Below are 288358 nucleotides of genomic sequence, written 5' to 3' on the forward strand. Positions count from 1 at the left end.
ATCAAAATATTAAATTCTTTTTTACTCTTTGCAATTTTATCATAAAAAATAAATAAATAAAACATTCATAAAACAAATACAAACACACATACACTTTCACTATTTTTGTTTCTTTTCTTTTCCTTGTTTTGCTTCCACTTTTACACAATATAAATTACAAAAAAACTCAAAACTAAACAAATATTACATTAAACACATTAAAATTACAAAATAACCCCTCAAAATTCCATAACAGTGCTAGGAAGCCCTTCTGGAACAGCATGAATAGTGGCGGCGTGTCTTCCCAAGCGCCCCGCCACCAACGGCGCGCGGGTTCAGGCGTCGCCACGAGAAAACCCAGAAATAAGGGGGATCTGGATCGACTTCTTCCCCTCTCCCTTTTCTGTGACCTATAAAACAACAAAAACGCAACAACACAATCAATTCCAATTTTTTTTCTGTTTTTTAGATCTGTCTCCTCCGGTCAGTTCTTTACAACTTTGGATCTGTTATACATTCTTCCTCTTTCTAGTGGCTGACGACTCCGAGGTGAGGGTGGACGCCGCCGGCTCTGGGGGCGTGCGGCTGGAGATGTGTTGTTGCTGGCCAGCATTGATAGCTCCGTGGGTGCTGCTGATTTGGCTGTTTGCTATTGAGAAGGGGGGCTTTGGTGTTGATGGGTCTGTAGGCGCTGGGGGAGTGGCTGGAAGAGGGGAGCTAGTTCAGCATGGGAGCTAGAGGTGCAGCAGCGGACCGATTTGAGAAGAAGACGTTGTTAATGGGGGAAGGAGATGTTGTAAAAGCTGGCCATGAGGCTGTTGGGTCGGCTGGGAGAGAAAAATGGAGCAGCTGTGTCTTGGAGAAAGAGGGAGGCCATGGTTGAAGGGAGAAGGAGCTGGTGATGAAAGGGGAAGAGGCCGCTAGAAAGGGGATGGTTTTCTCTGGTTCCAGGTTTGGTTTCAAAAAGAGGGGAGAGTGTGCGGCTGGAAAAGAGGAGAAGATTGGGCAAACGCCGGGGGGAACTTGAATGGCTAGTTTTCCTTGGGCAGAGGGCAGGGGAGAGAAGAGGGGAAGATGATGGACGGCAGTGGAAAATGTGGGGAAAGAAGGAGGGGTGGGGGCGGCGGCTCCAAGAGAAAAGAGAAAGGGAGGGGGGCACCGCCCCCTTTGAAAAGAGCAACTTTTAGGGTTAGGCTTTTTTTTTTTTTCTAATGTTTCAAAATTACCCCTCCTTATGCAAGTATTGGAAACTACTATTTATAGGCAAATATGTTGCTAGGTCTCCCAACTTGGTCCCTGAACTTCTTCTTTTTTGTAAATTTTGATTTTTCTTATTTTTTTCTTATTTTTTGAAAACAAGCAATATCAAAGTCGACTCGATGAGGAAAATCAATAATTTTAAAAATGACATGTGAAAAGTCGAACGTGTTCGAAAGACCCTTAAAAATTTAAATTCTTTTTTAGACGACGTTGAAAATGCTAAAATGACGAAAATATATTAAAAAACATATTTTTTGGATTTTCATTGTTTTTCTCTATTTTTAGATTTTTCTAAAAATTTATCAAAACATGAGTCAAAAATTGGGTAGCAACAAACTCTAACGTAAATAAACGTCTAAGCTCAAAGTCATGGAAGGGAACGGAAGACAAGCATTCATTGTATGAAAAAAAAAAAATGAAGGTGCAAAGCCAGAAGACAAAACAGGTTTTTTAAAACATCAAAAAAAATACCTACAGGTCTCACTGGTTTTTTTACTATAGAAGCTCCCTCTCCGTCTTGTCGTTTTTTTTTTCCTATTTTTTCTGTCCTACTTCCCTTCTTCTTTTTTTCTTTCTTTTTCTCTCTTCTTCTTCTACTGCCTGCCCTCTTGATCTCACAGTAATGCAAGGATGAAGGAAAGAAACTTCCTTTATTTTCTATGTTTTTTTTTACTGCCTGCCTCTCTTGCATTTTTCTTGTCTTTCTTTTGCTGTTTTTTTCTGATCTTTTTCCTTCCCATGTTAGGTCATTAGAAGGGCTTATATAAAGTCTAAATATATCTTTATTTAGGAAAGATTCAATGCATTAATTCTAGGATAGTAAAAAAAACGCAAAAAGGAACTGAAATATCCTGATTCCTATTCTGATTTCAACTGTTAGTTTCCATTGATCAAAGGGTGGTACAACTCCTTTCTTTCCTTCCATAGCTGGGACCATAAGGCACCAACTGTTTCCTTTGAAATGAGTCAATAAAAACATGGTCTGCAGCTCTCCAATCAGCAAGACAAACATTTGCAAAGAAAAAAAAGGAAAGAAATTAGATGGATAAGGGTACAACAAAAGTTTCCTTTTGGATATTTCTAGGTGGTATAATCCAGACAAGAGATGTGATGTCATGGTGGGGTCCTTGGCCATTTCAATGGAACAGTTGCAAGAATTTCAATTGAGCAGTTGCCATATGAGTTTATTTACCAGTAGTTGCCAGATTCCAGACTTTTACCTGACTCTGACAAATCCCATGCAACCACCGTTTTCTAGGTGGTATAATCCAGACAAGAGATGTGATGTCATGGTGGGGTCCTCAACCATTTCAAGTGAACAGTTGCAAGAATTGAGTCTGAAAGTTGGTGAGCAAGAGACAAGGAAGTTTCGTGAAGGAGGGTGTCATTGGCTATATTGTCCCCTGAACATCTTCAAAATGACATGTGATCGAAAGAGCTTGGCAAAACACAGATATTGCCAGAAAAGCTGATTCAAGAATGGTGATGAATTGTCAATCATATTGTTATGGAATTCTGCATTTTGTTTTGGGATCACATCTCATCCTTCAACGAAACATGCCTTGCTTTTGTCTCTTTGTTGTTTTGAAATCAACAGATGTTTAACATTTTATTCTGACAAAATGTTTTGATCAAACTCCAACATGCGATAAAGGTTAATCAATCCTGAAGATTAAAAGTGTTTTGATTACAGAAATGACTTGATGCTTGTTGAAATGACATGAGGTGACCAAACAAATTTTGAGCTCACACACAAAACTGAACCACACATCATATAGCTAAGTTTTAGCAGTATGCATAATGGCATGTAGTGGATTCGGTAGTTATGGACTCGTGAATCATGATTCTTACAAGTCCAAATCATTACACTGGATGGGGTCAAAATTTATTGGTTCTAACCGACCTTGCTTGAAATGATAAAAGGTCATCTTTGATATCCCTTCACTTTCTAAAGATTATATCCCTTGTAGTCCCATTTTGAGTTGGATAGAATATTCTTTTGATAAAAACCCTGACTAGGATCACACCTCACACTTGGGGCACATGGAAGATATTTTGAAGAAATTGATGTAATTAATGGATAAAAGGGAAGGCTTAGAATAAAAATTCAATGATTGAGAGAGAGCTAAAAGAAAACACATAGACTGGGGGCATATAAGAAAGTTTTGAGGAAGGCTATGAGAAAAAAAAAAAAATGAAAAAAGAAGAAGTTGAAATTGCCTTCACTTAAATACAAGTCAAAGATAAAGGAAGGAAAACACCTATCAAGTCTAGGAAGAGCAAAAGAAATTTCAATCAAAGAAAGGCATAATAAAAGTCAATACCAGAAAAAAAAAAAAAAAAAAAAAAAAAACTAAGCTATAAACATGACTTTTGGTATCCATTATAAAGCCTATGATGTCATCAGATGATTAAGGTTGGTTATTCATCAAGGAAAGGGGCATTTGCATTATGACTTATGTTAAGAAAAGTCTGAACTTTGAGGTTAACAAGGTTATATGTTGTTTCCTCTACAAAGACAACAATAGAAAACAAGTTGATGAATGGTTGATGTTGATCCTAGGTCTTTGAAACCCTTAAACACCATTTGAGCCTTTGAAATTCCTTTCTTTCACAGCCATGAACCATAGCCTGCATTACGTGCTTTTAAAAGCCCTTTTTAATCAAGCAAGCAATTTAAATCGATAAATGGCGCTCTCAAAACTTGAAGAGCTTTTCCATAAGGGTCGTGACTTCATGAATTAAGCTATTGGTTATTATGCATGCTGATAAAATAAGTGCTAAGAAAAGAAATAACCTTTCTTGATAAAGCCTAAGTGCTGACTTGGGTGCCTTGCTTTTGAAATTCACACAGAAGGTCACCTTATCATAAACTAACAAATGATATACCCAATATCAAGGATTCAAATTGATACAAAGAACCATGGAAAAAGCCATTTTAGTCCTACATTGGGTCAATTTCTGTTTTCAAAATGCATGACAATTAAAGGACTGTATACTTCGAATAACATGTGTTGGGTCTTTGATAAAAAAAGTTAAAGGCTTTTTCAAAAAGGGACATCTCTGATTTCATTTCAACAAACTAGACTTTGAACAGACATGATCATTGAAATATGAGAGTTGATTCCAAAATAAGGAAGATTATCGGACACAAAAGAACATCGATTGAGTCTCTGAAATCTTTGATAGAAATGACATTGAAGTCCTCGACACTCCTTGAGAAGTTGAGCAGCTGGGGGAATATAGTGGACCTTGAAAAGGAAAAACAAGCATTATTCAGATCAGCTATAAGGCAATGAAAGATGATTAAATGATGAATCAGTGAGCTGAAGACAATGATGTTCAAGGAAAGATAATCAATGAACGAGCACATTCAGATCATACTGGGGGCAATGTCGTTCCAAAATAATCCATGCTCTAGTGAACCCTGTCGGCAATGGAGAAACAAGGATGTACTTGAAGGACACTTTCATATCATCATCTTTTGAAACATGGCTAGCAATCGATGAAGATACACAGATGAATGTAATTGAATGGTGAAAAGATGCACACCACAAAGACTAACTGTGGAACAATGCTACACTTGAAGGACAATCTCATATTGTTATCCTTTAAAACATGGTTATCGACAGACGTTATCACGCAACTGCATTGAATGAATGTCAGAAAGGCACCCACCCCGAAGACTGACTATGTGGGACAGTTTGTTTTGAAGCCAGATGAACACTTCACCGCATGAGTATGGGTGATAAAAGCATCATCATTGATGAGGCCGAGACATTTCTTTTCACAATCTGATTAGAAGAGTTGAAGGAAATCTATTAAGAACACTGAGCATACAACTATGAGCCTTTGTATTGCAAGCTATGAGATGCATGTCTGGATGACTGGATGATTTTCGAGAAGGTTGATGATAACATGTACTTGAAGAGTATTGTTTCGATTGGAGGCAAGTTCAATCTGATTGACACTTTTAATGGGCGTTGACACACACAACCAATCAAAGGGCGATTCTGGAGAGAATCTAGGAGATGGATGAAGTGAGCTACATCACACATGGAAACATGGTCAAGCTTGAGAAGCAACAAGAGCAGTAATTGTCATGGACGACCCACGATAGGCACTACACTTACATATGAGTGGAAAGCTAGTACATGAACCAGTGCATTAAAATAATGAAGAAAGCTTTGAATGACAAACAAAGGCACCCTGTGATGATGGAACATCGAAGAGGGGGGACCTAGATTTCAAATCAGGTAAGGATGCATGTATGTCATCTAACATCAAAGCATTGCATATATTTTTGATTTGTTGCAGAAAAAAAATCCTCAATATAGTCCAGCAAGATTGGGAATAAAGAAAGAAATGTTGATTTGAAGAACAAGAAAGAATCATGGTTTTGACCCTGGAACGGGAGGAAGATGAGATGAACCCTAACATTAGGGAAATCTCAAAGAAATAGGAAGATCAATGAAGAAGAGTCTTCAATTCAAACCCTATCATCTTGAACAAGGAACATATTTTTTGGTTAAAGGAGATTGCCAGAAGGAATCTCAGGTTAACCACAACATGAATATTTTAGCTTTGGTTGAAAGGAGTTGCCAGACAGGATTCCAGGTTGACCGAGCTACACACAGACCTTGGTTATGGTTAAAGGGGATCGGCGAAGGGATCTCAGTTTAACCTAACTGCAAAGGATTTTGGTTCTGGTTGAAAGGGATCGGCGAAGGGATCTCAGTTCAGTCTAACCACACAGACATTGGTTATGGTTAAAGGGGATCGGTGAAGGGATCTCAGTTTAACCTAACTGCAAAGGATTTTGGTTCTGGTTGAAGGGGATCGGCGAAGGGATCTCAGTTCAGTCTAACCACACAGACCTTGGTTATGGTTAAAGGGGATCGGCGAAGGGATCTCAGTTTAACCTAACTGCAAAGGATTTTGGTTCTGGTTGAAGGGGATCGGCGAAGGGATCTCAGTTCAGTTTAACCACACAGACCTTGGTTATGGTTAAAGGGGATCGGCGAAGGGATCTCAGTTTAACCTAACTGCAAAGGATTTTGGTTCTGGTTGAAGGGGATCGGCGAAGGGATCTCAGTTTAGTCTAACCACACAGACCTTGGTTATGGTTAAAGGGGATCGGCGAAGGGATCTCAATTTAACCTAACTGCAAAGGATTTTGGTTCTGGTTGAAGGTGATCGGCGAAGGGATCTCAGTTCAGTCTAACCACACAAGAGACTTTGGATATGGTTAAAGGGGATCGGCGAAGGGATCTTAGTTTAACCTAACTGCAAAGGATTTTGGTTCTAGTTGAAAGGGATCGGCGAAGGGATCTCAGTTCAGCCTAACCACACACATGATTTTGGTTCTGGTTAAAGGGGATCGGCGAAGGGATCTCAATTTAGCTTAACCACGTAGAATTTATCTTTGGTTAAAGGGAATCACTAGATGGGATTTTAGGTTAACCGAGCTACACACCGATTTTTGTTCTTGTTAGATCTCCAGATGGGATCTCAGGTAAACCCAATAAAAAGGGCAGGTCGCCCGTGAAAATCAACCAGTGTGAGTGTGTGGGTCGGTCGCCCCTAAAAATAGACTAGAGTGAGTATATGTGGGCAGGTCGCCCGTGAAAACAGACCAGTGTGAGAGTGTGGGCCGGTCGCCCCTGAAAATAGACCAGAGTGAGTATGTGTGGGTAAGTCACCCGTGAAAACAGACCAATGTGAGAGTGTGGGCCAGTCACCCCTGAAAATAGACCAGAGTGAGTATGTGTGGGCAGGTCGCCCGTGAAAATAGACCAGTGTAAGCGTGTGGACAGGTCACCCTTGAAAATAGACCAGAGTGAGTATGTGTGGGCAGGTCGCCCATGAAAACAGACCAGTGTGAGAGTGTGGGTCGGTCGCCCCTGAAAATAGACCAGAGTGAGTATGTGTGGGCAGGTCGCCCGTGAAAATTGACCAGTGTGAGTGTGTGGGCAGGTCGCCCCTGAAAATAGACCACAGTGAGTATAGGTGGGCAGGTCGCCCGTGAAAAGAGACCAGTGTGAGTGTGTGGGCAGGTCGCCCCTGAAAATAGACCAAAGTGAGTATGGGTAGGCAGGTCGCCCGTGAAAATATACTAGTGTGAGTGTGTGGGTAGGTCGCCCCTGAAAATGAGTGTGTGGGCAGGTCACCCTGAAAATAGACCAAAGTGAGTATGGGTGGGCAGGTCGCCCGTGAAAATAGACCAGTGTGAGTGTGTGGGAAAGTCTCCCAAGATAATGAAATCATTTTCCTTTTGTTTTCTTTACAAAGCTTACTATGCAAAATATTGAGGAGTTTTGCTTCGTAAGCATTGTAAAGAGGGGGCAACTGTTGTTACCCAATTTTTGACCCACCTTTTTGATAAAATTTTCGGAAAATCCAAAAATAGCGAAAAACAATGAAAAATCCAAAAAAATATGTTTTTAATATATTTTGCATCGGTTTTAGCATTTTCAATGTTGTCTAAAAAAGAATTTTAATTTTCAAAGATTTTTGGAACACGTTCGACTTTTCATACGTCATTTTTAAAATCATTGATTTTCCTCATTGATTCGACGTTGATATTGCTCGTTTTCAAAAAATACAAAAACAATTAAGAAAGAATCAAATTTGCAAAAAGAAAGAAGTTGAGGGATCAAGTTGTAAAACCTAGCAACATTTTACCTATAAATACTAGTCTTCTCAACACATTTGAGAGGGGGGGGATTTTGAGATTTGAAGGGGAGAGGGAACACAAAAGAGAAACCCTAAAAGCCTAATTTTTTATCCCCTCACAAAGGCAGCAGCCGCCAGCCCCCTTTGTTTTGATTTTTTCTCCTCCCTGAACCAGTGACAACGGCCGGTCGAAAACCCCCCTCTCCATCTCACTTTCTTCTCCCTCATCCGGAGCCATCATCAACCCTCCCCCTTCATCACCATTTTCTTTCCTTAGCCGCCAGCCATCAACACTCAACAGCTACTCACTCACCTCTCACCAGAACGACCCGAACCAGACCAGCCTCCCCTTACAAATCAGCCTCCACCGTAGCCCCACCTTCCTTTTCCCTTTCCCTCAGCCGATTCTTTTTCAACAGCCACTCACTTCTCTCTCGGCCACAAACAAAACCAAATCGCCACTTCCCTCAGCCTCTTCCCTGTGGTTGCTCCTTCTCCTTTAAACCAGCCACCCGAAGATCTTATTCCATTGTCGCACGTGTGCGGCGTCGCGGTGAAAATCATATAGTTTTTGTTCCATTTTCTTATCTACAATGTAAATCTATCTATATCTATAGGGATACAAGAAAATATTGTCTTTTGTGGGTGGAAAATGGAATGGGAGTCGCCACCTAGTATTTTGGTCACTAGGAACCCTAACTGGTCTCAAAAATCGGGTACAGGGACTGGTTGCGTAAAAGGAAGGTATTAGCACCCCAAATACGCCCTACCTAAGGTAAGCTGCATTGTTTTATTGTCTGATAAAATCTAAGGTCTTTTCGTGTTTTTCTAGTTGTTGGTATGGTTCAAGAAAATTCCTCCTCGGTAAGGAGATCCTTATCTTAATGGGTAATTCTGACGTTAACAAAAGAATTTAATATTCGGAATACGTCTTACGTATAAGATCGTAACCCAAAATACTAAAAGAAAACACAATAATTTTTTTGGAATTTTTGAAATATTGGCCTAGTTCTCATGGCTTGAATAAACCGGTTATTAAAGCCAAAATGCATGCTAATACATATATTGTTTTGAAATTTGTTGTGTGAAAATACGATGTTATAATATTTATATATATATATATATATATATATATATATATATATATATATATATTGGAGAGACTAGGCCGTGTGCATGAAAATAAAACATTTTTTTATTTTTTTATTTTTTGATGACTTGACGAAAATCGGGTATTTTAATACCGAATCTGCATCTTTACAGTATAAAAATACAAACCGATATTGATCAAAATGCAGTAACAAAATTGCAGAAAATCACTGATTTTTCAAAATAATTTTTTTTTTGAAGAATTTTTATTAATAATTAAAAAAAATTTAGGTTGGGCCTCGTTCGGCCCATATGGCTGGGCTGGACCCAGCAAGCCTAACCAGGTCACTGGCCCGAGCCAGTATCCTGGGTGGAAGCTCACGCGTGCATCCTTAATACCATATACAAATGGCAGTGTTCAAGTGAATTATAATTCACAATGAACAGAAAAAATGCAAAACAAAACCACGCACAGTAAAATGCAAAAGGAGACACGCATAGTAACATATGGTACTGTTCAAGTGAATTATAATTCACTTGAACAGTAACATTTGCATTTCACTGTTCGAGTGAATTATAATTCACTTGAACAGTGAAAATGCCAAAGGAAATCACCTGCACAGAGACGCAAAACGCTTACCTGGACGTGGAACCGAAAGGAGCGAAGACGATGTCGAACACTCACAGTGATGCTGGTGGCGGTGGAGAGGAAGCCGATGAGGGCTCACGGTGGTTCTGAAGGTGGCAGTGGCTGGTTTGGCGGTGGCGTTGCTGCGGCTCCTCTTCCTCTTCCTTACTGTTTTGGCGCTGTTCTTCTCTTTATTTCCTTTGCCCCCTCTGTCAACAATGTTCCTCCCTCTTTGCAGCTGCTTCGTGGAGGTGCTGGTGGCGGCGGCCTAATGAGTGGCTTGGACGGTGGTCGGCTTTTCTTCTTCTTCTTCTTTATGTTTTTTTTTTCTTCAGCTATGTTCTCCTCTGCTTCTGCTTCCTCATTCTGTTCCTCACGATGCTGTTGTCAGATGGGAAGACAGTGGCAGCTGGCAGTGATGATGATGGCAGTGCGACGGTGGGTCTTCTCGGCGGTGGCGGGCGGTGTTTTGCCGCTGTTTTCTCTGTTTGTACCGAGGTGCAGGCTTCTTCCTTTTCTTCTATGGTGTTGCAGCGTGTGTGAAGAATGATGAGCTAAACAATGACGATCCTTGGCAATACTGGTGTGTTTGTGCTCCCCCTTCTGTTTCAAGCTTCCCTGTCTTCTTCCCTCCTCTCTCTATTTCATTTTCTCTCTTTGTTCAAAAACTCCCCCCCCCCGGTATTCTTTCCTTCCTTTCTCTCTGTTCTCTCTTCTCTCCTTCCTTTATAGGGGTGCAAAGGGCGCGGGGCTGCATGGGTTGAGCAGGGCAGCGTGGGGAGCAGGGCAGCGTGGGTTGAGCAGGACAGCGCCGGTCGGCTGGTCGGCGAGCGTGGTTGATCAAGGCGTGACCCTCCTGGCTTCGTGTCGTCCGAGGTGTATGGGCTTCGGGTTTTGTCAGCGCACGCGAGGAGAGAGAGGCATCGGATGATTAAACAAGCTTTCTTCCCATGCTGCACGTTCGGGCGGAAGAAGAAAGGGGAACAGTGCCGTTCAAAACGCCACCGTTCGGTCCCTTTTTTTTGTATGAAACGGCGTCGTTTTGAGGAAAACACGCTGTTTCATTAAAAAATGGCGCCAGAATGCGCCAAATTTCAAATCAGCCCTCAATTATCTTTTGTTTATTTCAATTGCATCCCTGCCAATTTTCAGTCCTCGCCCCCATAGTTGGCCGCGTTTTTCACTTTGGTCCTTGGCCTCTGATTTATGCAATTAAGCCCTCAATTGATCAATAAACTTCCAATTTCTTCAATTACGCCCCTGAATCAATTTAAAACAGCCCCCTCTATTTACCCGTGTTTTCCAAATTGGTCTCTGGTTTCGGATTTTCACAATTAAGTCCCTAATTGGCCATTAAACTTCAATATTTATGCAATTAAGCCCCTGATTGGACCTAATAAATTCCTAAAAAATATATTTCGGCCCCAGAACTTAAATTTCTTTCAATTAAAGCCCAAATTGACTTAAAAATCAATTTTTCTTGCAATCAAATCCCCTATAAAAACAATTAAAAATCCAATTAAGTCCATAAACATCCAAACTTGGGCTTTTCTCCTCAAAATTCAAATTTTCCTTCTCAACAGGGCTCTCATCCTTAAAGAATATACTGTCAAAAATCCAATCTTTGTATTTTTTAACCTCCTGGACCAATTTTCTGACCATTTTCTGAGTGCTTTTGCCTCCTGTTGTTTTTCTAACCTTCTTTGGCTATTTATTTTATTTTATTGTGGGGACCCAAAAATAGGTTACAACATCCATCATCCCTCTCCACCGCCAGAAACCCCCCACAAACCCAACAAGCACCATCTCCAGCTCCTTCCCCACGCACGGCTGCACCCACATCCGGCCATAGATTCACCATTAGCCTTGCAGCGGCGTTTTCTTCCCCACCAAGCCCCGGCCGAGCGCCTTCCTCCTCCACAAACATCGTCCCACACAAGTCGGACCTCTACTAGCAGAAGAGAAGATGAAGAAAAGGAGGGCAAATCTGCAGTGAGGCAGATCTAAAAGAGAAGGCAGAGGAGCAGATCTAAAAAACTAAGAAAGAAATTGAAATCGACTGTATTGTGCGTTGTTTTTCTGGTGTTGCAGGTGAAGGCATTCCCCACAGCAGGCGTAGAAGGGAAGAGGAGACGGAGTAGAGCCAGATCCGGTGTTCGGGACTGTCTGCAGCGGCGTGTGGGTCCACGCGCCCCCAATGGCGGCGACGCATGAACCAGACGCGCCGGCACTGTTCCGGTGGTGCAGAAGGTGTTCCCTGCAGTTTCTGGAGTTTAGGGACTATTTTGTAATTTTTAAATTATGTAATATAATTTTTGTTTAGTGTTTAATTTTTTATAATTTTGTAATGTGATGGACAAAAAGAGAAGAAAAGAAAAGAAAGAGAAAATAATAATAGAAAAAGAGTTGTGTGTGTGTTTGTATTTTTTTTTATTTATTCATGTATGTTATTGAATAAAAAGAAAAAAAAATGAATTTAATATTTTAATTTATATGCACAAATATCTAAAGGACATATAAAAATCATGTTGTATTTTCCATAAAAATGTAGAACATGTATCTACATATATTCTGGGAATTAATAACTGATTTATAAAAGCCTTAGAATTGAGCTAAAATTTTATTTCAAAAAAATCACATCAAGTCTAAGTGAATGTGTGGTGTGTATTTTGTTTGTGAATGTTTTTTTTTATGATAAAATTGCAAGAATAAAGAAGAATTTAATATTTTGATTTTCCTCACGGATAAAGAATTATGAACTTACATGTAAGTTGTATTTTCTAAAATTCGATGAATGAATAGAATTTTTAGAACTTCTTTAACACATCAAATCCACGAAGCAGCTTACCTCAGGTAGGGTGCGTTAGGGGTGCTAATACCTTCCCTAACCACAACCAGTCCCTTACCCGTGAATCTCTGACGAGACCAGTACACTCGGTTTCCTAGTAGCCTTCAATAAATTACTAGGTGGCGACTCCCAACGAACCAATTCAAGCAAAGCAAAACTAGAACGAGAAGACGAAAAAGTCGCCGAGCCCGATGCCGTGTGGATTTTCCGACGTGCGACAATGTGCAGTATGAAATCAAAGCTTGTAACAACAGTTGTCTGGAATTGCATTGCACAAGAAGTGCAGACTCGATGTCCATAATTGATTTAACATATAGTGAAGCAGTAGAACTTCGCTGCACGAATACCATTTATGCATTTGTGACTTCAGCAGCAACCATGGCAATTGGTTCATTGTAAGCAAATGCTCGAGTCTCGTTGATCTGACGAGGCAGTCACTGCCGACACTGTAGATAGCAAACAAGCCATGTTCTGTCAGATCACACATGCATGTGGAATGGATTTTGATCCAATCTTTAATAGCTTTAAATTTCAATCCTGAAAATGCAATGTACTTGCTATTCCCTCACCGAATAATTGCCTCAATTGTGCAGACTATCTAAAGAGATGCTCGTGAATCATAGCACAACCAGTCAAAGCAACATGATTTAGATTTTTAGAATCTGATCAGCTATATGACGATTCAATGGCTAAATATAATGCTTTATCTTAACGACACAAAAATTCCCTATCAAGAGAGACAATATCAGCAGAAAATAAAACAAGAATATGGCGGGCACGTACCATTTATGGACATAAAAAAGGGGAAAATCTACATGAGCATGGCACCTACGCAGCTACTGTGTCAGTTGATGACGCAGCAGAAAACAATAAAAGAATACGACCAACGTCAATATTCTGTAAATGATCTACAACGAGAGAAACTCTCAGAAAACTCAAGGTTCTTTATTCAAAAATCAATAGGTAAAATCCGGCTAGGGCTTTACAATGGTATTTAAAGCAAAACCCTAACCAAAACTCATGACGGATAAGGAAACGACATAAAACATTAAATTTACCATAAATGGAAAATTTGAGATAAATGCAGAATATGAAAGGCCTATAAATCCTGAGCAAGCAGGAATTGACGAAAGTCAATTCGGAATCGGAAATCAAAAGTTATGGCTAAAACAAAACTTTCCTAAAATGGCAAAAATGACGATTTCGGGGCCAAAACGATGGAATTTGGCCAAAAATGGGTGGACATCAGGGGCATAGCCGCTGATTTGTTCTGCAAACGGCGAAACGCATTGACCCGGTGAGTTTCGCGGCATTCCAACTTTCGACGCCCCGGCAGCCGAAATTCAGTTGCCTTTGAATTTCGGGTGATCCCTCTTGAGCATGTATGCTTCCGCTACTTGTTCTACCAGTTGATTTTCTAGATTCCAACCATGACTCAGCTGCAACCTTTGTAGTTAAGAACCAGCCAACCTTATCAGGAGCCTCATGGAATGGAGAATTTAGCTCCTTCAAATATGACTCGAACACACACACACACACACACACACACACACACACATATATATATATATGTTCTTTCATCGATTATTCTCCTTAGATTGCACATACTCGGATATTTTCATAGTATTTATTTGATATCGATCTACCTTTTTCAGCAAAACAAATACTAAAACATCTTAATAGAACTCATCTCGTCGATTGAAACTCATCTCCTTCATCATTTTCTAGCGATTTTTCTTTTCTTTTAAACTTAGAAATTGAAAAAAAAAAAAAAAAGTCTTGGATCAAAATTTAAAAAATTTGAAACCAAAAGAACTAAAATAAAAGTGAAAGAATTATGAAGGAAAAATAATCCCATAAAGGCTAGTGATAAACAACAACTAAAAAAATCCTTCCTTTTTGCCTCACTATTTTCGTCAAGATTTTAATTTTTTTCAAGCAATAAAATTGATTTAAAAAAAAAATAAGCACCAACCCAATGTAAGCTTTTTCTTATTTATTTATTATTTATTGAGACACCATGCTTCCTTTCTTTTTGGAAGATATTTTTTCCTAGATACTTCAATTTTGTAAAAGCTAAAAACAAAGAAGACAACAAACTAATTGTTGACCCAAAATACTTTGGAAATACCTAAGACATCTTGATAAACTTATTTATGTCTTCAAAAAACTATCCTAAGACCCGAAATCAACTTGGAACCAAAAATCTTCCCGAGCTCATATTTGTTTCAATTTTAAATTAAAAAGCACCTAAGTTGAAATTTCCTCATAAAATGAAATCATTTGACACCAAAATTGACCGTTTTGGTAATCAAAACCAATGTCAACAATATTTTTTTCTCTATCATTGGAATTCGACAAATTTCTCTTTTCTCTCTCAAACCAAGTGTCGTACCCTCTCGAGACCGCCACGTCGAAGCGACCCTTCCCAGAGAGGCCTACCTAAGGTAAATGGAAGGTTTTAACACCCCTAGTACACATTACCTAAGATAAGTTGTTTGGTGTTTGGTTTGCCTTATAATTGTTGTTGTTACATATTTTTAGGCCCCACGTGCTGGAGATGGTGTGTACCTCTCTTCAACCCAATAAAGGAGTTTAGTTCATGATTGCTGAGGAATCGACAAAAATGGAGAAGAAATAAATGTTTTTCAAACTCTGTTTGAGTTGTTTTCTGCCCTCTTTATCCTCGCTCTTTGCTGCCAAAATCATCAGGTTTCTTAGACTAATTAGGGGTCTTTATAATGCTAAATTCGTTTTTTTTTATCTGGTCTTTAAGGTTGGATAAATCCCTCAGAATTTGTACTAAAAAAACTGATTCTACTGCTATTATAATTTTTTTTATTCTAACTTAGGCTCTGATTCTGACTTGGTTTCGTACGATATCTAACCATCCTAGCTATATTCTGTCACTCATGACATGTTGAAGAGTTGACCTACACCATTATTGGGTTCTAGAGCTCACTGTTCTTATGGTAGACTCTTGGTTAGATTTGAATGCTCATAATTTTCAATTTCCTAAATCAGATCAGGAAACCCTTTTTAACCAACCAGATTGCGGCCAGATTCTGTTTTATAAAAAGATTTTATCTCACTTTGGATCCTTCATCAAAGTTGCATTCTTGTATGCATAGATGAATTTGGGCTTTTGAATCGCTTAATTTCGATATCAAAAGCTTATGATATTCCCGTTTGAATATCTAACGTGAAACTAGAGAATTTTGTCGCGATAAGGATTTTGACCCAAGTTTTGCACTAAAGACTCTGCTTCCAGCACAATTTTATTGGTCATTGTTCTTAAGTCATACTCTCAGTCATATCGAGATGCTCGACATTGTCAATTTCTGAATTAGATTAGGAGATCCTTTCTGACCAACCAGATTGCTGCTAGATTCTGATCTTTAAAATGATTTTTTTTCTCACTTTGAACATTTCATCAAAGTTGTATTCCTGGACACGTAGATGAATTTGGACTTTTAAATAACTTGATTTCGATATTAGAAGCTCAAGATATTCTCGTTTGAATATCTAAGGTGAAAATAGATAATTCTGCCGTGAGAAGGATTCTTACCCGAGTTTTGCACTAAAGACTCTGCTTCCATCACAATTTTATTGGTCATTGCTCTTAGATCATTTTCTCAGTCATATCAGAATGCTCGACATTGTCTTTTTCTAAATTAGATCAGGAGACCATTTTTGACCAACCATATTCCTAGCAGATTTTGTTCTCTAAAATGATTTTATCTCACTTCAAATCCTTCATCAAAGTTGTAGCCCTGAACGTGTAAATGAATTTGGGTTTTTGAATTATTTGATTTCGATATCAGAAGCTTGAGATATTATTATTTAAATATCAAGCATGAAAATAGAGAATCAAAGAAGAATCCTGACTTGAGTTCGCAGGTCTGATTCGAGGGACCCAATTTAATGTTTCAAGAATTTATCCGGTTAATTAAAGACCATTTTTTCAACGTTATTTGGTTTCTTTGAGGATTGGATTGGAAAATGTTGTCATAATTTCATTTGTTTTGTGGCCACGCTAGGGGAATATTTTTGCTTCCAAACAATGCCGTGGCAACATTTCATTTTTGACAAACCACACTGCATATGAAACAGCCCCATAGTTGAATTAATTAGCATGGTGCTACTGTTCATTCGCATTTTGAGTACAGTGCCCCCCGGTCTGCAGTTTCTTTCCTTTTTCGGCAACCATTCCTGCTGCACACACGGGCAAGATGAGGGAACATTAGAGTTGGTCTCCAAGCCTAAACAACTGTAGAAACAGCTGGCTGTGCAAGGGAAAGAGGAAAGAATGTGTGGTAGTAACATAGATCCTCAAGGCTAATATCAAGGAATCACATACGGAAAACAATTACTGCAATATTAAAAACATAGATGTAGGAATTGATGGGTGGCTGGTTATGGAAAATAAATCACCGCAATATAAAAGACCATAGACATAGGAATTGTGGGGGCTGTTTATAAAAGAGAATCTCTGCAATAATTACAAGAATGTTTCCATGAATATCACGTGTAGAGGTTCCTATATATGTGAACCTCCAGCCATATGAAAAAGAAAAAAAAAAGGAAGAAAAAGAGAGGGGGAGAGGAAATAGGCAAACGGAAAAAGGAAAAGAAAAAAACAAAGGGCAACAAACAGAGAATAGAGCTGAGGCAGAAGAGAAAGCAGAGGAAAGGAAGGAGGCGGAGAGTAGAAAATAGAAGGAGACAACGAAAAAAAGTAAGGTTTCTTAAGATCACCAAAGCCAAAACAAACAGGGACTGCACGTCGTTTTGTACTTCATTTATGCAAGCAAGATCTGCATTTGTAAACCCCAACTACCTCTTCCCTGTTATATTCGAACTGGGTATCTGTTGGTTTCTGTTCCAAATTTGTTTCCTCTTTTGCTCTGAATACCCGGTTTCTGTGTGAACAAAGGTTATAAGCTCGCCCACTAATCTTTCATTGCTTTCAGTTTAGCTTATTGTTTATGTTAAAGGCGTGTTTTCTTGCTTCATTCTCCTACCGTGAGAGGCCATGAGCTTCAAAGACCCTCATTTTTTTCCCTCTGTTCGGGTGCCTTTTAGTTCGTGACATACATGATATAAAGGTGCTCCTCAGCGTTCTTTTTTAGGTTTGCATGGAACGGGTAAAACGGGTCTCAAAATTAAAACAAAGGTGGGATGACGAGGTACGGACACCGTCCTAGGATTTTGAGTTCAAAATTTTGGTTTTAGAATTTTGGCTCCCTTGTGCATACGGATTTCTTTCCCATTTACAGAATTTTGAGTGGAAGTAAGCGAGCAGAATCTGGTTTAAGTGGGGCTGGCTTTGCAAGTTTTCTTATGAGTCGTTTTAAGTTTAATGTAAATCTTAGAATATATGTGACAATTTTTTAACTTTAATTGTGATGTTTTGGGTTAATTATGATGCTTGTGTCTTTGATCGAATATAAAAATGTTTTTATGTGTTGCATACAGCCATCTTTTAAACATTTTTTTAAATAAAAAAACAAATATTCAAAGTTTGAAAGAAAATGTGTTTTAGCATGGATTTTCTAAACACAAAAATTGTTTTCTTGCATTTTGGATTTTACAACATGTTTGTGAATTACAAAGGGTGTTGGTCAATATTCCAAATATATAAAAATCTTATTTTTGAGAAATTCATCTATTATTCACTGTTAATATTTGGATAAAAAAATCCCAAGTGGTTAATATCCAAAATATTTTTTTAGGAATAATAAGTCAATATCCTTTAATAATATAAGGACAAAGAAACCTATGAAAGGTAAATGTTCAAAATATTGTTGAGGGTAATACAACTTATTCGACTTTATTCACTATTAATATTTGGATAAAAAAAATCACAAAGGGATTAATATCCAAAATATTATTGGGAATAACATGTTATTATTCATTGTTAATATTTGGATAAAAAAACCAAGTGGTTAATATCAAAAATATTTTTTTAGAAATAATAAGTCATCACACATCCTTGAAACAAGTCTCAATTATAATTAAGGACATTTCAAATTTTTACTCCACGGTTAACGAGCTATGAAAGTATGAAACACTAAGGCAAAAGGAGGCTTTTAATTTCCTTAGATTTCTAAATCTATGTTCATGTTTCTTGCAATTTACGAGTCGCAAACACTTGAAATACTAAGGGAAAAATGAGCTCCTAAGCACATTGAATCTCCTTAGATTTCTATCTTACATGTCTTTTAATTTATAGGTTATAAATTTATTTTAAATCAAACATAAATTTCAAAAGATCTGCATTGGTTATCCTTGGTACTTTGCAGACATATCTAAGGGTGTGATCCACATTGACTAAGGGTTTTTTCTTTTTAAACTTTGAGTCCAATTTTGTTCATCAAAGCAAACTTATCCTAGAAACTCTATTAGGATTAAAAAACACCAACACTGTAACAATTATAAGACAAACCAAACACCAAGTAGCTTACCTTAGGTAGGGCGTGCTAGAGGTGCCAATATCTTCCCTTTACGCAACCAATCCTTGCCTTAGAATCTCTGAAAGACCAATTAGGTTTCCTAGTGACCATAATATCAGGTGGCGATTCCCTTATTCACAAAACAAAGACCCTGAAAAATCAATTACACGCTCTAGGAAGGGTCGTCGTGACGCCGCCGGGAGGTTGCGACAATTGCTATGGTGTTGATGTTCTCTAATCCCATCCGTTTTCCTAGGATAAGTCTACTATGATGAACGAACTTAGGTCCAAAGTCTAAAAGAAAGAACCCTTGGCCAATATGGATCATACCTTTAGATATGTCTATAGAGTGCCAAAGATAACCTGTGCAGATCTCTTGAAATCTATGTTTGATTTGAAATAAATTTTCAACCTATGAATTAAAAGACAGCTAAGATAGAAATCTAAGTAGATTCAATGTGCTTAAAAGCTCATTTTTTCTTTAGTATTTCAAGTGTTCGCGACTCGTAAATCGCAAGGAAGAGAAACAAAAAAAAAAACTTAGTTAGAAATCTAAGGAAATTCAAGGTGCTTTAGTTGAGAATAATGGAATGTGTTGGGTTGTGCCTTAGCCAACCTTCCTATTTATATAGAGGTAGCAGAACACTGCAGTAACTGTAATGATTACAACATCCTATATTACTTTCCTATTCTGATAGATACATGAGTAACTTTAATGATTACAACATCCTATATTAATTTCCTATTCTATAATATGCCCCCTCAAGCTGAGGGTGAGGGATCAACCTGAAGCTTGAATTGAAAAGCAGTAAAGGATGCAACATGAAGCGGTTTAGTGAAGACATCGGTAAGTTGATCACGAGAGGGAACAAAATGAATCTGAATTTCTTACTTGGCAACACGGTCACGGACAAAGTGATAATCCACTTCAACATGCTTAGTATGAGCATGGAAGATAGGATTTGCTGAGAGATAGGTAGCACCAAGATTATCACACCAAATGGTAGGAGCAGAGACTGAGGGAACCTGCAAATCTATTAACAAGTATTGAAGCCAAATGACTTCAGCGGTACCATCAGCAAGGGCTTTATACTCAGCCTCAGTAGAGGAGCGAGCAACAGTGCGTTGCTTGCCAGATTTCCAAGAAATCAACGTCTGACCAAAAAAGACAAGATAGTTGCCCATAAACTTGCAATCATCAATACTACCAGCCTAATCTACATTTGTAAAGCCATGTAGAGCAAAAGAAGAGCCTCGAGTGATATGGAAACCATAAGATATCGTACCTTTAAGATAGCGTAAAATACATTTGATAGCGGCCCAATGAGAATCTGTAGGAACATGCATAAACTGACAAACTCTGTTAACAACAAAGCATATATCTGGACGGGTGAAGGTAAGATATTGAAGAGCACCCACGATTTGATGAAATCGTGTAGGATCAAAGAATGAATGATCTGGTAATAAAATGACTTTCGAAGGGGAGACTGGAGTACAACTGGTTTGCAGGAAGTCATACCAGCTTGGGTGAGGATGTCAAGAATATATTTATGTTAACGCAGCATTAAACTCATACCAGTAGACTGAACTTCAATACCCAGAAAGTAGTGAACAGAACCTAAGTCACGAAGCTTAAACTCAAAGCTGAGTAAATGTATAAGGTGATGGAGCATAGCAGAGTTGCTACCCATGAGCAGAATATCATCAACATACACCAGGAGATAAAAGATATTAGTACCATTAGATAAGATAAATAGGGAGGTGTCAACCTTGGAAGCTCGGAAATTGATGGAGAGCAAAAAATCACTTAGATGAGTGTACCATGCTATAGGTGCCTATTTCAAATCATACAATAATTTGTGCAATCTGCACACATGAGATGGAAGAGAAGAGTCAACGAAACCTGGAGGCTGTTTCATGTAGACCTCTTCAGTAAGAACACCATTGAGGAAGGCATTATGAATATCAAGCTGATGAATCTTCCAATTTCGCAAAACCGCGATAGAGAAAACCAATCGGACAGTGACCTGCTTAATAACTGGACTGAAGGTTTCAGAATAATCAATACCTTCCTGCTGGGTAAAACCTCTAGCAACAAGGCGCGCTTTATAGCGCTCAATACTACCATTAACACGACGTTTGATCCAATATACCCATCTACTGCCAACAACGTTCATCGAAGGATAAAATGGAACCAAAGACCAAGTGCGATTTTCACGTAAAGCGACAATCTCATCACACATAGCATTATGCCAAACTGCATACCGGTTAGCATCAGAGAATGAAAAAGGCTCAGAAGAGGGAGAATATAGTACCGGTGTGGAGGTAGAAGTAGCGGCAGCGGAAGCAACCAGATTAGCTGTCTTCGGCTCCCGCGGTCTAAGAGTCATAGGATGTCTGATGTGTGCTGGTGGAGATGCAGGGGAAGACGGCTGTAGCAAGGAGACCTGTGGCAGCTAATAAGAAGACAAATCAACCATAAGTTGCAGACCAGTGGGAAAGGATGATAAAGAAGCAGCCTCAAGCATAGGACTGTCAGCAGAGGAGGAGCTGGAAGAAGAGACTAAAGCTGCAGGAGTGCTAGCCAGGGAGGGCGAAGCAGAGGAGGGACTAGAAAGTGCCCCAAGACCATGAGGAGAGGAGACCAATTGACGATTTGAACCTGCATCATAAGGGTTAGATAAACAAGCATGGGATGATGGCCAAGGGATGGGTGGAGGCTGTGATCGGGTGGTTGTTTGGAGTGGCTGAGCAGAGTGTTGTGGGATGTTTGGGTGGCTGGTGAAAGTGGGTGGCGGTGGGTGGTTTAGCAAATTTGGGAGGGTGACAGTAGCCGATGGGGTAGGGGTTGTGGTGGAGACCTTTGCAATCTGTTCAGAATTATCAAATGTTCATGGAAGCGGACATGACGGGAAATATAAATATGGTGAGATGCAATGTCAAGACATCGATAACCAAGATACGAGGAACTATATCCAAAAAACACACATGGAGAGGAACGAAAATTCAAATTATGATTATTATATGAACGCAAAAAAGGAAAACAGAGACACCCAAAGGTATGTAAAAAATGATAATCAGGAGACCATTGAAATAAACAATCAAACGGAGAGCGATGGGCAAGAACAAGAGTAGGCATGCGATTTATAAGATAAACAGAGGTTTCAAAAGCATAATTCCAGAATCGAAAAGGTGTTTTACATTGCCCTAAAGGAGTAAGACCTGTTTCCACAATATGCCTATGACGACGCTCTACTATTCCATTTTGTTCATGAGTGTGGGGACAAGTCAAACAATGATGAATACCAATGGTCTAAAAAAATGTGGATAGTTTTTAGTATTCACCGCCCCAATCAGTTTGAACAGATTTTATTTTTAATGAAAATTGGCATTCGACAAGAGTCTGAAATTGATGAAAAACAGAGTAAACATCAGACTTGGCAACGAGAGGATAATACCATACATATTTAGTATAAGCATCAACAAAGATAACAAAATAACGATAGTCATCTGAAGAAAAAAGAGGAGCAGGGCCCCATACATCACTAAAAATTAATTCAAGTGGAGCAGAAGTTTTGTGACCCGTAGGTTCTAAAGACAAACACGATGATTTTCCTAAAGGACAACTTTGACTTTGAAAATTAAGACGTTTGTTGTTACAAATGATCTTATTTTTCGAGATTAACAATTGAAAAATACAAGTAGGATGACCTAGTCGACAATGCCATAAATCGACAAAGGCAGAAGTGCAAGGAGACTAATAGGCTTGAGGAACTAACGTGACGGAAAACTTGGTCAGGGCATAGAGACCATCTTTACTCTGACCTGAGAGAAGGACTTCATGGGTGTTGAAATCCTTGATATAAAACACACAAGGGTGAAATTCAACATAAACATTATTATCAAGACAAAATTTCTGAACAAAGAGTAGAGATTTCATGATTGCAGAAACATGAAGAACATTAGATAAGGTGAAAGGACGATGTGGTGTATATATTTTTGTATGACCAAGATGAGATATAGGAAGGCCCTTACCATCACTAACATGCAAATTATCATTAATAAGATATGGTTCTGAAGTGAGTGACAAAATATGGCTGGGATGGTCAGATATTGCACGAAATCAAGTCAGAATCTAGGGCTAAGTTGGAACAAAAAATTACAACAGCAGCAGAATCAGTTTTTTTCAGTGCAACTTCTTAGAGATTTATCCAACCTTAAAGACCAGATAAAAAAATAAAAAATAAAAAAAGAGATGGATTTAGCCTTATAAAGAATCCTAATTAGCCTAAGAATCCTGACAATTTTGGCAGCAAAGGGAAAGGATAAAGATAGCAGAAGATGACTGAAACAAGGTTCGAAAAACATTTCTTTCTTCTTTGCTTTCATCAATTTCCAAGCAACCTTAAACTAAACTCCTTCCTTCGATTTAAAAAGGATATACACCATCTCCATTAACACATAGGACCCAAAAAAATGAGTAACAACACCAAGAATTAAAAAATAATAAATCATGATTTTTTTGAAACTTTAAAAATTAGAGGGACCCAATTGTTATTATTCATAAAGAATGAGAACTAAATTGCATATTTTGCAAACAAAAAAAAAACAGCACTCATCTCCTCCGCGTGTTTCATTTTAATCCTCTTTCTTTCAATTGCACCCTTCCTTGACAATTTTAGCTAAATTAACCTTAAATTAGGTCCTTAAAAGGCAAAATAATATGAGTCTACAATGTAGATGAGTATGAGTCTACAATGGATGAAAGAACAATCATCCCAAACCTTTTAGTGGAGTGTTTGGGAGTGTGGTTGCTGTTATTTTTCAAAGTGTTTTTCATTGGTAAATGTATTAAAATAATTGTTTTTATTTTTAAAAAATTATTTTTGACATCGGCGCATCAAAAAAATATAGAAATATCAAAAAATATTAATTTGAAGCAAAGAAAAAAATAAATAAAAATTTTAAAATGCTTTTGAAACATAAAAATAAATAGGGAGGTGGTGATACAGAATTTGGAGTTTTAGCTTATAAAAAGTAGGAAACTTGTTAAAACAATGAGGATGAGGAGGAGGAGAAGCAGGTGGTGATAGAAAATTTCGCAGAACCCCTCAAAATATTTTGATAAAAATACAACTTGGTCCTTGTATTTTTTATTTTTTTATTTTTCGATTTTAGTAAGTAGAAACCTTAGAATTACATGGTTTTCTTTCTTTCTTGGACCCGATTGCAAATAGGTATAACATCATTGTGGAACACATGTTGATAGCCTACAACCAAAATTATTATTTTTTTAATCATATAGTTTATATTGTTTTCGCTTTGAATCTTACCATGATTTATAAACCATCTTTCTCGATCATTTTAATTGTCTCAATTATAATTTTTTTTTCAATTTTCAACTATGAAAAAAAGAATAATATGATTAAATGGCAACATTTTGATTTTGTGTTTATAATAAGATTCAAATTGGAGTTTTTAGGATCAAAGTTTGGTAATAGAACAAATTAAATAAAGATCCGACTATTATTATTCAATGAAGAATACTATTTTTTTTTTTTTGGAAACAAGATAAAAACCATATTACATAAAAAAAAGAGAAAAATTATTCTCTTGTTGTAATAATATGAGATGCTTTTAATTGTCCAAAAATGAGACTGGCTGCTTTTCAATGATATGGGTTTTGTTTTCATGTTGCTTTTCTGCAGTTTCTAGGCTTTGTGCTTTATATATCTCATGGTTTTGGCCCATTTTCACTTACCAAGTTTTAAAGTTTTATTTTTCCAGATTAAAAAAAAAAAAAAAAAAAGCTCTTGCGTGTTTTTGTTAGATAAATTGTTGAAAATAAGTCTTCCAATCTTTTTTCTTTATTATTATTATTAGGTTTTAATATTTTAATTTTTAATAACTAATGAAACTTATATTGTTTTAACCTCAAAATAGAATATGGATGCAATGAATTTATACCTTAATTGGCGTTCATTTTCCCATCTTTTTCAAGATTTTCATATTAGAACCTCTCATAATATCTTTGATTTTTTTATACAGTCTTCTCCTTAGCTATGAACAACTTTTTTTTAATGCCATAAAAAGAGTTTTTTTATTATTATTCTTACGAGCATTTTACTCTTGACGTTGACTTCAGTTCGTTTTAGATCCCATCATAGATATTATAATAATTTGTATTTGTCCTCTTGCTATGGAAAGTAGAGTTTGGTCTATGGAACATGCATCCTATTTTTATGTCGATTTTGGACTTTGTTGAAACCGTAAATAGTGCACAAGAATCCTCATACGTGAGGTTAGAGAAAGTTTGAAATTATTGTAATGATTGTAGTTTAAAGTATTATTTTTTTAAAAATTATATTAAATAATATTTTTTTATTTTTAAAAGTTATTTTTGAAATTAGCATATCAAAATTATCTAAAAACATAAAAAAATAAAGTTGAAATTTAAGGGAATGTGGTTACAACCATGTTCCCAAATGAACTTTAAATATATGTTTGATAATGAGATAAATGGTATTTTAAAAAAAATATTTTTTTTTTTTTTTTGTATTAGCACATTAAAATTATTGAAAAGTATTCACAAAAACATTAAGTGAAAAACAATTTAAAAAGCATTTTGAAAAGCTTGTTGAACCATATTACCAAATAAAACATAAGTATATGATTGTTTTTGTAGTATTTTTTGCGGTTATGATTTTAAAAAATAAATTTTAAATGTTATAGCCTTTTCAAATACGAGTTTTCTACCAATATTTGAGATGAAAAGTAGATTTAAATAAAGAAAAAACAAATAATGTTTAAAATTATAATAAATTCAAAAACAATTCCAACCACGATACATCATAATATCAAACGAAATCTAAAGCATTGTTGCTACAAAAATTTTTCTTTTAAAAAAATATTAGTTTACTTAAAGAGGGAAAATGCAGTAGCTTGCTTTGTAGCAATGAAAAGAACATAGTGAAACAATCAATATGGAAAAATATTAGTATTGTTTCTTCCTTTAATTCAAAGTATTGGTGAGTGCAAGGACAATTTCCTTCTCTGCTTCTCTTTTATATTTTGGCCTTTTTATCCCCTAGCTAGCAAGAAGAAAATTTCCTTCTATGCTTTATATTCCTTTTCTCTCTGAATAATGCAAGCCAGATTTAAGGCAAAAAACGTGTGAATTCAATGGTCTCTATTTCTGGAGAAATTGTAGAAAATCAAATATTCTTTCCAATGACATGGATCTTGCAATTTTTGGATGTCTGAGACTTGAGATATGGGCCATAACCTAAGACAACATTTGGAGTGTAGGAAGTTCGGATATGATTCAATCCCTATTTTTCGACTATCTTTTTAGGCTTAGAAACAACAAAACTAAGTTCTCTGCCCTTCATATGTTTTGTAGACTTTCATCTCAAATATTTGAAAATGGTGACGAACACCTAGAACAGAGTTGTATAGCTTTCTTTGCAACCTAAAATCAATCAATGTTTTATTTTATTGCCAGATTCTGCCTACCCAGTAATCTAGTATCTGAAAACACATTAATTTTTCACAAGGTCAATAGTTCAAAAAGAGATCCAAAATTCTAATTAACTTATCCAACACATCCAAAATATTTCAAAATCAAGCATGAATAGTGGAAAATATGCATGCTAAAACTTTCCTTATCAATTACCTCCCTAAATTTTCTACCTGCTGACCCGCCGAACACCACACCCAGCAGATCTGTCGCCCCTTCAACTCCACCCAAATAGCCTCATCGTTCCCCACCTTTATCTGCCACCATATCAACGCCACCCAACCCTGCTTTTATGTCACCATTTGCATGTTTCTCTAATGATTATTATGCAAGAACAGGTTCACCTCCTTCAAAGTTGCATATTTCCAGGTCTGTCACTGTAGCTAACTATGATTCTACAGCAAGTTCTCCCACATCTACTGCTGCGAGCTCTGGTCTTTCGACATATTCTCATGTAGGTCTGCAACTCTTTATTGATCTCTCATCTTATCATGTTCAGCAGCTTCCTAGTTCAAATTATTATGCCCCTCAGTTTGCTGCTTGTCAGCATCAGATGGTTCTTTACCCTTAGCTGCCAAAGACTGCCCTCCTAATAGCATCTACAGCCACCTATGCTACTTTTCACTATCAGGTAATGTCCTCTCCTGCTTATGAACCCCTTATATTCTCTAATGCTGACAAGAATGAGGTGTAGCATGATGCTAGGCGTGATGAAATTCAGGCCTTATGCTCTAATAACACCTGGTCCTTGGTTCCTTTTCATCCTTCAATGAATGCTATTAGCAGTCGGTGGGTGTACAGGATAAAACATCGTGTGGATGATAGTGTTGAGCAATATGAGGCATTTTTGGTTGCTAGAGGCTTTACTCAACAAAAAGGCATTGATTATTCTAAAACTTTCAACAAAAAGGCTTTCAGTCAAATTAGTTTTCTCCTTGTGGTCTCCCATAATTAGGAGATTTATCAACTTGATATTCATAATGTCTTCCTCAATGGTGTTCTTGTGAAGAGGTCTACATGAAAAACCTATAAGTTTTGTTGACTTTGCTCTTTGCTCTCATGTGTGTCGGTTGCATGAGTCTTTATATGGTTCAAAACAAGCCCCACGGGTATTGTACACTCGTTTGAGTGATTTTCTTATCTCTATTGGCTTTTATACTTCCTGTTGTTACTTATTTTTTGACCCCACATGCTAGAGATGGTGTATACCTCTTTTAAACCAAGTGCAGGAGTGTAGCTCATGTTTGATGGAAGATTGACAAAAGCAAAGAAGGAAGAAATGTTTGTCGAACCCTGTTTGAGCTATTTTATTTCCTCTTTATCCTTCCTCTTTGCTGCCAAAATCATCAGGTTTCTTAGACTGACTAGGAGTCTTCATAATGCTAAATTTATTCCTTCTTTATCTTGTTTTTAAGGTTGGATAAATCCCTCAGAATTTGCACTAAAAAAGCTAATGTTGCTGCTGTCGTAATTTTTTGTTCCAACTTAGGCTCTGATTCTGACTTGGTTTTGTACGATATCTGAATATCCTAGCTATATTTTGTCACTCATTACATGTTGAAGAATTTACCTACACCTTTATTGGGTCCTAGGGCTCTCTGTTTCTATGGCAGACTCTTAGTCAAATTTGGATGCTCAGCATTGTCAAATCAACAAACCTTTTTTGACCAACCAGATTGCAGCCAGATTCTGTTCTTTAAAAAAAATTTATCTCACTTTAAACCCTTCATGAAAGTTGTATACCTACACGTATAAATGAATTTAGGCTTTTGAATTACTTGATTTTGGTATCCGAAGCTCAAGATATTCACGTTTGAAATCTAGTGTGAAAGCATAGAATCCTATCGCGATAAGGTTTCCAACTAAGTTTGTTTGCAATTCTGTTCTTCAAAATGATTTTATCTAACTTTGGATCCTTCATGAAAGTTATAGTCTTGTACGTGTAGATGAATTTTGGTTTTTGAATCTCGTGATTTAGATATCAAAAGCTCAAGATATTCTCGTTTGATTATCTAATATGAAAGTAGAAAATCCTACCGTGAGAAGGGTTTAGCCCAATTTCGCAAGTCTAATTCGAGGGGTTACGAGCCAATTTGAAGGATTTTTTTTTTACCAAGGACTAAATTGAAAAGTGCTAAAATGAGGGATTTAATTTAAGGTGAAATTAGAAGGATATTGGTTAGGTTTTAAGAACTTGAAGAGGGGACTAGATCATTATAAAATGATGGGATTTCCACCACAATGAATAAGGAAAATAAGACTTTGCAGCATGCACCCCTCCCGTCTGCATTTCTTTCTTTTTTCTCTGTTTAAATATCCCGGCTGTCTTCTTTCCTTTTATATGCAAACCATGTTTTTTTTTAGCCTCGGTTCAAAGGAAACAGTTGGTGCCTCATGGTCCTCGCTATGAAAGGACAAAAAGGAGTCGCACCATCCTCTAATTACTGGAAACAAATCACTAATGATCACAGAATCAGAATCAAAATCAAAATATTTTAGTTTCCTATTTTTTCTTTATTTGATCACCCAAGATTACACCCTAGAATTAATGTGATATTTGTTTCCTAAATAGAGCTGCATGTTAGGCTATATAAACCTCTCATGTTAGGAGACAAATGGGGGAACGAGAAAAGAAAGACAAGAAAAAATGCAAGAGAGGTAGGCAGTTAGAAGAGAAAAAAAAAACACAGAGAACAAAGGGAGTTTCTTTCCTTCATCCTTGCATTATTGTGAGATCAGGAAGGCAGGAAGTAGACGAGCAAGAAAAGAAAAAAAGATGAAAAAAAAAAAAACAAGGAAGAAGCAGGGACTACCTTTCGGTCTTTGCTCTATTTTCTGCAAAACAAATCTGCAGAACAGGAGAGAAGAAAGCACAGAAAACCAGTAGAGGGAGGGAGGGACGAAGATTCTAGAGGTAAAACTCAAAAGACGAATGCCAACAAAGAATAGGGGGAGAGAGCTGAAGCAGACGGCAACACTGATCGACTAGTCAGCAAGCCTTCAACATCGTCGTTGTCCTTTTGTTCCCACCTCCAAGTTTATTCTCTTCAAATTTTTGCATGTATTTTTTTCTTTGTGTTTGCACTGTTCAAGTGAATTTTAATTCACTTAAACAGTAACGTGGTCTCTTTGCATGCACTTTACATTGTGTTTATATTGTTTAAGTGAATTAATTCACTTGAACAGTAACTTGCCAATTTTCATTAAGGGGATTGTGCCCTTTTTGTGTCCTGCCGGGTCACTTGCTTGGGCTAGTGACCCGGCCAAACCTACTGGTTTCAACTTTTTTTTCTTTCCCGAATAAAATAAAAGGAAAGAGAAAGAGATTTATGATTTTCTGGCATATTTATTTTAAGGTTTGAATTTTTTTTTAATATTGTAAAAAAGTTTCAATCTCACATTTAGAATACCCAATTTTTTGACACAATGTGACAAGTATACATATATATATCAAAAAACAAATTCATACATACGGCCAATTCCTTAACATATTTTGAATTTCCTCTTAAAAAAATATTCAAAGTTTAAAAGAAAATGTGTTTTAGCATGGAGTTCTTAAACAAGAAAAAAAAATATTTTCTTGCATTCTGGATTTTACAACATGTTTGTAAAACTTTAAAGGATGTTGGCCAATATTCCAAAAAATATAAAAATCATATTTTGGGGGGAATTCATCTATTATTCACCGTTAATGTTTGAATAAAGAAATTTCAAAGGGATGAATATCCAAAATATTATTGGGAATAACGTGTTATTATTCACTATTAATATTTGGATAAAGAAACCCTAGATGGTAAATATCCATGGTAAATATCCAAAATAATTTTCTAGGAATAATAAGTCATCACACATCCTTGAAAGAAGTCTTGATTATAATTAAAGATATTTCAATTTTTGACTCCACGGTTTACAAGCCGTGAGAATATGAAACACTAAGGCAAAAATGGGCTTTTAAAGCACCCTGAATTTCCTTAGATTTCTAAATTTTTTGTCCCTCCTCCTTGTGATTTACGAGTCGCAAACTCTTGAAATACTAAGGGAAAATGAGCTTTTAAAGCACATGGAATCTCCTTGGATTTCAATCTTAATAAATTTAGTTTGAATCAAACACAGATGTCAAGAGATCTACATTGGTTCTTCTTAGCCCTTTGTAGACATATCTAAAGGTATGATCAATATTGGCCAAGGGTTCTTGCTTTTAGACTTTGAACCCAAATCTATTCATCATAGCAAACCTATCCTAAGAAAATTAATTAAGAGAACACCGACACCATAGCAAATATAAGGCAAACCAAACACCAAACAGCTTACCTTAGATAGGGCGTACTAGAGGTGATAATATCTTCCCTTTACATAACTAGTTCCTTACCTTAGAATCTCTGAAATACCAGTTAGGATTTCTAGTGACCATAATACTAGGTGGCGACTCCCATATTCACAACATAAAAATAAAAATCAATAGAGGGTCGCCGCTCCGCCATGAGGGTACAACACTTCCAAAGTTTACACCTCCTTATTTATTCTGTCTGTTGGTGCTAATATCTTCTATCTTCTAGTTTATGTTAATGACATTCTGCTTACGGGTAGCAACTCTACTATGCTTCACCGCCTAATATAGTTACTGAGTTAAGAGTTCAAGCTTCATGACCTTAGTGTTGTTCACTATTTTTTGGGTATTGAGGTTCAGTCCACTACTACATGTCTAATGTTATGCTGGTATAAGTATATTTTTGACATCCTTACTCGAGCAGCTATGACTTCTTGCAAACTGATTGATACTCCTATCTTTACTCAGGTCCCTTATTTTCTGATCCTACAAGGTTTCGTCAAATTATGGATGCTCTTCAATATCTCACCTTTATGAGATCAAATATCTATTTTGTTGTTAACAGAGTCTGATAATTTATGTATGGTCTTATACATTCTCATTGGGTGTCGTTAAACATATTATGCGTTATCTACAAGGTATGACCATTTATGGCTTACATATCACTCGCAGTTCTTCATTTACTCTACATGGCTTTAGAGATATAGATTGGATAGGTAGTATTGATGATCGCAAGTCTACTGGTGATTATCTTGTCTTCTTTAGTCAAACGTCAGTTTCATAGAAATCAAGCAAATTAACAACGCACAGTTTCTCTCTCCTCGACCGAGATTGAGTATAAAGCCTTGACAAATAGCACTGCTAAGGTTATCTAGCTTCAGTATCTATTGAGAGATCTGCAGATTCTTTCTAACTATACTCATTTTATTTGGTGTGATAATATAAGCGTTACTCTTATCTGCAAATCCTATCTTCAATGCTTGCACTAAACATGTTGAGGTTGACTATCATTTTGTACGAGACAGGGTTGCAAAGAAAGAGATTTAGATTCCCTTTATCTCCTCTCACAATCAACTTGCAGATGTTTTTATTAAGCCACTTCCTACTACTCTATTTACTGCTTTTTTATTCAAGCTTTAGGTCGATCCTCCACACTCAACTTTAGGGTACATGTTATAGAATGTACCTATATAGAAAATATTATAGTCATATTTATGTGTTGCAATTATCACTATTACTATTTTATATTGCCCTACACATATAAATAAAAAAATGATTGGCTAACCAATAAGTTAAGCCTCATAATTATTCTTAACTCATAAAAAAATAATTTTAAATAAAAAAAAATCAAATTTTTGGCACCCCTAATTCCTTATCCTTTGTTGTTATACTCATCATAGGGTTTGAATTCCTATGGAATGACATTTTTTATAAATAATTGTGTTTGTTTAATATTTAAGCTGTGTTTTTTATTAAAAAATATATTAATTTTTTTTTTTTAACATTAACACATCAAAATATTAAAATAAATTTAAAAATAATAAATTAATATCTTTTTAGAAGAAAAAAATATATATATACAATCAATCCAACATCTTAGCCTATTATTGTCAATTTACAAGTTTACAAAAAATTGAATTTTTTTTATTAAAAATAAAAAAAAAATATTATTTTGATGCATTTCAGAATGAAAACGCACTTTAAAAAGCAACTACAACCGTACTCTCAAACAAATCCTTACAGTCTCGCAGCTTCACTGTGCAAGAAGGTGATTTTACTTTGAAATATTATGCCTCCACGGGCCATGGAAAACATTGTTCGGTTAGTTGGTACCCAAAACTATTTTTGTTTAAAATGATTAAAAACATAGTTGGATTAATCGAGTTTAGTCACATTAATATTTTGTTTTTCATTTTGACTTGAGTAAATCTTTAAATAAAAAATTTTATGAATCAACCAATAGGGTATAATTAACAACTATTCCTTCTGTACAAGTCAATGGAGATTTCCATAACGCCTTCAAAATCTCCATTGCTACCTTACATTTTCATTGACAGCTCGCTAACCTATCCCATGGTAGCATTCTTCTTCTGTCATCCCCACCAATTAATTGATGTGTAAAGGAGGATAGAAAAGAAACGAGTCAAATAACGTCAACCAATGATAATCTAGGTAGATTAAGAGCTTTACATGGCTTCAAATAAAACTATACATCATGAAAAGGAAATTGGTCTTCGATTATTATGTATGTTGATAAAGGGATTATTAATTCTTCTCTCCAAGTACTTACAATCCTAATTTATAGAATATATAATAATCCAAATTTCATTATCTCGTTTGGATCATGAGGCATGGCTGAGCTTGCACCATTTTTTCTAGGAAACAAGCATGGTCACGTTTACACCACAGAAGCAATCGAACGATCGAGGATTGAAGAAAGCAATTGAAAGTGAAAGAAACGAAGGTGCACGTACCAGCACCATCACCATGGAAAATGGAACCTTTTGCTTTTATTTGCAATAATTGTAACTACTTCCGTACGTAACCCTACAATAATATTTATACATCTCACCAACCTTGTTGACCTTATTGTTTAATCACAGAGGGTGGTCTCTCTGCGTAAAATATTATAAATTATATGAGTTTATTCATAACGTTTTATGGAATGAAAAATATATTTTAAAACAAAAACAATATTATAAGAAAACTATCATTTACAAAGTACGGTCGAATGATGTTGTTTCTGGGCATTTCATCCGGCAAAAAATGACGAGAGAATAGATGGAGAGGGGTTTTTTGAAACAGATAATAGCACTTTGGAAGAAAACATCCAAAGGGACTATACAAAGATAAGATATCGTAAAAAAACAAAGACTAGGTAGTGAAGACTCCCATATTTGTTATATACTAGCTAGGCACAAAGTCGTGCATCATCTAGCTAGATGAAAGAGGTCAAAACAACAGCAGCAACACAAAAAGGGACGATATTATAAACACAACAACACTCTGACCACTATGACTCAAATCATCGGTCTTCTTAACTTGATTTCCCTTTACATGCTTTTGCATGTCGGGGGATAGTACTCTTCGTAAACATATAAACTTCTGCACACATAGTAACCTCTACTTCGGCAACTACAACAACCATCTCCCCATAGATCACACTCTGACCTTCTACAAGGTACATAACAATATGGAGGTACTGTTGGCATACAAAAGTGATGACAATATGGGCCTCGGCAGCATTTTTCACAGCATGTGCATGGTGGTGGTGGTGGTGGTGGTGGTGGTGGAGGTGGAGGAGGTGGAGGTGGAGGAGGTGGAGGTGGAGGTGGAGGTGGAGGCAGCTTGATCTCAATGCACTTGACAGCTTCACCTCCTTTGCAGTATATTTTTTTCTTGATCTTTTCAGGACAGCAACACACCACAGTGATTGTCACTGTGTTTTCCTTCTTGTCATATGTCTGGTTCTGGATTTCTCTTGTTCGTTAATTAACATCATCAAATCCACAAAACTTAGTCACTTCCTTTGGTAATAAAAACAAATCAAACCTAGAACTGTTTTTAGAGAGGAAAAAAAAAAAGACTCACGAGGAATAGCACACAGTACTTTCTTGATTTTCTTGTGGCATTTTTCGCATCCAAGGTCAACCACCTCGATCACCATCGTTGTGACTTGCTGTAACAGTACTAGTTAGTGCATGCATTTCATATAGGACCTCACCATGATTAATCCCAATAGAAAAACAAAGAAAATCTCACGATAAATTTATAAACAGAAAGATTGGAAGAACTCAAAACATGTTCTGACGTGGAAGAATCCGCTGTAGAGATTATATATCAAGAACTTGTACATATATAGGACATCCACGTAAAAAGAAGAAAAAGGCCAAAGAGGATGCATTAAAAGATAAATTAACACACACAAGTATATATATAACATACCGTTTCCACCATGGTTTTGTGTATGCTTTGATCTGATGAGACGATGGAAATATTGAGAGTATATATATAGAGGTGGGGGGAGGGGGTTAATTTAATTAAGATAAATACATCTGAGACATGTGAGGCTTTAATTTAATTGTCCAATAAGATGGGAAATGTTGACTTGGGAGTGGAAACTTGATGCAGCCGTCATAAACATCGTCGCTGCTGACCCCACAATTATTCTTTCATCAGCAAGAGATGGTTTTGATGTGCGCAGCTCACCTTCTATTTTGTTAATCAATTCAAAGGTTAAGCTGAGGATAGCCGCAGGGTTACAGAAATTGATAGTGACATTTATATATAAAAAAATTACTAATGTGGTGATGTTCAATTGTGCTCCATGCACGCCCCCACCCAGCACATGGCATCCGTAGTGGGTCTGTGGGTGTCCCGTGCAATGTTGTGGAGTAATTGTTTTTCTTTTTTCAACATAAAAAATATTAATATTCAAGAATGTTAGATTTATTTACAAAATTAGATTTAAAGGTCTATATATAAAACTAGATTTAAAAGTCTTCACTCTTACTGTAATACTTTATTCAAAAATAATATTTATAATATTAATTATAATACAAATAGTAATATTTTTAATATAAATAATAATATTTTTAATATTAAACTTGTCTCGTCCAAGTTCTTATAATTTTTTATCCCTTGAAATTAAATTTATGGTCTTTTTTATAGTAAAAATATTTAAAAAAAAATTATTAATGATCATATATAATTATAACAATATTAATAACAATAAGAATAATAAAAATACTACTAATGATTATAAACTTGGATTTGGAGCCACAACTAATAATAATAATAATAAACTTGTCTGACCCAAGTTCTTATAGTTTTTAATCTCTTTAAATCAAATTTATGATTTTTTAATAGCAATAATTTTTTTTTCAAATTTAATAATGATAAAAATAATAACATTAAAAATAAGAATAACATTAATAATCACAATAATAATAAGAATAACGACGACGACGACGACAACAATAATAATCTTTAATTTTACTCTTCAAATAAAATTTATGGTTTTTTTTTAATAGTAATAATATTTTTTAAAAAAATTATTAATAATTATATTAATAACAATGACAATAATAATATTTATAAGATTAATAATAATATTAAACATTTCTAACCCAATCTCTTATAATTTTTAATTTTATCTTTTAAATGAAATCAAATAATAATAAGAAAGTTCGTCAAACAAGATAAACATTGATCGAGTTTGAAATATTTGACAGAGATGACATTGACAATTCTTGCTCATGCTTGAAAAGTTGACCACCTGGGGTTTATGGAACATGCATACTATTTTTATGTCGATTTTGGACCATGTTGAAACTGTAAATAGTGCACAAGAATCCTCGTATGTGAGCTTAAGTTTATGTTTGATAATGAGATAAATGGTTTTTTTAAAAATATTTTTAAATTAAAAATATATTAAAATAATTTTTTAATTTTATTTTTTTATGCTAACAAACACATTAAATTTATTGAAAAGTATTCATAAAACCATTAAATAAAAAAAATTAAAAAAAAAAACTTTGAAAAGCTGATTGAACTATGTCACCAAATAAAACATAAGTATGTGATTGTTTTTTGTAGCATGTTTTGATTTAAAAAAATCTATAAATTATAGCCTTTTAAATTCAAGTTTTCACCATTATTTAAGATGAAAAGCAAATTTAAGCACTGAAAAATTAAATAACTTTTAAAATTATAATAAGTTCAAAAACATTTTCAATTACACTACGTCACAACGAAATCTAAAGCGTGGTTGCTAAAGAAAATTTTCTTTTAAAAAAAAAGTCGGTTTACTTAAAGAGGGAAAAGGTGGTAGCTTGCTTCGTAGCAATGAAAAGAACAGAGCGAAGCAATCCATGTGGGAAAAGATTAGTACTGTTGCTTCCTTCAACTCAAAGTATTGGTGAGTTCAAGGACAAGATGATTTATTGGAGATCCAAAAGGCTTGACGCAGAAAGAGGTAACCTTTTAATGATTTTATCGCTGTTTATTTTTATTTTAAAAAAAATTATATTTTTTTATTTATTTCAAATTAATATATTTTTTAGTTTTTTTAAATTATTTTGATGTATTATTATCAAAAATAATTTTTAAAAAATAAATAATATTATTATTTTGATATATTTTTAAATAAAAAATAATTTAAAAAACAATAAAAGCTAAACTCCCAAACGTGTCATATATTTACCGATTCTGATCATCATGACAATATTCCTTTCACTTTAAATAAAGTAATTTCTCTCAATAATCAATGTTCTGTGAAGCCCTCATTGGCAAACAAAATGTATAAAGTTTTTCTTTTTTGTTGAAAATAATTAAAAATCATGACCATATGGCATAAGCCATGAGGCTCCTCCACGAAACCATGTTCTTCAAGATTGGTCAATATTTGTGTTCCCAATGGCTAGTCAAAGCTCGTAGCCAGGTCTGCCGACAACGGTTTTGGCTACACACTCTTATAAGCTGTACTCAAAGGATTTCAATGGCTGGCATTTTTAAGATCCATGGATGCAATTATTTATTTCTATATTTTAAAAGTGTTTTTAAAAATATTTAATTTTTTTTTATTTTTTTATTAACTTTAAATTAATATGTCTTTAGTGTTTTAAAATTATTTTGATGTGCTGATGTCAAAAATAATTTTTTAAAAAATAAAAAAATATCAGTGGCATGCATTTTAGCACGAAAGATACAAATTATTATTATAATAATCATATATGGAGAAGGCCCCTCAAAGCTAGTGAGACCCTGATGGTTCAAAGCTTAATGTCTGATCTTAATCTTGCAGCTATTCATCGATTGAAAGAAGACAGGTTGATTTGGGAATGGGGGAAAGACGGAGATTATACTGTTAATTCTTGTTTAAGATACATAGGGACAAATTTTATAATAATTTGTGTTCGTCATCGGCCATTGAAAGATTATTTGAGCCATGAAAGATACAAGCAACTATGTTGAAATTCCATGCTTATGTAAGGCTTAACCAAGACGATAAGTAGGTGGTTGGCATGGTAGCTAGGGTTTCCAAAAGTTGAAAGCACAAAATAAAGTCATTTAGGTATGGGCGAAGCTTCCTTCCACTCAAAGCTACTGGTAGGCAAGTTCATGAGACGGGCCTTAATCCCTTTAAATTTCTATTGATTTTATCATTTCATTGTATTTCAATGATGACTGCCACCTACCATATAATATGTTTTAAGAGTATTTTTTAATTAAAAAAATATTTTTTTAAAAAAAATAATATCAGCATATTAAAACTATAAAAAAAACATTTAAAAACATTAATCTAATGTTTTTTTCAAATATAAAAATTAAAAAATACTTTAAAAAAGAAAAAGAGTGAAATTCACTTTCTCGTACCATGTACTGTAAAATGATCAAACATCTTACTTTTTTTTTACATATAAAGCTAGCATGAGTAGATATTCAAGTAAACTAAAGTAGATGAGAGTGCCATTAAAAAAAAAAAAAAAGATTAAGTCAAAATCAACATCATTCATAAAGTTTGGTGGCTCCAATGGGCTACAAAGCTCAATTTCTGTGTCGAGACTGGTTATAAAAGCAAATAAATTAATATCATTGTTTTTTTTTTTTTTTGGTGAAATAAGATAAGGGCATCCTTTGTCACGTCAATCTCCCTTTATTAGTTAGAAAAGTACATTTTTCTGATGGTAAAAACCACGTTAAAATTTCTTTTTCTTTTTACGCCACTTATTTTGGTACAAGTGCTTTTGCATTTGTCATGTTTTTTTATGTATATATCTTTAAATTAAAAAAATAATTGGTATTATTTTAATTTATATAAAAATGATAATAACTTAGTAAATTTATGTCGATTGTAGTATATATAATGATAATTAATTTAAAACCTAACTCGAACCAAATTTTATTTTTAATTAGAATAGATATTTAATTGATTATCTAAGATAATGAGACTCAGGTTGGTCAATTACTCGGATTGTTTTAAATTTTTATTAAAAATAATATTATTTAAGTTTTTTAAACCAAAATAATATTATTTTATAACCAAAATAATATTATATAACAAACTAACATTTCCGATTCTAAATCAGATCTGACCACTAAACATTTATATAAAACGTGAGAGAATAGGAATCCCAAATTTTTCATTGTGAATTGCACAAGAATTTCAATCTTTTAATCAATAATAATAGTGTTTAGAGAGCAACTAATATAAATTTCGTAGTCGACAACTTTACATAATCTCATATATCAACAAATCACGAGAAGGAAGGGAACTGCTCAATTCAATGATTTTGCTCATTCATGGTACAATGATGGGATATCATGACAGTCCACATTCCATTATCTAGATGGATCATGCATGACCTAAACTTCTGACAGCGAAGCTTGATAACTTTTTTCTTTTTTTTTTTTGAATTCGAGGAAATTCCACTCTCCGGAAAGTGTATTTTATAGACTCAGATAAGTGAGTAAAACCCCGGCTGTTCCAGGCTCTTACAAAAAGTACATGTCCTGATTCGAACTCAAGACTTGTTGTGCAGATCTCAAGCCCTTTGCCATCACGCTACACCCCTTGAGGACTCGAAACTTGATAACGTTTACTAACAAAACCCATCAATCAGTTAATGTCAGATATTAAAGAGAGCAAATAGAAATTGAAGGCAAATTAAGGAGATGTTGAGATGCACTATCGCTATACAAATAGCAATGATTATGGAAGCTTTAAGATCCCTTATATTAATATATTAAAAATCTTAACAAATCTTGTAATAAAATGTTGTTCCCACATCACCAACCTTAATGTATCACATAAAATCTTTATCACGAAGGAAGAAGACCCAAAATGCAGCCAAAACTGACCCCAACATTTCAACATAGACAACTAGAGCTAGCTAGACAAGGTTATGACATGAGCATAAGTAATGCTATTTATTGTTTAATTTGATCATATCGACACAATACTACTATCCAAACCCAGTGATTTTTGGTGGAAATCGGCTTAAGGCAATATCGACATTCTTGATGCTTTCACATGATTGTGCATGACGGGGGATTATCTTCACAGACATATTCACATCTGCACACATAGTAACCGCTTCTTTGGCAACCGCAGCCGCCGCCGCCGCCAGACCAACTATCAAACACTGGCCTTCCATAACCTTCATAACATGGAGGTGCTGGCCTACCATAGTCTTGATAACATGGGCCTCCACTAATCCCATGGTAGCATTCAGCACAACATGTCCTTGGGTGGACTGGTTCCGGAGCTTTAGGTAGTGGTGGTGCCGGGTTTGGAGCTGGGATTAGGGCGGGTGCTGGCCTCCTAAAGTCATGATAACACGGGCCTCCACTAATCCCATGGTAGCATTCAGCACAACATGTCCTTGGGTGGACTGGTTCTGGAGCTTTAGGCGGTGGTGGTGCCGGGTTTGGAGCTGGGATTGGGGCGGGTGCTGGCCTCCTAAAGTCATGATAACACGGGCCTCCACTAATCCCATGGTAGCATTCAGCACAACATGTCCTTGGGTGGACTGGTTCCGGAGCTTTAGGTGGTGGTGCCGGTTTCTCTGGTTCTTTGGGTTTCTCTGGTTCTTTGGGCTTCTCCGGTTCTTTGGGATTCTCCGGTTGCTTAGGCTTCTCAGGTTCTTTTGGCTTCTCTGGTTCTTTAGGTTTAGCTGGTGGCTCTTTGGGTTTCTCTGGAACCTTGATCTCAATGCACTGGACAGCTTCACCTCCCTTACAGATTATCTTTTCCTTGATCTTTCCAGGACTGCAACATACCACAGTGATGGTCACTGTGCCTGCCTTCTTGTCATATATCTGGTTCTGAATTTCTCTTGTTCACAATCCACAAAAACAACTTAGCCACTTTCCTTTCATCTTAAAACAGCTCAAACTAAATTATGATACATGGAGAAAGAGGCACTCACGAGGGATTCTACACAGTACTTTCTTGATTTTCTTGTGGCATTTCTCACATTCAAGGTCAACCTTGATCACCATTATTGTGACTTTCTGCAATAGGAGCACATAAAAAAAAGGACATTCTAAGCCATGAAGAATATTGAAAGGACCGGAACACTTTCTGACATGGAAGGATATTGATCAGTAAAGATGATTAACAAGAAGATGAGGTCCATACTCCATAGGGCCAAAGACAATGACCACCACATAAAAAGAAGAAAAACCCAGATGAATGGGCTAAATAATAAAAGATAAATCTAAACCAATAGAAGAAGGAAAATATATCAAAATCTCCACATCCATCCATGCACATACCTTTTCAGCCATGGTTTTGTCTAAGCTTTGATCTGAACCTGATAAGATGATAGAATTGAGAGCAGAGTGAAGGAACCGACCAGAGGGTGAGAGGGAGATTTGAGACACAAAAAAGACGCTTATAAAATTAAGATTGATCACAACTTATGTAGTAGAAGTGTGAGACCATGTCTTAAATACCGTGCATCTAGAGGGCAATAAGAAGAGAACACGTGGGGTTGGGTGTTGAGCTTGACGTCATATTGTCGTTTTATTTTTTTATTGCTGACCCTCCGAACCTGCATGTGCATGTGCATGTGCTGGCTTTTATGGACACGTCTCACCTTCAATTTTGTTAATCATTTCGAAGGTTGTAGTGCATCCTACAGTGCATAGTATAGTCATGTCATAAACGAGCCATGCAAACCCCATGACAACCTTACACGTGTCCCAAAAAATTCCCCATAAAAAAATAAAAATCTTCAATAAATATTTCCATATCTCATGTTAAAAGAATTTAGCCGGTGTTTGATTGTTGTTTCCTGATAAAAACATAGAAAACTTGAATTATTATATTTATTATTTTTGAAAGTATATAAATTTTTTTAAAATTATTACAAAAACAATTTTATTTTATATTCTTATTTTTATCCTCCGTTCTACACTAACAACACATGATTTTAACGATAATAAGAAAAAAAATAATTAATATGTTGAGATATTTGTATTACTCTCTCTTGTATTTATATTTTAAAAAAAAGTACATCTTATAAAATAATTAATAAATTATTACTAATTCCTATCATCACCATGGAATACTTCATATAATCCAAACGACAAAAATCTGTATAATTATAATGATATGAAAACCAGAAATTAGAAACCCAAGTCGTTAAGAAATTAGGGATGGCTATCTCCTCATCCCTATGTGTGGACATAAAGAAGAAAGATAACAAATTGTGGGCCCAGAAGTTGATTCCATGAGTGCCAACTTTGAAAGCGGTGGCAGGTTTAACTAATCGTTTGAAATTACGGTCAACTGTATTTTTTAAAAATCTCAATTTTATATATATATATATATATATATTTGATTGTTTTGATATATTGGTATAAGAATGAATTTTGAAAAATAAAAATTATATATTTTATTTTAATATATTTTCAATAATGTTAGTGTTTAGAGAGCAACTCATATAAATTTCGTAGTCGGCAACTTTACATAAATCTCATATCAACAAATCAAGAGAATTAAGGAAAGGAACTGCTCATTCATGGTAGAATTCATATCGCCAAGTACAATGATGGAATCACGACAGTCCACATTCCATTATCTAGATGGATCGTGCATGACCAAATTTCTGACAGCGAAGCTCAAAAACAAAAACCATCGACCAGTTACTGTCAGAAATTAAAGAAAGCAAATGGAAAGTGAATGGAAAGGAGATGCTGGGATGCACCATCACTATATATATAAATAGCAATGATTATGGAAGCTTTAAAATCCCTTTTATTAATTTATTAAAAATCTTAACATCTCTTGTAAACCTGTAATAAAATATTGTTCCCACATCACCAACCTTATTGTATCACATAAAATCTCTATAACGAAGGAAGAAGACCCAATATGCAGCCAAAACTGACTAGCTAGACAAGGTTATGACATGAGCATGAGTAATGCTATTGTTTGATTTGATCATATCGACACGATACTACTGTCCAAATCCAGTGATTTTTGGTGGAAATCGGCTTAAGGCAATATCGACATTCTGGATGCTTTCACATGATTGAGCATGACGAGGGATTATCTTCACAGACATATTCACATCTACACACATAGTAACCGCTTCTTTGGCAACCACAGCCGCCGCCGCCCCAATTATCATACACTGGCCTTCCATAAGCTTCATAACTTGGGGGTGCTGGCCCACCATAGTCATGGTAACATGGGCCCCCACTAATCCCATGGTAGCATTCAGCACAACATGTCCTTGGGTGGACCGGTTCCGGAGCTTTAGGTGGTGGTGGTGGTGGTGCCGGGTTTGGAGCCGGGTTTGGGGCCGGTTCTTTGGGTTTTGGTGGTTCAACAAGAAGCGCTTTAGGCTTCTCCGGTTCTTTGGGTTTCTCCGGTTCTTTGGGTTTCTCCGGTTCTTTGGGCTTCTCTGGTTGCTTGGGCTTCTCAGGTTCTTTCGGCTTCTCCGGTTCTTTCGGCTTCTCTGGTTGCTTAGGCTTCTCAGGTTCTTTCGGCTTCTCCGGTTCTTTGGGTTTCTCTGGTGCTTTGGGTTTCTCTGGAACCTTGATCTCAATGCTCTTGACAGCTTCACCTCCCTTACAGATTATCTTTTCCTTGATCTTTTCAGGACTGCAACATACCACAGTGATGGTCACTAAGCCTGCCTTCGTGTCATATATCTGGTTCTGAATTTCTCTTGTTCACAATCCACAAAAACAACTTAGCCACTTTCCTTTCATCTTAAAACAGCTCAAACCAAGTTATTATACATGGAGAAAAAGGCACTCACGAGGGATTCTACAGAGTACTTTCTTGATTTTCTTGTGGCATTTCTCACATTCAAGGTCAACCTTGATCACCATTATTGTGATTTTCTGCAATATGAGCACATAAAAACAAGGACATAATTTCTAAGCCATGAAGAATATTGAAAGAACTGGAACACTTTCTGACATGGAAGGATATTGATCAGTAAAGATAATCAAAAAGAAGATGAGGTCCATAGGGCCAAAAACAATGACCACACCACATAAAAAGAAGAAAAAACCACATGAATGGGCTAAATAAAAGATAAATCGAAACCAAGAAAAGAAGAAGAAGGAAATATATCAAAATCCCCACATCCATCCATGCACATACCTTTTCAGCCATGGTTTTGTCGAAGCTTTGATCTGGACCTGATGAGATGATAGAAGAGCAGAGCGAAGGAACGGACCAGAGGGTGAGAGGGAGATTGGGATACAAAAAAGAGGCTTATAAAATGAAGACTGATCACAACTTAAGTAGTAAAGTGTGAGGACATAGTTTGATTACCGTGCATCTAGAGGCCAATAAGAAGAGAACACGTGGGGTTGGGTGTGGATCTTGACGTAATATTGTCGTTGCATTTTTAATTGCTAACCCTCCGATCCTGCATATGCATGTGCTGGCTTTGATGGACACATCTCACCTTCAATTTTGTTAATCATTTCGAAGGTTGTAGTGCATCCCACGGTGCATTAGTTTAGTCATGTCAATAAATGAGCCATGCAACCCCCATGACAACCGTACACGTGTCCCCAAAAATTCACCATAAAAAATTAAAAATCTTCAATTAATATTTCCGTATCTCATGTGTAAAAGAATTTAGCCGGCGTTTGATTGTTGTTTCCTGAAAAAAAAAAAATTGAAGACGCATAGGAACATGAATTATTGTATTTATTATTTTACCATGAAAGAAAAATGAGAAATTAGAAACCCAAGTCGTAAAGCAAGTAGCTCATTGTTTTATCTCACCACTGGAACCTCAAAACTGCTAGGATACATGAGGGATGGCTATCTCCTCATCCCTATGTGTGGACATAAAGAAGAAAGTTAACAAATTGTGGGCCCAGAAGTTGCGTCCATGAGTGCCAACCTTGAAAGCCGAGGCAGGTTTAACTAATCGTTTGAAATTGCGTTCAACTGCAATTTTTAAAAAATTTTAATTTTTTAATTTTTATACACACACCCATACTATCACAACCTCGCACGAGCTCGATATCATGGCAACCCTCCCCAGGAGCAGAGATTTCATGTCGAGGTCTTTATTTTGTAAAAAAAAAAATCATCATCTAGTATTATAATTACTAGAAAACCTAACTGATTTTTTTAGAAATTCTAAGGAAATTGACTAATTGTGTAAAGAGAAAGTATTAGCACCCCTAATAAGCCCTACTTAAAGTAAGTTATTTGGTATTTGGTTTGTCTTGCTATCATGTTGGTGTTCTCTAATCAATTTTCCTATGAAAGGTTTGCTATGATGAATGGGCTTGAGTTCAAAGTCTAAAAGTAAGAACCCTTAGCCAATATAGATCATGTATTTAGATATGTCTACAGAGTCCCAAGAAGAACCGATGCAGATCTTTTAAAATTTGTGTTTGATTTAAAATAAATTGATAACCTCTGAATTAAAAGATATGTAATATAGAAATCTAAGGAGATTCAATTTGCTTTAAAAGTTCATTTTTCTCTTAGTATTTCAAGTGTTCGCGACTCGTAAATCACAAGGAAAAGGGAAAAACATTTAGAAATCTAAAGAAATTCAGGGTGCTTTAAAAGCCTATTTTTTTCTTAGTGTTTCATACTCTCACAGCTCGTAAACCGTGGAGTCAAAAAAATTTGAAATGTCCTCAATTATAATCAAGGTTTTTTTCAAGGATGTGTGATGACTTATTATTCCTAGGAAAATATTTTGGATAGTAACCATTTGGGATTTTTTTATCTAAACATTAACATCAAATAATAACAAGTTAGTTCCAATAATATTTTGGGTATTTACCCTTTTGGGATTTTTTTTATCCAAATATTAACTATGAATAATACATTAATTTCTCAAAAAATAAGATTTTTGTATTTTTTTTGGAATATTATACAACACCCTTTTGAGTTTTACAAATATGTTGTAAGATCCAGAATGCAAGAAAATTTTTTTTTGTTTAAGAAATCCATGCTAAAACACATTTTCTTTCATGTGGCTGGGTTGAACCCAGTAGGCCTAGCCGATCACTGGCGCAAATTAGTGACCTGGTTGGACAAAAAGGCATGTGTGAGTTTCCTCAGGCGTGCCTTGGCTGATCACTGTCAAGTGAATTAAATTTCACTTAAACAGAAACAAATGCACTAGGATTCATGCAAATGTTGGGAATGACAAACCTAGAGGCAGAAACAAAGAAGCTGCAGCGAAGTGAAAGGCATCATGGCTAATCTGTCTATGTTCATCTATTTCAGCCATTTTCCTTCTACTTTGTGTTTGCGTTCGTCTCTTTTTTTTCTTCTACGTCTTCATCCCTCTCTATCTACTGGTTCCTGTACTCTCTTCTCCCTTGTTCTGTAGATTTTATTTGTAGGGAGGAAAGACCGAAAGGCAATCCCTGCTTCTCTCTCTTTTTTTTTTTTGTCTATTTTTGTTAATTTTTCAACAATCAAAAACTAAACTCCTGGATATGGTTTAAAAGAGATACATTCCATCTTCAGCACGTGAGGTCCAAAAATAAATAACAACAATGTATATTTTTTATTGTTTTCAAATACTAATATCAAGAAATAAATCTTAAAAATAAAAATTATATATTTTATTTTAATACAGTTTTAGTAAAAAATATTTTTTAAAAGTAATATTTACGTCAAAATTTCATAAGAAGGGAACGTAATAATCACATGAATCTAATTTAAAATTTGTGCCTCTACTCTACGTGTCATGAGTCCATTATCTATGCTTTCTGAATGACAAGCTGGGTTTCATTAGTATTGAGCTTAGCCCATGTTTTACAGGGCGCATATAAATATAAATTTTATGATATATCTGAATTGACCCAATGATCTATAAATTGGAAGGGAACTGCTCAATTAAATGCATGATTCTGTGATAAATTCAAGGGAGAGTTCTTATCGCCAAGGACAATGATAGATCATGCATGACCTAAATTTCTGACAGCGAAGCTTGGTAACGTTTACAAACTTGAAGACGCATAGGAAACATGAATTATTGTATTTATTATTTTACCATGAAAATGAAAAATGAGAAATTAGAAACCCAAGTCGTAAAGCAAGTAGCTCATTGTTTTATCTCACCACTGGAACCTCAAAACTGCTAGGATACATGAGGGATGGCTATCTCCTCATCCCTATGTGTGGACATAAAGAAGAAAGTTAACAAATTGTGGGCCCAGAAGTTGCGTCCATGAGTGCCAACCTTGAAAACCGAGGTAGGTTTGACTAATCGTTTGAATTTGCGTTCAACTGCATTTTTTTTAAAAAAATTTATTTTTTTAAAATATATATATATATATATATATATATATATATATATATATATATATATATATATATGTCACAACCTCACAAAGAGCAATAATCCTTGGCGAATATAAATCATACCTTTAAATATATTTACAGAGTTCCAAGAAAAATTGATACGGATCTCTTAAAATCTGTATTTGATTTGAAATAAATTTATAATCTTTGAATTAAAAGATATGTAAGATAGAAATCTAAGAAGATTTAATTTGCTTTAAAAGCTCATTTTTCCCTTAGTATTTCAAGTGTTCGTGACTCGTAAATCATAAGAAAAAGAAAAAAAATTAAAAATCTAAAGAAATTTGAAGCGCTTTAAAAGCCTATTTTTGCCTTAGTATTTTATATTCTTACGGCTCGTAAACCGTGGAGAATTGAATGTTCTCAATTATAATCAAAACTTCTTTCAAGGATATGTGATGACTTATTATTCCTAAAAATATATTTTGGATATTAATCACTTGGGATTTCTTTATCTAAACATTAACATCGAATAATAATAAATTATTCTCAATAATATTTTAGATATTCATCTCTTTGGGATTTTTTTATCCAAACATTTTTTTTCTTCTCTGCTTTTATCAATTTTTCAACAATCACGAACTAAACTTCTGTATATGGTTCAAAAGGTATGCACTCCATCTCCAGCATGTGGGGCCCAAAAATAAATAACAATAATATATGTTTTTTTTATTGTTTTTATATACTAGTATCGAGAATAAATTTTAAAAAATAAAAATATATTTTTTATTTTAATATAGTTTTAAGTAAAAAAAATTAAAATTAATATTTATGTCTATAAGAAGGTAACGTAATAATCACATGAATCTAATTTGAAATTTGAGCCTCTACTCTATAGGTCATGAGTCCATTATCTATGGTTTCTGAATGACAAACTGGGTTTCATTAATATTGAGCTTAGCCCATGTTTTACAGGGCGTCTTAACTTACATGGCTATACCACGACTGCCTAGAAGCCCAGAGGCTAAAACAGGGTGCAAGCGACACATATTGCTTTGCTTTGGATCAAATATTATTCTTTCTAGTAGGAAAAAAAAATGAATAAACATGTTTTTTCATTATATTTTTTAATGTAAAAAAATATGATTATAAATAAAAAAAATTATTTATTCATTCAATTAAATAAATTGAGAATTATTTGTAATAGACTTATTTATACCAATAAATACAAAAAAAATCATATTTAATGTAAATAAATCTGATTATATTCTTTCATTCTAGTAGAATTATTTACACCAACAAATATATATATATATATATATATATATATATATATAATCATTAAGAATCTAATTATATAATCATAGTAGATATAAAATCTAACTCCAACCAAGTTTTATATTTAATTGGAGTGGTTGACTTGATTTACCTCAACTTGGTAAATTACTTGGATTTTTAAAAAAATTTATTCAATTGATATATCCTTTCTAACTTTTTTAACAAAAACAATATTATTTTATGATACATCTGAATTGATCCAATGATCTATAAATTGACATGATAAACCTTCTAACCCATAGAACATTTATATAAAACGTGAGAGAATAGGAATCCCATATTTTTCATTGTGAATTGCACAAGAATTTCACTCTCTTAATCAATAATAATAGTGTCTAGAGAGCAACTCATATAAATTTCCTAGTCGACAACTTTACATAATCTCATGTCAACAAATCACGAGAAGGAAGGGAACTGCTCACTTCAATAATTCTGTGATAAATTCAAGGGAGAATTCTTATCGCCAAGAACAATGATAGGATCATGGTAGTCCACATCCCATTATCTAAATGGATTATGCATGACCTAAATTTCTGACAGCGAAGCTTGGTAACGTTTACAAACAAAAGCCATCGACCAGTTACTGTCAGAAATTTAAGAAAATGAATGGAAAGGAGATGTTGAGATGCACTATCACTATACAAATAGCAATGATTATGGAGCTTTTAAAATCCCTTTTATTAATTTATTAAAAATCTTAACAACTCTTGAAATAAAAGATTGTTCCCACATGATCACCAACCTTATTGTATCTCATAAAATCTTAATAACGATGAAAGATCGAAGACCCAAAATGCAGCCAAAACTGACCCCAACATTTCAACATAGACAACTAGAGCTAGCTAGACAAGGTTATGACTTGAGCATGAGTAATGCTATTTTAATTTGATCATATCGACACCATACTAAAGCATCGACATTCTTGATGCTTTCACATGATTGTGCATGACGAGGGATTATCTTCACAGACATATTCACCTCTGCACGCATAGTAACCGCTTCTTTGGCAGCCATAGCCGCCGCCAAACCAACTATCATACACTGGCCTTCCGTAAGCTTCATAACATGGGGGTGCTGGCCTGCCATAGTCATGATAACATGGTCCTCCACTAATCCCTCGGTAGTGTTCAGCACAACATGTCCTTGGGTGGACTGGTTCAACAATAAGCGCTTTCGGCTTGGCTGGTCCTTTGGACTTGCCATTGCCATCAACTGTTTCTGGAGGCTTGTCCGATTGTTTGCTTGGTTTGGGCGCTGGTTTCTCTGGTGCTGGTGCTGGTGCTGGTGGTGCTGCTGCTGCTGCTGGTGGTGCTGCTGGTGTTTTGGGTTTCTCTGGAACCTTGATCTCAATGCTCTTGACAGCTTCACCTCCTTTATAGACTATCTTTTCCTTGATCTTTTCAGGACTGCAACATACCACAGTGATGGTCACTGTGCCTGCCTTCTTGTCATATATCTGGTTCTGAATTTCTCTTGTTCACAATCCACAAAAACAACTTAGCCACTTTCCTTTCATCTTAAATCAGCTCAAACTAAGTTATAATACATGGGGAAAGAGGCACTCACGAGGGATTCTACACAGTACTTTCTTGATTTTCTTGTGGCATTTCTCACATTCAAGGTCAACCTTGATCACCATTGTTGTGACTTTCTGCAAAAGGAGCACATAAAAACAAGGACATAATTTCTAAGCCATGAAGAATATTGAAAGGACCGGAACACTTTCTGACATGGAAGGATATTGATCAGTAAAGAGAATGAACAAGAAGATGAGGTCCATAGGGCCAAAAACAAGGACCACCACATAAAAAGAAGAAAAACCCAGATGAATGGGCTAAATAAAAGATAAATCTAAACCAAGAAAAGAAGAAGAAGGAAATTTATCATAATCCCCACATCCATCCATGCACATACCTTTTCAGCCATGGTTTTGTCGAAGCTTTGATCCGGACCTGATGAGATTATAGAATTGTGGGCAGGGTGAAGGAACAGACCGGAGGGTGAGAGGGAGATTGAGATGCCAAAAGGGAGGCTTATGAAGTTAAGACTCCGTTTATTTACTGAAACTAGTTTTTTTTTCAGAAAGTAAATTTTGGGGAAAGTGAATTTCAGAAAAAATGAATTTCGAGAAAGTATTTTTCGATGTTTGGTAGTGTAATGAAAAATGAGTTGGAAAACATTTTCCAGTGTTTGATTATATCATGGAAAATGAGCTGGAAAATAACTTATTAATATTTTATTTTTCTCAAGTTTATTAAAATAATGAGGAACAAATCTTAGAAATTAAAAGTTGAATGAGAATGAAATTGAAAAAAATATATAATTTCATAAATTATCTCAAATAAAATAAATAATAATCAAAATAATAGAGATCAAATCTAAAAAATTAAAAAAAATGAAATATGAAGAAATTAAAATAATAATAATCAACATTTCATAAATTATTTCAAATAAAATAAGTAACAATCAAAAGAACGAGGACCAAATTTGATAGATAAAAAATTTCAATAAAAATATGATAAGAAAAAAGCAAATAGCAATTATAAAAATAAGGACCAAAGTTAATATAAAAATAAAATTTTAAGAGATGAAATTGAAAAATAAATATTCAAAACAAAATATATATAGCAATCAAAAGTTTGAGAATCAAATTTGATATAATCAGCAAATAATGACATTTCTAAATTTTTCAAAACTTCCGGAAAGTGTTTCCCCCCCAAACTTTTCAGGAAAATACTTTCCTGAAAACCAAGCCAAATTTTTCTTTTACTGGAAAGTGTTTTCCATTGACCAACTTTTCTACTGGCAAACAAACACAAGAAAGTTTGGAAAGTGATTTCCTGGAAACCACTTTCCGGAAAACAAATAAAGCTAAAAGGAAAACACTTTCCTGAAAATCAAGTCAAATTTTTCTTTGACTGAAATTGACTGGAAAGTGTTTTCCGTTGATCAATTTTCCTAATGACAAACAAATACAGGAAAGTTTGGAAAATAATTTCCCGGAAACTACTTTCCGGGAAACAAACATGGCCTAAATTTTTCACAACTTCCGGAAAGTGTTTTCCCCCTAAATTTTTCAGGAAAACACTTTCCTGAAAACCAAGCTAAATTTTTCTTTTACTGGAAAGTGTTTTCCATTGACCAACTTTCCTACTGGCAAACAAACACAAGAAAGTTTGGAAAGTGATTTCCCGGAAAACAAACACAGCTAAAGGGAAAACATTTTCCTGAAAACCAAGACAAATTTTTCTTTGACTGAAATTGATTAGAAAGTATTTTCCGTTGACCGAAAAATGTATTTTGTTGATCAATTTTTCTAATAATAAATAAACACAAAAAAAGTTTTTTAAAATCTATTTTTGAAGAAATAAACATGGCCTCACAGGTCACAGCTGGAGTGGTAGAACTGTAGAAGTGTGAGACCATGGTTTAAATACCGTGCATCTAGAGGCCAATAAGAAGAGAACACGTGGGATTAGGTGTGGAGCCTGACGTAATATTGTCGTTCCATTTTTTATTGCTGACCCTCCAAACCTGCACATGCATGTGCTGGCCTTGATGGACACATCCTTCAATTTTGTTAATCATGTCGAAGGTTGCAGTGCATCCGACGGTGCATTAGTTTAGTCAAGTCAATAAATGAGCCATGCATGATGCAACCCCCATGACAACTGTACACGTGTCCCCAAAAAATTCCCCACATAAAATTAAAAATCTTCAATTAATATTTCCATGTCTCATGTTTAAAGGAATTTAGCCGGTGTTTGATCGTTGTTTCCTGATAAAAATAAAAGAGTAAAGATAATAAAAATACACTGAGGAGGCATAGAAAACTTGGATCATTGTATTTATTATTGTAAAAAGTATATAAATTTATTTTAAAATTATTACAAAAAAACTTTTTATTCTATATTCTTATTTTTATCCCCCGCCCTACACTAACACATAATTTTAAGTGCCCTAATTCTAACGAACTCCTCTGTTTCAAAACTTGAATTTATAGAGCAAAGTAATTAGTTGATTTACTTTATAAAAAAAAAGATAATACAAGGGAAATAATAAGTTGAGATACTTTTATTATTCTCTTTTTTATTTATATTTTTTTTAAAAATAAATCTTATAAAGTAACTAATAAAATATTACCAATTCCTATCATCACCCCAAACGACAAACATCTATATATTTATAAAGATATGAAAATGAGAAAGAAACCCAATGATTCACGTTCTCTAGTGATACATTAGGGATGGCCATAGTTTATTAAACCCGGCCCGGCCCGGCGGGTCAACCCGGGACCCGGTCGACCGGTGGCTGGACCGGTTCGGGTTTAATAAAAGACCGGCCTGTGGCAACAGCCCGGCCAAACCGGGCGACCCGGTGGGTCGACCCGGGACCGGGTGACCCGGACGAGACCCGGACAAGACCCGGGTTTTTTTTTTTTTTTAAAATATGGGATAAAAAAAATTGGTTTAAATATTTCAACTTAAAATGATAACATAGTATCTTTCAAAGTGGGGTTTAAAGCCCTTTCATATAATAACTCTATGTTTACATAAAAAAATCATGTTTTTTCAATGTGGGATTTGAAACCCATTAGTATATATACTCTATGTTCCCAAGGAAAAAATCATGTTTTTTCAATGTGGGATAAAAAACCTTTTGATTTAAATACTTCAACTTAAAGGGATAACATAGTATCTTTTCAATGTGAGATTTGAAGCCTTTCATATATATACTCTATGTTCCTATGAAAAAAAGTTATGTTTTTTCAATGTGGGATTTGAAACCCATTAGTATATATACTCTATGTTTCCAAGGAAAAGATCATGTTTTTTCAATGTGGGATAAAAAACCTTTTGGTTTAAATACTTCCACTTCAAGGGATAACATAGTATCTTTTCAAAGTGGGGTTTAAAGCCCTTTCATATATATACTCTATGTTTACATGAAAAAAATCATGTTTTTTCAATGTGGATTTGAAACCCATTGGTATATATCTTCTATGTTCCCATGAAAAAAGTTATGTTTTTTCAATGTGGGATAAAACATAGAGTATATATATGAAAGGGCTTCAAATCCCACATTGAAAAGATAATATGTTATCCTTTTAAGTTGAAGTATTTAAACCAAAAGGTTTTTTATCCCACATTGAAAAAACATGATTTTTTTCCTTGGGAACATAGAGTATATATACCAATGGGTTTCAAATCCCACATTGAAAAAACATGATTTTTTTCATGTAAACATAGAGTATATATATGAAAGGGCTTTAAACCCCACTTTGAAAAGATATTATGTTATCTCTTTAAGTTGAAGTATTTAAACCAAAGGTTTTTTATCCCACATTGAAAAAACATGATTTTTTCCTTGGGAACATAGAGTATATATACTAATGGGTTTCAAATCCCACATTGAAAAAACATGATTTTTCATGTAAACATAGAGTATATATATGAAAGGGCTTTAAACCCCACTTTGAAAAGATACTATGTTATCATTTTAAGTTGAAATATTTAAACCAATTTTTTTATCCCATATTTTACATGGATTTTTTCATATAAAATATTAATTTTTTTTAATCAACCCGGATAATCCGGGTTGACCCGGGTTAACCCGGGTTGACCCATGAAACCCGAGACCCGGCCCCTTGGCCGGGTCAACCTCCGGGCCGGGTTTAATAACTATGGGGATGGCTACCTCCTCATCCCTATGTGGGGACAACGAGAAGAAAGCTGACAACTTGGGGGTCCTGAAGTTGCGTCCGCCAACTTTCTTCTTCTTCTGGTTCTAATAATTAATGTCGGTGTACATACACTATTCATTTCTTCCGATCTTAAAATTAATAATTAAATAAATTTTTAATAATTTTAAAATTTGTAAACCTCAAACTAATAATTTATATAAAAACAAACTAGAGACTACTAAATAAGCTACACTCCTCAAAATTTTACATTATAATAAACTGTATTTTAAAAAAATTAAATTTTTATTTTATATATTTTTAAATTATTTTGATATTTAAGAGTAAAAAATAAATCTTAAAAAAATAAAAAATAAAAATAAAAAAATTTATTCTAATATATTTCAACAATATAGTTTCTTTTTTATGTTTGTTGTTAAATATAAATATATATATATATATATATATATATATATATATATATATTAAGAAATTTACTACTTAAATATATTTTAAAAAAGTATTATAAAAAAACCACCATTGCCGAAGCTCTAACACTTTGGAAGAAAACATTCAAAAGGAGAAAATCCGAGGACTTTGAGCATAAAAAACAAAGAGGCTCAACTAGACGAAACAAGCCATCAACATTGACTAAGCAAATTAAGGCGTGCATCATCTAGACGAAAGAGGTCAAAACAGCAGCAGCATCATCACAAAAGGGATGATATTATAAACACAGCAACAGTACTAAGGTCCATCATGACCACTGGATTTGCATCCAACGGTTGATGCTGGGCCATGACTCTACAGGTCATGAAAGTAGAGAATCCAAGGAAAGCCATGGACCGATCCATTATATATGCTGGGTTTCATTAATATTGAGCTTAGCCCATCTCTTCCATGGCTAGACCACGACTGCCTCGAAACCCAGAGGCTAAAACAGGGCTACAAGTAAGGTACCTTATGCAGTTTATTCCAGCTACCACTTCGTCGTGGGTAGATATTATTTTTTTTTAGTAGAAAAAATAAATATATAGGTTTTTTATTATATTTTTTAATGTAAGAAATTCCTGATTATAAATAAATAAATAAAACTATGTATACATTCAATTAAATAAATTGAGAATTATTTTTGTACTAATAAAAAAAAATCATTAACAATAACAAAAAGACTAGACTTGAAAATTTAAGAGATAGATGTAAATTAAAATATTTAATCTAGTAGAATGAAACATGTACCTGGTTGTGTTTATAACTTTGTTCATTAGACTTAATATTCTATTTAATTAAATAATAATAGAAATTAACACACATTAAAATGATTGAATAAAATAATAAATAAAATTGATACAGGGTTGCATAAATTATATAAAAAAAATATTATCATGGAAAAACCAACTAAAAGCTAAATAAGTAATTTAATTGCGGTTGATTTTTTTATTATTATTAAAGCCTATCGTTTTATTATTACAACAATGATGTTAACCCGGTTAAGTTTTGATAGAAATTTACAAGTAAATTAAGTAATTTAAAATTTAATCTGATTAATCAGGTTTAGTCATATCAATTTTTTTTTATTTTTCAACTTGAAACTTAATCCGAGTTAACCTTTAAGGTCTCATATTTTATGAATCAACCAACAGGGCTATTACTACTGTACAAGTCAATGGAGATTTCCATCGCTTCCTTGCATTTTCATTGACAGCTCGCTAACCTATCCCATGGAAGCATTCTTCTCCTGTCATCCTCGCCAATTAATTAATGTGTAAAGGAGGGTAGAAAAGAAACGAGTCAAATAAAGTCAACCAATGATAATATCTCCAGATTAAGAGAGCTTTACGTACATGGCTTCGTATAAAACTATGTATACATCATGAAAAGGAAGTTGATAAAGGGATTATAAATTCAAACTCCAAGTACGTACAATCCTACTTTATAGAATATATAATAATCCAAATTTCATCATCTCGTATGGATCATGAGGCATGGCTGAGCTTGCACCATTTTTTCCAGGAAACAAGCATGCTCGCGTTTACACCACAGAAGCAATCAAACGATCAAGGATTGAAGAAAGCAATTGAAAGTGAAAGAAACGGAGGTGCACGCACCAGCACCAGCACCAGCACCATCACCGTCACCTTGGAAAATGGAGCCTTTTGCTTTTATTTGCAATAATTGTAACTTTGACTTGACGCCAAACATGGAAGAAGCCATCAACAATGGAAAAACTGTGAGCATTGACTTGAAAATACTAGCTAGGCACAAAGTCGTGCATCATCACAAAAGGGATGATATTACAAACAGAACGACACAAAGGCCCATCATGACCACTGGATTTGAATCCAACGGTTGATGCTGGACGTTGACTCAAACCATCGGTCTTCTGAACTTTCCCTTTACATGATTTTGCATGCCGGGGAATAGTCTTCATAAAAATATTCACATCTACACACATAGTAACCCCTACTTCGGCAACTACAGCCACCAACTGCCCATATATCACACACTGGTACATAACATGGACGTGTTGGTATACAAAAGTCTTGATAACATGGTCCTCCACTAATCCCTTGGGAGCATTCAGCACAACATGTCCTTCGGGGTGTTGGGCACTCATTATGCGGTTTAGGCTGTGTCTTTGGAGGCGGTTTAGGCTGTGTCTGTGGCTGTGGCTGTGTCTTTGGAGGGTCATCCTTCGGAGGCGGCTTGATGATCTCAATGCACTTGACACATTCACCTCCTTTGCAGTATATTTTTTTCTTGATCTTTTCAGGACAAGAACCCACCACAGTGATTGTCACTGTATTTTTCTTCTGGTCATATGTCTGGTTCTGGATTTCTATTGTTCATTAATTAACATCATCAAATCCACAAGACTTAGTCACTTCCTTTGGTAATAAAAACAACTCAAACCTAGCACTGTTCTTAAAGATAAAATAGAAAGACTCACGAGGAATAGCACACAGCACTTTCTTGATTTTCTTGTGGCATTTTTCGCATCCAAGGTCAACCTTAATCACCATCGTTGTGACTTGCTGTAACGATAGTAGTTAATTAGTGCATGCATTTCATATAGGACCTCACCATGATTAATCCCAATAGAAAACATAAAAAAACGTCGTCATGATAAATTTATAGACAGAAAGATTGGATGAACTCCAAACATGTTCTGACATGAAAGAATCCGCTGTAGAGATTATATATCAAGAACTTGTACATATATAGGACCTCCACGTAAAAAGAAGAAAAGCCAAAGAGGATGCATTAAAAGATAAAATCAACACACACAAATATATATATCATACCGTTTCTACCATGGTTTTGTGTATGCTTTGATCCGATGAGACGATGGAAATATTAAGAGTACATATACATATATAGTGGTGGGAGAGGGAGGGGGCGGTGGCCTAATTTAATTAAGATAAATGCATGGTGACATCATAAGCAGGTGGAGACATGTGAGGCCTTAATTTAGTTTGTCCGTTCATTTTTAGACCAATAAGATGAGGAAATGTGGACATGAGAGTGGAAACTTGATGCAGCCATCGTAAACATCGTAGCTGCTGACCCAACAAACTTTCATCAGCAAGAGATGGTTTTGATGTGCACATCTCACCTTCTATATATATATATATTCTTAAAAAATTGTATTAAAAAAATATTTTTTTTTATTTTTAATATCAACACATCAAAATATTAAAATAAATTAAAAATATTAAATTAATATCTTTCCCACTTAAACACAAATATATATATATATATATATATATATATATATATATGTGTGTGTGTGTAAAAATAAAAATAAAAAACATCCTCTTGAGCATTTATATTGATTTGAAAAGAAGAAAGAGACACAAGACGATGATAAATGAATGGTGCTACAAAAGATTAAAGGGGTGGCTATCTGCCAATCGCTATCTGCCAAATTTTAGAAGGAGGTGATGTAATAATCACACCAATCAATTTTGAAATCCATTGTCTATGTTTTCTCCATGACTACTGGAAAAACAGGGCTGAACCACCACCTTATTTGTACTAATAAATAAAAAAACAAATCATTACCAATAATTAAGGATTAAATTTGAGAAATCAAAAGATTGATATAAATCAAAATATTTAATCTAGTAATATAAACCATGTACCTGATTGTGTTTAATGAATTTATTTATTAGACTTAATATTCTATTTAATCAAATGATAATAGAAATTGACACACACAAAAATAATTGAATAAAAATTTTAAAAAATAATTTATACACAATTGCTCCTATTAAAAGAAATAAAATTATCATTTTATGTGAAAACTAAGTACAAATTAATTAATCGAGTTAATTGCGGCTGATTTTTATTATTAAAGCATGTCGTTTTATTATTTAAAACAATAATGTTAACCCAGTCAAGTTTTAATAGAAATTGATCGAGTAAATCAAATAATTAAAAATTTAATTTAATTAATCAAGTTTAGTCATATCATATTTTTTTTTCAACTTGAAATTTAAAAGTTAACTTTTTAAGTAAAACATTTTAACTATTACTACTGTACAAGTCAATGGAGATTTCCATAACGCCTTCAAAATCTCCATTGCTTCCTTACATTTTCATTGACAGCTCGCTAACCTATCCCATGGTAGCATTCTTCTTCTGTCATCCCCACCAATTAATTAATGTGTAAAGGAGGAAACGAGTCAAATAACGTCAACCGATGACAATATATCTCCAGATTAAGAGAGCTTTACAGGGACCAACAGGTGTGTGGCTCAAGTGCTGAAGGGGCAGCTCTCCTTCCTTCGAACCCCGGTTCGAGTCCAAGTGGGAATAAGATTGGAGAGTTTGCTCCCTTTCTATTTTTTTTGGATCTTTTCTGTGCGGTATCCTTGTCACCCCCCGCGGTGCCTTACCTGCTCACTAGGGCTTGCAGGATGTTCAGTGGGCCGTGGCATTAGTCGTGGTGCGCGTAAGCTGGCCCGGACACCCACGTTATCAAAAAAAAAAAAAAAAAAAAACAGAAAGTTTTACATGGCCTCATATAAAACTATACATCATGAAAAGGAAATTGGTCTTCGATTATTATGTATGCTGATAAAGGGATTACTAATTCTTCTCTCCAAGTACAATCCTAATTAATTTATAGAATATATAATAATCAAAATTGCATTATCTCGTTTGGATCATGAGATATGGCTGAGCTTGCACCATTTTTTCCAGGAAACAAGCATGCTCACGTTTACACTACGGAAGCAATCAAACGATCAAGGATTGAAGAAAGCAATTGAGGCCTATTTGTTTGCTGAAAAATAGATTTTTTTTTAAAAAGTAAATTTTAAAAAAATAAATTATTTTTTGATATTTGGCAGTGTAATAAAAAATAAGTTGAAAAAATACTTTCCAATATTTGGTAATGTCATGAAAAAATGAGATAAAAAAAACTTATTAATTTTTTATTTTTTTCAAGTTTATTAAAATAATGAGGAACAAATCTTACAAATTAAAAAGTTGAATGAGAATGAAATTAAAAAAATATATAATTTCATAAATTATTTCAAATAAAATAAAGAATAATCAAAATAATAGAAATCAAATCTAAAAAATAAGAAAATTGAAAGATGAAGAAATTAAAATAATAATAATAAATATTTTATAAATTTGTTTCAAATAAAATAAATAACAATCAAAAGAATAAGGATCAAATTTGATAGATAAAAAAATTAATTAAAAAATAATAAGGAAAAAGCAAATAACAATTATAAAAATTAGGACCAAAATTAATATAAAAATTAAATTCTAAATGATGAAATTGAAAAAAAAAATATTCAAATAAAAAAAATATATATATATATAGCGATACAAAATTTGACGAGCAAATTTGATATAATTAACAAATAATATGATATTTTATAAATTTTTCATAACTTCTTGAAAGTGTTTTTTTCCCAAAATAAAGAAAAACACTTTCCTGAAAACTAAACTTAATTTTTTTTTATTGGAAAGTATTTTTTATTGATTGAAAATTATTTTTTTTAATTAATTTTTCTAATAACAAATAAATTTAAAAAAATTATTTCTTAAAATTATTTTTCAAGAAATAAACACAGCCTGAAAATGAAAGAAACGGAGGTGCACGCACCAGCACCATCACCATCACCTTGGAAAATGGAACCTTTTGCTTTTGTTTGCAATAATTGTAACTACGTACGTGACCCTACACCAATATTCATTATATATCTCACCAACCTTCTTGACCTTACTGTTTAATCACAGAGGATGGTCTCCCTGCGTAAAATCTTATAAATTATATGAGTTTATTCATAAGGTTTTATGGAATGAAAAATATATTATCAATTAATTAACAAAATTTGCATGGGGATAATACCATAGCCAGTCTTTAGACGTCCCGCAAAACATGTTGCTTACTGACTGTGTCCACCGGGAAGCAAATTCCCATATTTGAAACAAATAATAGCACCTTGGAAGAAAACATCCAAAGGGACAAAATCCGAGGACTATACAAAGATAAGATAGCATAAAAAACAAAGAGTAGGTAGTAAAGCCTCCCATATTTGCTGACCAAACATGTAAGAAGCTATCAACAATTAAAAAATTGTGACCATTGACTTGAAAATACTAGCTAGGCACAAAGTCGTGCATCATAACAAAAGGAAATATATTTAAACACAAAATATTGAGTATATATATATATATAGAATGATTACCCATAGAATGATTACCTCCCCTCCCCCTAGGTATATAGAATGATTACCTAGGAGGGAGGGGAGGTAATCATTTATGGGTAATCATTCTATATATATATATATATATATGGAGTGGGGAGGGGAGGGGGATAATCATTCTATGTATATATATATAAGGGAGAGGGGGTAATCATTCTATGTGTATATGCATAGAACCATTCTATGCATATACACATAGAATGATTACCCCCTCTCCCTTATATATATATATATATACATAGAATGATTACCCCCTCCCCTCCCATTCTATGTATATACATAGAATGGGGGGAGGGGAGGGGGTAATCATTCTATGTGTGTGTATACATACACACACACACATAGAATGATTACCCCTCCCCTCCCTATATATATATATGGGGAGGATTGTTTCTTAAAACTATTCAAAATAAAAAATCAATATATGTATAAAAATTGTTTGATATATTTATACCATGAAAAAAAAAATCAATATAAAGTACGGTGATTTTAAAAAAACCAACCTATTTATATTATCTAACTTGACTCAACCGTTAAGGTCAGATTATATAAATATTATAAATGATAACTAATTAAAAAAATTTTAAAAATAGATATTACAAGTAAGGAAATTCAACCTAGCATGTATATATTCTATAACAATAAACTTAAATATTTGTTGGTTATATATCTTGTATTTATTTTTATTTTTTTGCAATTGATTCTTTCATTTTAGTTCATTAATTTAGTTGATGTATTAAGTCTAAATTATTTGTTAAAAATTATAAAAAAATATTTAAGCTAATTTATTGAGCATAAATATGAGTTCTAATTAAACTCAATCTATAAAAATTAACAAAATAAACTTAATTTGTAAATGTATATAATATTCATAAAATATTTAACCTAGTCAGATATATCTTATGACTCGATTGGATATAAATAAAATTAAATAAGTGAAATTTACAAAACATTAAAATTATGTTACTTCACGCTAATCATATTTATGAACACCACTAATATAAAGGTTGAATTGTATATATCCTAAGGTACATTAGTTTGGTGATGTTCAATTACGCTCAATGCACGCCCACCCCCTGCACATGGCATGTTTCCAAGTGCTTTATAAAATATTAATGAGGTATTTAAAAAATATGATAATGGTTGTAATTTAAAATGTTTATTTTTGTTTAAAATTATATCAAAATAATATATTTTTTAAAAATTTTAAAATTATTTTAACATTAGTACATTAAAATGATCTGAAAATAATAATTTTAAACAAAAAATAAAGAAAAAAAATTATATTATGATTTTTTATATATAATTGTGATTTTTTAAAATATTTCATGCAGTGATTTTTTAAAATATATATATATTCTTAAAAAAATATTAACTAATAAATTTTTTTATTGTTGATATTAACACATCAAAATATTAAAATAAATTAAAAATATTAAATTACCATCTTTCCATCTTAAAAACAATTATATATATATGAAAAAAAAATCCTCCTAAGCATTTATATCGATTTGAAAAGGAGAAAGAGACTGAAGAGGTGAGGCGACGATGTTAAATGGTGCTACAAAAGAATAAGAGCTTGTTTGGTTATGCGACTGCGGCTGTGTTTTATTTAAAATATAGTTTGCAGCTATTTGATAAAAAAAAATTGATTTACTATTCATTAGGCCCCATTTAATTTCTGCGTTAGAAACATAGAAAAAAAAAAAACAACAATTTCTTACTTTTTTCACTGTTCATGTTAATTGCACTGTTCAATAAACAGTGCAATTAACATGAACAGTGTTACACTGTTCATGTGAATAGTGCAAAATAATTGCACTGTTCACTTAAAAAATAGTGAACAGTACAATTCTCTTGCATTGTTCACCTGCCTGCGTGAACTTTTTTTTTAAAAAAAAAAAAAAATAGTTTAAAGTGGATTTTATACCTGATAATATTTTATTTAATTTTATTATATGCTAAAAATATTATGAAAATTATAGTTTTGTCGGATGTATTTCGTACGTAATGGAATTATAAATGGTTTCATGGAATAATAAAAAATATTTTATATAAAGTATGATTTATTTTATGATATAATAACAATAGTTAAATTCACAATATTTAAATTAAAAATCATCAGTATTAATATATATTTTTAAAATTATTTTATAACCTCAATTTTAAAAACATTATTAACCAAACACATTAAATTATTTTTTCTTTAACTTCAATTTTAATTATAGTTTTAATTAAACATCTATTTTTTTAAATCAATCTCAACTAAAAATATTTTTTATAAAATAATTTTTTTAAATTATAACCATAACAGTTATGTAATACTAAACACAGTCTAATGGGGTGGCTATCTGCCAATTGCTATGTGTGGGCACAAGGGAGGGAGGTTAAGAAAAAAAATTGTGGGGTCCAGAAATTGTCCATAAGTGCAAAACTACAAAAGAAATTATCCAATCAATCCAGCGTCCTATCCTATTATTGTCAATTTACAATTATTGTCAATTTACAGTGTCGTGGAACTAAAAAAAAAAAAAGTGATTTTACTTTGAAATTTATGCCACCACGGGTCATGGAAGACATTTTTCGGTACCAAAAACTATTTTTTACACACACACCACACACACACACACACACACACACATATATATATTATATATATAGATTATTTTATGTGTTGTGCTTATATGAATAATAAATTTTAAAAAATAAAATAAAAATATATTATTTTGATATATTCGTAAGTAAAAAGAACATTAAAAAGTAACCGCTACTATACTCTCAAACATCCTCAGAATAATGTTTATTATTGTGATTCATTGTGTTTTAAGAGTGTTTTTAGTTTAAAAATACATTATAATAAAAAAAATTTGATTTTTTTTTATTTTTGACATCAAAGTATTAAATTCATCAAAATATATTAAAAAAACCAATTTAATATTGGTCCAAAAAAACCAATTTAATGTTCAATCACTCCCTTATTATAGCATCTTTTTAATCCAATCCCAATCCAAAAAAAGTCTTTCACATTAGCCCATAATTGGTCTTCAAACTTTAAGAATCTTGTAATTAGGTCCCTCGAATTAAACCTGCAAACTCAGGTCAGAATCCTTCTCGCGGCAAAATTCTTTACTTTCACGTTTAGATATTCAAACGGGAATATCTTGAGTTTCTGATATTGAAATCAAACGATTCAAAAACCCAAATTCATCTACGCATCCAGGACTACAACTTTGATGAAAAATTCGAAGTGAGATAAAATTGTTTTGAAGAATAGAATCTAGCATCAATCTGGTTAGTAAAAAAAGGATCTCCTGATCTAATTCAAGAAACTGACAATGTCAAACATCCCAAAGTGTAGGTCAATTCTTCAACATGTCATGAGTGACAGAATATAACCGGGATGGTTAGATATTGCACGAAACCAAGTCAGAATCAAAACTTAAGTTGGAACAAAAAATTGCGACAGCAGCAGAATTAGTTTTTTAGTGCAACTTCTGAGAGATTTATTTAACCTTAAAGCTTATATAACAAAGGAAGGAATTTCACATTATAAAGACTTCTAATTAGCCTAAGAATCCTAACAATTTTGACAGTAGAGGGGAAGGATAAAGAGAGCCGAAGACGACTGAAACAGGGTTCGAAAAACATTTTTCTTTTTTGCTTTTGTCAATTTCTGAACAACCTTGAACTAAACTTCTGCCTTCGATTAAAAAGTGATATACACCATCTCTATTAACACATAGGATCCAAAAATGAGTAACAACAGTGATAAAGATATTTTGATCATATAATATATTAAAAAAATTAAAATACAATATTTATATAAATAACCAGTAATTTCTTTTCTATTGATGTTAAGTTTTTATTATTGAAATAATAAATTTTGTTAATGTTTTTTTTTGTTGTCAAACTGTGTGTTTAAAAAATAATAATTTTTTTTACTTCAAATTAATTTTTTGTGTGTTTTTGAATCATTTTGATATACTAATGTTAAAAATAAATTTTTAAAAATAATATTAAAAACCATAACCAATAATTTCTTCCATGGCTAGAGATAGAGAATCCAAGGAAAGCCATGGACCGATCCATTATCTATGCTGGGTTTCATTAATATTGAGCTTAGCCCATCTCTTCTATGGCTAGACCATGACTGCCTCGAAGCCCTAGAGGCTAAAATAGGGCTGCAAGTAAGGTACCTTATGCAGTTTATTCCAACTACCATTATGTCGTGGGTAGATATTATTTATTTTAGTAGAAAAAAAAAAAAATATATATATATATATAGGTTTTTTATTATATTTTTTAATGTAAGAAATTCTGATTATAAATAAATAAATAAAAACTATGTATACATTCAATTAAATAAATTGAGAATTATTTATACCAATAAAAAAAAAATCGTTAACAATAACTAAAGACTAAACTTAAAAAATTAAAAGATAGATTAGATAAAAATATTTAATCTAGTAACATGAACCATGTACTTGGTTGTGTTTTGATAACTTTATTTATTAGTTTTAATCTTTTATTTAATTAAACAATAATAGAAATTGGCACAGGCGAAAATGATTGAATAAAATAATAAATAAAATTTATATAGGGTTATAGAAATTATATATAAAAAATATTATAATTATATAAAAAAAACCAACTAAAAACTATAAATAATCAAGTTAATTCATGTCGTTTTTATTATTTAAAACAATAATGTTAACCCAATTAAGTTTTAATAAAAATGCATCAAGTAAATCAAATTATTAATAACATAGTCGGATAACAATTTTAGTCACATAAATATTTTGTTTTTGCTTCATCTTGACATTTTTAAATAAAAAATTTTATGAATCAACCAATAAGGTATAATTAACAACTATTACTACTGTACAAGTCAATGGAGATTTCCATAACCCCTTCAAAATCTCCATTGCTTCCTTACATTTTCATTGACAGCTCGCTAACCTATCCCATGGTAGCATTCTTCTTCTGTCATCCCCACCAATTAATTAATGTGTAGAGGAGGAAACGAGTCAAATAACGTCAACCGATGACAATATATCTCCAGATTAAGAGAGCTTTACATGGCTTCATATAAAACTATATATATATACATCATGAAAAGGAAATTTGTCTTCGATTAAATATATAATAATCCAAATTTCATTATCTGGTTTGGATCATAAGGCATGGCTGAGCTTGCTTCCAGAAAAAAATACACCACAGAAGCAATCAAACGATCAAGGATTGAAGAAAGCAATTGAAACTGAAAGAAACGGAGGTGCACGTACCATCACCGTCACCATGGAAGTGGGGTTTTGGGGGGTTTTTATTTTATTATATTTTGCATGAATAGCTAGTTTGGCTATCATTTGATCAAATCTAGTACAGCTACTTTTTAAAAATATTTTTTATTTAAAAATATATTAAAATTATATATATTTTTTATTTTTTAAAAATTATTTTTAAAATTAATGTATCAAAATGATCTAAAAACACCAACAAAAATTAATTTGAAGCAAAAAAATTAAAAAAATTCTATATTTTTCAAAAATAATTTTGAAACGCAAAAATAGAGTTAAAATAAGGTTTTGAGTTTTTATTTTATTATTTTTAGTCTGGTTAGAAATATGATATCACAACGTATGGTGCAATTTATGTTTTTAAATTAAAAATATATTTTAATATTTTTTATTTGAAAACACGAGTTCCACTGTAATTATATGTGCATTTCAAACATCAACTTTTAATATATTTTGTTTTTTATTTAAAAAGTGTATTTAAAAAAAATTAATTTTTTTTATATTTTTCATATAGTTTTAATTATTTTGATATTAAGAATAATTTTATTTTTTAAAAAATATTACTTAAATATATTTTAAAACAAAAATAATATTATAAGAAAACTATCAGTGAGGAAGTACGGTCGAATGGTGTTGTTTCTGGGCATTTCATCCGGCAACAAATGACGAGAGAATAGATGGAGAGGGGTTTTTTTAAACAAATAATAGCACTTTGGAAGAAAACATCCAAAGGGACAAAATCCTAGGACTATACTATACAAAGGCCCAAACATCATGACCACTGGATTTGAATCCAATGGTTGATGCTGGACGTTGACTCAAACCATCGGTCTTCTGGATAGTCTTCATAAACACATACACTTCTGCTCTTGATCTTTTCCTTGATCTGGACCTACCAAGAAAAGAAAAGAAGAAGAAGGAAATATATCAAAATCCCCACATCCATCTATGCACATACCTTTTCAGCCATGGTTTTGTCGAAGCTTTGATCTGGACCTGATGAGATGATAGAAGAGCAGAGCGAAGGAACGGACCAGAGGGTGAGAGGGAGATTGGGATCCAAAAAAGAGGCTTATAAAATTAAGATTGATCACAACTTAAGTAGTAAGGTGTGAGGACATGGTTTGATTACCGTGCATCTAGAGGCCAATAAGAAGAGAACACGTGGGGTTGGGTGTTGAGCTTGACGTATAATATTGTCGTTGCATTTTTAATTGCTGACCCTCCAATCCTGCACATGCATGTGCTGGCTTTGATGGACACATCTCACCTTCAATTTTGTTAATCATTTCGAAGGTTGCAGTGCATCCTACGGTGCATTAGTTTAGTCATGTCAATAAATGAGCCATGCAACCCCCATGACAACCGTACAGGTGTCCCTAATAAATTCCCCATAAAAAATTAAAAATCTTCAATTAATATTTCCGTATCTCATGTGTAAAAGAATTTAGCCGGCGTTTGATTGTTGTTTCCTGAAAAAAAAAAAAATTGAAGACCCATAGGAACACATGAATTATTGTATTTATTATATTACCATGAAAATGAAAAATGAAAAATTAGAAACCCAAGTCGTAAAGCAAGTAGCTCATTGTTGTAAGAGCTCGACGTCACGACAACCCTCCCCAGGAACGAGGATTCCATGTTGGGGTTTTTGTTTTATGAAAAAAAGAGTTGCCACCTAGTATTATGGTTATTATAAAATCTAACTGGTTTTTTAAAGATTCTAAGACAATAGACTGGTTGCGTAAAAGGAAGGTATTGACACCCCTAATACGTCATATTTAAAGTAAGTTACTTGGTGTTTGGTTTGGTTTGCCTTGCTATGGTGTTGGTGTTCTCTAATCAATTTTTCTATGAAAGGTTTACTATGATGAATAGGCTTGAGTTCAAAGTCTAAAAGTAAGAACCCTTAGCCAATATAGATTATGCTTTTAGATATGTTTGTAGAGTCCTAAAAAGAACTGATGTAAATCTCTTAAAATCTGTATTTGATCTGAAATAAATTTATAACCTCTGAATTAAAAGATATGTAAGATAGAAATCTAAGAAGATTCAATTTGCTTTAAAAGCTCATTTTTTTCTTAGTATTTTAAGTATTTGCGACTTGTAAATCACAAGGAAAAGAGAAAAACATTTAGAAATCTAAAGAAATTCAGAGTGTTTTTAAAAGTCTATTTTTTCCTTAGTGTTTCATACTCTCACGGCTCGTAAACTATGGAGTCAAAAAAAATTGAAATGTTCTCAATTATAATCGAGGCTTTTTTCAAGGATGTGTGATAACTTATTATTATTAATCCTAGGAAAATATTTTGGATAGTAACCACTTGAAATTTCTTTATCTAAACATTAACATCGAATAATAACAAGTTAGTCCCCATAATATTTTGGATATTTATCCCTTTGGGATTTTTTTATCCAAACATTAACTGTGAATAATACATAAATTCCTCAAAAAATAAGATTTTTGTATTTTTTTAGAATATTGGTCAATACCCTTTTGAGTCTTACAAATATGTTATAAAATCCAGAATACAAGAAAATATTTTTTTTTTTGTTTAAGAAATCCTTGTTAAAACACATTTTCTTTCAAACTTTGAATATTTGTTTTGTTTTCTTAAAACGAAATTCAAAACATGTTATGGTATTAGCCGTATGCAACATACAAGAAAACATTTATTTTTTACACACACACACAAACCAATAATATTGTTGTTTTTTTAGGGGCTGGGTCAAGCTCAGCCCATGTGGCTGGGCTGAACCCAGTAGGTCTAGCCGATCACTGGCCCAAACCAGCAACCTGGTTGGGCAAAAAGCATGCGTGAGTTTCCTCATACGTGCCTTGGCTGATCACTATTCAAGTGAATTAAATTTCACTTAAACGGAAACAAAATGCACTAGGATTTATGTAGATGCTGGGAATGACAAACCTGGAGGTGGAAATGAAGAAGCTACAGCAAAGTTAAAGGCGTCATGGCTAATCTGTCTGTGTTCTTTTGTTTCAACCTTTTTCCTTTTGTTCTATGTTTGTCTGTCTTTTTTTTTTTCCTCTACTTCTTCATCCCTCTCTATCTACTCTCCCTTGTTCTATAGATTTTATTTGTAGGGAGGAAAGACCGAAAGGCAGTCCCTGCTTCTCTCTTGTTTCTCTTCTTTTTTTTTTTTGTTAATTTTTCAACAATCACGAACTAAACTCCTACATATAGTTCAAGAGGGATACATTCCATCTCCAGCACATGAGGTCCAAAAATAAGTAACAACAATGTATATTTTTTATTATTTTCAAATGCTGGTATCAAGAATAAATCTTAAAAATAAAAATTATATATTTTATTTTAATATAGTTTCAAGTAAAAAATAATTTTAAAAAGTAATATTTTACGCCAAAATTTCATAAGAAGGGAACGTAATAATCACATGAATCTAATTTGAAATTTTGTGCCTCTACTCTACATGTCATGAGTCCATTATCTATGCTTTCTGAATGACAAGCTGGGTTTTATTAATATTGAGCTTAGCCCATGTTTTACAGGGCGCATTAATTAGCTCATCACTTCCATGTTTTACAGGACTGCCTAGAAGCCCAGAGGCTAAAACAGGGCTGCAAGCAACACATATTGCTTTGCTTTGGATCAAATATTATTCTTTATAGTTGGGAAAAAAAAATGAATAAACATGTTTTTTTCATTATATTTTTTAGGTAAAAAAATCTGATTATAAATTAAAAAAATTATGTATTCATTCAATTAAATAAATTGAGAATTATTTGTAGTAGACTTATTTTGTACCAATAAATACAAAAAAAAAAAATCATATTTAATGTAAAGAAATCTGATTATATTTTTTTATTCTAGTAGAAACAAATGCAAAAAATATCTTTAAGAATCTTATTATATAATCATAGTTGATATTATATATATATATATATATATATATATATATATTAATTGGAATGGATGTTGACACGATTAACCTAGATGATGAGACTCAACTTGGTAAATTACTTGGATTTTTTTTAAAAAAATTATTCAAAACAATATCCTTTTCAATTTTTTTTTAACAGAAACAATATAAATTTTATGATATATCTGAATTGACCCAATGATCTATAAATTGGAAGGGAACTGCTCAATTCAATGCATGATTCTGTGATAAATTCAAGGGAGAATTCTTATCGCCAAGAACAATGATAGGATCATGACAGTCCACATTCCATTATCCAGATGGATTATGCATGAGCTAAATTTCTGACAACGAAGCTTGATAACGTTTACAAAGAAAAGCCATCGACCAGTTACTATTAGAAATTAAAGAAAGCAAATGGAAAGTGAATGGAAAGGAGATGCTGAGACTCACAATCAATATTATACAAATAGCAATGATTAAGGAGCTTTTAAAATCCCTTATATTAATTTATTAAAAATCTTAACAACTCTTGTAATAAAAGATTGTTCCCACGCTTGAGGATCGTGCTCCAACGGTGTCGAGGCTTGTCTTCTATTGTTGTTTTAAGTTCGACCCTTTATGCGTATGCTTGTCACCCCGCGGTGCTTTACCTGTTTATTGGGCTTACAGGGTGTTCAATGAGCGCAAGCTGGCCCGGACACCCTCACATTAAAAAAAAATTGTTCCCACATGATCACCAACCTTATTGTATCACATAAAATCTTAATAACGATGAAAGATCGAAGACCCAAAATGCAGCCAAAACTGACCCCAACATTTCAACATAGACAACTAGAGCTACCTAGACAAGGTTATGACATGAGCATAAGTAATGCTATTGTTTAATTTGATCATATCGACACCATACTAAAGCATCGACATTCTTGATGCTTTCACATGATTGTGCATGACGAGGGATTATCTTCACAGACATATTCACCTCTGCACGCATAGTAACCGCTTCTTTGGCAACCATAGCCGCCGCCGCCGCCAAACCAACTATCATACACTGGCCGTCCGTAAGCTTCATAACATGGGGGTGCTGACCTGCCATAGTCATGATAACATGGTCCTCCACTAATCCCTCGGTAGCATTCAGCACAACATGTCCTTGGGTGGACTGGTTCAACAATAAGCGCTTTCGGCTTCTCTAGTCCTTTGGACTTGCCATTGCCATCAACTGTTTCTGGAGGCTTGCCCTCTGGTTGTTTGCTTGGTTTGGGCGCTGGTTTGGCCTCTGGTTTCTTCTCTTCTACTTTGGGTTTCTCTGGAACCTTGATCACAATGCTCTTGACAGCTTCACCTCCTTTACAGACTATCTTTTCCTTAATCTTTTCAGGACTGCAACATACCACAGTGATGGTCACTGTGCCTGCCTTCTTGTCATATATCTGGTTCTGAATTTCTCTTGTTCACAATCCACAAAAACAACTTAGCCACTTTCCTTTCATCTTAAAACAGCTCAAACTAAGTTATAATACATGGGGAAAGAGGCACTCACGAGGAATTCTACACAGTACTTTCTTGATTTTCTTGTGGCATTTCTCACATTCAAGGTCAACCTTGATCACCATTGTTGTGACTTTCTGCAAAAGGAGCACATATAAAAACAAGGACATAATTTCTAAGCCATGAAGAATATTGAAAGGACCGGAACACTTTCGGACATGGAAGGATATTGATCAGTAAAGAGAATGAACAAGAAGATGAGGTCCATAGGGCCAAAAACAAGAACCACCACATAAAAAGAAGGAAAACCCAAATGAATGGGCTAAATAAAAGACAAATCTAAACCAAGAAAAGAAGAAGAAGGAAATATATCAAAATCCCCACATCCATCCATGCACATACCTTTTCAGCCATGGTTTTGTCGAAGCTTTGATCTGGACCTGATGAGATTATAGAATTGTGGGCAGGGTGAAGGAACAGACCGGAGGGTGAGAGGGAGATTGAGATGCCAAAAGGGAGGCTTATGAAGTTAAGAGTGATCACAAGTCACAGCTTGAGTGGTAGAACTGTAGAAGTGTGAGACCATGGTTTAAATACCGTGCATCTAGAGGCCAATACGAAGAGAACACGTGGGATTAGGTGTGGAGCCTGACGTAATATTGTCGTTCCATTTTTTATTGCTGACCCTCCAAACCTGCACATGCATGTGCTGGCCTTGATGGACACATCTCACCTTCAATTTTGTTAATCATGTCGAAGGTTGCAGTGCATCCGACGGTGCATTAGTTTAGTCAAGTCAATAAATGAACCATGCAACCCCCACGACAACCGTACACGTGTCCCCAAAAAATTCCCCACATAAAATGAAAAATCTTCAATTAATATTTCCATGTCTCATGTTTAAAGGAATTTAGCCGGTGTTTGATCGTCGTTTCCTGATAAAAATAAAAGAGTAAAGATAATAGAAATACACTGAGGAGGCATAGAAAACTTGGATCATTGTATTCATTATTGTAAAAGTATATAAATTTATTTTAAAATTATTACAAAAAACTTTTTATTCTATATTCTTATTTTTATCCTCCGCCCTACACTAACACATAATTTTAAGTGCCCTAATTCTAACGAACTCCTCTGTTTCAAAACTTGAATTTATAGAGCAAAGTAATTAGTTTGATTTACTTTATATATATATATATATATATAAAAAAAAGATAATACAAGGGAAATAATGAGTTGAGATATTTTTATTATTCTCTTTTTTATTTATATTTTTTAAAAAAAATAAATCTTATAAAGTAACTAATAAAATATTACCAATTCCTATCATCACCCCAAACGACAAACATCTATATATTTATAAAGATATGAAAATGAGAAAGAAAGCCAATGATTCACGTTCTCTAATGATACATTAGGGATGGCTACCTCCTCATCCCTATGTGTGGACATCGAGAAGAAAGTTAACAAGTTCTGTCGGTGAAGTTGCGTCCGACAACTTTCTTCTTCTTCTAGTTCTAATAATTAATGTCGGTGTACACACACTATTCATTTAATTATTCATTTATCCATCTTAAAAATTAATAATTAAATAAATTTTGAATGATTTTAAAATTTATAAAATTTTAAATTAATAATTTATAAAAAAATAAATTCAAAACTGATCAAATAAACTACACTCCTTAGGATTTAAAATTATATTAAACTGTATTTTAAATAAATTTAAATTTTATTTTATATATTTTTTAAATTATTTTGATATTTAAGAGTAAAAAAAAAAATCTTAAAAAAATAAAAAAAATAAAAAATTTATTCTAATATATTTCAATTTTTTTTTTTATGTTTGTTGTTAAAAAAAATATATATATTTTTAAGAAATTTATTACTTAAATATATTTTTAAAAAAGTAATATATAAAAAACCACCATTGCCGAAGCTCTAGCACTTTGGAAGAAAACATCCAAAAGGACAAAATCCGAGGACTTTGCAAAGGATAAGAGAGCATAAAAAACAAAGAGGAGGTATTTGTCGACGAAACACGTAAGAAGCCATCAACATTGACTTGAAAATACTAGCAACAGTACTAAGGTCCATCATGACCACTGGATTTGCATCCAACGGTTGATGTTGGGCGATGACTCTACAGGTCATGAAAGTAGAGAATCCAAGGAAAGCCATGGACCGATGCCCTCTAAAGCCATGTTTTAAAGGGCGTATTAATTAGCCCATCTCTTCCATGGCTAGACCACGACTGCCTAGAAGTCCAGAGGCTAAAACAGGGCTGCAAGTATGCTACCTTATGCAGTTTATACCGGCTACCACTTTATCGTCGCTCAGATATTATTTTTTTTAGTAAAAAAAATAAATATATAAATATTTTTTATTGTAATAAATTCTGATTATATATATATATATTATATATAAAACTATGTATACATTCAATTAAATAAATTGAGAATTATTTGTACTAATAAAAAAAATCGTTAAAAATAACTAAAAAACTAACTTGAAAAATTAAGAGATAGATGTAAATTAAAATATTTAATATAATAGCATGAACCATGTACCTTGTTGTTTTTTAAAACTTTGTTTATTAGACTTAATTTTCTATTTAATTAAACAATAATAAAAATTAACACACATTAAAATAATTAAATAAAAAAAATAAAAATTATATAGGGTTGCATAAATTATATAAAAAAATACTATCATTTTATGGAAAAAAACAACTAAAAACTAAATAATTAAGTTAATTGCGGTTGATTTTTTATTATTATTAAAGCGTGTCATTTTATTATTTAAAACAATGATGTTAACCCGTTAAGTTTTAATAGCAATTTACCGAGTAATCCAAATTTCATTATCTCGTATGGATCATGAGGCATGGCTGAGCTTGCACCATTTTTTCCAGGAAACAAGCATGCTCACGTTTACACCACAGAAGCAATCAAACGATCAAGGATTGAAGAAAGCAATTAAAAGTGAAAGAAACGGAGGTGCACGCACCAGCACCAGCACCATCACCATCACCATCACCGTCACCTTGGAAAATGGAACCTTTTGCTTTTATTTGCAATAATTGTAACTTTGACTTGAAGCCAAACATGCAACAAGCCGTTTAACAATGGAAAAAACAATGACCATTGACTTGAAAATACTAGCTAGGCACAAAGTCGTCCATCATCACAAAAGGGATATGTTATTATAAACACAACAGCAGCACAAAGGCCCATGCATCATGACCACTGGATTTGAATCCAATGATAGATGCTGGGCGTTGACTCAAACCATCGGTCTTCTGAACTTGATTTCCCTTTACATGATTGTGCATGGCGCCGAGAGATAGTACTCTTCACAAACACATACACTTCTGCACACATAGTAACCCCTACTTCGGCAACTACAACATCCATCTCCCCATATATCACACGCTGACCTTCTACAAGGTACATAACAATATGGAGGTACTGTTGGCATACAAAAGTGATGACAACATGGTCCTCGGCGGCATTTTTCACAACATGTGCATGGTGGTGGTTCTGGTTTTTTTTCTGGTTTTTTTTCTGGTTCTGGTTTTTCCTTCGGAGGCGGCTTGATCTCAACGCACTTGACAGTTCGACCTCCTTTGCTGTATATTTTTTTCTTGATCTTTTCAGGACAGCAACCCACCACAGTGATTGTCACTGTGTTTTCCTTCTTGTCATATGTCTGGTTTTGGATTTCTATTGTTCATTAATTAACATCATCAAATCCACAAGACTTAGTCACTTCCTTTGGTAATAAAAACAACTCAAACCAAGCACTGCTCTTAAAGAGAAAATAGAAAGACTCACGAGGAATACCACACAGCACTTTCTTGATTTTCTTGTGGCATTTTTCGCATCCAAGGTCAACCTTAATCACCATCGTTGTGACTTGCTGTAACAGTACTAGTTAGTGCATGCATTTCATAAAGGACCTCACCATGATTAATCCCAATAGAAAACATAAAAAAACGTCGTCATGATAAATTTATAGACAGAAAGATTGGAAGAACTCAAAACATGTTCTGGCATGGAAGAATCCGCTGTAGAGATTATATATCAAGAACTTGTACGTAACATATATAGGACCTCCACGTAAAAAGAAGAAAAGCCAAATTAAGAGGATGCATTGAAAGATAAAATAACACACACAAATATATATATCATACCGTTTCTACCATGGTTTTCTGTATGCTTTGATCCGATGAGACGATGGAAATATGGAGAGGACATATATAGAGGTGGGGGCGGCGGCCTAATTTAATTAAGATAAAATGCATGTGAGGCCTTAATTTAGTTTGTCCTTTCATTTTTAGACCAATAAGATGAGGAAATGTGGACATGAGAGTGGAAACTTGATGTAGCCATCGTAAACATCGTAGCTGCTGACCCAACAATCTTTTTTTTTTTTTTTCTTTCATCAGCAAGAGATGGTAGAGATGGTTTTGATGTGCACATCTCACCTTCTATTTTGTTAATCAATTCAAAGGTTAACCTCGTACATTAAGAAAAAATATTTTTCTTAATGTATTAGGTTAATATAAAGGATTCTTTCTTAAAATTATTCAAAATAAAAAATTATGTATAAAATGATTCTTAATATCTATACCATGAAAAAAAATCAATAGAAAATAGGGATGTTTTAAAAAAAACCCCAGCACATGGCATGTGTCACAAGTGTTTTATAAAATATTAATGTAGTATTTAGAAATATGGTAGCAATTGTGATTTAAAATGTTTTTTTACTTGAAATAAATCAAAATAATATTTTTTTAAAAAATTATTTTAACATTAATACATCAAAACAATCTAAAAATATAAAAAAATAATTTTAAATAAAACACAATTCCTATAACGTTTTTAAACAACCCTAATTCCTTACCCTTCTCTGTTATGTTATAGTCATCATTCATTGGGTTTGAATTCCTATGGAACAAACATTTTTAATATATAAATGTGATTTTTTTTAATATTTTTTCCTTTTAAATATATATATATATTCTTAAAAATTATATTAAAAAATATATTTTTTTTATTTTTAATATCAACACATCAAAAATATTAAAATAAATTAAAAATATTAAATTAATATCTTTCCTACTTAAACACAAATATATATATATATATATATATGTGTGTGTGTGTGTGTGTAAAAATAAAAAATAAAAAAACATCCTCTTGAGCATTTATATTGATTTGAAAAGAAGAAAGAGACACAAGTGGTTAAGCGACGATGATAAATGAATGGTGCTACAAAAGATTAAAGGGGTGGCTATCTGCCAATCGCTATCTGCCAAATTTTAGAAGGAGGTGATGTAATAATCACACCATTCAAATTTGAAATTCATTGTCTATGTTTTCTCCATGACTACTGGCAAAACAGGGCTAAACCACCACCTTATGCAGTTTATACCCGTGGTTATCGGGGAAGTGCTTTGTTGTTGGTTAAATATTATTCTTTTTAATAAAATAAATAAATAAATAATCAAGTTCTTTCATTATATTTTTTTTAATGTTAAAAATTCTTATTATATAAAAAAACTTATGTATACATTCAATTAAATAAATTTAGAATTATTTGTACTAATAAATAAAAAAACAAATCATTAACAATAATTAAGAATTAAATTTGAGAAATCAAAAGATAGATATAGATCAAAATATTTAATCTAGTAATATGAATCATGTACCTGGTTGTGTTTAATAAATTTATTTATTGGACTTAATATTCTATTTAATCAAATGATAATAGTAATTAACATACACAAAAATAATTGAATAAAAATTTTAAAGAATAATTTATACACAGTTGCTCCTATTAAAAGAAAAAAAGTCATCATTTTATGTGAAAACTAAGTATAAAATAATTAATCGAGTTAATTGCGGCTGATTTTTTATTACTAAAACATGTCGTTTTATTATTTAAAACAATGATGTTAACCAATCAAGTTTTAATAGAAATTGATTGAGTAAATCAAATAATTAATAATTTAGTTTGATTAATCAAGTTTAGTCTCATCAATATTGTTTTTTTTCAACTTGAAATTTAAAAGTTAACTTTTTAACTAATACTACTGTACAAGTCAATAGAGATTTCCATAACGCCTTCAAAATCTCCATTGCTTCCTTACATTTTCATTGACAGCTCGCTAACCTATCCCATGGTAGCATTCTTCTTCTGTCATCCCCACCAATTAATTAATGTGTAGAGGAGGAAACGAGTCAAATAACGTCAACCGATGACAATATATCTCCAGATTAAGAGAGCTTTACATGGCTTCATATAAAACTATATATATATACATCATGAAAAGGAAATTTGTCTTCGATTAAATATATAATAATCCAAATTTCATTATCTGGTTTGGATCATAAGGCATGGCTGAGCTTGCTTCCAGAAAAAAATACACCACAGAAGCAATCAAACGATCAAGGATTGAAGAAAGCATTGAAACTGAAAGAAACGGAGGTGCACGTACCATCACCGTCACCATGGAAGTGGGGTTTTTGGGGGGTTTTTATTTTATTATATTTTGCATGAATAGCTAGTTTGGCTATCATTTGATCAAGTGAAATTTACAAAATATTAAAATTGTGTTACTTTCACCGAATCATATTTATGAACAACGCTAATATAAGGGTTGAATTGTATCTATCCTAAGGCACATTTAGTTTGGTGATATTCAATTACGCTCCATGCACGCCCACTGGCATGTGTACCAAGTGCTTTATAAAATATTAATGAGGTATTTAAAAATATTGTAATGGTTGTAATTTAAAGTGTTTTTTTTGTTTAAAATTATATTAAAATAATATTTTTAAAAAATTTTAAAAAAATTATTTTGATATCAATACATCAGAACGATCTGAAAATATTTTAAAAAATAATTTTTAACAAATATAAAGAAAAATTTTTAAATTATGATTTTTTTATATATAATTGTGATTTTTTTAATATTTCCTGTGATTTTTTAAAAAATATATATATTTTAAAAAATATTAAACTAATATTTTTTTTTTATTGTTGATATTAACATATCAAAATATTAAAATAAATTAAAAATATTAAATTACCATCTTTCCAACTTAAACACAATTATATATATATGAAAAAAAAAAAAAAATCCTCCTGAGCATTTATATCGATTTGAAAAGGAGAAAGAGACTGAAGGGGTTAGGCGACGATGCTAATTGCAATTGGTGCTACAAAAGACTAAAGGGGTGACTATCTGCCAATTGCTATGTGTGGGCACAAGGGAGAGAAGTTAACAAAAAAAATTGTGGGGTCCAGAAATTGTCCATAAGTGCAAAACTACAAAAGAAATTATCCAATCAATCCAGCGTCCTATCCTATTATTGTCAATTTCCAGTGTCGTGGAACTAAAAAAGAAAAAAAAAGGTGATTTTACTTTGAAATTTATGCCACCACGGGTCATGGAAGACATTTTTCGGTATCAAAAACTATTTTTTTTTGTTTAAAATTAATATATATATATATATTATATATATATAGATTATTTTATGTGTTGTGCTGATATGAATAATAAATTTTTAAAAAATAAAATAAAAATATATTATTTTGATATATTTTTAAGTGAAAAGAACATTAAAAATTAACTACTACTATACTCTCAAACATCCTCAGAGTAATGTTTGTTATTGTGATTCATTGTGTTTTAAGAGTGTTTTTAGTTTAAAAATACATTATAATAAATTTGTTTTGATTTTTTTTTTGACATCAAAGTATTAAATTCATCAAAATATATTAAAAAAACCAATTTAGACGTTCAATCAACTCCCTTATTTTAGCATCTTTTTAATTCAATCCCGGTCCGAAAAAAGTCCTTCACATTGGCCCACAATTGGCCTTCAAACTTTAAGAATATTGCAATTAGGTCCCTCGAATCAAACCTGCAAACTCAGGTCAGAATTCTTCTCGCGGCAGAATTCTCTACTTTCATGTTTAGATATTCAAACGAGAATATCTTGAGCTTCTGATATCGAAATCAAGTGATTCAAAAATCTAAATTCATCTACGCATCTAGGACTACAACTTTGATGAAGGATTCGAAGTGAGATAAAATCGTTTTGAAGAACAAAATCTAGCAGCAATCGAGTTAGTAAAAAAAGGATCTCCTAATCTAATTCAGGAAACGGACAATGCCAAACATCCCAATTTGGCTGAGAGTCTGTCATAAGAATAGTGAGCCCTAAGACCCAATAAAAGTGTAGGTCAATTCTTCAACATGTCATGAGTGACAGATGTCGCACCCGACATCGCGGTGACCTTAAAAATTATTCATGGAAAGAACGGATTTTCTGGCATCCTGTTTTTTAATGGGGAATTGTCTTATTTAAGAAGTCGCCACCTAGTATTATGGTCACTAGGAATCCTAACTGGTCAATAGAGAATCTATGGTTCGGGACTGGTTACGTAAAAGGAAAGATATTATCACCCCTTAAACGTCCTGCCTGAGGCAGGCTGCATTGTTAGTTTCATCTTAAATTGCTAAATATTTATTAGTTTATGCTATGATAATTTGCTTATAATATTCCTGACTCTGGCGTCAGTGAATATTCAACTACGGATACTTCCAACTCTGGCGTTGGTAAATATCACGTAGCTATAAAATAAATTAGATCGATATTTTTTATTCCCAACTCTAGCCCCGATGAATAAATAAATAAAAATAAATTTATTTTTATGCATGCATATATTTTTTATTTTTCTAGCTAAATAAAATAAAATACAACGAATAAAAATAATATAAATTAAAACTGATATTTTTTATTCTTAACTCTAGCATCAGTGAATAAACCAATAAATTTACATTATTTTTTATTCATGTATACACATTTTTTATTTTTTTCTACCTTTTTTATTTTTCTGTTTTTTATTTTTTTATTTTTTTGGGGGCTAGGCCCAGCTCAGCCCACATGAGCTGAGCTAGACCCAGCCAACCCAGTCTGATTACTGGCCAAGTCAATATTTTTAGATAGTTTTAATGATTTCATATCAAAAATAATTTTATTTAAAAAAAAAAATTACTTCAATATATTTTAAAATAAAAATAATATTATAAAAAAACTATCATTGACGAAGTACGGTCGAATGGTGTTGTTTCTGGGCATTTCATCCGGCACTTTAAACAGATAATAGCACTTTGGAAGAAAACATCCAAAGGGACAAAATCCTAGGCCTATACAAGGATAAGATAGCATAAAAAAACAAAGATAGGTGTTTTTGTTTCTTGAAAAGTAATTTTTAAAAAATTATTTTTTATATTTTTTTTGTATTTATTTATTATTAGAAAAATTAATCAATAGAAAATACTTTCCAATCAATAGAAAACATTTTCCAATCAAATAAAAATTTGGCTTAGTTTTCAGAAAAGTGTTTTCTTTTTATTTTGGGCGGAAAACACTTTCCGGAAATTGTGAAAACTTTAGAAATGTCATATTATTTGCTAATTATATCAAACTTGATCCCCAAACTTTTGATTGCTATATATATTTTGTTTTGAATATTTGTTTTTCAATTTCATCCTTTAGAATTTAAATTTTATATTAACTTTGGTCCTCATTTTTTTTTTCATTTATCATTTTTTAATTGAATTTTTTTATTTATCAAATTTGATTCTTATTCTTTTGATTGTTACATATTTTATTTGAAATAACTTATGAAATGTTAATTACTATTATTTTAATTTTTTCATCTTTCAAATTTTTTATTTTTTAGATTTGATCTCTATTATTTTAATTATTATTTATTTTATTTTAGATAATTTATGATTTTTTTTTTCAATTTGATTCTCAATCAACTTTTTAATTTATAAGATTTGTTCCTCATTATTTTAATAAACTTGAAAAAAATAAAATATTAATAAGTTATTTTCCAGTTCATTTAATTTCCATGACATAACCAAACACTGAAAAATATTTTTTAACTTATTTTTCATTACACTACTAAATATCAAAAATTAATTTACTTTTTCATATTTTTTTAAAATTAAATTATTTTTCAATAAACAAACAGTTCTTACCACATATTTGCAGAACAAACATGAAACAAGCCATTTAACAATGGAAAAACTGTGACCATTGACTTGAAAATACAAGCTAGGCACAAAGTCGTGCATCATCTAGCTAGATGAAAGAGGTCAAAACAACAGCAGCATCACAAAAGGGATGATATTATAAACACAACAACACGAAGGTCCATCATGACAACTGGATTTTTTTTTTTTTAATCAAAATATGACCACTGGATTTGAATCCGACGGTTGATGCTGGACGTTGACTCAATCCATCGGTCTTCTGAACTTTCCCTTTACATGATTGTGCATGGCGCCGAGGGATAGTACTCTTCACAAACATATACACTTCTGCACACATAGTAACCCCTACTTCGGCAACTACAACATCCATTTCCCCATATATCACACTCTGACCTTCTACAAGGTACATAACAATATGGAGGTACTGTTAGCATACAGAAGTGATGACAACATGGTCCTCGGCGGCACTTTTCACAACATTTGCATGGTGGTGGTTCTGGTTTTTGTTCTGGTTTTTTTTCTGGTTCTGGTTTTTCCTTCGGAGGCGGCTTGATCTCAACGCACTTGACAGTTCGACCTCCTTTGCTGTATATTTTTTTCTTGATCTTTTCAGGAAAGCAACCCACCATAGTGATTGTCACTGTGTTTTCCTTTTTGTCATATGTCTGGTTTTGGATTTCTATTGTTCAGTAATTAACATCATCAAATCCACAAGACTTAGTCACTTCCTTTGGTAATAAAAACAACTCAAACCAAGCACTGTTCTTAAAGAGAAAATAGAAAGACTCACGAGGAATAGCACACAGCACTTTCTTGATTTTCTTGTGGCATTTTTCGCATCCAAGGTCAACCTTAATCACCATCGTTGTGACTTGCTGTAACGATAGTAGTTAGTGCATGCATTTCATATAGGACCTCACCATGATTAATCCCAATCGAAAACATAAAAAAAACGTCATGATAAATTTATAGACAGATAGATTGGATGAACTCCAAACATGTTCTGACATGAAAGAATCCGCTGTAGAGATTATATATCAAGAACTTGTACATATATAGGACCTCCACGTAAAAAGAAGAAAAGCCAGATTAAGAGGATTAATTAAAAGTTAAAAAACACACAAATATATATATCATACCGTTTCTACCATGGTTTTGTGTATGCTTTGATCCGATGAGACGATGGAAATATTGAGAGTGCATATATAGAGGTGGGGAGGGAGGGGGCGGTGGCCTTATTTAAATATTAAGATAAATGCATGGTTACATCATAAGCAGGTGGAGACATGTGAGGCCTTAATTTAGTTTATCCTTTCATTTTTAGACCAATAAGATGAGGAAATGTGGACATGAGAGTGGAAACTTGATGCAGCCATCGTAAACATCGTAAGAGATGGTTTTGATGTGCACATCTCACCTTCTATTTTGTTAATCAATTCAAAGGTTAACCTCATACAGTAAGAAAAAATATTTTTCTTAATGTATTAGGTTAATATAAAGGATTCTTTCTTAAAATTATTCAAAATAAAAAATCATTCTATGTATAAAATGATTCTTAATATCTATACCATGAAAAAAAATCAATATAAAATAGGAATGTTTAAAAGAAACCCCACCAGCACATGACGATATGTGTCCCAAGTGTTTTATAAAATATTAATGGGGTATTTAGAAATATAATAGCGACTTATTTAAAGTATTTTTTACTTGTAAATATATAAAAAATAATTTATTTTTTTAAAAAATTATTTTGACATAAATACATCAAAACAATCTAAAAATATAAAAAAATAATTTTTAAAAAACAACTGCAACTACACTCTCAAACAAGTCTTTATATTATTGTGGCCTCACCGTGCAAGAAGTTGATTTTACTTTGAAATATTATGCCTCCATAAGCCATGGAAAACATTGTTAGGTAGTTGGTACCAAAACTATTTTTGTTTAAAATTATTAAAAACATAGTTGGATTAATCAAATTTAGTCACATTAATATTTTGTTTTTTCATCTTGACCGGAGTCAATCTTTAAATAAAAAATTTTATGAATCAACCAATAGGGTATAATTAACAACTATTCCTTCCGTACAAGTCAATGGAGATTTCCATAACGCCTTCAAAATCTCCATTGCTTCCTTACATTTTCATTGACAGCTCGCTAACCTATCCCATGGTAGCATTCTTCTTCTGTCATCCCCACCAATTAATTATTAATGTGTAAAGGAGGATAGAAAAGAAACGAGTCAAATAAAGTCAACCAATGATAATATATCTCCAGATTAAGAGAGCTTTACATGGCTTCATATAAAACTATATATATATATACATCATGAAAAGGAAATTGGTCTTCAATTATTATGGATGCTGATAAAGGGATTATTCTTCCCTCCAAGTACAATCCAAATTAATTTATAGAATATATAATAATCCAAATTTCATTATCTCATTTGGATCATCAGGCATGGCTGGGCTGGCACCATTTTTTCCAGGAAACAAGCATGCTTACGTCTACACCACAGAAGCAATCAAACGATCAAGGATTGAAGAAAGCAATTGAAAGTGAAAGAAACGGAGGTGCACGCACCACCACCGTCACCATCACTGTCACCTTGGAAAATGGAACCTTTTGCTTTTCTTTGCAATAATTGTAAGTATTTACATAACCCTACAATAATATTTATACATCTCACCAACCTTGTTGGCCTTATTGTTTAATCATAGAGGATGGTCTCTCTGCGTAAAATATTATAAATTATATGAGTTTATTCATAAGGTTTTATGGAATGAAAAATATATTATTAATTAATTAACAAAATTTGCATGGGGATAATACCATAGCCAGTCTTTAGACATCCCGCGAAACATGTTGGATACTGAATGTGTACACCGGGAAGCAAATTGGAACCCCAACTTGACTGTTTTTCGTGATTAGCTTGAAGATTAATTCAAGATAGTGAAAAGAGTTTCTCCTTGAAGACTTTGTTTGAAAAATGATTAAGATCTATCCGGGGGTTTTATTTTATTATATTTTGGATGGATAGGTAGTTTGGCCCTTTTTAATGGAGTTATAGAAGTGAGGTAGTTTGGGTTTTTATTTTATTATTTTGAGTCTAAACACGAGTATCAATGCAATGCAATGCAATTTTTGTATTTTTTTTTATGTATTTTCAGATAGTTTTAATATTCTATATTAAGAATAATTTTATTTAAAAAAAAAATTACTTCAATATAATAGCACTTTGGAAGAAAACATTCAAAGGGACAAAATCCCAGGAGTGCTATACAAAGATAAGATAGCATAAAAAACAAAGACTAGGCAGTAAAGCCTCCCATATTTGCTGACCAAACATGTAACAACACAAAGGCCCATGCATCATGACCACTGGATTTGAATCCAATGGTTGATGCTGGACGTTGACTCTAACCATCGGTCTTCTGAACTTTCCCTTTACATGATTTTGCATGTCGAGGTATAGTACTCTTCATAAACATATACACTTCTGCACACAGAGTAACCTCTACTTCGGCAACTACAACATCCATCTCCCCATATATCACACTCTGACCTTCTACAAGGTGCATAGCAATATGGAGGTACTATTGGCATACAAAAGTAATTACAACATGGTCCTCGGCGGCATTTTTCACAACATTTGCATGGTGGTGGTTCTGGTTTTGGTGATTGTGGTGGAGATAGAGGTGGAGTTGATTTTGGTGGAGGTGGAGATGGAAGTGGAGTTGATTTTGGTGGAGGTGGAGTTGATTTTGGTGGAGATGGAGGTGGAGTTGATTTTGGAGGATAGTCTTCACAAACACATACACTTCTGCACACATAGTAACCCCTACTTCGGCAACTACAACATCCATCTCCCCATATATCACACTCTGACCTTCTACAAGGTACATAACAATATGGAGGTACTGTTGGCATACAAAAGTGATGACAACATGGTCCTCCGCGGCATTTTTCACAACATGTGCATGGTGGTGGTGGAGTAGTAGTAGCAGGAGGAGTAATATTAATAATAATAGTAGAAGTAGTAGTAGGAGGATTAGTAATAGTAGGAGGTGGAATCTCAATGCACTTGACAGCTTTACCTCCTTTGCAGTATATTTTTGTCTTGATCTTTTCAGGACAGCAACACACCACAGTGATTGTCACTGTGTTTTTCTTCTTGTCATATGTCTGGTTCTGGATTTCTATTGTTCATTAATTAACATCATCAATCCACAAAACTTAGTCACTTCCTTTGGTAATAAAAACAACTCAAACCTAGCACTGTTCTTAAAGATAAAATAGAAAGACTCACGAGGTATAGCACACAGTACTTTCTTGATTTTCTTGTGGCATTTTTCGCATCCAAGGTCAGCCTTAATCACCATCGTTGTTAGTGCATGCATTTCATATTGCACCTCACCATGATTAATCCCAATAGAAAACATAAAAAAACGTCGTCATGATAAATTTATAGACAGAAAGATTGGAAGAACTCCAAACATGTTCTGACATGGAAGAATCTGCTCTAGAGATTATCAAGAACTTGTACGTAACATACATATATAGAACCTCCACGTAAAAAGAAGAAAAGCCAAATTAAGAGGATGCATTGAAAGATAAATTAACACACACAAATATACATATCATACCGTTTCCACCATGGTTTTGTGTATGCTTTGATCCGATGAGACGATGGAAATATTGAGCGAGTATATATATAGAGGTGGGGGCAGGGGGTTAATTTAATTAAGATAAATACATGTGAGACATGTGAGGCTTTAATTTAATAATTGTCCTTGCATTTTTAGACCAATAAGACGTGGAAATGTGGACTTGGGGGAGTGGAAACTTGCTGCAACCATCGTAAATATCGTCGCTGCTGACCCAACAATCTTTCATCAGCAAGAGATGGTTTTGACGTGCACATCTCACCTTCTATTTTGTTAATCAATTCAAAGGTTAAGCTAAAGGATAGCCAGGGTTAAAGAAATTGATACTAACATTTATTTCTTTAAAAAAATTATTTTTCTTAACGTATGAGGTTAATATAAAGGATTGTCTTAAAACTATTCAAAATAAAAAATCATTCTATGTATAAAATTGTTCGAAATATCTAGCTATATATACCATGAAAACAAATCAATATAAAATAGGAATGTTTAAAAAAACCAATTTATTTATAATATTTATATTATTTAACTTGACCCAACCAGTTAAAGTCAAATTATATAGATATTATAGGCGATTACTAGTAAAAAAATCTAAAAAATAGATAATTGTGATTTTTAACAAAATATATAATTTTTAATATTTTTAACAAAATATAAAGAAAAATTTTTAAATTATGATTTTTTATATATAATTGTGATTTTTTTTATATTTTCATTCTGTTCTTTTTTAAAATATATATTTTAAAAAATATTAAAATAATATTTTTTTTTATTATTGATATTAACACATTAAAATATTAAAATAAATTAAAAATATTAAATTACCATCTTTCCAACTTAAACACAATTATATATATATATATATATATATATATATATATATATATATATATATATATATATATATATATATGAAAACAAAAAAAAATCCTCCTGAGCATTTATATCGATTTGAAAAGGAGAAAGAGACTGAAGGGGTTAGGCGACGATGCTAATTGGTGCTACAAAAGACTAAAGGTGTGGCTATCTGCCAATTGCTATGTGTGGCCACAAGGGAGAGAAGTTAAGAAAAAAAATTGTGGGGTCCAGAAATTGTCCATAAGTGCAAAACTACAAAAGAAATTATCCAATCAATCCAGCGTCCTCTCCTATTATTGTCAATTTACAATTATTGTAAATTGACAGTGTCGTTGAACTAAAAAAAGAAAAAGAAAAAAAAAAGGTGATTTCACTTTGAAATTTATGCCACCACGGGTCATGGAAGACATTGTTCGGTACCAAAAACTATTTTTGTTTAAAATTAATTTATATATATATATATATATATATATATATATATTTTAGATTGTTTTATATGTTGTGCTGATATGAATAAAAAAATTTTAAAAATAAAATAAAAATATATTATTTTGAAATATTTCTAAGTGAAAAGAACATTAAAATATAACTGTTACTACATCCTTAAACATCTTCGGAATAATGTTTGTTATTGCGATTCATTGTGTTTTTAAGAGTGTTTTTAGTTTAACAATACAATATAATAAATTTGTTTTGATTTTTTTTTTATTTTTGACATCAAAGTATTAAATTCATCAAAATATATTAAAAAAATCAATTTAATATATTTTCAAGCCAAATATAATTTTAAAACGCACTCAAACAAAATTTTAAACACAAAATCAAATGGAACCCGGAAGAAAACAGCCATTGAACGTTCTCTAATTTGAAATCACAATGATAATGCCTCGCCATATAAAAAGGTGATTTAATTATAAACCAGGTTTCCATTAACATTAAGCTTAATTAGCTCGTGGCTCACATGACAAGACAAGGAGTGATTATAGGCATTTGGACTACCTGACCAATCTCTTTTATTGTATTGTTGCTAGTTTAATATATCTTATAACCAATCAGTTGGTTACAAGTGATATTATTTGTCATTTTTCTCTTGGGTTCCATAGTGGTGGATGATCCCTCCTTATTGACTGAATTTTGGCTCTGCATTCTCGTGCTTCCGAGCACCCTGGATAATTCACCACTTCTCCATAGTAAGTAATTAGGGTTGGTTGAGGATTTTTTTTAATGTTCCCTATAAACTAAAACAAGCTACTCCAATTACATCTGATGGCGTCTAGCTTAACTAAAAAATTTGCTTTTTTTGAACAAAATAGTAGACTTGGTTAATCCCCAAGTTTTTTGTATAAGCAGCGAGGGTGAGTAGCTGATATAAGTAGTCAAACCAATCAGTCGAACCCATGCTTTGTCACCACAACTCATAAGATAAGACGAACTATCCACCCAATGAGATTTCCACCTGAAATTACTATGATAAAGTGCTTGGTATTTTTTCACCCATGCCTTCTTATATAGGGCGTTCCACTCTTCGCTTAAAATCAGCCCAATATTGAACCATAAAAAAATATTAAAAACTTCTCTTGATGTTTCCAAGTGATTGACTATCCATATAAATAGTAGAGGAACACAACATCGTATCGTTCTCTTTCCATTCAGTATATAATGGTTTAGGGATAAGAGAGTTTTAGTTAAGATAACTGAGATGAGGTTATTCTTTGTCCATTCATACTCAATGAAAGTGTTGACAAATTCAATACTGATGATCTCAGCGGCTTCTGAAGGAAACAAAACTAACCCGAAGATGGCGAAAACAACTACTTGGTATTTCTCTTCTCCTAGCTTTACATTGTCTTTATTTGTCTTCAACTTATTCTTAATCAACTTCCACTAAAATCCTTCATTAGACGTCCTATATTGATCAACTTGGTCTCAAAGCATTAATTTTGCAACCTTAACAATTTTGTTCTCAATACTTTATCTGAAATATACTTTGTGAGGGTCATTTGTGAAGTTGAAAATATGGGCATACTCTTCAATGGTAAGGGTCATGTCAATGTCTCCGAAGGTGAAACATATATAACCTAGATTCCAAAAATGCATTGACTTGCTGAAATCTGAACTGAGATCCTTATTAGGTGGGTAATTCTCTCATACTTCTTCTTAAACAAAGTCTCATCCACATACCACAAAACTGACACCAGCTTCTCTATATTGTCCATGGAGTAATATACTTTGGTTAAGTGTGATAGTTCCCCAACCTTGGTCTTTGGGAAAATCCTCTTCAACTAATTGCATCATCTCAGATCTTTCCCCATACTCAGAGAAAGTTATAGAAGTCATGGTCTTAGCTCAAAAACCCTGCAGAGTTCAGGATTTTAATCAGGTTTGCCCTAATGCAAAATAAATTATTAAGGAGTCCATACCCTAAAGGCAGGTTTTAGGTTATTACATGAGGGGTAAGTTCACTATCTGATCTCAAAAGGGTTTATGATATGTCCAGTGACCACCTTTCATGAAGGCATTATAAGGGTTAACAAGGAATGGTTGGGGAACAGTGTAACCATCATTTTCAAGTAAACGCTCAACTCATAGTTGTATGTTTCATGAATCTAAACTCCGACTGAAAGTCATGAGATAGACCGCTACTCCCCACCTAACCTAGAATTTGGTTTATTTGAAAATCAAGATGCATGAAGGCATTAATCTATACCCGATGTACTTATACATGAGAAATATATAAAAATACATGCTAAAGCAGTAAAAATATGCCTAGGTTAAATTAAACAGGCCAACAAAATAAATAGGTAAATAATCAAACAAGCAAAGTTCAGTCCAACCAGACAAGTCCCATGTGGAGTCACCATCCTATCGTGACAACGTCGTGTGGTGAAACTACCTCTTGGAATTTGGGGTTTATGGATTTAATCATAAAGTTATGATTATAGAGTTCAGGAATCACCACCTAGTATTATGGTCATTATAAAACCAAATGGTCTGTGAGAGTATGGTTAAAAGGACTAGTTGTGCAAGAGAAAAATACACCACATTCGGTACAACCTATCTAAGGTAAACTGAATTGTTGATTGATTATTTTTCTAGGTCATATTTATATTTGTTAGTATTATTTAAGATTCAAGAAAAATCTTTCTTCGTGAGGAAGTCTCTAACTTATTGGGTTAAATCTTAATCATTTTAAGGCTTGTATTTAGCATCAGATTTATTTTCTCTGTTGTATCTTTAATACTTGAGGGTATACTTTACAAAATAATTTTATAGTCTCAAATATTAAAGTCTTACAATTAAATTATAACTCTTTGGATACAAAAAACTAATTGTTGTGAGATTTTTGGTATTTTGATCAAACCCTAATGAATAATTATAAACTAGTTATGATATTCATTTTGCATTTTTAAAAGACAATAAAAATATGATTTTATCCTTTTTAGAAAATATGCATGAAAAAACTTTAGGATTTGACCATATGCATAAAAACAAAATTTTTTTTTTAAATGAAGGTTTGTTTAAAAAAATTGGATTTTTTTTGAAATTTCAAAGAAAATCAGATATCTTTTATATCGGGAATGTATCTTACGGTATAAGTCTACAACCCGATATTAGACAAAATTATTGGAAAAAAACATACAATGGACCCATAAATAATTTTAAAATGATTTTTAAAATTGTTTAGTTTTTTTTAGCTTTTTATTAGGTTTGTTTGGCTAAACCTTAAAACAAAGATATATATAAAAAAAACTAAGGGAAAGGTATTAGGGTGTGTTAGGCAAACACGCCCTTAGTCTAAGAAATGAGTTGGTTGGGCCCGAGCTCAGTCTAATTTGGTTGGGCTGATTGAAGGCCTAACAATTTCCATTTTTAGGATTGGCTACTTTGACCCAAGTCCCATGCTCGGCCCTGTTGGGTTAGGCTGACTGAAGGCCTAACAATATTTTTTTTTTCTTAAAAAAAAATTAGCTAGACCCAGCCCAACCATGTTGAGTGGGCTGAAATGGGATCAGCCCATTTTGGCCTTTGTTAGCAAAAGCCAACAACTGCAAGACGTGAATTAATTCACGTCTTGTATGTAATGAAGGAGTAAAAACATAAAAGAGAAGGGTAATTACCTGGCGCAGGGGAGAAGCATCGATGTTGCTACTGGTCTATTGGCGTGGCTGAGATGTTGTTGGAGTGGCTCCTGACGTCGTTGCAGGAGGTTATTGTGAAGAGAAAAAAAAAGGAAATGTTGTTGTTGTTTGTGGATAAGGTGGAGGAGAGGCGTTGGTTGTCTTGGGTGGTTTGGTTAAAGACGGTGGAGGAGGAGACGAGGAAGGGTGGTTGGTTGAGCAGTTAAAAAGGCTGACTTTGTAGCTTACTTTTTCTTTCTCCTTGCTTAATACTCGAAATTCACCTATATTTATAGGGGATGAAAGAGAGAAATCTTGTCTATATTGGAAACAAATATTGGCCCTTGATTCAAACGGGAAGGATCGTAATCGTTGACCTAAAGTCGTCGTCATAAGCTATAAAATTTAGCTACGAAAGGTTGATCGGGTTAGCCTCTTTAAAGTGGCAAATATAAAAACAACTAGCGGGCAAGAATTATGTTGGGGTGTAGTATGGTGTCAGGCTATCAGAGTAGTGTCTTATTTGTCTTGTTTGGTAGAGAGATAAGGCATTAAATGCCCTAGAAAAGTAGTCATCCAAACAGTCTTTTGGATACAAAAAGTTGAAGATGATGAACAATGGTCAAATGACAATTCATTCAACATCCTTTTTTTGGTTTTTGTGTTGGTAAAAACAGCATTGTTTTGTACCAAAACAAATTATTTTTACATCCGTAGGGATTTGACTAAAATTCAATTTAGTCTTTTTATCTTTTGATTTTTTTTAATTGCATCCCTAATTGACTTTAAACTTTTAATTTCATGCGATTTTACCCTTGTCAAACTCAAATATCAACCCTGAATTTTAGTGTCTTTTCATTTTGTTCATTGGTTTTGGATTTATGCAAATTGATCATCAATTGACCATTAAACTTTCAATTTGGCTCAATTTCACCTCTGTTTTCAACCAAATTGAATCCTTGAAGTTTAACGTCTTTTTCAAAAAGGTTTTCGGTTGTGAATTTCTTCAATTTAACCCTTAATTAACCCTAAACTTTGATTTTCTTGCAATTTTATCCTTGATTATAATCAATTCACTTCGTAAAAATTGAGTTCGGTCATTTAAAATTCCAATCTTTTTGGTTTTTCACCAATTAAATCACTAATATCTTGACCCATTAAAAGTATAATTAAGTCCTTGCACCTAATTAAATCTTTTAATTTGGCCTGTGATTAAGTTAAATTGGTTTATTAAAAATCTAATTAAGTTTCCAATCTTAATTTTTATGCAGATTCATTCAATAATCATTTAATTTGACTTTGAATCTGTATTGTCATTTTAGTCTTGGGTATAATGGAGTATAATTAGGTTCTCAATTTCATCCAAAACTCTAGCTTGATTCTTATATATATATGAAACCCTCCTCTTCCTGTTTTTGTTAAGTTGTTAGTCTTCTTGTTAATATTTTTTTAATTATTTTTTGAAAGGAAAAGGGTAAGTTTGGGGGGAAGAACCAAAACATGGGTTATGACACCTCTTATTTTTTTGTGGTTATCTGTTAGACAGAAAAATTATATAAGTCATAGAATAGAAAAATAACACTCTAGGCATAACAATCTTTTTTTCTTTAATAGGGATTTATGAGATTTATCATTATTGGTTTGTGTGGATTACTGTTAGAGGCCGGACAATTGGACGGCTTGGGATTTGCGACAACCCAGCCTTTAAAAAATTATTCAAAACTCAAGAAGATCAAATATTCAAGGAATAAATTCGTAAACAGCTTTAGATTTGTCTAACAGGATCTTAGAAACTCCTGAATAATTTTGTTTTATTGTTTCCACTGCATGTATGATATTCAAAAACCCTAAAATTCCTTAGAATACAACATTGTTGCAACACATCATGAAATTTTTATTTTAACACATGAGTTTCCAATAAGAATTGAATTGATGATGATAGAGTGATGGTGATAAAGATATTTTGATCACATGATATATTAAAAAAATAATTAAAATACTATATTTATATAAATAACCAGTAATTTTTTTTTTGTTGATGTTAAGTTTTTATTATTGAAATAATAAATTTTGTTAATGTTTGTTTTTGTTGTCAATCTGTATTTTTGAAAAAAAATTATTTCAAATTAATTTTTTGTGTGTTTTTGGATCATTTTGATATATTGATGTTAAAAATAAATTTTAAAAATAATATTAAAAATCATAACCAGTAATTTCTTTTATGCTGATGTTAAGTTTTTTATTATTGAAATAATAAATTTTGTTAATGTTGTTTTTGTTGTCAAACTGTGTTTTTTTTTTTTTAAAAAATTACTTCAAATTAATTTTTTATGTGTTTTTGGATCATTTTAATATACTGATATTAAAAATAAATTTTAAAAAATAATATTAAAATCATTGTTTTAATGTATTTCTAAGTGAAAAGCACTTTGAAAAACAAATACTACCACAAAATCAAATATTACTTTAATATAAATAGTTAGGGAGTGTATGAGAGTATGGTAACAATTATTTTTCAAAATACTTTTCATTTAAAAATATTAAAATAATATTTTTTATATCAATATCTCTAAAAACCATAAAAAAATATTAAAAAATTATTATTTTATAAAACACGTTTTGCAACACAATTATAAAGTGAGCCTTCTTGTCAAAATGCATGCACGTCTTTGATCGTGACCATGGTTGTTAAACTCGCGAGTTGACTCGTAAAATCGTACGATTTTACGAGTCAACTCAGACATATAGTGTGAAATCGGGTAGAAAACTCGAAAATTAATAAATTCGGTCAAATTCGGTCAAACTCGGTTAAAATCGGTCAAACTCGGTGAACTCGGTAAACTCGGACCGAGTTAACCGAGTTTGACAAAATAACAAAAACTATTGAATCTGTTCTCAGTCATCTCCTCTCCATCCCGTTAGTCTCCCTAAATTTCCCCTTTTTCCTTTCCCCTTTCCCCAAATCAACCCTAGCAGAAGCAGATCTCACATTCTTTGATTCTCAAACCTTAAACCAAGCAGAAGCCAACGCCTTCCACTCTCTTTCTTTCTCTCAAAACCCCCATTTTTTTCTTTATTTCGTTTGCCTTCGATCTGATTGTCCCCGCCTCTCCGGTCTCCAGTTTCCAGTCTCCACTCTTTCTGCTTTGCTTGCTGGATTCTTTCATTAATGGCCAGGTTTGCTTGCTGGATTCTCTCCTTCTCTATCATGTTTTAGAATACAAAAGAGGGCCATCAATCTTATATCATTTTTGGGTGATTTGGCAGTTAAATAATCTTGAACTTGCTGTTAATCTTGCAACTGGTGCTGAAAATCTTCCAGGTAAACTCATTATTTTCTGTTAATATTTTCTTCTTCCTCCTCATTCATGGCGACGAAGTGTCTGATATAGAAAAAGACTTGAGTGCCTGTCATATTAACATTTGTTGAATCATAAGATCTTTTCTCTTTTGTAATTTCGTATGCCCTATTAACTGTGCTGACAAGTCTTGTATGTGTATATATATATTGCCATATTGGGTTTTTGCAATCTTTGCATGTTTGTGTGCTAATCTGATAGACGGTACCAAAGATGTTGCTTTCAAATGGTTGCTTTCAGTTTCTGGTTTTCATGATTTTAATTGTCCAAGATCCTTTGTAAATATCTAATGGTTTTGGCAAATAATTAAATATATAAATGAATCCTCTAAGCTCTAACAGGAGTGATCATTCCTGTCATAGAATTTGAATGAATCCTGAAGCCAACCACTTTGGACAGCTAGGAATTCTAGAGTATCTTGTTAACTATTGGCGAAAACAATGTAGAGATTGCTACAATGCTGCTACATCATATATAACTCCAAAACGATGGTTTTTAGTTTTAATAATGATTGTAAGAAAAAAAATGGCAGATTGGAAGCATGAAAGAAACAAACTTCGAATTGACTCAAGGAATATAAAATGGTTGTAATAATGATTAGAAGAAAAAAAAATGGAATGTAATAATGGTTGTAATAAACTTCGAATATTAGTTTTAGCATGGATGGTAAAAAAATAGAGGTTGCAACTTGTTTATTCTGTGAACTCTCAACTCTCAAGCTTATTTTCAGAATTGCTAATCAGAAAACAATTATTGGAGCAAAAAATATTGAGTAATCAGAATTGTTAATCAGAAAACAATTCACGATTTTACGATTTTAGTTAAAAAAATTTTGCTTTCGATTTTACGATTTTATAAAAAAAAATTTTACTTTCGATTTTACGATTCGAGTTTACGAGTCGAGTTTAAATTGAATGTTCCGTGTCGTGTCAAAAAAGTGTTTTTGACAACCTTGATCGTGACCAAACCAAAACGCAAGCAGGCAGAACCAATTATCATAATAGGAAGTCATAGTTCTATTGGAATCAATTATCAGGAACGCTTACACGTCATAAAAAAGGCAAGGTGATTTTGATGACAAGGCTATAAAAAGATGACGTGACATCACAAGTCAATTTCTTTTATTGATTGAATCCTTATGTTATTCATTTTGTTTTATTTCCATCTTTGCTATAACATCATCTGTTCCAATAATATTTTTAAAAATAATTATTTTTTTATTTTAAATTAAATATTTTAATATTAGTTTGATATACTAGTATTAAAAATAAATTTTAAAAAATATAAAAATATATTTTTTAAATAAAAAACACATTAAAACTATTTAATAATGTAGTAGTGATTTTTTTAAAAGTATTTTTCACTTAAAAATACATGAAATAAAATTTTTATTATTTTTTAAAATTTATTTTTAACATTAGAATATCAAAATAATTTTAAAAAATAAAAAATAAATAAATTAAAAATTAAAATTAAAAAAATATTTAAAAAATAAAAAACAGTGTGTTAATATATTGTCAGAAGCCGGTCGTTGAAATAGTGGTCAGTCATTATTATACACGCCACCTTTTCGGAACATGACTGGAAAACAATTAATCAATAATTGGTGGCCCACAGCTTATAGTCGGTCCAATCAACTACGTAATCTATCACGATAAACATACCACCATATTCACACATAATAATTACTAGCTGTTTAACCATCTAGATAATGACCAATAGTAAAAGTTTGGAATCAAAAAATTTATTTTTTTTATGGTCTCAGGTTCAAACCCTAGGTTGTTCATATGATAGACACTAGAGGTTTACATGGTCATTAACTTCAGGGTCCGTAAGATTAGTCGAGGTACGCGTAAGCTGACCCGAACATCTATGTTAATAATAAAAAAAAAAATATTACTAGCCGTTTAACTTGCTGGGTTATAATAATAATAATAATAATAATAATAATAATTACTAACCTGGTAGTAATTATTATGAATCTACAATTAGCTTCTAAATCGAATATCGTCAAGTCGCAGCACTCTTCGGCTCAACAACCTGAGAGGTACCATACCTCAAAGCTTGGGCTTTCTCTCTTCGCTAACAACTCTGCAAGTGAAAAAATAAATCGATAATTATTTATGTAAATAAAAAAATTATTAATAATAATTAAAAAAAAAACTGAAAAAATTAAGAGATGAAAGTAGATTAATATTTTCAATAATATAAAATAAAACTTTCACCTGATTGTGTGTACCAAATTTATTTATTTAAATCACACATCAACAATATTATTGAAAAATGAATATTTTTTATTTTAAAAAAAAATTATTTGAATAAAAAAATTATAGATGAATTAAAATAATATCTTGAAAAATCAAACAAAAATAGAAAAACTAAAAAAAAATTATATTAAAAAAAGATATGCAAAACTCTTAACCTAAATCATGAGAATGAGATAAACTCGTATAAAAAACTTGAAGATAATCACAAAACCAATATTAAAAAAAACCTAATGTAGAATGATAAGATTGTATCAAACCGAATCCCCAACAAATTAAATGTCAAAAGATGAAACTAGTAAAAAAAAAACCAATTACACAAAAGGATCTAAAAAATTAAGTGTGAAAAAAAATTAATTAGAGGGATAAAAATCTTCAATTGTAGAGTTAAATTGAATTGAAAAATAGATTTAATAGAAATAAAAAAAATCAAAAGAAAGATGGTCAAATTAAAAAAAAAACAAAAAAAATTGATTGAATGATAAAATTGAAAACCAATAAAACTTTAATAAAAGTGCTAAGAAGAAGAAAAAAAAAAAGAACCGAAATGAAAAACAAAACATATAAGAAATTGCAATTAAAGGACTAAATTGAAAAAAAAATTATAAAATGAATAAGAACAAAATAAAAAATTAAGAGAATGATGACTGAAATTTAAAAAAAAAAATGAGAAATATTAATTCAAGGACTAAATTCAAAAGAAAAAAACTTTTATAAATGGAAGAAGAATGAAATAAAAAATAAAAAGAATGAAGAATGAAATTGAAAAGTAAAAAACAAAGAGGACAATGGTGTACATTACTTGTCAGGAGATAGAAAAGAAAAAAAAAACAATCACCATCAACAATTCAACCACCATCAATTGCCACGTGCAACTCCACATGAAAAAGAACATGATAGCGTATCTAGGAAGACAATGGAAGGCCGATTTTGGGCACCGGGTGGAATGGTGTGAATGCCATACACTTGCATAACACGTGCCGATAGCTTTTCTTGCTTAATAATTTAAAAATAATGTGAAAATACTAAAAGGTCCTAATGGCCCTGGCAATTAAATTAAATATTGGTGTTAAAGTACAAAAAAACCCCTAATGCAAAACTTATTTTTTGTATTTTTCAAGGTTAAAAACATATTTTAACTATATATGGATATTTGAAAACCTCATAAAACCTTCATTTAGCAGCCCAATAATTTTTTGACCTTGGAGGCAAATAAGTATTTTTATTGTTAAGAAACTTACAAAAAATCAAGAAAGCCCTGGTCAATAATTTTAAATTTTTTTGACTTTAAAGATAAAAAGGTATTTTTACTGTGATAAAAAACTGAAAAAGATGTGAACACCCTTATAGAATTTTTTAATAACCAAAGAGCCAGTGAAAAAGAACAAGACACCCCACCCTTAAGGTTTCATCTTTTTTCCACTCAGGGGGGAAATAATAATTTTATTATAACAATCCACAACTAATTGTATCATAGGCTACGGTAAAACTCCTATGGGTTTTAAAGTTTTTGTTAACTAGTTTTTTTAACTGCGTTGTTGAGTGTTAGCTTATTGTTTTTTCAACTTTTAAAAAATATAAATACATAAAAAAGTTATAAACTTGATGTACACGTGCTGAAACACTTGTAAAATATTTATGGCGAAGTTTAGGAATGAGGTCTCTCAAGGGAGACAAAAGGTTCTTTCCACATGCGTCTCTCTCTCTCTCTCAGGGCAGAAGGTTTAGGGTTGCACTAATTGTACGAGAGTTTGAAGGTTTAAGGTTTAGGGTGCTCTACTGGTAAAGTCTCAAAACAGAAGTCAGGCAAAGGTTAATTTCTGTAATGGCAAAGGTTGCCTGAAAACCTTTATGGCGAAGGATCTATGCTATTTTGAACATAATGGGAAAGGGCTTCATACACACCACATGAAGTTTGCTAACTCCAGGCATTTGTATGATCTCTTCCTCCTTTCTTATGATCTTTCTTGTTCGCTGTGGCAAGCAAGATGAGTATCAGACATAACTATCCTGTGATTAAATCAGTAAAAGATCAGAATATTAATCGGTATTTAATCGCAGGGATCAATCGCTGTAAAATAATCGTAAATTAATTTGCGATGGTGAATAATTTTCAAATAATCGGTGATGAATTCCAAATCGGATAAATTGATCGCAGATCAGAAACCAGTTGGCTTTTAAAACGGGGAGATTAGTTCGGATATAGTCGGCAATCCCTCGGTGATCTTTTCGGACAGGAAATCGGTATTTACTCGTGAAATAATCGGAAACATAACCTGCATTTGATCGGGGACAGTGGAGATTAATTTTGAAATGGTGAATAATTAATCGGCAATTACTAGGCTTCTGCAGCTTTATCTTTGAGCCTTGAAAAATTCACGCAATGTTCTGCCTTTCATTTTTCTTTTCTTTTCTGTTTTTATTAATTAATTTATAATTACAGCAATAACAAATTCTAAAATACAGTTACAACTCAGTTATTTTAGGATGGAAATCACAGAATGCTCCCCTATATTAATGTTTTGGTCATATTCATCCTTCCATATGATTTTGATCTACAACAATCCTTTCTCGAGATAAATTTATACTTGTTGACCTCTCCATCCAATTTTATTATTTAAGCCTATTAGTTTTAGATCATGCCACATGAATAATTATATTAAATAGAAATAAAATTAAATCAATAAAAAATAATCTGAGTAATAATAAAAAAATAAATTGAAAAAATAAAAATAAAAAGAAGAAAGCAAGTCCTTTCCTTGCACCTCTATTTTGTTGAAAGCACACATCAAAATAAAATTTAGATAAATTAACAAATATATTTATAATAATTTATATATTAACATAGTAGTACAATTTTAAATTAATATAGAATAGAACTCTATAATTTATTTTAAAAAATAAAGAATTATTTTTCTTGAATTAGTATTTGATATTCTAATCTTATTTTGTTGAATTTTTATTTTTTATAAAAGGGAAAAAGTGCCTTTTAATTTTTTTATTAACCAAATTATTTTTATTAAATTGTTAATTTCTTTTCCTTGTTTAGATTTAATACATTTTTTAATATTTAAAAAAAAACATTTCATTTCATTTTATTATTAATCAAATTATTTTTATTTATTTAATAATTTTATGTATATTTTATTATTTAAAAAAGGAAATTGAAGATTTGAAGAATTATATTTTTCTAGGATTAGTATATGATATTTCAATCTTCAATATTTTCCTCTTTCAAACTTAATAAACAGGAAAAGAATAAGCAACATTGAAAGTAACAAAAAAAAATTGATAAGTGTTGAGAAAGGTGTCATAATCAACAAATACATGTTTTACAAGGGCCAATTCCTCCTGTTACATGACTGGTCATGCGAGGGCTTACAGGAGAAGAGCTCGATCTGATTTGATTTGAATAAACTACTCATCCTGAGAATTGTTGTGCTTCTACATGAAGTCAGGTATTTTCCACATCTACTAATACCAGGAAAGGGTTGACAGGAGGAAGTGGTTAATAACAGCAGATCTACACAATCTACTATGGACATGAAGAAGAACATTCCTTGCATGCTCCAGCAACGAGGCATCTTTTTCATCTCACCACAAGGGGGATCTACTCTCCGAGCAGGACAGTCTCTTCAAGTCTCCAATTAGCAGGCAGATGTGGTGCCTGTAAGAGTAATCATGCACATATCGGAAAGGATGTAATTAGGCAACTGCTTCTTCTGAAACAAAAGTTCTTTGAAAATGTATTTTGTTATAAAATACTATACCAGCCCATGCAAGCTCTGCTGAGCCCCAAAAAAACCATCATGACTGGGTGCCATGGAATTCAGCTGCCCCTGGAAATACAAACACAATTCAAGGTATCGTAACTCGTTCATAAAAGTGCTTTTGTTGAATATGTACATGGTCAAAACCCAACATGACTTACCAGACCCTGCATGCTCTGTTGATTGACATAGTAACCATCATGAGGCGGCTCCATTAAGTTTAACTGTACCTGCACTCAGCACCAAGTTCAGGCTGTCAAAGTTGAAGTTACAATTCTTTTTACACAATTGTATACTGTCTCTTGGATAAAAAGGCCCAAAACACTACAGACTGTGCTCACCAGTCCTTGCACATTCTGCTGGGTACCATAATATCCGCCAAGGTTAATACCTTCCGAGCTTAGATTTTCCTGCAGAGACAAAACCCAATTTCAATTAACTCTATTGTCCAAGTCGATTGCACAATCCCACAACCTAGTCAACACCATCCTATTGAAATTCAATAATAATAAAACAGAAAGAATGAGTTCTCTTTACACAAAGCGGATCCATTTAACAAATTTTACAGCCATAATCTTGTTACAATCCAATGCACACTATTAACACTATAATATAATGATTGCATGATTACTGTAAGTGAATAGAACAAAGGCCAAACCATTTGCTGCAAGCTATCTGGTGCTTCAACAAGCATGACGTCTGGATCTGATTGTACCTGAACCATAAATAGGCATTGATCATTTCTTTTCCTTTTCTTGTGCACATAATTAGACAATAATATTAGAACATAGGCAGTTCCACCTGGTTGGATTCTAACTCCAGAACTAACCTTTCTTTTCCTGACTGGGTTCTTCTTTTTACTTGATTTGGTAACAAGGCTTCCCTGGTTTTCTTCTTCTGCTTCACGATGAGTCAGAGTATAGGTACTAGATTCTGCTACACTGTTATTGCGGTTATTCACATTCACACAATTCTTCAGAGCTTCTACTAGTGTATGGAGAACAATATTGTAACTCTCTTCAGATAATGATCCCTCTTCGCTCATTTCAACGGCCAATTTGCATAAATCATTGTAGCGCTGCACCCTAGTTTGTGCCCGTTCTGTTCCTAAGCCCATTGGTTGCCTACTCTTTGCGTCTTTTGTCCACCTCTTCAGAATATAAGGAGGTGGTATGCTTGAAAGGCCACAAATTTGGAGAACAATCAATGCATGCCTACAAAGAAAACCTTTATATTCAAACGAATGGCAGAAACAGCACACCTCTGAATTTGTTTGGTTCCATGTGACCAAAAAATGTTCATCCTTTTCACAGTCTTGAACCCGAAACATCACCAATGTTCCATCTTCACTTTCCTTTTTAGGATGGCAGCCAACTACACCTAAAACCTCAACTTGAAATTTCTTGAATATTGCATGAGTATAAACCATTGACATTTGTTTTTCCCAAGGAGAAGGAGATTTTAAGGCAGGCTGTTTGTGGGAAGTATCAAAATCTGCAACGGACTCATCCTCATACCTATTTAGTAGAATTGTTCCATATTGTTTCATGAACTCTTTCATGGTGATTTTCCTATGAATGTATTTATCAAAGAACGCACTCATACTTTCAGAACGCTGTGTAGCAGAAATTCCGGCTAGAAAAGTATCCCCCACGTAGGTAGGCACCCACTTTTTACGATCTTCATACAATGACTGAATCCATTCATCATCTTGAAGTTCGAACCGGGTGACCATTTTCCACCACCTCATATCAAACCGATCATCCGTCCATGATTTGAAAATGCACTTGTTGAATTTTGGCAAAAAATTCTCATGTCGTTTAATCACATGAGAGAGAGTTTCAGGCAATCTTTCTAATATATGCCAAAGGGAAAAGCAGTGACGGGTGTTTGGGAAGACTTCTTCAATGGCCGCCTTCAAGGTTTTGTCCATGTCAGTGACTATAACTTTAGGTGCTTGCCCACCCATTGCTCTAAGCCATGTTTTCATTAACCAAACAAATGTTGATCTAGACTCATCTGCAATAAATGCGCATCCGAGTAAGATTGGCTGACAGTGATGATTCACCCCAACAAAAGGAGCAAATGGCAATTTCTCGTGGTATTTTACATAGAAGGTTTCAAAACAAACAGCATCATTAAAGCTAATATAATCTGCCCTGCTTTTTGCATCAACCCAGAACAAATTTCTCAGACGCTGCTCTTCATTCAAATCTATTGCATAGAAGAAGTTTGCATTCTCCTTCTTGACATTCTTAAAATATTCCAGCACTACTTGTGCATCACCCTCATCAAGAGCCAAATGCCGGCCTTTTTCAAACTGCATATTCATCTCGCTCTTTACAAACCCAAAATTTTGATACCCACCTGACTGTCGAGACATCTCGACATACATCTTTCTTGTTCGTTCACTGACAGCATGCAATATGTCAATGTTGTTCTTTTCAGCTAATTTCACATTCCTGTGAATTCGAAAATGATATGCTAGAGCAGGTAAGAGCTCATGATTATGCTCCTTGACAAATTCATGAATTATCCACTTGCCATCAGCCCTTCTCTTCACATGCATACTGGCTTTGCAATCAGTCTTCTTCACAGTTGATCGCCTACTATTACCACTATCAGACTCTGGTGTAACTCCATATCTAGAACAGGCAAATTTAGCATCAATAAACTCCTTTGATTTCTTTGACCGCCTACTATTCTTTATTGAAGTGGTGAACCCCATAGATTTTGCATATTCCTGATAAAAAGAATATGCTTCCTCGTGTGATCCAAATTCAATACCATCACATAGCTCATAGTTTACATCCCCTTCAAACACAGCGACAGCCCTTTTTGGAGAATCAGCAACCGCAACATCTCTACTGTGCACCACATCCACCACACCAACGATATTTCCACCCACTACATCATCAGCAGGGACATTATCTTGAAGGTCGATCATATCATCAATCATTTTATGATTCCTCTCCGTCATCATAAGAACGCATTCCAGTTAAGGAAAAATATGCAACAAGTTCTTTACAGTGGCACCTGAACACATGAAAGAAAGTTTCCATACATAAATTACGAGTTTCAAACAAAGGACAATCCACATTAACGTATTACAAACGTTTCTAAAAATGATAAAGCTACCATTTTTCCGCTGAAATTCAATAAAATCGGTATAAAAATGATTAAGGTCTATTTGCGGTTTTTATTTTATTATATTTTGGATGGATAGCTAGTGTGATCCACTACTAGAAAATCAATAAATATAAACAAAAATACTGAGGAATAAAGTACGGTTGAATTTTCATATAATTTTAATATGTTAATATTAAAAATAATTTTATTAAAAAAAATATTATGCCAAAAAAAAATTTATAAAAAAACTACCATTAACAAAGTACGGTCGAATGATGTTGTTTCTGGGCATTTCATCAGGCAAAAAATGACTAGAGAAATAGATGGAGAGGGGTTTTTTGAAACAAATAATAGCACTTTGGAAGAAAACATCCAAAGGGACTATACAAGGATAAGATAGCATAAAAAACAAAGACTAGGTCGTAAAGCCTCCCGTAATTTTGCTGACCAAACATGTAAGTTAGGCACAAAGCCGTGCATCATCACAAAAAGGGATGATATTATAAACACAACAACACGAAGGTCCATCATGACCACTGGATTTGAATCCAACGGTTGATGCTGGACGTTGACTCAAACCATCGGTCTTTTGAACTTTCCTTTTACATGATTTTGCATGTCGAGGGATAGTACTCTTCGAGTGTGTTTGGTATTGTGATAGTTGTTGTGGTTATGGTTTGAAAAAAGTTGTTTTATAAAAAATACTTTTAGTTGAGATTGGTTTGAAAAAATAAATGTTTGGTTAAAACTGTGGTTAGAATTGAGGTTGAAGAAAAAGTAATTTTAATGTGTTTGGTTAAGAATGCTTTTGAAATTGAGGTTATAAAATAATTTTAAAAAATATATATTAATATTGATGGTTTAAATTTTATGGATTTAACTATTGCTATTACATCATGGAATAAATCACACTTAAAAAATTACTTTAACAAAAAACTATCTATAATTCCATTACGAACAAAATTCATCCGACAAGAACTACAAAATTATATAAAATATCATTAAGAATAAAATTAAGATTACACTACGAGTAAATTTAATTCACTTTAAACTAATTTAAAAAAAAATTATTGTTCACGTGAATAGCACTAGTGAAATCAATACATTGATAAAAAAAAAAAAACAATTGTTTAGTGAACAGTGGAGGCATGCTCCACTGTTCACTGAACAGTAGAGCTGCCATGCAAAAAGCAGCAATTTGCTGCTTTTTATTTTCTTGCGGCGAGAACACAATACATGGAGGGACCCACGCACAGTAAACAACTTTTTTTTATTTAACCAAACACTGAGTCACTGCGTTTGTGAAGAAACACAACTTCTACCTCGTTGCCAAACAGGACATATACACTTCTGCACACATAGTAACCCCTACTTCGGCAACTACAACAACAATCATCTCCCCATAGATCACACTCTGACCTTCTACAAGGTACATAACAATATGAAGGTACTGTTGGCATACAAAAGTGATGACAATATGGGCCTCGATGACATTTTTCACAACATGGGCATGGGGTGGCGGTGGAAGTGGTGGAGGCAGCTTGAATATCTCAACGCACTTGACAGTTGGACCTCCTTTGTGGTATTTTTTTCATGATCTTTTCAGGATAGTAACACATTACAGTTGTCGTAACCTAATTTTTGACCACTTTATGTTAATTAATATTATTATTTTATTTACTGAAAAGGAAAAAAATGATGAAAAAAAATAATGATAATGAAAAAACAAGTAAAATGAAATAAATGAAGAATGAATTAAAATTTGGGTTAAGGGCAACATGATTGAAAATTTTGGGATTTAATTAAACTTTGGAATTAATCTAATTAAGCTTGGAATTAATTTAATTAATCAAATTAAGGGTTTAATTGGAGAATTGATAAATTTCGAGACTTAATTGAGCTCGGAATTAATTTAATTCATCCAATCAAGGGTTTAATTGGAGAATTGAGAAGTTTTGGGACTTAATTAAACTTGAAATTAATTTAATTCATCCAATCAAGGGTTTAATTGGAGAATTGATAAGTTTTGGGACTTAATTAAGCTTGAAATTAATTTAATTCATCCAATCAAGGGTTTAATTGGAGAATTGATAAGTTTTGAGACTTAATTAAGCTTAGAATTAATTTAATTAATCCAATCAGGGCTTAATTGAAGAATTGATAAGTTTTAGACTTAATTGGACTTTGGATTTAATTAAATTAATGAAATCAGGGATGTAATTGAAAAACTATCAAAGTATAGGGCTGATTCTGGTCAAATTTGCAAGAAATTAAAACCTAAGGACCAATGTGTAAATGGTGTTGAGATTCAAGGTTTCAATTGCAATTTACCCAAGGACTGGACTGGAAACTTTCAAAACATCAAGGACCAAAACGCCATTAACATTAACATTGTTCATCTTCTTCACCCGAAGAAAGAAGAAAACAGAAGCCTTTATTGCGTTAAAATCCATGCAAATGCATGGCATTGTTTGGTTATAAAAACCAGAGAAGGAGAACCGGCACCAGAGGGGGAGAAGAAAGAGCAGAACTGCTAAAAAGAAAAAGGAAACAGAATAGGGGAGGGAGACTGTACAGAGGGGAGCAAAATTTATGTCCATGTTTCTTCTAAAAGAAACAGAGGCGTTCGGCACCATTCTCTGGTAAGCCAGAGAAGGCCACAGAGAAGGAAACGAGTAACTCAGGGGGCACCACCTTCCCCCCTTCCCACCGAACTCACAGACGAGAGAAAAGGCCATGCACGCGGAAAGAAAAATGAAGAAAACAAAGTAATGACAAAATCGGGGAGGGAGAAGAACAGGGGAACTAGGAGGAGAGAGTGAAAGCAGAAGAGGAAATAGAGAGCACGAACCAAACCAAGAAAAACACAGAAAGAGAAGAAAAAAAGACGACGAGCAGGGGAACAAACCGAAACAGAAAAGAAGAAGACGACAGAACAAAGAAAGCTAAAACAGAGGAGAGGAAGCAGTGTTGGTTGAAAAGCCCTTCCACACCACCATCTTCGTTTGCAAGCAGTAGATTCCAGGAACAGACGAAGAAGGAGAAGAGAGGGAGAGACCGGGAGAGAGAGGACTGATAGACAAGAAACCAGGAGGGAGAAGACATCGTCCGGCCAGAGCTAACCGGTCGCCACCTTCATCTTCGCCTTCATCCCGCAGCTGCACCACCCCTGTCGCACCCGACATCGCGGCGGCCCTAAAAATAATAATTCTCTTGAATTATTATGGAAAAAAAACAGATTTCTGGCATCTGGTTCTTTTAGGAAAAATGTCTCATTTGAGGAGTCGCCGCCACCTAGTATTATGGTCACTAGGAACCCTAACTGGTCAACAGAGATTCTATGGTTCGGGATTGGTTACGTAAAAGGGAAGATATTATCACCCCTTAAACGTTCTGCCTAAGGCAAACTGCATTGTTGGTTTTGTCTTAAATTGCTAAATTTTTTATTGGTTTATGTTCTGACGATTTATTCACAATATTCCTGACTCTGGCGTCAATGAATATTCAACTACGGAAAATTCCAACTCTGGCGTTGGTAATTATTACGTAGTAAAAAAAGAAATTAAATCTAGATTTTTTTTGTTTTTTATATAGTAAAAAAAAAATAATTAAATCAGTATTTTTATTCCTGACTCTTGCATCAGTGAATAAATAAATAAATAAATAAATTCATTTTTCATACATGCACATATATTTTTTTTTCAAATTAAAAAAAAATATAACAAATAAAAATAATATAAACTTAGACCTGTATTTATTCCCGACTCTAGCGTCGGTGAATAAACCGGTAAATTTATATTATTTTTTTCTATGGATACACATATTTTTTTCATTTTTTATTTCTAATATATTTATTTATTTATTTATTTTATTATCTATATATATTTTTGGGCCGGGCCCAGTTCAGACCAAAAGAGGCTGGACTGGGCCCAGCCAGCCCGGCCACTAGCCCAAGCCAGTGCCCGGCAGAACTTAATTAATTCTGCATCTAAACTGCACGCGTGAAGCAATTTCACGCGTGCGGCAACTGTGCGAAGGTAATTAAATTATTGGTGCTCAAAGGCACTTGAAGGGAAAAGTGAGTGCTCAGTGGCACTGGTGCTCAAAGGCACTTAAAGGAAAAGCGAGTGCTCAGAGGCATTGGTGCTCAAAGGCACTTGAAGGGAAAAGCGAGTGCTCAGAGGCACTGGTGCTCAAAGGCACTTGAAGGGAAAAGCGAGTGCTCAGAGGCACTGGTGCTCAAAGGCACTTGAAGGGGAAGTGAGTGCTCAAAGGTGCTCGAAAAGGAAGGCGAGTGTTAAAGGCGCTCGAAGAGGAAAGCGAGTGCTCAAAGGCGCTCGAAGAGGAAAACGAGTGCTCAAAGGCGCTCGGAAAGGAAGGCAAGTGCTTAAAGGCACTCGAAGGAGAAAGCGAGGGCTCAGGGGCGCTCGAAAAGAAAGGCAAGTGCTCAAAGGCACTCGAAGGAGATGGAAAAGCACGAAGATTTTTCTAGGTGGCCTAATTCTCATAGGCGGCTTGCCCGAGATGAAAAAATTTTCAACAACAATTTCAATCTTTGGCCATTTCAAGTTGGCCTTCCACTCGATGGATTCCGTTGGAATTTTCTCTAATGAGATTTGCAAAACTCATTGTCCAATGTCTCAAAGTTTAGATGATATGCATGCATCTTTACCTGATTTGAAATATAGGCCCCCATTTCTTCTTAATCTTCTTGTTGCTTGACTGATGAGGACTTGCTACCTCTGATTTAGGTCGTTTTTGTCGCTTGGCTTCTAGCCCACTCGAGTTGGCCCATGTAAGTCTATTTCCAGATTTGTTCCCACAACTCAACCTTTGTGGCGCCCATCGCGACCCACTTATTTGCTGAAGATTTTTGACTCGTTAAATAATTTGAGAGGACTTATTCATTGCCCCTCGTTTCACTGATAAAAACATTCGGTGTCACTTGCTGAAAGGATCAAATTGTCTTTCGTAAACCAAAATGCCCCTTGTCTGGTTGTAGGAAATATTCCTCTCTTTTCTTTTCTAGAAGAGAAAATACAATGTTGCCCCCTTGTACTGGTCATTGCCCCCAAATGTACTTTGCCAGCGACTCAGACAAATAATGGTTTTAAAAGACCATTCTCTCATTTCTCTTTTTGTTCATTTTGGTGAAGGAATATGGGTCTAGAATGAATCTTGAAATCTTGATCCTGCATTTTGAAAACAAAAATTATTTCGATGTGAATCTAAAACAATTTGCTTTTGAAATCTTGCAACTCCTTGGTTATTTTCTTTCTTGGAAAAGAGGGTATTTGCTCTTGTGTTTGGCAATGAGATCTTCAGTGAAAAATACGTCATGAGATGACCTTTTGTTTCAAAGTGAAAGGCTTGAGAAAAAGCTCGAGGTTTTGTATGAGAAAAATTTGTCTCTTTTTGAATCATTCATTTTTTATCAGCATGAATAATAATGAGTAGTTTATTCTTGATGTCATGAATCTTATGAAAAAGTATTCTTTGCATTTGGAGAGCATTGTTTATTGTTCCAGGTTGCTTGCTTGCTTGATTAGAAAGGACTTCTATAGGGACGTAACGTAGGCTGTGGTTTCTGGCTATGAAAGAAAAGGATTCATAAGGCTCAAAGAGTGTTTCAGGGTTTCAAAGACTGAGGATCACTATCAGTAGTTCGACTCTTTATGTCATTCCTATTTCCTTTTGCCGCACTTCTTTGATTTGCTGCTTCTTCTTTTTTATTGCTTTGCTAGGGCATACTCACTTTATCTTGGATGTCACTTTTTCTAGTGATTTGGGCATGCCCCCTAGCATTTGAGTTTCTTGAGCTCTTATGCTTTTTGGGCTTTCTTGTAGCTTTTTCACTTTTCTCATTGAAATTTTCTCTTGCTCCCCAGTGTGGGGTGTGATCTTAGTCGGGATTTTTTCATGAAAGAAAAATTATTCAGGCTCAAAAAGGGATAACAAGGGATGTACTTATTTCAGAATGTGAAAGGAATAACAAAGATGGCCTTTCCTCATTTCAAGCGTAAGCAGTTCAGATCAATAAACTTTGACCTCATCTAGTGTGATGGTTTGGTCTTTGCAAAGATGCATTTCATGGATCATGAGCAACGAGTGTACTACATACCATTATTCATACATTTAAAAACAAATGATTCAAGAGTCATGGGTAAGGGTGTTTATTCATTTATTTTTTCTTTTTTTCTTCTTCTTTTTTTTTTGGTTTATAATTTAGTCACCTCAATGATGGAGTTGCTTGATTCAATTGTCATTCTACAAGTAGAATGTTAAAAATATCATTTTTGAAAGAACATCAAATTATTTTTGAAATCAAAATACCAGATCAATTTTTCAAAACTCCAATAGGAAAATGAATTTTGGTACAAGAGATGAATTACATCTATGAGATCACGTGAGGCTTCAAAGGTGTATTCGTGAGTCCTTATAAGAAAACTCTCTTAAGAAGATAAATAATGATTGGTCGCAAACACAATTGAATGAGAAACTCATTATTTCATTGAAGCTTTGGAAAAGAAGTTTAACAACAAAGAACTTATGCCAACATGAATATTGGCATGATAACACATAAAAAGGCTAAACATTTAGCGATCATTCATTGGAATTTTCAGAAATCTTTCAATCATTCATTCTCCTTGACAAAGGGCATCTCTTCAACAGTTAGTTTCAGTCACATGTAGACTATTCTCGACCTATTATCACCATAGCTTTATCTTCAAAATAGTTGATTTCTGGGAGTCGGTGTGAAGGAATTAGCTATAGGAATGATAAGTGTCTTGGCAACCACCTTCAGTGAAACCGTTCTTCTTAGTCGGGTTAGCAATCTTACCTAACCTAATGGCTTGTTCAATCCTCTCAGCTATAATAACCAGGTCAGTGAAATGTTGTGCAGAGCTTCTAACCAAGTATTCAAAGTACGGAGCTTTAAATGTATTGGAAAATAAACTGATCATCTCTTTTTCCAACATGGGAGGATTAACTTATGCAGCTACCTCGCTCCATCTCTGGGCATATTCTCTTATGGATTCCTTGTTGTTTTTCTCCATAGCTTGCAAGCTTAACCGATCAGGACCCACGTCTATATTGAACTTATATTGCCTCATGAAGGCATCAACTAAGTCCTTCCATTTTTTAACCTTGGTATTGTCCAACCGCATATACCAAGTGAGGGCAGCGTCACTCAAGCTGTCTTGAAAAAAATGAATCAGCAGTTTCTCATCATTAACCACCTCAGCCATTTTGTTGCAGTATGCTTTGAGATGAGTCATAGGGCATTGAGTTCCCGTATATTTGATAAATTCTGGCACTCTAAACTTTTTGGGAATGACAACGTTGGGCACCAAACACATATTGATAGCTTTCACCAGGTCACACAAATGGTTTCCCTCAACTGCCCTTATCCTCTTCTCTAGGGTAGTCCATTTTTCCCAATCCTCTTCTTTCACCATCTTGCCCTTTTGAGATTCTTTCTCGGTGGAATCAGTGGTAGATGAAATTCTTGAAGGGTATGCTGGCTGGAAATGCATAGCTTGTTGAAATTCAGATGACATCTTACTTGCCCTCAGATTATGTGGATTGAAATGAGTTACATGCATATCTTCAGGTTGAGCTATAAGTGTTCCTTTTCTGGATTTATCTCTCAAGGCTTGCTCGAGTAGACTAGTAAGCCTTACGACTTCTTCTTTAAGCTTATCCACCTCTTTTTGATGTTGGGCTTCCAACTGGGCTCTTTCTTCGTTTTCCATTTGTCTTTTTCTCGAACGAGTATTATAAATGAGTTTCAATGGGGGACCTATATTTCAACCTACTAAATGTAAATCATGCAATCATGCAAAAATGCTAAAGTAATAATAAAAAAATGCGTATGAAATGTGAACTTGCCCTTCACGGGGTGACAACCTAATTGGAAGATCCTAATTACTGAGTGCATCAAGGGGTTGGTCATTATCTAGTTTCAAAGGGTCTCTCGTATGCTCAGTGATCGTCCATGAAAGGTCGATATGAGGCTTACAAGTAGTGTGAAGATAGAGGCCCTGAGTAATATCAGTTTGACATATCAACCACTTCCAAGTAAACAATCAAGCGAGAGTTGGATGGTTTCACGAGTCTTACCCAGGCTAAGGCCATTGGGGTACCGTTACTTTCCCACTTATCCTAGGTTGCAAAGTGTGTGCTCTCAAAGTGATGCATGGCAACATAAGCAAGGATGCATGCTAAAGCAGTAAATGCAGGAAAAATAAACAAATAAACACAACAAAAAACAAACAAATAAATAAAAAAATAGCAATAATAAGACAAAAGACAAAGCTTAATCCTAAGTCCCCAGTGGAGTCGCCATTCTGTCGCACCCGACATCGCGGCGGCCCTAAAAATAATAATTCTCTTGAATTATTATGGAAAAAGAACAGATTTCTGGCATCCGGTTCTTTTAGGAAAAATGTCTCGTTTGAGGAGTCGCCACCTAGTATTATGGTCACTAGGAACCCTAACTGGTCAACAGAGATTCTATGGTTCGGGATTGGTTACGTAAAAGGGAAGATATTATCACCCCTTAAACGTTCTGCCTAAGGTAAACTGCATTGTTGGTTTTGTCTTAAATTGCTAAATTTTTTATTGGTTTATGTTCTGACGATTTATTCACAATATTCCTGACTTTGGCGTCAATGAATATTCAACTACGGAAAATTCCAACTCTGGCGTTGGTAATTATTAAGTAGTAAAAAAAGAAATTAAATCTAGATTTTTTTTGTTTTTTATGTAGTAAAAAAATAATAATAATTAAATCAGTATTTTTATTCCTACTCTGGCGTCAGTGAATAAATAAATAAATAAATAAATTCATTTTTCATACATGCACATATATATTTTTTTTCAAATTAAAAAAAAACAAAATATAACAAATAAAAATAATATAAACTTAGACCTGTATTTATTCCCGACTCTAGCGTCGGTGAATAAACTGGTAAATTTATATTATTTTTTTTCTATGGATACACATATTTTTTTTCATTTTTTATTTCTAATATTTTTATTTATTTATTTATTTTATTATCTATATATATTTTTGGGCCGGGCCCAGTTCAGCCCAAAAGAGGCTGGACTGGGCCCAGCCAGCCCGGCCAGTGGCCCGGCAGAACTTAATTAATTCTGCATCTAAACTGCACGCGTGAAGCAATTTCACGCGTGCAGCAACTGTGCGAAGGTAATTAAATTACCTTCGTACAGTTCTTTCATTATGTTCAAATTCAAACGAGAATGAAGAGAAGAATGGGAATGGCTTACCTGCTTCTGGAAATCGTGAAGTGGCTTGCAGCACAGTGATTTCGTGCTCGTCTACGTATGGCTGTCCCCTTCTGTTTTCCTTTTGCTTTGGTGATGATGAAGATCACGACTGACTTCTTGGGTTCTTTCTGTGCAGGGGGCGATTGAGAAGACAGTGATGATAACGTTGGTTTTCTGGGCTTTTACACTTGCGTTTTCTCTGTTTTGTTTTTGGCTGTGGTGTTTTCTTTCTCTCGGTATTGCTGGGTTTCTTCCCTCTGTCTCACTCTGTCTCTGCTGGGTTTATTCCCTCTGTTTTTCTTCCCCCTCGCGAGGTCTCCTTCGCTCAGCTTTTATAGAGCCAGCGGCAGCCTTGGTGGTGGAAACGGCTGCCCTCCTAAATGCTCTGTAACCGGCGCCTTCAATGAAGAAACGTCAGCGCCAACGGACGAAACGCCTCTGCCTTTAATTGCAGAGTCGTTGCAGAGACGGTGAACAGTTGCAGAGTAAAAGAGAAAACGATGTCGTTTTGCTGGTTGCGAATTTGGTCCTTGCAATTCTTCTAATTTGCAATCAAACCCCTGATTAAAATGTAATTGGATCCTTACATTTCTGCGCCATTTCCAAGTTGGTCCTTGGATTTTAATTTTCTCAATTTGGACCCCAATTAAACCTCAAACTTTGATATTTCTTCAATTAAGTCCCTGATTGGATTAATTAAATTAATTTCAAGCTTAATTAAGTCCAAAAACATATCAATTCTCCAATTAAACCCTTAATTGGATTAATTAAATTAATTTCAAGCTTAATTAAGTCTCAAAACTTATTAATTCTCCCATTAAATCCTTGATTGGATGAATTAAATTAATTTCAAGCTTAATTAAGTCTAAAAATTTATCAATTCTCCAATAAAACCCTTAATTGGATTAAATAAATTAATTCCAAGCTTAATTAAATTAATTCCAAAGTTTAATTAAACCCCAAAACTTTCATTCATATTGCCCTTAACCCAAAATTTAATTCATGCTTCATTTATTTCATTTTACTTGTTTTTTCATCATCATTATTATTTTTTCAAAAAAAATTTGTTATCCTTTTCAATAAATAAAATAATAATAATAATAAAAATAAAATGGTCAAAAATTGGGTTATGACAACCCCAGCAGCTCTTCCACACCGTGAACATCCAGCAGTCCTCCATTGAAGCAGTCGTGTCCCTCAGCCTTGCCAGGTAAGTTCTTCAGTTTTCCTTCTTTTGGTAAATTAATTACCCTGCTACTGTTACATGCATGCGTGAGTGATTCACGCATGCATGCAACAGTAGCAGTGTGACCAGTGACCCAACCCTTTTTTGAGACCATGCAACATAAATAAAAAATAAAAAATGAAAAAATAGAAAAAATGTGTGTATGCATGAATAAAAATAATATAAATTTATTGGTTTATTCACTGACGCTAGAGTCAAGAATAAAATAATGGTTTAAATTTATATTATTTGTATTCGTTATAGTTTATTTTATTTAGCCAAAAAAATAAAAAAAAATATATGCATGCTTAAATATAAATTTATTTTATTAGTTTATTCACTAGCGGTAGAGTCAGGAATAAAAAATATTGATCTAAATTTATTTTATAGCTACGTAATAGTTACCAACACCAGAGTTGGAATTATCCGTAGTTAAATATTCACTAGTGCTAAAGTCAGGAATATTGTAAGTAAACCATCATAGCATAAACCAATAAATATTTAGCAATTTAAGACAAAACCAGCAATGCAGTCTGCCTCAGGCAGAACGTTTGTTGAGATATTTAGCATAAACCCTTGGTACTATGATATCAAGAATTTCATCCAAAACCATATCCCATGATTTAAATTTGTTGAGATATCAAGGATTTTTATCTTGGTGGGGAAACTTTGTATAAGAAATCATCTGACAGAACTTTGTTGAGATATTTGGATGACGTGGAGGCAAAAGGTGGTAAAGAAATTTATGGAAAGAGATTTGATCTGTTGATATGGTCCACTAGAAAATATTATAACTAATAATGGCCAGAACTTCAATAGCAAGATGATAATAGAACTCTATGCTAAATGAAAAATCAAGCATTCCAATTCCTTGTCATATATGTCAAAGATGAATGGTGCGGTAGAAGCTGCTAATAAGAATGTCAAAAAGATTAGTCAGAAGATGGTGGTTGTCGTGGGGGGTCGCGAAGTCGTCTGGCGACGACGGAGGCTCTTTGTCGTGCCTCTTGATGTAAGGTGTGTGTTGTGAATTGGGAAGGGTTTTTGGATTTAATCATAAAATTATGATTAATTTTTAGGAACCTAGTATTATGGTCACTAGGAACCTATGGTCTGCGAGAGTCCGAGTAAGGGACTGGTTGTGCAAGGGAAAGACGCATCACCCCCGGTGCACCCTACCTAAGGTAAGCTGCATTGTTGTTTGATCGCTTTTTTGTTGGTCTTTATAAGGCTCAAGGTAGATTTCTCTTCATAAGAGAGTCTCTACCTAATTGGGTTAAATCCTAATCGTTCTAAAGTCTGAATTTTAGTATCGCATTTATTTACACCTTGTATCTTTAATACATGAGGGTGTACTTTATCGTGTAATTTTACACCCCTCAAATATTAAAGTCTACATCCAGGCCCTAATTTTTTTTTGACATGTTGGCCAAATCCTAATGGATAATCATAAACCGGTTATAATATCCATTTTTGGATTTAAAAAAAAAAACATGAAAAAGATGCAATTTTTTTTTTATGAAAAATATGCTTGGAAAAATTTTAGAATTTGGCCGTATGCAACAAAATATTTTTTCTTTTTGAAAATGTTTTGAACTTTTTTTTGAAATATTTAGGAAAAAAACTGCGTATTTTAATACCGGATTTGTATTTTATAATGTAAATATACAACCCGATATTATGCAAAATTAGTTAAAAACTACGTGAGAAAATCACATTTTTTTTAAATGATTGTTTTCAAAAATTTTGGATTAAAAAAAAAAAGAGTATAGTGCATTGCATGAACAGTGGACGTGAATTATAATTCAAGTCCACTGTTCACTTATGAACAGGGGAACGTGAACAGGGGAACGTGAATTAGAATTCACGTTCCCCTGTTCAAAACAGCGGAACTTCCATGGGGAAGACGAAGAACCAGGGTAAGGGTGGCAAATCACCTCGCGTGGCGGTGATGGCTGGCTGGCGGGGGAGGAAGACCTGAAGCCGGCGGTGGAAACGACGGTGGAGTTAGCTGCCTGAGTTGGCCAAAGCGGCTGCAGTTGGAAGAGGAAGAAATCTGCAGAGGGGAGAGAGACGCTTATGGTGGCTGGCCGGTGGTCTTGGCAACACGTGGTGGTTCTATTTGCTCAGGGCAGAGCTGGAGGAAGAGATGTTAATGGCGTCGGTTTCCTGTGGCGGAGGAAGAAAGAAGAAGCAGAAAAATAAAATCTGCAGTGGGGAGGCTGGTTTTTTGGCTTACTTTAGACCCGATTTTCTCCTCTCTCATGCCATAAAATCCGCCTCTATTTATAGGCGGTGGAAGAGGGAAATCTTGTCTACGTTGAGGAAAAATTTCAAACATTGATTCAGTTGGGAAGGATCCCAACCGTTGGCCCAAAGTAGGCATCCTGAGATGCCAATTCTGCAGAAAAAGCTACCTGAGGGGGCATGTTTAGGCCGGCGCCGGCGCCGATTTAATGTCATTCAGACTGAAAGCTTCACATGGGGATGTAGAGTGACAGTAGAGGATAATTTTCGTGCAAGTTTGGTTAAATGTGCTGGTTGTTTGGTGCATTAAATGCACCTGTAAAATAGGCTACCGAACCAGCTTTAACCGCGAAAAAAACTGCGTCTTTTTTTTTTTTTATGTAAAACGGCGCCGTTTTGGACTGAATTAGGAATTCTTACTGAATTTCAATTTAGTCCTTTTTCTTTTAATTTCTTTCAATTGAACCCCTAATTGACCCTGAACTTTTGATTTAATGCAATTAAGCCCCTTCTTAACTTCAATTGGAACCTCGAAGTTACGCGCGTTTTACAATATGGTCCTTGGTCTTGGAATTTGTCAATTTAACCCCTAATTGACCATTAAACTTTCAATTTCGTCAATTTAGCCCCCGGTTTGTGTCAATTAAGCCCCTAAAGTGTGGCGTCTCTTGTAGATTGGTCCCTGGATGCGAATTTTATAAATTTAACCCCTAATTGACCCCAAAAATTCAATTTCTTGCAATTTTACCCCTAATCTCAACAAATTAACTTGGAAAAAATTAAATTTGGTCTCTTAAAATTCCAATCTTCTCAATTAAGCCCAAATTAAGCTCCCAAACTTAAGTTTTCACCGATTAAGCCCCAAATAAAATTAATTTGACACATTTAAAGTATAATTAAGTCCTTACACTTAATTAAATCCTTCAATTGGACCCAAATTAATTCTTAAACATAATTAAAATTTAATTTGGCCCATGATTAAATCAAATTGGCCTATTAAAAATTTAATTATATCATTGGACTTAATTTTTCACTAATTAAGCCCCAAATAAAATTAATTTGACCCATTTAAAGTATAATTAAGTCCTTGCAGTTAATTAAATCCTTTAATTGAACCAAAATTACTTCTCAAACATAATTAAAATTTAATTTGGCCCATGATTAAATCAAATTGGCCTATTAAAAATTTAATTATGTTCTTGGACTTAATGTTTATGCAAATTTGTCCAATAATCATTTAATTTGACCTTGAATTTGCATTGTTTCCTCCATTTTTTGGCTTAAAGGGGTACAATTAGGCCTTGAATTTTCCTCAAAAATTACAGCTTGATTTCCCAGCCTACTTTCTCCACGTTGTCAGGCTTTATTTTCTTTTTTGTTTTTTATTTTGAAAAACAAATTGATTTTTGGGGAATAACCCAGAATTGGGTTATGACAGTGGTCACCTATAAGGATTGACATAAGATGTTGCCATTTGCTCTTCATGCATAGCATAACGCAATCTGAACTTCAACAGGAGCCACCCCGTACACTTTGGTATATGGAATAGAGGTGATGATGCCTTTAGAAGTGGAAACCCTCTCATTAAGAGTATTGGTAGACCCTGAGTTTAGAAGAGGTGGAATGGGTAAAAGTTAGATATGAATTGTTGAATCTGATAAGTGAAAAGAGGATAGTTGCAATCTGTCATCATCAAAGATGGCCAAACCATACAACAAGAAGGTTTGACCTCGAGGATTCCACGAAGGAGATCTTGTACTGAAGAAAATATTACCTTTTACCAGGAGAATATTAGAGTAAATGGGCACCAAATAATAAGGGCCCTTTGGTGGTAAAGAAAGCGTTCTCGGGAGGAGCTTTATTGTTATCTAGAATGGATGGAGGAGATCTAGTTAAACCTATAAATGCTAACTCTATAAGGAAATATTATGCTTCCCAGTCAATAAAATAAAGTTTGGCCATGAATTCTATTTGTAAAGAACCTCTTTTTTTATAAAACGTATGATCTCATAGCATTTGAAATCTTTTACTTAAAAGAACTGTTTTTTACACATGACTAAGAAGATGACTCCATCAATTGGAGAGAACCAAATCAAATATAAACTTGACATATTTTTACACACTACACTGGGGGCAAGAAGTACACAAAGTGCATACAGGGGTCCATAGTGAACCAAAGCCCAAAAGGGTATCATCATAAAAACTTCTAAAAAAGCATCTTTTATGAGAATTGCTAATTGCATTGAAAGTTTTAGTTTTCATGAACAAAACCAAATCTTTTGAGTTTTCCTTTTAAAATATAATAAAAGAAAATACTCAATGGAGCAAGAAAAAGGCCCTATAAGGAACCAAAGATCTCTTCACCTAGAGGATAGGAAGTATAGCGCGTGGAGCATATTCCATTTCAAAAGGACGAGTCGGACAAACAAATGGAAACAGAAGCTCAATAAGTCTACACAGAAAGGGGGACCTATGTTTCCAAAATAGGTAACAAAAAATATGCATGATATATTGTGATATCACTAACCTGGCAGGAGAAAGTGTGACAAAAGCCAAAATAGTTCCAAGTTTTTGGGAAAACCGTTGAGGTAAAAAATCTCATGTCAATAGAACTACGGAAAAGGATAAGAATTGTGAACCAACACTGCTTCATTTCATCAAGGTAAGATGTTTTCTTTTGAAGTTTGAGATGGGCATGTCACCCAATATTAAGACCATTTCTTAGAAAAACATGGAGTTTTCTAAGAATTTTAAGATGGGTCGATCACTTGATATTGAGACCGTTTCTTAGAAAAGCGTGGAGTTTTCTAAGAATTTTAAGATTGGTAGGTCACCCGATATTGAGACCATTTCTTAGAAAAAGCATGGAGTTTCTAAAAATTTTAAGAGGGGCCGGTTACCTGATATTGAAACCGTTTCTTAGAAAAGCATGGAGTTTTCTAAGAATTTTAAGATGGGTTGATCACCTGATTTTGAGACCATTTCTTAGAAAAGCATGGAGTTTTCTAAAAAATTTAATATGGGCAGGTCCCTCGATATTGAGACCATTCCTTAGGAAAACGAGTTTTCTAAGAATTTTAAGTTTTCTAAGAATTTTTGGAGGGGCCTGTCACCCGATATTAAGACCATTTGGCTGGTCACCTGATATTGAAACCGTTTCTTAGAAAAGCGTTGAGTTTTCTAAGAATTTTAAAAGGGGCCGGTCCCCTGATATTAAGATTGTTTCTTCAGAAAGCGTAGAGTTTTCTAAGAATCTTACAATAGGCAGGTCACCTGATAGGGAGACTATTTTTTTAGGAAAAATAGCGAGATTTAGGAGGATCAGATAGTTTATCTTTACAACACTTACTATGCGAAGCGCTTGACAAGTTTTGCTTCGTAAGCATTATAAAGAGGGGGCATCTATTGTTACTCAATTTTGGACCCCACGTATTAGAGACGGTGTATAACTCTTTTGAACAGAGTGTAGGAGTTTAGCTCATGTTTGCCAGAAGATTGACAAAAGCACTGAAAGAAATATTTTTTTTCGAAACCTTGTTTGAGTTGTTTTTTGCTATTTTTATCCTTCTCCTTTGCTACCAAAATCATAAGGTTTTTTTAGGTTGATCAGGAGTCTTCATAATGCTAAAGTCATTCCTTTTTTATCTGGTCTTTAAGGTTGAACAAATCCCTCAGGATTTGCATTAAAAAAAATGGTTTTGCTGCTGTCGTAATTTTTTGTTCCAACTTAGGCTCTGATTCTAACTTGGTTTCGTACAATATATGACCATCCTAGGTATATTTTGTCACTCATGATATGTTGAAAAATTGACATACACCTTTATTAGGTCCTAGGGATCATTGTTCTTAGGGCAGATTTTCAGTCAGATTTGGATGCTCAGCATTGTCAGATCAAGAACCTTTTTGACCAACTAGATTACTACTAGATTCTGTTCTCTAAAATGATTTTATTTCACTTTGACTCCTTCATCAAAGTTGTAGTCCTAGACACATAGATAAATTTGAGCTTTTCAATCACTTGATTTCGATATCAGAGGCTTAAGATGTTCCTGTTTGAATACCTAACGTGAAGGAAGAGAATTCTGCCGCGAGAAGGATATTGACCCAAGTCTGCACTAAAAAAACTATATTTTTGGCCTAGTTTTTGTGATTTTTGCTCTTAGTTCATACTCTCAGTCATATCAGGATTCTCAGTGTCATAACCCAATTTTTGACCATTTTGTTTTTAATTATTATTATTATTTTATTTACTAAAAAGGATTAAAAAAATGATGATGAAAAAATAATAATGATGAAAAAACAAGTAAAATGAAATAAATGAAGAATGAATTAAAATTTGGGTTAAGGGCAACATGATTGGAAGTTTAAAGATTTAATTAAATTTTTGACTTGTTTTAATTAATCAAATCAAGGGAATTAATAAATTTTGAGACTTAATTAAGCTTGGAATTAATTTAATTAATCCAATCAAGGATTTAATTGGAGAATTAATAAGTTTTGAGACTTAATTAAGCTTGGAATTAATTTAATTAATCCAATCAAGGGTTTAATTGGAGAATTAATAAGTTTTAAGACTTAATTGAGCTTGGAATTGATTTAATGAATCCAATTAAGGGTTTAGTTGGAGAATTGATAAGTTTTTAGACTTAATTGGACTTTGGATTTAATTGAATTAATGAAATCAGGGACTTAATTGAAGAAATAGCAATGTTTGGGGTTAATTGAGGGCACGATTGCAACAAATTAAAATCCAAGGACCAATGTGTAAATGGCGCTGAGATGCAGGGGTGCAATTACAATTTACCCAAGGACTGTACTGAAAAAATTCAAATGTCGAGGATCAAAACGCAAATTGCCATTAACATCAGCACTGTTCATCTTCTTCACCTGAAAACAAGAAGAAAACGCATGCCTTTATTGCATTAAAATCCATGCAACCGCATGGCATTCTCTGGTTATAAAAACCAGAGAATGAGAATCGGCACGAAGGAGAAAAAGGCAGAGAGGGAGACTGGAAAGGACACGGAAAAAACCAGACTTTGCTTCCTCTGTTTCTACTCAAGGAAACAGAGGAGACCCAAGAAGAAAAAGAGCAGAACCGAAAGAGAGGGAGAGGCTAAAAATCCCAGAAGAAAAAACCCAGTAGACAGGGGGGGAAGAACTGGAAAAAGAGAGCAGAACTGAGAGCAGGGGAGAGCATGAATGCAAACAGAGAGGGGACCTAAAAATGGAGAAATAGGGAGAGGGCGAAAGGATAGCAGGCCTGCTTTGTCTTTGTTCTCAAGACGCAAGTGAAGTGTAGGGAAACTGCAAAGGCTGGTCAGCCTAATTAATCATCTCCAGACACACACTCCAAACCATCAGAGAAAGTAACACCGGGAACACTACAAAATGCAAGGACAGAGAAGAACTAAGAAAAACAGAAGCACAGGGACAGAGAAGAACTAAGAAAAACAGAAGCACAGAGATAGAGAGAATAAGAAATAAACACGGAAGAGACAGAGCAGAGAGGAGTTAGCGTCGGCCAGCCAGAGCCCCACCATCGTCTTCTTCGGTCTCCAGCGCCAGGTAAGCAAACCTTTGCTTCTTGTCGTTTGTTAATTTAATTAGCATTGGCTCTGTGCAAGTGAATTTTAATTCACTTGCACACGGGAGCTCACGCTGGCGCCTGGTCACTGGCTTGGGCCAGTGACCAGGCTGGGCTGGGCTGGGTCAGCCCAGCCCATGTGGGCTGAGCTAGGCCCAGCCCCCAAAAAAACATGTGCTGGGCTGGGCTAGGCCCGGCCCAAAAAAAAAAAAATAAAAAAAAATAGAAAGCAGAAAAATAAAAAATAAAAAATGTCTATGCATGAATAAAAATAATGTAAATTTATTGGTTTATTCACTGACGCCAGAGTCAGGAATAAAAATACCAGTTTAAATTTATATTATTTTTATTCATTGTATTTTTATTTTGTTTAGCTAGAAAAATAAAAAAAATGTGTGCATGCGTAAAAATAAATTCATTTTTATTTATTTATTCACTGGTGTTAGAGTAGGGAATAAAAAAAATATATTGATCTAATTTTTGTCGTAGCTACGAATTTTTACCAACGCCAGAGTTGGAATTATTCGAGCTTGAATATTCACTGGCGTCAGAGTCAGGAATATTATAAACAAATCATCACAACATAAATTAATAAATATTTAGCAATTTAAGACAAAACCAACAATGCAGTCTGCCTTAGGCAGAACGTTTAAGGGGTGATAATATCTTCCCTTTTACGTAACCAATCCCGAGCCATAGAATCTCTGTTGACCAGTTAGGGTTCCTAGTGACCATAATACTAGGTGGCGACTCCTCAAACAAGACTTTTTTCCTAAAAGAACCGGATGCCAGATATCTGTTCTTTTTCCTATAATTCGAGAGAATAATTTTTAGGGCCGCCGAGATGTCGGGTGCGACACTCAGCATTCGTCAGTTTTTGAGTTAGACCCGGAGATCCCTTTCGACCAACCAAATTATTGCTAGATTCTGTTCTGTAAAAAGATTTTATCTCACTTCGACTCCTTCATCAAAGTTTTAGTCCCAGACACGTAGATGAATTTGGGTTTTTGAATCACTTGATTTTGATATCAGAAGCTCAATATATTTCCATTTGAATATCTAACGTGAGGGTAGAAAATTCTACCGCGGGAAGGATATAGCCTAAGTTCGCGGGACTAATTCGGAGGATTTTTTTTTTTACCAAGGAATGAATCGAAAAGTGTTAAAATGAGGGATTGAATTAAAGAAGGATATTGAAAGCTGGAGAGGGGGGGTTGGATCATCATAAATGACAGGATTTTTACCACACCGAATAAGGAAAATAAGACTTTGTAGTTGCACCCTCCATCTGATTTCTTTCCTTTTTTCTCTGTTGTTTTTCCTTTATCATCACGCCTGATTTTAGGAGCTGAAGACCACGTTTTTGTTGCCTCATTTCAAAGGGAGTAGCTGGCCCTATGGAAGGAAAGAAAAGAGCCACACCATCCTCTAAAACTAGAAAGAAATCAAACGTAAATCACCAACACAAAATCAGAATATTGCAGTTTCCTTTTTGCATTTTTTTTTACTGCAAATCAGTAGGGATTTGCATCCTAGGATTAATGCATTGAATACTTCCTAAATAGAGACATATTTAGACTATATATATGCCATTTTAATGACCTAACGGGGGCAGCAGAAAGATAGCAGAAAAATATAAAAAAAGAGCAGCAAAGGAAGATAAGAGAAAAAACGGAGAGAGAAAATGAAAAAAGAACACAGCAAAAGAAAGAAGAAAAACACGAGAGGCAGGGAGTTAGTAAGAAACGCAGGTAACAGGGGAACAAAGGGGTTTCGTTCTTTGATCCATATAGCCTTTGGTCCCCATACATCCTTCCGTCACTGTGAAAGAAACAAAAGAGAGGAGAAAGGAGAGGCAGGCGACGGGGAAAACTAGTAAAAGCAAGAGAAGAAGAACGTTCAATTCACCAGCACATCAGCTTCAGTATCCTTGTTTCTTTCGTCATCTACCAGTTAGATAAGGAGGCACACGTGAGTTGTCTTTCGTCATTATTAGTTGCAAAAGGATCTGCAGGAAAATATTTAAAACAGACGAACACCGGATCAACCATTCAACATCGCTGCAGCTTCTTCACTTTTGTTCCCAGGTCTGTCTGTTTTTTTTTTCTTCACCCCGCAGCATGCATTTTTCTGTTTTGAGTTTGCACTGTTCAAGTGAATTAATTCACTTGAACAATATTCGCTAGCCTTCTTGAGCTATAAACTGCGCCCCTTTTTTTGTGTCCAGCCGGGTCACTTGTTTGGGCAAGTGACCCCGCCGGACTTACTTACTTTTTAAAAAAATAAAAACAAAGAGATGATATTATAAAAACTCAAAACAGCAGCAGCATCATCACAAAAGGGATGATATTATAAACACAACAACAGTACTAAGGTCCATCATGACCACTGGATTTGCATCCAACGGTTGATGTTGGGCGATGACTCTACAGGTCATGAAAGAAAAGAATCCAAGGAAAGCCATGGACCGATCCATTATCTATGTTGGGTTATCTAGTAAGGTACCTTATGCAGTTTATTCCAGCTACCACTTTGTCGTGGGTAGATATTATTTATTTTAGTAGAAAAAATAAATATATAGTTTTTTTATTATATTTTTAATGTAAGAAATTCTGATTATAAATAAATAAATAAAACTATGTATACATTCAATTAAATAAATTGAGAATTATTTGTACTAATAAAAAAAACATCCTTAACAATAACTAAAGACTGGACTTGAAAAATTAAAAGATAGATGTAGATTAAAATATTTAATCTAGTAGTATGAACCATCTACCTGGTTGTGTTTTGATAACTTTGTTCATTAGACTTAATCTTCTATTTAATTAAATAATAATAGAAAATAACACACATTAAACTAATTAAATAAAATAAAAATTATACAGTATTGCATAAATTATATATAAAAAAATATTATCATTTTATGGAAAAAACCAACTAAAAACTAAATAATTAAGTTAATTGCGGTTGATTTTTTTTTATTATTAAAGTGTGTCGTTTTATTATTTAAAACAATGATGTTAACCCGTTAAGCTTTAATGGCAATTTACCAAGTAAATCAAATAATTAAAAATTTAGTAATCATTACAATTTTATTTTTTTTAACTTGAAACTTAACCGGGTTAATCTTTTAAGTCACAAATTTTATGAATCAACCAACAAGGTATAATTAACAACTATTACTACTGTACAAGTCAATGGAGATTTCCATATCCCCTTCAAAATTTCCATCGCTTCCTTCCATTTTCATTGACAGCTCGCTAGCCTATCCCATGGTAGCATTCTTCTGCTGTCACCCCTACCAATTAATTAATGTGTAAAGGAGGGTAGAATAGAAACGAGTCAAACAAAGTAAACCAATGATAATATATCTCCAGATTAAGAGAGCTTTACATGGCTTCATATAAAACTACGTATACATCATGAAAAGGAAGTTGATAAAGGGATTATAAATTCTTCTCTCCAAGTACGTACAATCCTAATTTATAGAATATATAATAATCCAAATTTCATCATCTCGTTTGGATCATGAGGCATGGCTGAGCTTGCACCATTTTTTCCAGGAAACAAGCATGCTCACGTTTACACCACAGAAGCAATCAAACGATCAAGGATTGAAGAAATCAATTGAAAGTGAAAGAAACGGAGGTGCACGCACCACCACCGTCACCATCACCACCATCACCGTCACTTTGAAAAATGGAAGCTTTTGCTTTTATTTGCAATAATTGTAACTACGTACGTGACCCGATAATAATATTTATACATCTCACCAACCTTGTTGACCTTATTGTTTAATCACAGAGGATGGTCTCTCTGCGTAAAATATTATAAATTATATGAGTTTATTCATAAGGTTTTATGGAATGAAAAATATATTATCAATTAATAAACAAAATTTGCACGGGGATAATACCATAGCCAGATAGCCAGTCTTTAGACGTACCGCGAAACATGTTGCTTACTGACTGTGTCTACCGGGAAGCAAATTGAAACCCCAACTTGAATTTTTTTCGTGATTGGCTTGAAGATTAATTCAAGATAGTGAAAAGAGTTTCTCCTTGAAGACTTTGTTTGAAAAATGATTAAGATCTATTCGGGGGTTTTATTTTATTATATTTTGGATGGATAGGTAGTTTGGCCCTTTTTAATGGAGTTATAGAAGTGAGGTACTTTGAGTTTTTATTTTATTATTTTGAGTCTAAACACGAGCATCAATGCAGTGCAATTTATGTTCTTAAATCAAAAATATATTTTAGTATTTTTCATTTGAAAATACAAGTTATACCGTGCATTTCAAACATCTACTTTTAGTATATTTTGTTTTTTATTCCTAGATTAAAAGATTTTGTTTTTTATTTAAAAAGTGTTTTAAGAAAAATTAGTTTTTTATGTATTTTCAGATAATTTTAATATTCTATATTAAGAATAATTTTATTTAAAAAAAAAAAACAATTACTTCAATATAATAGCACTTTGGAAGAAAACATTCAAAGGGACAAAATCCCAGGAGTGTTATATACAAAGATAAGATAGCATAAAAAACAAAGACTAGGTAGTAAAGCCTTCCATATTTGCTTACCAAACATGTAACAAACACAAAGGCCCATGCATCATGACCACTGGATTTGAATCCAATGGTTGATGCTGGACGTTGACTCAAACCATCGGTCTTCCGAACTTGATTTCCCTTTACATGATTTTGCATGTTGGGGGGTACTCTTCACAAACATATGCACTTCTGCACACATAGTAACCCCTACTTCGGCAACTACAACATCCATCTCCCCATATATCACACTCTGACCTTCTACAAGGTACATAACAATATGGAGGTACTGTTGGCATACAAAAGTGATGACAACATGGTCCTCGGCTGCATTTTTCACAACATGCGCATGGTGGTGGTGGAGGTGGAGGTGGAGGTGGAGGTGGAGGAGTAGGAGTAGGAGTAGGTGGTGGTGGTGTTGGTGAGTTTTTTTCTGGTTCTGGTTTTGGTTCTAGTTTTTTTTCTGGCTTTGGTTTTTCCTTCGGAGGCGGCTTGATCTCAACGCACTTGACAGTTCGACCTCCTTTGCAGTATATTTTTTTCTTGATCTTTTCAGGACAGCAACACACCACAGTGATTGTCACCGTGTTTGTCTTCTTGTCATATGTCTGGTTCTGGATTTCTATTGTTCATTAATTAACATCATCAATCCACAAAACTTAGTCACTTCCTTTGGTAATAAAAACAACTCAAACCTATCACTGTTTTTAAAGAGAAAAAAGAAAGACTCACGAGGGATAGCACACAGTACTCTCTTGATTTTCTTGTGGCATTTTTCGCATCCAAGGTCAACCTTAATCACCATCGTTGTGACTTGCTGTAACGATAGTAGTTAGTTCATGCATTTCATATAGGACCTCACCATGATTATCCCAATAGAAAACATAAAAAAACGTCGTCATGATAAATTTATAGACAGAAAGATTGGAAGAACTCAAAACATGTTCGTCTGACATGGAAGAATCTGCTGTAGAGATTATCAATAACTTGTACGTAACATATATAGGACCTCCACGTAAAAAGAAGAAAAGCCAAATTAAGAGGAAGCATTAAAAGATAAATTAACACACACAAATATACATATCATACCGTTTCCACCATGGTTTCGTGTATGCTTTGATCCGATGAGACGATGGAAATATTGAGAGAGTATATATATAGAGGTGGGGGGAGGGGGTTAATTTAATTAAGATAAATACATGTGAGACATGTGAGGCTTTAATTTAATTGTCCTTGCATTTTTAGACCAATAAGATGAGGAAATGTGACTTGGGAGTGGAAACTTGATGCAACCATCGTAAATTAATATCGTCGTGCTGACCCAACAACCTTTCATCAGCAAGAGATGGTTTTGATGTGCACATCTCACCTTCTATTTTGTTAATCAATTCAAAGGTTAAGCTAAAGGATAGCCAGGGTTAAAGAAATTGATACTAACATTTATTTCTTTTAAAAAATTATTTTTCTTAACGTATTAGGTTAATATAAGTTAAAACTATCCAAAATAAAATATCATTCTATGTATAAAATGGTTCGAAATATCTAGCAATATCATCAAAACAAATCAATATAAAGTAGAGGCGTTTAAAAAAACCAACTCATTTATAATATTTATATTATCTAACTTGACCCAACCCGTTAAAGTCCAATTATATAGATATTATAGACGATAACTAGTAAACAAATCTAAAAAATAGATATTATGAGTCACGAAACTCAACCTAGCATGTACATCCTATAATAATAAACTTAAATATTTATTGTTATATGTATTTTATTTATTTATTTTTATTTTTTCGCAATTGGTCAAAGACACCCAAATGTACGTAGGAAGTTATAATCAGGAGTGCGATGAGACAAACACGAAAAAGGAGATTTATTTTGAAGAACATGAGTAGGGATGCGATTAATAAGATATACCGATGATTCCATAGCATAGTTCCAAAAACGCAATGGGGCATTACACTGGCCTAAAAGGGTTAGGCTAGTTTCGACAATATGTCTATGACGACTGTCGCACGTGTGCGGCGTCGCGGCGAAAATAACAAGTTTTGTTTTTAATAGAAATAAAAAATATAAATATATTTCTATATCTATGTGGCAAATATGGGAAGACAAGAAGATATTGTCTTTTGTTGGTGAAAAAAATGAAATGGGAGTTGCCACCTAGTATTTTGGTTACTAAGAACCCTAATTGGTCTCAAAGATCGGGTACGGGGATTGGTTGCGTAAAGGGAAGGTATTAGCACCCCAAATACGCCTTACCTAAAGTAAACTGCATTGTTTTATTGTCTGATAAAATCTAAGGTCTTTTCGTGTGTTCTTAGTTGTTGGTCTGTCCATGGTTCAAGAAAAATCCTCCTCGGTAAGGAAGGCTTTATCTTTATTGGGTAAAATCCTAACCGTTCTAACGTCTTTACAAAAAAACTTTATTTTTAATATTAGGAATACGTTTTAAATATAAATTCGTAATCCCAAATACTAAAAGAAAACACAATAAGTTTTTTGGAATTTTTGAAATATTGGCCTAGTTCTCATGGCTTGAATAAACTGGTTATTAAAGTCAAAATACATGTTAATACATATATTGTTTTGAAATTTCCTTTGTTGTGTGAAAATACGATGTTATAATATATATATATATATATATATATATATATATATATATATATATATATATGGAGAGACTAGGCCTTATTTTAAAACAAAAGCATTTTTATGTATATATATTTTTTATGTTTTGACGAAAATCGGGTATTTTAATACTGAATTTGTATCCTTACGGTATAAAAATACAACCCAATATTAATCCACTTTAATAAAAATATGCAGGAAAAATCAACAATATTTTTAGGGACTTTTTAGAATTTTTTTTTGAAAGCAAAAACATTTTTTATTCTGAAAATCTTTGATGTTTTGATGAAAACCGGGTATTTTTAACACTGGTTTTGTATCTTTACGGTATAAAAATACAAACCAACATTAAGCCATTTTGATAAAAACATGCAGGAAAATCAACAATATTTTTCAAAGATTTTTCAAAATATTTTTTTTTAATTTTTTTTTATATAATATATATACGCACATATATATTATAATTTATAATATATAATATTATATTATGGGGGCCGGCCCGGCCCAAATAAATGGGCCAGACTCAGCCCAAAAAAAGGTTGGGCTGACCTCGGCCCCAAAATGAAATTGGGCCGATCTCGGCCCAAATAAAAATGCTTCTACAGTCTGGGCCAGGACCGGCCCAGACGTGCAAGGTTGGGCCAGCATCGGGCTGGCCCAGCAACCTACAACCCAGCAGGGGGAAGAATTATTTTTCTTCCCCCCGCCTCCTGCATGCAGAACAATTCTGCATGCAGGAGGTAAACACCTGCAACAAAAGCAAAAGCAGGGGGAAGAAAATATACCTGGCGTGGAGGAGGCGGTCGCTGGTGGTGCTGCGGTGGCGTGGCTCGCGGACGGTGTTGCTGTTGTTCCTAACAGCAGCGAGAGAGATTTCTTCCTCCTCCGCTTTCCCCTGTTTTTTTCGTTCTCAGTGGTCCTCTCCTCCTCGGTTGTTTCCCTCCGTTTTCGGTTTCCAATTCTTTGTTTTTCGGTTTGTTCCTGCTCTCCCCTCTTTTTCGTTTGTTATCTCTCTTCTCCCTCTTTCCTCGGGTCCCTTCTCTCTTCGGTTTACTCTCTATTTATAGGGGGGAAAAGAGCTGGTCCTTTTGCTAGTGCGCCTTGGGAGCAAATCACGCGGCGACTGGTCGGCCAGTGACTTCGGTCGGTGGTCTAAAGGTGTGGGGCTTCGGTGGGGGCGAGGAGAGAGAGGCGGGAAGATTTGAAAACAAAGGTTTTCTTCTCCCCCTGCTGCTCATTCGAGGGGGAAGAAGAAAGAGGAACGGTGTCGTTCAAAACGACACCATTCCGGTCTTCTTCTTTTTCTTTATATATATATATGAAACGGCGTCGTTTTGGAGAAAACGCGCTGTTTCATTTAAATGTGGCGCCAGAACGCGCCAATTTTCAAATCAGCCCGCAATCATCCTTTGTTCATTTCAATTGTATCCCTGCCAAATTCGGTCCCCGCCCCTCTTGTTGGCCACGTTTTTCATTTTAGTCCTTGACCTCTCATTTATGCAATTGAGCCCTCAATTGATTAATAAACTTTCAACTTCTTCAATTAGGCCCCTAAACCGAATAATTGCAGCCCCTGCATTTACGCGCCTCTTCCAATTTGGTCCTTGGTTTCGGATTTTCTTAATTAAGTCCCTAATTGGCCATTAAACTTCAATATTTATACAATTAAGCCCCTGATTTGACCTAATAAATTCCTAAAAAATATATTTTGGCCCCAGAACTTAAATTTCTTCCAATTAAAGCCCAAATTGACTTAAAAATCAATTTTTCTTGCAATCAAATCCCCTATAAAATCAATTAAAATCCAATTAAGTCCATAAACATCCAAACTTGGGCTTTTCTCCTCTAAATTCAAATTTTCCTTCTCAAAAGGGCTCTCATCCTTCAAGAATATACTGTCAAAAATCCAATCTTTGTATTTTTAACCTCCTTGACCAATTTTCCGACCATTTTCTGAGCGCTTCTGCCTCCTGTTATTTTTCTAACCTTCTTTGGCTATTTATTTTATTTTTTTGTGGGGATCCAAAAATGGATTACAACAACGACGTTCAACTGTGCCATTTTGTTCATGAGTATGAGGACAAATTAATCGATGATGAATACCAATGGTTTGAAAAAATTTATTTAATTTTCGATATTCACCACCTCAATCAGTTTGAACAGATTTGATTTTAAGAGAAAACTGACGCTCAACAAGTGTCTGAAAACGTTGAAACGTGGAAAATACATCAGATTTCGCAACAAGCGGATAATACCAGATATATTTAGTGTGCGCATCAACAAAGATAACAAAATAACACAAACCATCAGAAGAAAACATTGGAGCAGGGCCCCAAACATCACTAAAAATTAATTCAAGTGGGGTAGAAGTTTTGTGACCCGTCGGTCGTAATGACAAACGGGATGAGTTGCCTAAAGGACATGCTTGACATTGAGTAAAAGATCATCTAGACGTACAAATAATTTTATTATCGGAAACTAACAAATTTAGAATGCGAGGAGTTGGATGACCTAAACGACGATGCCACAAGTCGGCAATCGCGGAAATGCAAGGAGACCAAAAAGCTTGAGGAACTGACGTAGCCGAAGACTCAGAGAGAACATAAAGACCATCATGACTCCGACCGGAAAGAAGAACTTCCTTGGTGACGAGATCCTTCACATAAAACACAGAATCGTGAAATTCAAAATAAACATGATTATCACGATAGAATTTCTGAACAGATAACAACGGTTTGGTAATGTGAGGCACGCGAAGAACATTAGTTTATTTAAACAAGCGTTTTAGGGAATATAAAGTAGTATGTCCAACATGGGATATGTCAAGGGCCTTACCATCACCAACATGCAAGAAATCATTACCAAGATAAGGAGCAGAATCAGTTGGAGTTGCAAGGTCAGGCGTGACATGTTGATTCACGCCGGTGTCGGGAAACCAAGTCATTGCAGTAGAATCATTCGCAACAACAAGGTGAGCAGAGGGATGTTGTGTGCTGCTGCGAAACTGAGAGCATTGAAGAGCTAAATGGCCAAGATTGGAACATAATTGACAGCTTACATATCCAGACCACTGCCCCTGATTCGGCCTGAAATCTGCAGCAGAGGTGCACTTGTTCTGCCACTGATTCTGCCTCTAATCTGCAGCAGAGTGGCCTTTGTTTTGGGCTTGAAATTGGTTGTTGTTGGGACGCCAATTACCCCTATAACGTCCCCTATTTCGGTTGTGATTAGTCATGGCATGATGAGCAGAAATCTGAGGTGTTGGCAGCAATGGTAGTTACTGCAGTAGAGAAGAAGAAGACAGTAGAGGCGAAGAGGATGAACCGACAGCCATGGAGTGAAAGGAATTCTTGTGAAAAAACTCATGGGTAAGGAGATGGCTATGAAGATCAGTATACGATAGCGGTTCGGCCTTGGTTATGAGGCTAGTTACCAAGTCTTTGAACTCACCGCGAAGGCCACGAAACATATAGAGATTGAAATCTTCAAGAGACATTGGGCGACCAGCAGCAGCCAATTCATCAAATAACGATTTGGCTTGCTGCATATACATACTAACTGATGCATCACCTTGCCGAAGGTCTTGAAAGGTGCCATGTAGTTGCATGATCCGGGAATTAGATGGAGAGGCAAGTGCCTTCTCAAGCGTGCGCCAAACACAATGTGAAGTAGAACAATCTACTACAAGATGCAACACATCCATGGAGAGAGAGGAGAGTAGAGCACTCAAAATAAGTTGATCTTGTTGCTTCCAACGAAGAAAAGAAGGGCTGATGGCAGAGGAAGAACCAGTCGAAGCATCAATCATATGAGATGGAGGACACGGCAAGGAGCCGTCAACAAAGTGAAAAACACCTTGACCAAGGAGATATGGCTTCATCTGCATTCTCCAATAGAGATAGTTTGTGTCCGTAACTTTCAACGACACAATTTGGTGGGTGTTTGATAGAGGAACCATTGTTGAAGTGTGTGTTCCCATGAGAGGCAAAGGAACGGCAGAATCATGAGAAGAGGAATCAGACACATGCTCTACATGTGGAAGTTGTTCTCGGCCAACAGCAGGAGGATGGCTAGCCGGTGATGTTGCAGCATCGGTGGAAGGAGAGATGGCAACGACGGCAGCAGGAGGAGAGTCCATGGGGGAGAAAAAAAATTAGGGTCGGCTGCAAAGGAAGAAAAGAGTTTTGACAACCGAAGGCTCTGATACCAAGTTAAAAATAATTAGGAGGCTTAACCTAATAGTTAGCCAACCCTTTCTATATATATGAGTAGGGTAATATACAATAGTAAAGGTGGAGATTACCACATAAGAATATGACTACAATATTTCCTATATAGTTACATTCTATAATATTATTTAAGTTAATTGATTCAGTTAATATATTAAATCTAAATTATTTGTTAAAACTTATACCAGGTTTTAAGTTAATTTATTGAGCATAAATCTTAGTTCTAATTAAACTCAATCTATAAAAATTAACAATATAAACTTAACTTGTAAATGTATATAATATTCATAAAATATTTAACCTAGCCAGATATATCTTATGACTCGATCAGGGTATAAATAAAAATTAAATAGGTGGAATTTACAAAACATTAAAAAATTGTGTTGGAAATATCAAACATACTTCACCAAATCATATCTATGAACACCGCTAATATAAAGGTTGTATTGTATCTACATTAGTTTGGCAATGTTCAATTATGCTCCATGCACGCCCATCCCCTGCACATAGCACGTGTCCCAAGTGTTTGATAAAATATTAATGAGATATTTAAAAATATAGTAATGGTTGTAATTTAAAGTGTTTTTTTTTTTAAAATTATATTAAAATAATATTTTTTTAAAAAAAATTAAAATTATTTTAATATTAGTACATCAAAACGATCTGAAAATATTTTAAAATATAATTTTTAACAAAAATATAAAGAAAAATTTTTAAATTATGATTTTTTATATAAAATTGTGATTTTTTAAAAATATTTCATTTTGTGCTTTTTTAATATATATATATATATATATATATATATTAAAAAATATTAAACTAATATTTTTTTTTACTGTTGATATTAACACATCAAAATATTAAAATAAATTAAAAATATTAAATTACCATCTTTCCAAATTAAAAACAATTATATATATATATATATATGAAGAAAAAAAAAACCCTCCTGAGCATTTATATCGATTTGAAAAGGAGAAAGAGACTGAAGCGGTGAGGCGACGATGCTAATTGGTGCTACAAAAGACTAAAGGGGTGGCTATCTGCCAATTGCTATGTGTGGCCACAAGGGAGAGAAGTTACGAAAAAAATTGCGGGGTCCAGAAATTGTCCATAAGTGCAAAACTACAAAAGAAATTATCCAATCAATCCAGCGTCCTATCCTATTATTGTCAATTTACAATTATTGTAAAGTTACAGTGTCGTGGAACTAAAAAAGAAAAAAAGAAGAAGGTGATTTTACTTTGAAATTTATGCCACCACGGGTCATGGAAGTCATTGTTCGGTACCAAAAACTATTTTTGTTTAAAATTAATTTATATATATATATATATATATATATATATATAGATTGTTTTATGTGTTGTGCTGATATGAATAATAAATTTAAAAAAAATAAAATATAAATATATTATTTTGATATATTTCTAAGTGAAAAATAACATTAAAAAGTAACCGCTACTATACTCTCAAACATCCTCGGAGTAATGTTTGTTGTTGCGATTCATTGTGTTTTAAGAGTGTTTTTAGTTTAAAAATACATTACAATAAATTTTTTTTGATTTTTTTTATTTTTGACATCAAAGTATTAAATTCATCAAAATATATTAAAAAAAAACCAATTTAATATTGGTCCAAAAAAACCAATTTAGACATTCAATCAACTCCCTTATTTTAGCATCTTTTTAATTCAATCCCGGTCCAAAAAAAATCCTTCACATTGGCCCACAATTGGTCTTCAAACTTTAAGAATCTCGCAATAAGGTCCCTCGAATCAAACCTACAAACTCACGTCAGAATCTTTCTCGCGACAGAATTCTCTACTTTCACGTTTAGATATTCAAACGGGAATATCTTGAGCTTCTGATATTAAAATCAAGTGATTCAAAACCCAAATTCATCTACGCATCAAGGACTACAACTTTGATGAAGGATTCGAAGTGAGATAAAATCGTTTTGAAGAACAGAATCTAGCAGCAATCTGGTTAGTAAAAAAAGGATCTTCTGATCTAATTCAGGAAACTGACAATGCCAAACAGCCCAATTTGAATGAGAATTTGCCATAAGAATAGTGAGCCCTAGGACCCAATAAAAGTTTAGGTCAATTCTTCAACATGTTATGAGTGACAGAATATAACCGGGATGGTCAAATATTGCATGAAACCAAGTCAGAATCAAAACTTAAGTTGGAACAAAAAATTACGACAGCAGTAGAATTAGTTTTTTAGTGCAACTTCTGAGAGATTTATCTAACCTTAAAGCCCATATAACAAAGGAACGAATTTAGCATTATAAAGACTTTTAATTAGCCTAAGAATCCTGATAATTTCAGTAGTAGAGGGGAAGGATAAAGAGAGCTAAAGACGACTGAAACAGGGTTCGAAAAACATTTTTCTTTTTTGCTTTTGTCAATTTCCCAGCAACCTTGAACTAAACTCTTGCCTTCGATTAAAAAGGAATATGCACCATCTCCATTGACACATAGGGCCCAAAAATAAGTAACAACAGTGATAAAGATATTTTGATCACATGATATATTAAAAAAAATTAAAATACAATATTTATATGAATAATCAGTAATTTCTTTTCTATTGATGTTAAGTTTTTATTATTGAAATAATAAATTTTGTTAATGTTTTTTTTTTGTTGTCAAACTGTGTTTTTGAACAAAAATAATTTTTTTTTTACATCAAATTAAAGTTTTTAGTGTTTTTGGATCATTTTGATATACTCATGTTAAAATAAAATTTTAAAAAATAATATTAAAAACCATAACCAGTAATTTCTTCCATGGCTACAGGTCATGAAAGTAGAGAATCCAAGGAAAGCCATGGACTGATCCATTATCTATGCTGGGTTTCATTAATATTGAGCTTAGCTCATCTCTTCCATGGCTAGAACACAACTGCCTCGAAGCCTAAAGGCTAAAACAGGGTTGCAAGTATGGCACCTTATGTAGTTTATTCCAGCTACCACTTTGTCATGGGTAGATATTATTTTTTTTTAGTAGAAAAATAAATATATAGGTTTTTTATTATATTTTTTAATGTAAGAAATTTTGATTATAAATATATCGCACCCGACATCGCGACGGCCTTAAAACTTTTTATGTATTTCATTGAAAGAACAGATTTCTGGCATCCTATTCTTTGATGAGAATATTCTTGTTTAAGGAGTCGCCACATAATATTATGGTCACTAAAAACTCTAACTGATCAACAGGGATTCTACAGTACGAGATTGGTTACGTAAAAGGGAAGATATTATCACCCCTTAAACGTTATGCCTAAGACAGGCTGCATTGCTAATATTTGTTATTGATTGCTAATATTTTTGTTGGTTTATAACATGATATTTTTCATGTAATATTCCTGACTCTGGCGCTAATGAATATTCAACTACGGATATTTCCAACTCTGGCGTTGGTAAATATTACGTAGATATCAAAATGAATAAATTTAAATAATTATTTTTTTTTATTCCTGACTCTGGCGTCAGTGAATAAACAAATAAAAATCCATTTATTTTTACACATTATTTTTATTTTTTATGTAGCTAAATAAAAGCAAAAATATAATAAAATAAATTAAATTAAATTTTCATTAGTATTTTTTTATTCCTGACTCTAGCATCAGTGAATACCAATAAATTTATTTTATTTTATGTTATTATATTTTTTTGGCATGCACCTCTTTTTTTACTTATTTTTTAGTTAAATAAATAAAATACAATGAATAAAAATAATATAAATTTAAACCGATATTTTTATTCCTTGACTCTGGCGTTAGTGAATAAACCAATAAATTTATTTTATTTTATGTTTTTTTTCGCATGCACATTCTTTATTTTTCTAGCTAAATAAAATAAAATACAATGAATAAAAATAATATAAATTTAAACTGATATTTTATTCCTAACTCTGGCGTCAGTGAATAAACCAATAAATTTATATTATTTTTATTCATGCATACACATTTTTATTTTTTTATATATTTTTATATTTTTTTTTTTTTTTTTTTTTTAGGGGTTGGGTTGGGCTAAAACCCAGCCCAACATAACTATTGGTGGTTGGGCTCAGCTCAGCCCCACAGCCAGCCCGGCCCGGTCACTGGCCCAAGCCGGTGACTGGCTGGGCAAACGGTTGATGCACGCGTGAGGCACTTTCACGCGTGCATCAATAGTGCGAAGGTAATTAAATTACCTTCGCACTGTTCAAATGCAATTTGAACACAGAAGAGCAAAAAAAAAACAAATGGAAATGGGCGCACCTGTTTCTGGAGATTGCGAAGAAGGCTGCAACGCTGGTGGGGTTCGAATGCTTTCTGTTTCTGGAGATGGTGAGGAAGGTTGCAATGCCAGTGTGGGTTCGATTGCTTTTTGGTGATAGCCAATGGCTCAGTGGTCAATTGTTTTCTTGCAGGGACGAACACAGGATTGTTCAATTTGGCCCTCAATTAAATCTTTAATTTTTAATTCCTTCAAAATCATCCTTGAAAAATCAGTCAAGATTCCTAAAGTAAACCAACAATTTCACTATGGTCCTTGGTCTTTTAATTTCTTGAAATTTTGCTTCTAATCAACCCACAAATCTGGTATTTCTTTAATCAAACCCCTGATCTTTTTAATCAATTAAATCCTCAAACTTATCAATTCTTTAATTAAGTATCTAATTCATTAATTAAACTAATTCAAATTTTTAATTAAAGTCTCCAACTTATTAATTCTTCAATTATTAACCAATTGACTCTCAAATTTAATAATTACATCCTCAAACTTCAAATTTTATGTTGTCTTAGCTCCATTCTCAAAATGTATTTTTATCCATTCATTTTGTATTATTTATTCAAAAATTGGGTTATGACAAAATAAATAAATAAAACTATGTATACATTCAATTAAATAAATTGAGAATTATTTGTACCAATAAAAAAAAATCGTTAACAATAACTAAAGACTAAACTTGAAAAATTAAAAGATAGAATAGACTAAAATATTTAATCTTTAAATCTAAAATTTTCTGAATCAACCAATAGGGTATAATTAACAACTATTACTACTGTACAAGTCAATGGAGATTTCCATAACCCTTTCAAAATCTCCATTGGTTCCTTACATTTTCATTGACAGCTCGCTAACCTATCCCATGGTAGCATTCTTCTTCTGTCATCCCCACCACTTAATAAAAGTGTAGAGGAGGAAACTAGTCAAATAACGTCAACCGATGATAATATATCTCCAGATTAAGAGAGCTTTACATGGCTTCATATAAAACTATATATATATACATCATGAAAAGGAAATTTGTCTTCGATTAAATATATAATAATCCAAATTTCATAATCTGGTTTGGATCATGAGGCATGGCTGAGCTTGCACCATTTTTTTCCAGAAAACAATACACCACAAGCAATCAAACGATCAAGGATTGAAGAAAGCAATTGAAACTGAAAGAAACGGAAGTGCACGTACCATCACCGTCACCATGGAAGTGGGGTTTTTGGGGGTTTTTATTTTATTATATTTTGGATGAATAGCTAGTTAGGCTCAGTTATTTTTTAAAGTTTTTTTTATTTAAAAATATATTAAAATAATATTTTTTTTATTTTTTAAAAAATTTATTTTTGAAATTAATACATCAAAATAATCTAAAAACAATAAAAACATATTAATTTGAAGCAAAAAAAAATTCAATATTTTTTAAAAATTAATTTTTTTATATTTTCATATAGTTTTAATTATTTGATATTAAGAATAATTTTATTTTTAAAAAAATATTACTTCAATATATTTTAAAATAAAAATAATATTATAAGAAAACTATCAGTGACGAAGTACGGTCGAATAGTGTTGTTTATGGGCATTTCATTCGGCAACAAATGATGAGAGAATAGATCGGAGAGGGGTTTTTTGAAACAAAGAATAGCACTTTGGAAGAAAACATCCAAAGGGACAAAATCCTAGGACTATACAAGGATAAGATAGCATAAAAAACAAAGACTATGTAGTAAAGCCTCCCATATTTGCTGACCATACATGTAACAAGCCATTTAACAATGGAAAAACTGTGACCATTGACTTGTCGTGGGTAGATATTATTTTTTTTAGTAGAAAAAATAAATATATATAAGTTTTTTTATTATATTTTTTAATGTAAGAAATTCTGATTATAAATAAATAAATAAAACTATGTATACATTCAATTAAATAAATTGAGAATTATTTGTATCAATAAAAAAAATCGTTAACAATAACTAAGGACTAAACTAGAAAAATTAAGAGATAGATTAGATTAAAATATTTAATCTTGTAATATGGACAATGTACATGGTTGTGTTTGATAACTTTGTTTATTAGACTTAATCTTCTATTTAATTAAACAATAATAGAAATTAACACACGCGAAAATGATTGAATAAAATAATAAATAAAATTGATACAGGGTTACATAAATTATATATAAAAAAAATATTATCATGGAAAAACCAACTAAAAACTAAATAAGTAATTTAATTGCGGTTGATTTTTTATTATTGTTAAAACATGTTGTTTTATTATTTAAAATAATGATGTTAACCCGGTTAAGTTTTGATAGAAATTTACTGAGTAAATCAAATAATTTAAAATTTAGTTTGATTAATCAAGTTTATTCATATCATTTTTTTATTTTTCAACTTCAAACTTAACCTGGGTTAACCTTGTAAGTCTCAAATTTTATGAATCAACCAACAGGGCTATTACTACTGTACAAGTCAATGGAGATTTCCATCGCTTCCTTGCATTTTCATTGACAGCTCGCTAACCTATCCCATGGCAGCATTCTTCTCCTGTCATCCCCGCCTATTAATTAATGTGTAAAGGAGGGTAGAAAAGAAACGAGTCAAACAAAGTCAACCAATGATAATATATCTCCAGATTAAGAGAGCTTTACGTAAATGGCTTCGTATAAAACTATGTATACATCATGAAAAGGAAGTTGAGAAAGGGATTATAAATTCTTCTCTCCAAGTACGTACAATCCTAATTTATAGAATATATAATAATCCAAATTTCATCATCTCGTATGGATCATGAGGCATGGCTGAGCTTGCACCATTTTTTCCAGGAAACAAGCATGCTCACGTTTACACCACAGAAGCAATCAAACGATCAAGGATTGAAGAAAGCAATTGAAAGTGAAAGAAACGGAGGTGCACGCACCAGCACCATCAAGGATTGAAGAAAGCAATTGAAAGTGAAAGAAACGGAGGTGCACGCACCAGCACCATCACCGTCACCTTGGAAAATGGAACCTTTTGCTTTTATTTGCAATAATTGTAACTTTGACTTGAAGCCAAACATGAAAGAAGCCATCAACAATGGAAAAACTGTGACCATTAACTTGAAAATACTAGGCAAAAAGTCGTGCATCATCTAGCTAGATGAAAGAGGTCAAAACAACAGCAGTATCACAAAAGGGATGATATTATGAACACAACAACACAAAGGCCCATCATGACCACTGAATTTTTTTTTTTTTTGTTCAAAACATGACCACTGGATTTGAATCGGATGGTTGATGCTGGACGTTGACTCAAACCATCGGTCTTCTGAACTTTCCCTTTACATGATTTTGCATGTCGGGGGATAGTACTCTTCACAAACATATGCACTTCTGCACACATAGTAACCCCTACTTCGGCAACTACAACATCCATCTCCCCATATATCACACTCTGACCTTCTACAAGGTACATGACAATTTGCAGGAGGTGGTGGCATACAAAAGTGATGACAACATGGTCCTCGGCGGCATTTTTCACAACATTTGCTTGGTGGTGGTGGTGGTGGTGGTGTGGCAGCAGCAGCAGCAGCAGCAGCAGCAGTAGCAGCAAGTAGTAGTAGTAGTAGTAGTAGTAGAAGTAGTAGGAGGAGTAGGAGGAGTAGGAGGAGGTAGAATCTCAATGCACTTGTTCATTAATTAACATCATCAATCCACAAAACTTAGTCACTTCCTTTGGTAATAAAAACAACTCAAACCTAGCACTGTTCTTAAAGATAAAATAGAAAGACTCACGAGGTATAGCACACAGTACTTTCTTGATTTTCTTGTGGCATTTTTCGCATCCAAGGTCAACCTTAATCACCATCTTTGTGACTTGCTGTAACGATAATAGTTAGTGCATGCATTTCATGTAGGACCTCACCATGATTAATCCCAATAGAAAACATAAAAAAACGTCGTCATGATAAATTTATAGACAGAAAGATTGGAAGAATCCGCTGTAGAGATTATATATCAAGAACTTGTACATATATAGGACCTCCACGTAAAAAGAAGAAAAGCCAGATTAAGAGGATTAATTAAAAGATAAATAACACACACAAATATATATATATATATATCATACCGTTTCTACCATGGTTTTGTGTGTGCTTTGATCCGATGAGACGATGGAAATATTGAGAGTACATATATATATAGAGGTGGGGGAGGGAGGGGGCGGTGGCCTAATTCAATTAAGATAAATGCATGGTGACATCATAAGCAGGTGGAGACATGTGAGGCCTTAATTTAGTTTATCCTTTCATTTTTAGACCAATAAGATGAGGAAATGTGGACATGAGAGTGGAAACTTGATGCAGCCATCGTAAACATCGTAGCTGCTGACCCAACAATCTTTCATCAGCAACAGATGGTTTTGATGTGCACATCTCACCTTCTATTTTGTTAATCAATTCCAAGGTTAACCTCATACAGTAAGAATAATTATTTTTCTTAATGTATTAGGTTAATATAAAGGATTCTTTCTTAAAATTATTCAAAATAAAAAATCATTCTATGTATAAAATGATTCTTAATAACTATACCATGAAAAAAAATCAATATAAAATAGGGATGTTTAAAAAAAAACCCAGCACATGGCATGTGTCCCAAATGTTTTATAAAATATTAATGGGTGTTTAGAAATATGGTAATGATTTGTGATTTAAAGTATTTTTTACTTGTAAATATATCAAAAAAATATTTTTTAAAAAAATTATTTTGACATCAATATATTAAAACAATTTAAAAATATAAAAAAAAATTAAAAAAAAAAAAACGCAGTTTCTATAACGTTTTTAAACAACCCAGTTCCTTACCCTTCGCTGTTATGTTATAGTCTCATTCATTGGGTTTGAATTCCTATGGAACAACATTTTTAATATATAAATGTGATTTTTTTTAATATTTGTTCCTTTTATATATATATAATTGTGTTTAACTGGGAAAGATATATATTTTATATAATTGTGTTTAACTGGGAAAGATATGTGTGTGTACATAAAAATAAAAAACATCCTCTTGAGCATTTATATTGATTTGAAAAGGAGAAAGACACGGAACTACAGAAGTGGTTAAGCGACGATGATAAATGAATGGTGCTACAAAAGATTAAAGGGGTGGCTATCTGTCAATCAATAATTATTAAAAGATGTAATAATCACACCAATCAAATTTGAAATCCATTTTCTATGTTTTCTATGTTTTCTCCATGACTACTGGCAAAACAGGACTGCCAGCAACACTTGAGTGTGTTTGGTAGTATGGTAATGATTGTTTTTTAAATAATTTTTTGTATTAAAATATATATTAATGATATTTTTTATTTTTTTAAAATTATTTTTGACATCATCACATCAAAACAATCCAAAAAATACAAATCACATTAAATTTTAGCAAAAACAAAAAAACTTTTAAATTTTTTGGTAACGCGGTTTCAACCGTATTCCCAAACACTGCCCTTATGCAGTTTATACCCATGGCTATCAAGCAAGTGCTTTGTTGTGGGTTAGATACTATTCTTTCTAATAAAAAAAATTAATAAATAATCAAGTTCTTTCATTATATTTTTTTAATGTTAAAAATTCTTATTATATAAAAAAAACTTACGTATACATTCTTTTATATATATATATATATATATATATATATATATATATATATAGGGGGGGGAGGGGGGGTAATTAAGATAAATGCATGGTTACATCTGCCACATGTGAGGCCTTAATTTAATTGTCCTTGCATTTTTAGACCAATAAGATGAGGAAATGTGACTTGGGAGCGGAAACTTGATGCAACCATGTAAATATAGCTGTTAATTCATCCATATTTTTTATTATTATTAACGTAGATATTCAGAATAATTTACGCATATCTCAACTAATTTTACAGATTTTAAATTTAATAATTATATAAATCTTAGAGGCTTTGATGTGAACATCTCACCTTCTATTTTGTTAATCAATTCAAAGGTTAAGCTAAAGGATTGATAGGTAGGGTTAAAGAAATTGATACTAACATTTATTTTTAAAAAAAATTACTTTTATTAATGTATTAGGTTAATATAAAGGATTGTTTCTTAAAACTATTCAAAATAAATAATCATTCTATGTATAAAATGGTTTGAAATATCTATACCATGAAAAAATATCAATATAAAGTACGGTGGTTTTAAAAAACCAACATATTTATAATATTTACATTATCTAAGTTGACCCAATACGTTAAGGTTAGATTATATAGATATTATAAATGATAACTAGTTAAAAAAATCTAAAAAATAGATATTACAAGTGAGGAAACTCAACCTAGCATGTATATATCCTATAACAATAAACTTAAATATTTGTTGGTTATATGTCTTGTATTTATATTTATTTTTTTGCAATTCATTCTTTCATTTTAGTTAATTAATTCAGTTGATGTATTAAGTCTAAATTATTTGTTAAAACTTATAAAAAAATATTAAGTTAATTTATTGAGCATAAATCTGAGTTCTAATTAAATTCAATCTATAAAAATTAAGAAGATAAACTTAATTTGTAAATGTATATAATATTCATAAAATATTTAACCTAACCAAATATATCTTATGAATCGATTGGATATAAATAAAAATTAAATAAGTGAAATTTACAAAATATTAAAATTGTGTTACTTCACCAAATTATATTTATGAACACCACTAATATAAAAGTTGAATTGTATCTATCCTAAGGTACATTAGTTTGGTGATGTTCAATTATGCTCCATGCACGCCCACCCCCGCACATGGCATGTGTCCCAAGTGATTTATAAAATATTATTGAGGCATTTAAAAATATGGTTATGGTTATGATTTAAAGTGTATTTTGTTTAAAAAAATTTAAATTATGATTTTTTATATATATAATTGTGATTTTTTTTTAATATTTCATGCTTTGCTTTTTTAAAATATATATATTCTTAAAAAAAAATATTCAACTAATAATTTTTTATTATTGTTGATATTAATACATCAAAATATTAAAATAAATTAAAAATATTACATTACCATCTTTCCAACTTAAACACATTTATATATATATATATATATATATATATATATATATATGAAAAAAAAAATCCTCCTGAGCATTTATATCGATTTGAAAAGGAGACAGAGACTGAAGGGGTTAGGCGACGATGCTGATTGGTGCTACAAAAGACTAAAGGGGTGGCTATCTGCCAATAGCTATGTGTGGGCACAGGGAGAGAAGTTAAGAAAAAAATTGTGGGGTCCAGAAATTGTCCATAAGTGCAAAACTACGAAAGAAATTATGCAATCAATCCAGCGTCCTATCCTATTATTGTCAATTTACAATTATTGTAAATTTACAGTGTCGTGGAACTAAAAAAAAAAAGGTGATTTTACTTTGAAATTTATGCCACCACGGGTCATGGAAGTCATTGTTCGGTACCAAAAACTATTTTTGTTTAAAATTAATTTTTATATATATATTTTTTAGATCGTTTTATGTGTTGTGCTGATATGAATAATAAATTTAAAAAAATAAAATAAAAATATATTATTTTAATATATTCCTAAGTAAAAAAAACATTAAAAAATAATCGTTACTACACTCTCAAACATTCCTTGAGTAATGTTTGTTATTGCGATTCACTGTGTTTTAAGAGTGTTTTTAGTTTAAAAATATATTATAATAAATTTGTTTTGATTTTTTTTATTTTTGACATCAAAGTATTAAATTCATCAAAATATATTATAAAAAAATTTAATATTAGTCCAAAAAAACCAATTTAGACGTTCAATCAACTCCTTTATTTTAGTATCTTTTTAATTCAATCTTTGGTCCTAAAAAAGTCCTTCACATTGGCCACAATTGGTCTTCAAACTTTAAGAATCTTGCAATTAGGTCCCTCGAATCAAACCTGCAAACTCGGGTCAAACCTTCTCATGGCAGAATTCTCTGCTTTCATATTAGATATTCAAATAGGAAAATCTTGAGCTTCTGATATCGAAATCAAGCGATTTGAAAGCCCAAATTCATCTACGCATCTAGGATTACAACTTTGATTAAGGATTCAAAGTGAGATAAAATTGTTTTAGATAGCAGAATCTAGCAGCAATTTGGTTAGTAAAAAAAAATCTCCTGATCTAATTCAGGAACTGACAATACCAAGCATCCCGATATGACTGAGAGTTTGACCTAAGAATAACGACCAACAAAATTGTGACAAAAGTAGAGTCTTTAGTGCAAAACTCATGTCAGAATCCTTCTCGTGGTAGAATTCTCTACTTTCACGTTTAGATATTCAAACGAGAATATCTTGAGCTTCTGATATCAAAATCAAGCGATTCAAAAATTCAAATTCATCTACGTGTATATGAATACAACTTTCATGAAGGATTAAAAATGAGATAAATTTGTTTTGAAGAACAGAATCTGGTTGCAACCTTGTTGGTTAAAAAGGATCTCTTGATTTAATTCAGAAAATTAACAATGCCAAGCATTTCAATTTGACTGAGAGTCTGCCATAAGAATAGTGAGCCCTAGGACCCAATAAAAGTTTAGGTCAATTCTTCAACATGTCATAAGTGACATAATATAACCGGGATGGTCAGATATTGCACGAAACCAAGTCAGTATCAAGGCTTAAGTTGGAACAAAAAATTGCGATAACAGCAGAATTAGTTTTTTAGTGCAACTTCTGAGAGATTTATCTAACCTTAAAGCCCATATAACAAAGGAACGAATTTAGCATTATAAAGACTTCTAATTAGCCTAAGAATCCTGACAATTTCAGCAGTAGAGGGGAAGGATAAAGAGAGTTGAAGACAACTGAAACAGTGTTTAAAAAACATTTTTCTTTTTTGCTTTTGTCAATTTCCCAGCAATCTTGAACTAAACTTCTGCCTTCGATTTAAAAGGGATATATACCATCTCCATTGGCACATAAGGCCCAAAAATGAGTAAAAACAGTGATAAAGATATTTTGATCACATGATATATTAAAAAAAAATACAATATTTATATGAATAACAAGTAATTTCTTTTTTTGTTGATGTTAAGTTTTTATTATTAAAATAATAAAATTTGTTAATGTTTGTTTTTGTTGTCAAACTGTGTTTTTGAAAAAAAATAAATTTTTTTTACTTCAAATTAATTTTTTGTGTGTTTTTAGATCATTTTGAATATACTAATGTTAAAAATAAATTTAAAAAAATAATATTAAAAACCATAACCAGTAATTTCTTTTCTGTTGATGTTAAGTTTTTATTATTGAAATAATAAATTCTGTCAATGTTTGTTTTTGTTGCCAAACTGTGTTTTTTGAAAAAAATATTTTTTTTTTACTTCAAATTAATTTTTTATGTGTTTTTGGATCATTTTGATATACTGATGTTAAAAATAAATTTTAAAAAATGATATTAAAAACAATCATTTTAATGCATTTTTAAATGAAAAGCACTTTGAAAAACAAACACTATCACAAAATCAAACACTACTTTAATATAAGCAGTTAGGGGTGTCTGAGAGTATAGTAACGATTGTTTTTATAAGTGCTTTTAACTTAAAATATATTAAAATAATATTTTAAAAAATTATTTTTTATCAGTATCTATAAAAATATAAAAAATATTAAGTAATACTCTAAAAGGTGTGGGAAAAGTACTGTAGCTTTCCCACCCCTTTTACTTTCCCCATATTTAATATAATTCCTTATTAATATATTATATTATTATAATTATTATATTATAATTATAATTATATAACTGTTTTTTTCTTTTTTTTCTTTTTAATTTTTTTTAATGAATTTTTTTCTGTTTGATTTAGTTTATTAATGTTAATTTTTTTTTATTTAGTTATCAAATTTTCATGATACGGATCCCGGATTTGATAGGTTAACCTGGATTTTTTTTAATTATTTTTTTTCATTTAGTGTAGTTTGTTAAAGTTAATATTCTTTTTATTTAATTATCAGATTTTCATTACACGTATCTTGGGCTTGACGGGTTAACTTGATTTGATGGGTTAACCCAATTAATTTTGAGTAAACCCGTCATTTTTTTTCTATTTAGTTATCAAACTTTAATGACGAAAATCTCAGGTTTTACGGGATAACTTGGTTTAAAGGGTAACCCAATTAATTCAATTTTTTTTTCTTCATTAGTTTTTTTTTCCTGTTGATTTTTTTTCTTTATTTTTTTAAATTAATCTATTTAATTATCACACTTTTATGACACGACCTTATAGCTAGACCCACATCCAATATTCTTGGATCCGGTGTTGCAGTCAGGCTCACTTAAACTTGGATCATGCAAGTTTAATGTTATTATTAATATTATAAATATTACTTTTAGGTCAGGCGTTGCAGTCAAACCCAAGATTCGTGGGTATAGCTTTACAAAAAAATTCAAGACTTTTAAATTTTAGTTTTTTTAATATTTTTTTATGCAAAAAAAATATCTCACGGCAGTAGGTCATGTAACTAGTTATTTTATAAAACACGTTTTGCAGCACAATTCTAAAGGGGGCCTTCTTGTCAAAATGCATGCACGTATTTGATCGAGACCAAACCAAAACGCAAACAGGCAGAACCAATTATCATAATATGAGTCAAAGTTCTATTGGATTCCATTTTCAGGAACGCTTACACGTCATAAAAAAGACAAGGTGATTTTGATGACATGGTTATAAAAAGATGATGTGATATCACTAGTCAATTTCTTTTATTGATTGAATCCTTATACTATTCATTTTGTTTTATTTCCATCTTTGCTGTAACATCTTTGGTTCCAATAATATTTTTCAAAAAATATTTTTTTTATTATTTTTTTATTTTAAATTAAATATTTTCAATATTATTTTAATATGCTAATATTAAAAATAAATTTAAAAAAATAAAAAATAATTATTTTAATATTTTTCTAGATAAAAAACACTTTAAAAATATTTAGTATGATAGTAGTAATTTTTTTAAAATTATTTTTTACTTGAAAATATATAAAATAAAATTTTTATTATTTTTTAAAATTTATTTTTCACATTAGCATATCAAAAAAAGTAAAATATTTAAAACAGTAATTTAAAATTAAAAAAAAAACAATGTTTTTAATATATCATCAGAAGTCGGTCATTGAAATAGTGGTCAGTCGTTATTATACATGCCACCTTTTCGGAACATGACTAGAAAAAAGTCAATCAATAAGCGCATGTCAAGTGTCTTAATTGGTGGCCCGCAGCTTATGCACAGTGTTTTAAAACCTGGACTGGCTCGGCGGGCGACCTGGGCATGGAACCGGTCCGGGTGGAGGCCAAAACCTGCTTGGAAGGCCTGGTCGACCCGGCGGGTCGACCCGGAACCCGACCACACCCGGGTGAGACCCAGCCAATTTTTTTTTATTTTCCCTGTCATTAAACGACGTCGTTTAATGACATCTAAAAGACTAAAACGACTAAAATCCTAAAACGCTGAACACTAAAGACAGTGTCTTTGACAGAAGAAGAACAAAACACTTAACCTAATCTGTCTTTGAAAATTGAACGGAGCAGAAGAAGAACGAAGCAATTAACCATTGATCTCTGTGAAAAAGGTTTGAATCTCCTTCTATGCACTCTCTGTTTTGTTTATTCTTGGCCGTTTTCTCATTTCTGGGTTCTAGCATCAATTTCAGTTTCAAGTTTCAACCCGATTCAAGTTCATCCTTCTTGCACTCAAGTTCATCCTTCTTTCACTCGCTGCCATCAATTTCTCTGGACCAATTTCTGCATCAATTTCGCTAGCCCAGTCACCTCAGCCCTCAGGAATGTTTCTCCAACCCGATTGCTGCTCTGTTTCTATAGCCTGATTTCTGCATCAATTATATTCGTTTGTGTTGTTTATTTGCATGATGAACTGTAGAATGCTGTTACCATGATTTTGTTTGATGAACTCTCTGCCGATTCATTGTTCGTTGATTTGTTTGATGCTGTGATGGACTTATGGTTTGGCAGTGAATGATGTTATGGTGTTACGGTTACCAATAGTTTGATGTTGTTATCTTTGTTTTGAATTATTCACTCTCGGATTGTTGAGCTGAGAAATGAGAATAATTGGCAATTAGAAGGAACAAATGACTATTAGAAATTTAGAATACTCTCGGATTGTAGGATTGTAGGATTAGAAATGAACTGAGAAATGAGAATAATTGGCAATTAGAATACTCTTGGATTTGAAAATGATTGGCACAGCATGTTCATTCCCTTTTCTTTTCTTTTTTTGGGTTGACCCGGGTTAACCCATCTGACCCGTGACCCGATCACTTGACCGGGTCAAAGACCGGGTCGGGTTTCAAAACTATGCTTATGCAAGCATCTAATTAAATAAATCAATATTTATTTATGTAAATAAAAATAAATTGTTAATAATAACCTAAAAAAACACTAAAAAAATTGAGAGATGAAAATAGATTAATATATTCAATCACATAAAATAAAACTTTCACATGATTGTGTGTACCAAACTTATTTATTTAAATCAATAAAAGATAAATTCATACCTTGAAAAACTCATGATTTAAAAGATAAATACAAATAAAATTGACTAAATAAAACCAAACCATAAAAATATTAAGCAAGGCCAAACACATCAACAATATTATTGAAAAATGAATATTTTTTATTCTAAAAAATAAACTTGATTTGAATAAAAAAAATTATAGATGAATTAGAATAATATCTTTAAAAATCAAACAAAAATAGAAAAACTAAAAAAAACTTATATTAAAAAAAAGACATGCAAAACTCATAACCTAAATCATGAGACTGAAATAAACTCATATAAAAAACTTGAAAATAATCACAAAATCAATATTAAAAAAAAAAAACTAATGTAGAACGATAAGATCGTATGAAGCCGAATCCCCAACAAATTAAATATCAAAAGATAAAACTAGTAAAAAAAACCAATTACACAAAAGGATCTAAAAACTTAAGTGTGAAAAAAATTAATTAGAGGGATAAAAATCTTCAATTGTAGAGTTAAATTGAATTGAAAAATAGATTTAATAGAAAGAAAAAAATCAAAAGAAAGATGGTCAAACTGGAAAAACAAAAAAACAAAAAAAAATTGATTGAATTATGAAATTGAATGTCAATAAAACTTTAACAAAAGTGTCAAGGAAAAGGAAAAAAAGGACCGAAATGAAAAACAAAACATATAAGAAATTGCAATTAAAGGACTAAATTGAAAAAAAAAACTTTTATAAAAGGAATAAGAATGAAATAAAAAAAATTAAGAGAATGATGACTGAAATTAAAGAAAAAAACATATGAGAAATATTAATGGAGGACTAAATTGAAAAGAAAAAAACTTCTATAAATGGAAGAAGAGTGAAATAAAAAAAATAAAGAGAATGAGAAATGAAATTGAAAAGTAAGAAATAAAAAGGATAATGGTGTACATTACTTGTCAGGAGATAGAAAAAAAAATCAAACAACCATCAGCGACAATTCGACCACCATCAATTGCCACGTGCCACTCCACACGGAAAAGGACACGATAGCATATCTAGAAAGAAGATGGAAGACTAATTTTGGCTACCGGGTGACATCACATATGCCGCCTAAATGGCGTGGATGCCACACACTTGCTGAACATGTGCTGGTAGCTTTTCTCATTAAATACTCAAGTGAAAGTACAAAAAACCCCTAATGCAAAACCTAATTTTTGTTTTTTTCAAGGTTAAAAACATATTTTAACTATACATGGATATTTGAAAACCTCAAAAAACCCTATTTAGCAGCCCAACAATTTTTTAACCTTAGAGACAAATAATTATTTTTATTGTTAAGAAGTTACAAAAAGTCAAGAAAGCCCCTGATCAACAGTTTTATTTTTTTTTTAATTTTAAAGGTAAAAGAGTATTTTTACTGTGATAAAAAAAATAAAAAAGACGTAAACACCCTTATAGAATCTTTTAATGACCAAAGAGCCAGTGAAAAAGACCAAGACACCCCCACCCTTAAGGTTTCATCTCTTCTTTTCACTCGAGGGAAAAACGGTAATTTTATTATAACAATCCACAGCTAATTGTATCTTAGGCTAGCTATAGTAAAACTCTCATGGGTTTTAAAGTTTTTGTTAACTGGTTTTTTTAGCCACGTTGTTGAGGGTTAGCTCATTTTTTTTCAACTTTTTAAAAATATAAATACATAAGAAAGTTATAAACTCGATGTACACGTGCTAAAATACTTGTAAAATATTTAAATGGTTACATATTGGATAAAATATATTTTTAAAAAAAATATTAAGATGACGACATATTAAATTAACATAGATCAACCTATAAAACTTTCTATATAGGTAATGTGATCATGATAAAACCATGGAACCCTTATTAAAACAAATTAGGTAACACAATTTTAATAAACCAAATATTAAAGGCTAAAAGTGAAAAAAAAAATTACATATAAAATCTAAAAAAATAACTTGAGTAAACCTATATGGATGGTCTATACAATAGCATGGGTCTACCTAGATTTTTCTTAATGGAAAAAAAAAAAAAAAGTTCGGAAACACTAGAATTTTTTTTAAAAAATACAAAGTAAAAATACCTTTGAGAAGAGTGACCAAGTGCTTCATTTGATCACGAAACTGAGTAAAGCTGACAACCCCAGTTGCAGCTAGCTAGCCATATGCCAAACAAATTAAGACATTAGGCATTTCAAGTTCTTCAGTAAGCATCAGACACCATGCATGTCACAGGAGGATTTGTGGCAGTCCCATTGAGTCTAGGAATGAGGTCTCTTAAGGGAGACAAAAGGTTCTTTCCCCATGCCTCTCTCTCAGGGCAAGAAGGTTTAGGGTTGCACTAATTGTATGAGAGTTTGAAGGAGGGTGCTCTACTGGTAAAGTCTCAACACAGAAGTCAGGCAAGCCATCAACGGCATTAGGACCTCTTGCATCAACTATTCCTTTGTGGTTAACTTCTGTAATGGCAAAGGTTGCCTGAAAACCTTTATGGCGAAGGATCTATGCTATTTTGAGCATAGGGTTTATGTGCCCTTGCAATGGGAAAGGGCTTCATACACGCCACATGAATTAAGTTTGCTAACTCCAGGCATTTGTATCTCTCTTGTAATTTCTTCCTCCTTTCTTATGATCTTTCTTGTTTGCTGTGGCAAGCAAGATGAGTATCCGGCATAATTATCCTGTGGTTACTCGTGATTAAATCAGTAAAAGATCAGAATATTAATCGGTATTTGATCGCAGCGATCAATCGCTGTAAAATAGTGGTAAATTACTCGGCGATATCTTTTATAAACGATCGGCGAATAATTTCTAGGTAATCGGAGATGAATTCCAAATCGGATGAATTGATCACAGATCAGAAACCATTCGGCTTTTAAAACGAGGAGATTAGTTCGGAAATAGTCGGCAATCCCTCGGCGATCTTTTCGGACAGGAAATCGGTATTTACTCGTGAAATAATCGGAAACATAACCTGCATTTGATCGGGAACACTGGCGAGTAATTTTGAAATAGTCAATAATTAATCGGCAATTACTAGGCTTCTGTAGCCTTATCTTTGAGCCTTAAAAAGTTCACGCCATGTTCTGCCTTTCATTTTTCTTTTCTTTTCTTTTTTTATTAATTAATTTATAATTACAGCAATAACAAATTATAAAATACAATTACAGCTCAGTTATTTTAGGATGGAAATCACAGAATGCTCCTCTATATTCAATTTTTGGTCATATTCATCCTTCCATATGATTTTGATCTACAACTATCCTTTCTCAAGATAAATTTATACTTGTTGACCTCTCCATCCAATTTTATTATTTAAGTCTATTAGTTTTAGATCATGCCACATGAATAATTATATTAAATAGAAATAAAATTAAATCAATAAAAAATAATCTGAGTAATAATAAAAAAATAAATTGAAATTAAAATTGAAAAAAAAAAAAAAAATAAAAAGAAGAAAGCAAGTCCTTTCGTTGCACCTCTATTTTGTTGAAAGCACACATCAAAATAAAATTTAGATAAATTAACAAATATATTTATAATAATTTATATATTAACATAGTAGTACAATTTTAAATTAATATAGAATAGAACTCTATAATTTATTTTAAAAAATAAAGAATTATTTTTCTTGAATTAGTATTTGATATTCTAATTTATTTTGTTGAAAATTTTTTTTATTTTTTATAAAAGGGAAAAAGTGCCTTTTAATTTTTTTATTAACCAAATTCTTTTTATTAAATTGTTAATTTCTTTTCCTTGTTTAGATTTAATACATTTTTTAATATTTTAAAAAATAACATTTCATTTCATTTTATTATTAATCAAATTATTTTTATTTATTTTAATAATTTTATGTATATTTTATTATTTAAAAAAGGAAATTGAAGATTTGAAGAATTATATTTTTCTAGGATTAGTATATGATATTTCAATCTTCAATATTTTCCTCTTTCAAACTTAATAAACAGTAAAAGAATAAGCAACATTGAAAGTAACAAAAAAAAATTGTTAAGTGTTGAGAAAGGTGTCATAATCAACAAATACATGTTTTACAAGGGCCAATTCCTCCTGTTACATGACTGGTCATGCGAGGGCTTACAGGAGAAGAGCTCGATCTGATTTGATTTGAATAAACTACTCATCCTGAGAATTGTTGTGCTTCTACATGAAGTCAGGTATTTTCCACATCTACTAATACCAGGAAAGGGTTGACAGGAGGAAGTGGTTAATAACAGCAGATCTACACAATCTACTATGGACTTGAAGAAGAACATTCCTTGTATGCTCCAGCAACGAGGCATCTTTTTCATCTCACCACAAGGGGGATCTACTCTCCGAGCAGGACAGTCTCTTCAAGTCTCCAATTGGCAGGCAGATGTGGTGCCTGTAAGAGTAATCATGCACATATCGGAATTAAAGTCACTGCTCTACCAATAAGTTGTGCTACCATAGCTGTTAGTGACTTGGTGTGGCATAAATTAAGACCGGATTCCAGGTAAACTTCTGGATAAAAAATCCATGATGTCTTCTGCCTTCATTTTGGGGATTAGCTTCTGAACTATCAAATCGATGACTTCTGCTCGTAAAAATGGCATTCGTAATTCCTGGAGTTAGTTTTTCAATCAGGGTTATATACCTCCAAGGAAGATGTCAGCCATCTCAGGAGGAAAACTGTCATTCCAGCTGCCAATATGAAACATCCTACTTCCTTATGCGTGTCTTGAAGCACTGCCATGCATATGTGAAGATCTCAAATGAGTGTCATCCTGCAACTAAAAGACACAACCTAGTAAATTTATACTCGTTAATAGGTTCCATGCGTCGAGGATAACAAATATTGATACCATGTCCTCCAAAAACTCACCTGCATGCTATAACTGAAACCAGTTGGAGGCCGAAAGTCGTATTGCCCCTACATGAAAGGATGTAATTAGGCAACTGCTTCTTCTGAAACAAAAGTTCTTTGAAAATGTATTTTGTTATAAAATACTATACCAGCCCATGCAAGCTTTGCTGAGCCCCAAAAAAACCATCATGACTGGGTGCCATGGAATTCAGCTGCCCCTGGAAATACAAACACAATTCAAGGTATCGTAACTCGCTCATAAAAGTGCTTTTGTTGAATATGTACATGGTCAAAACCCAACATGACTTACCAGACCCTGCATGCTCTGTTGATTGACATAGTAACCATCATGAGGCGGCTCCATTAAGTTTAACTGTACCTGCACTCAGCACCAGGTTCAGGCTGTCAAAGTTGAAATTACAATTCTTTTTACACAATTGTATACTGTCTCTTGGATAAAAAGGCCCAAAACACTACAGACTGTGCTCACCAGTCCTTGCACATTCTGCTGGGTACCATAATATCCGCCAAGGTTAATACCTTCCGAGCTTAGATTTTCCTGCAGAGACAAAACCCAATTTCAATTAACTCTATTGTCCAAGTCGATTGCACAATCCCACAACCTAGTCAACACCATCCTATTGAAATTCAATAATAATAAAACAGAAAGAATGAGTTCTCTTTACACAAAGCGGATCCATTTAACAAATTTTACAGCCATAATCTTGTTACAATCCAATGCACACTATTAACACTATAATATAATGATTGCATGATTACTGTAAGTGAATAGAACAAAGGCCAAACCATTTGCTGCAAGCTATCTGGTGCTTCAACAAGCATGACGTCTGGATCTGATTGTACCTGAACCATAAATAGGCATTGATCATTTCTTTTCCTTTTCTTGTGCACATAATTAGACAATAATATTAGAACATAGGCAGTTCCACCTGGTTGGATTCTAACTCCAGAACTAACCTTTCTTTTCCTGACTGGGTTCTTCTTTTTACTTGATTTGGTAACAAGGCTTCCCTGGTTTTCTTCTTCTGCTTCACGATGAGTCAGAGTATAGGTACTAGATTCTGCTACACTGTTATTGCGGTTATTCACATTCACACAATTCTTCAGAGCTTCTACTAGTGTATGGAGAACAATATTGTAACTCTCTTCAGATAATGATCCCTCTTCGCTCATTTCAATGGCCAATTTGCATAAATCATTGTAGCGCTGCACCCTAGTTTGTGCCCGTTCTGTTCCTAAGGCCATTGGTTGCCTACTCTTTGCGTCTTTTGTCCACCTCTTCAGAATATAAGGAGGTGGTATGCTTGAAAGGCCACAAATTTGGAGAACAATCAATGCATGCCTACAAAGAAAACCTTTATATTCAAACGAATGGCAGAAACAGCACACCTCTGAATTTGTTTGGTTCCATGTGACCAAAAAATGTTCATCCTTTTCACAGTCTTGAACCCGAAACATCACCAATGTTCCATCTTCACTTTCCTTTTTAGGATGGCAGCCAACTACACCTAAAACCTCAACTTGAAATTTCTTGAATATTGCATGAGTATAAACCATTGACATTTGTTTTTCCCAAGGAGAAGGAGATTTTAAGGCAGGCTGTTTGTGGGAAGTATCAAAATCTGCAACGGACTCCTCCTCATACCTATTTTGTAGAATTGTTCCATATTGTTTCATGAACTCTTTCATGGTGATTTTCCTATGAATGTATTTATCAAAGAACGCACTCATACTTTCAGAACGCTGTGTAGCAGAAATTCCGGCTAGAAAAGTATCCCCCACGTAGGTAGGCACCCACTTTTTACGATCTTCATACAATGACTGAATCCATTCATCATCTTGAAGTTCGAACCGGGTGACCATTTTCCACCACCTCATATCAAACCGATCATCTGTCCATGATTTGAAAATGCACTTGTTGAATTTTGGCAAAAAATTCTCATGTCGTTTAATCACATGAGAGAGAGTTTCAGGCAATCTTTCTAATATATGCCAAAGGGAAAAGCAATGACGGGTGTTTGGGAAGACTTCTTCAATGGCCGCCTTCAAGGTTTTGTCCATGTCAGTGACTATAACTTTAGGTGCTTGCCCACCCATTGCTCTAAGCCATGTTTTCATTAACCAAACAAATGTTGATCTAGACTCATCTGCAATAAATGCGCATCCGAGTAAGATTGGCTGACAGTGATGATTCACCCCAACAAAAGGAGCAAATGGCAATTTCTCGTGGTATTTTACATAGAAGGTTTCGAAACAAACAGCATCATTAAAACTAATATAATCTGCCCTGCTTTTTGCATCAACCCAGAACAAATTTCTCAGACGCTGCTCTTCATTCAAATCTATTGCATAGAAGAAGTTTGCATTCTCCTTCTTGACTTGCTTAAAATATTCCAGCACTACTTGTGCATCACCCTCATCAAGAGCCAAATGCCGGCCTTTTTCAAACTGCATATTCATCTCGCTCTTTACAAACCCAAAATTTTGATACCCACCTGACTGTCGAGACATCTCGACATACATCTTTCTTGTTCGTTCACTGACAGCATGCAATATGTCAATGTTGTTCTTTTCAGCTAATTTCACATTCCTGTGAATTCGAAAATGATATGCTAGAGCAGGTAAGAGCTCATGATTATGCTCCTTGACAAATTCATGAATTATCCACTTGCCATCAGCCCTTCTCTTCACATGCATACTGGCTTTGCAATCAGTCTTCTTCACAGTTGATCGCCGACTATTACCACTATCAGACTCTGGTGTAACTCCATATCTAGAACAGGCAAATTTAGCATCAATAAACTCCTTTGATTTCTTTGACCGCCTACTATTCTTTATTGAAGTGGTGAACCCCATAGATTTTGCATATTCCTGATAAAATGAATACGCTTCCTCATGTGATCCAAATTCAATACCATCACATAGCTCATAGTTTACATCCCCTTCAAACACAGCGACAGCCCTTTTCGGAGAATCAACAACCGCAACATCTCTACTGTGCACCACATCCACCACACCAACGATATTTCCACCCACTACATCATCAGCAGGGACATTATCTTGAAGATCGATCATTTCATCAATCATTTTATGATTCCTCTCCGTCATCATAAGAACGCATTCCAGTTAAAGGAAAAAATGCAACAAGTTCTTTACAATGGCACCTGAACACGTGAAAGAAAGTTTCCATACATAAATTACGAGTTTCAAACAAAGGACAATCAACATTAACGTATTACAAACGCTACTAAAAATGATAAAGCTACCATCTTTCCGCTGAAATTCAATAAAATCGGTATAAAAAACACAGCCCATTATCACACTCCTAATCATTTTCCATCTACTACTTGGATGTTAGCGGGGGGGGGGGGGGGGGGATCCATTTTTCCATTCTCTACTGATTCGAATTCAATAAAAATCACAAACCATTATAGCATTCTTATTGCTTCTCTATATCCTGCTTGGATTCTGAGAAAATTTTCAAACTTGATTTTTCATTCAGGGCATTAATTAGGGTTACCAAAAATAATAAAACCACCTTTTTTTTCATTCTCTAACGATTCAAATTCGAAAAAAAATCACACCCCACTAAAGCATTTCAGCTCCTTCCAATCCCTTGTTTGGTTACCAAGAAAATTAAAGGAAAACACAAATTCCCACTTCCACTTTCCCACGTTTTCTCAGCAACCAAACCGGCTATAAAAACAATTAATACACCAAAATTAAAGAAGAGAGAAAGAGAGAGAGACCTTGAGAGGGATAAAGAGAGAAAGATCCGGAAAATAAAGTCGCGAGTGAGAGAATTGGCGCGTCTGAATTGAAAAAAAAATAAAAATTAGGGTTTTTCTTTCTTCTCTTCTCCACACTCACTCGCTGAGTCTCACTCGCTCGGTTGTAGAAAAATCTTATAAAATAAAAATAAAAATTAGGGCTTTTATTTCACTCCCTCGCTTGCTTCCATCTCTGTTTCTTCGCCGCGCGTTTATTGTTGTTTATGCAAATTCGATGTCGTCGTTTGAGAATTTTAACCGCTTTGTTGTTTGCTTCCTTTGTGTGCCACACGCTTGGCGCGTGTTGCTTAAAAATATAAAAGAATTGAAATTGCAGATATAATAGCCGGACCGGGCTCGATAGGTCAATCAGCACCCAGTCCATCCAAGACCTGTGCCGGTCTTTATTGAAAAGAAATAAAATAAAGAAAATTTGACTTGTCCTAACCCGTTAAAAACCGGTTCGGTTCAAGCTAAAGTTTTGTTCTCAACCCGTTGATTAAAAAAAAATTATTTGGTTTCAAATAAAATAATAAAATATTTTTATCTATTCAAAAATCTGTTTTTTATTAAATAAATACTGGTAATTACCGTTTAAACATCCTAAAGCATTTTGATCGACTTTCTTTGGTAATTAGATATTAAACAAATTGTTTGTTTTTTTTAAGATTTAAGATTCTTCTTCCTAGTCAGATCCCATATCTTATAGGCTTAAGATTCCCTTTCTAATAAGATTTGAGATCTTAGATAAGTCAAGCTTTATCTCATGAATAATTATGAAAACGACTTTGATAATTTACCTTTCAATATCCCCTCAAGAGGAATCACTCTATAATATTTTGATCCCAAGATTGATTAAGGGAGGCTAAAGGTATCTAGCAAAAATAAAAATAAAAATAAAAATACTAATTATACCCCTAGAAGAATACTTAAATTAGGTTCAAGTTGGCTTAACAGGGAACTATGGAAAGGAGTACTTCATGAGGTAAGAAAAAGAATTTAAAGAAAAGCTTTGCTTTTTAATCATTTTTCCAACAGTAGGCAGACAAAGGGCAGGATTGAATAGTGATCTACTGGGGGAATAAGTACTGATATTATCTGATCAGATATTTTAGGCTAAAGACAAATCACTGATATAGTAGGTAAATACAATAAAGATTTACACGGGAGATTTTACCCCTATAAGAATTTGTTCGACTGTCTACTGTGGTAAATATGCGGTGAAGATGAAAGCATCCTACTCTTTTTTCTCTTGTTTTACAAGCACTAGAAGAGGAAGTTTCCTAAATTTAACCCTGCCATCTTTGATGCATGATAGCTTTCATTCTTTACAGAGATTTCAGCTTCAGTGGAGTGACCATTTCATGCTGCATAATAAAAGGGAGATTCGTTCGTCCTCGCCTGCCAAGAAATGAAAATTGCTGTCAATACTTTAATCGCCACGTGATTCAAGAAACTTTTCGAAATGTGAACCTTACAGTGAGAAAGTTGCTGCTCATGCATGCCTGGATCCATCATCGTGTAGCTGTGCTGTTCTTACATTGGGGTCGTCCTGTTCCATGGAAAACCGTTTTGAGAAGTTTTGGCAAAACGAAAATGGCATAATCAGAAAATCAAGACTAGCAAACTGACCCTAATGCCATAAGTGAACCCAGTTGGTGGGCGAAAGAAATCCATCTGTCCCTGCATGTGGTAAAAACAGTGCAAAGATATCACCATTTGCAGACTGTAGTACAAAGAAATTACTGGCTGCAGGAATAGATACAATACCAGCCCGTGCATGCTTTGCTGAGTGCCGTAATAACCATCATGACTTGGTGCTATTGAGTTTAACTGTCCCTGGAGATATGAGATCCAGATTTCCATAGTCATATCATATACGATGATTAATAACTGGACAAGACCAGTCATACATCAAGCATTCACACAACAATTTATATGCCATACCAGGCCCTGGATGGTCTGCTGATTGCTGTAGTAATTATCACGTGTTGGAGCCATCAAGTTTAGTTGCACCTGCAAAAACATATAGCTCAAAATGAGTGGGGTGAGAAAATCATTCCACCGTATTGTCATGAGCATATGACCTAATTCACAAGCAAACATACCATTCCTGGCACACCCTGTTGTGTTCCATAATAACCTTCTAGGGCTACTGCTCTTGAGCTTAATTTGTCCTAGAAAATCAAATCGAGTTACAGATACTCATCAGCCCTTAAATCAAATTGACTAGTGCATTCACTTGCTTACTAAATGAGTAACAACATAACCATAACAGATTCAAGCTATTTTTCCTAGAAGGCCAACCACAAATATGAATGTCTTTGGCTTTTTCTTATCTTATTTTCAAAAAAATTAGTCAACAAATATCAAGTTTCAACTGTAGTAGAATTTAATGTGCCACGTCAATACAAACTTTTTCCTTTCTTTTTGGGTTGTTTGACAAAGTATAAGAGGACAAACCATTTGTTGCAAGCTATCTTGTGGCCCAACAGTCGTAATCACCTGCTCAGAATTCACCTGCAGTTATGGAGGAGGTCATTTATGACGAATAATATTAGAACATTAGGACAGAGCATTCACATTCGTTTTTGACCACCAACCTTTCTTTTCTTGGTTTGATTCTTTTTCTTATTCGTCTTGGTCACACTCCTATTCTGGTTATCATCTTCAATACAGAGGAGACCATGATTGGCAGATGTACCAGCTTCCACAAGATTCTTGTTAGAATTATTCATGCTGATGCAGTTTCCAAAAGCTTCTTCCAGAGCACGAAAGGCCATACTGTAGCTCTCTTGAGATAATGAAGCCTCTTCACTCAATTTCAGAGCTCGTTGGCACAAGTCATTGTACCTTTGCACCCTAGATTGTACCTGTTCACATTCTTCCCCTAAAAGATGTCTGCTCTTTGCATCTTTTGTCCACCTTTTCAAAATATATTGTGATGGGATGGCAGATTGTTGACACATTTGAAGAACAACCAGTGCATGCCTACAAAGATAACCCTTGTATTCATACAGTCGGCATATACATGAGACCTCCAAACCTGTTTGATTCCACAGAACAGTGAAATCTTGCTCCTTTTCCAAATCCTGAACTCTAAAACTAATGCTTGTCTCATCTTGGCTTTCCATTTTGGGATGACAAGCAACTACTCCTAAGACCTCAACTTGGAATTTCTTGAACACTGCATGCGTGTACATCCCTGAAACACTCTTCTCCAAAGGTGAGGGAGATTTCAACGTAGGTTGCTTGTTCCAGGTATCAGAATCTGCTTTGGCTTCTTCCTCGTACCTATCTTGGAGAATCGATCCATACTGTCTAACGAATTCCTGCACAGTTGTCTTCTTATGCACATACTTATCAAAGTAAGAGACTATGCTCTCAGAACGCTGAACTGTAGACATCCCAGCCAAAAAGGCACCTCTCATGTAGATTGGCACCCATTGCTCACGGTCTTCATACAGTGATTGCATCCACTCATTCTCTCTAAGTTCAAATCTATCAAGAATTTTCCACCACCTTTTTCCAAACTCGTTTTCTGTCCAAGATCTGAAGACACATTTATCAAATTTGGCCATAAAGTTTCCGTTTTGTTTTATCACATTCCCCAGGTTTTCAGAAACCTTCCCCAGAATGTTCCACAAGCAAAAGCAATGATGAGTATTTGGAAAGACCTCTGAAATGACTTGCTTCGTAGCTTTATCTTGGTCGGTGATTATAACCTTTGGGGCCTGTCCACCCATTGCTCTCAACCAAGTCTGCATTAGCCAAGAATAAGTAGCTGCACTTTCATCTGATACCAGGGTGCATCCAAGCAACATGAACTGATAGTGTTGGTTCACTCCGACAAAAAGCGCAAGAGGCATCTTATACTTGTTTCTAACATATGTAGTATCAAAATTTACAACATCAGAGAAATTACTGTAGCCATGCCTACTTTTGGCATCAGCCCAAAACAAGTTCTTCAAACGTTGATCTTCACCCAAATCTACAGCATAAAAAAAGTTGGAATTCATATTCTGCATCTGAGTAAAAAAATCAAGCAAAATTTTGGTCTCCCCGGCTTCAAGTCCCAAATTCCGGCCCTTGTCAAATGGATTTTTAGGGTCATTCTTGAGACCAACAACATTTTTATATTCTGCAAACTGTCGGGCCATTGCAGCATACATCTTTCTAGTTTGTTCACTGACAGCTTGGGCAGGTAAAAGCTCATGATTATGCTCCTTCACGAAACTATGGATAACCCATTTTCCATCTGACCTTCTCTTCACATGCATGCTTGCCTTGCAGTCAGTCTTTGAACACGATCGTCGGCCCGTTCCATTTTCTGGGTCTTGCTTGGTTTGTCTGGAACGTGGTCGGTTAAAGGACTTGTCATACTCTCTCTTTGTCCCATACCTAGAACAAGCAAATTTTGCATCAATGAACTCCCTCGATGTTTTTGAACGGCGGCTGTTCTGTATTGCAGTATTAAATCCCATAGATCGAGCATATTCTTGATAAAATGAATATGCCGCTCCATGTGATTCAAATTCCATACCAGAAAGTGGCTCAAGTTTTATGTCCTCTTTGAATCCCATTGACGTTGTGGGAGAATTAACATCTCCCCCTTCTATAGAAAGTACTTGCTCTGCAACATCAACAACATTTCCAATCTCTACATCTCCATTGTGCAGCTTGACTTCGCGCAACATATTATTGACATCATTTGGTTCTTCACCTTCCTTATCATGATCACCAGAAGGTAACCTAAGATCGATGTCCATGATGAGACTTTACAACACGTCTTACAACCACTGCTGTCAAGTCACCTGAAAAGTTGAAAGGGAAATATGCATGTTAGAACAGCTAATAAAACAACCTACATATTTGCAATTGATAATAAAAAAACATCACAAAAATAAAGGGGGGGGGTTAAGAAAATCTAAACACTCCCATATCCAAAAAAAAAAAACTCTAATAGAGCATAGTACATAACTCACCACTATCTCACAACATCAAAAGCAATCAATTCTGATACAAGTTCATGCCTGGCTTCAATAGCAATCTGCATCATGCCTTAAGCTACTACTTCTAAATAGATCACATAACTTTATTGCTTGAAATCATAATCTGCCAAATCTGACCCTTCTCAAGCAATGAAGTTTCCAAAAGCTTCCTCACTGGACAAAGTCACCCTCTCACTTCTTTGGCCACAAGTGAGTCGTTGCATGCCCAAGAACCCAGTTACATTCCAGTGCTCTTAATTAGCGACTCTATAAATTTGAAGCAATTGAAAGCCTCAAACATTAAACCGATCCTTCCATAATCTAGTGAATTAACTTGATAATTAAATCTCAATGTGCTGAATTCTGTGCATTTTAAGTTCAATCACTAAAGTTCTGATTTCCAGTTGGACATTTTTGTCAGGAAACAATCTAGACTCCAGAGACAGCCAAGACATCAACTCTTTGTGGTTTAAAGCTAACAAATTACTCCCAAATGTTCTGGGTTTTTAACAGGAAAGGAATCTAATCAACTTGTGTTGGAGGGTTGAGAAAACAATGCTCTCACATGGAGTAGGAAACTAGAAAATAGACAAAATCAAAGAGAAATAGACAGACACAGGTCCCAGCAATTTTTTTTTAATGGATAGTAATTAGACTTATATGAACCAAACTTGCACTAACAAATTTGTAACTGAAGGAAAGGAAACTGAAAACCACACATGCCATCATGGGTGAAGGTAGTTAATCTCTTCGCCTATCTACTCTGTGGTGCATTAAGTAGCACACACCACCAACATAAAAAGTTGACATTCAAAACACTATAAAATTAACCTATGCATGCATAGACAGCAACAGCGTGGTTTGTCACCTATGCCATCACACTACTGTTTGCTTCATGTCTTCCTAATTGCCACACAATGTTTAAGAAACTTTCTTGACACAGTTTTAATCTTTTAAGGCCACATCTTCTGTGCAGTGGTAAAACTCTTGAGTTTGCCATAAAAAAGATGCAACTTCTAGTCTTAAAATCACTTGCTCGATATATAAAGTTTCTCCAAATCCACTTCCTCAATATCTCCACTTCAACGTCACCATAATTCAGCAACAGCTCTTTTATTCATCTAATCTTAGCAGGTACCCAAACAATAACCATGTTCTAACCAAAATAAACCTAAAGCTCATATAATCCAGTCAATTTAAGCATTAAATTCAACAAATTATAGCTCAAAAACACCTCCCAGTCTCATGAAAAAGCTCCAACAAACTCAAAACAAACAGCAAGAACCGCCTCAAACTCTCAATTTCTCCTTAAGCAGAACAAATTCTAACCTTAACACAACAACCCATTTTCTATTTCCTTTCCTTGACCTCAACTTCAGACAAAAGTAGGTCCTTCAAACACCCCCCAACAAAATCACAACCTTAAAAACCAAACACATCAAAGACTCAAACTCTACGACATCAAGAAAAACCCATCAACCAAAACACAGAGTTTTTCACAAAAATCAAATCAAAAGCCGAAACCCGTCACTAAAAATAAGATTAAAATATAATTAAAGCACGCAAAAAAGAGAGAAAAAGAAGCTTTATACGTACCTGTAGAGCTTCTTCTCTTTGTCTGTGTGTTGGGTTCGATCTGTGAAGTTGCAAAGTGAAAGCTCACGCGAGGGAGGTGAGCGAGTGGGAGGTTGAAAGAAATCTTTCCTCAATTTCGATTCTCTTGTTTCTAGGGTTTCTAATTTTTTTCACTCTCGCTTTGTTTGCTCTGTTTCTCAATCGCGAGTGAGATACAGCGATCGCGCGTGTGCAAGCACTCCTGTGAGGGTGATTTTGGTCCCTTTATTAACATAGACTGTATTTGTAGCCCCTGTAGATTTGACAATGTTTAGCATCAACTTCTATAGATTGAAGTTTTCAATATCAACTTTAGAGTTTCCAAGAAGTTTCAATGCGGTCCTTTTCCATATTAAATTTTTTTAATTTCTTTTTTTGGGGGTATTTTTTAGCCCCCATGGTTTTGGTAGATTTTTATCACATATATAAGTTTCCGATAATGAATATAAAAAAAACTTGCAAAAATAAAGTATTTCTAAATATATCAACCATATATAAAAGTAATAAATATAATTCAAAAACTATCAATAAAAATAAAGTTATAAATTCAATTATATCAATTTAAAATTCAGAATGACTGGAATCTATAATAATTTAAAATGTTTTAGATGGGTCGACATGGTCTATAACTAATCTATTGATCGACCATGGTGTCAAGCTTTAGGTTATATATAACCCTTAATTATACTAATATAAAAAATTAAAAAAATATCAATTTAATTCTTTTAATCTTTTTTGGGCCTAAAATAAGACTTTCAGGTTGATTTTGGAACCTTTTAATTGTTGAGGATCAGACTGTTACAGTTTCCAACTTGCAGGAGTTAAGATGTAGTTTATTCTCTATCGAGAATTGATTGCTACAGGCATGGCGCGTGTGAAGCGTTGATTTGGTACTTTCTGCGTTTGCTGTCGTCCATGGTCCTTGTTCGGTAAGAAGTAGGTGCGCGAGTTAATTAAAGAAAAATCAGTGCATGGATTATCGTTATAGACAGTGTTTAGAAATTAAAGTTGATGTTTAATCCACTTTTCTAATCCTGTTTTCAGTTATTCACGAGATTAAAATATTTACCAAGTTTGTTTGAGGTTTAAGTTTCTAATACAATAAAATAATTAAACTCGAAGGTTCACTCCAGAAACTCGTTAATTTAGAGTCTCTTTTAAGCACTGTTTGAAAATATTGTTACGAAGTTATTTTTTAAAATATTTTTCGTATTAAAAATGTTTTAAAATGAATATTTTTTAAAATTTTTAAAAATTATTTTTATAATCAACACATTAAAAATAATAAAAAACATATAAAAAAATTAACTTTTTAACAAAAACAAAATTAAATTTTAATAGAGCATGATTTGGATCACGTTCTCAAACACTCTTAGATCATGTTTTCTTTTATATTTTTTTATTGAAAACAACATCTTGCTATCATGGATTTAGGTTACTTTACTAAGACATTGACTTAATAAATATGGGAAATACACTCATTTAATCATAATATATTGATTGGTACGTCTCAAATTATAGTATTTATTTTTAAATCTTGTTCGTTTTATGAAAAAAAAATTTTATTATTTTCTAAATCTTTTTATATTTATTGAATTTCATTAAAGGGTCAATCTAAAAACTTGTTAATTTGAAGTCTAATTTAAACCATGATTTTTTTGGTTTTTTTTTTTTTCAAAAAACAATATTGTTTTTACTAATACATAAATTGACTCAATTAATTCACTGTCTAAATTTTAGGATATAAATATGAAAAATAAACTCATTTAACCATAGTATATTTATCGGTGGGTCTCAAATTATAATATTCAACTTTAAATTTTATTGTTTCATGAAAAATAATTTTTACATTTTTAAAATCTCGAACCTCATTGAAGTTGATTAATGAAAAATAGTTTAAAATCAATTTAAAAAATAAGCTTTTATGTGTTAGAAAATAAATATTATTTTTAAAAAATTATTTTTCAAAAACATATTTTCATTTTGGTAAAAAATTGAAACCTTAATGAATATACATGTAGCATAAAATTCTAAAAAATCTATAACAACATCGGATTCCCTAGGGGGAAGAAAAGGACATGCATAAATATAGAATAATTTGGAGTGGAGGGGCGACCATTAATATGAACCAGAACATGGGCTAGAGAGAGAGAGGTCAGCCCCAACCAGCCTCAGGCTGTCTACTTCACCCTTATAAATGCCATTATCATAAAGCTGAAAGACATCAAAATGTAGTGAGAGACAATAATTTCGATGGACCCTACCATAGCCCTCCAAGGTCAAAAGACCATGGCTCAGCTTCTTCCTAATATTTTATTTGTTTTTATATTTTATGTTAATATTAAAATAATTTTATAAAAATAAAAAAATATATTATTTTAATATATTTTTAAACAAAATATACTTTAAAACATAATTACTATCACACTCTCCAATATCTTATATTTTTATATATATATATATAAAAAGGCACCAACTTGCATCTACCACACAAGCACATGTACTTTAAGCGAGAAAAATTTGAACACATGCATATGATATTTGGTGTTTGGATGGTGATCAAATGTTATATTTTTAAATATTTTATTAATTATAAGTATATTAAAATAATATTTTATTATTATTTTTTTAAATTTGTTTTTTATATTAACACATTAAAAAAATTAAAAAATATAAATAAAAAAATCAATTTTTTTTTTTATGAAATGATGGGTTGCACTACTGCCTCAAACATATACTTAAATTATGCTATTGCTTAAACAGGTCTTAATTAAACCTTGCCAATGACCATGCTGATCAATTATTATTTTTTTAAAAGAGATTTAATGAATATTAAAAAACCTTTTTAATTTTATTTTCATAATTATAAAATTTTATATTATTTAAGATGTTTCTCAAGCTTTGAATTACAAATTAAACGGATTAATCTATCTTGACTTAAATCAATTTAAAACAATATTTTTTAAAAGTTTTTATTTTAATAATATTTTGAAAAAAAAATTGATATTTTATTTAAATATCAAATTAAATCTCATTTAAATTTTTAATCGAGGATTAATTAAATCATGAATTGAATAAACCAACTACCACCTAGTCTAACATAAAATACAACCCGAATAATATCCCTAGTGAGTGTATCACCGATTTAACTCACCAATCAGATTTGACATGCAAACATTATAACATAACGAGCATGCTTTTTAAAAATATTTTAAGGTAATGTGTATCACTTCAGTCATCAATGACATTAAATAGAAGTGACATCTCACTTCTTTAATTCTCTCATTTTTAAACTCATTTAATTATATTAAAAAATGGAGGCTTTTTACTAGTTAAATTGACGAGATGAATTGAATCCAAAAAAATCCAATTTGATGATCCTACTAGTCTGTACGGAAAAAAACACAAAAAAAATTCCAAAAAATCTAGATAGAAACATTTCAATGAAAAATTAGGCACTAATTATTATTAAAAAAAATGATTTTAGGCTCCAAATTATCAAAGAAAATAATAATTATGAGGCAGATGACAAGTTAACAACTACATAGATGACATGAAAATATTCATACACACACAGAGATTGATGGATTTTCTATGTCTGGTGTCTGTCAACGCTTTTGTTAGCTTTTGTCAGTTTGTGTTTTTCTTCTAATAGTTCCACTTCTTGTCTTCACATCTTCTTCTTTTTCTCCATGTACTCTTTCTATAAGTGCTACTGCTTCTCTGCCTTCTTTTTCAGTCTCAGTGCCTCTCATTTTGTTCTTTTCTTTTCACTTTTCTTTCCCACTTAGCTCTTTTCTTCTCTTTCCTCTTCATTTTAGTTGATAATAGTTACAAGGCAAGTGAGACTGAGGAGTGGGGAGTAGGCCTAAACCCAATTGAACTTTACTCTTTCTTTGGTTTTAAAAGGGCCTGCATTGATTTTGGTGTTTGGATTACTGTGGTTGAGAGGAAAGTTCTTTTCTTTTTGGGTTATTTTCTCTTTCTAGCTAGAGTTTTTTTGGGTGTGTTTAGGGTTTTGGCCTGTTTTGGGGGTTTGGATTTTGTAGTTATGGTGAGGAAACATGGATGGCAGCTACCAGCTCATACCTTTCAGGTATGACCATAAAAACCTTCTCTTTTGAGACTTTGAAGATTTTTTTCTCAATTATCATTCCTTGTTCTTACTTAATCAGGTTTGCTTCGCTTTGCTAAAAAATTGATCTTCTCTTCTGGGGTTCTCTAAAGAATTCATCTTTTTTATGCGGGCATGCGAAATTGGCTTTGGCATTTCGTAGTTACTGAATTTATGAGTGTTTTTATGGTTTTTTTAGTGCTAATTTCTGCGCTAAACTTTGGTGACTTGTCTTGATAGGTTGTTGCAATCACTGTCTTCTGTTTACTAGTGATTGCATTTTATGCTTTCTTTGCTCCTTTCCTTGGAGGCAAAATCTGGGAGTATGTGCTTCTTGGGACTTACACTCCAGTGGTATGTGAATTCTTGTCATTTCTGTGTATTGAGTTTAAGTTTGTTTCCCTTGTATATTCCACAGAGAAATTTGGGTCATAGACGAAAAAAATTGGTAACATTTTAATGAATGAAAGTCTATTTTGGATGTACATCTAATATCATGGATCACTTTAGTCTTCTTGTTGTACCAAGAGCTGTTCTTTAAAGAATCAACATGTGTAAGACTAAGAGTAACCTTTATGACTGATGTTGTTTTCTTGATTCCTGTTGTGGCATTGCAGGTACTTCTTGTCTTTATTCTATATGTTAGGTGTACTGCAATTAACCCTGCAGATCCTGGCATCATGTCTAAATTCAATTCCGATGTAGCAAATAAACTCAATGTGAAACATGGGTTTTCAGTGAAGGATCTGCCTAGAAAATTTGATGAAACTGGAAGTGCTATGCATTCTTCGTTTTCATCACCCTCCAGAAGTTCTATAGGTCCAGCAAACTCTAGTAAGAAAGGGTCAGTGGGGGAAGTTGAGAGAGTCGAGACTGCTGTGCAATCCCCAACCAGAAAACCTTCCCATAACATCGGTTTAATCTTCTGTGCACCTTTTATTCATGAAGATTGCCGCAAACATGGAGAGATAGCTGACCAACAGGGCAATCGTGAAGATGCTTTGTTCTGTACACTGTGCAATGCTGAGGTAAAAAGTGAGGCACTTCTTGTTTTGTTTATCGTCATTATTTTCCCTTTTTGGTTGTGGGGCTCTATTTATCAGTCTATTGAGTTAGCTGTACATCATCTCAATGATTAAATGGCACTCAATACATGCATCACAGTATTGTCTCCAAATAATTCTGCTAATTTATCGCCCTGTAAAGTATCTCCAGTGGTTGGCCACATGCTGCCAATGACAGCTTTAAAGAATTTACGCTGGCTGTCCCTATTATTAACAATGTAATCTTTAAATTGCAGGTACGCAAGTTCAGCAAACACTGTCGAAGTTGTGATAAATGTGTTGATGGTTTTGATCACCATTGCCGGGTATACTTTCATGTTGTTTCTAGTGCTCTTTGCTGGCACACATCTTGAATTTCCTAAACCAAACTGGTTTTGAAGTTGACAAAATATGATTTCGTAAAAACTAACTGAATCTATGGTGTGGCTGCAGTGGCTTAACAATTGTGTGGGGTATAAAAACTATGTGACTTTTATTTCTCTAATGGCTACTAGTCTTGCTTGGGTATGTGCTACTCTCTCTTAACTTATATTATAAGTGATCTTTATATCTCATATTCTAGCTGCTAGTTGTTTCATTTGGATATATGTGGTAATCCTGAATTATTCTTTCTGAAAATGTTTTCCCAATGGTAACATTTCTGCTTGTGGGTGGCTCAGCTTGTACTCGAAGCTGGAGTTGGTATTGCTGTCTTTGTACGTTGTTTTGTTAACAAGCAAAGCATGAAGATTGAAATTGTCGAGACACTTGGAAATGGTTTCTCTATAGCTCCTTTTGCAACAGTTGTGGTACGTACACAATAACCTTAGATCAAAGCTTGTTACTTATCACTAATCTCAAATTTATCAAATTTCTATTGTTGATGCTGGATCTCAATTTGTGCAGGCTGTATGCACTGTAGTTTCTATCCTGGCTTGTGTACCTCTCAGTGAACTTTTCTTTTTCCACATGATATTGATCAGAAAGGTTAGTGACTGATAGACTAGAAACTACTTTCAGTTTTCTAGTACTCTTGTTGATTGCTTTAAAAACAGACGAGAAGTTAGAATCTGAAATTCAGAACCATATTTGGGCAATTTCAGCAATATAAAAGTTTTTATTTGTTTCTGTTATGTTGAATTAGGGTATTACCACCTATGAGTATGTTGTGGCCATGAGAGCAATGAGTGAGGCACCTGCTGGAGCATCTGAGTACGAGGAAATGCCAAACTTAGTATACTCTCCATCAGGATCTGCCACGACTGGCTTCAGTGGTGGAAGTTCTCTTGGTCTGCAGTACAAGGGAGCATGGTGCACCCCTCCTCGGGTATTTGTGGATTATCAGGTATTAGACTCTTGTGTTTGCCATATTCAGTTGTGTGTCATTGAGGACGACTGTGCTGATCCCAGCTAAGAATCCTGCAGAAACTTCTGAGTCTGTTCCTTGCCAGTTTTCCCACATGACATTTTTGTCCCAATTCACTCTTAATAGGAACTTCTTGCCCTTGGATCTTATCCTATGTTTTAGATATTTTCTCAAGATTTATATAGAATTTTTAACAAACTGTTAACAAATGTTACAAAATTATTTTGGACAAGGTCTTAACTTTTATGGGTCTTTATGGAAATTGTTTGTGTTTTTGGCTGCATCAGGATGAAGTCATACCTCACCTGGAGCCTGGGATGGTCCCATCAACTGTTGACCCAGATGCTGCTGGAGCTGCAGAAAGAGGTAGCAAGGTACCCAAACGGCCGGTTCGAATTAGTGCTTGGAAACTTGCGAAGTTAGATTCCACCGAGGCTATGAGAGCAGCAGCAAAGGCCAGGGCATCTTCCTCTGTTCTAAAGCCAGTTGATAATCGCCGTTTACCCGATACTGAATGTAGCTCCAGTGGCAATATGAGTGTCAGAAGTAGTGTGAGCACTGATATGGGGACAAACAAAGAGATCAAGAATGAGCCGAGACTAACAGCACTAGGAAACTCTTTTGCTCCAAGTCAAGGAAGCCGGGACGAGTATGAAACCGGGACTCAAAGTGTTAGTAGCTTCAGCAGCCCAAGCCATGTTCAAGAATCAGTCATGCTTAGTCCTCTACCACAAACTCAAGGTCTAGGTCGTTTTAATGCTGCAACCTCAGCCCCTGGCCTTGTTCCTGATCATCCTGTAACTTCTAAGGCTCCTTTACCTAATGCCAACAATCCATTATCCCATCCTGCGTCAGGATTTGATGAAAAAATCACGCAGAAGGGAAGTAGTACTGATCCATTGCTTCTTTCAGCTCCAGCTGCTTCTCTTCTTAGAGATGTCAAAAGGACGTCTGTTGTTTGGGACCAAGAGGCTGGTAGGTATGTATCAGTTCCTGTGGCAGCTTCTGAAGCTCGGAATAGAACAGCTACACAAACAGTATTGCCAAAATCCAATGCAGAAACAAGCAATGATGGTCGAAAGCCAGCAATACCACCACAACAGTCATCATCATCATCAGCTAAAGCTCCTGCTCAGTCATCTGAGAAGCTCCTGTACACAGGGGACTCCATTTTCTTTGGAGGTCCACTTTTGAGTGTCCCTGTTAGGGATAGTCTGAGAAATGAAGGAAGCTCGGGTTTGAGAGAGGGCCAACAGCGGTTTGCATTGAATTTACCTCGAGAGTCTAGATTCAAAAGAGATTCAATATCAAACCAGCTTCCCGTGTTTGTCCCTGGGGGTTTTGATACCAACCCCTCTTCTGGTTCTGGTTTGAGGCAGGGTTAAGGCTGAAGATTTTGACTTCTAACAAAATCTACGTGGAATTTTTCGTCCAATTATCAGGTGAGTTGCTAAGCGATGGACTTGGAGAAGAAACCCTTATGGGAGCTGCACAACCCCAGGAACCTTGCAATTTCAAACCATCATAAACCCAACCTCGTTACGAGGTTCAAGCGGTTTCTTCTTTAGAGAAGAACTTGTGATTTCAGTCATCATTTGAAGAATGAAAATGAGAATCAAGGACTCTTGCCACTCCCCCTCGTTTCCAGGACATTGTGGTCAATGTTTTTCTTAGGAAGTTCTTGTTTAACCCTGTACAATCGTCTCCATTGATGAGTTACAGCAGAGTAATCAATTTGCTTTCTATTCCACAATTCAATGATGTTTTGAGTGTTTCTTTATCCACCAATCCTGGTCATGGCTTTTAGTAGCTTATCAATTCATCTAATCAAACTCTGGCCCTTTTCGATATGGATCGGCAAACCGTGTATGGTGGCTGTACTCAGTCTGGAACAGTGTTCAGCTGTCTCTAGCTGTGCACTGTCCAGCTGAACGAAGATACTATCAAGTTGAACTATTTTAAGCACTTGTACCTCACAATACTATGGTGTTTTTTTATTTAAAAGTATATTAAAAATATATATTTTTTAATTTATTTTTGATATTAATACATTAAAATAATTTAAAAACTAAAAAAATAGTAATAATTTAAAACTAAAAAAATCAAATTTTTTTAATAATATATTAGATTGTGACACTAAATTGAAACAAAGAATACTTGGATAAACATACTTAAATAGTGTTTGAAAAAATTATACTTTTAAAAATTATAAAAAAAATATTTTAATATATTTTTAAATAAAAATTATTTTAAAAATAATCAATACCACCTGTCTGAAATCCTACAATAATTCCACTCAAAAAGCAATGACAGACACATCACAGTCCATTATAAATCTAGTTTATGGTCTAATTTGAGCAGGCCCAGTAGTAAAATATTGATGCATAATCTGATCTCGACCTTGGGAAATAACCCCACGTGCACAGAAGTATAAACCTTTAATAGCACAATTACCAAGATCAAGATAGATAGATAAATCATAGTAATAAAAAATGTTTGAGAGATAAATATGATAATCCAATGGCTTGGATTTCTTTATTAAAATTATTGTTTTTATTTTTTAATTATAATTTAAATCTTCTTGCTAATTCATGAATTAACATATCTAACAGGCGATGTAAAAATTAAGTTAATTTTCAAGTTTTTGTATGTTTAAAAGTGTAATTCTGTTTGAAATTATAATTGTACTGAAGTTTCAATAAAATTTTAATATTTTTTATATTTTAAAATTGTTTTGATAGGATAATATTAAAAATAAATTTTAATATATTTTCGAGTAAAAATACTTTGAAAAATAATTTTTATTACTCTCTTAAATACCTCAGTAGAAGAGGTTATTTTTCAAATTTTTTTATTTAAAAATGCATTAAAATAATATTTTTTTTATTTTTTAAAATTTATTTTTAATATTAATATATCTAAAATAATTCATAAATATTAAAAAATTATTTTAAAGCTAAAAACAAATAAAAATTGCTGTTGGACCAAACAGGGACTTCATCTTCTAACTATAAAATAAAAAAAAAATTGTACAACAGTACTCTTTAAAGGAATTTTTATAATGACAAAACTATATTTTATTTCTCCATTCAAATAATGCAAGAGTTCAATTTCATCTTGCGTGAAATAATATATTTTCTAGGTTTGATTTGATTATTTATAGTTTTGTTTGTCACATTATTATTTTAAATTTGAATCCAAAACAAGATTATAAAGAATTTGTCATGAATCCATAAATCTAACACGAATAATTTACTTAAAATTTAATGATATAAATATTTAATTAAATATGAAAAAACTCATTAAAGAATATTATAATCATTAACAAAAAATATTAAACGAAAGGTCTGTCTTGTGAAAGAGAAAGGATTACGTTTGAGCCTAGGCTATATGCAATGAATATGTTTTCTTTGATTCTTGGTATCCAGACAAGAGTTGATCTTCTTCAGTAAACTTTGCATCAAACAATGATGAAAATATTTTAATATAAAAATTTATTCTTTTTCAGCTAAAAAAATTGCAACTATACGATGAATATTGAATAGGCTAATATAAATGGATAGCAGAATATATATGGTAAAGGGAATCTCTGACAAGTTGGTCCACTTGGCAAATCATTGTCAAATTTCAACAATTAACATTAATCACACTTGATATCAGCAATAAAAACCAAACATGGAGGAGCAGTTTCAGTCACTCTCTTTCATACTCAACATCAACTAAATCTCCTTTATGCTTGCCTGTTTTGATTGAGAGGTCCGAAGTTATAAACATGGTTATCAGCAAACTCCTGCGATCCACTCTTAAATCCCAGGTATCAAATAATCTTGTAACACTCATTTATGATGACCCTTTTGTTGTATATTCTTGATTCTTGGACAAAGTTTGTGAATTTTTGGTTTCTTGGATTTTCTTTCAGGCATTCTTGATTACTACCGCTGATCTTTTTTTTTCCCCCTTCTTGTTCAGTTTTCTTGAGTTATCCTATAGTACAGTGTCATGTGGACCCTTTTGTTGGATAATTTTGGTTCTTGAAAAAGTTTTTGAATTTCTTGTTTTCTTGGATTTTCTTTTCGTGCATTCTTGATTCTTGTTCTTAAATCAATCATGTTTTGATTTTAATTGTTGTGAGTTCATCACCTTGTTTAGCTGATTTTTACTTGCTCTTTAGTGTTGAACTGAGCGGATAAAATTTGAATATCCCATTTGGTTATCACATGATAAGTGAAGGAAATCATTATTTGATTCTTTTATATATTTGTCTTGGCCGAGTACACCTTTTTGTATTTTAACAAGATCACTAACTATGTTACTCGAAAATGTTTTTCAAATTATTGGAATATTTTGGTTATATTTCTTCTTGAAAGGAGATTAGTGATCAATAATGTGAAAGGGAGTTTCGCCGAGCTTGAGTGGTTAGAATCGATTTGAATGGATTGCGTTTTCCTTCATTGCTTGAAGGGGATCTATATTCATGGGGTGTTAATGGATTGCGTTTTCCATGAATCGATCTGAATGGATTGCGTTTTCCTTCATTGCTTAAAGGGGATCTATATTCATGGGGTGTTTGATGAAGCACTTACTGGTATATTTCTTTGGAAATGGAAAAATAGAAACAAAAAGAAAGGCTAAAAATGCATTTTGTTATTGGAGCTTGAAAGACATTGAAATGAATGTGCTGCTTCACATCAAAGAAGGTGAAAATTTTGAAGGTTAAATGCACTAATCTTTACTCGGCAATTGAAAATAATGGAACCAGTACCGGAATCAATGATGCGGGATTGTTGGAGGATTATATAAGATGATTCTAAAACAATTAGGTTGTACAACTGGTTGTGATTCTGTCTTCCTTCTTTGCCAATCACCCTGTTTATCATGTTAAAATTGGTGTGTAGGATGATGCATGGAATTATGGAACCGAGTAGAGAAATCCATGGGCTGTTAAAACATACAGTGAATGATCTTTTTGCTTTCTAAGTTTCGCAGCTCACCATTAATGCCTTTTCATTGCTAACACTTTCTTTTACTTTATTTTTAGCTCCGTTCTTGCATAAAAAATGGCACTGCTTCTGGAATTTCACAGGAGCACCTTCTTCGGGCCTCTTTCCTGGCCAGATTATACAATACCAAGGCATCTTTGCAAAAGGAAGATTCAACTATTGATGGTAACAGGTACTTAACATCCCACAAACACACACACACACAACTCACGTGCCTGCATCCATTGTGCTTCTGCATGGCGTGGATGATTTGCAGATATGCCCAGATGTGTCCAGGACAATTGTGTAATTGCATTCAAGTTCCCCCTTGCCAGGAATACAATTTTGTGGATGATTATTTGCTGACAATTTTTTTATTAATGCAGTTTCAAGGGACATGATATGCTGGCACCTTTCACTGCTGGCTGGCAGAGTAGTGATTTGAATCCTCTAGTCATAGAGAAATCTGAGGTATACTTCCTTTGACAACTCTTCTCTGATTGACCCAGCATATTTGTTACAAAATGGCTGTTAATATTTGAAGCTGAGTTTTTTTTTTTTCCTTTGAATTACATAACTAACTGGAAGCTGCTGAATGCTATAGGGTAGCTATGTATATGACATCAATGGGAAGAAGTATCTCGATGCTCTTGCTGGTCTTTGGTGCACAGCCTTGGGTAAATGGAACAGCATATTCTAGTTGAGCAGAGACTTAATGTCTTCATTTTTCTCCATTTTGATGAATTCAAATTATTGGTCCTCCTGCACCTGGTTCATTGCCTGTCAAGTTCTAGGATATGAGAATTCCTGGAACTAGAGTTCCCTGTAATCTCTTGCATATTTAGGTTCCACTTTGTATAATGTATTGAAACATTGTCTATGTGCAGGGGGGAATGAACCACGGCTCGTGGCTGCTGCAACAGAACAGTTGAATAAGTTGCCATTTTACCACTCCTTCTGGAATCGTACTACAAAACCTTCTTTGGTACTCTTATATTTTTGCATTTGCTTTTCCATGTTGAAATAACTTTAATTTTGATGTGCAACGCATTTTCATGGACGGGATTCTCACCAGTTGATTCACTTATATGATCTGTGAATGGCTTGCTTTCTGCCTCTCTAAAACAGAAGCATTGCTGCCTCTTTCATTACAAAATATTTGACATAATAACTTCTGAAAATGCTTTCCATTGGTTTTAAATAATCATTTTTGTCTAACAGGATCTTGCAAAAGAACTACTTGAAACTTTTACTGCAAGTAAAATGGCAAAAGCCTTCTTTACAAATAGTGGATCAGAAGCCAATGACACTCAGGTTTGCCTTCTTTGCATGTTAATCAATGATAGCAATGATGATGATTATAGCAAGAATACTGTTTTACCTTGTTTCCTTTTCTTGTTTTTTCTCCTAGTGGGGTACTTGATGCCTTGAATTATCTATTTGTAGGTGAAGCTAGTATGGTATTATAACAATGCTCTTGGAAGACCAAATAAGAAGAAATTTATAGCTCGAGCAAAATCGTATGTGGAATGCTCAATTGATTATTTTTTCCATATTCTTGTTGGGAATATTCCCATTTACTAATTAGTATATTTGAAGTTGGCAGGTACCATGGTTCAACTTTGATAGCAGCCAGTCTTTCTGGGTAAAGATAATTGATGAGCACTTCTTTGATGAGAATATTTGAGCTTAACATGTGGAAACTCATGTTTGATTAACCAATTAATTTATGTCACAGCCTTCCAGCATTGCACCAAAAATTTGATCTGCCTGCTGCATTTGTTCTACACACTGACTGTCCTCATTACTGGCGCTATCATCTCCCAGGTTGGGACTTGTCTTACTTCTCAGATCCTCTTAATGACACTATTTGTATTAACAGTCTTGTTAATGCACGTGACAGGTGAAACAGAGGAGGAATTCTCAACCAGACTAGCTAACAATTTGGAGAATCTTATCCTGAAAGAGGGACCAGAGACGGTACTTTGATCTTTAGATTGACCATCTTGTATGGAAATCCAATTCAGAACTAAAGGAATTGGTGATTGCTCATGTACTGTTCTTGCTCATTTCAGATTGCTGCATTTATTGCTGAGCCTGTCATGGGGGCAGGGGGCGTGATACCTCCACCAGCAACTTATTTTGATAAGGTGAGGCTTTCTTAACCCAGTACCATGATCTGCTTGAGATGGCCATCTCCTGGATGAAAAATGTCTCTTTTGATAGCTAATTTAACATATTTTGGCAAGTCACAAAAAATAATGCTAACATTTCATCACGCAGTTTTGTTGGTGTCTTAATGTTGATGAAACTGGATGATATATAGTTTTTATGTTATTGCGAAACTGAGAGACAAATAGGTCCTCCATCGTGATATAGGACCAGTGAGGCTTCTGCTTAGTATAAAAGTACTAATTCCACCATGTTAATAAACATGGCGTGCTGGTTTTGTGCTCTGCTTGCTGTCTTTTGTCAATATATCACCTCCCGCCACCCCTGCGACTCCCATAATGAAAAGGAAAAAAACCTCCCTTGGCTCGCCAACATATATAACTGCTCTAACATCTTCTTGTCTCTTGCAGATTCAAGCTGTGGTGAAAAAATATGAAATTCTGTTTATTGCGGATGAGGTACATAATTTCCATCCCTGTTACCAATTTCTATAGAGGTTGGCCATTCAAGCTTGCTTTCTTCTTTTTGTTTATTTTAGGTTATTTGTGCCTTTGGAAGGCTTGGGACGATGTATGGGTGTGACAAATACAACATCAAACCAGACCTTGTATCTGTAGCAAAGGTAAGGTCGATGAAAATGTAATTACAATGTGTTCAATTTCTGAGATATTACTTGATCTCTATTCCTATTGGTTTCCCAGGCCCTTTCCTCTGCTTACATGCCAATTGGAGCTGTTATGGTCAGCCCTGAAGTTTCAGATGTGATTCACTCTCAAAGCAGCAAACTTGGTAAGTGGGCAATATCCAGCAAGGACCATATTTTTCAATGCTACAAAATGCTTCTTCATTTTGTTGTCTCCTAATTTCTTCTATTCCAGGCTCTTTCTCTCATGGATTCACTTACTCTGGCCACCCTGTTGCTTGTGCGGTTGCCATTGAAGCACTCAAGATATACAAGTGTGTCCTTTTCTGCTATTCTTTGGATATTCTACTTACAAGTTCAAATATTTTGATTTCAAGAATGAATATCTTTCTAAGAATATACTTATAATGAACCAACCAGTTGATGATCATTAGGCATCATTTAACATCCCTTCTTCCTGTAAACATTGGCGACGGGAAATTGCAATATAATTTCTTATTTATGCTCCATGATCATCTGATTAAATTTTTAGTCTGTCAATGGATTATCTTAGATGAGCTTGTTCAGTGGTAGGGCATGGCTCATGACACAAATGCTAACTTATTTTATATTAAGGTTTAGCATTTAGCTAATTGTTTACTTGTTTGCAGGGAAAGAAACATTCTTGATCAGGTAAACAGAATTGCCCCAAAATTTCAAGATGGTGTAAAAGCCTTCGCTGACAGTCCTATCATAGGGGAGGTACAATTTCTGTTGTTTAAGCAAATTTGGTGAATGAGCATATTACCAGAGACTTTACCTTGTAATATCTTCTGTTACTTCAGATACGAGGAACTGGCTTGATTCTTGGTACAGAGTTCGTGGACAACAAGTCACCGAATGATCCATTCCCTCCTGAGTGGGGTTAGTTTCAGCTCTCTTTTCGGTTGTTCTTTAGATAATACGGGGCATGCTTTCAACATCTTTCAGCAACAATAGTTTTCTGGAATGGAAAATCTGTATCTGAAATGGGAGTTACCTTTAAGCATGCATTATCACTCTGTGTTGGTAGCCCGTTCTACTTGATTTTCATTATCTTTTTCATCTTCCTGTTAATAATCCTTGAGTTGCAATGGCATCTAGGAGTTGGCGCATATTTTGGAGCACAATGTGAGAAAGATGGGATGTTGGTACGTGTTGCAGGGGATAACATAATGATGTCACCACCATTTATCATGTCTCCTGAAGAGGTTGATGTGGTATGTTTTCATGTAGATTAACCAATATGCATATTTTCCCTGCTTACTTTTTCAAGTGCTGCATCTTATATTCAAAGCTGTTATCTTGGTGGAATGGAACTATCCCTTTTTAATGAATAAATACTTCCCTGTGCAGTTGATTAGCAAATATGGGAAAGCTCTGAGAGCTACTGAAGAGAGGGTAAAGGAACTGAAATCTCAACACAAGAAGCAGTAAACAGCAGTTGTTAATATTAGAAATACTGTAGGTTTCATGTGAAGCAAATATATTTGCTGCTGTGAATTGTGAGACATTTGGTATCTAATAAATGTGAGCAAATCCCATTTCATATCCATCTTGTGTCCTCCCTTTCCTCCTCCTTCTATCACATACAATAGATGTTGGACTTAGTTAACGCATGCATCGAGTATGATGGGAAATCCAATCCCAGTCTTAAATTTTTAGAGCAAGTAAACAGCCTCGCTTCCTCATGATGAACAAGAAAAAGAAAAGGGCCCTAACAGGGTTTCTTAATCCTCACTTATCAAGCAAAGTCACTATACACTATGACTATGAAAAGGTCCTTGAGCTATGGAAACCGTGTGCTTTCTTCTATGGTTGCATGGGGCCTTTTAGGCACTTGAAATGACAAATTTTGGAGCTTCTGCAAATTATAAAGTTAAAGTTGGATCAAGTCAGGATTGTCTGCAACTGAGTTGAGCAAAGCTGCTCGGAAAGTCGTGTGTTGGAGAGTAGCTGATTTAAGCACAGTTAAACCATGCATGAAACACGGCCGACATGCCAGAAAAAAGAAAAAAGCTTTCGATGCTCAAAATGGACTTAATTACCATAGCTTTCCCTATTTGTTCCTGATGTAGCATTTCGCTTCAATGGTTTCCTGATGTAAATTATAGCGAAAAAGAAAGAAATTAGGGTTTCTCGGACTCTAAAATTATAAGGTCGAGAAAACTAAATTGTGAACATTAATAATTTTAAAATTATTATAATCTAATGAAAATAACATGCAAAACTCTAAGAAACAGCTAAAACCAACCAAATAAAATTCTGAAACCTAATTAATTAATAAAAAAAATCCAAAAATAAAGAACATGAAAATAACCTTTGATAAACCGCTATAAAACAGGGTTTGTACAACGCGCTAATTGTTACGCGTCCCGTCCGTGTCATCTATAGATTTACTAATTGCAAAACCATATATAATTAATTAAGGTTTGCTGTGCTTATTCTATATATGTTAATGGTGCTGTTCTAGGAATTTAGTGTGCCTAGAAGCTAGGGTGGAATATAGACTGCTTGATTATGTGATATCTAGGCGCGATTTCAATGATTAGGCATCGGAACTCAGTGCATATAGTCACCCTGCACTTGAGTGTTTCTATGTCAGAGATTTGGATTCCATCCTTTCCACGAACTTTTGGTTCTGGCACTTCGATCATCTTCTGATGTACCTAATATCCATAGTTACCAGAAACATGGCATGTCCGGATCGTCGGCAAAGATTTCCTGTACAGCTAGGTTACGCGGCTAGATCAATTCGTGGTACCTGGGTTATGCTCAGTTGATACGTTAGAAAGATTTTTTAAAAAGAAAAATTAGCAGCAAAATAATACAGAAATGACGAAATAATACAGTTTAGACATGTCACGATGAATAGATAAAATGAGGTGTTTAAGCAAAAATACCCCATTAGAAACCCTACATGGTAAAAAGAGATGTCTTGCTCAACACAAAAGGCAAGAGCATTAAGAGCACTGTTTAAGATATCATAAGTAATCCTCAGACCATAAAGCTGTCATCTACTGATGATTTATTTTTCTGCCATAAAATATTAATCAAAAGGCAGCAGTAGTACATGAGTAGTCCCACAAATTTACTGCTGCTAAATTGTCTGCACAAACGTTTGTCAAGTACTTTTTAATGAAACAGGCAGCACTACAACTCACCCACTGTTTCCCACCATATATATTACAGATAAGGAAATCAAACCCTAAGAAGTGATGTAAGATGTCCAAAAACATCACTATTCTTGACGTTAAACAAGCTAGTCATGCAGTTTTGCTGCGGAAACCGCAATCCAACCAAGATATCCAACAAAAACACTGGCATACACCCCAACCCTTCACAGACAGCAGTTCATCAACAACTGGTTTGCACTTAAAAATCCAAACTCAATTAAGATTCTATCTGGAATCCGATCCTCCATAAATGGCTTCTCTCATGGAACACTTGAAGCCATCTTTCCGGCGTCATTCCTTACCTATTATCTTATTGAAAAACCATGCAATATTATCAACAAAGCAACACCTCAAGTGCTGACAGTAGCAGTAGCAGTGGAAGTAGCAGAACTGCTTCTGCTGCTGCTACTGCTGGGGCTTTTGCACCTAAAGTTTCAGGCCACCATCATGTTTACCGTGGAGTCCGGCGTAGGAGTAGTGGAAAATGGGTGTCTGAGATTAGAGAGCCTAAGAAGCCTAACAGAATCTGGTTAGGCACATTTCCTAACCCTGAAATGGCTGCTGTTGCGTATGATGTGGCAGCGCTTGCACTTAAAGGCCAGGATGCAGAGCTTAATTTCCCAAACTCAGCTGCTTCTCTGCCTGTTCCTGCTTCCACGTCACCGCGTGATATTCAGGCGGCCGCAGCTTCTGCGGCTGCTGCTATAGGTGCTGCGAAGGATGCTTTAGGGATTCCAAGTATGGTGGATACTTATCAAATGGAACAGGAAATTAGGCCAATGGTCAATGATCAGTTTGTTGACGAGGATTTGATGTTTGATATGCCTAATGTTCTTATGAACATGGCAGAAGCGATGCTTCTTAGCCCTCCTCGCTTGGACATTGCAGGTGATGATGCTACGGCCTATGACAGCACTGGAGACCAGAACCTTTGGAAATTCCCTTGAATCCATGCATCTTTCTATATGAATATGATCAGAAACTATATTAACTATTCTCCAAGATAAAAAAAAATAAAAAAAAAGCGAGCAAAAGATCATAATTCGTAGTATCTCGTGTCCAATTTCTGAAGCTGATCGGATGCAAGGTATATGCATGTGTTGGCATGAGTGGCTTGTTTTTTCCATTATTAATTTTTCGTAGGATTTTCTTATTCCTATATTGAAGTGTTTTTTCCTTTTTCCATGATCGGCTTGATGAGTTGAGTTCATGAACTATCTTTCAATCATAAACTTTGCCAAATCTTCATTGTTTTTGTTCAGTTTTCAAATCGAAAGATTAAGCGAAGACACCATTCCAATGGTGGGTAAAGAAAAGCTAGCAAGTTGGCAGCTTTAGTCAATAAGAATGATTAAGAAGTTGATTTACTATGCTAGCTTCTTATAGCGATATAACATTTCTTCTTATTTTTGCGAAATAATATTGGACGGCAATCTCATCCATAACGTCGAGGCTATTTGATATCTTGTATGCTTTTAAACCACATTAATTCTAATCATACTTATAAATTCTACATATCCGTAATCTTAAGTCACAAATAAATCCAAAATGATATCGTTTTAATTATTTAAAAAAAAAAACTGAAAACTGTTCGAAAAAAAAATAGATTACTGAGTTGACATATGCTCGGTATATATTCGAAAAAAAAACTGAAAACTGTTCGAAAAAAACTGAAGCTCCGTACAATCGGTTCACGTGTCGTTCTCAACAAGTTGGGTATTGTCCGAGTAGACGCTGACATTTCAGCTTCCATGGATAATTGTCTCCTACTAATGCATGGTTTATATAAATGTCTGAGTGTATCCACCACTGTCAGCATCCCATTTGATCAAATTTAGTTCCACCTTGAGAGTAAGAAAATGAACCACCAATTGAGTAATGTTTCTATCAAACTGTACAAGTATGCGACGAGTGATCTACCAAAGGGGAAAAAAAGCTATAAATCATGAGCACCCATGGATTAGAGAAGGAGGCTGGTACGTACAGAGGTAAGCTTTCTTTTGGTGATATATATGTAGACTAGGACCAGGACAACTCTCTTATGGTTCAAGTTCTTGAGGTAGCGTTTGAAAGAAAAAATAGAGATAGTTGAGATAAAAAGGATATATTTCCTATCATTTTTGTCTTGAAATAACATAAATTCACTTTAAAATTGCTTTAGAAATCATCATCGTCCCTCCAACTAAACACGTTTTTATCCTTTCGATAGATGCTTCTTCCTATCTTGAACCCTAACCAAATACTCCCTTAACGATAGATAGGATGGAAGAGAAAAGATCATTTATGATCAGAAACACAGTAAACATAACAATTTCAGGTTTGTGCCTGTCATCCTTGCACAGGGGCACGCTGATTTTCTCTATATCGTTCCAGTTCTACCGGATGTCTACGTGCATATTTCAGATAAGCCCTAAAGCTTAAGCTATCGTTAATGGAGATTGGAGAGGTTTTTGTTCCCAACATGGACATGCATGGCTTAGAATGTTTTTGATGAATGACTGTATATTTCGTTTCATCAAAACCCAGTAGGAGCTTAACCTGCCACAAAGCTAGGTATAGCGTGGGAACAATCATCTGGTCATCTCTGACCTCGCTAGCTTTCCACATAAAAGACAGGCAGCAGCATTTATACTTCTTCCCATGTAGATTTGCCTTACTATGGCAAACAATCTGTTGAAGATTGCTAACCAAGTGATGAAACTATGCTTGGGAATATGAACAGATCTCCAAATAAATTTATGCCAGTACGAACTCAACTAGGGTCTTTTCGCTTCTAGCAAACTCCCAAGCCCTAGTTGAACAGGAATATTTTTTTTCTTGTCTTTAGCAATTGCTTCTTGCATACTTTTCTTGGGACAAAGGCTCAGAAATTGTCTTTGAAAAATTTGATTGCCATGGTTTCTTTTTCACCAACTCAAGGGTAGGCCTTGTAGTGGGCCTAGCAGTAGTAAAAAGAGGTCTGATTGCCCTTTTGACTTGGTGGTGATTTTAGTTTTTAGCAGGAAATAATATAAAATCATTCTAAAACTAACTGTTTAAATTCTCAAATAATCAAGTAAAACACAGTAATTAAGTTGGCACAGAATTTTAAATTTAAAGACTTTTTATATACTTAAAAAGTAATATAAATTATTCTAAAATCTCATTTGATTTATTTATTGTTCAGAAATGTGGTGGTTTTTATTTTTGAATATTTTTTAAAAGTATATTTGCTATGAAAAAAACTTTAAATTAATATTTTTTAGTATTTTTAAATTATTTTAATATATTAATATAAAAAAAAAAAAAAAATACTATGTAACATGTTATCAAACACATGATTAACATCTTGATTGTGGAAATCAATACCCCCGTATAATTGTTTTAATTGAACATATTAAGAAGATAAAATAGGAGCTAATTAAGATATATTGAAAGTGTTGGATTTGTTCTAAGATTATGATGGTATTTCAATTACAACAACTATTCAAAACCAAGTTTCTGATCTAATTACCAAGAAATATATATATGAAAAGCAAGTCTCAACTTCCATGAGAATGTTTAACAAAAAGCAAGTGAGCAGAAGATCATTCATATGTAGACTTTCTTTGTCCTTTCACTTCTTGGCTTCTTTTTCAGCCTTTCTTCTTGCTCTCCGTTTTCTTGAGCTTAGAGATGACTCAAACCCTCCATCCTCAGACTCTTCCAAATCTCTAAATGATTTCTTACATGTTCAAAAACAAAAACAAAACATTAACAAAAACAAACACAACATCTGCCTATGAAGAGAAAGGAGATAAGATGTTAAGAGATAGATACCTCTCTGAGCTCAGAAAAGCTTACAACATAGAAAGTAGCAGCAGCAGCAGCTACAACTCCTAGTATGGGAAGCGCTACCTGCATCCCTGCGTCCATTTTTCCCAGTCCTGTTTTTTTTAATACAAGAAGGGAGGTGTTCTTGACTCTTTAACAGTAATTAAACAGATAAGGGGTGTCAACATCTATCCATGAAGATAATGTTTTCAAGCCGTGACCATGAGAGGAACTGATTGGTCGAGGTTGAATGGGCCAATAACTCAGCCAGTTCAGAACCATCTAGTTCTGGATCTGCCAACACCCAGCCCAATCTCTTTATTATGCCCTGGCCCATATTCCGAATATTATGTGTATGAACTTTGCCACTTTTTTCCCACCTTTTCTTTCTTTATAGATTTGATGGTCAAAGATATTCTAGGTCAATTTAGAAACCTCAACTAAGATTAATTTTTTTAAGGAAATAATTTCTAGTATACACTTTTTATATGAATCTTGGCTATTTTACATGCGCTTAGTCGCGGATAATAATTTTTTAAAAAAAAAAATTGGGTATATAAGCTATTTTGATATATTTTTTTACATAAAAAAATTCAAAGTGTAAATAAAAAAAAATTATGCAAGCTTCTAATCAAATAAGTTAGTAATCAACTATGTAAATAAATAAAAAAAATCATTGAGAATAACTGAAAGAGAAACTGAAAAAATTAAAAAATAGATGTAGATCAAGATATTTTATCTCGTAAAATGAGACATTTACACGTTTGTGTCTACTAAATTTGTTTATTAAAATAAATAAAAGCTAATTAAAATAGAAACATATATGAAACTAATTGAATAAAACAAAAGAAAAAAAAATGTTATGTAATGTTGAACATATTATAAATATTTTTTTATAAAATAAAGCTAATGTGTATAAAATCATTAAAAAAAAAAAGACACTAAACCATATTGGCTTTTCAAACTCATTACTCATGTTATTAGATCAAAGCACCATAAATAAAGAAACCACCAAGCACCAAATATTAAAATCATAAAAAAAATCAATCACATAATAAATTATAATTAAAAGAATGAAGGTGAAAATTAAAATAAAAAATAAAATAGAGGACATAAAAAAATAAATAAATTAGAGGGTTAAATTGAAAAGTAAAAAATTTAACAAAATGAAAAAGAAATAAATAGAATGAGAGCTAAATTAGAAAAAATAAATAACATAAACTTTGATTAAATGTTGAAATTGAAAAACGATTAAAACTTTAGAAAAAAAATCCAAAGAAAAAAAAGAAAAAATAAAAAAAATAAAGACCAAATTGAAAAAAAAAAATGACAAATTATAATTTAAAGACTAAATTGAAAATATAAAAAAATTTTATAAAAAGAAGAAGGACGAGAATAAGCAATAAAAAACATAAGGATTGAAATTAAAAAACTAAAATAAAAAAGGATAAACATGTACTTTCTCTAGAATAGAGAGCAAATAAGAAAGAAAAAAAATGACCACAAGCAACAAATTGCTCATCATTTGTTGCCACGTGTCAAATCATTAGGAAGAGGATATGATAGTGCTTCCAAAGACATGGCGTTAGGGCAAATTTGGCTACCGGATAGTGTTGCATGTGCCATAACTCCTTGACATGTAACGAGCATGCGCCTACAACTTTCTAGAATGAAAAGTTATTTTTCCAGCTTAAAAATACAAGAAGATCACACACTAGCACAACGTGTGTGTGTGTATAAATATGTGTGAAAGGACAAAAATACATCTACACACTTGCCTTTTTTTTTTTAATCTTTTCCAAGAGTAAAAACATATTTTTACTATATTCTAAGAAGTGAAAAACCTAAAAATCCTTGGTCAAAAACACTAAATTTTCTTACCTTAAAGATAAATAAGTATTTTTATTGTTTTAAATTTTTTTCCAGAGATCATATAACTTATAGTCAATGGTTCTTAATTTTGTTGACCTTGGAAGTACATACAATATTTCACTATGTATAAAACTTGGAAAAGATTGGCATACCTCTTAATAATTTTTTAATGACCAATAAACCTATGAAAAAAATCAAATTACTCCATCATTAAGATTTTTTTTTTCCACCAAGAGTAAAATAGCAATTTTACTGTAGCAATTCATAATAAATTATGCCTAGTGTTATAATAAAAATCTCACACCCTCTCTCTCTCTCTCTCTCTCTCTCTCTATATATATATATATATATATATATATATATATATATATATATATTAAGTTTAAAATTAAAATTTAAAAAGTTAAGAGAGAAAATAAATTTTATTAACTATCAAATATTTTAATGCCGCTATCACATAGTATTCATTTTTATTTAATTGATTGCATTTTTTTATTTTTTTTTTTTTTATCTTGCGGAGATTTCATAAAACCAGCTTTCTAGATATTGGCACATATTGTTAAGGATCCAAAAGGTTACTCAATTCACTTTTTAAATCAATTTTATTATATTGCTTTTTGGTGTGTTGTTCTCTCTCTCACATTTTTATAGAATTTATAATAATATTCTCTTCGTCACTAAGAAAGCTAGCCATACTAACACTTTTAATATCAGTCAATTGAAAATACTTATAGCAGAAGAAAAATTTAACTTAGTTTTTAAGAAAATATTTTTTTAAGCATAATACACTTTGGAGAGATTGTAATTTTTTTAAAAAAATATTGGTATTTTGTTGATTATATTAAATTTAATTTTCAGTTTTTTAATTATTATATATTGCTTTGATTCTTTTTCTTATTTAATTTTTTCCAATTTTGTCTCTTAAAATCTGATTTAAATTTATTTGTATACCAACTTTTGTCCTTGCTATTTATTTTATTTGAAATAATTCATGAAATTGATTATTTTTTTCAATTTCATCATCTTTTAAATTTTTTATTTGTTAGGTTTAGTCTATATTCTTTAATTGTTATTTGTATTATTTGAAATAAATATAAAATTAAATTGTGTTTTCAATTTCATCATTCTTTGATCTTTTCATTTGTTAAATTTGGTCCCTAGAGTCTTTAATAAACTTGAAAAAATAAATTAAAATTTAATTTTTTTTTAATTATTTTTCATGGTATAGTCAAATACTATTAAGTATTTATTTATTTTTCATGATACTGCAAAAAAAAAAAAAGATTCTACTGGAAAAAATTAACTAGTTTATATAGTAAACAAGATTTTACTTTTGTGTTTTTAATTTTCTTCAAGGCACTCGTTCGAATTGGTGTCTTGTAATTCCATCCAAATTGGGGTGGCAATGGAACCCACCAAAAGCCATAGCAGAATGAAAAGGTGACGAACAAGTCCATACAACTTCATCCCATTTTGGTGCTCGGATTTGAAAGAATTTTAGCTATGAAAATGACTCATCCTTTTTTTTTAAAAAAAAAAAAAACAGTTAGGTGTTGCGCTTTGAATTTTTAAAACAACTAGTCAAGCGTGGTTAGGTTGTTTTTTTTTTTCTAATTTTTTTTTTAAAAAAACATTAAATTAATATTTTTAAATAAAAAATACACTTAGATTAAAAAGCACCGAAAATCGCAATAATAGACACAACTACTTCTTGGAAACATCTTTTTGTCTCTTTCCCTTCCAAAATTTGAAGTCATCTCTACTAATTATCCCTTTGTGATGTTTCTATCATTATATTATGTATATTTTATTTCATTTTGTAGATTGGGGTGTCTCGGAGTTTTTTTTTAACCTCCACGACTTTGGGACTGGTTAGTAGAGGCTCACCATCTACAAGAATTATTATGCTACGTAACTATTTACTCTTTTTATATTTTTGGATAACTATACATCGTGTTTTCACTGCACCGTTAAACAATTTTGTCAATAAATTTATTTTGTTGATGTAAGGTATACAATTTATTGGTAATATTTTTACTAATGATATTATCAACAAAATCCATCTGTCAAAATATTAATCATCAGTAATTTCCTGTTTCATCACTAATTCTATCAAAAATAAAATAATTAAACACCAACAATCTTACGTATTAGAAAGCGTGCCAAATTAATTTCTACGATAACTTTACTAACAATGTTTTTTTTAACAGTAATTAATGATGGATTGGTCATCAATGATTGTGGCATAGACAATAAATATTTTATTTAAAAAAATATAACAAATATATTTTTATAATAATTTTAAAATAAATTCCTGTATTTTAATTAGAACGATAACATATCTTTCCTGTATTCTATAGACTTTGTAGAAGTCAACGGTATAAGACCAGGTCAGGTTTCAAGATTCACCAGTTGCCAAAATGAATCGGAAAATTCAGCATAATAAATCAATACAGCAAGTGGATGGAGTATTGAGCCCTTCTTGCACAAAAATGTTAATAAAAAATATTACGTATCCTTTGATTTGTTAATTTATTGTTGAACGGACGGCCTTTTACTTGTTTAGCTATTTCTAACTAGAATTATTAGCATTGGCATATGTATTGACCTCCAATTAAATGATAGAAAAATAACGATAGCCTTGTCTAGGTGCATTTTGTATAGTTTCATATTATATTTCTAAGATTCAAAACTAAAAAAAAAAAAGAAAAAAGAATAGAATGCACATGACTTTTTTTTCTAGAATAAAATGGATAAGTTTTTAAGGATTGTTGTTTTATCTGGTGAGTAATAAATACAATACAAATATTGTAAACCCGATTCAAAATCTAACCAAAATCTAAATCGAGATATATTTATTTATATTATATAGATAGATATGTTAAACGTTTTTTTAATTTAATATACTATATACATCCTCTGATACTAACATAACACAACACACATATATGATACTTATAATTCCATCATAGAATTTATGTGCCTATCTCAAATAAATAAATAAATATTACTATTTATTTTATATTGAATAATAAATAATACTCAAATAATAAATATATATATATATATATGAATGAAATTATCAACTAATTAAAGATATTGTGGAAATTAATTAAGAAACTCATGCATGTTTGTGACCATTTCTTTCATTTGTTTGAAGGCCTCCCTCCTATCATAAAAGGGTCAACTATATACATGCAAGTTAAGAAACTGATCAAACATGCAAAGTTAAGACGACGATGACTCATGCAAGTTAAGAAACTGATCAAACTTGCAAACCTGAGGGGCTATAGACTATAAATAAAAAAAAAGGTCGAGAATTAATCAAACAGACCTACATAACCATACAATTAAACAAGTTATTTTCCATGTTGGAAATTTTTTTTCTATTTAATATACATGATAGGGATATTTTTTATTAATATTAATAAATATGTCAATGATATTTTTATTTTTTTAATATTATGCATTTAATAGTTGATAGTGAGCTATAAATAAATTATGAATCCTTCAACCGTCAAGGGGTTCAAAATCTTCATTATCTATTATATATTTATTTACAAAGTATATATTTATAAAATTATTGCATTTCTCTTCAAAAATCACTGACTTAATCATTAAAAAATTTCTAAATTCATTAAAAAAAAATTATAAATACCAGACATCATTCATCTCAAAAGAAGAATGAATCAAATTTTTATAATATTAACTAGTTATCCAAAATATAACTTTTTTTATTGAAACTATTTGAATTTTTTAAGATATCATCCGTACATTATCAATTTATATTTTCTAATAGCATCAAATGTTAATTAGGAGCCTATGGAATGATGAAGAAGCAAATGCACAAAACTTTTGTTTACTATCCACCTAGTCTATTGATAAAATATATATATATATATAAAAAACAAATCCAATGAAGGGTGGATTTTGGTTAAGATTCGAGTTATAGATAGAAAGACTAACTAAAACAGATTTTTTAAAAAAAATAATTAAAATCAATAATATTGTTTTAATAAAAAATTTCAATAAAAAAAATTATATAGTTCAAGTTTTGACTATATAACACCTAGATCATTAGATTAACTCAGGTCTTTGATGTAGTTATTTTAGTTATTTTTACTTTGTATTTTTTCCAACTCGAATAGGTTTTAGGTCTCGAGTATGGGTTTGCCTACCACGCAAATCCAAACTTTAAAAACAATGATAAAAAGAATCTAGAATAGTTGATTTACTAGTTAAAAAAATTACATTTTTTCTTGAACTTTTAGATTAGAACTTTGAAATCAACACATAAAAAGATTTATTAAATTCTTTTAGATGCATCATATCATAAAATAGAAAAATTTCTTATGTTTTAAAAAATATATCAGATAATATATTTTTAAAATTATTAAAAATAATAATTAACATGCAAACTAATTTTGAAAAATCCACTACAGTTAAAAAAAAAAAAAAAACTAAAAAAGGAGCAAATGTCACGCTCGGCCGAAGAAAAGATGGTCGTCGCCTATGCAGCACACGTAGAAGGGCGGTTTGGTCGGTCGACAAGGGCCGCCATTTTGAGACCAAAAAGCCACACATTTTTCTTTGTTGTTCAGTGACCAATGGCACCTTCCTTGTGTTATAAACTTTAAAAATGAATTTAATGATCTTATATGAAGTTAATTAGTTCCAATACTCAAAGTTTTGATTGAAAAAATTCTTTAATTGCAGCCTATAATAATAAAAATTAATTATAAAACTCGTTTAAGTTCATAATCTAATTCAAAATTCAAGTAAAAAATTGAGTGATTTTTTTTAAGAGAATCAAATTAGGTTTTATATAGGTTTTGACCATGAATTAACTTGTTTAGTTGATTAAATTGACCCGTTCCACCCGAGTCTGGTATAATAAGAAAATTAAAAAATAGGTACCAATGCTTTTGATCTTGTGTTTATTTTTGTGTTAATTTATGTTTCAAATTGTTTTTTATCAAAAAATATATTAGATTTATGTTTTTTATGGTTTTAATATACTAATATCAAAAATAAAAATTTTAAAAAATCATTTTAATATACAATAAAGGCATTATTTTTCTTGGGTATTTTTTTTACTATACAGCAGACAGTTATAAAATACATGGGTAAAATAACAAGTAATTTGATGGTCAAACTTACTAGATGATGATGATCATTGCTGTTAAAACTTATTTACATATATGGCAAAAAGAAGAAGAAAAAGGCTAAGCATAAAATCGGTTTTGGTTTAAATTTAGCTAATTATGATTAGTTATATGATAGAAGAAAGAACAAATTAGATAATTAATTATTGTTATTTAAATAATCGGTTTGAAATATAAATATTCTATATATAATTTATTTTTGTTTTCCACCTATGAGATGAAATTTATGTTGTCAGAAACAATTCACCCAGATTGGACTGTAGGCAATCAGAAATGGAGCATGATTAACTTGATTTATTTAATTTTTTTTTTTTATGATGTAAAATATAATTATGAAAAATCGTTTGATTTATTGAAAAACAATTTTTTTTTACTAGCATACCAAATGTGAGTTTATATCTATATTATTAAATTAATGAATGATTAAGCTATTAAATTATCAAATTGTTAATTTTAAAACTCGTAAAATTAGTTGAGGTGCACACAAACTGACTTGAACATTCAATTTTAAAAAAATTTACATGAAATTTTTTAAAAAAAATGATGAATGTGGTAAACATACAATTTTATTAGCTAAAGGTTTCAAATTCAATTCCTGCAAATTATAGTTTTTTTTTTGTTAAAAAAAAAAAACAAGTGAATACCCAATCTCAGCCTGTTTAAAAATATGGTTACGGTTATTTTTCAAAGTGCTTTTCACTTGTAAATGCATCAAAGTAATATATTTTTTTATTTTTAAAAAATTATTTTTGATATCAACACATTAAAATAATTTGAAAATATAAAAAAAATATTATTTTGAAGAAAAAAAATAAAAAATTTAATTTTTTTTAAAAACACTTTTTAAACACAAAAACAAACTAATTTTAGGTTTTTTTCCAGATTCTATTTTTAATATCACCCCAAAATAGCAAACATAACTGGATTCAAATCAAACCAATAGATACAACCAAATTAATAACATAAGTTAATGATCAGGATTATCTCAAAATACTGATATCATCTCGTACGGACAGTAAATACAGAAATATGAATTTATCTTATGACATTAATATAATACAAGAAATATGATTATTAAAATTATCAATAATGTATGATCTATTTTAATTTCTTAATCTAAATCAGCAAACTAATTGAAACTCATATATGAATTTGTAACTAATTATTCATTTTTTAATTATTTTTCTTCAAATCAAATAAGAGCTCATAAAACATTCTTATCAATGTTTTAGACAATTTATATATGGTAAGTAAAAAGAGATCAAGGGGCAAAACCTAAGATGGAACCAAACCGGCAGCGTTCCGACCCAACCATCGTCCTATTGGACTGACCCCACCAATCACTCCTAGGTGGAGTCCACTTCTCCCTCCTCTCCTTCCCTCCTTTGTATAAGATTCTCTCTTTCTTTCCTCTCACACACTATAAAAAAATACAAAGAAAAAACCTTTTCCTCTCTCAAATTTCTCTTCTCCTCCACCACTACCACCGTAACTCTCTCTAAATTTTTCGTTTTTCTTGTAAAACAGGGAAATCCCATTTTTTTAAGATAAAGGAAGTAATCCAGCTTCGATTTTTCTCTCAGGTAAACTATCTTTCGTCTGTGTTTTCTTTAGCTCTGTTTCTTGCTCAAAGTTTCAGTCTTTTTTATCAAGAAATCATCAGTGAAGTGTGTTTTTCTTGCAGTGATCAATATTTTTTTGATGTTGTTGATGATGATGGTTCAGTGTTCAGTTTGTTTGCGATCTTGGGCTGTGCTTTTTATTTTTTTTAGAATTTGATCATCACTCTGTTCGTAATTTTTTCATGTTCAAATCTGAAATGGATGGGCATAGAAAGGGTAATAAATACCTTGCTTGCTGGAAATGTTGATTGAAAAAGGAAAGGAAATAAAAGCAGAAAGCTTTGATCACTTTGCTTTATTTTTTTTCTTTTTTACAAAAGCCTCTATTTTAGGTCTGATCATTGACCTCTTATTATTTTCCTTTCTGGTTAGTAAAAATAAAATTTTTATTCATAATTTAAAGATCAATGAACACGGTGGTTGTTTGTCAAATTTTTTTTGTCAAAATAAATCTGATTTTATTTGCTTTTCTGTAGTATCTTTCAGTGATCAATCTTTAAGAACGCATGGAATTTGTTTTAGATCGTTTTGTAGCCAAACGTTTTTGTTTTTTCCACTCCAGCTAACAGTGGATGTGTCAATGATTGTCAGAGGTTGTTTAGAAGGTTTTAGCATTATATTTTAAATTTTACTTGAAAATTGTTAAAATAATATTTTTAAAAATAAAAAATTAAATATTTTAAAAATATCATTTCACCAAACAGTCTCCAACAATAATTTGGAATAAAAAAGAAAAAATTCAATTTTTTATCCTTTGAAATTGTTACTTCACGCTAGTATCTTGAATTTTTATTGTTACATGAAAAATTAAATAGCCATGTTACAATTTATAACACTAAAGCGTTATTATTCAAACCGTCTTCGAATCAACCTGACTATATTTTGGGTTAGATAAATCATATTAAAATTGATTTAATTTAATCTGGTTAGTTGATTTAATTTTTTTAATAAAAAAATATTTTTTAAAACTTTTTTTTAAATAAAAAGTTTCTTTTATAATTAACATGTACCAATCTCTTAATATGTAACTCGAGTCTTGATCTAAATAAATTTGTATTAGAGCAAATTTTGTTGGTCATATATTTTTTTAATGAAAAATTGTTTTTTTAATTCATAAATTATAATTTATTTTTCTTAAAAAATACAATATAATTTGGGATAGATTTAAAAAAAATTATATTAAAATTGATTTAGTTTAATCTAGTTAGTTAACATGTTTTTTAGTGTAAACTCAATTTGATATTTTATAAATAAAATAAAAAATGTATATTTTTAATATTTTATTTTTAATAATTTTTTTTATATAATTAACATGTACTAAATAAAATACAATTTTGAATTATTTATTTTTGCTAAAATTAAGTGTGGTTTATATTTTTTAGATCGTTTTGATGTGCTAATATCAAAAATAATTTTTAAAAAATAAAAAAAATTATTGGCATGTATTTCGGCACGAAAAGTTATTTGAAAAGCAACCATTAGCACACTGTCAAACACGCTTTTAATTTGTAACCCGAGTCTTGATTTAAACTGGTTTGAATAAATTTGCAGTAGACCAAATTTTGCTGGCCATATATTTTTTTAATGAAAAACTGTTTTTTCTTTAATTCACAGATTACAATTTATTTTTCTGAAAAGATACAATATAATTGGTTACATATTTCTAATTTCGTATCTGTCAGAGTCATTATTCGGCGTATGATTTACAGCAGAGAGGGATTATAGAAACTTGGGTAGGGGTCACCGTCCTTGATTAATTTTCATATTTAAGGGTGTGCCTGTATGGAGCTATTTGATGATATAAAAGGTTTAAATTGAGCTGTCACACAATTTTAACTTTAAAATTGGGAAATAAAACAAAAATATGCAAAAGAGAGATGAGATACAGATGGAATGCCAGCCTTGATGGGATCCCACCCGCTATGCATCCTTTCTGGTCTCGATATGTACGCTTTTATTTTTTATTTTTTATTTTTGCTTCAATACATGGTATTTTTTCATGTTTAATGTTTTGATTGATCAATCTCATCTGCTTTCCAATTGGACGGTCATGTTTCCATAGTCAATCATGGAAAAGGAGGATTTGATGGCCCTTGAGTGAAAGTTAATGAGGCCCCACATGGCTTTTTCACATTTTCACATGATGGGATGTCATGATAATAGGTTAGGTGATTTGGGATCTTATATAGTCCTAGTAAATTGTATTTGAATACATACAAGAACAATAGTAAGCTCTTTATCTTAATACCAGTATAGTATTTTTTAATTTTAATTTAATTTTATGATGTATTTTGGATAAACATCATCAAATACAAATTATTACCAGGTTCACATGTTGTTGTGATATGTTACATAAATTGCGCCAGGATTTCTGAACCCACCAACGCCATTAATTGCTACTTTTTTGGTGTCATGTTTTGATCTCGAAATATGTTTTTTCAACTATAGATGTTTAGACTTTGTGTAGTAAAATCTAGAAATTTGATAACGTGTATGGAAATAAATGACAAGATCTTTGGGGCCGGGAAACGGGTTGTTCATAGATGGGTTGGGACGGGTATCTACCAGGCCGGCTGCCCTTCCAAGAGGGCAGGTGGAGAGCAAAGCATACAGCCTGGTAAAATGCAGCATCTTGGAATTTTATGTTCTATGAAATGCATTTCCCCGTTGAATAATTTGTTTGGCTATGTCTATGATGACGTGTACCATGTCCTATTTAGGCTTCCACGTCAGGTAGTTTTGTCGGCTCATGATCATGTAATTCACTTGTGCACATCTTTCGATGATATGTTAACCTCAATTTTAGCTCCGGCCTGGTTTAATGATAAAAAAAAAAAAAAAAAGTTCAGATGATCCACCTATTTATAAGTTGATCTAGTACCTGATCTTGAGCCGAGGCTTATAACTATATTTGCGTCCACCTAATTCCACCTCGGCTAATTGACTTGGCATTTTATAATTTTTATTTCTTCATAAACTGATTACATAGATAATTGTAGTATAAGCTCTGTTTTTTAAGGAAATATTATAATTTCTCACCAAAAATCATAGTAATTTAAGTGTGCACGAGCCGGCTGCTACAATTTCATTGTGAGACACTTGTTGATTACAAGAAACATGTTAAACTATTGCACTGTAACATCTGAGCCAGTCAGCAATATCGATTTCTGATCTCCATGCTGGCAATGCAGTAGATACAGTAACGAAAGACACCATGTTGCTTTGCTCAATGTCTTTTGAGTTTTGAGGCTTTGCTGTGTAAATCATGAAAGAAAATGTTGTGTTAACTGCCAACTTGTTACAAATTCAGGAGGAGAAATCTAGGAAAGTGAAGTTGGTTTGATATGGAAGGAGAGACACAAGTCAGTTCAGAAGTTCCAGTTGTGAAGGGTGATCCTGATGTTGCTGATCTTATTAAGGTAATTTTAATGCCTGAATAAACTTGATGAAAGTGACATTAGCCTGCATTGCAGAAACTTGCTGAAATGCCAAGTTGCTGTGGATTTTTCCTCTCTTTTTTGAAAAAAAAAACCCTTCTTTGTCAGCTCAGTTTTGATTCTGGTGATGTTATTACAGCTTACAAATGGAGACGTGACGCATGTAGAAAAGGAAGGGAGGAAGGAAGAGGATGAAACTGATGGAGAATTCATCAAAGTGGAGAAGGAATCACTTGATGTGAAGGATGGTGGTTCTCATACCGCTGAGGCGAAATCTGCTGGGGAGGCTGATAAGCCATCTGTTGTGGAAAGAAGTTTAAGCGGTTCGACCAGAGAATTGCTAGAGGCCCAAGAGAAGCTGAAGGAACTTGAGCTCGAATTGGAAAGAGTATCCGCAGCATTAAAGCATTCTGAATCCGAGAATACACTGCTGAAGGATGATGTCTTGCTGGCCAATGAGAAGTTGGATGAGAGTGGAAAGAAGTATGGAGAGCTTGAAATCAGTCACAAGAAATTGCAAGAGCAGATAATTGAAGCTGAGGAGAAATTTAGTGCACAGCTCCACACTTTGCAAGAAGCTTTACAAGCAAAAGAAACCAAGCATAAGGAATTGGTTGAGGTTAAGGAATCATTTGATGGTATCACCCTTGAACTCGAGAATTCAAGAAAGAAGATGCAAGAGTTGGAACATGAGCTGGAAGTATCTTCTGGTGAGGCAAAGAAGTTTGAGGAGCTGCACAAAGAAAGTGGTTTGCATGCTGAATCCGAGACGCAGAGGGCCTTGGAGTTTGAAAGGCTGCTTGAGGCGGCAAAACTGAGTGCAAAAGAAATGGAAAATCAGATGGCTACTCTTCAGGAGGAAGTCAAGGGCCTGTACGAGAAGGTTGCAGAGAATCTGAAAGTTGAAGGGGCTCTTAAGAGCACGACAGCAGAACTTTCAGCAGCTAATGAAGAGTTGGCTGCTTCAAAATCACAGCAGCTGGACACAGAGCAAAGACTTTCTTCAAAAGAGGCTCTCATCGGCGAACTGACCCAGGAATTGGACCTCAAGAAAGCTTCAGAATCTCAGGTGAAGGAAGATTTCTTGGCTCTTGAGAATTTGCTCACTGCAACTAAAGAAGATCTTCAAGCAAAAGTTTCGGAGATGGAAGGCATGAAGCTGAGGTTGGAGGAAGAAATCAACACGAGGGAATCAGTTGAGGCTGGGTTGAAAACCCATGAAGCACAGGTCTCAACTGTACAGGAAGAATTGGCTAAAGTACTGAAAGAAAAAGAAGCTCTAGAAGCAGCCATGGCGGATCTCACAAGTAATGCAGCACAGATGAAAGGAGTGTGCGGTGAGCTTGAGGAAAAGTTGAAAACTTCAGATGAGAATTTCTGTAAAACAGATTCTCTTTTGTCCCAAGCTTTGTCAAACAGTGCAGAGCTAGAACAGAAGTTGAAGTTTCTGGAAGATCTCCACAGTGAATCTGGAGCTGCTGCAGCAACTGCCTCTCAAAAGAACCTGGAGCTTGAGGATTTAATCCGAGCTTCGAATGAAGCAGCAGAAGAGGCAAAATCACAACTGAGAGAGCTTGAGATACGGTTCGTTGCAGCAGAGAAGAAGAATGCGGAACTTGAGCAGCAGTTAAATTTGGTCGAACGAAAAAGCAGTGATGCTGAGAGAGAGGTGAGAGAATTCTCAGAGAAAATATCTGAACTCGGTACTACACTGAAAGAGGTAGAGGGGGAAAAGAATCAGTTGAGTGCCCAGGTGGAGGAATACCAGGAAAAGATAACCCACCTTGAATCTTCCCTGAATCAGTCATCATCTCGGAATTCAGAACTTGAGGAGGAGTTGAAAATTGCAAAAGAAAAATGTGCTGGGCATGAGGACCGAGCAAAAATGCACTATCAGCGCAGCCTTGAACTTGAAGATTTGTTCCAGACATCTCATTCCAGATTAGAGGATGCTGGAAAAAAGGCAAGCGAGTTTGTGCTGTTGCTTGAAGCAGAAAAGTACAGAATCAAGGAACTTGAAGAGCAGAACAGTGCATTTGAAAAGAAATGTGTGGATGCAGAAGCAGATTCCCGTAAATACTTAGATAAGATATCTGAACTAGCATCTGAAATTGAGGCTTACCAAGCAAGGTCATCAAGCCTTGAAGCTTCGCTCCAGATGGCTGGGGAGAAGGAGAAAGAGCTAACAGAATTACTGAATTTGGTCACTGATGAAAAGAAAAGGCTGGAAGAGGCATCAAGCAGTTCCAATGAGAAGCTGACTGAAGCTGAGAATCTTGTGGGAGTGTTGCGTAATGAATTGTCCGAGATGCAAGAGAAGTTGGAAAGCATTGAAAATGATCTGAAGGCTGCTGGATTGAAAGAAAGTGATATAATGGTGAAGCTCAAATCTGCAGAGGAGCAACTTGAGCAACAAGAGAAATTATTAGAGGAAGCCACTTCTAGAAAGTCAGAGCTTGAGTCATTACACGAAGCCCTAACAAGGGATTCAGAAATCAAACTTCAAGAAGCATTAACAAATTTCACTAACAGGGATTCTGAAGCAAAATCCCTGTTTGAGAAACTGAATACCCTTGAAGACCAAGTAAAGGCATACAAAGAGCAGATAACTGAAGCAACTGGAAGGTCTGCACTTTTGAAGGAAGAATTGGACTTGTGCTTGTTAAAAATGGTAGCTTTGGAAACCTCCAATGAAGAACTCAAAAGTCAGATAGTGGAAGCAGAAACCAAGTTTTCCAACTCCTTCTCAGAGAATGAACTCTTAGTTGAGACGAACAATCAACTGAAAAGCAAGATTGATGAACTTCAGGAATTGCTAAATTCTGCCGTTTCTGAGAAGGAAGCCACATCTCAACAACTTGCTTCTCACGCAAGCACGATCACAGAAATAACAGACAAGCACTCAAGAGCCATAGAACTTCATTCTGCAACTGAGTCGCGAATGATGCACGCTGAAACACAATTACAAGAGGCAATTCAGAGCCTCACTCTGAAGGATGTAGAAACAAGAGATTTGAATGAGAAGCTACAAGCACTTGAGGGGCAAGTAAAACTGCATGAAGAACAGGCTCATGAAGCATCCAAAATTGCTGAATCTCGAAAAGGCGAGCTGGAAGAGACTCTCCTGAAAGTAACACATCTGGAAACTGTTGTAGAGGAACTGAAAACAAAGTCAGGTCACTTTGAAAAAGAGAGTGGTGTGCTAGCTGGGTATAATTTGAAGCTCACTCAGGAGCTAGCCTCATATGAGTCCAAACTCAGAGATTTAGAGGCAAAACTATCTACAATCCTTTCTGAGAAGGATGGAACTATTGAGCAGCTTCACATTTCAAAGAGGGCCGTGGAGGATTTGCAGCAGCAGCTTACTGATGAAGGGCAGAAATTACACTCTCAGGTTTGTAGCATCATTTTTGTTTTTCCTTTTCGTGGTAAATAATGATTTGGCAATTCTTTTGTCCATAGTCTTCTAACCTGATAAACTTTCAAATCGCAGATATCTTCAGTTTTGGAAGAGAGCAACCTGCTCAATGAAACATATCAACATGAAAAGAAGGAACTTCAGTCAGTGATCATTCAGCTCGAGGAAGAACTGAAGGGACAGAAGGCCAATGAAGATGCCTTGAAATCTGAGATTGAAAGTCTCAAGGCTGAGGTTGCTGAGAAGTCAGCATTGCAAACTTCTCTCGAGGAACTTGAAAAACAATTGACGACTGCTGAAGTTGAACTAAAAGAACAGGTATTTTTTCAAGAATCAAGCACGAGTTCAAAAATAGGGTTCTGATGTTCCATTAAGTTTATTACTGAATACTGAACAACATCTCTGACTGTAGCTTCGTGTAGGCCTCCCATTGTTTCTATGCAAGGAACTTGTAAAAAACTTTACTGACACTTCTTTCTAATGTTCATCCAAACAGAAAGAAGCAAATTCTCAAAAGCTGGAAAAGGAAGCAGCTCTGAAGAAATCCTTTGCAGACCTTGAAGCCAAGAACAAAGAAGTGTCACATCTAGAGAACCAAGTGAAGGAACTTGAGCAGAAACTGCAAGAGGCTGATGCTAAATTATTGGAAAAGGTCAGTTTATATCTCCCCCTATTCATGGAATTTTCATTGTCTAAACTGGAAAAAATAAGCCATGAGGAGGTGAAGTTGGAAATAAATGGTCAGTGGACATGTTATTATACTAGTCATTTAAATGTAAAAATCGAACATTTGTTTACACTGAGATATATAGCAGGGTGATGGAAGCAGTCCAGCTGAACAGAAAGGAGTAGAGATCAAATCCAGAGATATCAGCGCCGCCATTTCTACTCCCACAAAAAGAAAGAGCAAGAAAAAGTTAGAAGCTGCATCTGCGCAAGCCTCATCCTCTTCTGAAACACATACTCAAACTGTCGATGTTTCGCCTGCCATGAACTTTAAATTCATCTTGGGAGTGGCCTTGGTATCTATCATCATTGGGGTAATTCTTGGGAAGCGTTATTAGTTTTGGCATTTTGGATTTTGGTCCTGCTCACTGCTTCAGGTTTTTTTGCCCATTTTCTTTAAAAAAAAATTCCTTTTTCCGTTCCAGTTTATACATAAGAGGTTGGAAGCTGTATTAGTATGCTTTCTAGATTAGGTTTTTGAGCAGTGGTCAGGAATTTGTTTTCTTTATTATCCCTTGCCCCAATCCATGTGACAGAAGAAACGTTCAATTCATGTAATATTCAAGTTTGTATTTATTAGTTTATTGATTGGATGTAAGTGCTTCGATTCGTTTATTCTTAAACCCGGTCTAGCCTAGCTTGGTAGGTCGCCATGAAAATCTTATGATCTGGAGATTAGGTTTCAAGATGAACTAGTTTTGACATTGACTCATCCAAACCTCCTGATTAGGTTAACTCAGCTAAATCAATCCAAACTCGGCTAACTCAACATTAAAGAATTTTTGCAGAAAAATTGAAACAAATATTTTTGATAAAAATAATAGACTTATTAGGGTGAACACAGCTTGACCCGGCAACCTAGGACTTTTTATCAAGTCAAACCCCAAGTGATGAAAGCCAGCACTCTTTCTGGATGTTTGATTAAATTCTCAAGTGGGTTATAAAAAAAACTGGAAAAAACTGAGCATGTGATAAACAAGAAACATGGAGATCAGGCATCTAGTGACCACTACACCCTGCTTTATAAAGGTAGATTGAATATTGTAATCAAGTTATTTGGCGACCGAACAAGAGCTGAATTCAACACATTACCACTGCTGTACCATCAATGTCTGAAAGAATTCAAAGACAAAGTACTGCCACTCAACATTTCATGGAGATGCATCCTGAAGAACCCAAAGCTCTCGGCGCCGTTATGATTGCCAGTTCAAAAAATTTAGTAGCTTAAAGGATTTAAGATCTGTTGATATTGAGGCAGATTCGGTGTATGATCACACATAATGACACAAGAGGATCCATCTAGCTGACGCAACTATTTTGGGATTGAGGCTTAGTTGTTGTATTTGCAATGATTCCTTGTATCATAATTTAAATTCAGTCATAAAACCAGCGATAACATCTCTTTGTGATCTCCAGAAATGTAATTATTCTTGATGTCAAAAGGGTTTAAGGTGAGTCAACTCAAAGCCATGAAAGCAAAATGATCAAAAGATTCCCATGAAAAGGAAGCCATGGTGTTACTCCATGTGCGGATTTTGTTCTGCGCTCTGCAGATGAAGCACAAACCAGAAAATTTTACTGGACTCCAAAAAGATGCAGCGCTTAAGGTATTCAACTATGCCATATTTAGGAAGGTCCAAATTGCACAACATTAGTGTCATACTTGATAGGAGTCACAGCCCCAAACTAGTTCCTATTCATTGCTTCAAACATTACAATACCTTTCTCCAATGTGAGCATATGGTGGAAAACATAACCAGCCATCAATATGAACTCTCCATGGTTTACCTCATCATCTCCATTTCTCATTTTAAACATCCTTCGATCCATTAAAGATCTCAAAATCATCAAACCCTGCATACAGACCAAAGCGTTTAGCTTGATTAAGAAAAGGAGCTGACTTGAGACATTCTTGAGCATAGCAAGGCAATTACCAGAAGCGACGTCTTCACTTTCATCAGTTGATGGTGCCAGTGGCATTGTATTAACAGAACGTGGAACTAGTGACATCCAATCTGAACTCCCAGCGTCTTCTAGGCAAAGCTCATTCTGTGTGATCCAGTCTTCAACGAGACTGACATCATCAAATGAAATGGGGTCCTCAGGAATCTGCTTTTTGTTTCCATCAACCCTGCAAGAAAATCAGTAAGCAAAAGAACAAAAATTATTTCCTCTCTGATTTTCAAATAACTAAAATAAACAGTCATTGGTTTTACTTACATTTGTCTAAGACGCAGGTTGTACTGAACAAAGACAAGATCAGCTAGTCGTTGACGCTGTAGGAAATTTCTTGTGCGATGCACCTTCTCAAAGGGAATATGATTATGGCTACACCCAATTGCACTGCAGGTTTGGCTGAGAATACGAATAGCTAAACGTGCCAAATTTGGGCAAGATCCGCCATATATAGACCACCATTCAGCTAAAACGCCATGGTATATTTAGAAATCAGTTCCAAGTAATATTGATGAAAAAGAAATGTAACCCACTACATGACAGAAAGATGAAATTCTTGTACAAGCAAGGATTGCAAAGAATAAATATAACCGCCTACATGATGTCTTATGTCAAATACGTTGAACACAGTAGCAGAAACATGCCAAACAGGCACCAGTGAAGTTATGTTGATATTCCTAAATTTTTTTATGATATTTGACAGTATGAAATGAGTTCGACAATGAAAGGAAACTTATGTTGACAATATTTTCATAGAGGTTTCTTAAATGGTTGCATGCACATACTTGCCGTGTGTATGACAACAATTGGCGTCCTATCAGAACTAATATTATTAGAAAGCTCTTGCAAGAAAGCAAAGAATCTGAACACTAGATGGAAACAGCAGCAGTAATCAAACTATAATGAAAGTATCCTTACCAGGAAGCAGAGTTCCTCTAGCTCTGATTGCCAACTTCTTCCCAAGGTCTCCTTCTGCATTTTTATACAAGGTTAACTCTTTGACAATCTTATCCTGGACTTCAGTATCAGGAACCAATCTCTCGATGCAATCAAACATCCTTGACAAAATCTTATTGTGCATATCTCCTTCAATGCTATAAAAGAACTTGGGGTTAAAGAAGAAACCTGCAGCGTGAAGAGGAGTTTGCCATTGTTGTTCCCACCTATGATCTATAATATTCCAGTAGACCATATAATCCTCTCTCTTCACAAGTTCTTTCTTAATGGTTTCTTTGGCTCTATATATTCCTGAAAATACATATCCCATCGCAGCCCTCTTTTCACTGCTAACTATTACCAAAACTTGCAGGAGAGGACTTGTTAAACGGATGATCAAGATGCATGAAGACCAAAATGACCGATTATTTATAATATCTACCATTGCTAATCCTCCAGGTTGCTTTGAATAAGGGCAGTCCATCCACTCCTGTGAGGTTACCATGGTTTGCAAATTAAGTTTGAAATTAGCCATTCGTTTCAATGTAGTGAAGTTGGTAGCAGAGCGTGTCATACCCTGTTGCACAATGTCACTACCAGAAGTAAAATTCCTCATCAGGTTCAACACTGCACTGTTATTGTAGACAAATCTCGTGACAGATTTAGCCTGTTCAAGAACTGTATTTATCCAATCAAGTTTTCCAATATCCTCCAGTATCAGATCAATGCAACGAGCTGCACAGGGAGCCCAATACAAGGAAGGGAAAGTATCCATTAATTTTTTCCCAGCAGTAATATAATGTTCTTCACCATTAGTAATTACTTGTAAAATGTTTCCAGCTCCAACTTCCTCCACCATTAGTTTAAGCAATTCATACAGACCATCTGTTGAGTGGATAAGATTTGATGCATCCACAGATTTCAAAAATACTGTTCCTTTGGAGCAATACACCAAAAAATTCAGTGTAATTACACCACTTTCTGAGTTGCATTCTTCAACCAAAAGAGAACAGCCAGTCTTCACCCATCTTGTCTTGTATTGATTAATATCACTTTTTACTTCCTCGACCAGACTCTTCAATATCCGACCACGAAGATCTTGATGTGAGGGTGCAGCAATCCCTGGCCGCCCATAAGCAACAGTATCAATCAATGGTTGGGAAAAATTTGAGTCCATTGCATCTAAACTAGCTCCTATATCATACAAGAACCGCCCCCATATCGCATGGATTGGATTATCTGCTGTTTCTGAACCCATTGCTATTAAAGCATCAGCATCATCTGAAGCTGCAACAGCAATAGCGCTCTTTCTTGTGCCCAAATTTCCATTACTCGTTCCTTCTCCATCCAGTAAGAAATCTGAATTTACTTCAGCTAAATTGCAGGCTGCAACAGCTCGAAGTGGGGTGATCATGTCATCACTATAATCAGCAAATATGTATACATCTTCACCACCAGGAGGTGAATCGACATCGTCTAATTTTTCTCGTTTTGACTTTCGTTTCTTTCTTTGCCTCACTACAATTGGACTTAAATGTTGTTCCATCAAGTCCCGAACATCGGATGGAACTCGTGTACAACTAGGCACACCACCACTATTTCTACCAGCAAGATGCTCCTTAAATCTATGAATGCCACCACCCTTAAACAATTTCGCACAATAATTACACTTTATCTGCACCCGTTTCTCGTTTTTCAACATTTCACAATGTTTCCATCCCACATCTTTTTTCCTTCGCATTCCCGGAGCTGATTCAAAATTACTGAAGGGATTTGAAAGCATGCCTACATCACTAAGAGGCAAATTAACATCACTTTCTTCTTCCTGAATCTTCAGTTGCTGGCTGTTTTGCTTTGCGGTAATCACATCAAGATCTTGCTGCATTAATAGCCGAACATCAGGTGGAACACTTTGGCACATAGGCCCACCACCTTTGGGACCGGCAAGATGCTCCTTGAACCTATGAATCCCACCACCCTCAAATATTTCACCACAATATATACATTTCATGCGTGTCTTTTCTCCTTCCTTAAACATTTGACAATGTTTCCATGCCAGGTCCTTTGGTGATGGTACCAAAAACTCCTCCATTTTCCAAACTAACCCTTTATAAATCACTAAACAGCTTTACCATCAACTTTTCTTCTTCAACTGAAACAAAAAGTAACTGATCAAACCTGAACAACATTAATGTTGCCTTTTCCTAGTTGTACAAAACTGTCAGCTGGACCTCAATTCCTACAGTTTGACACAAAACAGAACATAAATAAGACACGCCCTTAATCATTAAATACGATGATAGATGAATCAAACTAGCTCACATTATACCTCACAAAGAAAAATAACAGCCTAGAAAACAAAAGTTTGAAACTTTAAAGTCAATAGCTTAAAAAAATCATCATATGAAGACAACCCAGGTCTTATACTCCTAGTAAAATGTTAGAATCCTCAAATTGATGCCATAGACTATTATCCCAAAAGTCATGCAAGTCAGCAATTCCTTGATCATGTTATTACATTATAAGACTAAAACCCAGAATATCACAAATACTAAATGGCACTAAATTATACTGCTTTTGGGCATAGAAACATGATTCAATAAAACAGAAATACAAGTGAAAGAAAAGAACTTTACTCTGTTCTGTAACAGAAAAAAACTATGGTGAATTCTGGTCGGACCGATTGTTTTGACCCAGCTGGTTCTCTGGGTTTTCACAGGTGATCTATCTGGTGGTGAAGTTTTGAGGGAAGATTCTTGTTGGGTTGTTACCTCGACTAGCTGATCATCGGAATTTCGGGTGAACCGAGAAGATGGTCTGGTTGCTGGTCTGGTTTTGTGTCCTGCCGGTTAGGTTTTTTTTTTTTTTTTTTTTATGGGAGAGGCACTGAAAGAGAGTTGTTTTGATTGCTTGGATGGGTTTTTTTTTTTTTTTCTGGGTCAACTATATTTTTGCCTCTCAAGTGTCTAGATTTGAGATATTTTATTTGTCTTTACCATTTAGAATTTGTCAAAATTAATTCTATAGATTTTAAAATGTTCCAAGATCACCCCTATATTAAATATTAGAATATTAGCCGTTTAGAACCCATTTGTCTATTCAATGAAAATTGTATTTTAAATTAAAAATATAAAAAAAAATATTTTTTATTTGAAAAGCAGTATAAAACGTAGCAAACTGCGGAAAAAAAAACAAATAATGAAACAAATTGCCAAATAATATTTATTTTCTTTCTAGTCCACTTCTCGCAATTTAATCTAGATTTATCTACAATTACTATTCATAGTAATGAAACAAATTGCGAACCAACATTTTTAATTATTTAAAAACTATAAGATTAATATTAACATGGGAAAAATTTAAACCAAGAGAATTGTAGCTCATTATTACTCAATTATAGGATATTGAATATAGTTTATCCATTTTTTTATGAAAAAATTATTTTTTCACCTAATAACTTATACTAATGTATTATCCAGCGTTCCGTAACGGCCAATAATAATTTTTTAAAAAAAAATATAAGAAAAATATTTTATATTTTAAAAATTATTTTTAAACAGACTTGGGTCAGTCATTTTTAGACCCAAATTTCTTGGGTTTGGCAAACTAGACCCAAGAGCTTTGAATCTATTGGGTCTGGTGTAATACCCAGACTCGAGGAGCTTGAGTCTGGCAACTCTTACTTTACCTAAGCAAACAAAAACACAAGCAAAGGATAAATTTTTTTTATTATTTTTTATAAGCTCTTGGGTGTTGCAATCAAGCCAAACCAGGAAGTATTAGGTCTAGCGGTCAAGTCAGTTCCAATAAGTTTTTTTTTTTTATTAAAAAAATATTTAAAGTACCTTTAAAGTATTCCTAAATAAAAATGTTAATTAATTGTTTTTTTTATAAAATAATATTTAAATTATACTTGAAGTATCCTAAATAATATTTTTTATAAAAAAAACTATCCTAAATAGAAATCTTAATAATTATTTTTTTATAAAAAAAAACATTTAAATTATCCTTGAAGTTTTCTAAACATAAATGTTAAAAAAAATTGATAATTTTTTTTATTCTTATAAAAAAAATATTTAAACTATTCTTTAAGTATCATAAACAGAAATACTAATTATTATTTTTTTGTAATTTTTTTCTATAAAAAATATTAAAATTATCCTTGAATTATCCTGAATAATGTTTTATCAATTTTTTCTATTTTGTTTAAAAATATATATTTAAAATACCCTTGAGGTCCTAAACAGAAATGGTAATTAATTGTTTTATATATTTTTATATAAAAAAATTAAACTATACTTGAAGTTTCTTGAATAATTGTTTTTATTAAAAAAAAAATTATTTAACAAAAAAACAATTTAAACTATCCTTAAAGTATCTTAAACAAAAAAACCAATTATTTTTTTATAAATTATTTTAAATAGAAATCCTAATTATTATTATTATTTATTTATTATTTTTTATAGGATCTTCGGCCCAAGAAACTTTTTTATTTTTATAAAAAAAACATTTAAACTACCTTTGAAGTATCATAAATAGAGATGATAATTAATTATTTTATAATTTTTTTATTTAAAAAAAATATTTAAATTACACTTGAAGTATCCTAAATAATTTTTTTTTTATTTTTTATAACAACAACAATTTAAACTATCCTTAAAGTATCCTAAACATAAATTCTAATTAATTTTTTTTATAAATTATTTTATTTTTATAAAAAAAATATTTAAATCATCATTGAAGTATCATAAATAAAAATTATAATTAGTTTTTTTAGGCTCTTAGATCTGACAGCCATGCAGACCCAAGAGGCTAGGATATGGCTACCCTTGTCTAATCCAAGCAAACAATAAACAAATATAGGACAATTACATATTTTAGTTGTCAGAAGATATAAAAAAAAGAAAGAAACACAAACAACTAAAAAAAATCTTATAAAAATTTAAAATTTAAAATTAAAAGTAAAATTACTATTATAATTTATAGTAAAATTTCTCTTAATCCATAATAATTTCCCCTTATTATTTAGCTTTTGTTATTATGATGGGCTTCATAAACGGATTTAAATATTGAATATGAGGAGTGTTGTTATGTTGACCCAAGCTTTATATTTTTTGGGCCATTAGAAGTTATAGAGGCCCAAAGTAATGACCCTACTCTAGATAAGTAACGGGCCACATAATAAATCCAGAGGATCAAATGAAAAAAAAAATATGAATACGAGCTCTATTTAAGAATATAAATCCTAGGCCCATTAGAATGGTTTCTCATCATCTTTCTCTTTAAAAGTAATTTGTAGCCCTAATCTCTTCTTTCGTTTATATAGAAAAAAAAAAAAAATTAAGCTTGCTTAACATCAAATCTGTGATTAACATGAATTTTTTAGGGAATTTACAATTGTATCTGACATTGTTTTATTTATTGATTAATTAAAATCCGATTTTCTTGAATTCTCAATATTTAAGAGGAAAAAAAAAAACTCCGAAGGCTTGTTTTTATTTGCTGGAGAGTGAGAAAATTAACAACGAAGGGTTTTTAAAACTGTGGAGAAATCTCCATTATCTAGTGATCTAAAAAAGGAAACAATTAAGTGAGAATTCCTGGGATCCAGGGTGTGTATGTTTGTGCGGCCATACCATACTGTTCAAAAATATATATATTTTTTTTTTAAATTATTTTGTATATATATTTTGGATCATTTTAATTTAATAATTCAAAAAATTAAAAAATATTATTTTAATATATTTCAAAATTAAAAACACTTTGAAAAATAATAAAAATTACTTTAATTACGGTAACTGATTTGACTTTAGTTTCTTCGGGAAAAAGAAATCGCCAAGTGAGATGGACTCCGGAGAAGGATTAAAAGACGGTATAAAACGACGGGGACAAGTATTGTTGAGCCGATACAGTGCATCCTCTCAAATTCCACGGTAAACCCAATATTCATAATTTGTTTTTCAATTGTATTTTGTTTGTAAAGTCTTTTCAAATGATTTTTTTTATTTTATATATATTTAATTTTTGAAAAAATTATCGTTATTTATCTATGTTTTATTAATCCATTCTATATGTAAATTTTATTTTTTAAAATATTTTTAATAAAAATATTTCAAATAATATTTGTAATATATTCAATCTTGCATCCATGATATGTTTTTTCTTTTTAGTTTACTCAATCAATTTAATATAAATATTTATTTTTATTATCGTTTGATTAAATAAAAAAATTTATTTTAATAAATAAAATTAACAAACACAATAAGATAAAATTCTTCTCTTATAAAATGAAATATTTTAATCTATATTTAATTTTTTGTATTTTTTTATTTCTTTTATTAACACATATAGAGTTATCAATTCATTTAATTACATGAATACATAATTTTTCTGATTTCCTACAAAAACACGTAAAAAAGCCGCCCTGTGTATAATTTTTTTTTTTTTTTGGTGTTGAAAGAAAAGCCTCCCTGCGCGCAGAGAAGCATGTTTCACGTAACTAGCAAAACAATAGTCTGAATCACAACAAGTAGAGTGATAAATGGACATTCTATCAATCAAATCATCCAAAAGCTTGCAAATTGCAACCCCTTTCAACCCTCTAATAATTGGCCGATCATCATTTATCTTCTTTTGACACTACTAACCCACTTTACTTGATCCCAGTTTGCTAATATGTATAGTAACTTCTTTACAGGAAAAGATGGTGTTAATCTGTCGATCCTTCCACATCCACTGCGCGTCCATTCTTGCGTTTAAAGCTTGCTGGAAGCCATAGAAAGTAGCATCTATCTCACATCACAAGCTGAGCTTTCAATTCCCATGGCGCACCATGTGTTGGACTCTCTTGCTTGGCCTTTACCCCTCATTAGCTGTGTTTCTTTGTCCTCTATCCTCTTTCTTCTTTCCTGATATATATATATATATATATATATATATATATATATATATATATATATATATATATATATATATATATATATATATATATAATGCCCATCACTAGACCCACAACCTTCTTTCCGTCGCTCGAAAAACCCTAGTAAATTCTCTTTTACTCAAAGATCACATCCCATGACATCTCTTGTTGCTATCAACCCTAACTTCCCAAGCTGTTTTACAGCATATATATGTATACCCAATTCAAACGACTGTAAACCCAGTTATCCATGTTTAGAAATGATTGATTATCTATATAGACAATACTTAATTCAAAATATATAAACCCTCTTCTTCATGATCTTTCCTTGTGTGTGTGTGTGTGTGTGTGTGCGTGTACTGAAATAATAATATATATGAAGAACAAGACTACATATATACTAACTGCTGGAGCTCGGATTTTGGTGGCTAGCTCTACGTGCAAAACAATTTCTCGTAACCTCTCCTTGGATTTTTTCTTAAACGGTGAGGTCTTCTCTATACACCTGCAGAGCCTCTTGATTGAATGAATCAATACTAGTATATGTCGTCTATACATGGCTCTAGCTACTCGTGGGTAGTAGATATCTTTTTCACGACGAGATTCAATTTTACAATAATGATTTATGTTTAATCATGTGGATTAATTAGCTGACCTTGGTGGCCAACATCAGTTTTTGACTTCTTAATTTAAATAATGAAGATTTGTCCCATTCATGCATACCAATTTGAAAGACTAGAGGTGGTACGTCTAATTAGCTGCGTCTCGTGAGGCTCAAGGTTGGGACCATGGAGGAGCATCTATTTTCAAGAACTTCCAACATCATTAATAATTGTTCTGTTGCTGCAGGTGTCCCATTCTTCAAATGTATAATGGAATATAGAGGATGAGGTGATGAAACACACACAAAAAAACAATATGAGAGACAAGTAAAAATTCAAGATGGTCCAAGCTAGCTTGCTTCTATTTTGGATTCAAACCCACGCTACCTGATCATATCTGATCTCTCACTGCTCCTAAATTCCATGCAACCCCACAGCTAGCCATACAGAGATGGAATACACAAAAACACACATGACTCGACCTCCCAAATCCCAATTGTCTAATTAATGACAAAAACACCCAATTCTCAAAGAACATGGCTACTTAAAAACACACAAGACTAGACCTCCCCAAATCCCAATTATCTAATGCATCTACTTAAAAATCCAATCACGTTTAACTTGAAAGATTTACAAGTTTGGTGAGCTGCCTCCAAACTAATTGCAACTATATATATATATATATCTTCCTTTCTTCTTCTCACCTCTCTAAAGGAACTTATTCTTAATGAGTGATGCCACTTTGGATTAAGAATAGAGAACTGCTTTCTTTCCCTTCAAGGAATTACAACAAAGTTCAACATCGCCTACCTAAACATCTAAAGATTTGTTTTGTTTTGTGTTGTGATGAGGTTGAAGATATTTTTAGATTGATCTAAAGTTATATGATTTTTATTATTTAAGCCTTTTTCATCTCAAATTATGGTAAAGGTTTGTATTTAAAAAAAAAAAAACAATAATGTATAGTTTTTTTTATACCGGAACTATAAAAACTACTGAAATGTTAAACACACATTAAGTCTTAAAAAAAAAAAAACTTCCTAAATTAAGGTTGTCTCAGAAGGAAGCAAAACACTTCTTGCCCATTATTACAATAAGAGAAGATCCCCCGTTACCATTGATCCAATGCCATCGTCATCATTCAAAAGTCTCTCTCACCACAAATTCTTCACGTTTGTGGCATTTGACTCCAATTAAATAGGATGATCCGGTCTCATTGACTACTACAACAAAGTAATTCAATCTGACGGTTGCCAGGCAGAGGCGGTCAACAAGGACAAATCCTTCCACCCCAATTTCAAGCACCCATTTTCTTCAACCAAGGTATACCCTTTCCATGGAAACATCCCGAGCAACAAACCAGCTTGAGCGGCCGGGTTACCCTGGAGCGAAACGGGTCGAAACCCAGACCGTCTCAGCTCGTCACCCCATCTCTCAACCTTAACCTCACCGGTCCTCTTAGGACCGCCGACAGCAACAATATTCCTTATCTCACACCCAAACAGTTGCTGCTCCACCATATGCCTCTCTACACTATCCACACCTAATCCGTCCCCAAGAGCATCAAACAAGGCACTATAATAATGCAATGCCTCAACAAACCTCCCTAAAAAACTCCCCCCATGACTTAAATCTTGTTCAACGGTCGTGATCAATTTCGGCCTTAACAAAGCCAACAGTTTCAACGTCCCTGAATCACTCCCAGTTACATCATACAAACAATGATGCATCCAATGTACTACAATAGCCTCTCTCGGCCTCACCCCGAGTTGACTCAAACCCGTCACACTCCCAATTTTACCCTCTAAGGGGTGAAACTCAAACGGGAGCCCGAGTGAACTGGCGAAATCTGCGAGTCGCCTCCCGGTTGACTCGAGCAACTCGGATGAGGATCCAAACCCTGTAATTCTCATGGACCGGATCTTTCTAGGCCTGGAAGCTAAAATATGAAACAACCCTGGCCATTGAAGTCCTTGCATTATATCCAAATCGATGACGTGGACACGATCTTCTCCGTCCAATGCTTGGAAAATCGCTTGATTAGCTGTGAAATGAGAGAATTTGACCAGAGGACTGATTGAATTATAGGACTGCAAAGCATTGAATAATTTCTGTGACTGAGTTCGCGTTACTGATTTTGACACGAGTGGTGAGTAAGTACCGAGGATAGAACTAACCACCCGCGCCTGCAAAGCATGTGCGAAGTACGCTCCCACTCTCTCCGGCGAAGATCCAAACGGCGACGACAGCTCCGCAATCTCAGGCAACAAATCCGTCGCGTCATTTAGATTATCCATCGCAACACACTCCGCACATTGCAGCAAGAGCCCAAGCAACCTGAGCCCACTAGACTCACCCCCGTCGTCTCCTCCTCCGCCTTCGACTAAATTGGTTGAGGAGACGATTTCCGTGGTGGGATTTTCATAACTGACACGTTTGGATGAAAGGTCATCACCGGAGGACTCGCCGACAGTGAGGGCGGCGGCGGCACGCTTGGATTTCATGGGGGAGGAAGAAGAATTGTTGGGGTTTATGGAATTGATAGGGGATTGAGGAATTAAGCTTTGAAGCATGATCAAAGTGAAAAAAGAAAGATCTTCGGTGGGTATTTTACAGAGGGAAAGATTCTTAAAGGCGAGCAGCTTTTAAGTGAAAAGATACAAATCTTAGCAGAGATGTCAGAGAAAAGGAGAAGGCGGGGTGTTTGGAAAGAGAGAAAAAATGAGGGAAAATTAGAAAGGGAAATTTTTGTTTTGATATTATCGTTAGGTGGACTTGGTTTTGACCGGAAGGGATTAATTAAATGATGAATGGTTGTAATTAAAATGGGATTAAGGGAATAATCAACTGTAGATTATTAGGTCATTGGATTCTTGGGATGATGTTTTGGGTAATATTATGGTCAAAGTTTGTCTTAATGTTAAAAGACAGACATGAACGAATGTATTGATTCTATAGTTGTAAAATTTGATACGAAGCAAGATATTAAAAAAAAATATTGAAATAAAATTGTTTTAAAAGAAAAAAAAATTTTCAAAAAATATAAGTTAAAGAATTGAGATTCATGTTATGTCCTATCTATTAATTTAATGAGTTAATCTAGATATTAAATAAATTATTATTTTTTAACTCAAACTAATTTAAATCTCGAGTTAACTAAGTTTTATTTATTTATTTATTTTTATTAATATGAATATTCGAGTCAGTTTATACATATTTTAATTAATCTTATAAACTCTAAAATTAATAATTATATAAACATTTAATGATATGATATTAATTTCTAGTGTTTTTTTGAATGCCCTATTTAATTCATCGAAATTCCACAAATATTATTATTTTGTTTATCCTAATAGAGGCCGGTAATTATATCGTTGTTCAACAAATACTGTATTCTTTTTAGTTTTTAATAATTAAACAGTTATGTGTTTAACAATCTTTTTGATAAAATAAAATTTGACTTCTAGTAATTATAGTAATTATTGGTATAAAAATTATACCCATTTTAACCTCTATTTATCGGAATAGAGGTGGATATATAGATTTTGTTTTTAGGTGGAGATATATAAAATATTCAATTTATTTAGATATACATGAATAATTTATTATATTTATGATTTTTTTTCAATACATGTCTAATATAATTAGTATAGTTGACTTTTTTCTAAATTCTATATGAATTAACTTTGTTTAATAAATGCAAAATATTTTATTTTTATGATCTAAGAACTACCTATGATATAAATATAAATATGTGTGAAAATCAAGAGATCTTTATGGAAACAAAGTTGAAAAGTGCATCATTGTCTTGATAGACTTTCATTATCATTCGTGAAAACTACAATATATAATTAAATAATAGCAGACTACCTTTCATGAATAAAATAAATAAATAAAAAAGAATTTTTTTTCTATTAAATTCAGGTGAGCAATTTGATTCATGACAGTGGGAATTGCATGGGAAAAACCAGGCTACAACAACTTATTTGAAATTAAAGATTTGCTTTATTTTTATTCAGACATACTGTTTATAATATTTCTTAGAACACAATGTAATATAGCAGGAAGTGACTCTCTTTTTTTCTTTTTCTTTTTTATCATCTCAACCAATAACATTTTGAGATAGATGGTTAATCTGTTAAAGCATATAGCCTCTGCTAATTGAACCGGGTTAGTTTGACTCTAATAATTAAAATAGATGGAGTTTTTTCACAGTTACATCTTGCGCTTGAAGTATCTATACTTGAATCTAGACTTTATTCCTAGGTTTGATATTTTTTGCAAAATAATACCCTCTGATACCTAAATTAATAAACTATAAAAAGGAAATAATATACAAGAAAAAAACATAATTATAATTATATATTTTTAAACATATAAAAACTATTATTTTAATATATTTTTAAATAAAAAATATTTTAAAAAATAACCATAATTATAATTTCAATCATACTTTATCCATTCATGTATAATCACAGAAAGGGCGGTGTTATGCTGACTTTGTTAGAGATAATAGCCTTGCCTTCTGGTGTGTGACAATGGCAAGGCTTTTTGAGAATCTATACAGGATTAGATTCGGTTTCTTTATAGTTAGGACAAGGTCCAGCTTGTTTGTTTGTTGCCACCAGCTGACGTTTGGTCCATCACCCATTCCATGTTTACATTTATAAATTCCTAATTTTTTTAATGCTGTAACATAATAATAAAATTAAACTCGAGAAATATAGTTTAACTAATCAAGTTTTAAATTTGGTTTTTTAAAAATTATCAGTTTGAATTATATAAATTTGAAGATATTAAAAGTTTATATAATCGTTAATTTTAGAATTTATAAGATTAATTAAGATATATGTAACTTGATTTGATTATTTATATTAATAAAAAAATAAATAAATAATAAAAATTAGAAGTTCTCACATTGGAGAAAAAAACTGCAGAGAAGAAAAACAAGAAAGGGCATGGCAAAGTGGCTCCTAGACAATCGAGTTGTGTTCTGTCCTGATCAGAAAGAAAGCATATGTCAGGGAAAGTACAAGCCCTCCGTGAGTTTCACCAGCCCCATGAAATAGAAATATCAGATGAACGTTGATTCTCAAGACTGGAAAATTTACAGAGCTACAGAAACCCAATATTTATTATTCTCAATTATTGAGTTTCTGTTTTTATTCATTAGAGAAAGGGACCGTTGAAATCAATTCTCTTGGGATTTAGATATATATGAATTTGGGACATTAGGATATTATTGTTTGGTATTGCGTAGTTATTATGATTGTAGTTTGAAAAAAGTTATTTTATAAAAAATATTTTTAGTTAAGGTTGGTTTGAAAAAATAAATGTTTTGTTAAAACTGTAGTTGAAATTAAAGTTGAAGAAAAAGTAATTTAATGTGTTTGATTAAGAATATTTTTAAAATTGAGGTTATAAAATAATTTTAAAAAATATATATTAATATTGATAATTTTTAATTTAAATATTGTGGATTTAACTATTGCTATTATATCATAAAATAAATCATATTTTATATAAAATATTTTTTATTATTCCATGAAACCATCTATAATTCCATTACGTACGAAATACATCCAACAAGAACTACAGTTTTCATAATTTTTTTAGCGTATAATAAAATTAGATAAAATATTATCAAGTATAAAATTCACTCTAAACTAGTTTTTTTAAAAAACAAATGTTAAAAAAATTAGCATACTAAAAAAAAAAGGTTCACGTAGTGTAAGAGAATTGCATTGTTTACTATTTTTAAGTGAACAGTGCAATTCTCTTGCACTGTTCATGTTAATTGCACTGTTCATTTGAACAATGCAATTAATGTGAACAGTGCAAAAAAAAAAAGGAATCCTTGCTTTTCAAATATTGTGTTTCCAACGCAGAAAAGAAATGGAACCCATTAAACAGTATATCATTTTTTTCTTTAACCAAACAACTACAAACTGTGGTTTAAGAAAATTATTATTGTTTTAGGAATTAGTTATAAGAATATAAAGTTATCACAATCTATGAATTTTATTTGCAGGTAAGAAACTGTGATAAAACACACAGGGCACTTCTGCAAGTAAAATATTTCTAACATTAAAAAGCTACCGGTGAAAAACAACACAAATTAATTAAAGAAACCCTATGAGATGGCTGCTCATTCCTAAGCGGTGTGTTTATGACCAACAAATCTCATGTTTTGTGCCATTTATCGTTTTCCCCCATTCATTTTTATCTCCATGATCCATTAGCTTGCCCCTAAATATTTTCAAAGAAGTCATTTGATTTATTTTTTATATTTAATCTTTTATTTATTTATTTATTTATTTTAAATAATCGATGAAATTAAAATTTTCTTTCAAATTCACCATTCTCTTATGTTTTTTTACTTGTAAGATTTGGTTTTATTTTTTTAATTATTCTCTTAATTTGATTATTTTTCAATTGTATTCCTCAATGTTTTATTTTTTATATAAAGTTTGATATTTATTCTTTTAATTTCTATTTAATTTTTTGTATTATTTTTAATTGGAACTTTCCTTTTCAATTTAATCCCTCGAGATTTTTTTATTTGAATTTGAATTTTGATTTCATGATAAGATAATTTTAGTTTTAAAATCTGGTCTATAAATTTGAAAAATTAACTCGGATAAACTTAATAAGTCTTTTTTTACAATTGATATTTTTTTAATTTTATTATTTTATAGAATTGTCTTGATCTTGTTTTGTAGTTTTACTTAAAACTAATTTTTTTATTTATTGTTATTTGTTTTTTATTATCTAAGGTTATTGAGTACAATAAATTAAATAACCTGACATTGGATTTCTTTTGTTTTTTTTTTAAAAAAAAAAACATTGCATTAACCTAAGCTCTGTTTTTTAACGTGACAGGTTACCAACCAATCTGGTATTCAACTCTGAAGTTTTTTTTTTTTTTTTTTTGGGTGTAAATCCAACTCTAAAGTTACATTACTGCAAGACCCTTGTTTTTCATGTTTCTAATCAGCAGACATTTCATACAGCAAATCAAAATATTAATTCATCTATCGGCGAATAAGTTGCATGCGAGACCTCAAATCAGTCACTTTGAAAGACCTGCCTTGGCGCGGAAGGACATGAAAACGTGTTTAGCATTGTGATAACAAATGTTTTTTACATAATTTTTTGTATTAAAATACATGTTAATATCAATGATATTTTTTTATTTTTTAAAAATTATTTTTAACATTACCACATCAAAACAATTTACCAAAAACTATAAACTGGGGAAGGCTTCCGAAGTCAACAACGGAAGGGAGAGACTAGCACAGTTCAATTATACAAGATTGTTGGAAGAGCTTGTTTGACCATTAAGATACAGAGGACATGATGAAGGCTTGTAAAGAGGGCAACAAAAAGCAACAACAGCATGCAGGTACATTGATGGAATCACAAAGAATGTGAATAATTTGATTATATTAAAAATAAATTTTATAAAATAAAAAAAATATATATATACAATCTAAATTAATTTCAAACACCCACTAAGAATATAGAGAGAGAATTGTACGGGACTTTGAAGGTAGCAAGAGAATTGATAAAATTTGCAGACTATATGCTATTCTCTTCTTCTCTCCATTCTTTCTTAACCTTGCATTTGTTTAGAATTGATGATTTTCAAAGTAAGTTTTTACTGGAAAATACATAAATTTAGGAATAAGCATATCGCCAAGTAGCATGGCAGCCTATCTAAAATTAAAATATGTGAAAAGTACGAGTAAAGTCAAGCAAGATCGATCTCCAAACTTTTCCATTTCATTCAAAAAGTGTAGAAAATGAGGCACCATCTTCAAACTTCCCAACACAGCTCAACGATGGCAGATATCAACTCACTAACACGCAATTTAGACATATTAACAAATCATAAATCATTAAACAAAAGGCACCTCATTTCAATTTCATCAATAAAAGGCCGTAAACAATAGCTCAAGACATCTAATTTCATTAACAAATCATAAATCCAAAACCTAATCACCCCTGCAAGCAATCCTTTAAGACTAAAGGCACCACATTTCAATCTTATCAGAGCCGAAGCAAGCACGCAGACTTTCAATAAATCAGAGCCCCTTCTAAAATCAATCAAGGGAAGAACACACTAACACATTCCCAGGTAGATTTGCAATAAAATGAAACCAAAAACATCATGCCACCAAATCGAATAAAGCCCGTAAAGCTAACATAAAAAAATCATCACATGAACAAACAATCAAACACCAGACATTAAGAGTGCAATTTATATTAATAATTCCAAAAATAACTAAATCCAAGCAGATTCAAACTAGCACCATAAAAAACTACAAAACCTTAACAATGCTCCTTAAAAAATGTCTAAAAATAACACATTAAACCCAAACAAAACCTTAGAGCCGGCACCATTTTCCTTCATTCAAAACCTCAGCTTGGTGAAAAACCAACGGTTCTTCCCAGTCTTGAACCTCTCCTCGAACTTTGTCTTTGTTTCCTTACAAGCCACGACTTTCTTATCCTTAGTTGCCAGGCAATCAGGAGTAACAAGGTCCTTCAAATCCACATCCAAAGTATACCTAGTAGGCATCAGGTGCTGATAGTTAACAACCTTAACGAAACACTTGACCCTCGATTTCTTTGCTGTTTTCTTGGCCGAGTCTTTCTTTATAACCTTGCTTGGGTACTTCTTGATCCCTGCGACCAAGCAATGACCATAGGGGCGGTCTCTGGTTCCATCATCAAAGTGTTTGACGATCACTGCCTTGCGACCAGCATATCGGCCTTGGAGGACTATGACGGCCTTGTTGGGTTTGAGAAACTTCACCATTGTCGCTGCGGCTTAGGGTTTCTCCTCCCCTCTCTTTAATTTCTGTGGCTGTTCTAAACCCTAGAGATGGAGAGGGGGCGGTGTGCGTGTTTATAGGGAAATGGAAACCCTAGCTTTAGCTACATCTGCGTGTGGGCTGTATTTTTTAATAATAAACTGGGCCGGGCTTCGTTTAGTTTTTCACTGTGTAAGTGTATATTGATAGGCAAATTTATTACCCGTCATAAGTCAAGTAGAAATCTGGTATGGGCTGGTTTTATTTTAAATCAATTATATTTTTTTATTAAAATAATATCTTTTATTTTTCCAAAAACCGCTCAAACAGTGTTAGGTTGATTAAATAAATGTTACATGAAGTAGTTCGTAGGTAACGTGCTTTCCACTCTTGAATTATATCTAATTAGGATTTTAATGTAGACATGAACAACAGAACAAAAATATCAATTGAAAAATAAATAGAATTGATTGAATTTGAATTTGAATTTTTTTTCCAATGTAGTTCGTCTCTTTAAAAGATTTATTATTTCTTAAATAGGTCAAAAATCAATCTTAATAAAAGAAATTATAATCCCAAGTAAAACATTATAAAATTTAATAATGAAGTTGGTTCAAATAACACTTTTAAAGTTTAATTTAAGATCTTTCAGGACTTAACTAATTATCTTTTATAAAATTGAATTTATAAAATTATATGATAAAATTTAAGTTTGATTCAACAATCATATTAAATTTTATGAGCCTTTTCTTGTTGGATTGTTTGCGTTGTTAGAAATTTAATATAAAGTAAATTTTAAAACCACTTATTAATTTAAGCTTATAAATTAAAATAGTTTTTTAATATAATATTAGTTGATTAAACAATCATAAATTCAAATTTATTATTCCACGTTCTCTTTTCTAGTTAAAATTAATTAATAACACAAGATAATATATATTATATATATGAATTTTAAACCAAAAAATTTTTAGTCAAGATGATATGTAAAAATATAATACAAATCAAATAGTAAAATCATCAGTTGACAACTTAGATGGAAATGCTTATTAGTTAACTTCATCTCATTTATCCACGAACAAATATGCTGGGCATTCTCCATGGTTCACTTACGAAAACTCCATATACTGTCACTTATCCATAAACAAATATATTGAGCATTTTACATGATCTACATATCCACAACTGAACTATATATCAGATGCTCCCGACAAGCGATCGAAGTGAACGGAAGGCACACAACAAATCAAATCACTGTATATAAATAATTTATTGCATCAAAGTGGCTAATAAAATCAATCTGCACGGTCCCATTCTATTACAATGTAAAAATCCAGAAAAGCACATCTAAGGAAGGTACAAAGCACAAATAAAGCATCGTTCCTCAAAAGCAAGCGTCTAAGACACAACAGCAACACAAGGCAGCACAACTGCAAGATGAAAGAGCCAAGAATTAGAACATTCACAACAGAATGTATGTTCAGATAGCTAGTTTTTGCGGTTATGATCTGAAAAAATACATTTTAAAAAACTATAGATTATAATTTTTTTATAATCAAAGTTTTAATCGAGAGTTTTTAGCAGGATTAATGTAATTCAAGGAATGAATATGCACTAGAGATAGATCAAGACAAGTGGGCTTACCATCCCTTCCAGAAGCCATCACCCCTGGATTTAGTCTTCACAGGAATAGGATTTTGCTGGTCGGATTGACCATCCATGGTCGGATAGCCAGCTGGTGGTGGGCCTGAATATGCACTAGGATAAGTTGATGTTGGTGGGGGAGGATATGCCACTGCAAGATTTCAAAGCCACACCTAAATTAGCATACGCAGATTCCAATAGAGAAGTAAAATAAATAAATTGCGTAAAGCTCTTTAACTCTACAGACAATCTTGTTGATCACTACAAATTATGACGAGGGGAGAGTTAACAGATACCAAATTTGTGATTAATTACTCAATTAAAGCAATTAGTTGTTGATCTTAGTTGTTTTGTGAAAAAACCAAAGAAAAAAACAGATCTGAATAGATTAGGAATATGCGCAGAGCTTTTGATTTTTGAAAAGGGAAACAAAAACGATAGAAGTTTTGCATCTAGCACTTAATTCTTTGGACACTAACCTCAGCAACTAATCCCATCTCAACAATATAACAAAGTGTTTCAAGATCAAACAGTTCATGTCCAAAAGACCTTAACCAATCGCACCAGGAAAAAGATCAAGGATTACCTGTAGCTTGATTCAGACTCATGGTTGAAGAAGCACAAACAAATGAGAGCTATGGAAGAATGGAGATAAGGACGAGAGAAGTTCGGTTGTGGTAGTTGAAGAAGGCGGAGAAGCTAATATGCTCAATTAAATCGTATCGCTATCTTTATATATAGAGATGGATGGAGCCATGGAGGCGTTTGCTTGCCAGGGGTGACAAGCGAGGGCGGTCGCAAACGCGTTAATATAATAATAAAATTTGTTGCTTTTGGAAACGCGGGCAACCGCGTTTCCAATAAATTTATATATTTTTTTAATAAAAATTAATTTTTTTATATTTTAAATTAATTTAATTTGTTGTTATTAAAAATAATTTTTTTTAAAAATAAAAAATATATTATATTTAAAAATAACTATAACCAATGTGTATAACCGTAGGAAAAGATTCCCCTCGAAGGCAGGTCTTTGATTGATGTCAATCTTTACCATGCGTTTTTTAACAAGTGTGTTTTGATTTTGATTTATGAACAAAATTTTGTTTCTTCTTCCTACCTTCACTTGGCCAATAAGAGCTCGTCCAGTCTAAGTGTTAAAATGTTAAGAAATATCAGTTAGAATAATTAAAGATTTTTAATGTCATGTTGCTTTCCTCTTTGTTTTTTCCTTCATTATGATCTTCCTTTCAAGAAAAATAAAAATCATGACATTTCATTTTTTAGTAAATAAATAATGATAGTTCATTGTAATAAGATTAGGGGCAGGTGTCGGTTAAAAGATTTGATATTTTAGATTAAAAAATCTAATTGGAATTATTTCTTTTTAAAATCTAAAATCAAAACAAACCACATTGATTGGTTGAATTTTACATCTATAAAAACAAATTAAACCCCAGACTTTTAATTAAGTTATTTTTTACATGGTTTGATTTAATGAGTCTTTAGTTGATAATAGATGTTTTAGAAATTTTTATTTATTATATTATTTAATATAGGTGGTTGATATAAATTCTATAAATTTTTTTTATAATAATAAGTGAATAATTAGTGATATTCTGTCAGTTATTTTTTGAAATTAATTTGAAAGAACAAAAATATAAAAAAAGAGAAAATAAAAAATGCATGACTCACCAAAAATAATAAAGATATTTTTTTTATGATTTTTTTTATCCTTTTTATTTATTTAAAATTAGTTCTAAAAAGTATCTAATAGAGTATTACTAACTAACAAGCACCGTAAAATTACACTCTTATTTACATTATTTGATTAGATTTTACTATTTTAAAGTTGGTATGAAAATATATGAAGAAATGTTTTTGTAGTAATTTATGTCAGAATGACATCATATGTGGTTAGCGTGTCCAAATCTGGACAATAGATGAGAAGGAGAAGCAGAAGGCAAAAATCCTAGTCAGCCGGAAAGATCTTGTCTTGACACGCGTATCATGTTTATCGTCATTGTTGACTTAGATTATTCTTCTCCGACAGGTGGTGGAAATCCATTAATATTAGATAAAGTAGGTCCTTGTCATTGATTAAATGATTTGGAAAATAAAAAATAACAATTTTTTTTTAATATAGTGATAAGTCCTTTTGATATATGAAGCCCAATTCAAGTCATAAATTGGTTTGAGTAACCCAATTAATTAAAAAATAATATTATTTTATTTTTTAAAAAAATAAATTTACATAGGGATGTTTGGGATAGTGATGGACATCCCTAAAAAAAAGCATTGAATTTGATATTTATTGTTACATGTAGTCACACCGGCCACGCCTTGAATATAACATACTCTAAATCAACTGTGGGCGCCCATACACCTAGCCAACTTGCATTTCCATTTTAGGTTTACATTACTTTTGATGGAACATACGAGCTGTACGAGTCATGGGTCAATTTGATTACGTGTCTTTAGACTCATTCGTCTTGTGATATTAACACATACTTTATCTTGTGGTGTTTTTATTGTAGTAATAAAATAAATTACGCTACAGTTTAATTACTTATTTACTATTGTATGGGGGGGAAAAAATTAGGCCTCGAGGCTGGTTTTTTTTTTTTTTTTTATTATTATTGGTTATTAAAAGATTATATGGGGATGCATGTTTTTTTTAAAAAAAAAAAACAATAAAAATACTCTTTTATCTATAAAGTCAATGAAATTTAAAATGGTTGACAAGGCTTTTTGATTTTTTATAATTTTTTTCATAGTAAAAATATTTCTTTTTCAAGATAAAAAATTATTGGGCATTAAACAAGGTTTTTTTTTTTTTTTTTTTTTTTTTTTTTCATTATCTATGTAGTAATACAATTATGAATTTAACCTTGAATTAAACAAAAAATATAGTTTTGCATTTAATGGGTATTTTTATACTTTCACAGTATTTTTGTTTATTTAACAAGGTCATGAGAGGTATTTTTGGTATTTTTATTTTTACTTTTGAATATTTAAATCAAAGAATGCTACACATGTTAGTAATGTGTCTAGCAGTAGATGATGTTTGCGCTACTATTCAGCCTTTTGTTGTATCTCTAGATAAGCGACCGTGTCCTCTTTCCATACGAGGTGACACGTGTGGACTTATGGTACTCGGATTTTAATTAGTGATCATTTTTTTTTTTTTTTCATTCTTTTCTCTCTCCTAACAAATAAAGTATATATTTATCCTTTTTTTTTTTGTTTTTCAATTTCAGTTTTTATTTTTTAATTTCTTTTATTTTTTTTTGCAATTTATTCTTTCAATTACACTTTCTCATATGTTTTATTTTTAATTCCAATCCCCATTCTTTTTATTCTTGATTTCATTCTTATTTCTTTTTATAGTTTCAGCCTCATTCTTTTAATTTCTTATTTCATTCTTATTCCTTTTAAAAAATTTATTTTTTTTCAATTTATTCATTCAATTACAATTTATCATTTTGTTTTTTTTTTAATGTTAGTCCTCATTCTTTTAATTTCTTATTTTTTCTTATTTCTTTTATAGAAGTTTTTTTTTCAATTCAGTCCTTCAATTACAATTTATCATTTTTGGTTTGTTATTAATTTCAGTCCTCATTCTTTTAATTTTTTATTTTGTTCTTATTTCTTTTGTAGAAATATTTTTTTTTTCAATTTAGTCCTTCAATTACAATTTCTCAAATGTTTTATTTATCATTTAGGTCCTTATGTTTTTAATATTTAATGTTTTTCCTTGACCCTTTTGTTGAAGATCAAATTTCTCTCTCTTCATTTTAGCCCTCATTTCTTTTGGTTTTTTTTTTTTTAAGCTATTTTTTTAATTTAATTTAACCCTTTAATTAAAAATTATTGGCTTTTGGGTTATAATTTAACTGATAATAATCAAGTTGTAATAAATCAACTAGTGGGAGAGGACACTCCTCTTGCTCAAATCCTACCATTTGTAATTTTCAAACTCAATTGTAAATATGTAATTGACTATGAATCTCGAGTTGACGGTATTTTCCTTGTGGTTTGGCTTTTGAGAATAGTCACCCACCCGTGATCAATTACGTCCAGAAACGTCTCTATGATATTAAAAAAAAATCAACCAATGGGTCCATTCATTGAACTTTATTTTTTGAAAAATGTTTCGTGTTTGAGACGATTGGCTCAACTAACAGGGATTGACCCAATTGTTTAATGATTTTAAAAGATTTAATCAAGAGTCCTGATGCAGCTACACTAAATTACTCAGCTAAGAGTCATCCATCACCCAAATTCTCATGACTTTATTTCTTTTCGGTTTTTCTTTTACATTGTTTAATAATTTTGTAGGGAAAGAATGTCCATGAATTTAGGCCATCATAGAGCATAAATAAACACATGTTGTGGGCACAACATGCTTAGTCGATAATCTCATAGTTTTAAGACCCGGTTCGGTTTAAAGTTCAGATTCCAGGTTTTAATCGGGTCAATTATTTTTAAAAAATTAAAATGACGTTGTTTTAATAAAAAAAAAATTTAACAGGTTTAAGGCTGGGTCACACCGAGTCACTAGGTTAACCCACCGGGTCATATTAGGTTTATTATTTCTTTGTTTTTTTTCAACCCGATCCAGTTCCATCGGCCGGGTGTCGAAAAACTATGTACAATCCTTTCCAATCCCTCCCTCTATATATTTGACCTAGCATTGAAACTTGAATGCAAGAAAATTAAGACTGAAAACATCTAGTTTCGAGGCATGCTGATTTATCAATTTACCAATTAAAATAAAAACTCAGATAAATGATTTTTTTAACTCTTTTTTTATATATAAAAATTAGTAACTTGGGTAGTTTTTTAAATACTAAGATAAAATCAATGAATATTAGATAGACCATCTAGCAATACTCGTATTAATATATTAATAGAAATATTTTTCTTTACGACCGATTGATATTCTAATATAAATGATAATGTAAGAGCATAATCATTAATCAATTTACCAATTAAATTAATCCTTCAATAGCGAATTCGAGGATCCAAAGGTGAATAAACAACAGTCAACACATATAATGGATCTTTGAGTAAGCATGCACTATTATTTGATGCACTAGTGAATCAGATACTTATTTCCTATCTTCCCTTCTACACCATTTTAATAAAGTTTCCTTTTCTTTTATTCTATCATCATTATATTTGTTATACACTTTAAAGTATTCATCTGATAATTAAAAAAAAATATTTTTTATTTGAATTTTTTAATTTAAAATTCTGGATCAACACCTAGAAAACCCCATTAAACTTCTCTATGCGTATCAAAGTAATTTGAAAGATGTAATTTTAAACTTGTTTAAAGATAATCTCATTATGAGTTAACGCGCAAACTAATCAATATATACACATTGAAAATCCCCTCTCAATAATAATATTATGAAAATATGAAAAGAAAAATCCACTTACCCCACTCAAGGCAACACTTGATATCCATGTTACAATTGTCAAAATGTTATTGGTTCATAAATAATGATCTAGAGACTTTTCATCTTCTATTTATTTTTTGTTTAGAAAAGATCATGATCTAGGGACTGTTTGTTACTTACGACATTGGTATTCCAAGTCAGAACACATTAAAAAAAAAGCCAGTGAAAATATCTGTCTACAGCATTTTCCTATTCCGGCATCTTTTGTTTTTTTGTTTTTTTTTTTTAATAAGTTTAATGATATTTTTAAATTATTTTTTTTTTAATAATTTTAGATTATTTTGATAAAATAATTTTTTAAATAAAAAAATATTTTTTAATATATTTTTAAATAAAATACAACTCGTAACACCTATCGAACACTACCTTCTAAGTGTTGGTTTCTTGTCGGAAAAAAAGAGAAGGACGTTAAGTAGAAGACTAGTTTATCTAGTAATCTATCTATAAATATATATTTATCTGTCCAAAGAATAGTTGAAGGCTTGGAGTCTATCACCAACACAAGCAAAAACCTTCTTCTTCACCGTTTCATATCTTGGTAACTTATTATTCTTTCTCTTTTCCCTTTGTCTAATAAAGTATTGCCTTTTCTTTATGTCTATTATATACTTTGACCTTTCATGTCATTTATTCAACTGGGTTCATTTTTTTTTTGGCTTGTTTGGTTTCTGGGAATTGAAAAGAAACATCTAAGATTGAAACTCACTAAAAAAGATTGAATCTTTTCATTTCAATTGTTTTATCAGCTGGTAAAGTTCAAGTTTTATACTGGGTTTTCTTTGTTCTTTCCTCAAGTTTCGAGTTTCAGGTTTGTTCTTGGCTGGTTCGTGTGAGCTTTAGGATTTCTCTTGCTGTTGAATTGATTGTCTAGAGTTTTTCTTGTTTTTTTTTTTGCTATGTTTGGTTGCTGAGAAAATTGGAAGGGAATGATGATTTGTTTGGTTTCTATTTGGAGATTGATTCAGCTAAAGAAGGTAATTTGATCCGCGATCCTTGATTAATTTAGAAGGCTAGGTGAAAGGCTTTGGGGGCACACTAGCCTGAAAAGTAGTCTGTGGCTATTTTAGTATTCAATTTTGTGAAATTGATGAATGGTTTGGTTAAAATCTTTAGATTAGTGAATGCTGTTTGCTCCGAGGAACATATATTCTTAATTTTGAAGTTTGTCATCATCTTGTATAGAAATTTGTGCATCTATAGATTTCGAATTTGCTATTGATATTCAGATTTAATGCCTCGCCTTTGCTTGTTTTGTAGGTTAGAATTAGCTGGATTTGTTGATGTTGGCATAGTATGACTGAAAGCAACAGCAATAGCAATGCAAGTGTGAGCTCGACTTCGAGTTTGAATAGCAGCTTTCCGGACATAGAGGATGACCAAACCATTGCAAGCATCTTAGCAGGAGATGAAAGTTCTCAAGTTGCTGGAACGCTTGGGAAGAGACTGTCGCATTTGGACTCCATACCAGTATTTTCCTTTCCACATCCATATTTTCCAGCCCATACTACATGCTTACACATATATGACATTTCAAATTCACACGCTCAGTGCATTTTTTTGTTTCATTGTATAGTGTATGGAAAGGCCAATTTGTTAAATGATAGTAAATTTTAACCTCTATCAACCTTGTGCACCAACAAAACGGGCTGTTGATATGCAATGCTGTACCAATCTATAGTGCAGTCTTGGGTGTTAGTTATGATGGGTAAAAACTTGTGGTGATATCACTCCTTAATTTAAGCAAAATAGGGGATAAATCTAGGTACCAATGGCGCAGTATGGCATTTCATGTATGTGTATCTAACTTCCATTTATAAATAAGCAAAATAAGCAGCTAATTTCATATCTTTGGCCATTAAATTACTCCTTGCAGCGAAGCCTAATTAAGTGAACAATAACCCAAATCCAAAAGTTAAGAAGCATGCCTCATCACCCAGTGAACACGCATGTAACTATCCAATTAGTCATCTAAAAAATAAAAAATCAAAACAATCAGTCCCTAAAAATACAAGGAACCATTAACAAAAACAATGTGAATTATGTGGCTGCATGAGCCAAGTATGCAACCTGTAGTTCCTTGCTGAAAGTAAGGGTTGCACTGTGTATGTTCTCTTTACCTTCACATTAGCTTGCAACAAGCACGTGTTTTGAGGAACAGAGTACGAAGTGCTCACTGGATTCTTCAACAACTGCTGTTATTATCCAACATACCTGGCACTTCCTTCTATGCTTGTGATTGGTTATATATTTATTTTAACCTAGTTTCTACTCTAATAGTGACCAGTGAGTGGTAAAGAGGTAAACAAATACACATAATTGTTGTCCTTTTTTGTTTTGTTATTTCCTCCTGCTGTTGAATAACTTCTTGGTGTTTATTAAAGCCATATGAATAATCATAGATTTAATGTTTTGCCAGCACACTCCACGGGTGAATGGTGAGATACCTGATGTGAATGATGCAACCTTAGACCATGAGCGACTGTCTGAAAGGTTGTGATTTTGTCATCCACCCTTCATACTGTTTCTTATTCATTCTTGGATCACTTGTTGCGTTTCACTTTTAGCTATTATGTAATGTGATGCACCCTTCATACTGCTTCGTACTCATTCTTGGATCACTTACTTGGTGCATTTCACTTTTAGCTATTATGTAATGTGGCATGCCTATAACTGTTATCTATTTTTACGTGCTTGCCTTTTCTCATTCCTGTAATGAATTTAGTTTCAGTTGCTAGCATCCTTTTTGTAGGTTCACTTTGAGCATGGCAAGCATATTTTTCCATGTATAGACTCTGATTTGCGCTGTTTAAGTAAAGATTGTAAATGCTGGCTTGATGGCATCTAATGTGCATATTGTTGAAATATTGAATAAATGGTTTTTACCATCTGATGTCAAAAAATTGGTTTCTTTTATATGCAGAGTATGGTTTATCTTTTGTTTATCCTAATAAATGGTTTTCTTTCAGGTTGGCAACATATGGTTTAGAAGAACTGCAAATCGAGGGCGATGGGAATTGCCAGGTGTAGTAGCTACAATTACCAGTTTCATTTCTTCAAATGAATTGTTTATTCATAACTGTACTAGCATGGATGTCTGAAAGAGTCCCCATAAGTCACTGTGAGAACTCCATTACAGAAGTGCTTATAAAGCAATGGTTTGATTTATTTGACAGTTTCGAGCATTAGCAGACCAATTGTTCCGCAGTCCAGATTACCACAAACATGTGAGGAAGAAAATAGTCAAGCAGGTATTGTTGATAAATCTCTACACATGACTTTACTAATTCATTATGCCGGGGGATAGAGAGGTTATGCATGTTGGAAAAATGCTACTAATGGCCAACTTCTAATACATCCAAATGTCTGGTGCTATGCATGAGTCTGCTATATAGACTACATAGTTTATATATTTTCTATGAAATTGCTTTGTCATGCTTCACTATTTTCTTATCATTGTTTCATTTATCTTCTTTTTCAGCTAAAGCATTTCAGAAAATCATATGAGGGATATGTCCCCATGAAGTACAGAAGCTATGTGAAGAAGATGAAAAAGTTAGATTTCTTTGGTGATGCATGCTAGTTTTTTTCCAGCAAAAAATGGAAACCATGCTTACAAAAAATTAAGCTGCATTCTAATTCATTTTGTGTGTGAAACCTTCCATGACACTAGGTCAGGGGAGTGGGGGGATCATCTAACTCTACAGGCAGCGGCAGATCGAGTAAGCGGAAATCTAACTCTTTTTGCTCCCTTATTGGATTTTTCTTATTTATTGAATGGATCCATTTTCCTGAAGACTATACATGAAGCCTAATTTTTTGCGTTTTTTGTAACTATTATCTGCTTGTGTTATGCAATGGTTATCCTCTGACCTCTTATGAGCATGAATTCAGTTTGGAGCCAAAATTTGTTTGGTAACATCTTTCCGGGACACATGCTATATCGAGATCATGCCCAAAGACAAAAGTCCCACCAGAGGTAGATCTAAATCTTTATACCATATCCCATAGGTCATCACAACATGTATATCATGCTTCTTGCTAAATGGATTTCTGTGTTAAATTTGATTACTTTAGAGTAAATTAAAAGTCCAAATCTTATTTCTTATTATGCTACCATTTGTAAGTCTGCATGCTCTACCTGTCTTGAGAGAAACTGGATATTTTATTTCCTAATTATCACCTCCGCTACTTCTCAATGTTATGGAATTTTGAAGCTGACCAGGATAAGGGATGGGGAATTGAGAAGAAGAATTTTCCTAACAAAGATGGATCACTATAACCTGTTTCATGCTTCAAAGTAGGCTATACTTGATTTTCCTGTTTTGTACTTTTCCTCTCTTCAAAGTAGGCTATCCTACAAAATTCCTTGCGGAAAAAATCTATAATAAATCTGGTCACCGCAGAAACAATTCTTATGTTATCAAGCAAGTCAAGCCTAGAGATAGGTCTGTCTTCAACTGAAACAATGAAATCCCTTGCATCTTTGAGCTATCTTTTCATTATTCTCTACTTACTGATATTATGGCTGCTCTTGTTTCCAGAACTTTGGCTGAGCTTTTGGAGCGAAGTTCATTACAATTCATTGTATGCAACTGGAGGTGAGGGACAGACCACTAGTCGGAGCTTGTTTTACCTTCAGCACAGCAATTTTCTTTGGTACCTTCAAACTAATAGCCTTAATGGATGTTGTCTATGCCTACAGATGTCCCGACCAGAGTAGCAAGAAAGAAGCATTGGCTTTTTTAAATGTTTGACTTGCCGGCAGGAGATCAAGCAATGCCATATCCACTCTTCGTTTGTTCTCTATACATGTATATAATTTCCAAATAAGCAAGCAACTATAGATTATTTAACTAGCAAATATGTAACTTGATATTGAATTCAACGTTATATATTAATTGTTTTTCTTTTTAATTCTTATGCTGAGGTCCTTTTTGGAGAATCCTGAGGAACACTTTATAGTAAGCTTCTTTCTTAAAAAAACCACCCTGGCAAGAGCTCTTGACCCCAAATATACACATTTCCGGCATTTATAAACTTCCCGAGCCTATAATTCGACTGTATGCCTCCGGAGAAGTTACGAATTTTAAAAATTATTCAAGCCCGTTGTCCATCGTTGGGGCAAGCAGCAATCTCTGCGTTTCAGTAAGCAGATTCGCGCCGCTGCCAGTGGATTGCAAGACCGACACAAAAGAGCAACAATGGGGGTTCTGTACAGATGGTACTGTACGGACAGAAATAACATTCTCCTTCTCCCATGCAACTTCAGTTCGTCTGGTTATATAGTTTGGCAATATAGGGACTCTGATAGAGCCATTGTGAATGTTGCCCACTAAAATGGTAATGGATTCGCGCAACTCTATAGCAACAGTTACTCGACAAATAATTCTGTGGCCAACAGATAATGGAGCAAACCAGCACTGGTATCTTGAAATCATGACTAATCCTGCTCAAATTAAAGGAGACAAATTATTATTGTCCTATAATAGTTACGTTACTTTAACATGAATAAATATGGCTGCGGCCTCTGTTAAATGAAATTTTTTTTCTAGTACCAGCCATTATTTTCATGCTGAGGTTAGAAAGACTTTCCAATAATTTTCCAAGTTGGTTTAATATTTTTTTTATTGGATTTAGAACTATTTTATTAAATTCCCAACTTTATTTAGAGCTTTTTCTAGTTTTGTTTAGGATTATTATTATTATTTTTTTTGTCGGTTTTCTTGTTGGTTTAAGTCAAATTTTAGGTTTATTTAAGAGTTGTAAACCTCTTAAAGATACATGTTATATATAAAAAAAAATATTCAGTAGTGAAATTATGAATTAGGGTTTTCAGTGATCATCTATAATCGATAAAACTCTATGTTTTTGTGTTTATTGTCTTTCTTTATGCTTATTGTGTGCTGCAATTCTATGTTGTTTTGCTTGTCGTGTGCTGTTAAATAATCATAGCTAGAAAATATCATAGAGCAGAACATGTTCATGTAAGTGGGGATAAGAAGGTTCCCAATTAGGAGAAGAAGGTTCAAGAGCTGATGATAGAAAACAAGTACACACAAATTGCAAAATTAACCTCTCAATTGGTAGAGGTGAGAAGCTCGAAGAATCATAAGAACACTGATCATATATCTATGGACAATTTTAAAAATCCATTTTAAAAGCATGCATAGAGGAGGTGGCTTCTTGATCGAGATGAGAATTGTGGAGATTTTGGTAATCCTATTTATAATGAAAGAGTTGAGAATTGGTATTCTCCATCAATTTATGATGTTTATTTTGATGATAATATCATAAATAATAACAATAATGGTAGTAATTGTATCATTGATTTTGTCCATGTTGATAAGTTAGAAATTGAATAAAAAAAATAATATGAAATGTGATCAACAAATTTTTTTAATTGATTTAAGCTATGTTGATTTTTTTATTACAAGTTTATTATTATTATAAAAATAGATGTATTCAAGTGTTATATAGATGCAAAGCATATTCATGAAGTTGGAGATCTGGAATTTATTACTATAAAAGTCAATGAAAAAGAAATAAAATGTTAATTGTTATTTCTTATATAAATTTTAAGATGAATGGATTGAAGTTAATATCTAAAATTATTATACACCTGAAGCAAAGAAAGAAAAGGATATAGAGAGTCTTGATTGGACATTCATAAGATCGAGGCAACAATAATTTGAACTCAAAAACGAGTTCTTTTCAACATAGGGAGACTGATGTAAGTAATTTTTTTTTAACATGTAATTTTATATTAATAGACATAATTTTCAATCTGATTATTGAATCAAATTGAAATTTTACTAGAAGATTTTAGATGTTCTTTTCCTATAAAATTAAAATTACTTTTTGAGATTTGCTATATTTTTCTAGTTGCTTTATAATTTGATTCTCTATTTGACTAGAACTCTTTTATGATTTTTTAGCTTTATTTATGGTTTTTTTTCTAGTTTTTTTTAGGACTTTTATTATATTTTCTTTATTTTCAAGTTTCCTTGTTGATATATGTCAAATTTTAGATTTATTTAAGGAGAGGCAGATTAAATAAAAAATAAATATTTAGTAATAAAATTTTAAATTAAAATTTTTATGTGATCCCTTTTTGTGTGTATGTGTTTTTTGTTGTTGGTTTTTTTTTGGTACTTCCACCTATATCATCTTGTGTTTAGAGCCCAGCAATCCGAGATTATTACCTGGTATGTACTGCAATCGCATCTCATTTTGATTATTGTGTGCTGCTAACATATAGATAATCCTTGTAATATATATAAAAAGCATATAGATAATCCTTGTAATAAAAAAGAGAGAGTCTCTATATTGAATCCATAGTCCTTTTTTGGCTTTTACGTATTAATATTAAAAAAACAAAACCAATTATGATCACTTATGTGTAGGTTGAACATGTATAGTTTAACTGGACTGAATAACATTACTATCAATTTGTCTGCAGGATTATTATTTGAACAACAAAAGCTGATGCTGAGCGGATAATTAATGATACAACTAGAAATTTCATTGCTTAAACAAAGAATATACGATGAAATATTTATATTTAGAATGTGATTCTGTTAAAGAATTATATCAATTTAAAAATTTTAATTATTAGATAAAATTCTACTATATAATTTATATTATTTTTTAATATATTTTCTTAAATAAAAGTTTTTTAAACTTGAGATATGTAAATATATATATTATCTTGTGTTTAATTTTGATCAAATAAATAAGGAATAATTAGATTCAAATTTATATAAGTACATGTGAAAAAATTAATTAATTCATTTTAAAAAGTTTGAATTATTAAATAAAATCTTAAAATATAATTTATATTATCTTGAAGTGAGTGGAATTTCATTGCTGGTGATAATAGTAATTAAAAATAAAGAAAAAAAGGTAAACAAGCTGTGTGATATGGACACAGATACATGAGGAGCTTGCACCTGGTTTAATGGCTCTATGATTACCTTTTACTTTAATCCTTAGTAGTAGTCTTTCTCTCTTCCTCATCTTCATAAATATAAGCTTCCGCACACTGATATGTTCAGCCCTCTAGCTTGTATATGAAGATTGAATCATTGGATATTTATAACATTTCATTAAAAATTACTTATAACCCTTGGTAGTGATCTTCTTAATTAATATATTCAAGTGGTTGGGGACATACGCACAGCCAAGAACCCTTATAAAAGCAAGGCAGATTATGCTCAAAAAAACCACAAGCACTCTAGCTTTCTTCTTAATCTTCTCAATCACAGGCATCCTCACAGGTTATCAGCTAGTTTATTCCCCTTATTTCCGTTGAAGGTAAAATTATTTATCATTTTACGCAAGCACACTTCACTTTTTCTTCATGCATCTAAGAATATATGACATTTCATAAAACATATGGAATTATTTGATAATTAGCTCCCTTTAGCTAGGCTTGGAAGCAAGTGTGAATTGATTCATGCCTGCTTCTGCTGCTACTCAGCTCTAAAATCAATTGCTAACGAAGAACATTTGGGATATGAAAGCAAAAAATGATTAAATGTGTTAGCTTGTGTGGATTGACTATGTAGTCTTTTAACTGTGCTGGCTCTAGCCGGCCGGAGACTTTTGCAAGGTTGATAATTTAAGATTTGACACTCTTCATCTGTTTTGACAGGTGAGATTTGGAAATTCCCACGATCCATAATGGAAGGAAACATGAAAGTTTGGATTTTGCAGTTGGTGGCACTATGGGTTTTGTTAGTGGCACTTCACGATCACCATGCCGTGGCAAACGATGGTGGCGTTAATACTCATCCCGGGCCTATAATTCCACCGCATGCCTCCGGCGAAGGTAGGAAGGCTATCAATGATTCAAGGCCGTTTTCCATCGTCGGGGCGGGCAGTAAACTCTGCGTTTCAGCAAACAGATTCGTGCCCCAGCTAGTGGCTTGCAAGGCCGCCACAAAAGAGCAAAAATGGGAGTTCCGTTCAGATGGTACTTTGCGGACAGAGACGGACCTTAGCATGTGCCTCACTTGTAATGACCTAACCCAAGGAAGCGACATTCTCGTTCTCCCATGCAACTTCAGTTCGTCTGAATATATATTTTGGACATACAGGTCCTCTGATAAAGCCATTATTAGCACTGCCAGTACTAATGAAGAAGTACTGGTAATGGATTTGCGCGAGGGTAAAATAGAAGTCTCTCAACAAATACTTCTCTGGACATCCAATGGTGGAGACAACCAGATGTGGTATCTAGTACCATGATTAATCCTGCTCAAATTAGAAGCAGCAAGTTTTTGTTGCCCAATAACAACTACGTTGCTTTAATATATATGAATAAAGATGGCTGCGGCCTCTGTTACATCGTACTTGTGTGTAATGCTAAAATAAATAAATGAAATGAAGCTTCGCTTTGATACAGTGTGGTTCTTTAATTTGTTATAATTAGATTGTGTTGAATGAGTAAAAATCGTCTTATTTTCATACTTATTTTATACATCATCAAAACGATTCTGGATATGACCCACATGTGGACAGACACGGTCAGGAACTAAATCATAGAAAGAAGCTTGTAAACTCAAAGTTCTCCGTCGATTATATACTTTCATGCGGGCTGAAAAATGCAAGTGATAATATTTAAATAATATATATTTTTTCAATTCATTTCTTATTACTTGACTATTGCTAGTTGAGTTTCAAGTTTACTTGCTTACCTTACTCGTACAAGGGTTTAATAGCTTTCTCTTATCACTATACATTTAGGTCTTGGGAACCGGTAAGAAAAGGTAAAGGGAAAAACAAAAACTAGCAAGAAATGGTGGGATATACATAAAAATTACTAAGATACAACGACGAGTAATTTTTTTGTTAGCAATAGTTGTAGTTAGAGATATTTAAATGTCTCATTAGCCGATCGACCTTGATTCAGTATATGCCACAGGTTAAAAAAGACAAACTAAATAAAAAAGCTAAATTAGGAGTGTTTATTAGATACAATAGTCCATCAAAAGCTTACAGAATCTTCCAACCTCAAAATGAAAGAATTCTAGTAAGCAAAAATGTTAATTTCATGGAAGATAAACAATGAAAATAAGATGAACCAAAAAAGAAGCAAGAATCATCAATATAGAAGCAGGAATCTTTAACTTGGGAGATTATTAACGACAATATTTATAATGAGTCAGTCAGAGGTACAAGATCATTATCTGAGATTTATGAAAGTAGCAATATTGCTATTTTTTAGCTTGCAGAATTCAAAGCGGTAATGAAAAACAACGAATGGATTGAAGCAATGAAAGAGGAACTTATAATGATAAAAAAAAAAAAATGATACCTGGATACTGATGGACAAGCCTTTACATAAAAATGTTATAGGAGTCAAATGAGTTTATAGAACTAAATAAAATGCAAATGGTTCTATAAACAAATACAAAGCCATATTAGTTGTGAAGGGCTATGCTCAAGTGTTTAGAGTGGACTTCTCAGAAACTTTTGCACCCGTAACACGACTTGATACAATCAGATTGCTACTTGCATTGTCTATATAAAAGGATTAGAAAGTTTATCAGTTAAATGTAAAATCTGCGTTTCCAAAAAGATATTTGCATGAGGAGATTTTCATAGAACAACCAAAAGGTTTTGAGACGATAGACCTTGGTTTGATGTCTTACTTTCTTGTAATGGAGGTGAAACAAAGCAATGGAGGAATCTTCATATGTCAAAGGAAGTATGCTAAGGAGATCCTAAAAAAGTTTCACATGGAGAACTGCAAAAGCACAAGCACTTTTATGAATCTAAAAGAAAAATTCAGCAAGAATGATGGAACAAACAAAGTAGATGAAGGTTAGTACAGAAGTCTAATTGGGTGTTTGATGTATCCTACAACAACAAGATTTGATATTGCATTTGTTGTATATTTTCTCTCACGATTCATGCATTGTGAAAGTGAATCACATCTTCAAGGCGCAAAAAGGATAGTAAGATATATCAAGGGTACAATAAACTACGGTATAAAGTTCTCCTATTCTCATGATTTTATGCTCCATGGTTATTCTAACAGTGACTGGACAAGATCTGTAGATGATATAAAAAGCACTTTGGGCTATTGTTTTAGCTTCGGATCAAGCATGTTCTCTCGGTGTTCAAGGAAGCAAGATGTGGTTGCTCAAAGCACAATTGGGGCCAAATATATAACAGATACTACTGTTGTAAATCAAGCAAATTGGATAAGAAAAATACTTGCAAATTTGCATATGGGTCAACTTGAGCCAACACATATTTATATTGATAAATTAAGCTATAATTTCCATTACAGATTATCATGTTTTTCATAGTAGGACTAAGCACGTTAAAATCAAGTTATATTTTTTAAGAAAAGTTTAGAAAGAAAGAGAAGTTACTCTTTTTTATTACAGAAACAATGACCAGCTTGTAGATGTTGTGACTAAAGCTCTTTTAAAAAACAAGTTTTGAAGAACTAAGAAGCAAGCTAAGTGTTTGCAGCAGTTAAAGCAAGGAGGAGTGTTGAAAGAATGCCTTAAAAGCTGCAGAAGATTAGAAAACTTTGCTGTTACAAAAAATCAAGAGATTTTGCTATTGAAGACCAGGTCTTAAGGAATAAATCTATTGTTCGGAAGTTAGACCTTAGGGTTGATGGCCAGGAAAAAATAATAATAATAAAAATCATAACAATTTTGTTTCAATAAAAAAAAAAAACCAATAGAATAATAACCGAGGCTCATATCACTAGGTCAAACTCCATATCAAACAAATCACTAGATCAACCATATTAGCTAGGTCTCTTTCATGAGATTATAACACATAATTTTTTTCTAAATTAACACTATTCAAGAGCTCTCTGAAAATCTCTTTTTTAAACTTATTTTCCAGTATTATTTTGTATAGGAAAATGGAGAAAAATATTTTTCTGAAAAAATGATTGAAAGGTTTAAAATATAAACATATCTACTTTAACTACGAGAACAACCTTTTGTATCGACTTAAACAGGTGTAAGGCGCTCAAATTTATGTTTAAACAAACAGAAATTCTGCAAATGAAAGAGAAGCAAACAAGTCATGGTGGGGAAACATGCACTGAAACCCCAATATCAAAAGAATTCTGCCCGTGAAAGATTCCACCACCACTTGAAGCCAATAAACACAAGACACGTAATCAATGATGTGGTAAACCAAGTCTATCTAACAGTTTCTCACAAATGAGTGAGAGAAATTGACTACATTTACTTCAGGACTTCCAGTTCCCTTAATCTGACAGGACATTTCTTGCGCCTCCACAACATTTGCAATTTATTACAGAATTTGAATGTCAGTTCTGACTGATACATGCTCCAACAAGTACATCCAGCTTGATGGTCCTGAACATTGGAAACTCTCTTCACTACAACTTCCTTGACTTCCAATGAACAAGACAGATCAAAATAAAAGGGAGTGTTTATCCTGTACAATCTAGCCCCTAAGCTTTAGCTTTTGTTTGCCAGGAATTACAACATAGAGCATCAAAATAAAGCTCCTTGGAAGAATATAAAATGAAAAAGGGCATCCCAGTCACCATCTCCCATGTATATTTTCCATCATGATACAAATTTATGCATATGACTTTAGGTTTAATGAGATTGGAGTCGTTGATAAGCTTTTAAAGGAAAATATTAAACAGATAAAGATGAACCCTTGTAAAACCAGACTCACAATAAAGGTGAATCTCTGCCACTCCCAAGCTCCAAAGCACATTAGTACCAGATAAGCTTTGGGCTTGATATACACAGAATGGTCATCCAGTTGCAGTATCTTTAATTCTTTCCTCGATCAACTCATCACTGATTCAGAGTTTATGTGGCCACTATTCCCTGGAGGTGCACTCAGCCCAGTGCTGGTATTGCGTTGCTGCCCAAAATGTCTTAAGAGCTCCATCTGGTGTTCATTTGTATGAGGAAGGCAAGCTCGTAAAAGCTCAACGGGCATTTCTTGTTTTGTAGCTGCACGCACCTCCAAATCAATACCTTCTGTACTAGGTGGTGTCTTTGCATAGACTGAATGCAGTATGGTGTCATATTTAATCAGGCAGTACTTCGTAAGAAGATCAAAAAATTCATCAAATGATGCCTGCCAAAGAGCAAAATTGGGCATAGCACAGTTGGCAGAAGCCTGAGGACCATGTAATAGTTTACTAGCTCTTTCAAGAAGACATTTCAAAATAACTGTGGCCCCATCCCCAGCAGGACTACCAAGAGGCCGAAAAGGTGGCTGCTCTGAAGAACAAACTACTGCAACCAGGCAAGCACTCAATGCATGAAGATCCATGCCATTTACACATGCAGAAACTGTCTTTGTGAGATTTGTAGTCGTGTCGGCTGCATCTGTATCCGAGGGAATGCCACCAAACAAAAATCTCAAGTGACGGAAAATAGCCATGCAGACAACACGGGTGAGTTCATTGCCAGGGAATAGAAGCTGAAGAAACTTGCAGATAAGCTTTTGACCCTTGGGAAGAGATACTAACCGCAGGAACACAATGTCATCCTTCGAGGCTAGTCCAACAGAGTGGCCAGTTTGTCCAAGTGGGTCAACAAGCTGGAGTGATGCTGCCAAGCCTTCAAGCAAGTTCTGCCGCCTACGCCTGAGCTGAGCCCCACCATCCTGGGACTGATTACACTGCAGGAAACGATCAATATCATCTACATCAAGAAGAAGAGATAAGCTATCTTCAATAGTGATTCTAGCTGCAAGCATAGGTTCCTGTTCCAAAGGCCTCTCAGAGATTTGTTCAGAGTTTCCATCACCAGAACTAGGAGAATCAACTTCAAGAAGGGGGCGAGGTTTACGAATGGGTGGGAGAGGAATCTTCCCGAGAGCATCAAAATGGAGATGAGAATGCTGGTCTGCACTGTTACGAGATCGAGAAGGGAGCTCCTTCATGTGAGATGGGCAGAAATTGTGTTTAATTCTTGACCCAGTAGATTTCTTGGCAAGAGAAGCTTGGTGGTAGTAATCATCTATATATGGGTCAGTGCTATGAGTGGCAGCATGCTGCATTTTCAGAATACTCTCTATTTCATCAGCTGTCATATGCTTGGATCGGAATTGCACCCAGCCACTATCACTTTTCTGACTACTAGTGTCAGATCCTTGCGAAAAGCGCCGGTTTCTTTGAGAGGATGATTTATGTTTTTGATCCCTGATATGCAATGATGAAGGATGGGAATTAAAGAACTGAGATTGCATTGCTGCAAAGTGAGCCAGTGATGGTTGAAGTGAAGAGTGCAGTCTCTGCTGTTGCAATTGCTGCTGTGGTGACATCAAATGGGCAGACATTAGGCCATTTTGATGCGATAGTTGCTGCTGCAATATACTCTCTAAGAGCCTAGACTGATCTACATGTAATAGACCAGCATGATTAAGCCAATGTTTTTGTGGCCTATTATTAAAAGAAAGGCCAGGAGACATGATCTGGGGCAGATTTCCACCATAATGTAGCCCATGCTGTAAACCAGCCAGATGAAGATTAGAGTTGGACAAAGGAGAGAGGTTTGGAGCAGACAAGTGCGACTGCAGTCCACCAGCACGAGAAGCAACATTGAGGTGGTGTGGTGAAGCACCACCAGGTGGGGGGAAAGATGTGAAATTTGATTTGGGTACAGGAATTGGTTCACTTGAGAAGTGAGGCTGCTGCAGTGGCTGCTGGGGATACGAGGAAGTTCTGTACAATGGTTTTGATTCTGAGAAACGAGCCGAAGAAGGCTGGGGCTGTGATGACCATCTCTTGCTGTCCTGAGCATTTTCTGCACAAAACATTTGTTGATCTAACCAGCCAGCAAACTCTCCATCTTGTGCCCAATCAGTAGCAGATGAACCTGAAAAGAAAATTAGTATTAGATGCTATGGCAGGAGGCATACTTAGACACCCCTATAGAAGTAATGCTGACCTAAAAATATGATATGTTACTCTGCAAACTGTTAACCGTGGTATGCCAAGTTGAAAGGTGGAAATAATCATGTACATTTTGGTTCGCAAAACAGGAAACACAACAGAAATCATTTGCACTAGTCACCAGCAAGTGATGTGAAGTATGCATGTATGCAAAATATATTATTACTTCTTTTATTTCAAAAACTGGAAGACAAACAATGATCTGACACATCAGAAATTGATTGTACTGGATGTACCAGAATTTCATGAGAACAACTAAATCAATCTCAAAATGGTTAATGAAGAAAAAAACCATTTTAGCCAAGAAGCCACTCTCCATCTTACTGAAGAAAAGGCCTTCTGACCTGCATGCAAAGAAAAGGACTTCTGCTAAAACTATTTTACCAATCATCAGGCTTGTGGAAAAAACTAAAAAAAAAACATAAAAAAGTTTATGACAGGCTTTGTGAAGTACATGTATTGGAGGAGAAAACACAAGGATAAAACATCCAATTCAACTTTCAAGCTGAAAACAAAAAATGAAGGCATTTCCATTCAATATACTTCCTGGCTCAAAAATACACTGACAACAATTATATGAGAATTAAATCTAAACTACTGCATGGTCATCTCAGGACTCAGAAAGCAAATTTACAGAATATCAAGTCGAGGAAATTTCTTGATTTGGTGCAACAAGATAATGTAAACAAAATTTACAATTAATTGAACTCACTTTCCCTTGAAAATGATCCAGATCCTCTGTCACCAATAACTCCTGGATTTCTTGGTCCGGTTACAACTCTGTTCAACTATGCATTTGGACACCAAATTCACAAGTCAACAAAAAAAACATTAGAAAGCATCCCTTGATCCTCGGGTTGGAAAAGATATATGAATCAAGAAGACTAGAAATAATAGTAGCAGAAGCATATAGAGATAAAATAATCCTAACAAAAGAATGTGATATAATGACAGAAAAAGCAAGTCCTATCTTCCTAGTTTGGACCCAACCTGCTCGAGGGAAGCATTTGATTATTGTTGCTTATCTCAAACTTCTTCCTTAGGCCAACTAATGCTTATGGCGGCAGTTTCAGGTATAGAGATCAAAACTCATCTAACAGAAAATGTATGTTCAGTTCATCCTCTCTCAGAGGCATTTAAGATCCTTCCTCATTTAGACCTCCTCAATGCATACGCATACTACTAACTTGCAAAACCCATTTCACAAAAGCATTTTGAGTTACTCATCCAAACCCAGAGTTGATAGACAGAAAGCTAAGTGTCATTCAAAGGAAAAGAAAATGAGGGGTACTTAAAATAAAATAAAAGGTGTAATGTTTGTGCTTAACATCGAATAGAGGCAACATGTCTAACATAAGATCGTCACAGAGCAGGGTGGAAAGGTTTGCTTTTGATCAAGGTTGGAAAGGGGAAGAGAGCAGATCTTATGTGTATTAGTTGTACTGAAAATCACTGGGTGGAAAGATTTGCTTTTGATCTGGAGTACCTTGATGGACCAGAATTCAAGAATATTCAAAGACCCAGTCAAGTATAGGGTAGAAAGGTTGGTTTTTTGGCCTTCTCTAGTCTCTATGGAGTATTGCTTCTGCAGAATTTGACAAAATGTCTTCAGCCAGCTTTCAGAGACACTAAAATACCTTCTTTTTATTAATTTTATTTATATTTCTTGTATTCTTCTATGGAGATGACTTTTCTCCATCATGACAAATTTTCTTCTCTCATTCTCCTAAACTCTTAAATTTTTATCAACAATTTGAGAAGAAAATAATACAAAATAATATGTTCACAGATCAAGGGAACAATCGACGCCATAGAAGGGGATCAAATGTCCCTTCCACCTTTTTCTCTTCCTCAAACTTATAACTTAGCATCTTTCCCTTTTACTCAGGCAAAACCATGAGGGCCCGGTAAAACATGTGTTTTGATACTTTTAAATTGAGATGCATCATAAAACCAATTAACCCTATGGAGCCCAATAAAAACATGTTTCCAAGCTAGCTTTTGTGATTCTGATATCCAAGTAACAATTAACCTTGTAGCAAATGTGTAATGACTAAACTTATTGTCTTAATAAACAGAACATGTTGGAATTAAATGAACATGTAGAACTCATCAAATGGTATGTTATACACGTTAAATTACTGTATAAGTTAAAGAAAAAAGAATCTAACCTTTGCGAAAGTACTTGCCAGATCATCAATTTCAGATAAAGATCCTAAACTTGCACCCTGAAATCAAAAAAAAAAAAGAACAGGAAAAAAAAAATCAGTCATTATAACAGCAATCCAAAGTTTCAATAGTGCAGCATCTTAATTATGACTCCGCTACATGATTTCATGGTTTGATTCTGATAGACTCTTTTTTCATAATGGTTGATCAGGAATCTCTCTTTTCTCATTAACTAGAAGTTAAATAAATACTAGATTTTGATAAGAGCAAACAACAATGCACAACAGTTGGCTGCAACAGAACAGAGAAGTATCAGACCAAAAAATAAAGGTTTTATCTTTCTTTCTCAATAACTCTTCAGATTAGAGTTAAACAAATACAGAATGGACACTGAAATAATAAAAACATAGGAAAGAACAAAAGTAGCTGACCCCAAACAGCTACACTTAAGGCTTCGTCAAATTAAGAAAAGAATAGGCCATTCTCCTCTGCCAGAGTACAAGGTCTACAGGCTCCTTTTTCTAAGATGACTACATGAAGAACATATAAATTTTATTTATGAAATGAGTGAATTTTTTTTATTTACACAAGTCACATGTAAATTTTATTTCATCCACAAAAAAGAAAGGACCTAGAAACTTCATTTGATACACATCTAATGATCATTTATAAAACAAACATTAAAAAATAAAACTATTTATCAGCACCTCATATGTTTTCAAAAGAACATGCAAGATCAAACTATATACCAGCAAACTCTTATGTTTTCAAAAGAATAATTGCCACTCAAAAATCAAAAAATATAAATGTATCACCAACGTCCTATGTTTACAAATGCCATAATTAGCTCAGTATTTATCTTTTAATCTTTTTTTAACTTAGACTGATTAACTTAAAACTTCTGGTTTAGTAATGAATGCACAGTGACGACAATCACCTCAAGTTTCCAAGCTACAATGACAATTAATTTCTAAGGAATAAGACCTTAATTGATGTCTGCATCCAAAACAATACACATATTGTACAGATAATCAAACAGATAATACAGGTTAAACAATAAGCAAATTAGGTTAAATCCAGCAGTCACAAATTAAAAAAATGTTTTCAGTAAAAGAGTAAGGGTGCGAATAAGAGTGAAATGGATTACAGGAGACAAAAAAAAGAAAACTATTCTTACTTCATCTCTATCAAACAAACGATACTCATCATCGGCAGGTCCAAGCACAAGATTGTCACCTTCATCTTCTAAACCACCCAACTCCACTTCTTCCACAGCATGTTGACCAAAAAATTCGTACCGTGAAGCATCAAAGAGTGCACCTGAAAGACAATTTGAACAAAAAAATTATGTGAAGTTTTAACAGAAGTGCATGCTTGAGCACACACATGTCCACATAAAGCGGTAGGAAAACTGAGTTATCTGAATTCATATTTGAGGATAGAACACCAAATGGCACCCTAAACAGACGAGTAAAAGCCAAGGACTAACAAGTACAATAATATGCATCAAAAGAAGCCCCAATGCACATCCAATAAAACCCACTACTTCACAATTTAAACTCTACTTAAAAATTAGCTCAGATTGGCGGCAATTGAGCAGCAAGATAGGAATTTCTTTCTTCTTTTTTTCCTTTTTTGTGGTTTTTAAACATTGACCCGATATGATGTGAGAGCCTGAAGGAGTTCAAGAAATTTCACAACAGAAGCTGGGTATGTTTTCAGCCACAGCATACATGAACATGATTGCATCACAGCCATTCTATCGAAACACAGGATACCAGACTATCACATTACCAGTCCAACCTAAAATCCCAAGATTAAACAGAAAAGAAAAGCAACAAAACATTAAAATTTAAAGCTCAATATTCATTGAAACAACAAAAGAAGAGAACTTTTGATTAAACAGAAAAAACCACAAAGTTCACAAACACTAAATTTAAGCATATTCCCAAATCTAAAGAATTTATCCCCAAGCTGGGTATGTTTTCAGCCATAGCATACATGAACATGATCACATCACAGCCATTCTATCGAAAGACAGGGTACCTGACTATCACATTACCAATCCAACCTAAAATCATGAACTATAAACTAATATTCACACAATTCAGAACCAACCTTATTCCAGTTTTGCAACTTTAATCACAAAAGATCATATCTTGCTTTGCATTACAAGATTAAACGCAAAAGAAAAGCAACAAGACATCAAAATTCAAAGCTCAATATTCATTGAAACAACAAAAGAAGAGAACTTTTGATTAAAAAAATCACAAACTTCACAAACACAAAACCGAAAAATAAGCCCTAAACTAAATTTAAGCACATTCCCAAATCTAAAGAATTTATCCCAACCAATAAATAAATAAAAAAAAGCAATCTTTCTTGAATCCCAAGATTTTAGCTTCAATAAAACTCCCTTTAAAGTCCAAAAGCTCTCTTCTTTTTTATTCCACTTTATTTCTCAACATCCACAACAAAAACCCTTAAATCAATTCCCAAAAAGAATCAATCTTTCATCAAATACATAAAATCATACACAAGAAAACCAAAACCAAATAATTAGAGAGTGAAGGAGGTAAGAACCCGAAGAAGAATCAGTGAATTCCTTGAAATCTTTGCCATCAGATCGCTCCATATTTACAAAAACCTGCAAACAATCATAAAAAGAAGAAAGAAAATCCAAGATTTCGAAAAGAGAACAACGTCGTTTCTCGTTTTCAACTGGTAAAGAGAAAAAAAAAAAACCCTAAAAGAAGTGAGTGATTTATGACTCACTCATGCAAAGAAGAGGAAGAGCGTTTAAGGGAATGGCATGGAGGGGTAAATAAAAAGAGAGCTAGGATTTATTTTGAGGGAAAGAAACCCCTCTTTCGCAGACAGAGAGAATGAGAAGGATTATTTTTCACCGTCGAAGGAAAAAAAAGAAAAGAAAAGAAGAATAAACCGCATAGGTATTTAATGATAAAAATTTAAGATCAAAAAATTTATTTTTTTATAATTTTAAATTTGAATTATGTGATTATTAATATTAATAATTATTAAATATTTATTTAATCATTAATGTTAAGAATTGTAAACATGCAACCTAATTCGAATACTTATAAATAAAAAAATAAAAAAAGAATGGATTACTCTTTTTTCTGCCTTGTGGAGTATACATACATGTGCACTCCAACAGATATACGGTTAGGATTGAGAGAGATTATAATTATTAGTTGCAAGTTGGTATTGCTTTTTTACATAGTTACGAGACGCGGTTTGAGCATTGTTTAAAAACTTGGACTCATCTGGCGGATCATCCGGCTTCTGTGCCAGTTTGGTTAAAGAAATATTAAAAAAAAAAAAAAAATTCATCGACTCTGTTAAAAACTTTGGTTAACTTGAGGACCGACTATGAAAAAGATATATGAAATTATGAATTATTATGTTATTTGATTAAATTTTGTTAATTATTTTTTATTCAACAACATTATTTATTTTATTTTATTTTATTTTATTTTTCATAGCTAACCTAACGAGTCAATGTTTTTTCTATTCAAGTTAAAATTACAAGATCTATTACTTTGTCAAAGAGTTTGGATGTAAGCAGGTACATTATAGTCACTAATTACGAGATCCATGTGACACGCAATTCATAGTGGGTTGGATAGTTTTTTCTTTCGAACGTAAAAATAATAAATATTCAAGATTTTTTCATGTATTTTTTTCACCAAAAAAATCCTAATTATAAATTGAAAAGTTAATGCATATATTTAATTAAATCAATCAAGAATTATCAAAGATAAGAAATGCAACTAGAAAATTAAAAAATAAATGTGAATCAAAATATTTGATATCGTAATACAAGTCATGGATTCAATTGTGATTAACAATTTTGTTTTTTATAATTAATTTTTTATATTAATGATAATGAAAATAAATACGTACATAAAAGTTATTGAATAAAGTTTTTTAAAAAAATATTATTCAAGATTGCACAAAAAAAAATTGTTTACTAATCCTAAAAAAAAAAATGTTATCATCTTATGTGAAAACCGAGTAAAAACTAAACGATATTTAACTAAAAAATAAATTGGAAAGTTAAGAAATAGATGTTAATCAAGATAAATGGTCTCCAAACACAAGTCATGGACCTAGTTATATCTAATAACTTTGTCTATTGTGAGTCATATTTTTATTTAATAAAATAATAATAATAATAAAAGCAACACAGTAAAATAATTAAATAAAATTAAAGAGCAAAAAAATTAAGTAGAAATAAAGCCTACTAATATAAATAAAAAAATTATTACAAATTTATTTGTAAACAAAATAAAAATTAAATGATATTTTATTAAAAAAATCATAAAATTCTTTTTTTCTTTTTATCTCTCAATATCGATTTATTATTTCAAGCAATATGAATGCTTAAAAACATATCAATAGGATCTATTTTCAAATGAAATTTATTAACACTAAATTTAGTTTTTTTATCTTTGAAATGTGGTCAATCAATAACTTTATTTTTTTTTTTAACAATAATCCAACAACCTTCTCTATCATTTCACGGTGATGATAGATTGAAAAATAAACGTGGTAAACTTTTATATAGAATTAAAATTTCAAAAATTACAAGGATTAAAAGGAAGAAAGAGAAAAATAAATAAAAGTACTTTTCCACATGAATTTAAGATTGTCCATGTGAATTCTCCTTATTTTACACTTTCAACCTTTTTTATTGGAATATTTTTTTTCTTAATAAATATTTTAGAAATTGATCATTAATTTGGTCTTAGAAGGTTGCACTTAATATATAAATAAACGGGAGTTTAAGAATGAAATTAAAAAAATATATATAAAATTATGAACTGCAATAGTGAAAATGTGTACCCTTTTTAGTATATTTTACTGATATTTGACCTGTGCTTCGCCGATGGTTAGATATATTGTTTTAAACACAAAAATTTATGTACAAGGTTTTTCAACATGTTTTTGTAGTGAGAAAAATTTTGATGCATACATGTAATCATAAAAATTGAGAATTATGCGTGTGTTAATAAATGAAAAAAAAATACTTAAATGATAAATAAAAAATAAAACTAAAAAATTAAAAGACAGGTATAAATCAAGATATTTTATTTTGCAAGACAAGACTTTTACCCAGGCCATGTTTACTAAATTTGTTTTGTTAAAATATCTTTTTTATTTAACCAAGTAATAATAGAAATAAACATACACATTAAATTGATTAAATAAAATAAAAAAAAAAATATTATTCAATGCTTGCACATATTAAAAATATTATCTGAAAATAAAAAAAAATATTTTTTTAAAAATAAAGTTCGTCTATTTCTATTTCTTTTTTTTTTAAAAAAATATTATACAATGTTGTACATATTAGAAATATTATCTGAAAATAAAAATCAAAATTGTATCTTTCATGAAATTTCTAGCAAGCCATTCATATATGACAATTTTTTTCTTATCTATGTTCATTAATTAAAAATTAAAAGTAATTGGCTTTTAATTAAAATTAGATTACTCAAAATTAAATAAAAAAATTTACTAAGAAATACACGGACATCCACAGTGTTTTATATATGCGTGGACAATATCTGTTCTACAATTAAAATCCCAAGCCTTTTAGACTTTTACTTAATAATTTGTCAACGTGATGGGGACCCTTTCATGTCTATTTTGACACTGTAGGTGCTATGCAGCGTGCGGAAAAAGTCTGGATTGCTTGCATTTTATTTCTCTACAGAAATAAAGCACCGACTAAATTAAATTACTTTTTTATTTGATAGTACAAAATATAATCGGATTAATTCATGTATTAATCAAGATTAAGTTATTCTTTTGATGATTTTAATCCTTTATATTGGCTTAATATATTTAAAATAATTTAATAATTTTTTTTATATTAACTTTAAGATTGTGTTCAAAAATACGGTTGAAATCATATTTTTTTTTTAAATTTTAAAAAATTATGTTTTTTAATTGTTTTAATATGTTTATATAAAAAAATAATTAAATAATTAAAACAATATTATCTTCAAACATTTATTAACAAAAAAATACTTTAAAAAATAATTTTTATACCATTCTAAAATATGAATACACACCACACCTTTTTTTCTTTTTGAAAAACAAATAGGGTTATGTTATTATACAAAACACTACATGGACCAAGACACATGAAACTTTGGATTGCAACAATGCCATTTTTTTTCCCTAATTTTTTTCCACCTTATAGGATTAGATCTAAGGCCAATCTAGGTAAATTTGTTGAGCAGGGGAAAGATCGGAAAACAGAGGATCAAGAAAAAAAATAAAGAGAAAGGGTGGTGACTTCTAAATTGACGAGAAAAGTTCACTTTTCATCCTTTTACTTTTCAGAATATAAATATTTAGTCCCTACAAGTTTCACAATTTTAATTTTAGTTCAAAACTTTATTTTTTTTTTTTTTTAGATCTCTGGTTTGAGAGAGAGAAAAAGAATCATTGAATTTTAGCAATAAAGAACGAGAAAGTTTCAGGTTTACATTAATTTTAACAATGAAAACAATAAATTTAGATGTCAATAGGTTTTATTTGATATGTAAAAACTATAGTTATGTGTTTTCCTCCTTTGAAATTGTTGGGAAAAAAAAAGGAGAGGATTTTATTTTTTTGCATTTGTGTTTTGAGGTGAATTCAAGGGGGTTTAAAGAGTTGTTTTAGTGGTTTGTTTATATTATAGAATTGTGTTTTAAGATGTTTTGGTCTGAAAATTGTAATTTTGTGTAGAAAAATCTTTTATTTTCCAATTGTTGAAAATTGGGAAGGTAAAAGACATTTTACTTACCTTGAAATTTTTTCAAAAAAAAAATTGGGGTGAATGAAATGTCATTCTTTCCATTTCTAAATAAAAAATAAAAAGTCCAAGCATATGAGTCATTTTTCAAATAGATCAAGCTTTTCAAGCCCAACAATGCCTTTTTTTTTTTTTTTTTTTCTAATTTCATTTGTTTTAATTGATAATGTGTTTTATATATGTATTTTTTTTTAACTTTTTTATTTATAGTTAAATTAACCTCTCTCTCTCTCTCTCTCTCTCTCTCTCTCTCTCTCTCTCTCTCTCTCTCTCTCTCTCTCTCTCATTTCTTAGATTATTTATTTTGTTTGTTTTTAAATGGTGGTTATTTTCTAATAATTTTATATGTATTTAATATTTCAAGGGGATTATTCAAACTTATCTATAAATGTTTTTCTTGATATGCTTATAAAAATAAAAATTATTTCTTTTTGGTAAGAAAAAGTGAACATTTAAGACTAAAAAAAATGTATATATTGAAAGGGAAAAGTTGCGGTTAAATATAACAATTATCAATTTTTTATTTTTATAGGAATGATTATCTTTTTATTTTAGATTTTAATTGATATTAGCAATTATTTCTTAGTTTATCGGTTCATATATTTTATAAATTATTTCATTTGGTGTAAACAGCATCTTTGTGTTTTTCAATTAAAAAATTATAATACAATAAAAGACAGTTTGATTATTCTACTTCATTAAAAATTAACTTCAAGTCCTACATTAATAAATTTTCTCTTATTCATTAACATATATAAATTTTGTTTTATTTTATTAATTTTAAAAAACAATATAATAATGCCAAAACATTTAATTTTTATATGTTAAAAAAATGTATCTGATCAACGGCAAATCACGGGTCAGCTGACTATTTCATAACTAGAAGTGTTAGGCTAAATGACCATTATTGTTTTGCTTTGGATTACACGGGTCAGCTGGCTGATTGGTGTTTAATTTTTAAACACCCTCTGGTATAACTACAAAAATTGTCTAGTTTTCCCTCTTAATTCAAAGCATATAAAATATCCACAAAGACCACTTGACTTGGTCCAAGTAATCTCTTCTCACATCTATGGCAGTTTCATCCTCCCTTCCTCGACTGCTTTCAGAATCTTTAACCTTTTTCCCTTCACATCCTCATCACCTTTCCATTCTTTATTCATTTCCATTTAGAAAACTCAACGTCCTTCATTTTAAAACCTCATACTTGACTTTAAATGTTCCTATAATATTTCTGCTACTTGTCTTCAGAATCACTCTGTCAATCCTTGACACTTTGTATGGTGTCTTTGGTGTTCTCTTAATATCATTGAAGAGGTTGTCTAATTCTTTGGCTAGTTCCATGTTCTCTTAAAATCACTGAAGAGGTCGTCTAATTCTTTGGTTAGTTCTATACTCTTTTAAAGCCAATTTCTATGTTCTGATTCTATTTTCCTTTCCCTTTCAGCCTATTGGCCATATCTCTTTTTTCTTTAATCGGAACTGCAAAGTCTTGTTGGTTTTCTGGTTGGATTTTAGGTGGGTTCCTGTAGAAGTGATTGATTTTTTAATTTCTGAATGAAAAATCTGATTTTGATTCTGTTTAGCAGACTAATATTGGAATTAACGTTTTAGCTGAAATTTGTTGGTGGGATTTTTTTTATTCTTCGTTAAATATTTAGCTTTCTTAGGATATAACGAATTGGAAATCTTGTGTTTGTTCTATTTTTGATGTCTATTCTTAGGTTGTCTTGTTTTTGTGTCCTTTTAAAGTCAATTTCTTTCTATGTTCTCCTTTAAATCCTTGCATCGTTCAAGATTCCTATCTTAGGACAGATACTAGGCCTGAACTCTAAAATGCCTGTGTTAAATGGGATATCCAAAGAAGGGAACACATCTTTTGGTTGACTTTTTATTGATTTCTTCTGTTAAGGAGGAGGGGAGGATTGTATGATGATCATAATCTTAGATATATAGACCCTGAAATATATGTTCAGTTCATGAAAGCTTTGAGTTGAATTGGGTACTTTTTCAGCTGAAGTGCGATTCTGGAGGTGTGATTCTGCCGGATTATCATCAATCATTGAAATTTTGAAGGTAGCTTCTTTTTCATATTGATGATTGCGGTGTTGACTGATTTTTCATTTGTATGTTCATCATCGTGATCAAAAGTTTTCTTTTCTTTCTGTATTTTTGTTAGCATCTTTCATTTTAGTGGTCGAGGCACAGGATTTATGCTTTTAAAGATAAAAAAAAATGTAGATGTTAGTTTTCAAACAAGAATTCTGGAGATATTGGACTATTGTTGCGTATCAGGAAAAAAATGGTCCAAGAGATTATACAGCACAAGAGAATTTTCTTCTTCACCTCCTTCATATGATTGACTAATCAGATTGCATGTTTTTCTGAGACTCTGGGAGGATGGATTTAGTTGCCATAAGACTTACCACTATCCCACATGTTTTTTCTTACGCTTTAAAATCAGAAGATTGAGAGTTACTAAACTTGATTAGTAAAGCCGGTGAGCTTTTCGATTTCTGATGGTGCACAAGGGCTCCGGTAATGGCCTTTTCCACAACCCATCATCCCTGGCTCTGACTTCATGTTCTTAAATCTCACTGATCAGTAGAGTTTGATGGCACCTTTAGGATGAGTTAACTGGGATAATTCTTTGATCATATCTAATATTGGAACTTTGATTGTTTGTTTCTGCTTAATATATTTGTGGATTTTATGTTTGGGCCATTAGGTATGGATTTCCTGGATTCAAGAAGAAAGAGCAATTCTGCTGGAAAAGTTATTGCAGTTGCATTCTTCATTGCAGTATGCATTGTCATGCTCAAGCAAGTGTACTCACCTAGTTATACCAGCCCCGACATGGTATGTTACTATCTTGACTATAAAGCTTTGTCCTTACAATCTATGCCTGTTATTCATGTGCATTTTGCCATCTGTAGCAAATCTCAAACTTTGTTATCTACGAGGTTAAAGTTTATTACCACCCACGACAAAGAAAAAGGGCACCTGTGTTGGTGAATCCTTCATCAGAGTCTTTAAGAACTCGTTTTCCTGTTGTGTGATACATTGTCTTTCCTTGTCATATCCAGTTCTCCCAACATGAGCTAGGCGTAACGCATGTGTTGGTGACTGGAGGTGCTGGTTATATAGGTTCGCACGCTGCACTTCGACTCTTGAAGGATTCATACCGAGTAACTATAGTGGTATGCTTTATTCAGGAAACTTGAAACACTTTCTGTCTAACCATACGAGTTCTGATATTGAAGTTAACTATGTGATTTTACTGCATGGATTTATAACCTCTATGCCTCCTCTGACAGGACAATCTTTCTCGAGGGAATCTCGGTGCGGTTAAAGTTCTTCAAGAGCTATTTCCAGAGCCTGGGAGATTGCAGTTCATATATGCTGACCTAGGAGATGCAAAAGCTGTAAACAAAATCTTTGCTGAAAATGCATTTGATGCTGTGATGCATTTTGCTGCTGTTGCATATGTTGGTGAAAGTACAATAGAGCCCCTTAGGTATACCTAGAATGTTTTCCTCTGGCTAACATCTTAAAATTCTTTTTCCATAGAAGTACATTAAAATCCACCATGCTGTGCAGATATTATCACAATATCACATCAAATACCTTGGTTGTCTTGGAAGCAATGGCTGCACATAATGTGAAGACATTAATCTATTCGAGCACTTGTGCAACGTACGGAGAACCTATTAAGATGCCGATTAGAGAAGAAACTCCCCAGGTAAGTTTCTGTTTTATTCTTTGTTTTAGATTGAAGATTTTGTTGGGGATTTTGACTGGTGATGTTCTGATCATTGTTCATTGGAGGCTAAGCACACTGACATAATATTTAACGTGGTTCGGCAAATTGCCTATATCAATAGGAGAAGAACCAATATTATTAGAGATAGAGAAAGGGTTACAACACACATGGAGAAGGAGGATCACTTCACTCAAACTCAACTTCCATTACTCTCACACACTGCTGCACATGGCAACTACTTCTCTTTCTCTCTTCTTCTCTTCTCTTCACTTCACTCTCTCTCTCACCTTGTGCTGCTCTCTTGGTGTCTATTTATAGGCAAGAATGGTGCCACCAGCTCCAGCTCATGTTCAATAATGGTGGTCACCTAACCTTTGCCTACTTTGTGACTTTTGGTTGCTGCACCAACAACCCTCTTTAACAATGGCAGCCATCTTTTTCTAGAAGATAGGCTGCAGATGGTGCCACATAAGTGGCAACATCCCAACAGATTTTTCCACTCCAATATGCAAATGCTGGAGCTCAATCCCCATATGAAATGCCAGAAACCTCTTCTTCTCAGCTTTCTTGTTCATAATGCCTTCTTTAACTTAACAATAACAATGTAAATATAGAATAGCTGCTTGAGGTGTAGACCGATAGAGAGTCTGGCATGTCTGTTCTACTTACAGAGGATTTTCAGAATTCTTTTGTTGAAAGATTATTCTGAATCAAGGCCAAAACGACTCCATAACTCATTTTTCTTCATTTACACTGGTGTATGATTTCAGCTTCCAATCAACCCCTATGGAAAAGCCAAGAAAATGGCAGAAGATATCATAATTGACTTCTCCAACACCACTGACATGGCTGTCATGATCCTAAGGTGAGTGGTGCTCTGATTTCAATTGTTTCTCTTTGCTTAATCTTCAATGTCCTTTCAAGGACCCTGACAATATTAATCAGACATTTAAGTAGAATTTCTCGAAGTCAATTATGATCCATGCTGTCTGATAATTAATTTAGTGATTTTGCATGAATTTTCTTTATCTAGTTTCATAGAAATATTTCTTCCATTTTTGTCCAGCAGCCAGCATTCTGACCGAAATAATGCCTGCCTATGTTTACAGATACTTCAATGTTATTGGGTCTGACCCAGAAGGAAGATTAGGGGAAGCTCCACGACCTGAGCTTCGTGAGCATGGCCGAATCTCTGGTGCTTGTTTTGATGCAGCTCGAGGGATAATACCTGGACTCAAGGTAACTTCAGAAAGAAAATGAAAATTCAGTGCTGCCCATGACATTAATTATAATATTGTCATACACACATCAAGGAAGTGAAGCTCTTCTGCTCCTGTCAATGGCTGCTTTAGGTTAAAGGGACAGACTATAAAACAGCTGATGGCACATGTGTACGGGACTATATCGATGTCACTGACCTGGTTGATGCCCACGTGAAAGCTCTTGCCCACGCAAAACCTCGGAAAGTTGGCATTTACAATGTTGGAACTGGAAAAGGTTTTTTCTATATCCTTTTGTTTTTTCTGTTTTGAGTGTCAGTTTCTCTTGCATTTCTTGACCCTGAAGATTGCTTGATTCCTTTCAATCACAGGCAGATCAGTGAAGGAGTTTGTTGATGCGTGTAAGAAGGCAACAGGCGTGGACATAAAGGTTGAATACCTTGATCGCCGGCCAGGAGACTATGCTGAGGTCTTCAGTGATCCTTCCAAAATAAAACAAGAGCTAAGCTGGACAGCTCAATATACTGACCTTCAGAAGAGTTTACAGGTTGCTTGGAAATGGCAGAAGTCACATTTGAATGGTTATGGACACGGCTGATTCTGCTAGAAACCTTTGCTAGAGTCGCCTGACTGAGTTCAAGCATGCATTTCTTTTCTGCCAGGAAGATAGCCCACCGGATTTTGATGGTCCGAGAAGCTGTAGGAAACTTCAATAATGTGAAGAGCCCGACATAGTTGACAATATCCATATATAGATGTATACGTACGATCTCTTGTCAGTATAAAATGCCATTAATATAGCTGGAATAAAATTACATGTATCATTGTACTCCTGCAAACTTTGGAATAGAATCTCAACAGTTCTGAAAATTCAGGATCTTGATGCTTGCTGCAATGTAAATTAGGATGCATACAAATTTTCATCTATTTTGTACCTCTGCTTATTAGTATGCTAAAACTTGTAAATGTTGCCCTATAATTTTCAAAAAAATATTCTTAAATGTAACGAGATATCGCTTTTCAAAATCCATATGTTCATTCTCAATTGCTTTTTAATACAGGTCTAACCTACTTTATTCAAGAAGAATTAAGAGAAGTAGAGAACAAATAAATGTAAAAGGAGAAACGAAACTACGCATATTGCCTTCATTTTTTTTTTTCTAGACCCGCCATTGCAAATTGTCGATCATGAATGTAATATAAGTTTTTCTTTGCTGCTTTCCCAAACATTTTTTTTTCTTCTTAACAAGTGTTGAATGTGTACCAGTAAAAAAATCTATGAAAATATTAAAAATTAATATCAAGAAGATCAAAAAATAAATTATTATATAAAAATAAATTAGAATGAAATCATTTATATATAACGTTAATATACAAGTTGCTTGCGTATAATTTGATTACATGATGTTTCAAGGAACCAAATTTCTGCGAGGCATTTTATCGAACAGGTTGCTTGCATCATTGACCCTTCCATTTTTCAGCTCTTTCATCGAGTGAAAGCTTTGATTGCATCTTCGATTTGACCCGATCTACCTAACTGGGGTATTCTTATATTTTGGTCGAACACATGTCGGCTTCCCTTTTCAACCAACCAACTGATACAACATTTATTTTTACATTATAAAAATATTTTTAAAAACATTTAAATTTTTTTACTTTTTTTAATTTTGAATTAATATTATAATGCACTTAATATTAAAAGTAAATTTTAAAAAATAAAAATATATTATTTTAATATAATTTTAAAAAAATAACCACAGTTATATTTTTCAGATGCTTCAAATGCATCCCTTACTTAAAGTTTTTTAGCTAAAATTTTTATCATTGCAATTTCAAAAAACACTTTTAAAAAATTTAAATCTTTTTAATTTTTTTTATATTTTAAATTAATATTTTTTTTATATTTTTAAAATCATTTTAATATATTGATATTAAAAAATAATTTTAAAAAAATAAAAATTATTATTTTCATATTTTTTCAAGTAAAAATTACTTTAAAAACAACCACAATCATACTTTCAACTTTCAATAAATCCAAGAAACAGAATCAAAATCATACGTGGAAACAGAAACTATATTTCATAATGAAAATGGAAAATACTCTTCCTCAAAAGAAAGGTACATAGCTATCGTAAACACGTAAAGATGATCGATCAAAAATCTCTCCGAGGCAAACCAGCATCCCGGAAAATGCCTCTCGATCTGAGTGGGTATAATCATGAGTTCTACAGGTAACACAAAGGGGAACGTCTTTATATATGAGGGATGATGAACAGGCAGCAGCCTCCTGGGAAAATAGGCGCCCGTCAATTAAATTGCGTCTCCCCCCATCTTTTCGTATACGGCCTCCATACTTTAAACTCAGAAGGCCAACACTGTTCCTACAGGTCATTCCAGTTTAATCATAACTCGTCACGAGCTTCGGGTTCTGGGTTGACGTCTTCAACAGTTGATCCATCTGTGTTGATTTTTTCATCGGCGGAACCATTTGAATCTGTTGTTTGTTTCTCCTTTTCAGGAGTCTCGCCAGAAGTTGAATCAGCGCTGCTTGTTTTATCGCTGCTGGTTTCAGATTCATTCTTCTTAGGCTTTGGCTTGGGAATTCTGTTAACACTGGCAACCTATGTAAACACCAATCAAATATCAATTGAAATGGTACAGGCAAGGAAGACTTGCAGCAGTATCTAATTTTTATTTCTTAATGAAGGAGTTGCAAAGACTTGCAGTGATACCTTTTCTTGCAGACTAAACACCTTCAAATATACTTCTTCAGATGTGAATACTGGTGTGCTGAAGCCAGAGGCCCTGTTCAGAAATGAGAAGGAAAGTCACTTGATTTTGCACAAGCCCAAAAGCAAGAAAATAATAAAGATCTCCATCTTATAAGCAGAAGTATTATTCCTACAATTTGAGTAAAAAGGAGGAGGAGAACATGTATAGAATGCTATATCATGCCACATGACTTGCAAGCATATTAGGAATACCTTTTCTTTCAAATTCAATAGAACAGAAGAAACTGGTTGCCTTGGAGAGAGATAAGCACAAGATTCAACAATGCTAAAGAATGTGTGCATAAGTGCTTCCTATAACTTGAACTAAGATTTTTGCAAGCAGCAATAGAGTCTAAATCTAAAACAATATACAGACAAACATAACGATAAAAAATTTCATGAAAAAGGTAGACATACTAAAAACCAGAGCAGTGAAAACTTACTTCTTCTGTTCTGCCTCCTTTTTATCCAGCCAACTCTTTTAACTTGTCAGCATCACCCACCACCTGCAAAACCACACAAACACAATATCCAGATGTAAGCATTGCTGAACACTGTTCCAATCTTAAGCAGATCCAAGAAAATCTCATGAAGAGACCAAGTAAGAGTAGATGTGAAAAAACACCTCATCTACTCTGTCCTTTGGAAGCCAAGGTTTCTTTGTCTCCCAGCCCTTTACAATCTGCAGGCAGTGAAAAAAGAAAAGGTCAATGTGTTTAATTATGATGTCTTCAAAAGAAAACATGATAATTAAGTCAATTGCTGAAAAGCTGCAGTCTATCAAGGCTCCCGTTTCATTAGTTTTTCCTGTTTCAGTATTTCACTTTTGTCCAAGCAAATAGAGGGAATACTAAATATCAAGACGCTGTTTCCTCTGTCCCAAGTTTTTGTAGTTTTCAATTCAAGAAACCAATACAACAGATTACATAGAAAAGAGAGAATATATGGCACGCAAATTTTTTTGAAGTACAATGGATCCTGCATTAAGTTTTCAAAGTGACAGAGATTATGGGAAAAACAAATGAAAAAAGGAGGAAAAATAGTCAAATACCACATGACAGAGGAGTATTTCCAGCAAAAGAAATTAGTTGATTATTTGTATGTTCATCTATTTTTCCAGCCTAGATTTTCTGTCAGCTTCATGGTGGTAATGGCAATACTGAATGATAACATATCCAAGCCCCAGAAAAGAAAAACCTATCTTATAAAAGCTGTTTGAACTACAGTATCTGAAGTACCTGTTGCAGCTCACCAGGATACTTTCGAGCTAACTCTATAGATTTTGGTCTTGCTGACAGTTCTTTATACCTATATCAAAACATTCATAAGTTAGGAATAACTAATTCAAATAGCCAAGCTCAATACTTGCATAAATAACAGCAGTTAGCATCATAGCAGAGGTCAAAATTAAAACCAGAAACTGTCGTGCCTGAAAAATATTGGGTCACCAATAGCTTTTAGTGAATCTAGGCGTTCCTCAAACTCTTTTGCAGTGGCATCTTCACCATCTGTATATAGCCATTCTTGAACCTAAAAAAGTACAACATGCTCCCACATCACAAATTGAAGTAGAGAAGTTAAAATGACAAACCCTTTCAAGTTCCTAAAAACACTAAAGAAAAACCAGGAAAAAGACTCACCTCATCAAGCTTTTCAATGAAGGATTTCCGCTCATCAGCGGTAGAAATTTTCTCAAACTCCTCAGATGTCTCAAGCTGGCACCATGAGTAAGGATATCAACAATAAATTAAAGGAAATGGAATGCTGACTATTCATATTCAATAACAAAATGATCAATAGAAGAAAATTTCTAAATTTCTAATAGCAATCGAATCAAGTAGTGGTTCCAGAGCCATCTTAACCATATCACTCAAGCATAGAGATGAATATAAATTTGGAAGAAACACTTGCATCATGTTTAAGATTCCAAAAGATGGTCATCAAAAGAAATGGAAATGTCTGATCTTTATTTCTGTAAAAAAGTAGAATTGATTGAAGACTTCAAACCTTTTCTTTAGTAGAATATATATATCCTTCCAAGTTATTTTTCAACTCAGCAGTTCTTCTTCGCTCGGCGTCCTTTTTGTTCAATTCTTCTAATTTTCTTTTAGCTTCAGCTAGATATTCTTTGGACGGAGGCATTCCAGGCCCCACTGTCTTCTCGACAATCTAGAAATATAAACAACAGAAATCAGCAACAAGAAAGGTGTAAAACACTCTATCGGAAAACTTTCTACCATGCAATAGAGACTTTTAATAATGCTAGCTTGTTTGCACCTTCAGGGGAACCCTAAAAGTCCGTTTTTTTAGCTTCTTCTCTGTAACAGGCTCAGTAGTGCTTGGTCCTTCAACATTATTGTTGGATGAGTTGTCAGTCACACCATCAGAATTCAAATTTACATCACTTTCTTCAGTAGTGTTCTTAGTGTCAGATTCAAGTGTTATATTTGGAGAGGTAGTTGTCGTATTTTCTACAGTCAGGTTCTTTTTAGGAACTTCCACCCATTCTGATATTTCAATAACAGCATCTGCGCGATCCAATGAAAGAATTCCACTTTTACTAAGAGAAAAATGCAGATTTGCCTTGATGGGGGAGGACAAATTCCGAGATGAATACCTAGACAACACAAGGAAGACACAGAAGATAAATGTGATGTTAGAAGTTTGTGTGAAGAAATTACTTGAAAACTTACTAGCATTGAAGCATTATATACATCTACATATGATTCAGAGAATAGCTATCCTTACTTCTCGCTTGCATCTGTCAGGCCAGATACAGCATACTGCGCAAATATAGGAGAGGTAACAGTAGGTGGTAAGAGATCAGACTCGTATGCCAGTGAAACTTCAAAGTCTTTCTTATGGATGATGGATCTGAACATCTGTTAAAAATCAATCTAGACATAATAAGCAAAACTGGAAAGCAAAATTTGATGCATTTGGACCATCAAAATGGTTTTTCTGATTATCCATCTCTAACACAATAGTCATATCACAATGTTATTTACCTTACTGGGGAGTTTTTTCATCCTTGGCACAAGTAACTGCCTGGTGCTTTCATCTTTCTGCAGATCAGACCCGTCTAATTCAACCACCAATCCATATGATGAACCATCAACCATTCCTAGCTTGCGATTCAATTTGATTCCATCACTCAAATTTGCAGCATGCAGAGACGAACCAAGAACTATAGCTTCATCAGCATCTAAATGTTTGTCCAGTTCATTCTTTCCAAGAAATTCCTGGAGCTTAGCCTGTTATGTGCCAAAGGAGATTTCTGTGATTTGCATCCTTAATGAAAATCAGATATGAAAATAAAGAAACTCAAGGATTGAAGGGACATGCAATTTGAAACACAGGTAAGTCCATGGCATAGGGAGAAAATGCTGAACAGATACTTAAGAGCTACTTCAGTTCTTAACATCTAAAAGGCCTAAAAACAAAACTACTCCCATCCCCTTCTTTTAAGGCTGTAACAGTACATGGACTCGATTTACACAACCATTCTCCTACAATTCAGGTTTTAAAATATAAAGGGATGATTATTATCCTAGATATTAGATCTCTGAGATCTAAGCAAATAAAAACAGAAAGAACAAAGGTTGGAAGTTGGACCAACAAAAATGATACATTTGCAGCTGACACAAGGGGGCTTGATTAACAGCTGAAACTTCATTTGGGGACAAAACTGTCAAAATGGCTAGAAATAGACTAAGATGGCCAAAACTGATCAATAATGGAGGCAACACACAATGATGGTATTTGTTATTGCACTACACCAACTAATGGACTAGAAAAAGATACTTTGCTTTAAACACCTATACATTAAGTTTATTCTAACTATTGTTATGCAGCATTATCAGTGTTCATGGACTTATTCAAAATTGAAGAAGATAGCACCAACCTGCAACTTAGGCACTCTGGTAGCACCTCCTATAAGCTCTACTGCATATATCTCATCCACCTTCAGACCTGAATGCTTCAAAACTTCCTTGATGGGTACAAGAGATCTGTCCCACAGGTCTCCACAGAGCTCTTCAAACTTCTCACGTGTTATGGAGCTCCTGGAAGAAAATTAAAGATAATGATTTGAGTGATTTTGGGCAAGGAAATCCACAGAGGTGCCACTGAAATACAAGCATCAAGCACACTAAAGCACCTAACCACCAGTATGCATTCATATCTTAATAACATCACAGTCAATTAAAATAATTTCATCACTAATAAAGAGGAGTAAGTTCATAGTATAAGAAGTTAAACGATAAATTCCATAAATATGCACAAGGTCATTTGCTCAGGGGGCAAATAGGAAGTGCAGCATGGCAGCAGACAAAAATTGTTCATGCATAAAACCTTGTCATGAATAAAAAGTAAGGAATACTTAAGAATCCACCGACCTGAAGTCCCGATCATCATAGAGGGATTCAACTGATATAGGAGCCATAGTGTTTGCACTCAAGATTTCTTTCGTACGTTTCACCTGTTTCTTCAATTTAGCCATTGCCTTTGGAGACTTCCTCACATCAATGCCATTCCCAACTTGTTTATTAAACTCATCAGCAAAGAACTCCACCAACCTTGATTCCATACTCCGACCTCCAAGTTCTGGGTCCCATCTGACATCCTTAACTGAAAATATATCAAATAGTAACAAGATTGCTAGGAGTACTGAACAAGGCATCCATAAGAAGCACAGCAAACTATATAGAACAAGGATGGAAATGAAAAATATTCTGGCTACTATAAAATAGTAGTGACAAGCATCCAACACACATCATGATTCAGATTAGAATGAGCAACCACAATCTTAAACTACGAAAAATGACCACAGTGCAGCATTTCAGTAAAATATTTCTTTTCAGTATCCACTTTCCAGTTCCCTCTATTTTAATATCCATACCCAATTTGTATCCTTCTTCTTTTTTTTCCTCTTCCTTTGCACATATTACCATATATTGAACTAAACCATTTTCTAGATAGAGAAACCTATGACAAAATAATGAGCTAACATGCAGTACATCCCATCATTTATGGAAAGCAAAACATCCTAAAACACACAAAATGCACATCAGTACTTTTTTTTTTGAAGTAACATCAGAACGGCCACCATATAACAAACATAACATTCTAAATAATCACTGAATACCAATTAAATTAAATTTACCTGAAACTGATTGACAGACACAGTCTTCCCAAACTCCTTAGCATTATAAGCCGAGAAATACACAAGTGCAGCATAAGTACTACTTGCACCCATATCATAAAACACAACGTACCGTGATCCATTAGAAAAATCCTTATCAATACCATACTGCAAAGCAGCACCAGAATGCTCATTAATCAAAGCAAGCACATTAATCCCAGCCAACTGTGCTGCCTGAACCAGTGCTCTCCTCTCCGCCTGCCCAAAATATGCAGGCACACTAACAACCGTATCCTTAACCACAACCTTCGAATGAAACTCTGCCAAATCCCCAGCAAACCCTAAAATCATACCCAACAACTCCTCAACTGAATACAAACCCACATTCCCACTCTCATCCTCAACCCGAAACGCAACTGCCCCCCTAGAATCCTCCACAACATCAAACGGCAAATACATTGCATCCAGAAACTCCTTAACTTGATCATAAGTTTTCCCTAACATATCACGCAAATGAGAATACACTTTATCCGGATACCGTGCAGTAATCCCCGCAGCTTCTTCACCTAAGAGCCTAGTTCCAGATTGGAATGCAACTAAAGCCGGGGTTTTTCTCTTCGACATTTCGTTAATCGCTACCGAAATCGGGGTTTGCCCTGGCTTTAGGTTTACTACTGCTACTTTTAGCCAATCTGAACCAAGATCTATACTCGAAACAGCTGATTCCGACGGAATTGAATTTAACACCATCATAATTAAGAGTAACAACCATAATCTTAATAACCTCATTCTGATCACGTGTTTATAATAATCAGTCAATCAATCAAGCAAGCAAGGAAGCAATCCGTCTGCAACAAAAATTAACAAAAAAAAGAAAAGAAATTATAACTCTGTTTGGCTGCAGAGAAATTGAAGTTAAAAGACAAGTTTTTATTTTTCAAGGAAACAAACAGAAATTTTGTGAACAAATAAAAAAAATAAATCAAACTAAGCCAGAGCTAAAGCTATAGAGAGAAAGAGAGATAGATACCAGTAGATGAATTGCATTGCCTAGACAGAGAGAAATAGCTAAGGAGCTGATTTTGCTATCAATGTTTTTTATTTTTTGGTGTTTGCTTTTCTGTTCGGTTAACGAGAAAATAGAGGTGGCAGTGGAGGGTTGTTGACGTGGGAACTTATTTGATACGGTAGCTAGTAGGAAATGGCCATCTGTACGAAAAGTACACGTGGTGAGATCTTAGACGTCAGCTGGTGTTGTGCTTACGGTTGTTGTAGATGTTTGTGGAAGATTTTTAAAGTCAGCCAAGAACAAGATGACTTTAATTTTTTAGGCAAACATAAAAATTAGTCCTAATATTATCTACTAGCTGAAATACTGATCCTCAAACTATCAGTTTTTATTATGTAGATTCCTGAAATATTTGATGTGTTTCAATTAAGTCCTTTTTCTATGATTGTCGTTTATTTTCACCTTGCATATAATATGGTTTTTTGAGAAAAGAGGCAGTTAAAAATTTCTTTCAATTAAGTCCTCCTGTTTCGTTGGATATGGTTTCTATTCAATCCTAAGAGAGACAATGTGGATTGTTTCCAAAGTTTTTTAATCACAATGTACGAAAGTTGTCTAAGAAATATTTTACGTAATAAAATTTCTAATAAAATTAATATAATATTTAATCTGATTATTTGTGTTAAAATTTTATGAGTATTTTATAAGCTTAATTTCCTATAAAATTAACTCAGTATTTAGTTGAGGTTGGTTTATATACCTGAAAGTTATTGTGTAATTTTTTTTTTAATTTTTCCTTGATATTTCTCTATTTTTTGTATTCTTTTTCATTAAGATTAATTTAATTTATAGTTTAAAACTTTTATATACATTTGCAATAAATTATTCCATTCATAATTTATAAAAATTAGGTACGATTTAATCTTGTTTACAAATATGTTTGAACTTATATTTTTTTAAAAATTTAATTTTTTATTTAAAAATAATTTTTTCATATATATTTTTTTTAAAATATCAATTTAAAAAACCAAAACAATTCATGAAAATCTTCTAAATTTAAGTTAATTTTCAAAACTCACATCTTATAAAATCAGAAACAAACCTCAATCAAAAAACTTTATTTCAAAACTAATTTAATACTTAACGATGAAAAAAAAAGTTATAATTATATTTCTAAGCTAGTTTGCTGCAAGTTCATCTAGAAAAATCCATCCATTCTTCTCCTTAACAAATGGTGAGCTATAAGATTGAGATCTCGTGACAACCTTTTTTTTGTCATCAATAGGACCAAACTAGTTTGGACAGATAGTATAATAAATTAAGACACAGTCCATGAGTATTTTATTAAGTGAAAACAGAATAATGTAGCCAATGAATGGGGAAGTTCTCAATCTTCTACATGTTCATTCACCAATATGTAGTAAGGTGGCAAATTGTGGAGGTGCTGCAAAGGAAGGTGGTTATTTTGAGAGAAGCGGCTTCACAATAGTAGGGACGCCGTACTGTGCCTCCATGGTCAAGTAGTTAGCTGGTGCATGCTTGTACTCCGGAGAGAGGACGAGAAGAAACCTTTGAAGCAATAAGAAAAGCACCAATTTCACCTCCAGCATCGCGAAATTCTGACCAAGGCAAGTTCTCGGACCCATTCCGAATCCGAGGAAAGCATTTGGGTGTTTTGCAGCCTGTGATACTCCGTTCTTGAACCTTAATGGATTGAAATCGTTCGCATCCTCTCCCCAGTATTCTTTACTCCTATGAAGCTGCACCAGTTGAATTGTTATGAACACACCCTTTGGAATCAGGAAATCTCCTAGTTTCGTAGCTCTTGATGTCTCCCTGAGGGTTTCCAGTACAGGACAATACAGCCTCAAAGTCTCAAGAAGAACCATGTTCAGCTGCAAATTAAACGAAGCCCCCTTCATCAGATTTTAAAAAATATATTGCTTTGTGGTGGCACTTAAAAGAAGAATATTATTGTGTAGTTTACCAATTTTAACTTGGAAACCATATCTGCATCAGGAATTCCCATCCCGCATTCCGTCAGCACCTCTTCCCTCAGTCTTTTCTTGCCATTCTTGATGCAAGCTTCAACAAGAAAACGGTCCAAGTTAATAGTTTGGCAGTGGTCTCGTGGCCAGAAAAGAAGAATTGCTTGCACTCGTCTATGATTTCATCCATTGTCAACTTGAGACTCTTGTTGGTAGTTTTTGAGGCTTCAACCAGTAAACCAAGCACATCATCGCCATAACATCATCTAAATTTCCTCTAGCTTGGGCGACTCTAGTCTCCCCTGTATTAAGCGTCTTAGTGAGTTGTTTCACATTGTTTTCCATCTTCCACATTTGACGGTTTTGATGGTGTAGGAAGAAACCTGGTCAAGAAAAATGAGCAATCACTAGGGTTTTGCACACACAAGATCATCCCTTGGGAATCTTAGATGTATTAGAAGAGAGGAAGGTTACTGAGTGAAGAAATTAACCGGCTGCCGGGGATGTAAAGGTCTGCCATGGTAGCAACGCAATGGTGTATAAGCTCGTCTTGTGCTTTAAAGACTTCTCCTCCTTCAACATAGTTACTCCCAAAGGCAGTATGAAGTAATTACATCACAAGTGAGCTTTTTTTAAACTCTTCACTCATTTCTATCGTGATATGTTGATGGTCAGCTATACGAGCCTGTTTTTTCCAATCGTCAATCATGTCTATGGTGCATGCTGCCATTCTCTTTGTCATAAGCTGGTAGACTCAACAAATTAAAATAATAATAGGCATCAAAACTAATATATAATGTTAAGATCAGAGAGGTTCGATACCTTGAGCTTGTCCTTGGTGAAGGCAGGAGTGAGAATACTTCTGTGTCTAACCCAGTCTGGTCATTCAACTGACCCACTCCATTCCCAGCGAATGATAATAATCTGTGGTCGAACTGTGGTTGCGCATAGGCACCGGACTTATCTGATAGTAATCTGCTTGGCTAACTTAGGGTCTGCTATCCTTATTGCTGGTTGCACCCCACGCCAGAACAAAAATACTTCCTGTATACATCATAAGACAAATGCCTCCATTTTGCCATCACTCTTTTTATCAGTCATTAACAGCTCAAGAATACATCACAGGTTCTTATCCAAAGACTTGACCGCTTGTGGTTGGGGTACTGGCTCCTCTTAATCTTTTATGATTTCCCCTGTAGTTAATCGATCTGGACGAAGATAGTTTTAAAACAACCCCCCCCTGCTCGCAATCCGTCATTTGAGGTTAGTCAGTGGTATAGCTACAGGTTATTTCTGCAGGGGGAGGGGGTGGGGGGTTTGCAGGCTCTAGATATCGTATCGACGATCAGATATAGTGTGAGTCTAGATTCTATGTGCAAATGAATTAATATAATCATCCCAAATTCGTATCATGCACAAGCTCCGGCACTGTTGAAACATTTAGTAGATGAATAAAATTGATCCCATATTCATGATAATTCTTCGAGTCAGTATCAAAACTATAAAAATATATAGGTTTGAAAATGAAGAACACAGTGTTTAGAGTGAGCAGAAATCCCTCAATCCCTCAAAAATATAATAATACCTCAGCAGCATCATCGCAAAGGCTGAGGAAGCAGACACAGAGAGGAGGAAGAAATGAACTGACGCATATTCAGCCTGGACCATCTCATTATAGTGCGGCTGAAACTCTTCGATGAGCTGCGATGTCATAGGACAGTTTGTATCGAGATTCACTTCCCATCTCGCATGCTTTTAGCAGAGGTCTTCATCTCAGGACAGAGTACCGTGGAGGGATCTCGAGTAGGATGGCCCTTTTGATTCCTTGCTTTTCAAAGCTTTTTAGGTCCAAGGCATATGGCCTCGCACACAGTGAACAATCCAGCCATAATTTCAAAGATCTTTGCAACAAGACCTGAACAGCCCACCTGCCTGCGTAAAGTAGCCCACGTAAGTGGGAAACCAATCATCTATTCTTACAGGAGAGGGTATCGGCTAGCGTGTGTGAGGATGGCTCAATGCCTACAACCAGTATATGGTCGGATTGTGTAGAGATTTATGCTGGTTATAGAGTGATGCATGGAAATTCCTTTTAATTTACACATGGAAATAACTCCCTCTTTCTATATCTATATAAATATGGCAAGTTAATGGATTTTGTTAGATTTATTTGGATTCAATATAAACTGGTCAAATCCTATTCCAAATGTCATTATCATTTTTGAATTCCGATATCTTAGATTAGATTAAGGGTGAGAGAGATGAAGAATTAAGTTCATATTCAGCTTTTTCATACACTTGAATCGATGACTATTCGATTTAAGATTCAATAAATTAGATTGAATGAACACTGAATACTAGAAAATTTCAATTAAATTTTTGTTATACAAGTACTGATTTACTTGCTATATATGCAATCTAGAAACGATTCACTTGCTATTTATGCAATCTAGAAGATTGTGCTAGTAATTTTTTTATTTTTTTACAAGTCTCTTAAATTTTTGTGTCGGTAAAGTCATTCAAACAAATTTACTAATTATTATGGAATTAGATCTAGAATATGTTTGGAAATGTGATTGTTTTTTATACCGAAATGTATTAAAATATATATTTTTATTTTTTTTAAAATTAATTTTGAGATTAGCGCATCAAAACAATCCAAAACATATAAAAAAAATAAATTTTTTTTTTAAAATTAAATGTTTTTAGAAAATGCGGTTAGCCAGCGTTTCCAAACAAGCTACTAATGCTACATACATGGTTTAGTTGCCTTGTCCACACAATACCATTGATATGATTCCAAGTTAATTTCAAACACAAGAAAAGAAGACACAACATTATAAAGTTATTTTGGCATTATTAATTTGTTAATTAAAAAATGGGAAAATATCTAATGTTTAATCAAATATATTAACTGATAAATTAAAAAAGATTGTTAACATTAATTAAAGACTACAATAGGAATTTAATATTCCTAGCAAGATATAAAAAAACGGATACAAAATATAAATATGTACCTTGAGTAATCTTTTCCTTTTATATGCTTATTTATTTATCTTGGACATTTACTATAGTTTCTAAGTACATGTAATTTTCATTATTATAAATAAATAACATAGACGTAACAAATCCATCTAAAATTTAATATGAAAAAAAATTAAAGATAAATTAAAATAGTTTAATATAAAAGTCCCCAAGTATCATGAAAAAACAAAGCATACAGATATAAAATATAATTTTGTTATGGACATTGTTGCACATAAGAAAATTAACATAAAATGCATATGTATGCAATAAATGGTTGGGAATCTATGTACAAAGTCTATTTCAAAAGATGTTTTCAATAGACAGGTTAGGTTACTACACACACAATGTTTCTGTAATTAATAATAATGTTATTAATGTCTAATTACATAAGTTGTAGAATATACATACTTGTTTGTGTTTGGATATATGTTAAAAATATATTATGAGAAATATGTTGACATATAAGAGATTAGCTTTTCACAAAGACGATCACTTCTGATAAAAGAAGAAGAGACAATTTTTAAACTTGTTATTTGAGTAATAAAAAAGTGCTCAAGCTGTCTTCTCAATTGAAAATATATAAAGAAATCATTGAAATAAATGTTAGAAATTTGATTTTTAAACAATTATTTTAAATATCACTTCATCTGTCTTATTACCATATATAAGTTCTTATGAATCAAAAGTAAATAAATAGATAAGTAAACTCAAAATTAGACATTGAGCATGCTTGAACTATTATATGTACGGTTTTAGTGATAAAAACATGAGATGATATCGTTACATGTGTTTTAATACCACATGTACATAGTAATATGACCAATAATACAAATCTCATATTATGAGACTTTAAAGATTATTAGTAATCTTTATTTATCCCTTCATGACTCTTGTCTATTTCTTAAAGATTTAGATTTAATATATCACTATTTTAGTATATTATCAAAGAATTATGAATAATTTCAATCATTACAATAAAAATAGTGAATACAAACAAAAATATTTGATGAATTTTTTTTATAGGTATAATATGATGATAATTTATTTGACTAAATTTTATTGTTGCTAACTCCCATCATTAAATACTAATGAAAAAATATCATCAGTATATATTTGAGAGAATCATAGTTGGAATAGAATGAATAAAAAATATCCAAACAGTGTGATGGTTGTAATTTTTGCTGAGCAATTTTTTTTTTAAAAAAACAAAAGAATCTATGATTGAAAAAAGCATAATATTTTTTTTTTCTTTTTATGGGAAAATATGGGCAAAATAGCAATTTTGTTGTTATAAAAAAGATGTCATGATATTTTTTTTCCAATTAATGTTGCAATGATTAATGGAGCACTGAAAAAGGCGATTCTACTTTCAATTTCAAGCTTTTTAAATTTTTTTTTTAAAGGTAAAAATATCATTTCACAATAAACAGAAAATATATTTAGGAAACACTGATGACTTTTTTTTACTTTTTTTTTTTTTTTTTTTTTATCATGAAGCAAAAAACATCATTTACATTGCAGTACTATAATACCATTATGTATTCTATTCACCATGATGATTATTCAAAGCTGTAGATTCTTATTAAACTCAATCTAAAATGGCGTCAGCATCATTTTTTTTTTAAAAGTAATTAAAAAGAAACTTTTTTTTTTTAAAAGAAAAACATTAATTCCAGATCGATTTTTTTTAAACCCTGTCAGGAGCAGGGGAGCCTTGTGGTCCATAAGCGAGCAGTGTATATATTATAGATTGACCAAGTAAAAAAGGGAAAGGAACAGATTCATGAACTTCCTAATTTTTTAAAGCAAGAAATTGTAAAGATAGGACGACAAATACAATGTTATGAGTTTTTCTTCCATATGTAAAAGTGACCCGTATTTTGTTGCGACTCGAAGGTCACTTTCCCAGCAAAAAGGTGGCAGATGATGCTGAGGCGAAGGGAGACCATGGTTGCTTCTCGGGTCAGGAACAATACGATGACAGTATGATGCCGTGTAAGTTTTTTATAGATATAATTATTGATAAGAATGATATAATTCTTCGTGAATATATTGATATAATTTGTTTATTGGTATATATTAATAACATTACAGAAAATATTATAATAATATTAAAAAAAAGCAAATCATACAGTGATGTAATATTGATATCGTCAGAATTGCCGATATAGTCATCATCAGAATAATTTTGTTGATAAATTATTAATAATATTTAATATATGATTTTGTGCTTATTCTTCCTCTTTCCCTTCTCCATTTCCATTTTCCTTACAGAATTTTTCTCTGTAACAAAACAGCTAACCCTACCCCTTAATTAACACAACTCAACATCCCACAATTTTCTAGCCACGACAACACTTGGTTTGCCAGCATCCATGTTCTGATTGAAATTTTATTGAAGATTCTTCACTTTATGTAAGTAAATCTATCTTTTTTATTATTATTTTTAATTTGAACATAATTTTAAAATGTTAATATTTTTGCATATTTTTGTAGTACATGTATTTTGTTTTAGGTGTTTACTTGTTTTATTATTTTTTTTCTCAAATAAAAGTTATGTGAATTTATGATTTGTACATGTTATAATTTGTTTTAGATTTTATAAAATTATATTTATTTGTAAATTGTTGAAACTTATGTTGAATTATTGACTTAGGTATTTTGTGATTAAATAAATAATTAATTGTTTAACAGGTCTATTTTATATTTGTCAATTTATTTTTAAGTTGTAATTTTTGTAAATATTGCAATTTAAAATAATTGAATTACAATATTTCTAGTGTTAATAATTGAATTCCACATGGAATTAAATCTTTAAAAATAATACAAAATAAATCATAGCCAAACTCATTTGACTTACGATTCCATTCCAAAGAGGAGAAATCTAAAATAATACATTATTTGTGTCGAGAGTTTATCATTCAAACTTCAAAAGCACTGCCTTCACCAACTCGTCTAAATTCATGGATGATGACCCACTTGGACCAGCGGCTTCCTCTGCTAATTTTCTCCACTCCATGACTTTTTTCTTTACCTCCCTGCCCTTCTCTCTTTCCATCAACTCTCGCACAAGCTTCTCCACTTTATCTCTTTCGGCATTGCTATCAATCTCCATTCCGATGCCCCACTCATTGCAAGTGTACCTACAGTTTGTTGGTTGATCACCAAAGAAGGGCAAACAAAGCATGGGCACCCCAGAAGAAATGCTCTCAGCTGTTGAATTCCATCCACTATGTGTTAGGAAACCTCCTATTGATGGGTGGTTGAGAACTTCCTCTTGTGGACACCAGTTTGAAATAAATCCTCTGTCTTTAGTCTCGTCACTGAATTCCGGTGGCAATATGGCGGAGTCGCCTGTGACCATGTCAGGCCTTATTATCCATAAAAATGGATGGCCACTTTTAGCAAGTCCCATTCCCAATTCAATCAGCTGCTGCTTTGTAGCGGCTGCTACGCTACCAAAGTTCACATAAATTACGGAGTTTGGTTTCTTGGAATCAAGCCATTGGAGACACTCAACCTCTTCTTTCCATAGATTATATCCAATAGAATCTAGATCATCTTCTTTCATTTGATTGAGAAGTAATTGAAGTGGACCGATCGTGTAGACACGAGGAAACATTGAGTAAAGAGCACTCAAGACTTCTTTCTCCAAAGCATCAAAAGTATGGAAAATCACTGCAGAACCTTCAGATGCTCTCTCAGCACATTCCATGCAGAAGTTGAAAAAATAATCATCTGGATCTGTTGTACGAAGAAAACTTGGAAGATCCCTCAATCGTATATCTTTCATTCCAGGAATCCAGTCCAGTACTTGATCCAAATAGCCATTTGTTAAAAAGCTCTCGTCTGCGAACAAAAATTAAATGCATTTGTAGCATACCAGTTATGGGCTAGTAAATGAATACAACAGCAGAAGAGGAACGAGCGTAAAATCAGAAGAGAAGAAAGGTTCCCTAGCTTGAAATCAAATTTCAGGTTACGCAGCCGAAGGGCTACCCTGGAATTATAACCACGGATCTGGTACATGTACTATACCATGATCCAGCATTAACTTCCAGGATATTGTACCATTCAATCATAAAGTTTTAGTCCATAAGAACTCAGTTCATGTACCAATCTATTCATTTCCATGGATGACGGCTACGATGATGCAGCACATGAACTACTAGGATATTTATCTAATGCCCAAATGAAATAAGAAAAAATCATATTGAAGTTGTGATTTCAATTCCAATTCTTGGACTTACCTTTTAATGGAAACAGTCCTCTTTCTTTTGAGCTCTTTATATTGCTTAAAGCCCCATAAAACTGCAAGCAGAGATAGAAAAGAACAAGGCAACAGGAATTCCATGCCTCTGAGCAGCAGTGATGGCAACTGGCACAAATCCATCAGATACAATGCAAGTCAATTGAGGAACATCAGAAGATGCTGTATCATTGAGCTTGGCAAGCAATTCATTAAATGGAGCTAGCAAGTTCTCCTTGCAAGCCTCAAAAATTGCTTGTACATCTTGGGTAGCATTCTCATCTGAAGGAGGGAGGCCATCTGGGATAGATTCGAACCGAAAGTCGGGCAAAGCCATTCAGGAATAAGGGCCTCTAGATTTAAGCAAGCGTCTATGGTTGAACTCTGTGTTCACAAAGGTTATGAGAAAACCTCGGGAATGCAGTAGTTTTGCTAGTTTAAGCATTGCCTTTACATGGCTTTGAGCTGGACAGGGAATACAGATTACATGAGGCTTGTCTGCTAAGGTTTTGCGAAACATGTCTCTAGCTCTTTCCTTCTTTCTCTAACTCTTTCTTTAGAGTAATTGTTTTGCTAATGTCGTCTGTCAAAGTGAAGCAAACACTTTACACAGGATACATTCTCTTATCAACAAGACTCTATATATAAAATAGCAGCCAAGTAGAGGTACAATATGGATTTTATCTTCTCTTTTAATTTTAATCTAATTAAAATCATTATGCTAGACTGATGCCGGCCATGGAATTTATTGGCTTTTGTATCAGTTGATAACAGGAGAATTTTCGTGGTTGTCTATGACTATCAGGCTGCCGTATGCCAAAAACGTTTGACATTAGAAAGGCCGGAAACAGTCGTTATTATTAAAATATCCATTATATCTCAATTTGTAATATCAGTTGATTGTAATCTTATGACTTTAATAAATGTCTATTGTTTAAAAAGAATATGGATCATCAATATTGTGTTTTAATTTTTTATCAAATAAATAAGGATGATGAGATTAGAACTCGTAACCACTTGGTCATCAAGGCTGTGATACCATGTCAAAGAACCATCTCAAACCAATAACTTAAGATTTTAGATAAAGTCCTAGGATATGATTTATATTATTCTCTACTAAATGTTAGGTGGCCATCATTGTTGACAAATGAGTAAGAGGAGCTACCATTGAAGCCTATAAATAAAGGCATTACTTGGAGAGCAAAATGAGTGAGAGAGTGTGAAGAGAAGAGAGAAAGAGGAGTGGCAGCTAAGGGCAGCAGCCCTGCTACCATGTGCAGCAGTGTGTGAGAGCAATGAGAGTTAAGTTTGAGTGAAGTGATCCTTCTTTTTCATATGTGTTATAATCCTTTCTCTATCTATCTCTAATAATATTGGCTTTTTTTTTGTGTGGATATTGACGCTTTGTTGAATTACATTAAATATTATATCAGTTTATTTAATTTTTAATAAGTAATTATCAAAACATCACTGATAAGAAACCTTAACATGAACTGCAGGTGAAGGGGTCATCGAATAAAACCACTGAGTTAAGATTTTATAACTTTGCTGTCCATTATAAAAGAAAGGAGGAGGACAAATCATCAATTTCATCTTCAAGTTTGGTCCATTGTGTCTAATCACAACACCATCAACATCTCAAGTTTTTTTTTTTTTTTTGTAGTCAATAATCAGGGCTGTCAATTATTGTCTTTGCAGGAGATTTTACTGGTTCACCTTGCTGCTTGGACGTATTTGTACTCAGATTCATGAATGAGATGCGACCGCACACTGTTTTTCCAGTTTATACAATTGCATTTGATAAGAACGTGGAAATTGCCGTTTCATCTCGGCAAAGTCATAAAGGCATGAATATTCTCACCAAAATTGGAATTTCATCTGCGTTGAAAAAATATTAAACTAATGATTGCTTGGTATTAATTTTCCCCAAGGACAAAACACCATATTTACGTCTAATGGTTCAATGAATTTGGGTTCCTCCTTGACTGAATCCTTCTCAAACACTACACGCCACGCTTCTTTTCATGAAAAAATCTCGTGAAATTAATTTTGCTCTTGCTTCCAAGTGTTTTTTTTTAAATATTATTTATCTTGAAAAAAATATTAAATTTATCTATTTTTTTTATGATTTTAATATATTTATATTAAAAATAAAATAAATAAATCTAAGATTATATTAGATCGATTCATATCAATCCGAGTTAACATATCAAATACACAAACCTAAATCATTATTTATGCTATTCGCTGGATGAATAATCCTCTCAGTCGTCACTGGAAGCATCATAATTTGTTCTCCTATGTTAATAGACTGAAAGCATATTTTGTTTCAATCACCTTCTCTCATATCTTTCGTGAAAGTAATTGCATGGCAGATGGTTTGGCTAAGCAAGGAGTGCGGAGATCAAGTGAATTTGTTGCATGGCTTTGAATCCACCATTTTTCTATGGGCTTGCTATTGTTTCTTCTCCCATTATGTCTTTGAGTATTTTCTGTTTTGTTTTGTTGAGGAATGTTTAGTTTCAGCTCATTTGGATGGATTTTGTATGGTTTTCTTTGCTTTGGTTTATCTTAAGTTGCGCTTTATCCTTCATATGACTTTATGCCATATTAAGATATTGCGTAGCTTTTGTTCTATTCCCGTCAGACTTTGACGCTTATATAATAAATACATCTTTCAAAAAAAAATCAAATACACAAACCTAAATCATAAGATAATGATAACCTTATATAAAAATTTCAAAATAAATTATGAAGTTCATTTTCCAATCAATCCAATATATATTAAAGAATAAAATTTAAAATAAAATAATTAAAAAAATAATAATAATTCAAGTCAACTCAAATCCACATGTCATACCCACAACTCGAATTATAATGTCAAGATAATCTCATAAAAAAAAATAAAAAAAATCACAAAGTCTAATTTTTAATCAATTCAATGTTAAATGATAAAATTAAAAAAACAATTACAAAACATATATAAAAATAACCCAAGTAAATCCAGGTTAACTCGTCAAATTTATAACTCAAGTCATAAGACTAGGATAACGTTATAAAAAATAAACTATAAAAATAACTTGAGTTAACCAATCAAACTTGCAATTCAGATAATTATACTAAAATAAACTCATATAAAAACTAATTAAAATAAATTATAAAATTTAGTTATTAATTATTCTTACTTAAAAAAAAAAACAAAACGGATGCCATAGACAATAGTGAATGACATACTATTAGTTGGGACGAGGATGAAGATAGTGCGGATTGATTTACTTCGACGAATCATGTGGTTTCGTGAAGTAATTAGGTGCATTTGGTGCTTCGTACATGAATTGAAATCAGGTGTTAATTTTATCCAAAATCTCCTTCTCCTCGTACACCACCGCCACGACTACACTATTAATATTAATATTATTATTATTTTAAAATCTAATTTAAAAATAAACTCAAAACAAGATCCAAATCACAAGTTAAAAAGGTCAATTCATGGTGAACCAATTTTTTATTATAAAAATACAAAATAAATCAAATCAATCTTGTTTTAAAAAAAAAAATCAATATATTTTTATCCATATTTTATCTTAGATTGGATTGGTTTTTTTACCGGGTGAAGTCGGATTAATCATTTTTTTATTTTTTTCTTAAACTCCAATCGATCCAATCCCTGGATCAACTAGGTTTAATCTAATATCTATTAAATTTAATATCTATTAAATATAAAATAAGATATTTTTTTTTTAGTTTCATTTAAAATACACCAAATACAGAAAAAGAGAAATTTCTCGAGTCCTCTCTAGTTTGTTCAATTTTAGTCTAGTACAATCAATACATAGGAGACTACCTTATGTTGTACTTTGAAGTTATGAAGTGTGTGGGTTGGTAAAAAGGCCATTAATACGAACCATACTCTTCGGTCTTTCTTTTCCCTAATGGACCTAACAGGGCTAGAATAAAACAATTATAATCTCATTTTTTATCTAGCTTGTATATATTAAAGTTTTTTAATGAAATATAAAGTTAATAATGTAGTTGTTCTAGTTTTACAAAAAAAAAAAAAAAAAAAAAAAAAAGAGTCGGCGGATAACATCGACTAATGTATCACAAATATTAATTCTGATATTTTCAGTTATGCTAATTTTCTAACTATTTTAACAAAAAAAATAAATAAATTCAAAAACACTCGTCGTATTGCTCCTTCGAATTAGAGGGACTGAGCAAGTCTCATAGAAAATAAATGATTTAATATGGGCCAAAGTTTCTATGATCTCTGGGTTGGTGGGCTATAATGGATCTAAGCTAAGGGACCATATGTGGACTATCTGTAAAATTAATTTCTTGAATCTTCGGCCTATTTTTGTTCGGTAATTGATCTGAAAGGGCTGAATCAAAATCAAAATCAAAATCAAAATCAAAATCATGGATGATGAACCACTTGGACCAGCGGCTTCCTCTGCTAATTTTCTCCACTCCATGACTTTTTTCCTTACCTCCCTACCTTTACCTTTCTCTCCTTCCATCAACTCTCGCACAAGCTTCTCCACTTTATCTCTTTCCGCATTGCTATCAATCTCCATTCCGATGCCCCACTCATTGCAAGTGTACCTACAGTTTGTTGGTTGATCAGCAAAGAACGGCAAGCAAAGCATGGGCACCCCAGAAGAAATGCTCTCAGCTGTTGAATTCCATCCACTATGTGTTAGGAAACCTCCTATTGATGGGTGGTTGAGAACTTCCTCTTGCGGACACCAGTTTGAAATAAATCCTCTGTCTTTAGTCTCGTCAGTAAATTCCGGTGGCAATATGGCGGAGTCGCCTGTGACCATGTCAGGCCTTGTTATCCATAAAAATGGGTGACCACTTTTAGCAAGTCCCATTCCCAATTCAATCAGCTGCTGCTTTGTGGCGACTGCTATGCTACCAAAATTCACATAAAGGACGGAGTTTGGTTTCTTGGAATCAAGCCATTGGAGACACTCAACCTCTTCTTTCCATAGATTATATCCAATAGAATCTAGATAATCTTCTTTCATTTGATTGAGAAGTAATTGAAGTGGACCGATCGTGTAGACACGAGGAAACATTGAGTAAAGAGCACTCAGGACTTCTTTCTCCAAAGCATCAAAAGTATGGAAAATCACTGCAGAACCTTCAGATGCTCTCTCAGCACATTCCATGCAGAAGTTGAAACAATAATCATCTGGATCTGTTGTACGAAGAAAACTTGGAAGATCCCTTAACCGCATATCTTTCGTTCCTGGAATCCAGTCTAGTACTTGATCCAAATAGCCATTTGTTAAAAAGCTCTCGTCTGCGAACAAAAATTAAATGCATATGTAGCATACCAGTATGGGCTAGTAAATGAAGGCAACAGCAGAAGAGGAACGAGCGTAAAATCAGAAGAGAAGAAAGGTTCCCTAGCTTGAACTCAAATTTCAGGTTACGCAGCCGAAGGGCTTCCCTGGAATTATAACCACGGATCTGGTACATGTACTATACCATGATCCAGCATAAACTACCAGGATATTGTACCATTCAATCAGAAAGTTTTAGTCCATATGAACTCAGTTCATGTAGCAATCTATTTATTTCCATGGATGACGGCTACGATGATGCAGCACATGAAGTACTAGGATATTTATCTAATGCCCAAATGAAATAAGAGAAAATCATAATGAAGTTGTGATTTCAATTCTAATTCTTGTTCTTACCTTTTAATGGAAACAGTCCTCTTTCTTTGAGCTCTTTATATTGCTTAAGCCCCATGAAACTGCAAGCAGAGATTGAAAAGAACAAGGCAACAGGAATTCCATGCCTCTGAGCAGCAGTGATGGCAGCTGGAACAAATCCATCAGATACAATGCAAGTCAATTGAGGAACATCAGAAGATGCTGTATCATTGAGCTTGGCAAGCAATTCATTAAATGGAGCTAGCAAGTTCTTCTTGCAAGCCTCAAAAATTGCTTGTCCATCTTGGGTAGCATTCTCATCTGAAGGAGGGAGGCCATCTGGGATAGATTCGAACCGAAAGTCGGGCAAGCCATTCAGGGAATAAGGGCCTCTAGATTTAAGCAAGCGTCTATGGTTGAACTCTGTGTTCACAAAGGTTATGAGAAAACCTCGGGAATGCAGTAGTTTTGCTAGTTTAAGCATTGCCTTTACATGGCTTTGAGCTGGACAGGGAATACAGATTACATGAGGCTTGTCTGCTAAGGTTTTGCGAAACATGTCTCTAGCACTTTCCTTCTTTCTCTAACTCTTTCTTTAGAGTAATTGTTTTGCTACTGTCGTCTGTCAAAGTGAAGCAAACACTTTACACAGGATACATTCTCTTATCAACAAGACTCTATATATAAAATAGCAGCCCAGTAGAGGTACAATATGGATTTTATCTTCTCTTTTAATTTTAATCTAATTAAAATCATTATTCTAGACTGATGCCGGCCATGGAATTTATTGGCTTTTGTATCAGTTGATAACGGGAGAAATTTCGTGGATGTCTATGAATGCAGGCTGCCGTACGTAAAAAACGTTTGACATTAGAAAAGCCGGAAACAGTCGTTATTATAAATATGGAGCGGTGATCATACAGATTGGAGTGAGATGTGAGGAGGATATGCCTTCATAGAATACCAAAATTGAATTAGGGATAAGATCATTACAATCTAAATTAATAAATTTAAATTGAATGGACATATATAATTCAATGCATGATAAAAATAGTCAATAATTTATCAACCACACACATTTTTGCAACTAGGCCCAAATTGTCATCTTCATGTATACATCCCTTGTTTTTTATATAAACTTCATACCTATTTTCTTAAAGCTGACAAATGCTAGACAAATTTGTTTTCAATTCTAGATCAAAGAAACCATTGGAGATGGTATAAACAATATTCTTTTTGGTTTGGATTATTATCATCCCTATTTCTATAATAAAAATTTTAGATTTATCATCAAACTTCACAAAATATTGATAAGATTCATTTAATTCAAAGAATATTGATTTATCATATAATTGCTATATTCTGTGTCTAAATATCATAAAATTTTGTCATTTTTTTTATTACATGACAAGCCATCAATAAAGATATTTCATCTTTTTTTCTCCACAAAATTAGATTTTCTACATCATTCTTTAAACAGTAATTAACATCGAAAATTGCTAAAGGAAAACCTCTAACTCTTTTAGTTTTTACTATAATAAAATAAAATTGTAATAGTTTCTCAATCTTCGGCCATTAAAAGGGGGTGAATCTAAAAGTAAATTGATGAAAATATTGCCTGTCGAGCAAAGAGCAGCTACACAGATAGTTCTTGATATGTTTTCACAACTCATGTACGAGTTTACCTCAACAATATATTGCTCCCTGTATTGCATCGTGATCTCATCATTGGTTCTGCCTTTCCTCTCCTCGCCTACTGTAATTTCTTTTGAGGGCTTTCAGCCCCTTTCTTCACACAAAAAGGTGAAAAAAATAATAAAAAAAAAGCACTTCATTACAATGAAACCACCATGTCACCTTGAGAACAATACATTCGTCTTCAGCTTTAACTGTCTTTAGTTTAGCATGCAGTTTTATTTTTTCACGACAAAAGCACTTCCTTCACCAATTTGTCTAAATTCATAGACGATGAACCACTTGGACCATTGGCCTCCTCTGCTAGTTTTTTCCACTCCATGGCTTTCTTCTTCATGCTCTTACCTTTCTCTCCCTCCATCAACTCTCTCACAAGCTTCTCCACTTTATCTCTTTTCACATTGTTATCAATCTCCATTCCAATTCCCCACTCAGAGCATGTGTACCTACAGTTTGTTTGCTGATCAGCAAAGAATGGCCAACAAAGCATAGGCACACCAGAAGAAATGCTCTCAATTGTTGAACCCCATCCACTATGTGTTAGGAAACCTCCTATTGATGGGTGGTTGAGGACTTCCTCTTGCGGACACCAACTACAAATAAAGCTTCTTTCCATGGTTTCTTCAGTGAATTCTGGAGGCAATATCTTGGAGTCGCCAGTGACCATATCAGGCCTTATTATCCATAAAAATGGATGGCCACTTTTAGCAAGTCCCATGCCAAATTCAACGAGCTGTTCCTTCGTGACGGTTGTTATACTACCAAAATTCACATATATTACTGACTTGGGTTTGTTGGAATCAAGCCATTGGAGACACTCAACCTCTTCTTTCCAAAGATTGCATCCAATAGAACTTAGATATACTTCTTGAATCTGATTGAGAAGCAATTGTAGTGGACCGATCGTATAGACTCGAGGAAACATAGAGTAAAGGGCATTCAGAACTTCTTGCTCCAAAACATCAAAAGTATGGAAAATAACTGCAGAACATTTAGAAGCCCGCCCAGTACATTCCAAGCAGTATTTAAACAATAGATCATTTGGATCTGTTGTACGAACAAAACTTGGAAGGTCTCTTAGCCTTATATCTCTCATTCCTGGGATCCAATCTACAACTTTGTCCAAGTAGCCATTACTTAAAAAGCTCTCATCTGCAACAAAAAAAATAAAATTGAATTCATATATTAGCTTTTTGATAAAAGGTAACGCAACGTCTATGAATAAAAATGACCTTTTTCCCTTGTTCACGGACCATCCAATGAACTAGTAGAAAATCTCAATCAAAATATATATAGTTACATTTTTTTTAATTCAAAACCAAACTTAGTCCCGGCTGAACTCCGGGTCATCGAAATAAAACCACCGAGTTAAGATTTTATAACTATGCTGTCCATTATAAAAGAAATTAAGGAGGAGGACAGATCATCAATTTCATCTTCTTCGTAGAAGCGAAGAGAGGTTCATTGTGTGCAATCCCAACTTGCTGTCAATTATTATCGGCTGTCAATATTATCAGGACGTATTTGTCGAGATTCATGAATGAGATAAGAACGTAGAAATTGCCATTTCATCTTGGCAAAGTCACAAAGGCATGAATATTCTCACCAAAATTGACATTTCATCTGGGTTGAAATCACGGCAAAAATAGTGAACTAGTGATTGCTTGGTTTTAATTTTCCCCAAGGACAAAACATCATATTTACGTCCAATGGTTCAATGAATTTGGGTTCCTGCTGACCGAATCCTTCACAAACACTACACGCGACGCTTCTTTTCATGAAAAATCTCGTGAAATTAATGTTGCTCTTGCTTCTACGTTTTGTTTTAAAATATTGTTCATCTTGTAAGAAAAATTTAAATTGTTTTTTTAGTATTTTTCATGATTTTAATATATTTATATAAAAAATAAAAAATATATATAAATTTGAGGTCATATTAAATCAATATATATCAATCTAAGTTAACATATCAAATTTACGACTTGAATCATAAAAATATAACTTTATATAAAGAAAATCAAAACAAAATATAAAGTCCATTTCCCAAACAACCCAATATTTATTAAATGATTAAATTAAAAATTAAATAATTAAAAAATAAGGCAAAAAAAATGACCCGAGTCAACCTAAAATAATCTGTCAAACCCACAACTCGAATTATGTAACCTCATAAAAAGTAAATTGAAATAAAATCATTAAGTCTAATTTTCAATCTACCTAATGTTAAATGATAAATTAAAAAAAAACATTATATATATAATGTTTTTTTTTTTAATTTATCATTTAACATTAGATAGATAGGTAGATTGAAAATTAAACTTTATAATTGAAAATTAAACCTGAGTAAATTCAGGTAAACTTATCATACCTATGATTTAGATCATGAAACTAAAATAATATTATAGAAAGTAAATTGTAAAAATAACTTGAATCAATCTGTCAAACTTACAACTCGGATCATTATACTGAAATAATCTCATATAAAACTAATTAAAACAAATTATAAAATTCAATTATCAATTAACTTAAGATTAAGAGAGAGAGAGAGAGGTTGCTATAGACATTTGCATAGTGAATGCCATTCTATTATCTGGGATGAGTATGAAGATAGTGCGGATTGATTTACTTCGACGAAACATGTGGTTTCCTTAATATTTGGTGATGTAATTAGGTGGATTTGGTGCATGGTACATGAATTGAAATCAGGTAAAGATGGTCCCAATTTTATCCAAAATCTCCTCCCCCACCTAACACCATTACCATCATCATTATTAGTGAATAAAAATTATTATTATTGTTGTAACCCAATTTTGGATTCACCAAGTTTTTCTCGAATGTTATTTTATTTCTATTATTATTTATAAAAATCTAAAAAAAATAATAAAAGTTTAAAATTCAAAAAATATTTTTTCTCGAGTCAACCACATCTTTCCGTCAAAACCGAGTTCATCGGGTCAATACGGGTCAAACCATGTCGATCAGGGTAAAAAATGAGTTTTTGGGCGGTTTCGGGTCAAAACCGTCATTTTCGACCAAAACCGGGTTCACCGGGTCAAACCATGTCGACCAGGGTAAAAAATAAGTTTCCGGGCTGTTTTGGGTCAAAACCGTCATTTTCGGCCAAGACCGAGTTCACTGAGTCAATACGGGTCTAACCATGTCGACTGGGATGAAAAATGAGTTTCAAGTCATTTTGGGTCAAAACTGTTATTTTGTGGTCAAAACCCGGTTCACCGGGTTGATACCCATTGAAAGTTTTTTTAATGTTTCGACATCATTTTCGGTAATTAAAATTGATTTTTAGCGGTTGAGTCGGGCTTTTTCTAATACTGATTTGAGTTTTTAATTTTATCTATGTAAATATTTATTATTATATATAATAAAACAAAAACATTTTTGTCATATTAGGAATATTAGGCAATGTTAGGCAGGGACTATTTTTTTTCTTACAATTAGGCAGAAATCAAAGGCAGGGACGTTTTTTTTCCTTACAATTAGGCAACAATTAGGCTTATGTCCCTGCTCACTGGCTATTTATAGCCAGTGACAATCGCCGGCAAAAAAAAAAGGGGGGGGAAGAAAAAAGAAAGGGGGGATCAGAGGCAGAAACGAAGTTAAAGAATTGATTTATATTTGTCACTGTATATTTTTCTTCTTTCTCTTCGGGAGAGTAAGATATATTTTTTTTAAAAAAAAAAAATTTGGAAAATACCAAACATGTCCCAACAAATCTCACCCGTTGAAATAATCTGAGATTGAATCCTGTTGCGCCACATCACCCGGTGTACCGATCTTTCAGTGTACTGTGCTACACCGGATCAAAACCAAACAAGCCGGACCGTCCGATCAACCCGCAGATCAAGCCAATCCCAGCCATCCGATCATTTCATCCGAGATCCAACGGTGTATAGAGTTCAGCGGTACAGGTGTACCGTGTACGCGTCCACACTATAGCGTGACTCAGAGCTTCTCTCTCTTCTCGCCGGCGACTCCCTCTCTCTCATCGGATCTCCGCTTTCCGGCCGAATCAAGCTACTGAACCACCACAGAAAGGTTGATCCACTGGTTTAAAGCAAAAACCCGGCGGTTTTAACCGTTTTCGCCGCCTCATCTGGCCGAAAAAAGGCCGCGATCCTCGCCGGCCAGCGACGCTTCAAGTCGACGATTCTCCCTCGTCAGCCATCAACGGCCATCGAGACCACCACCATAAGAATCATCTCGCTCATATCTACCAGGATCGACCGTCGGTTGGCCAGATATGTTGCCGGAAAATTTCGCCACCGTCAACAGTAACCGCGCGTGAGCACACGCGCCGCCAGTGGCATTTTCGTAAATTCCTGATAAATCCGAGGGTATTTCAGTATTTTACTTATACAGGGGCACTCAGGTAAAAAATTTTAGATTTCTAAACATTTTTTCATTTTTTGTATATAAATATTTGTAAATTTTATTGCATGTTGTAAAACAAAAAA

The 288358-nt window shown here is 33.1% G+C and overlaps 20 protein-coding genes, 1 long non-coding RNA gene, 4 other non-coding genes and 3 pseudogenes across 40 annotated transcripts; 7 read left to right on the top strand and 21 right to left on the bottom strand.

Annotated features, from left to right (window-relative positions):
* Positions 1-34075: 34075 nt before the first annotated feature.
* Positions 34076-34847, bottom strand: LOC118052903 (uncharacterized). The gene is made up of 3 exons (XR_012170235.1): positions 34726-34847; positions 34372-34459; positions 34076-34258 (listed from the first exon to the last, which is right to left on the bottom strand). It is a non-coding gene; the product is annotated as an uncharacterized protein (transcript).
* A 4631-nt stretch (positions 34848-39478) lies between these two features.
* Positions 39479-44066, bottom strand: LOC118052896 (uncharacterized). Of its 2 annotated transcripts, XM_035063987.2 has the most exons (4): positions 43910-44066; positions 43560-43644; positions 43056-43463; positions 39479-40337 (listed from the first exon to the last, which is right to left on the bottom strand). In XM_035063987.2, exons 1-4 carry the CDS (start codon positions 43919-43921, stop codon positions 39811-39813), a joined length of 1032 nt encoding a protein of 343 aa, XP_034919878.2. In that variant the 5' UTR covers positions 43922-44066; the 3' UTR covers positions 39479-39810. The 2 variants fall into 2 exon arrangements, with proteins under 2 accessions (XP_034919878.2, XP_034919875.1); XM_035063984.2 differs by lacking the exons at positions 43056-43463; positions 43560-43644; positions 43910-44066 and adding exons at positions 40713-40797; positions 41062-41193 and having other exon boundaries at positions 39479-40616.
* A 4970-nt stretch (positions 44067-49036) lies between these two features.
* LOC118052898 (uncharacterized) lies at positions 49037-67190 on the bottom strand. Of its 2 annotated transcripts, none has more exons than XM_035063990.2 (3): positions 67049-67190; positions 49949-50033; positions 49037-49852 (listed from the first exon to the last, which is right to left on the bottom strand). In XM_035063990.2, exons 1-3 carry the CDS (start codon positions 67058-67060, stop codon positions 49314-49316), a joined length of 636 nt encoding a protein of 211 aa, XP_034919881.1. In that variant the 5' UTR covers positions 67061-67190; the 3' UTR covers positions 49037-49313. The 2 variants fall into 2 exon arrangements, with proteins under 2 accessions (XP_034919881.1, XP_034919880.1); XM_035063989.2 differs by lacking the exon at positions 67049-67190 and adding an exon at positions 50297-50443.
* Positions 56202-57504, bottom strand: LOC118052902 (uncharacterized). Its single transcript, XM_035063996.2, has 3 exons — positions 57368-57504; positions 57013-57097; positions 56202-56901 (listed from the first exon to the last, which is right to left on the bottom strand). The coding sequence occupies exons 1-3, from the start codon at positions 57377-57379 to the stop codon at positions 56459-56461; spliced, it is 540 nt and encodes a 179-aa protein (XP_034919887.1). The 5' UTR covers positions 57380-57504; the 3' UTR covers positions 56202-56458.
* Positions 67191-70723: 3533 nt separating the features above from the next.
* LOC118052900 (uncharacterized) lies at positions 70724-72051 on the bottom strand. The gene is made up of 3 exons (XM_035063991.2): positions 71884-72051; positions 71534-71618; positions 70724-71437 (listed from the first exon to the last, which is right to left on the bottom strand). The coding sequence occupies exons 1-3, from the start codon at positions 71893-71895 to the stop codon at positions 70926-70928; spliced, it is 609 nt and encodes a 202-aa protein (XP_034919882.1). The 5' UTR covers positions 71896-72051; the 3' UTR covers positions 70724-70925.
* A 2997-nt stretch (positions 72052-75048) lies between these two features.
* Positions 75049-75827, bottom strand: LOC140954190 (uncharacterized). The gene is made up of 3 exons (XR_004688277.2): positions 75674-75827; positions 75315-75399; positions 75049-75203 (listed from the first exon to the last, which is right to left on the bottom strand). It is a non-coding gene; the product is annotated as an uncharacterized lncRNA (long non-coding RNA).
* A 5741-nt stretch (positions 75828-81568) lies between these two features.
* LOC118052904 (uncharacterized) lies at positions 81569-82818 on the bottom strand. The gene is made up of 3 exons (XR_012170236.1): positions 82702-82818; positions 82353-82437; positions 81569-82241 (listed from the first exon to the last, which is right to left on the bottom strand). It is a non-coding gene; the product is annotated as an uncharacterized protein (transcript).
* A 17291-nt stretch (positions 82819-100109) lies between these two features.
* LOC118052894 (protein FAR-RED IMPAIRED RESPONSE 1) lies at positions 100110-159050 on the bottom strand. 4 transcript variants are annotated; one of them, XR_004688275.2, is made up of 9 exons: positions 158910-159050; positions 156118-158324; positions 155947-156003; positions 155630-155698; positions 155450-155518; positions 155289-155357; positions 155158-155205; positions 154930-155065; positions 100110-100495 (listed from the first exon to the last, which is right to left on the bottom strand). XR_004688275.2 is itself a non-coding variant. In XM_035063982.2 (8 exons), exons 2-8 carry the CDS (start codon positions 158269-158271, stop codon positions 155003-155005), a joined length of 2523 nt encoding a protein of 840 aa, XP_034919873.1. In that variant the 5' UTR covers positions 158272-158324; positions 158910-159050; the 3' UTR covers positions 154279-155002. The 4 variants fall into 4 exon arrangements, 2 of the variants coding, with proteins under 2 accessions (XP_034919873.1, XP_034919872.1); XR_004688274.2 differs by lacking the exon at positions 100110-100495 and adding an exon at positions 154279-154677; XM_035063982.2 differs by lacking the exon at positions 100110-100495 and having other exon boundaries at positions 154279-155059.
* On the bottom strand, positions 100541-159050 carry LOC118052895 (protein FAR-RED IMPAIRED RESPONSE 1). Its single transcript, XM_035063983.2, has 6 exons — positions 158910-159050; positions 101428-103634; positions 101257-101313; positions 100940-101008; positions 100760-100828; positions 100541-100667 (listed from the first exon to the last, which is right to left on the bottom strand). Exons 2-6 carry the CDS (start codon positions 103579-103581, stop codon positions 100593-100595), a joined length of 2424 nt encoding a protein of 807 aa, XP_034919874.1. The 5' UTR covers positions 103582-103634; positions 158910-159050; the 3' UTR covers positions 100541-100592.
* A 954-nt stretch (positions 159051-160004) lies between these two features.
* On the bottom strand, positions 160005-165685 carry LOC118052905 (protein FAR-RED ELONGATED HYPOCOTYL 3). Of its 2 annotated transcripts, none has more exons than XM_035064000.2 (9): positions 165518-165685; positions 161534-163744; positions 161394-161450; positions 161039-161107; positions 160878-160946; positions 160701-160769; positions 160563-160613; positions 160409-160482; positions 160005-160331 (listed from the first exon to the last, which is right to left on the bottom strand). In XM_035064000.2, the coding sequence occupies exons 2-8, from the start codon at positions 163697-163699 to the stop codon at positions 160426-160428; spliced, it is 2538 nt and encodes an 845-aa protein (XP_034919891.1). In that variant the 5' UTR covers positions 163700-163744; positions 165518-165685; the 3' UTR covers positions 160005-160331; positions 160409-160425. The 2 variants fall into 2 exon arrangements, with proteins under 2 accessions (XP_034919891.1, XP_034919892.1); XM_035064001.2 differs by lacking the exon at positions 165518-165685 and adding an exon at positions 163916-164188.
* A 3425-nt stretch (positions 165686-169110) lies between these two features.
* Positions 169111-173809, top strand: LOC118052906 (probable protein S-acyltransferase 19). The gene is made up of 9 exons (XM_035064005.2): positions 169111-169631; positions 169890-170003; positions 170267-170677; positions 170950-171018; positions 171146-171217; positions 171373-171501; positions 171599-171679; positions 171837-172037; positions 172346-173809. The coding sequence occupies exons 1-9, from the start codon at positions 169587-169589 to the stop codon at positions 173441-173443; spliced, it is 2220 nt and encodes a 739-aa protein (XP_034919896.1). The 5' UTR covers positions 169111-169586; the 3' UTR covers positions 173444-173809.
* A 1854-nt stretch (positions 173810-175663) lies between these two features.
* Positions 175664-181423, top strand: LOC118052907 (gamma aminobutyrate transaminase 1, mitochondrial). The gene is made up of 19 exons (XM_035064006.2): positions 175664-175872; positions 177097-177230; positions 177424-177508; positions 177642-177714; positions 177925-178022; positions 178259-178351; positions 178484-178557; positions 178644-178682; positions 178776-178864; positions 178941-179017; positions 179113-179187; positions 179620-179667; positions 179748-179831; positions 179911-179998; positions 180088-180166; positions 180503-180593; positions 180677-180755; positions 180975-181090; positions 181227-181423. The coding sequence occupies exons 1-19, from the start codon at positions 175831-175833 to the stop codon at positions 181305-181307; spliced, it is 1545 nt and encodes a 514-aa protein (XP_034919897.1). The 5' UTR covers positions 175664-175830; the 3' UTR covers positions 181308-181423.
* A 1634-nt stretch (positions 181424-183057) lies between these two features.
* LOC118052908 (ethylene-responsive transcription factor ERF024) lies at positions 183058-184486 on the top strand. The gene has a single exon (XM_035064007.2). The coding sequence runs from the start codon at positions 183370-183372 to the stop codon at positions 183991-183993; it is 624 nt and encodes a 207-aa protein (XP_034919898.1). The 5' UTR covers positions 183058-183369; the 3' UTR covers positions 183994-184486.
* An 857-nt stretch (positions 184487-185343) lies between these two features.
* Positions 185344-185451, bottom strand: LOC118053207 (U6 spliceosomal RNA). The gene has a single exon (XR_004688325.1). It is a non-coding gene; the product is annotated as a U6 spliceosomal RNA (small nuclear RNA).
* Positions 185452-186426: 975 nt separating this feature from the next.
* Positions 186427-187017, bottom strand: LOC118052909 (uncharacterized). Its single transcript, XM_035064008.2, has 2 exons — positions 186845-187017; positions 186427-186749 (listed from the first exon to the last, which is right to left on the bottom strand). The coding sequence occupies exons 1-2, from the start codon at positions 186938-186940 to the stop codon at positions 186642-186644; spliced, it is 204 nt and encodes a 67-aa protein (XP_034919899.1). The 5' UTR covers positions 186941-187017; the 3' UTR covers positions 186427-186641.
* An 8275-nt stretch (positions 187018-195292) lies between these two features.
* LOC118052910 (uncharacterized) lies at positions 195293-203662 on the top strand. 2 transcript variants are annotated; one of them, XM_035064009.2, is made up of 6 exons: positions 195293-195458; positions 198808-198916; positions 199074-202328; positions 202428-202670; positions 202849-203004; positions 203165-203662. In XM_035064009.2, the coding sequence occupies exons 2-6, from the start codon at positions 198842-198844 to the stop codon at positions 203414-203416; spliced, it is 3981 nt and encodes a 1326-aa protein (XP_034919900.1). In that variant the 5' UTR covers positions 195293-195458; positions 198808-198841; the 3' UTR covers positions 203417-203662. The 2 variants fall into 2 exon arrangements, with proteins under 2 accessions (XP_034919900.1, XP_034919902.1); XM_035064011.2 differs by having other exon boundaries at positions 195294-195458; positions 203168-203662.
* Positions 203663-204550: 888 nt separating this feature from the next.
* LOC118052911 (uncharacterized) lies at positions 204551-208908 on the bottom strand. Of its 2 annotated transcripts, none has more exons than XM_073410254.1 (5): positions 208607-208908; positions 205953-208122; positions 205299-205500; positions 205013-205209; positions 204551-204932 (listed from the first exon to the last, which is right to left on the bottom strand). In XM_073410254.1, the coding sequence occupies exons 2-5, from the start codon at positions 208060-208062 to the stop codon at positions 204889-204891; spliced, it is 2553 nt and encodes an 850-aa protein (XP_073266355.1). In that variant the 5' UTR covers positions 208063-208122; positions 208607-208908; the 3' UTR covers positions 204551-204888. The 2 variants fall into 2 exon arrangements, with proteins under 2 accessions (XP_073266355.1, XP_034919903.1); XM_035064012.2 differs by having other exon boundaries at positions 205953-208209; positions 208607-208907.
* Positions 208909-214516: 5608 nt separating this feature from the next.
* On the bottom strand, positions 214517-216288 carry LOC118052912 (scarecrow-like protein 23). Its single transcript, XM_035064013.2, has one exon. The coding sequence runs from the start codon at positions 216062-216064 to the stop codon at positions 214730-214732; it is 1335 nt and encodes a 444-aa protein (XP_034919904.1). The 5' UTR covers positions 216065-216288; the 3' UTR covers positions 214517-214729.
* Positions 216289-221730: 5442 nt separating this feature from the next.
* LOC118052913 (large ribosomal subunit protein eL27) lies at positions 221731-222415 on the bottom strand. Its single transcript, XM_035064014.2, has one exon. The coding sequence runs from the start codon at positions 222313-222315 to the stop codon at positions 221908-221910; it is 408 nt and encodes a 135-aa protein (XP_034919905.1). The 5' UTR covers positions 222316-222415; the 3' UTR covers positions 221731-221907.
* Positions 222416-229808: 7393 nt separating this feature from the next.
* LOC118052914 (OVARIAN TUMOR DOMAIN-containing deubiquitinating enzyme 11) lies at positions 229809-234333 on the top strand. Of its 4 annotated transcripts, none has more exons than XR_012170073.1 (11): positions 229809-229957; positions 230677-230886; positions 231836-231909; positions 232386-232440; positions 232593-232667; positions 232898-232971; positions 233090-233138; positions 233311-233395; positions 233634-233716; positions 233961-234017; positions 234122-234333. XR_012170073.1 is itself a non-coding variant. In XM_073409713.1 (11 exons), exons 3-11 carry the CDS (start codon positions 230713-230715, stop codon positions 234163-234165), a joined length of 687 nt encoding a protein of 228 aa, XP_073265814.1. In that variant the 5' UTR covers positions 229907-229957; positions 230166-230227; positions 230677-230712; the 3' UTR covers positions 234166-234333. The 4 variants fall into 4 exon arrangements, 3 of the variants coding, with proteins under 3 accessions (XP_034919907.1, XP_073265814.1, XP_073265815.1); XM_073409713.1 differs by lacking the exon at positions 233634-233716 and adding an exon at positions 230166-230227 and having other exon boundaries at positions 229907-229957; XM_035064016.2 differs by lacking the exon at positions 233634-233716.
* Positions 234334-237282: 2949 nt separating this feature from the next.
* On the top strand, positions 237283-238820 carry LOC118052915 (uncharacterized). Its single transcript, XR_012170047.1, has 2 exons — positions 237283-237732; positions 238073-238820. It is a non-coding gene; the product is annotated as an uncharacterized protein (transcript).
* Positions 238821-241682: 2862 nt separating this feature from the next.
* LOC118052916 (protein PAT1 homolog 2) lies at positions 241683-249435 on the bottom strand. Its single transcript, XM_035064020.2, has 5 exons — positions 249101-249435; positions 247695-247837; positions 246520-246576; positions 245061-245136; positions 241683-244271 (listed from the first exon to the last, which is right to left on the bottom strand). Exons 1-5 carry the CDS (start codon positions 249150-249152, stop codon positions 242227-242229), a joined length of 2373 nt encoding a protein of 790 aa, XP_034919911.1. The 5' UTR covers positions 249153-249435; the 3' UTR covers positions 241683-242226.
* Positions 249436-254365: 4930 nt separating this feature from the next.
* LOC118052917 (UDP-arabinose 4-epimerase 1) lies at positions 254366-259262 on the top strand. 3 transcript variants are annotated; one of them, XM_073409725.1, is made up of 10 exons: positions 254366-254870; positions 255367-255428; positions 256081-256211; positions 256439-256552; positions 256670-256869; positions 256953-257094; positions 257886-257980; positions 258225-258354; positions 258468-258612; positions 258707-259262. In XM_073409725.1, the coding sequence occupies exons 3-10, from the start codon at positions 256083-256085 to the stop codon at positions 258931-258933; spliced, it is 1182 nt and encodes a 393-aa protein (XP_073265826.1). In that variant the 5' UTR covers positions 254366-254870; positions 255367-255428; positions 256081-256082; the 3' UTR covers positions 258934-259262. The 3 variants fall into 3 exon arrangements, with proteins under 3 accessions (XP_073265826.1, XP_073265825.1, XP_034919913.1); XM_035064022.2 differs by having other exon boundaries at positions 254367-254735; XM_073409724.1 differs by having other exon boundaries at positions 254366-255428.
* Positions 259263-260391: 1129 nt separating this feature from the next.
* On the bottom strand, positions 260392-267393 carry LOC118052918 (heat shock 70 kDa protein 17-like; annotated as a pseudogene).
* A 1200-nt stretch (positions 267394-268593) lies between these two features.
* On the bottom strand, positions 268594-272497 carry LOC118053123 (cytochrome P450 709B1-like; annotated as a pseudogene).
* A 2549-nt stretch (positions 272498-275046) lies between these two features.
* On the bottom strand, positions 275047-282969 carry LOC118052919 (7-deoxyloganetin glucosyltransferase-like). Of its 2 annotated transcripts, none has more exons than XM_035064025.2 (2): positions 282234-282942; positions 275047-276122 (listed from the first exon to the last, which is right to left on the bottom strand). In XM_035064025.2, the coding sequence occupies exons 1-2, from the start codon at positions 282748-282750 to the stop codon at positions 275191-275193; spliced, it is 1449 nt and encodes a 482-aa protein (XP_034919916.1). In that variant the 5' UTR covers positions 282751-282942; the 3' UTR covers positions 275047-275190. The 2 variants fall into 2 exon arrangements, with proteins under 2 accessions (XP_034919916.1, XP_034919915.1); XM_035064024.2 differs by lacking the exon at positions 275047-276122 and adding an exon at positions 280691-281833 and having other exon boundaries at positions 282234-282969.
* LOC118052920 (7-deoxyloganetin glucosyltransferase-like) lies at positions 276118-277136 on the bottom strand (annotated as a pseudogene).
* An 843-nt stretch (positions 282970-283812) lies between the features above and the next one.
* LOC118052930 (7-deoxyloganetin glucosyltransferase-like) lies at positions 283813-285307 on the bottom strand. 2 transcript variants are annotated; one of them, XM_073409860.1, is made up of 2 exons: positions 285187-285307; positions 283813-285038 (listed from the first exon to the last, which is right to left on the bottom strand). In XM_073409860.1, exon 2 carries the CDS (start codon positions 284980-284982, stop codon positions 284113-284115), a length of 870 nt encoding a protein of 289 aa, XP_073265961.1. In that variant the 5' UTR covers positions 284983-285038; positions 285187-285307; the 3' UTR covers positions 283813-284112. The 2 variants fall into 2 exon arrangements, with proteins under 2 accessions (XP_073265961.1, XP_073265960.1); XM_073409859.1 differs by having other exon boundaries at positions 285119-285264.
* Positions 285308-288358: the final 3051 nt, after the last annotated feature.

The sequence above is a fragment of the Populus alba genome, chromosome 6, assembly GCF_005239225.2.
Source record: "Populus alba chromosome 6, ASM523922v2, whole genome shotgun sequence".
In the NCBI taxonomy this organism is placed as follows: domain Eukaryota; kingdom Viridiplantae; phylum Streptophyta; class Magnoliopsida; order Malpighiales; family Salicaceae; genus Populus; species Populus alba.

Bases quoted from the DNA above. Each gene is read 5' to 3' on its own strand.
- LOC118052910 (XM_035064009.2), top strand. From the start codon at position 198,842: ATGGAAGGAGAGACACAAGTCAGTTCAGAAGTTCCAGTTGTGAAGGGT. The intron at 202,329-202,427 runs GTTTGTAGCATC...TTCAAATCGCAG, and splicing joins GGCAGAAATTACACTCTCAG to ATATCTTCAGTTTTGGAAGA. The intron at 202,671-202,848 runs GTATTTTTTCAA...TCATCCAAACAG, and splicing joins AAGTTGAACTAAAAGAACAG to AAAGAAGCAAATTCTCAAAA.
- LOC118052902 (XM_035063996.2), bottom strand. The intron at 56,902-57,012 runs GTGAGTCTTTCT...AATGAACAATAG, and splicing joins AGTGCTGTGTGCTATTCCTC to AAATCCAGAACCAGACATAT.
- LOC118052917 (XM_073409724.1), top strand. From the start codon at position 256,083: ATGGATTTCCTGGATTCAAGAAGAAAGAGCAATTCTGCTGGAAAAGTT. The intron at 256,212-256,438 runs GTATGTTACTAT...TGTCATATCCAG, and splicing joins GTTATACCAGCCCCGACATG to TTCTCCCAACATGAGCTAGG. The intron at 257,981-258,224 runs GTGAGTGGTGCT...CTATGTTTACAG, and splicing joins ATGGCTGTCATGATCCTAAG to ATACTTCAATGTTATTGGGT.
- LOC118052919 (XM_035064024.2), bottom strand. From the start codon at position 282,750: ATGTTTCGCAAAACCTTAGCAGACAAGCCTCATGTAATCTGTATTCCC. The intron at 281,834-282,233 runs GTAAGAACAAGA...TTTTGTTCGCAG, and splicing joins AGGACTGTTTCCATTAAAAG to ACGAGAGCTTTTTAACAAAT.
- LOC118052911 (XM_073410254.1), bottom strand. From the start codon at position 208,062: ATGGAGGAGTTTTTGGTACCATCACCAAAGGACCTGGCATGGAAACAT. The intron at 205,210-205,298 runs GTAAGTAAAACC...ATTTTCTTGCAG, and splicing joins AACCTGCGTCTTAGACAAAT to GGTTGATGGAAACAAAAAGC. The intron at 204,933-205,012 runs GTAATTGCCTTG...GTCTGTATGCAG, and splicing joins AAGTGAAGACGTCGCTTCTG to GGTTTGATGATTTTGAGATC.
- LOC118052895 (XM_035063983.2), bottom strand. From the start codon at position 103,581: ATGATGACGGAGAGGAATCATAAAATGATTGATGATATGATCGACCTT. The intron at 101,314-101,427 runs GTTAGTTCTGGA...TTTATGGTTCAG, and splicing joins ACCCAGTCAGGAAAAGAAAG to GTACAATCAGATCCAGACGT. The intron at 100,829-100,939 runs GTGAGCACAGTC...TGCTGAGTGCAG, and splicing joins AGCAGAATGTGCAAGGACTG to GTACAGTTAAACTTAATGGA.
- LOC118052898 (XM_035063990.2), bottom strand. The intron at 49,853-49,948 runs GTGAGTGCCTCT...TGTGAACAAGAG, and splicing joins AGTACTGTGTAGAATCCCTC to AAATTCAGAACCAGATATAT.
- LOC118052900 (XM_035063991.2), bottom strand. The intron at 71,438-71,533 runs GTGAGTGCCTCT...TGTGAACAAGAG, and splicing joins AGTACTGTGTAGAATTCCTC to AAATTCAGAACCAGATATAT.
- LOC118052913 (XM_035064014.2), bottom strand. From the start codon at position 222,315: ATGGTGAAGTTTCTCAAACCCAACAAGGCCGTCATAGTCCTCCAAGGC.
- LOC118052912 (XM_035064013.2), bottom strand. From the start codon at position 216,064: ATGCTTCAAAGCTTAATTCCTCAATCCCCTATCAATTCCATAAACCCC.
- LOC118052914 (XM_035064016.2), top strand. From the start codon at position 230,713: ATGACTGAAAGCAACAGCAATAGCAATGCAAGTGTGAGCTCGACTTCG. The intron at 230,887-231,835 runs GTATTTTCCTTT...ATGTTTTGCCAG, and splicing joins CGCATTTGGACTCCATACCA to CACACTCCACGGGTGAATGG. The intron at 233,139-233,310 runs GTAAGCGGAAAT...GCATGAATTCAG, and splicing joins TACAGGCAGCGGCAGATCGA to TTTGGAGCCAAAATTTGTTT.
- LOC118052930 (XM_073409860.1), bottom strand. From the start codon at position 284,982: ATGAGAGATATAAGGCTAAGAGACCTTCCAAGTTTTGTTCGTACAACA.
- LOC118052894 (XM_035063981.2), bottom strand. From the start codon at position 158,271: ATGATGACGGAGAGGAATCATAAAATGATTGATGAAATGATCGATCTT. The intron at 155,699-155,946 runs GTTTGGCCTTTG...TTGTCTCTGCAG, and splicing joins CAGATAGCTTGCAGCAAATG to GAAAATCTAAGCTCGGAAGG. The intron at 155,519-155,629 runs GTGAGCACAGTC...TGCTGAGTGCAG, and splicing joins AGCAGAATGTGCAAGGACTG to GTACAGTTAAACTTAATGGA.
- LOC118052908 (XM_035064007.2), top strand. From the start codon at position 183,370: ATGCAATATTATCAACAAAGCAACACCTCAAGTGCTGACAGTAGCAGT.
- LOC118052905 (XM_035064000.2), bottom strand. From the start codon at position 163,699: ATGGACATCGATCTTAGGTTACCTTCTGGTGATCATGATAAGGAAGGT. The intron at 161,451-161,533 runs GTTGGTGGTCAA...CCATAACTGCAG, and splicing joins ATCAAACCAAGAAAAGAAAG to GTGAATTCTGAGCAGGTGAT. The intron at 160,614-160,700 runs GTATTGTATCTA...TACCACATGCAG, and splicing joins AGCAAAGCATGCACGGGCTG to GGACAGATGGATTTCTTTCG.
- LOC118052916 (XM_035064020.2), bottom strand. From the start codon at position 249,152: ATGGAGCGATCTGATGGCAAAGATTTCAAGGAATTCACTGATTCTTCT. The intron at 247,838-249,100 runs GTTCTTACCTCC...ATTGTCTTTCAG, and splicing joins ATTCACTGATTCTTCTTCGG to GTGCACTCTTTGATGCTTCA. The intron at 246,577-247,694 runs GTAAGAATAGTT...TTTTGATTTCAG, and splicing joins GTTTGTTTGATAGAGATGAA to GGTGCAAGTTTAGGATCTTT.
- LOC118052896 (XM_035063987.2), bottom strand. The intron at 43,464-43,559 runs GTGAGTGCCTTT...TGTGAACAAGAG, and splicing joins AGTACTCTGTAGAATCCCTC to AAATTCAGAACCAGATATAT. The intron at 40,338-43,055 runs CTAAAGCTCCGG...AGAAACCGGCAC, and splicing joins GGCACCACCACCACCACCAC to CACCACCTAAAGCTCCGGAA.
- LOC118052909 (XM_035064008.2), bottom strand. From the start codon at position 186,940: ATGGACGCAGGGATGCAGGTAGCGCTTCCCATACTAGGAGTTGTAGCT. The intron at 186,750-186,844 runs GTATCTATCTCT...TGAACATGTAAG, and splicing joins GCTTTTCTGAGCTCAGAGAG to AAATCATTTAGAGATTTGGA.
- LOC118052907 (XM_035064006.2), top strand. From the start codon at position 175,831: ATGGTTATCAGCAAACTCCTGCGATCCACTCTTAAATCCCAG. The intron at 178,558-178,643 runs GTATGTGGAATG...TGAAGTTGGCAG, and splicing joins TTTATAGCTCGAGCAAAATC to GTACCATGGTTCAACTTTGA. The intron at 179,018-179,112 runs GTACTTTGATCT...TGCTCATTTCAG, and splicing joins TGAAAGAGGGACCAGAGACG to ATTGCTGCATTTATTGCTGA.
- LOC118052906 (XM_035064005.2), top strand. From the start codon at position 169,587: ATGGTGAGGAAACATGGATGGCAGCTACCAGCTCATACCTTTCAG. The intron at 170,004-170,266 runs GTATGTGAATTC...GTGGCATTGCAG, and splicing joins TTGGGACTTACACTCCAGTG to GTACTTCTTGTCTTTATTCT. The intron at 170,678-170,949 runs GTAAAAAGTGAG...TTTAAATTGCAG, and splicing joins GTACACTGTGCAATGCTGAG to GTACGCAAGTTCAGCAAACA.